Consider the following 245,000-nt stretch of genomic DNA (forward strand, 5'->3'; position numbering starts at 1 on the left):
GAAACACTGACACAGATATGATGAGAAATATAATGCAATGTGTCTGGCAGCAGCTTTAACTTTAAAAAAAAAAAACTTCTCCTGTTTCTCAAAGAGCGCCAGGCATGGCTTGCACATAGGGAGATCAGAGAACATGGCCGCTGTGGTTCGCCTGCTACCATCAATCAGACCCCAAATGGCTTCCCTGACACCACCACTGCTCATTCTCCATCTTGAAAAGAACAGTAGAGGAAAAAATTGGTGAGGAGGAAGGGTGCTTTTTGATGAAAGGGGCAGGGCGGGTAGGCTAAAATCACTGCCAAATATTCTCCTAACAAAAGGTTTCCAAACACATCATCTGGAGAGGTGGGCTGTAGATGTAGTCCAGGTGCCTACCAGCAGTGAGTGAGTTCTCTTGTCAATATTGTATGTGTAAAATCTTTGACACATGCTCACCCCTACCTTACCCCTCCGTTGTTAATGCCGTCCTCCCTCTACACACTCCTCTCCATACCTTTACTCGTCTCCCCCCCCCCCCCCACCCCCCCTCCCTTCCGTGTGCAGAGGCCAGAGTCAAATTTACAACAACTGTCAAAGTCAGGGATGACAGATAAATTAATCTTCTCTTCATGAGTTTACATCCCAGGCATCTGGGCTGCTGATCTGGCCCCTAACAAGCGCAGGGTCTCAGCGAGCTGTCTTTTAAAGCTGATGTTTTCATGGCCAGAGATGAATTACCCTGTCACGAGAATCTATTTATACAGCAGTTAGAGGGTGGGGCTTTGGATGCAGGACAGCGTGATTTCATGGGTTAAGGTCCCCTTGAAGCATCTCTTAAATCTGGTTCTGTCAGACACACATCAGCACCAGGTAAATTTTTCGAGTACTTTTTGTTCTGGATTTTCTTCACATATGCAGACTTATTGTTTTCATCAGACTGGCTGATTTCCGGCTGGCTCGTCCTCAAACATTCCTCCCTACATAGGTCCAAAAGTAAATCTCTCTGTGATAGTGGTTCCATTAGGGACATCACATTACTGTAGAGTGTAAAAGCATATAGAGCAAATGTAAATTCACATTCATCATCCTAAAGTCAGACAGGAGACGGAGTACAGGGGATGGGGTTGCCCCTGTGGATCACCAACCTATTATCCAACTCAAACAAATCCAGTGGCTGTAAATGCTCTTTTAGTCCCACAGGCACTAAATTAGTCTTAACTGACAGACAGGTATATTTTGACAAGGCATGAGAGCTTTTTCATTTACTGGTTACATTCATGGAGTACATTTTTAGGGGTCTATTTTAGTTATCAACATAAAAGGATCAGTATTGGGAATGCAGGGCAGTTCAAGAAAAGAGTGTTGATTTAACTTTTAGTATATACATCCAAAACAACACTCTTTATTTAAAAAAAACTAAAAGTCAGTCGTAAAATTTGCTTCAGCAAAAGTACTACATAAACTTCTGTAAAGTATTAACTGCATTATAAAGTATCAGCCGAAAAATGAACACACAAGCTCGGAGATGGTTCACAAATTTACTGTACCTCAACATAATGGAATGATAAAGGATATTAGGTTCTTAATGTCTTACTTAATAATATTTTCTTATTAAAAATGGCCAACAGTTTCTGTTGACGTACAGCACTGTGGCACTTGGTATCGATGCTAAAATTGTCACATAACCAACATTAACTAAAGAGGGACAGCGTGTGTGTATTCCACTTGAAAGCCTGTGATAATGGAACTAGGGTTATAAATGTGTAACTCGTTCCTGAAAGTGCTGATGACTTTCCTGTTTCAGTCTCTCTCGCTCTCTCTTTCACTCTCTCACTCGCTCTCTCTCATTCATCTTAAAATGGATTGCTCTGTCACCTGGACTAACACTTTACTGAGAGCAGCCATCAATACTTTTTGTCAAAAACTGCAGGCTGTGCCAGACATGTCATCAATCACCATTTACATAAAACAAAGAGCTTTCTATGACTGCCAGTCATGACTATGACTGCTCTGACTTTGCTGAAGATAAAAGGAGCTGTTTCATAGGTCCATAGAGACACTGACTGCACTACAGGCCTACATGTGTTGTCAATCTCAAACCAATTGCTATTGGTTTGCAAATAGCAAGCAATAAATCAATGAACCAGAGCTATTGGATCTTATCCATAAGACTCGAGGTGAGCCTACAGCTTTAAAGAGCAGCTCTAAATTAATAGACTGGGTAATGTATAAATGGATGAAAATAGCACCAATGGGAAAATTAGTTATGTTACAAATTCTCCAATGAGAGAACTTCAAATTTATAACAATCAGACTAAGGCCTATGACAAAATGCAACTGTAACATTTGATTGCTTCTCCAGCATCTGCGCCATGTCAATGTCCACCTTTGTTTGGACGAGTTCATAAGTCAAGAGATATGAACGGCATACACCGCCCATCCATCACCGGTAGACGAAAATAAGCCAGCATTGATATGAAACACACGCCGGCCTCAGAAGCCTGGCTCATACATTCACAGTTTCTGACACCCAGAAGAAAGCAAGATTTCATATAATTTATTTAACAGAAGAAATATGGTAATCTTCGTTATAATTGTTCCCACTCCAATCCATATTCTTCCAGACAAATACTGTAAGCAGACCAAAAATTCTGAGATAATCTATTCAGCCGATATGGTTTGTTATTTTGGAAATAATGCATTGTATAAGCACTAAAAACTGATTCACTAGAAACTAACAAGATTTCTTCTGTTTTCTTCTCACCTATGGTTTAGCAAAGGCACACACATGCAAGCCATGTGAGTGTGCAAGCATACATACACGCACACACACACACACAAAGAATTCAATTTGGAAACCATCATTGGAGCGCAGAGGAGAACTGGAAAGTCATATTGCTATAATGCTCAGATTATCAATCATTCTGACATTTTATTGGCTTTATCACTGTACATACCATTAAAATGATGTCTGGCCCAGATTGTCAGGGGGCAAACATTAAACAGGCCAGGATTAAAATGCAGATCCCAAACACCTTCCCCTCTGCTGCTGAAATTGCACAGTACTAGGCAGCTGACTTTGGATGTGCTGTCAGCGGAGACATCACATCAACACGGAGCTGGGCTGACGAGTAGATAGATAGTGTCACACTCAGGAAATGCAGAGGCTTCCTAATTCTATTTATCACATGCTGTAGTCAGTCAATGCACTAAAAGAGTGATAACAAATGAGTAGAAGAAACATGTATTAATCTCCCCTTGCAGTCCTAATCAGACATCGTTGGCAAACTCCTTTGCACTAGAATAACATGCAGCTCGCCTACTGCTCATGAAGGAACATATTAATACCAACACTGTGGCACACTTGCACGTGCTATTAAAAGTAATTTGGTGACTCTGAAGCAGTGAGGAAAGCAATATTTCAAAAGATCTTGACAGTTTAAGGTTGTTAATGGGCATTTAAATGCTAGTGCAGCTGCCAAGCTGGCAAAGAGAGTCATAAAGCAAAATAAATGTCTCCTCTCTCTCAAAACCTTTAATCACAGTCATGTAAAATATACCACTGTGCTGCCTGCGTACTGCAAAACAGGAGGTTTTCCAGAAATTATTATTTTACTTCCTCCTGAGTTTGTGTAGTCATAAAACATTCATGCTTATACATGGCTTTTTTAGTTTTTCCCAAAAAATCTAAGCTTTCTATTTGGGAGTTTGGTGAACAAAAGTAAAATTTAAAAGGCTATTATTTTGAGTAATCCATTACATCTGTCACAGTTTAGGAAATTCTTATTTCTGGCTGATGAGCATAGGCCAGAAATAATCAGTGGAAATCTATAAAGACATGATACTGTGCCTGGAAAATCTAGAACAGCTATAATGACTGTTTGACTTTGTTTACTGCGTCAGTCATATGACAAGAAGAAATTGGCACCATTTTTAGTGTCACAAGAGAGTTTTTTACTACATGTAGTTGTAGCAGCAGAGGAATAGCTGCAGAACTCAGAATTCTGTTCAATTTCAAGATTTCATATGTAGTGAAATTTATAGTTATGGCACTTCATGATATATACAGAGGTCCTGCTGAGGTTGCATTAACTAATAACTAATCCTAACCCAATAATCTTCACTGCAGTCCCATCCATTTTTCCAGGACACATACACTATATCACTTTTTTTCCAGAACACAGCCACATAGGCCCTAATTATTATGTAGGATAGAGGTGTACAATATGAATATGACCAATAAGCAATTTCATGTAAAATTAAAATCAATTTATTCCGCAACGCCTGCATTTCTGGGTTTGATGGCACTGCTACTTCTACATGTGAAAATACTTCTAGTCTCTGTATGATAAGATCCATTGTTAAAATGTAAAATGAAACGTTTCAGTATATCCATTGCCTGCGTGATAGACAGGAGTCAGAATTTTAAATTCTCCTGACTATGAATGTATCCTTGTGCTCTAGAAGAAGGGGAAGCTGGTCTCATGATTAGACACAAGATTTTTCTATCTACGTCATTTCCTCATTAGTGTCACCCCCGCTAGAGCCACTTTCCACCATAGACATATATAAACTGGACCAACAGATCCCGTTGCTCTGGACGGAGACCAGTGAAGGATATTAGAAGCACTTTTCCGGTGATAGCTGAGCGTTACTGCACAGCCTCCAACTGAGAGAGACGACGTAAATGTGACGTGAGCAACTGTCTGAAAGTTGTAAGTCTTCTGGTAGCTGTGCCAAGAGAAATCTGTCATTCCGAATCTTGCAGAGACGGAGAGTGTAGGTATATGTAAGGAGATAACATAGGCACAGGCTAATTATTGCTAACTAAAATGCTAGTTAACATTAGTAATTAAACTTAAACAGCGAATGTAAGTCGAAACTGCCTGCAAGCTTCTCCTGTACTATACGGTAATTCCTCTACTATGCGACAGTAAGTCGCGTGGTTATGACACAATCGTTAGCCATTTTTACAAAAACGTCTACTACAGAGACATAACGTGAGATACAAGGTAATTGAGCCTTTTATACATTGTCGTGTTTCTTTAGAAATAAACAATGGACAAATAAAGTCTTTAAACGCTTCAGATGTAAAGTTATTCGCTGTCAAAGTGGCGCCAAAATGAATGGCAGTCAATGGAATGCTAATGGGAGGTGATGGCTTAGTAGCATCAAAATGGCGCCATAGGAGCTACGCGTTCTGGGGCGAGGCTTACTCCCTTGCTTTCCACAGAGGTTTTCCTACATAAAGTCAAACTCACATCAAACTATATTTAGTGTTTAGTTCAGGTGTTGTAAACACTTAAATCCCACAAAGTCCTGAATGAACTCTTATCCACAGTATGATATCTGATCAATTCATCAGTGTTAAACAAAATGGGTGTTGTGGATTTTCTTAGGCCGATTTGTCGAATCAAAGAATCTTCAGGGAGACTAGATGGTGCAATAAGAGATCTTTATTCATTCGAAAGACCCTGAGCCATCTTCTACAGAAAATTGACTGACCTTCTTTCAGAGATAAAACAAAAGTCAAACATGGGCAACAAATGTTGAGATAGTTGTGGCATATAGTTTTGATCATGTGCTAGCCTCCATAATGAACTGTCACAGCGTAAACGCAGATGACTGACTGCCTGCCTGTGTGAACTGTACAGACGAACAGACACAAGTCCTCCTGTACAGGGACTTTGAAGCCTGCACTGTTCCTCTCATTAATCTCCCAATAGAGGAAATGAATAGACTGACTGGGCTCAACATTTTTTGTTCTCCCATAAAAAGAAACACAGAAGTGCTTGGAATGAGACTCCACACATTATGAAAGCTATTATCTCCAGCTGCCAGTCTCTGTGAGAGAGAGAGAAAGCTGGTAATCCAAAACTAATAGGCAAAATGAGAGGTGTAAAAAAGTAGGGGACTGGGTCAGATCATCTCTCTCTCTTTTTCTCTCCTCCAATTACTGACAGACAGTTGAGAATATGAAATAAGACTGAGGAATGAGGAAATATTCATATTTTCCTCTGCATGGTATTAAACCCTGACAAAGTAAAAGAAAATTGATGGTGGTTTCAATTTTGACAATGCATCGAATCTGACAAGACATTAAACTGATCTCAAAACACAGACTGTCTGTATCATTGCCAAGACAAAATAGGATGTTCTCATCTTGGGTCATAAATAAAGATTTATTACTAAAAAGAGACAAATTGACATTTTCAAAATGACTGTTCCAATCCCTTTCTTTCATCAAATTATCAGGCTAACAGTGAAGCCTGATATTTACAGCGAGACTCAACTGGCAACGATCCTCAGCCACCAAACCAGCGAAAATAGCAAGCATGACATAACTCAAACGACTTGATCTGCAGTCAGTCACTGCAAACAAAATCCCTTCAAATGCACGATGATTGCAGGACACTCATCTACCACACACGTCCATCATCAGAGTTTGCCAGACAATCATCGATGGTTCTAATATAACAGACTATCCAACATCTAGAAGATGATTAACAACATATATGACCACTGCACCATATAGAGACATACAGCATCTTGCAGTGTTACTATGCTTTGAAAAATATACAACATGCAGTTACAGGGTTTTTTCATTAGGGCATATTATTATCATTATTTGAATGACAAATATTACAATTCTAAGCTTTCTTTACACACTTTAATATAGATTTATACAACTAACATTTGTGACAGCACAAGTTCTCTCCAAGAGCTCATCTATTTTCAGTTCAAATAATGCACAAAAATCCCTCACATGCATCACTGACACCCCATGAGAAATTTGGTCATGCAAGTCTTTTTTTTCGCTTCCAGACATTCTTTTCAATTCTGGGTACCTCGAGCATCCTTCACTGGCTCTACCACTTCAAAAACACACCTCATGAAAAAATCAGGAGGCCTGTCTGACATGTGTCCCCGTGCCCTGATGGCATGCCAACACCAAAGACCAGCATTGATTTTCTGTAATGCGGGGTTGGATTAGCCCTCTACAGGGATTAGCTGCCTGTGCGAGGCCTCGGGGTTCGCTATAAAACTAATAATTAATTTAAACAGCCGGGCCCATGGAAGGATACACTCACTGCACGTTTTCCAACATGAGGGGTGAGTATGAATGACGGACTGTCTGGCACTCTGTGAAAGGAACAGCTGTGTGTATTTATAGGCTTACTGTATATTCAACTTGGTTCTGATGATTACCGTTTTAGTTGCACCTCTGCCACCACTACACTTTACTTATAGTTTACTCTACAGATTAATAGGTTATGTTAATTATAAGTATAAAACCATTAGGCTTGGTTTAATAACTTAAACTGTCGCATGGCCTCATCAGTAGCCAATTAAGACTGACAGGGAGGTGTTTAGCTGATAAACTCAAGCTGACAAGAACACATGCTCTTACGCTCACCATTCTGAAGTCACAACAAAATAAAACATTTTCTTTATAGAATATACTGTAATATATTCTTTCTTTTGTTGACGGAAACCTGGCTGAAACCAGGTGACAACAGCGCCTTCTCGGAGCTCCTCCCCGTCGGCTGTTCTTTCCACAACTCCCCGCGCATGTCAGGTCGAGGCGGTGGGCTGGCCACTCTTTTCAAGGATGAGTACAGTTGCAGATTATTACCTGCATTCTGTTATACTACTTTTGAACTTCAGCTGTTTGTGGCTGATCTGGATTCTCCTTTGTTATGTGCAGTCATTTATCGCCCACCAAAACTCAACAAGGATTTTATATGCGAGTTCTTAGCTGATGTTGTTCCAAAATACGACAAGCTCCTGGTGTGTGGGGATTTCAATATTCATGTTTGTTGTCTCTCAAACCTGTTTGCTAATGATTTTAAAACTCTTTTGAACTCTTGGCCTTAATCAATGTGTGGAAAGGCAGACACATCATCTTGGCCACACCTTGGATCTCATCATCTCCTATGGGCTTTCAGTTTCACTCAGTGAAATAACAGAAACTGGTATCTCAGATCACTTCCCCATCAGGTTTGAGATCAGTGTTCCTCCACCTGCTAGTAAGCCTGTATCCTCAGCTTCTAGGCGCCGCTGCATCACCTCCTCTTCAGCTGGAGAGTTTGCTTCTGCGTTCATGGGCTCTCAGTTCTATGTCATGAATGGTCTGGTCTCTCCCTCTTCCCCAGATAACATTCTCTCTGTGTTCTCCTAGACTCTATTGCCCTTCATCTGATTAAAACTATTAAACCTAAGGCGGACCCCTGGCTAAATGACACCACAAGGGCCCTTAGGCAACACTGCAGACAAGCTGAACGAAGGTGGAAGAAGGACAATTTACAAGTATCACTGGGTTTATTAAGGGACAGTCTAGCTGAATACCAGAAGGCTGTGAAGGTGGCGAAGATGCATCTCTCTTCTGTCATATCTAGCAGTTGCCATGAACCAAGAGTGTTATTTAATACTATTAACTCTGTCGTGAATCCATGCACCTCTGCTCCGACAGATGTTTCAATCAGTACATGTGAGAAGTTTCTCTGTTATTTTATCGACAAAATAGCATCTGTCAGGCAAAACGCCAGTGCTAATTTTAATGTGTTTGTACCTGCTGCTCCTGTGCACTTGCACGCTGTGTTTGAGGAATTTAAGCCAGTTTCTCTGACGTTGCTTACTGAGGTAGTGCAACACATGAAACCTACCAACTGCCCCTTAGATATTGTTCCCACCAAAATGGTGAAGGAGGTTTTTAATAGCACCACTGGGTCGAGTTTACTTACTTTTTTAAATTCTTGTCTTAGTTCAGGTTCTGTCCCAGCTAGCTTTAAACATGCTGTGGTCAGGCCCCTACTTAAGAAGCCTAATCTTGACCCCACAGAATTGTCCAATTTTAGACCAGTCTCTCATCTGCATTTTCTTTCAAAGGTTTTGGAAAAAGTTGCTTTCATACAGTTACAAGCCTTTTTACAACAGAACTACAACAAATTTCAGTTTGGAGTCTGCACTATTGAGAGTACACAACGATAGTCGCAACGTCTGTAGTTGCTTGGAATCCTACTGTTGTAGTGCTCTTGGACCTCACAGCAGCTTTTGACACAGTGGACCATGCAGTCCTCCTCTCTCGCCTTGATCATTGTGTAGGCATCCGAGTCTCAGCACTTAAATAGTTTAGCTCCTATTTGGCAAATAGGAGCTTTTCTGTCATGACTGGTGACCTCTCCTCGTCAACTGCTCCTCTCTCTTGTGGGGTAACCCAGGGTTCCATTCTTGGCCCCATTCTGTTGTCTTTATATATGTTGCCTTTAGGGGCTATGACATATGTCATTTTGTTGTTATGCAGATGATTTGCAAATTTATTTGCCTATGAAAGCAAATGAAAGTGTCACACTAAACTCCCTGCTTAGTTGTATTAATGATATTAAGTTGTGACTTTCAAAAACTTTCTTAATTTGAACGAAGATAAAAGAAGAAGTGTTTTATTTGCAGTACTTCAGGCACGCAAAATGGCCCAGCTTTGAGTTTGGGAGCTCTGGCATCATACACTAGGTCAGCTGTCAAAAATGTGGTGGTTACTTTTGATTGCAGCATGAAATTTGACAAGCAGATCAGTAATGTTGTTAGAATGCGCTTTTTCCAGCTTCGTCTCCTGGCTAAAGTTAAGCCTTTCCTGAGCAGGCACGACCTAGAAAACGCTATTCATGCCTTTATTAGTTCATGGTTGGATTACTGTAATGCTCTTTATGTTGGTCTGAATCAGACCTCCATCTCACACCTTCAACTTGTTCAAAATGCTGCTGCTCACTTTTTAACAAATACATCTAGACGTGCACACATCACTCCCGTTCTCTACAGCCTACATTGGCTCCCTGTGCATTTTAGAATAGATTTTAAGATATTATTGTTTGTTTTCAAGGCCTTAAATGGCCTGGCCCCTTATTTGTCCAAAAACTTTGCGGAAGCACAACCAGTCCTTGCAGTCTTCAAATCAACTGGTTTTAGAAGTCCCAAGGTCAAGGTATAAACGGTGGGGTGGTCAGGCTTTTGCGGTTGCTGCCCCGAGACTCTGGAACAAGTTACCCCCTGATGTTCCCACTATTATGGATGTAGCTCTTTTTAGATCCAAACTCAAAACCTATTTGTTTAGATTGCCGTTTAATACGTAGTAATGGTGTGACAATTTCACTGTTTCTTTGTAACCTTTTCTGATTTTACTGTGTTATATGTTTCATTCTTTTTATTGTATGATATGTTGTTTTATACTTGATTCCTGATGTAAAGCACTTTGGATACCTGCTGGTTGCTGTAAAGTGCTAAATAAATACATTTTGATAGATTGATAATATGAAGTCACAATACGTAGAGAAGAAAAACGTATATGGGGAGTTACATTGGTACTATAATATAAGAAGTGTTGGAAAAGGAATACAGTCTTACAGGACACAGTGTGGTGAAATTCACTCTCTGCATTTAACCCATCCTAAGCATTAGAAGCAGTGGACAGCCAAATACAGCGTCCAGAGAGAAACTTGGGGTTCAGTGTCTCAAAAACACTTTGACATGTGGCCAGAGGAGCCAGGGATTAAACCACCAATCTTGTGGTTGATGGCCAAACTACTCTACCTCTGAGCCACAGCCACCCAATGGGCCAATCACATAACTGCAGCACAGACTCATGGCAATGGTCTTGGTTGTTTACAGTTAGTATGTTTCCAAATGTCTAAGAATTAATGTGGTAATATGTATTGACATTAAAATATATATATATATATATATATATATATATATATATATATATATATATATATATATATACACTGTACACACACATTTAATACTACCCAAAACAACAAGGCTAAAGCTGTATGAAATAAATGTCTGAGGACGAATGTGCGTTTTACTTGAAGTGAAACAAAAACAATGAAAACCATCACAAGTTGAAGGATCTCACTGTTATCACCCCCTTCCTTTAACCTAGCAGCCAATAAGGGTTGCCATAGTCAGAGAAGGTGAAGGGATTTCTCCTTCTCTTCCAAAGACTTTGATCTGACTGACACACAAACGGCCCTCAGATCACAAGTCTACAGACCCTGTTGGGCCTCTCTGGCTGGTCTGCTTGTACATGTACACTTCATCCCTATGAGGATTCCTTGCCCTCCTCCCATTTCCCTTCGTCTTTCCCTTTATCCCATCCTTCTTCCTCCCCCTTCTCTGCCTCCTCCTTCTCCTCCTCTTCCTCCGCTGTTTGGTGTTTTAAAACATCTGAGTACAGACATGTTCTGAGCTTTGGAGGACCCAGGGGCCAGAGATCCAGACAGAGGGAGAAAATAAAGAAACTCTACAGTGCCCACGGTGCAAAAGCTATCTCACCATTATCACTGGGGAGAAACTCTTAAACATCACCAAACGTCTGGACAGACAGAGAAGATCAGAAGACTGTTTGGTCTGTTGTTCACATAATCATACTGTCAGCTAATGGTGCAGTCAGTGGCACAGTGGAATCACTACGATTTGAGTCAATGCATTTATCCTAATGGATAGACAGTGTTTTATATGGGAAAACAGAGAAAAAGAATATTGTACTACACAGACTGCTAGCCCCAAAATGGAAGGGTTGTTCTTTGTAGTTTTCCAGCACAGATGTGTCAACAGCATGGACATGAAACATGCCGTCACTGTTTCTTATCTCAATATGTCTCTGGGTGGAAAAGTGAGGCAACAGCTTACTAATGTCTTGCAGCCTGCCTGACCATTAAAACATATTTCCATGCTGATGGATGTCAGATGCAGACTCAAAAAAACCATAACTCGCCCTTGATTTCTGAGCTCATTGCCAACTATAATTTTCTAAAATTATTTCTGATGCTTCGTAAATGGAACAAGCAAAAGTAGACTATTAACAAGTTAAAATAATAGAGAAAAAGGGGAGAACAAGAGTGCAGCCGGGTGAGAGCACAGGGGCCGTTATCTCCAACAAATCTTCCGGCGGCTTGGACGGACAGTCGTGGTTTTTATAAGTAAAAGCTGTGAAATATGTGAGTAAGTTTATCTGAAATGGAAACAGGAAATTAGTTACAGCTGTGCTGAGAATGTGGCACAGCTGTCCAGGGCCAGAGATGGTTTAAGCATTCTACAGGAGTGCACAAAAAAAGTGGACTCACCCACAAAGGCTGTTAGGAGCCTGAAATTGCAGAGCAAGCAAATAAGATGGCATGCACGTACTGTAGTTTATTACTTCAAGAGTAGCGAACCATGATTAAACCTGACTCAAATCATACAGGGTAAAAATTATTATATTAGTCCCTTGTCTTTAGCAAGATGTAACAGCAAATTATTTTAATAATCATGAGGCCTTCAAGAGCTGCTATCTCTAATAACAACTCTTCCAACTGCATTTTATGGCCATAACATTTTTCATGCAGCCCTTTTAAAAAATCATCCCCTAAAATTTAAAACATGGCATGAACTGCAATCATCCTCTAAAATCTTGGCACGAATACACCCATGTATCTGTCTTCACTTTTCACCCCTGGGACTTCTAGAAAAGACTTAGAGATTGAAAGCCATGAAGTGACCAAAACTGCCTGGACCATACCAAAGGAAGCTCCTTTGTTCCTCTTCCAAAACAGGCTCCAAACCTTCTTTTTTTCCATTTGGGATGCAGCCAAGGGAAGTAGAAGTATGGCTGCCCCTCTCCATGCTCTGTTCTAATATGTTCCATGCCTTCCAGTTGCTTACATCATCAATCTGGGAGATGGCTAAGTGTGATGGGCTGAACATAAACAGTGCTTGAGTTATGGGCTAAAAGAGGCACAGGTTGTGTCTCAAACATAAGTTTGTGCCCCATTTCCCTTTTTTATGAGAAGACGTTCATACGGAGAGGTCCAAATCGCTGGCGGGTATCCTGAAGGACTTTGCATGTATTACGAACTTTAAAACCAGTGCAGCAGAAGGAGAGGATTGAAGAAAAAGAAGCCGCTTTACAATGTCAAAATGTACCAACATTATCAATTTCAAGCAGCAAGCTGGTTATTGACAGTTGAGTGTCAGCCCTTATTATCTCTCTTTTAATGCTTGCTTAAAAATACACACCCTCATGTCAAAACCTGAGTACACATTAACTCTCCCCAAATCGTCTACTTACTAAACATGTCACTACTGAATTATACATCTGACTTTTTCCCCCTCTCATATTTACATGGTGTTTCGGCAGAATATGTGTAGTAGTTGTAAAGTATTTAATAAGTCTTTAAATATGTACGAGAGTCAAGATCTTAGCCAGTGCATGCACTGACTGCACAGTAGATGTTTACGCAATATCAAAAGACTCTATGCCTGTCAAAATGAGTAAGACATATGGATAGTTTGTTTTTCACTTGCCAAAATAGAAAAGGGAGTATGTCCACTTGGGCCCCATCAGGTCAAATCATAAAGATCCATCACTGGCTTTGCACTCTGCTAAAACGCTAAGGAAACATATTGTAGATTTTAAGACCCTTTTTATTCAGCCAGACTGTGTACTAAAACTAATTGGATTTCTGTCAATGGAAAAAATATATCCCTAGAACAGCTTTGAACTCAATAGCTCTGACTATCCAACTGCACATGAGGGAGTGGGACCTTGCCACATGCCAAGCACCAGGGAGGAAAATTAAATCGGTGGTCAACATAAAATATTAAAATAGCATGGTATCGAATTTTTGAAAAATGATGTCAGGGCGGCTCATTATGGCCAGCAAGGCAGTGAATTAAGCTATATTTAGTGGGTGATAATTGAAATCATAGCTGTAGTCATTACCACTGACAAGTTTCTAAATAATACCCAATAAATCCCCTCTTTTTAGCAAGGTCCCTGTGACAGCTGGCAGTGCAGAAAAATATAAAGTAGAGAAACAGAATCTCTTTTCCTTTCTTTCCTCTCTCTCCCCCCCCCCCCCCCCCCAAGTCTTCTTTCTCTCTCTCTCTCTCTCTCTCTCTCTCTCTCTCTCTCTTAGAGCCAATAAAATGTCAGCCTTTATTCTCCTCCTCCAAAGTGTTGGCTAGATGTCAGCAGACCCTTCTAAAGCTCTGCCACTGCAAGCTGAAGGCCTGTAAATCTCTGTGTCAGTGGCACGCCATCCGTCTTGGGATATACAATAAAAAATGTGACGCAGTCATAAAAGGAATGGCATCGCTGCCCAGTATATATAATGTGAACAAAAGAAACATAAAGATGTTCCATTCCATTCAGAATCCGAAACCACAAGATGGCCTTATATTGAAGAAGAGAGGAGGATGTGGATTGCCCTAGAAGGTTGATGGCAGCTCCTGACAGTGATTAACAGATGGTTCCACTGCCATCAGTGGACTTTAGTTGTGTTTTAACAGAGAGATAAAGATTTATACCATATATGTTATACTGAGGTTAAAGGAATTGTGCAGCTGATAGACTGGCTGCTCGACTCTGCAGCCAATGCCTGTTATAGCTTATTCCCCTGTGGCATAGACCTCCATTGTTATTGTTCAAAAATTATTTAAAAAAACAACATCAGTGAGCCACACTGTTGCAGTGGTTGACATTTTCCTTCATTATAAATAGGTAACTGTAATTTATTCAGATTCAATCCCACCTACACTGTCCTGCAGCTGTAGATCTTCACAAGAGCACCAAATGTGTGATCATCCGCCACTGAAAACAGTTACAGACAAATGCACCATTTACTTGTGTTTTAGTACAATTTGCTTAGAACTACAGTGCCCAGCTGTTTTAGAAAATCACAGAGCCGTTTTGAAAGATAAATCGATATATTTGTGACCCACTTTTACAAGAAGATATACATCTTCAGTAGATATGAGTGCCACAGACAGGGTAGGAAAGTTTAAAGTAAACGGACTACCGCATGATTGGTTTTGGTCTTTTCACTGAATTTGTTGATAATCCTAAACAAATTTTGCATCCTACTATTCCAGTGAATTTGGTCAGTTAAGTAAATATCTGCAAACACAGACAAGAGTCTACCAAGTTTATCTTCATTATTAGTTGCTTGACACTCTCAACGGCTGTCTCTTGAGAGAATTGATGTATAACTTGCTGTTGCATAAATGTGTACTTCTGCAAAGCTGTGGGCAACATCAAGGATTGTTGCGCAGTGTTACTGGATCGTTTGTTGCCATGGTAATACTCGCAACTTCCTTAAACAAGCCTGGCAGAGGAAGTAAGAAAATACTTTCAACTGCATTAAATAATGCACAAATGAAATCACATCAACCTTGCAAGAACCGGCAAGCTGGAAGACCTTGATTGTGCAATTACTCCACTTAGCCTATTCATTTAGCTGTTTTTGTTCTTACTGTCAAGGTAAATAATGCTGGATGTGAAAGTGTGGTTTTCTTTTAAAACCTACATAAAAACATTTCCAATGAGAAAAAATCTGCAGTTAAACGTCTTCCCTTCACGCAACTTTTTATTAAAGCAAATTTAGCTGAAGAGTGAAAAAACATTGCGGGACACAGAAAACTCAAAAACAAAACAATGGACGTTGGTTGGAATTTGTGGAAGAGCTTTCCATCATTTACAAGTTGTCCATTTTACATTGGAAGATTGTTGTCTTAATTGACTTAATGCAGAGAGAGGTTCTATGTCAGATGCCTATAATGTAACATATCTGGATTTTACAGATCTATCCAAAGGCATTAAAATGGAGATTATCCAAACTGTCCAAAATCTAATCTCATTTCAAGGACTTGAGCCATCACATTCCACACATATGATTTTGGTAATAGCACAAATGACTCTTTACTTCTTCACTAAAGGATTCAGTAGCTCTGGCTTTCTGTTGGCACTGTGTTAACCATCCTCAACAGCGAGGAAGGTGTTTGCAACAATCACATAAAAGAAAACTTTGATAACCTCAAATTGGAGAGATGAGGGAACAAGACAAGCCATCCATTAGGCATAACATCCTTAGCTCTATGTCATCCCATCACTTTCCCAGGAGTAGTACATAATTTAAAAAAACATCCCAGTGAAAATTAAAAAAGGTTGGGTTTTTTCCCCCTCCAATACCATAGAATAATATTTTGTTATCAATGTCCTTGATATGAATAACTTATTTCCTGCCAGACCATGTCCCTCTCATCTCTCTGTTTTAAATCTCTTAGGGCTGGGAGAGCTCTGCATCCTCCTTAATTTATGAGACACAGATGAGGTTATCCTAGAATATCAGCCTAAACAGGCCTGATAGATCGGATATGGAATGTATTACCTAAGCAGAACACGGTACGCCACCACTATTACCATACACACACACACTCTACACTTCCAGTTAAGTGATTTGAGGACTTCATACTGCCAATGTTTCATCTCCTCTCCTCCTAACTGACACTTTATCTGCATACCGGCATCTCCAAAGATTGAACACTTAGGCAAGACAATGACAAGCTCTCTTGCCGTTGTCACTTCTCATTCTAGGACTGGTCTCATGCCTCTTACTGGGCTTCTGCCAATAACAGACCTCCCCCCCCCCCAACCCCTCCCCATCACCATCAAACAACCAGAGTCTACCTAGCTTGGATAGAAAAGGAGCACTTGATGTCTGTGACACTCATTTGTCAATTAGCAGGCCCCTTCCCGTGTTGACATACAGCAACTTGAAAGACAGAGCGGTGCCTGTGATGGATTAAGAGAGACAGATGAGTGAGGCATGAGCAGCGGAGTAATACTGTAATGTTCTTTAGATATGAATATAAAACGACACAGCTGACAGGCCATACAAGGTTTTATTTCATTTCTCAGTGTACCAGGCCTCCCTACTTTGTCTTCTTTGTTCTCTTTTCATCAGACTACTTACATCTCATTTTGACAGCCGGGCGACATTTAGAGCACTTTCGTTTTAAAACGCGAGTTAGCATACTTGATTTGTCATTAAAATGCAAAACGCCTGCCATCACCAACATAGCCTGGGTGAGCACATACCCCCCTCAGACACACACAAACTGTACATACACACACACACACACAAACAAACACACATACTGTACAAACACATACACACGTAGCTGAGGTTAATCTGCAATGCAAAAGTCCAATGTGGACTGACTGAATTTTAACTTAAAAATCTAATATCAGGAGTTCATATAATACTCATTCTTATAAGTATAAATTATTTAAAGTTATGTGTTCAGAAATGCAAAAGGCACCTGTCTCTTTACCAAAAACTGACCATGTCTGCAATAATATAATTAATTTAAATGCATCACTTCTAACTGTAACAGTTGTGTGTGACACACTGGGTGAAAGGACAAAATAGCAGAATGATACGCAAGTTAATTAAGGATCGCCATTAAACGCATTATTTGTGTTACCAACAAGATGTATTTTTCTTTTGTTGTTCGGTATGACCGTAGACAGAATACAGGTCAACCACAGCAGGAGAATGCTACCAATGATGGAGGAGAGAGTCAAGTACCAGTGATACAAGTTAACTGGTTTCCCCATTAACCGGTGACTTTCCTCTGAATGCATCAATGGTTGTTTGAAGTAATTGCAACAGAAATTCAGAGCATACTCATGAAATTTGTTTTGGCCTTTAGTGAAATTTTTTTCAATTCACATACAGGATTTGACACAACACTATTATACATAAATCATTTCTGATCAAATAACTAATCCAGTTTACCACCAAACTCCTTCTCATTTCAGATTTGCATATGAGTGAGTATACAGTTAATATACAGTACAGGTGATACAGTCTCAACACATTTGCAAAAGATTGATTTGGTCTTGGAAGACCTTTTTACACTTATTTCTACAATATTTTACCACTATAAAACAGAATATATGAAATACCTTTTGTCATAATGCAATTCAATAACAACAAACTACTGCTACCAAAACGATCAGAGTTAAATCAACACCTCTCTGACACAGTTGCAACAAAAACTACATATGCTAAAGGTGGGCATTATTGCAAGGCTGTTTTATTGTAATAGTTTGTACATGTGTTCCCATTTTGGTGTACATTTTAAGCACTACACTTTAAAAATGTTCAGCTGTAGGTATTGTTTAACAGATGAGATCAACTGGAATGACCAGCATTATGAATAACTATAGCAAATATTTGACAGTTGTTTGTAACATTTTACATGCAATTTAACATTACATGTGCAGTAATTGGTATCACGTGATGACAAGTGGTGGGCAGATCTAACTAGCTAAAACAAATCTAATTGAAATAGAGCTGGTTTCACTTATAGGTTAGGTCTGAGGTTCCAAAAAAGTTGCCATTGTACAAATGTTATTTGTTTATTAAGATGCCATGTCAGATCTGAGAAGAAAGGCTGTCACTATTCTAACAACATTAGGATGTACCCTGTGACTCACAGACATGTGTCCTCCTCAAACCTCGTGTGTCCACGGCGGCAACACTGCATGTAACAGATGCAGACACCCATAGTACACCCCAGTTACAGAGAGGAATAATGTCAAGACAGCACATGCTCACTCACTGCATTGTGTACACACCTGACCTGGAACAAAGTGGACGACACAATACTATCCAAGCCCGTCCCGAGACAGAAATCTCACTGTGAGCCACACTTCTCAACACATTGATGAGACAGGCTGACACTGCAGCACATAGAGGGAGAGGTGTGGGTGTGACAGCCCGCTACCATAATTTTACCCTGCCATTACCTGCCCAGCCACTCACAGTTATGCTCACAGAGACAGATGCACAAACACTGTGCAAACATGCACAAGAATGCACACACACATAAGCATATGTGCAACACACACAGCAACACTTCAGGACTCAGTTAAAGGTGATCCCAGTACATTTCTTCTCCTTGTGACTCCTTGTCAGGTTGCTGGATGAGTTTTGTCAATTGAGCTGACAGAAATAAGCATATTAGCTACAACAAACTCTGGCAATGTCTCTCTCTCGATTTGAGTCAAGCAGCATGCTTGACACTGAAGGCAGTCCAGCGAGTCTCAATAACATGTGCATCTGTTAACACCTGGTTTACTTGAGCTGACACTGAAACAAGGTCATTGTGTCAATACACAAATGTCTCTATTATCTGACACATAATGTCACATAGAAGATTCCTGACTGTTTAAGCTAGGAGATAAATAATTATATAATATTGTGATATAAGGCTTAAAGATATATTAATACTAAATCCAGCTCTGTGCCATAGCAGTGTAGGCAGTGTGTTATGATAACGGGTACGGAGCTCTTGGCAAAGCAAAGCAGCGAAGGTCTGCTGAGATCCGCTGGATGACACAAAACATGTCACGTAAGGAGGTCCGCTGAGATCCGCTGCTTGGAGCTCCATGCACTGTCGCCAAGGAGGTAAGCCAAACACTGTTCAACACACTGCCCACACAAAGATGACACAGAGCTGGTTTTAAATCGGCAATGTATCCCTTTAATATGTTAATATTTTATTGCGTAATCATCTGTGATTTATAATAATATATCTATATATATTTATAATAATAATCTGTGAAAAACATATATTAGGACATTTAATTGTGTCCTTACCACCAAACTCAAAGAGCTTGGTGGAAAAAACCTCAGGAGCTTTTCTCCATTAAGCTGTGAGTCCTGGGCCTCTAAGGTGCATTCTTATGGGGATCAAAACTACTGAGGGGGCTGCTATGCCTTAGTTAGCATATACCTTTATCACATGTTGAGCTGCTTATTGAATTTCACAGCTCCCCCCACCCATAACCTCCAAATGTTGTCATGTAAGCACCTACAGACACCAATTGCAACAGAGAACGAATTTAGGAGAGAATAATGGATATAGCTCTGTAATGTGAGTGTGTCTATGGTGGAAATGCTAGTATAACTGCCCTAGCAGGTCAGTAATGTATACTTTATAGCTATGGGTAGAGATACAGGTTTTCAATGTGAGCCATTTAAACACACTGTCTACAAGAGAAAAAGATGAAGCACTATGTAACAGATCATTTTGCCCACTAAGAAACCATTAATCAATAGTCCACTGATATCAGCCCCAACTGGTTCGAGGACCACTTCATTGCTTCTACACCGCTTCTCTGCCCATACCACCCTTTGAAGTTTAGTAATGATATCTGACATCTGAGATTAGCCAAACTGAAAATTACTAATGAATTAGTAATATCTGAGTCATAAATATTTGATTCTAAACATCAAGTCCTTAATGTGATGGGTTCAAAGGTGAGAAACATAATGCCAGCCTTGATCTCTCTGAAAGCAACATACAAGGGTTGTTTCAGTCATATTTCATAAAGCTTTTTGCAAGACATTACTTCCACTAAGGTAAGACATCTATTATTTGACCAAGTATTTTGTACCATGCACATAGCAGTCATGATCTAATGGAAAACATCCTGTTTAAACAATACAGAATGTCTACCAGTTACTGCAAGTTAACAGTGACATGAACATCTTGCTTGTTTACTTACTTACTTTGATAACACTAATATGGAAATACTTCTGATCACCCACTCTGGCATTAACTGAATGTGGATGCTGAAAGTGGCTGATTACATTTGAAACCAAAAGTAGAGTATGATGCAATGAGGAATGAATATAATTCCATTCAGCAAATGTTGGTTTTTCAATTCAGGTATGTGAACAAGCATCACAACAGTTCCTTACATAGATGCAGGGTAACCACTGACCACCTTTTTGTGGGGTCATATACTTGTCAAAGGTCGTGCAATATGCTAAATGCTAAATGTTGTAATACAATAAATATACCAACACTAAGCAAGACTAATACATACTAATACAACAATGTTTTTTTACAACCTATGTCTTATTGTCATAACATTATGTCCGTTAGTTATGATGAAAATTTTTCCCCCAGCAACATCTGTTTCACAGTCACACAGCTACATCATTCACAGTGCCTTGCTTAAAGGCCCAGTGTGTAACGTGTTTAGTTCTGTGTTGCCCGTTCACAAACTTGTCCTTTTTCATGAATATTTACCACCACCATTTACATTTGCATTCGCATGAACTGGGGTAGACGCTCCATATTCATGTGCCACCTTGAAATACATTAGTCGGTAAGGGACATACAGGATATACTGCTCCACCTTTCACGTTTTCGCTGTCACATGATAAACTCACAGGTGCTGCTAATGCTGATAATGGGTATCGTAGCTTCCCGGCAAGTTTGAAGAAGGAAACATGGAGGACCACACGTATTCAAAATCCAAATTTCAGGAACAGGAGTCTTCTTCTTCGCCCAGAAAATGAAAAAGGATATTGAAAAGAGCAAGAGACCGTCTTTTTGAAGCGTGAAGGCTACCGTAGCTGTAATACGTACTTTGAACTGCGTGGCGCGAGAGAGTTGATTGCGATATATGATCTCAACGCTAGAAATTCCTACACATTGGACCTTTAAAGGCACTTCAACCATGTGTTTATTAATTTATTCATCCACTGACCAGAAACCGATTTTTCCAGCGGGTCTGAACACTGTATGTGACACAATGTAAATCAGCTAAATTGAGAACTCCACATTTCCAGCGTTGCCTGCAATAAAGTGTCTCTATTGAGACAGCTCCATGGGCTGACAAAAAGGGTTCAGAAACAAAAGCACCTTATAACTATCATCTCCTTTCTTTTACATGCCAGATCAACTGTGCTAGTCCTGCTGTTTAAATGGCAGCCCCCTCTGAAGCAGCTGCCATGAGATGTTCCTTCATGTGCTGACAGAGGAATCTTTTCTTCCATTTGCCCCCAAATTAGCATGTCACATTTATCGATCACTCCTTCTATCCTGGCGTGACACCAGCCCAGCTCTAACACTCATTCAGCTCTTTGATGTCATGATGTCACTCTGACCACATATAGATCGAGGGGGCACATTCAATTGCACCTGATGTAAGGATGTAACAGACAGAGAGAAAGGGACAGAGACAGACATAGCATATGCATCCAGATGATTACATGTTTGTCGCCTTTGCATCGGTCATCTACCTGAGCTGATTGAAGCTTAGATCCAGCCTTCTTGCAAACTGGCCATATGCGTCTCCAAGGAAGTCTGGAATGTCCTTGCAGTCATGTCCGATGTAGGAAATCTTTAAGAATAAAACAAAAAATATAACTGAGAGATGTGTGAGATAAGTAGTAATAATACACTGACACCGCTGACATAAGCAAAATAACATAGTTTCAGGACACCCCACCTTTAAAACAGCAATGACTTGGGAACATCATTTTCATTATTTTTGAATGCCATAAGATGCTATACAGCAGTTAACCCCACAGTTAGGACGTAGGAATAGAAATGTGTAACTGAAACCATACTACTGATTTTGCAAAGATACAATAATTTTCTATAAGCTTCCCAATGATCATTGTACACTGCATATTACTACACTTTATGACATGATATTGCTGCAGCTTGGAGGCATTTTTTCTCCAGTGGAATTGTAGGAGGAAATGCAATAAAGACGACTGTCTGTAAGTAACGTCAGCTACAGTATACGGCACCGGTGATGTCGAAGTAAACAAAACCCGTATACATTAAGCACCGGGAAACCCCACAGTCACTGATAACGTCTCGCCTAAATGCGGGGTGGGGCAGAGTCCGACAGAAACTTTCCAAAACAAACTTACTTGAGTCCCATTTAAAGCGACCAACGACTCGTTATGTGCCATAACTTTCTCCTGAGGCTGACAGCTCGAGCTCGGTGACTGTGTTTTTAAGATACGCTCTGAGTTAATATCCAAAGTCCTGTTCAAGAAGCCCGCTGCTGTCAACATGAATAAATTGTGATGTTTGTGGATATACCCCGGCTACTTTTGAAATCTACTGGCGCTTTACAATTGACTTTATAGTTTCCGCGTGCCGTTTCAATCAGCTGACCTGTTGTGCGGAAGCGCCAGCGAAGCATGTGAACACAGTGTTTGTTACAAGTAAAATCTGAGTGGTTCCTTGCTGCAGACTAAGCGAGTAATGCCTAATAAACCTATTGGGTTTAACGTAAGTTAAATCACCTTTACATTTTAAAGAAAGCAATTGTTTTTTGTAGGCTATAACAAACGCCAGATAAGACCATCAGCACCTGTTGAAAAGCATCAGTAATGCACCTTTTCGAAGATACCAGTGGTGGAAGAAGTATTCAGATCCTTTACTAATAACACACTGTAAAAAATACTCTTTTTACTCTAGTAAAAGTTCTGCATTTATTTAAGTATGCATCAGGAAAATGTACTTAAAGTATTAAAAGTAAAAGTAGGCTACTCAATGCAGAAAAATCCTCACTTTAGAAACTGGAAACAATCAAAAATAATTATGTCAATCAACTAAGTGTTTAATCGACTAATCATTTCAGCTGTAGGCTACTTTACACTTATACTGTACATCATATTTTATAAAGGAGTGTTTTTTTGTGTGCAAAAATCTTAATTGGTAAAGTAACTAGTAACTAAAGCTGTCAGATGTATTGGAGTAAAAAGTACAATATTTCTCTCTGAAATGTAGTGGAGTAGAAGTAGAAAGTGGCATGAAAAGAAAAGACTCAAGTAAAGTACAAGTACCTAAAATGTGTACATATACAGTACTTGAGTAAATGTTTTGTTAAATTCCACCACTGGTAGGAGATACCACTTAGCCTACCAAGAGAAGTTATAAATGTCTCATTATATAATTCAAGAGTCCATTAAATTAAGCTCAGCGTTAGTTCATGCAGGACACAGAAGTCATACGCCCTCTGATTGAATTATCATTCCTATCAGACACACACCAATCACAGCCATTCTCACATCAAGGCGGTCCTTTTAAATGTGACTCCCTCCTCAGTGATCCCTGCTACACTGACGCTGCTTCACTCTGCTGAAGCAATGCTTTGCCTCCACCTTCCAAGTTCAGAGTCCTAACATGACTCACAATTTAAAATAGTTTTCAATGTCTTTCTTTTGGCTCACTTTTGTACCTAAGGGGGTTTCTGCATAGAGCTCCCTGTCTCAGCCATAGACAGTGAAATAAATGGACAAAGCGACGCCATAGACTTCGACGGAGACCAGTGAAGTCAATTAGAGGCACTTTTCCAGTGATGGCTGAGCGTACTGCGCAGCTGCTGCGCAGCCTCAAACTGAGCTTGACGATGTAGATGTGACGTGAGCAACCTGTCTGAAATCTGAAAAAGTCTTCTGGTAGCTGTGCCAAGAGAAATCTGAATCATTCCGAATCTTGCAGAGACGGAGAGCATGAGTAGGAGCTGTCCATGAGCGTAGGAGCAGGAGCAAAACCGTGCTGAAATATTTTGTTCCGATGCTTTCATGGACTCTCTATGGGCTTCTCCCTTGGCTGTATGCCTCCACGTCCCCCCGATTGCCTGCGAGCTTCTCCTGACTAATTTCTCTATTGTGCGACAGAAAGTCGCGTAGTTATGACACAATCGTTAGCCTATTTTTACAAAAACAGCTGCTACGGGCTGTAACATGAGATACAAGGTAATGGAGCCTTTTATACATTGTTGTGTTTATTTTGAAATAAACAATGGCCAAATAGTCTTTAAACGCTTCAGATGTGAAGTTATTTGCTGTCAAAGTGACGCCAAAATGAATGGGGAGTCAATGGAATGCTAGCAGAAGGTGATGGCTTGTTAGCCTCAGAATCTCCCCATAGGAAGTAGGCTACACTTTCTGGATGCTCGCTTACCCCCTTGGTCTCAGCTTAGCATGCTGCTTGGCTGGTCCAGGGAGCATTATCAAGAGCAGAGCCATTAGCACCAAGCATAACTGTATTTCCATTTGTTGCAATCAGTGGTTAAATCTTTGACGAGAGTGTTCCTGACTGAAACTGAATATAGTGCCTCAATTTTACCAACGTTAGCTTAGAAGCTATTTTAGCTCTGTTTATTGAGGATTTTCCTGATATACACTTGACAAACTGTTCCCCAAATCCCCATTTTTTAAGGAATTTGTCTTGTAAACCCAAAACATATTGCTTGGAAATACTTAAAATAAAGCTTTTTTTTGTGTGTCCAGTTAGGCCTGCTAACGTTAGCCTATATTTTCAGATACCTATAGAGCGCCATATGAGCTCATTGCTGCCACCAGTGTCCATTAAACAAGTTTTGTTCATAGGTCAGTTAATTTTTTTTTTTTTTTTTTTTTTTTACAAATTACAAATCTTGAAAAGACTTACCCTAGTGACAGCCATGAAGAGCTAGTTTTGGTCATATTTGCCCAGCTTTGTGACAGCCTCTTATCTGCCACCACCTGACCTTGCTGTGAAGAGTTTTGACTGAAACTATTTTCTACCAAAGAAATAGTTCCTCTACGAAAACTGTTGACAATATGTTTTGTGGGTTATTTAATGTAAATGGGACGTTGTTTCTGAAAAAAAAAAAAAAAAAGATGTTTTTTTGTTTAATATAATCTTCCAGTACTCTGAGCATGACAAACAAAATTCTACTCATCTTCATCGTATTGCTAGGTGGAGGCATAGATCTCAGACAGAATCTAGCAAATAAAACAAAAGCTATATTCTCGCTTACCGCCAGGGGTAGATGTTGTTTGCTTGTTGTTGTTGGTTATGGTTTTGTTTTTTGGGGGACTTATTTGTTAGGTTTTTCCTTTTCTGTTTGTTTGATGGTTTGTTTGTTTGTTGTAATTTAAAAAACTAATCTGAAAACTGCAAATTGGGACAAATGTGTTGTTTCCCATCAAATGGGGGTAGCAATTAACCCATTGCAGTATTACTCAAGTAAGTACCTTAAAATGGTACTATACTAGAGTGCTTTATGTAATTAGTTACTTTCCACCATCGCAAACCAGGTGAGATTTATGCTCATGGCTCATGTTTACCATTATGGAAGTATTTTCAAACAATGTTTCACTTTTATATGAGAGAAGGCTTCAATGTTGAAGAAGCAATGAGTTAAATATGTCAAATGTATATTGGGTCATCTTTCCCTAATTCAGTAGTGAGTAATGCAGAACTGATTCTCTGAACTTTCAGTTGATGAGCTTGTCTGAAATAAGGCTTAGGCTTCCTTAGTCAGGTGTTTAACACTTTAATCAGTGAAATAATAATATTCCACTTCCCAGTGATAGTTAAACCTGAAAAAAACGCAGCAGTTGCAGTCAGAGTCTCGCATTGCCAGACCTATCTCTACAGCGCTGCGGAGTAACAGTCAGAGCGATTAGCATGTCATAAGATATAGACCATTTAAGAGAGATGAGAAAAAAGAGGAGAGAATGGTCACAGCACAGAAAAATGTATACAGTATGTTGACAAATTCTAATAAATTTGTTTTCTACTGTCCTAAACTGAGATTTGAAGTTCTTTGGTTTAATCTGCAGACTGCTCTATTATGAGGAGGGAGCTCTGTCCATACTTGGCAGTAGCTCAGTCAGTAGGGAGTTGGGTTGGAACCGGAGGGTTGCTGGTTCAAGTCCCTATACGGACCATAGTATGGTGGTGGACTGGTAGCTGGAGAGGTGCCAGTTCACCTCCTGGGCACTGCCAAGGTGCTCTTGAGCAAGGCACCGAACCCCCAACTGATCGGGGCACTTTTCCATGGGCATGGGTACTGAGCATGTGTGTGTAATTCAGGCCTGTGTGTAATAAAAACAGAGTGAAAACATTGTAATTTCCCCTTGCGGGATTAATAAATTATTATTATTATACTTCATGGGTACACTGGAATTAATACTTGTGTGTACACTTAATAATGCCACCTGTTATGTGGAATATATGGTATATTTCTTAGTTCTAAGACTAAACATAATACCAAAGGATTGTGACATTATGTGTGTGATTGTTTTTGGCCCAGACCACATCACTAAACAATCGCAATCGTTTTGGTTTCAATGTTACAATGCAATAGTCTAAGACAACAAAATATGTCTATTGCAATGCAGTCAAATGTGGAAGGAGTAAAACCCATATTGTATTCAGTGACTGATTAAAAACCTAATGCTCCTGTCCACCCATCCACCCAGTATAATATTTAAGCTTTAATTGTCTGAATTGTTTGAATGGGATGCAAAATAAAATGCAACATATATGGACAGAAACACACATAGTGACACAAACTGCCTCTTTACATGATGGTAAAATACATTTGCTGGAAGGAAATGGGCTTCGCCCTTGGCTTAGCTACTCCTCAGCACAATAATGATGGTTGTATGTTGCTATAGTGCATGGGTAATAGGTAGCTTTCACTTATATAGTCCATAGGCTGATGGATACCATGCAACTACAGCAGGTCAACTTTGTATATATTGGTACTGGCCTCATGATATTATTAATAATATGGGTGTGTAACTAGCCTATATTGTTTGTTTTTTTAAAGATTGTTTTTTTGGGCCTTTATTTTACAGGACAGCTGAAGACACGAAAGGGGTGAGAGAGGGGGGAATGACACGCAGCAAAGGGCCGCAGGGCGGAGTCGAACCCCCGGCCCGCTGCATCAAGGAGTAAACCTCTATATATGGGTGCCCGCTCTACCAACTGAGCTCTCTGCGCCCACTAGCCTATGTTTGTCATAATGATCCAACCCTGAACCCAATCACGTATTTGTTTGTGACATTGCTGTCTTTATTCATCTTGGGGGAATTCACACTATTGCAGCAGCAAGAGATAGGGGAAAAAAGTACAAGACACTCTAAAGATAAACAAACAATAAATACATATAAGTAAAGAGAATAAATAGTCAAATGTATTTACAGTATTGCAGTATTGCACATATGGTTGTACAACAGTGCAACAATGTGTACTTCTCAAATGCTGTAAAGAGCTTTAGCTTTTGTCTTAGATTAAATGTAAAGTCACTGTGAGTATACACTGGGTTTTGAGTGCATTCTTGTCATGAATGTATGCATGTAAAAAATTTGATCCTAAATGACCCTGACTGTAGCGATAACTGGATAAAGATATATGGGCACTAGGTGATTATTTAATTGCTTATACGTGTCTTTGAGCAATGGCAAAAATTGTAATTATCATATCTATTAAATATATGTATTTGACTTTCACTTATCTTTCTATTCATATTTTGACCCTGCTGCCACAGAATATGCAACAAATCTTCATTTAGGCCTATGTTGGTCTGCAACCTCACCTATAGGTCAAAGAACAGGTGGCAGGGGGTAACAATTTTGTTTTATTAAACTTCTGAAGTAAAATAAATTAGTTTGATATTATTTATATGAATAAATAAATGCACTTGCATTGTGCCATTTTCCTTACACACTAAATTAGTGTCAAAGTTTTTTTTTAATGCAAATATAGGCTATATTTCTTTGACAAGGAATATGAATGCATGCTGTCGTGGTATGTCTGTTTATGTGTTTGCCTGCTTGACTCTCGATCAAGTTTATTTCCTGTATAACACTCTGCCTATTAACTTTCATTTTATTTATTTGAAAGATGGTGGATTGGGGATTACTGTAGACTTTAGTCACCAAACTATATTTCATTCATCCATTCAGTCATTCAGTCACTACTCTATGTGCTGCACTGGCATGAGAACATGCATGCAAGCAGACATGGCAGCCAAACACTAAAGCAGCTTACCTCACCGCTATGTTGATCCTATTGGAGCTGTACTAATAGGTGAAAATAGGTAAACTTGCATATTTTGAGGGTCACAGTAGCACTTGGTTGAGAGAGTCAGAAAGTTTGGGAACACCATGTTGTTCCTGTGCTTCACTCAACCCTTCACTGCATGTTGTGTGACGTCACGCGGGACCTCCCATACGCGGAAAAGCTCACTTTCTCCCTGCAGCTGCCCAGAGAGGGAGAGCGAGAGTCTGCGTGGCTTCAGTCTCCACTGTGTTCTTTTTGCGGTGCTTCACATTTTACTGACATTAATGCTTGGTGTGTATATGTAATGCAAAGTTTCGTTTAGACAGAAGGACTACGTCTAAATGTTGTTAACAGTGTTATTTTTTTTTTTTATCCTTTTACCTCTCTGACGTTTTACATCGGAGCTTAGTAGGAAATGATTCCAGGTAATGTCGTGTCACGGACTTTCCTGTAAACCTGTCCTTCCTCCTAGGAGTTACAGAAAAATGTTTTGCATGCGCTTAAATGGTTTTAATAATCATGTAGAGCTTGTATCCTATTTCATCTGTTAGGCTACTAATATTTGCAGATAATAGCATATGCGTCTCTTTAAAAAGAAAAAAAGGTTTTGGTAATATTGCCGCAAAAAAAAGTAATTAATAGAGTGAAAACGGACTGAGATAAAATAATAACAACTTTATGTAATTAAGAGCTCCAAAACAAACTGAGCCTATGAAAAAAAGTACTTTTTAAAATTATAAATAGGCTTGGTGAGATTTGAGGGTGCAATTAGGAAAGTTGTTAAATTGTTTAATTTCTATTTTATGTGGCTATAGAGAAACATAAATCAGCATTGAAATGTTTTCTTCCTCGCTTCATAGCAAGAAGTCGGCCCAGCAGATAGCTCACAGTAAACATGCAAGTCCAACATATTTCCTCACGAGATGTAAATAGTTGTATTTACATGCGGAGAGTGATTCATAAACATGTCAGTGTTATGAAATATATGGGGATATTAAAACTTTCTATTTAAATATCATGAATTATGGTCGCAAAAATGTGTTCCCATTTAAGGGGAATGCCGAGTATTTTGGTGTCTGGTGCAGAAGCCTATTCGTCATACGGACAATAAAGAGGGTTTTCGCCTGACAGTGAAAATTTATGGTTGCCCTTCTTTGCCCTAATAACTCACATATTGTGTCACGGACTGACAGCCCTTGCAGAAAACAGCAAGCCTGTTATCAATCACACATCTTTGCATATTGTGAAACGTCCCCCCTTTTACTGCCAGACAAAAACACTGAAAACATTTGAAGGAATAGAGCTGAGCTCATTTAGACTTAGACTTTGTCCCCCCTTCTTACAAACTCTTACATTGAAATGAAGAAAAAAAAACGGTTGGCCTATTTTGGAGCTGCTGTTTATTTAAATTACACATGATGACTTAGGCTATGTTTTCATAGAGAAGACAATTATTGCTTGTTTTTATTTATTCATACATAGTTTACAAAGCTGTAGTCAGTCATGCAGACCAGTGTAGGCCTATACGCTGAAGCCAATCTTTTTTTCAACTGGTAGCAGGAAAACGGCTTTATGCTCTTGTATAACAGTCTTTTTTTTTTTTTAATTATTGCAGTATTGATTACTGTTTACTTTTTAACCATGTGGAGACATTATTAGTTTTATGTTATTTTATTCACGGTAGCCTACCGTTCATCCTAAATTGCATTTGCGGCAGATTATGAACTGAATAGCCTACATTGTTGTTTATTTATAGGGTGTTGGTTTTTTGTTATCCACCAAAAAAAATAAATATATATAGCCTATATATATTTTGCCCCTTGACTGTCCACTCCAGGTTTTCTTGCTCTCCAAGTTGACCTGTCAAGCAGATTACCACAGAAAGAGATTAATGGCAGAGGCGGGTTGCAATAATAATCGTTTTGTTTGATGTGACAACTTTGATAGGCGTTGATTTACTTACAAACTGATAGGCTTTTAATTGAGCGCCTCCATCCCGATTGAGATGAAAGGAAAACCGCATTGAAAAGCTGCCCGATTGCCCTGGAGCCTCAATACTGATTAGCCATCTCAGCGGTGAATAGTTCAAGGCATTTTAAACTTCTTTTCTCAACGGCCTGACAGACCATTTCTCTTCTTTTCTTTCTCCCTGTCCGCTGTTCTACCTCTTAAAGAAAATAAATCATTTTCATTGTATGTAAATAAAATCGAGCTGACGTCAATATAAAATGTCTGGATTTCCTTTTTGTTCCCCGTCTTTGTTATTCTTGTTGCAGATGACAGCGTGCCCGAGGCAGATGACAGGTTTAAACAACACAATAGCAGATGCGTTTAGCCAAAATGGACAGGGTTCTGTTTTGAGAGAGCGTGATGTTGCATATTATAATTTCCTAAATGAATGTCTACTTGCAGATTGTTTGAGCAAATTTATTTCGGAAGAATAGGCTAGGCCTACATAATAGTGGATAATGAAATTATGAAATTGCCAATTTTAACTTTCTATTTTATTAATCATGTGGTATTTGTTATTTTATATTTTGAATGAAGGACACGCTTTTTTTTCATGGCAACAGTGTTTTTCCTAAAACTTCTTGTTAACACCATAATCGGCCGATTATAAGCTCTTTAGCACCTTAAAGCCCTAACAGCTATACTTCAAATAAGCTAACATGTGAGCTAGACTGACTGCAAGTTATTAAAGTTGAATCATGTGTGCCAACTCTGAGGTGTTTGAAGAACTTCAAAAGTTACAGACTTTGTTGAATAACGGACAGAATGGAGTTTAGTCCTCAGCTTTTGCTTTTTATGCCCCGTATTGTCTGGACTGGTTCGGCTATTGTCGATGCATCTTAAAATTAAATCTTAACTCGAGAATCGATTTATTTCCTCTGAAAACTTAGTGTCTCTTGCGGAATGTCTCTCTCCCCATTTGTTCTTTTCCCCCTCAGTCACACTGGCATGTAATCAGCCACAATAGCTGACATAAATCAAGCGGTGGATTGACAGCGTCTGACAAATAACTGATTGATTGCGGTGGAGCAGAATTGACACTTGACGGAGGGGTGGAGATAGAAATAGAAGGGCGGTGTATATTATACTGAAAACATGTGACATTCACATCCCTCCATCACTACATCGGTCTATTCCTGTCAACGCTTGTCTGTTTAGGGAATTCAAACTGAAATGGTTGGTTTTATGTTTGCCAGTGGAGAAAAAGTCCCAGTGGTGAATGTGCGCACTGTGTGCGTCTCCCGGGCTACAGTGTTGTGGAATGACAAATAAAAAAATATTTTTAAGATAACAACAGAATTCTAAATTACATATTTACACCTAAACTTCATGAATGAATATTCTCATAGCTGTTTATGGCAAGGAAGCAGTGAAAAGGTCCGTAATATGTCAGTTTCTAGTACCTAATATCGTGCCATCATAACTTACATTCGTTTATAATAGCCTATTAGACTAAGATGAATATGTTAATGGTCAAAATATGTTTTAACTTTACCCAGAAAATAAGGGGAATAAGGAATAAACTGAGTAGCCTACCGTTTTATTTAAGGTCCACACTCATAACTCAACGACATATTTCAGGCCTTTTAAACGAAATGATATGAAAGGTGTTAAAGTGAGTAAATTAGGCTATGTTTTCTAATTTAAATAGGCTAGTGGAGGGATTGTTCATCTATTGTATTATTCACCCACTATTCTGTGTCCTGGACTGGTGTGCATAGAACCCGTAGCTCCACATCTTAAATAGTGTAAGCGTTCACAGTAACCAACATATTTAAGCCCATCTCCTCCCCCGAGCTGTCGAAATAGGCGCTTACAAAGAGGAGAACGTCACATCCCCTTGACCCTCCAATCACCTCAGGGTCCCATTTGATTGGAAGGCGGCAAAGGCTTTAATCTCGGACTAATTCAGCTGCTTTTGAAGTGAACATTTCTACCAGTTCGTACTTCGGAAGTATAGAGCGAAGACCTGCAGACAGACGCACTGAAGGCGCAGCGCTCATGGTGCAAGGCTCAGCCCCGGATCTGCGATAACCTCGCACTGTCTCCTTCCAGCTGCCGCTCCTTGCTTCTTTACTACCAGGATTACTTATTATTGAGCCGTTTTACGATTCCTTTATCCCCGAGAGAGAGGCTCGATGCTTTTTTGATTTTCTTAATGAATCTGAGGAAAGCATCGCCGTTTCATTTCCTGACAATTGGGACATGATCACGTCGCCCTCGGCGTCCTTTCTGAAAAATAGTGATATTTGTGTAGCCTGGGAAAGAAGCAGTTCTCGGAATAGCAGCTCAGCGAGCATCAACAAGCCCTTTCTCCACTCCGCACCCCCGTCTCATCCACTACGGCAAGCAAACCGACTTCCCATCAAGGTTTTGAAAATGCTTACCGCACGCTCGGGACACATTTTGCACCCGGAGTATCTGCAGCCTTTGCCTTCTACCCCGATTAGTCCTATAGAGGTAAGATGACGATTTTGATTACTTCATGTCAGTATAATTACAATGTTAGGTAGGCTATTTCAGTTATTAGTGCTTCGCGTGCCACTGTTTTAGGAGCCTATAGCTGTTATCCCGTAATATACCCTGTCCAACTGTGAATCCGGTGTTTAAAACAGTTAGCTTATGTGTAAAGCCTCACGGATTGTTTTTAATAATCAACACTATTGTAGTTGTGTTCACGGAAGAGCCGTGCGTAATTATACATTTCCGTTTGGAAATGCAAATGCCCATATTCAACGGCTTTCTCTCAGGTTGTACATTTTGTAATCACAAAAGAAAGCCGTCGATGTGCGTTTAAATAGCATTTATCAATATATGTGTCATCTCTTTTGCAGCTTGATGCCAAGAAGAGTCCGTTGGCTCTGCTGGCGCAGACCTGCTCTCAGATCGGTAAACCGGACCCACCACCCTCCTCTAAATTATCCTCCGTAACATCAAATGGATCTAGTGAGAAGGAATCTAAATCTGGTCCTTTGAAAATGAGTGACATCGGTGTGGATGACAAATCTAGCTTCAAACCTTATTCTAAGCCTTCAGATAAGAAGGACTCGTCTTCGGGCGTCTCAAGCGGAGAGAAGTCTGGTTTCCGAGTGCCGAGCGCCACCTGCCAGCCGTTTACGCCGCGGACAGGCAGCCCCAACTCCAGCACTTCTGCGTCCCCCATGCCATCAGAGGGGAAGTGTGGAGATAGGGATGAAAAGAAAGAGTCTGATTGTAATAAAAATGGCACTACGGATGGGTCTGGCACCACTAGCCACAGCAGGATAAGCGTGAGTTGTGGTGGAATTAACGTGGAGGTCAACCAACACCAGGAGACGACGCCTGGCACTAAAAGCACCTCCTCGGACTCCTCATGTGTAACTTCTGTATCCTCCGCATCCGTTCTCGGGTCAGGACTTGTGGCGCCGGTTTCTCCTTACAAACCGGGACAGACAGTTTTCCCTTTGCCTCCTGCTGGTATGAGCTACCCAGGTAGCTTGGCTGGGGCCTATGCTGGTTACCCTCAACACTTCCTGCCCCACGGAGGGAGCTTGGTAAACGCACAGCTGGCCAGTTCACTGGGCTGCAGTAAGGCTGGATCCAGCCCTTTGGCTGGGGCTTCTCCACCGTCCATCATGTCAGCCAGCCTTTGCAGAGACCCTTTCTGCCTCAGTTACCATTGTGCCAGTCACTTAGCGGGCGCAGCCAGTGCTTCCTGCACGCACGAATCTGCAGCTGCAGCGGCCGCTAACGCCCTCAAATCCAGCTACCCACTAATGTACCCGACACACCACATGCATGGCGTTCATTCCTCGGCGCCATCGTTTACCGGACACCCCCTGTACCCATATGGTTTCATGCTCCCCAACGACCCTCTCCCTCATGTTTGTAATTGGGTGTCAGCAAATGGACCGTGCGACAAGCGTTTCTCCTCATCAGAAGAGCTCCTGAATCACCTGAGGACTCACACTGCTTTTACTGGGGCGGAGAAGTTGATATCTGGTTATCCCGGGTCTTCATCACTGGCCAGCGCTGCAGCAGCGGCCATGGCCTGCCATATGCACATGCCACCGTCAGGTGCCCCCGGGAGCCCCGGAACTTTGGCTCTAAGGAGCCCGCATCACGCGCTAGGACTCAGCAGCCGCTACCACCCGTACTCCAAAAGTCCCCTGCCAAACCCCGGTGGCCCTGTCCCCGTCCCCGCTGCCACCGGCCCTTACTACTCCCCTTATGCACTGTATGGCCAGAGACTCACCACAGCATCAGCGCTTGGATACCAGTGAGGGAAAAAAATGACTTTGAAAAGTTTATAGTACTAAGAATGCAAATATAAAGACTTTTATATTAACAGCGCTAAATATGGGCGGGATCCGTGGACTTCAACTGTATTTATTTATATGTCGGCTTAAAAGCAGGCGATAATAGCTGCAAATGGAAAATATTTGAGCAACTCAAAAAGTGCATTATGTTAAAACTGAACTCTATAGGTAAAATGAAAACACACACATGTTAGAGTACTAATTAAAGTAGGGGTCTTCATTTCGATGTTAATTTGAAATTGCTATGATTGTATTTGTTCTTATTTAATGTCTCATTGAGAAGAAAATAATTTACATGCATGTTTGTTACTTAAATTTCAGAAATTGTCCACATTTTAAATTGCCGTTATTTTTCAGGTGTACACATTGGAAAGAGAATTGGTATTTTTTTGTATGTATTCTGGAAAAATAAGAAACAATTCTGTTCCATATCTCCGTGTGCCTCATTTTCTGAAGTATTAACATTATTCAGTGTAAAATAATAGTTGAATTTATATTCCACTGACAGTTTTAAAAATGGGTCTGTTAAATGAATGAGGCTAATAAAACCTCATTGATCATTTCCGCAACATGGGCCTATATATTTTCCAGGCTGTCATACTTTTTAAAACAATTCATTGCTGTCTTATCAGAAACATTTTGGCGAGTTGCTGATAATGTGCATCTTTCTTTCTTTCTTTATATTATATTACTTTATATGCCAAATAACTAACTAAGCTTTAAATGTTTACTTTTATCAGAGCACATGTGTTTAAATTAAATGCAACTTAAATGAGAGTGGGAACTGTGTGTGTGTGTGTGTGTGTGTGTGTGTGTGTGTGTGTGTGTGTGTGTGTGTGTGTGTGTGTACAGAGTTAAACGGGTTTTAAAAAAATAATCTGCATGAAATAATTCATACTGCTGGTGCAGTTTGCTGGTGGGTCAATTTTGTCAATAAGTTGTTTGAGATTTTATTTGACAGGTGTAGGCTTACTTGCTACTTCACCTGCAAAGTACAATTTCTGAAATACGCCAGAAAAAGAAAGTTGGACAAGGACAGCTGATTTTTTTTATGTAGGCCTAGTTTAAAAAAAATCAAAAGCACAGTTATGTGGTTTAAATAGCTAAAATTTAAAATCAAAGAATCAATTTTACAACCTTAAGAGAAAGACGGACGTTGACTTGAATAATTTGCTGGCTTTCGGGTTTAATGCACTAGACATTTTACAAGCGTTTTCGACTAGTCTTTTTTATTTATGATGAAGCTGTGGACTGAGAGCAAGCCTCTGATGCTCCACTAGGGTGATATTTCAACATGGAGGCCATTAACTGGTTTATAGAAAAAAATTGCATTGTATCATTACCAAGATGCTATGATTTAATATGCATTTGATAATCTTCTCCACCTGTAAATAATGTACACAGCACTAAATGTGTTATTAAATAAGGATCTTGTGCAAAGTTGTGGGATTTTCATACAGGTACAAACACTCACAAATTGTGGTTTGAATTTGTGAAGACCAGGGCACATTGAAGTCATATCTATTTTTAAATACAAATAACATCCCACATGAACAATTAACATATTCTATTATGTCGTTATTTTTCTATTATTCTTGCACAGATAACGGCAGTGAACGTATTGTTACTACTGGTTTTGTTTGTGATATTTATAAGCAAAACCAGCTGCATGTTTGAACTTTAGAGTTTTATAGAAACCTTTACAAATCAAAATCGGCGCATGGGTAGATAATTGAGTTCACATGGCCAGTTTAATCATCCAGTGTATGACTTTAAATCAACATAGCGATATAAAGTCTATTTCACATGTATAGCTTATATTCTTATTATGGTCGACTAACAACGTTACCTTGGCTTTCAGTTCTTTTGGGCATACTGTTGACCCAACTGTGTTACAGATATTATTATTTATTTAGAATTCCTCCTAAGCTGTCCCTTGTCTATCGCACAGCGGTTATTCAGACAAAACAGACTCCTCTCATCGTGTGTATAAGGCCCACACGTGCCCTAAACTGATGTAATGACGGTGAAAGGGAGCAATTTCCATTTCTACCCACATCATGGTGGCTGTGCTCGGAGGGTCCCGGTGGAAGGCAATTTATCATGTGCCCCTCCCCCTGGCCCTGTCACTGGAGGAACAGGCAGGCACATGTGTGCATGAATTACCAACCCTCCCACCTACCCAGCCCACCCCCCCTCTCTCTCTCACTGTGGAGATTTGACACAGAGGAGAGAGAGAACATGGGGTTATTAGAATATGCAAGAATATCAAAGTGCATATTCACTCTGTCCATCAAGACCTAAAAGTGCTGAGGTGTGCACGAGCTCTGCAGAACAAAAAGTATACATCAAACCACAGCATAATGGTACATTTAGAGATTTAATAATTCAAATACTATAATAAAAATAGAAATTAAGAAGATTTGGTGATTGTTACTTACAAAAGTGTTTAATATTTTTTTCATGGATTTAACAGGGAACTTATTATCCAAATTAATAGTCTGGTCAGGCCTTAAGAGCTGTTTAAGTGAGGTGTAGTGCCTAATCTGGTACAGTGAACATTAACAGTGTTATGTCAAGAGTTTTTACATGGCACCAGAGCCTTTCCAAATAAAAAAATATAATCTGAAATAGCAAAAACTGCACGGTGGAGCCATAAAAGGAAAAAACTTACTATGTAACTTTAGGGGTTTAGGGAGTAGACATTGACAATTTAAAGAGGTTGTAATTGATGGTCTTACTAAAGAAGACATTAAACTACATACATTAAGATTATATTGAAACATTTTCCATTCCTCAATGAAGACGATTGCTCATTCCACTGCCTCACAGTTATGCTCCTGCCTGGTTTGCATAATGGATGGTCTCAAAAAATACACATTCATGTTAGCGGCAAGCTGCAGTGAAACAGGACAAAACACAGTCACTGAACTACCTCAAAAATGTAAAAGGTATGAAAAACCACACATCTTAAAAAAATGCTTCTTCAGTTTTATGTTCAAGACTTTAAGCAGCCATTTTAGATTCTTGGGAGATACTTGGATCCTCAGAGAGAGACACTGCAGGAAACCTGGCAGGACATCTGGCGAGGGGGGGAAGCCCAGGACGTGACTCACACACACCTAACCCCATATTCAACCCCTACTGAATTACCACCACTAAAGCTGTCATTAGTGGGTGTGTGGCACAATATAAAGACATGCCGTCGTCTGCAGTGGCAAGTCTATAGTTTGTGTAACAGCTGTGTCAATAAGGGGAAGCGGCTATAATGTTCAACCCCATGCCAGACATAAGTCACAGAGCGATTATTATCTTTTATGTATGTGTGGTTGTTTTATCAGGCTGCGATGACAATATAAAAGCTCTCAGTGATGGGAAAAAGAAACCTATCAATAATGGCTTTGCTTGCACTGTTTACTTTATGGGCACTTGATATTTCTTACTTGCAATTATGTTTTACAAGTATAGATTGTTACTTTTCCAATACATTGTGATTATATGTCTACTTATACACCACATAGAATGTTCCTTGTCTAGTACTGTACATTACATGTACATATATCTTAACTACGTCTTTGCGCTCCAATTGTAGTAAAAAGGTGTCATCTTAGCTGCAACACCGGACTGTCATTATCTCAGTGTGTGACTTATGGTTATCCAGGCTGTTGAGGTGTCGACAGCTTTTGTGATTGTAGTAATGAAGCCATAAAGTGAGCTGCATGAAACAAAGCAAAGACTCAGTGGTAGTAACCAGATCTACTGCTTCAAGCAAATTCCGTACTAAATCTGCTTATTATGCAGGAGATTAGAAAAAAACCAACATTGTTGTTGGTCACGTCATATTCCTCAATGCTAAAGCACCCCTTTCTGACAGATTGATCCTAGAATGCAGTCTCCAACTGAGAGCTGTAATAGAGGTAATTTGGTTCTCAAAATCTGTGCCAAGGCAGACAGGAATCCCTCCCAGCTCTTCTACATGTGGTTACACTCCTCATTGATTTACAAATGTAAAGTGCTCATCCAGGTGATGCGAGAGAAGTGGCAGTGTTGATCTATCTGTGCCACTCAGATCTCGAACCAGTGAGCACTTTCGTGCGCTTAGACAGCCTAAATGAGGTCATTTCTGTCTGCTTTGGGATCTACAGTGCGCTGGGGTGTTTTAGTGTTCAGATAATTTGCCCATTTTCTGATTCTGCCAAAGAATATTTTATGGAAATGCACCCTTATTCCAGGCACCTTAATGGAGTGTGTTGGAGTAGTATGCAAGCTGATGAGGTTGTTGTCTGTCACTGATAAATGTAAAAAGAGGAAATGTCAGGGATGAGCTGAGCTGCAAAAGGGTTTTTTTGCCTTCATTTGAAATCAGCAATGCCTAAGCACTGTATCTTCAGGGCATTACAGCACACAATCACAAGGTTATTGTAATTGTTTGAAGCTGTGTGAATACAATATAAGACATTGTACAGCATCTGTCTTTGTGTGTAGCCACCCAGTGCATTATCAAAGGCCAAGTCATCCAACATTATTTGAAACAGTCATTGGCATTCCAAGTTCTTTTTGACAGGTTGAGGTTTCAGTCTACCACGAAATTGCTGTCTTCTGCTGTTGTCTCCCTTCTATGAGTAAATCCTGATGGTGTGTCACCGGCCTTATATGACAGTATGAGTACATGATGTCATTTCCATGGGTGTGGGCCACCAAGTAACATGACTCACTTGCTTTCTAACTACATAAACTCAGGTCTTCTGTTGTATTGGATGAAGATTTAATAATTGGTCAATACTCTTCAATTTGAAATCTCTTTCAGGGAATATCCACAACGCACACTCCTGGAAAAAAACAAACACACTAAGTAATTGATGACTTTATGTAAAAACTGAAGTATTACTTTTTATGTAATTGGATGACTGTCTGCAAGTTATACCAGCAGCCTACAGTTGATGTTACTGTATTAAGGGACATACACATATGTATATTATAGACGGCAACAAAAGGCCCCTAAAGCTGGTTCATCTTTGACTTGTAATTTTAGGGGGTATTATTTTTGTGTGAGATGGCTACTAGCTCCAAAGGTTCTTATTAGCATCAATTGCAAATACATATGCCACATACAGCAGCACTAGATGGTTGGTCAAAAAAAGTAACTGTAAAGTAGTCCAATTTACATCCATGATTGGTGCTAGAAAAAGTCCAAATCATTCTATCAGAAGTGCACAAACCTTAATCGCCTCCTCTATTCTGTTTAAATGTTCAATTTTTATAAAAGAAAAGCAAACAAATGTAATTTGATTGTGTAAGATATTGTCATGCAGAAGAAAATAAATAAATAACAATGCTGATAACAGAGCAAAATCGGTTTGAAATAAATATTGCACCTGCACACATGGCAATAAAAATGATAAGAAAATAGAATAATGCAAATTACAATGACATATAGAATTACTGTATTTAACAAATTATAAATAGTTTATTATAAATAAATAACATAGAGATGGTCGTGAGTAAGAAGATTCATGTGTTGAATGTTACAGGGCACAACTTATTAAAATTATTAAAGTTGACCTGGCATCACTGGGCAGGACTTGTCATTCACAACCTAAGCAAAAACCCCACAAACAAATGAGAAATACAGGCCCTAAGCAGTCTTACTAAAATCTTAAAATATTTGCATACTACTACGATACTAGTTAGCTTGAGGACAAAACAAGCATGTTAGTGATTGAGCGCTATATGAAAGCTATATCAGTTACTACATAGAGTTTTTTATTGTAAACAAATGCAGGTGTTGTTTTATGGCACATTATCATTTCTCCCCAAACCCTAAATCACATAACTAAGTTAAGGAAACATCTACACTTAAATGGATTATTGCTAATTTATCATGTATTGCTGTGTGCATGTACACCATGTTTGTTTTGAGGAAGGGTGTAACTATTTGGCTTTATGACTTTTCTTTAGTGTAAAATCTTGCTCCATTGGTGTCGCTGGATCCACCTATGCATTAAAACTAATGGCTTGATGCAGTAAGTTCAGGCACATTCTCAAAGGAATTTTCAAAAAAAATCACAAACTGAAATGGGCGTAGATTGAGTCAAGTTGAGGGAAAGTGGATACAACCAAAAGTTACGTCACAAGACATTTTTGGCAGTGTTACCCATGGGGTTTGGCTAATGGCGGGATTGGTTATCAGTGGCATGAGTAGCTAACTTCTCTTGGTCTTTTATGCTTTCAAAATGTTCCCATTTTAAATTGGAAATGAAAATGTGGCTTCAGTACACAACCAATTATTACAACCAACTATTAAATTGCTTAAGACATGAACTATTCTTAAAAGAAAGGTTTCTGCTGTGATAGTTGTCAGCTAAGGTTAGCATATTTTCCCAGCTAACATCACCTTCTCTGACACTGTGACACCTGATACTATTAGGAGATTTTGCTTATTCAAAATATGAATACCTGATTATAACAATAAAAGCAGCTAACAGGTAGCTATTTCACCTAAATGAAAAAAAGAATTAAGGGGTAAACACACACAGTTGCCTTTGTGTTTGTCTCCATTCCCCACCTCAGCAGCTGTTTTTGGAGAAACAGAACTTGTAAAGAACCATATGGGAGCATTAATAGTTCTCTGTATAACGGTGGTACTCCATAGGACCATTATCCAATTTAAGGAACCACTGAAGACGCAGACCCTTCTGTACACACTCCACTATGATCTTCTCCCGAGTTTCCTGGTCGGAGCCAAGTGTGAAAAACAGCAATATATAACACTTATGTGATTTATGAGAGCTATATTTATCACATTGATGTAAACTATTCAACTATTACCAGCTTCCACATTACTCCAGCAATTCATTCATATCAGTGGACCAAACAATTCCCTCCCCTGCACACCACCAACCCCAAACAAAACTACTTCTCTCTGCCTGTGCCCATATGACTTTCAATAGAGACTTCTCTAAGGAAATAAGAGGAGAGGGGGACATTTCTCAACTCATCCACATGCAGTAAGTGATATTGCTGTGATGTATCACACATTGATCTGAGGCATTTGGGGGAGCCGAGCGTATTAAGAAGGGAGCGCAGTAGACTAATGGGCCTGACTGGGAGACAAATTGGGCCAGACATACAGCAACACAGCCCCAGGAAATATGGCGGCTCGCATCACTTTTATTGCTTTAACGCATTTTAGTGTTAACTGAGAAATTGAACCTCAAATTACCTGCAATCCATTTGTTTTTCCCGTTTTTTGTTATTTTTCTGCCCTGCAGAAGGTGTAGTGAGAACATTTATAGGCAGCCGAATGCTGAGCTAGCAAGTTTCTCTGTTTTCCTTTTGAAACAAGTTGCTTATTTAAAATAGTAGGCTATATTATTGTGTAAAAATTGTGAGTCTAAGTAAATCAAGAAAGGCTCTGTTGTATTTCCTTCCAGGTAATATGATTATAGGGACATTATACCATGGGGAAAAGGAAAAAAATGTAACAGAATTAACAATATAACCACTGCATATATTTTTAAGCTGATTAATTTACAAAAAAACATTAAAATGTTCTATAAAAATAAAACGATAATATAAAGTAGTTATAAATCATGTTTTAATTTAGTCTGGGTTCCAGTTAGTGATCTCATGTTTTATTTAGTAGCTAACTGATCATGTCATTAAAATGTGTTACCCCACACATTTCACTATAAGTCATGTAGTGGCCCCATGCTGAGGGGTCTCAGGGTGGTGATAAACAAAATATCTAGACCTGTGTTGTCTATCTTCATTTGCTATGGCTAGTCAAACTGAAATTCAGAGAGTTAAACAGATGGTGGATCTCATCTCCAGACCACGTGTTACAGTGTCTGCCTGTAAGATGTTCCTTCTGTTGTCTGGCACAGTGGACATAGTGACACTTTATGTAGTGAGTTTGGGAGCAAAGCTGTTGCATGGCATGTGAGGATGAGTCCTCTTCATTATTTCTTAAATTTATATTTGATTTAATTTGGTTGCTGCAGAGAAAGCACTCAAAATAAGCTAAAAGCTAAAAATCCCACATATACAGTATACATAGTATTTAAACAGTATAGATTTATGTATGATGCTCGGCATCCCCTAGAGTTTGGATTTGGTGCAACTGTTTAACATGACAAGAAACTGGCTTTTCTTTCCACAATGTGACATGACTCTGCAGAGCTTTTAGAAAGCTAAAAGTGTTGACAGTCATATGCTTAGCTGCTCCCCCTATAGACAGGCAGTAAGATGGAGGTCACACAGGAGCCTGCAGAGTGTTTCTGATGTGGCAGTCTGTAATAGTTAGTTAGGTAGTTAATTTTCTTTAGGGTGAAAGCTGGCAGATGCAAGCCATCAACCTTTAAGGCTTTCAATATTATGAGCGAAGGTGCACACATTACTTACACATGCATACACTCCGCACACCCAAGGAGTCAATCAAACAAAAAACAAAAAAATAAACAGATAAAATCTACAGAAAATTTCAAGATAGAAAAACTGTCACTGGGATGATTCTCAACACAAAGAAAACAGGAAAAACAAGTGAAGGGGTCTTTTGAAACCTAAGGTAAATAAGAGGAATCCGGCGTTGAACATCCAGGTAATAACTGATGTTATGACTTGGCATTTGCTCTGACATGCATTTGAGACAGGAACATTAAAAGATATCCACCATTTGACAGGTATCACAGTTCCCCCAGGCAAGAAGGATTCTCATTTTGATGAGTGTGTCAGTCACAGTGAAGCCTGTCGACAAGCCAGATCTCAAGCACTGACGTTCAGGAATAACTCGTGCCTCAAAAATTACAAATGGAATATTTGAATAGCTGTGTGTAGAAAGACTGATTATTGCTAAACTACAACATGTTTAGTTTGGGGTGTTAAGGTTTTAGCATTTCTTACAAATACAAATTTCAGCAAGACTTTCCTCGTATAACCATTAAAGCCACAAAATGCTTCAAGTCAGTATTCTGTTTAATACTGTACATATTTTAGTTTTCCATTTACGAAGCAGTGGAGAGCTTTTATGCTTGCCTCCTTCTTTGAAATAACAATATAAAAAATAAAAAGCATTGATTTGAAACAACATAAACCACCACTTCCAGTGTGCATAAGCTCAATACTCAGCAGAGTGCAGTTGTACAAATTCCAAAAATGGATCATTCATAATCAACTTCAATGAATTAGTTGTGACTGAAGTTGACAGGGCTGTAGAGAGATGGCGGACGACACAGGGTTTTAAATGCCATGCTCAGCGCCAAGTGTGAATAGTCGCTCTGTATGCATTTTTCACTCCAGCATGTGCCATGTTCAGTATATGACACTCACACTGATTTACTACCCTCTCCCAGCTAAATAATTTACAGGGATATGGCTCTCTGTGCTTTTAATGGTTGTTGTATAGACCTGCTTGCCTTTAAAATGTTCCACAGGCAAGCAGCCATATGTCTGGATGGATGGGAGACCTCTCAGTACTGATTAATAAGCTGCTCAGTACTTCACTGCAAACAGGGTGTCATGAAACACTGCATAACCAGGAGCAGCCGAGGCGCAGCTGAATGTGTTGTGTGCCTTGTGTGCATTTGTGAATAGGCCTCAGTCCAGGGCTCCACAGGTAATACCTGTGATTTAATGTAGTGCTCATAAAAAATAGATCTGTTTTAAATTGTGATGTGTGATTTACCCTCAATGTTCGCATGGGAGACCTATTATAAAATATGAATGGGTTTGGTTTTTGGCAAATATTTGTGTTGGTCGGTCTAAATGCCAGTTCAAAGAAACACAGCGTCAGTTCTTCCGGGGGAGGCCAATCTATTGCTTTGCAAACAAAGCCAAAGAATATTACTCATTACAATGCCTTTCAAATTTCATTTCATGGATGCTGCCAATGAAAAGGCATTGTTCTTTGAAATGTTATTCTCTGTTAATGTTTAATGTCTCTGGCAGTTCATAAAATTTTAAGCATATGCTTTTGGAAAAGGAGACCTGATATGCAAACAATAAATCATCCACGTTTACTTTAGACCACCTGTTGATTATGCTCTCTTATAACAATTGAGCCACCCATTCGTTTGATGAATGTACACTTGTTCAACTCACAATCGCTAATGGCATTCATTTAATTTACCTTTAGAACAGTAGTTGGTTTAAAGTGCTCATATTATGCTTTTGGCTTTTTCCCTTTCCTTTATTGTGTTATATATCTTTTTTTGTGCACGTTATAGGTTTACAAAGTGAAAAAGCCCAAAATCCACCCCAAAGGCACTTACCATCTCCAACAGAAAATACTACAACTACAACAGTTCTATTGTAGTCCAGCCTTTACTTCCGTGACGAACGTGCTCACTTTGTAACACGTTATAATGTTCGCCTAGCTGCTAGCATGGCACGCCCTCATACTCTGCTTCTGACTGGGTAGTAGTCCTTACCTGGGTACTGCGCATGTGCGACTCCCAACAAAGATGGAACAGAAGTGAGATGCCTCACTCTGTAGCTAAAACAGAGAGCTCAACACACAGGGTAAAAAGAGGAGCTGCAGCAATGTAGCCTGACATCGTCATACTCAGATTCTAGTCAGAATGCGAACTTCCTGACCTTGAATGTTGTGGGCGGGGCTAAGTTCGGCTGGCATTCAGGCTAGCAGCAATGTGCAGTAAAACAAAAATATGGTGTTTTCTGAAAATTAAACCACATAAACCTATTCTGGTACAACCTCTAAATACAATTATGAACCTGAAAATGAGCATAATATGAGCACTTTAAGAGAAAAACTTTAGGGGATCTGTTGAAGTTAAACTACTGTATTTTTAAATAACTACAAATCATGTTCTCATATATATGATGATAGTAGCACACAGCTTATACAATTCAGTATTAAATCAGCAGCAAAGATGTATTATTATGGGAGTCAAGGGGATGTAATCTTACTGGCTGCAGAGTCTTTGGCCTAATGTGTATATATCCAAGGTTCTGTGAAATTAAAATGAGAACCACTGCTTCAGACAGTCCAAAATTGAAGGGAGGCAGCCAGCATGTTCCAGTTCAGAGCTCAACACAGCCCAGCATGGCTTCGACTCTGAAATGATAGAACAATATCCCCTTGTTCCTGGCGAAAAGAAAGACAATCAATATGACAGCTGTGAACAAATATGAAGATGACAGGGAAGTCAACCATGTGAGATGCAAAGTGCTTTTCCCCCCCCTTTCTTAAATCTTGTGAACTTCGAAGCTATAATTGCTAATTTGATCCATGAGGTCTTTGATACACTGTCTCATAATAAAGTGCTCCGCTATCTGTGAGGAGTTCGAGATCGAGACAGCTGACTTCATTGAGGGCATCTTTTCAGCCATGAAGACAACCAGAAAACTGATTAATTAATAACAATTGTTAAAACACTCAATCATTCATTTAATCATATACGGTCACTAAAGGGGAAACAAACTCTTTATTTCTGTCCATAACATTAATGCAGACATTTAATTGTGTAGACCTATGTAAAGTTTTATTGTTTTCTGTGCTAACAGAGTTAATCCCCCCAACCCCCCCCCCCCCCCCCCCCACACCCGTGCCTTACCGTGCAGGCAAAAGAAACTTCCTGGCAATTCACTTCATTTTGTTTCTGTACTAATTCTACATGTTATGCATGTTCACACTTGAGACACACACACACACACACACACACACACACACACACACACACACACACACACACACACACCTCTGCATGTCAGGTTTTAAGCACTCACAGGGATATATCTTTTTAGTCCTATCTTCCCTGATTACTTTCTAGTTCTTTTACAGACATCTTTTTGACTCAATTTGACTGAAATGCGCACACACACACACACACACACACACACACACACACGCAGTTATCCCTGTATATTCGGTGGGCTATTAAATAGTTCATCCGTTTCATCTGTTCAGCTAATTGTGCTTGTTGAAAACCAACTGAGCTTGGGCTCTGCCACTGATTTCCAAACACACTGTATAATGTGAGCTTTTAGCAGTTCTAGCTGAGTGTCTTCGGAGTGAAACCTGGCTCTTGGCCACAGAAGGTCTATCGTTTGAGTATCACATGGTTAGTGGTGTTTCCTACAGCTATATTTATGTACTCTAACTGTATCCCCTTTCATTGAAACCCTAACCAGTGGCTGATTTGTCTCCATAAGAGAGTGCCATTTACAAGCAGCCATGCTGGGGTGGGACCCCAACCAGAGGACTTGTTAATAGCACACATCCACTTCTCACCAGATGCTGTCCAGAACAAACCAACTTATACTGAGAGAGATGTCGAAAGCAATTTTCTCTGAACGCTGGACCACAGTGTTAAACTTTAAATGAGTTTTAATGTATCTTGCATGTTTTGTTTTGTTTTTTCATCTGGCTGGCGCCATCATACAGTAAACGAGAAAGTACCTGAGAAGAGCTCTGTAATTTCTCAATCATTTAGGTAAAAGACAAACAAGAGAAACACACCGTGTTAGTACCTTATTATAAATAAGTAGTATGGCAGACAGATGACAGATTATGTTTGAAACTTTGTACATTTAGTGGTGATGAAAAATCAGCAAACCAAGATCTCTTCAAACTTTCCAACATTCCAATTGCTAATGAAATATAAAATAATATATATATGTATTGGTCCTATTGGTGCTTCAGCCAACACCCCTGGGTCTTAAAGACATTGGCCCCAGAGAACCTTTTAGTCACTGTTTACTTGCAGTCAAATGCCCAAAGTATTTTCCTGTCAACTATAAGAACAGTAAAGTCACAGATGACCTTTTGACTTTATCATTTTCAACTGCTGTTACTCTATGTCAGTTGTATGTATTCCACACTTGCATATCTATTTTCATTGCCACATTCATGTTTAACAACTCACTAAATTTACCTTTCACAGTACTGATATTTATATCTTAATGGTATTGCTTTCTTTTAATTAAAGGTGTTCTTTCTTGTTAAATTTGATATAGTATATTTTTATACTTTTATGTATTTCTTTTATATCCCTCAATGACTGCACTTGATTGGAGTTGCAACTGTAATTTCTTTTTTGGAGACATGACAGTAAAGCTGTTTTTAATCTCTGTCACTTGGTCAACAGCAAAATAAACTGCCCTACAGTCATGTATACTTTCAGTGATTATATTTGGCTTTGTGATCAGGGTTGTAGCCTACAGCTGTAATGTATGTTTATCGAGGTATGCAAACTGTTTACATTACATCTAATGGTTTTCCATGTTGATTTTCTTTACTCCTACCATTTGAGTTATTTGTCATTCTTTCACTTCATATAGTGATCCGATTATTGAGGTTTTAGTCTTCATCCAGCACTAATGTGAGTTTAGGTTATTCAGTGTGAACATGTTTTCTTACTTTTACCCTCAGATGAGTTTCTGACCAATTAAGAGATGATACTCTTAAATATATGTGGAGCACATACTGTAAATTGGAAGCTTTTTAGATGGAGGCCACTGAGGGCAATCTAAGATAGACACTATACATGCCACTCCTACTACTTGGATCAATTTTGAAAGTCTCTCTCTCTCTTGATGTAATTACCCTCCATTTCATAAAAAAAAAAGATTTATTGAAAATCAGATCTCAGGTTATGGGCCCTGGTGACAGCAAAAGAAAAATGCAGAATTTACTGTCTGCTTTTACAGCCGGATTTCAGAAGTAATTGTTGCGGGACATGACGGTGAGTTAGCAGTTATAAACCTGTCCTCCATATAAATTACCTAATCAGGAGATCCCAGCGGTTATATAAATTGAGCCACTCATTCGTCTTCAATGGCCTGTGTGTGCATATAAAACCACAACGACCATCATATACTTCACAGGAAAGGGGGTAGCGGTTGCTGTTTACGGAGTTAGGGGGAAATGGATGACTTTTTGCATGCTCAATCAACTGTGAAATGTCCATTTAATCATCCCCAGAAACCCCCCTGGTTTATTTGTGCTGCAGCACAGATTTACATTTCGAAACATCCCCCATATTAATCATTACTTCATCACGCCCTCCAACTGACAAGAAGCATAAACCACCTCAGTGTGCTGCCCTGTCGACTAATGTGTGTATGTTCCTGTCTAGGAGCATGTGTGTATGTGTATTTGTGTGTATGTGGGTGGGTTGGTGTGAGGGAAAAACCTGCCCTTTGATTCACTCACCACCACTCACTGTGCCCAGCAGAAATATTGACTTTTAGTGGCACAATTGCATTTTGTTTGTCCGCTGAGCTTTTTGAAATACAACTTTTCACTCACATGTACTTTTTCTTCTCATGAGGAAATCAGAGTGATTGATGTCATTTTTCAGGAAACAGCATCAAAGAAAAACCCATGAAGTGAAAATGTCACATACTATCGTGTTTTTGTAAAGGGTGAACTGGCTTTAAAAATAGCAAGCATTCAGTTTGACTTTTGGATAAAACACTGTGAGCTTTAACAAAATGGCTGCAGAAAATGTTGAGGTCAGATTTTAACTTCTTGCAAAAAAAAAAACTGCATCCTGGTCTGTCGTCAGCATAAGGCAGCTTGAGTGATTTACACATACTGTACTGCAGCAGGCAGGAGTACCTTGGCAGAGCCTGCCTACCTGCTGCCGTAATGAAATTCAGGACGTTTCACCATCAACAATGAATCCTTCATAAAAGAGTGAAGTATGAGTTTATCACCCAGGATGAGAAGCATGTTACATTTGCCACTTTAAACAAGATGAATGGGTCACTCAGCCATTTACATTCTCATACATTTTTATGACTCTGCCATGAAGTGATTTTGATCTATTGGTAACAAGATAAATGATGGGCATAAAGCTTTGGCAGTTCTGACTTTAAACAATCTTTCATTTGATGCCAGTCTTTTACTTTTACATGACGCACCGTCTGTCTTCACAACCTTGTGCTCAAATAGTTGAAGAGTAAGGAGGGAATGGCAACCTTCCTTATTTCCTGACAAAAAGTATGCACATCCAACATCAAGAATTTCACTTAACACTACATATTTTTGTGTGTAACATGTATGTGTTATTCGTGATGGGAAACAGGTTGACCTCCAAGATGCACAAAGGGATGTTTTGTTCAACCTGGTCTATGGAGACGTTCAGCCAACCATGGGAGTTTGCCATGCAGTAGCATGAAAAGCAGCTGAAAGCTTCACTTTGCAGTTGCCAGCGCCTTTCAAAGATTTTTTTCTTCTTCTGGAATGATGCTCGTATGTGTACATTTGAGCATGGAATTTCAGTAGCACGGAAACAGAGTTAGGTCGCAAGAAATATCCCCTGTCGAAGAGTGATGGAGGATGGTGAATGGAGCTGTCCGAGGGATCAGAGTGATGGAAGAAGACATCCTCTCTGCTCTCTCTCTCTCTCTCTCTCTCTCTCTCTCTGTCCATGTCCTTCGTCACCTTTTCCCTCTTATTCTCATTGTCCGGCTATTTTACACATGGCGTCGGCTGGTTGGATGTCACCATTGGAAATTTCAACAGGCTAATCTGTCTCTGACTGTCACGTAGATGAACCTTTTAGCTGTATGGACAGCAGATTAAAAATGTTGCCGCAGAGCGCCATGGATGGATCCTTGTGGAGACCTCAGTACCTCTGTGGTGTAATTTGAAAACAGCCCAGGCCCATTTTGTCACTGGTGAGCGAGGGCGTTGCAGCACAGACAGAATGATGTATCACCTGGTCCAGCTAAATGACAATTTTATTTCTCACCTCCACTTTCACTGCAAAGTATTACCAGCGCACTTTTCTCCATGGCAACTTTTGATTGAACCTAACCTCCGTCAAGCTAACTAGCAAGTGACTTTGCCACGAAAACACTGACATCATCCTCTAGCGCTGATTTGTTGACTGACAACACATGCCAAGAAGCACAGACAAAAGCAGCACATTTTAGTGTGCGCAAATGCATTTCACTGTGAGTACAGCTGAGGTCATCTTTTGTGAGAGAAGCATGCAGAAGGCTGCATTGAAGAGAAACAGGAAGTACAACAGACAGCCTTTGTTTGGGTATCTACGCCTGTAATTTACACCCTAATGTCCGACGCCATCGCCACTAGAGGCATTGCCGCTCCGAGGGAGACGAGGAAAGAAGGAGAGAGAGGGAAAGAGCTCCATCATGGAAAAGGGAGCTCCTGTCTGCTGCAGTGTTCCGGGACAAAGCTGAGAGCTCCCAGACGCCCTGTATGATTAATGACTTATGGCCACGCTGTGTGGAAGCCTGGTAATTAGCTACAGGCTGATTAAAGACAAGTAAACTTCTGCTGATAACCCGATTCTGTTTCTCCCCAGCGCCGACACTGGCATGTGGAAGCTCTTACTGCCAGGGTTGCAAGAAACAGACCAACGTTGAGTATGATGAATGTAGTCTCCAACAGGCGTATACAGGCTCTAATTTAAAACTATTTAGCGTTTGACATATTGGCATTGTGCTCTCTCTGTCTCCCTCCGTTCATGTTTGTGGTTTGCGACGGTGTCCAAGTTTCAGGGGGCTGTTGTTTTGAGTCTGCGCCTGGCATATTCATGAATAAAGTTTTGTGCTGTCCCCCCTCCCTTTGCTCCCTCTGGTCTTTTCCCTGTTCATAGATTTCCCTCCAAACATTTGCATTTTCTATAATAGCGAACAAGGAGAGTGGCAGCCTGCCACAAGAGTTCGTCAACTAGCAGATTTTTACAGCTCTGGCTGTCCAGAAACAGACAGGAGAGCTAAAGCTGGGCCAGAAAGTGGACAGCATTACACTGGATTTACCTTATGAGACGAAATGTAAGCATAGTTAGCTTAGGCATGAAAAGGAAGAAAAAGGCCTCCATGTACTCCACCAGCTGCCAAAAACGACCCACACAACCGTCCAAAGTCTTGTCTCTGTATTTTATTGAGGTGGGACTATTCCCCTAAAGTAAACAGATGGAGCAAAAGAATAATGGATAGCAACATTAAATAAAGCTGATGTCAGTTGTTTTGCAGTTGAGCTTAGAGAGTACCGCAGATACTGAAATTAGTGTCAGTGTTACTTTATAAATACTGTGCACTGTCATCATCCAACTCTGATGAGAATACAATGTCATAACAAGATGTTATGCAACAGATGGATCAATTCCTCCTCTAAAAATGTAACATTAGAGACAGGAGCCAGTTTTGCAGTGGATACTTTGCTACAACTACTGTAATTGTGCAACCCAATTTGTCTGTGGCAAGTGATAAATGGGCACTACTCGAAATGAAATACAGGACTCTTTGTAAGTGTGTGTGTGTAAGGGTCTCTGGTAGGGAAAGGACAGTGCCACAGGGCAACCGTATGTGTACTGAGATGAAAAGCCCGGCCACCCACTCCTCTCCTTTTATCACCCCTCTCATAATTAGGTTGGTTAACATACTGCCGTGTATGCAGTCATATTGACTGGACCTTAATCATATTAGTATTGAGTTCCCGTCCGTGCTTGCCCCAGGTGACGCTTGTAAGTCCAGAGTTATAGCCCTAACCTATGGGAGGAAATTAGCTGTGGACACAAGTTTGTTCTTGTTCTCCACCCTCTGTGTGAAAATATTTAGCAGGCGGGGCGGGCGACAACACTGTGAGAAATGGAAGGGGAAGCACAATGTTCTACATAGAGCACCAGACTAAGGCATGAAAAATGCAGGAAGAGCAGAAAGAGGTGCAGCGTGTGTTAGTTTGGCTGGCAGTTCATTAGGCCTGATAGACATTTCACTTACCAAAGTCAAATATAACAGTCTAGCATTCATTAATATGAGGAAGGGTCCGGGGAATCAAACCCACCATATGGTTAAGACGACAGTATAATCTACAACTCATGATTAGGTCTAAGGAGTGGAATTTCACTTTAATCTTTTTCAGGGCTTGAAATTTCCATCTGCACTGTGCGGCACATCATTTTTCTTGAAGACAAATGTGCTGTTTTTCATGTTCCAAAATTAGATCAGAAGAAAACGATTAATCATGTCATGGCCTGGGAAAGGAAACAAAGATCTGATTTTTCTCTCTTCTCTCTTTCTCTCTCGCAGCAACCGTGCCCCTCCCCTTTCCTCACCTCCTCCTTTCCTTCCCCTCTAGCCTCATCTCATCCCCTCTGTAAGACCTCCCTCCTCCCCACCTCCTTCCTGTATCTCTTATCCTCTGCCTTTACTTTGCTCTATTTTCACCCATGTTTCTGGACAGCATTCCTGAGCCATATCTTCCCCCCTGTCTTCGTGTGAGACAGAGTTATTTTTCTCTTCATTGCTCGGCCCTGAAAGAAGAAAGAAGAAAAAAAATATATGTAGGTTCGATGAATAATATGAAATGGCGATGTGTCTTCAATTAGCATAGCCTTCCCTCTTCTCCTCTGCCCTCCCTATGGTGGCGAACAACAGTTGGCGGCATGTTTGTATGTGACACCACAACCAAATCTAAACTGGGAAGAGTGCAAGTCACCGGGACTGCAAATTAGTGAGGCCACACAACTGTCAGGTGCTGGCCTCCACTGACAGTTGTAGCCCATTACGGGAACATTGATGTTTTCACAGTGTGACAAAAAGGATTCCTTTTTTCCCCCTCCTTACAGAGGACCTGTCTGTCAGCCAGCTCTCAAGTCATAACAAATCACTGGCACTCAGCTGAGGCTGAGCATTGGGAGCGTCAGGGGAAGATAAATGACCTGCAGGCCTTTGAAGTGCTTTGGCAGTTCAGATGGCTCAGCGGCGCTGACAGAGAAATATACACAACAGCGTAACCAATAATGAGAACATTAAACATTCCTGCCTCCTGACAGGCTGACAGGAAAGCCCAGCCTGGCATCAATCACTTTCCGAGGCATAACCTTGACAATTAGTCTCCTCTCTGCCTCCAGCTCTCACCCTGCGCTCTCTAGACTCCAATACCCAGACTGCACTAGCTGCCAGGCTCAAGGCGGATAGGATGGTGGGGTGAAGATGACAGCAGGAAGGCAGAAAGGAATGAGGGCCACAATCAGTGGACCAAGACAGATTCCCTATCTGTATATGTAGGTGACAGCGGATGTGGGCCCAAACATGTCAGGGCATCACATTGGATTTATAGCCAGCCATAGTCATCTTAGCCAGGATGGCAGTGACTACTCTGCCTTCTGCTCCCTTTTCATTCACCTCACATTCACCTTCTCCTGCCTGTCTTTCTTAGTTATAATAGTTCTAATTTATAAATAATACTACATTTTGAGATGGATGATACATGTATGATGAAAGTACAACTGTGGATATACTTTGTAAGTTTACGATTATACAGTATAGAGTCACTAAACATATTTTACAAGCTTTTGGTGACTACCAATTGTATAGTTTCAGCCATTTTGGACCTAACATTACAGTGAGAATATTTGTATTGCTTTTAAACATTGAGGATAAGAAATCAAATAAACACAACTGTGGAAAATTTCTTCAAACCTAATTAAATTGTGTTGGGATTAAATGTATTCTGAAGTATTTTTGTTTTCATTAGTATTGAAGCAAGATTACCTGCAACTATTTGGTTTTGTTATCAAAATAAGTAAATTTAGTGTGACAAGGAAACTGTAATACATTTCAGAGCTGAACAGCACAATCCAAACATGCATGTCTCTCAATAATAGGTGCTGAAACAGCAGGAACAGCTAAAGTCCCCCAGCCATACTGTTACTGAGCACAGTTTTTCACTTGTGTTTCCTCCATTAGCCATCCACATGTAAATCAACACAGACAAGCTGACCCCCAAAATGTTTATGTTCTCCAGTTTCGATTACTTGCGCACTGCTCCGGCCGAACATTTTGTTGCCGCACCAGAAGAGATGATTTATGTGGAATGAAGACATTTCCCCTTTGACTAGCACATTTGCGAAAAGGTATGTCAAGGATGTGAGGTGCCTGGTACAGGCAACCTTTCAAGAGAGTATTTTTTTACCCGCTTATTGGAAGAGCAATAAATATCTGGGCGACAGGGCCTTCTCATGGTTACAAAGCCTACCTGCAACTGAGCTGGATAATTAGCAGGCCCTGAAGATGATGTATGACTTTCATTACCCTTTGGGACGGGGCAAACTAAATGAGGACACAGCTAATTGCCGTGCAAAGCAGTCTGGCATGATGGGGGAAAACTGCAGTCCCTGCCTTACTCTCTCAGTCCTTCTCTCTCTCTCTCTCTCTCTCTCTCTCTCTCTCACTCTCTCGCTCTCTCTCGCTCTCTCTGTGCTTTGTTGAAAAAAGGAGGCCCTGTTGCGGTTGTGGGGCTGTGATCTCCCTCTCCTCCCTGCCTCGCTGCCCGCAGGAGTTCACTGACTGTCCATAAATCAGGAGCTGCTTACAGCTGAAACTACCCTGAGTCATCAACATGCAATAAGCTGAGTGACAGATTCCATCCTGACTACATTACACTCTCAGATCAAACAGTCTTGTTCTCGACTCTGCTTTCTTTTCCTTCTCACCTTAACTCTGTCTCTCTATCTCCTGTCTGTCGGCCACATCTTGAACTTCTTAGAAATCCAAACCTGGATAAGGATAAAAACAAAAGCTGGTATAATCATAAGATCTTCCTCTCTGCCAAATGTTCAGGGAGATAGGGAGCGGGAGAGGCTATAAACGGAGTGGGTACGAAAAGTGTTTCCAGAAGCTGCCCTCTCAGGAGTTCCAGTGGTGGAAGCTAATGTCTAAAATGGTGGGGTTAAGTATGTTGGCATCCATTACAGCGAGAAACCCCTGCTCTCCCGCTGACATGCCAATTCAAGCAAGCCTCTCATTCATTATGGGTTAGCAGGAGGGTTGGTAGTGATGGTTATTTCTGATGAAACTTTAACTCTTGACTTGATGCTTGGTATCCTCTTTGTAGGATTTCTCATTAGCTCAAGTTGCACGTTTTTAAAATGTGAATAACAGGTTTCAAGTTATTGTGACCTATGACATTATAGACCAATGGGAAGATGTATTGTTGCCTGTTTATAGATATTGAGCAACAATCCACCACTTGTGGTTATAATGGAAAGTGTTTCAGTAATACAGATCCCAGAGGTCCGTGACCACTGGAGGCAGTAAACACGCTTTGAGCTGCTGCTCTGTCAGACATGCAACAGAAGAAGAGAAACTCAAGCATCTGATCACACAGTGCACCCAAACCAACTGTGGGTTGAGAGGATTCATCATGTCACGGTGCTTAAAAAAAAAAAAAAAAGACTAAAGAACGTTGTCAACAATCAACACGGTAGTACTGAACTCAATAATTTGAGTCTTCTTCTGCATGACATCAAATGTGTCCATGCCACCACGCAATTTGAATACTGCATGGGGAGAAAATAATATAGAGATATATAATGAGGCAATGCACACAAATACATTGGCTATTACTGAAAAAAAGGTTTGAGTTTGAAATAATGAAAATCAAAAGGATTATAACTAACTTAATGGTATACTGTACATCTTTACATTACATACATGTTTTCTTTTCAGTACATCTGTATATTACAGTATGACAGTTGAACACACACATTTGAACCTCTCTTGACATTAGTAATGGATCTTTGGAAATGCAACATTATTCCAATTGTTCTATGGTAAGTGTCAGTGTAGTAATACGTGGTCTATTTGACCAGATTTATACTTTTTGTTTTGACACCTTCCCAATGCTTTACCCTCAATTAAACTAATTTTCATCATTTTACATTCTAATTGGGGTCAATCCACACATAACAGTCACTGCCCTTTTCTTCAGCAATGCCAAAGACCTATAAAATACAGAGAAGCAGCTCTATCACCAAATGAATTTGTCAGGCATGAACTTAATTTACTTCACTTGAAGCAGCAATCTGGAGCCTATTAATTCCCTCTCAGCGCAGTGAACGAGGTCTTTTTGAAACTATTTCACCTCTTACTAATGAAGCAATTGTTTCCTCTACCATGTGTCAGCTCGTGGAGCGTCACTAACCTCAGACAGACACAGAAAGGCTTTTGAGCTGTCAGAAGGGGTTTTGTTTGTTTCCGTCAGCTGTGCCGATCTGAGACTTGAAAAGGTACAGCTCGGTTTAGATCCAGATGAATCAGGCACAGTCCAGCGATGAGAGGGTGTGTCTGCTTACTCCTCCAGGGATAATAGCACGAGTCAAACCACCGGGCTTTACCCACTCTTACGCCTACTTAAATTAATTTGGTTTTGATTACATTCCAAGTTAAGTGAAATGCTAATTGTTCCTGAGAGCATAACTATTTTAGGCTGTGTGACATTTAGGGCTTCACCAAACAAAATAATACTTGATTTTGTTGTGTTGCGAGAGAACAAAGCTTTTCTTCAACTATGCAAACAAGTTTATGATTTCTTTCTTTCTTTGATTTTTGCTTCAAGTTGTTCTATTGATTCCATCTTTGTCTCCTCATCTACGCCCACAGACATCAAATCCCATTACGGACTGCTTTGTCAGAACTCATTGGATCTCGTTTTTATTTTATTTATACTGACACTGGGTGAACTCCACTGTTGGTTGAATTCCTCGTTGTCCTGGGTGGAACTGTTCGCTGAGCACAACAAGAAGGGAGCAGGCCTCGTGATGCCTCTTGTTTATCTCAAGGTGAGAATTGTTTTTGTTCTCACAATTCTCACAACATATCTCCCTTTTTGGCCTGCAGCTCTGAGGGGCATATATGAAGAGGAGGCGAATGATTCTGACTGAGACATCTCTGTCTCTTTTTTTTTTTTTTTTATGTGCATGCATTTTTTTCTCTGTTTCTTTCTGTCAAGTCTTTTAGAGTCTCATACCTCCAACAGTACATCTGGTCCTAACAAAGGTGCATAGTAGCCTATGTTTTTGGCTCAAACCTTGCCCCGAATTATGGGTATAATCTTTAGAGTATATATAACCAGGTTGCGATTGGGGGATGGGTGGGATTTCCCCCTTTCTGGTCTACGTATCCCTGCCTCTGCTAAATTATTTTTATCCCCAGTGGGGACAAAATGTACCCCCCCCACCCCCTCAAAGTTATCAATGCTACTTCACCAATAGACCATATCATATACCTAAAATATAAGTATTTTAAACTAAGTAAAGCGCTGTAATGTGAACAGTATGTAGTGCCATAGAACATTAAAATCCGAGTGGCAGCCGCTGATTGTATTTAGCCACTACAGAGCTCCTGGATACCGGCTACCAGCGGCAATTGTTTAGCTGCCAATAGGTGACAGGACAGGCACCGCCAGATGACTATCCTTTCAGAGGCCGTGGTAGTAAGGTTTAGCCAGAAAAAGTGAACGTCACGTGGCGATGACAGTTAAGTTTAGGATAAAGATTGTGGTTTGGATTAAAACCCAGGAATCCGAGGAACGAACAAGCGTTTCCTGGGTGAAAGTATTTTTGTTTTCGCCGCAAAGTGAACTCCGCTCTCTGATTTAAAAGCGCTGTGTTTTATGTTGACACCATGTTGTGCTATTTCATGTTGAGAGTATTTTCCATTGAACATTGAAGTTCATAAATAAATGTTTTGGCATGGCTTGCCGAGTGGCACTATCCATGGTATTGAAAGGGGGATTTGATTCTTGCATGTTTTGTTGTGCATGATCAAAAAACACCCCCTCCCCTTCTTTTTTCAGAAATCACACCCTGTATATAACATCGCAGTAAAGAGTAGCACAACACAAACTCTACAGTTCAAGTGTATTTACAGTGAGGCTGTGTACTGCTTACCCTTTGATTTGGTTTTAGATGCAGACCACCTCATAGAACTGGCTTGTAACCCACTCACTCACATTCAGCAGGTTGCACAAGGGGAGCCGTTTGGTCATATGCCTTTTCACAGAAGACATTTTGACATGTCACAGTAGGAAAAGCAGGTGTTAATGATAAAATAAATGATGGCTGAATTCCATTTACCACCTTCAGTTTCAGGTACCTGGTGCACTTGAATGTTATTAGTGACACCTGTGCTTTTCCTGCTATGACAGTCAAAATGTCTGCTGTGAAAAAGACCTATTGCCAGGTGTACACATGCCAATCTATAGTAAAGAAGTAGCAGTTCAGACCTACAGATGTGCAGAGATTGTACGGTTTACTGTATACACGTATCACGTTAGCTAAAACATTTTATAATTAAGAAAAAGAACATTATTGTTTCTCACTATGCTGCAGTGGATATTAAAGCCCATGCACACATGCACAGGTGTTTTCCCTTATCCTGCCTAATTAAGCCACTAAGTGGGACCACCAAACTTAATGAACCGATAAGGTGCAACCTCTCCCAACCTAGTCTTGCTTTGCCAGACCTTCTTCCGCAGCGCTGCGGAGGAGGGTCTGGCTAGTCCACACAGCATTCTGGGTTAGGAGAAAAACATGCTCTGGTTTATTGGTATTTCTGTAAACCCAATCACAATCGTCTTGGGTGGTGCTAAGCACCGGAGAGAGCCACGGTGACGCTGCAAAAAAGCCTCGGGAAGGAACTTGTTTTGGTGGAACATGTGTACATTCAAAAGTTGTTTTAGTTGTGCAACAGAGAACTCAGATTGGACAGATATTCTAGCTAGCTGTCTGGATTTACCCTGCAGAGATCTGAGGAGCAGTTAACCATAGTCCTCATAAATCCACCAGAGTTTAAAATTCCAACACAAAGAAAGCGCTAGGTAACAAACATCCGGTAAGACTAATACAAGTACAAGTGTATTTACGTTTCTTAACTTCTTTGACCTGTGCTTAACATTAAGCTTTTTTAGGCACATGGCCATCGGAAAAGTATAAAAGCAAACAATTTGACCCAGTTAACAAAACATTTTGCAGGTTCAAAATTTAAAATGTACAACCCCCAAAGGACAGAACAACACAAAACCAGCAGTCATTTAGAAAAAAAACATCTACAGTTTTAAACTGCTGCTGCGTTTACTTCTCTTGCCAATAACTGGTGCAGGTTGGATCCAAACTATAAGTCTACTGATTACATTGCAATTTGATATTGGCTGAGCCTGATATTGTTTGCTTTGTATCAATAACAATGTTTGTTCTTGTTAATCTTCATGAGGAACAAAGCAGAATTGAGGTGACAGTGAAAATTATGAAAATCCTGCTCAGACAGCCATGTTGGGGAAACAGGTTGACTTGTAAGTAGGGCTAAATTCACAACACAACGTACAACTGCAAGAAATTGAGATGACCCTTTTATATTGTGAGACTTAATCTTGAGATATTTCTTCCAAATTTGAACCATATGTTGGGTTAATATCTGTGCAAACCTTTATGTTCCCAGACGTCTAGAGCCGGTAAATTTAATGATGCTTTGCTGTAGGAAGAAAACAGCTTCCTAACAAATCCTCTTGGGATAGGCTCATAATACCTAACTGCTGTTCCTGATCAATTGTTAATATTATGTTCCTACCTGACCACACTGAACTTTAAACAGTATCTGAACTTGGAGAGATTTTGAAGTTTTCCCATCAACATTTTCATTACAAAGTGTTTCTTGACTGATATTGTAGTCTAGAACATTTCATTTTATTTTTGTTGGCAATAAGGAAATAACATGAACAAATGAATTACAGCAAGGCACCATTTGAATCCAGCCAAGGCTGTTATGTAATGAGGTACAAATGAAACTGTATCCGCATATCGCCCAACTTTGTTTATATTTTTCATAAACTCTGGGCCTGCTGCTGAAGTAAAACTGGTGGAGTTTTGAATGAAATCTGACAAGCAACAATAAATCACACTAAATCATGAATCGATAACAAATGCATTCCAAATGATGAATAATGGCCAGGCAGTCATAAACTAACACAAGCACAACTCAGCAGGTCATTCATTTCATGGCAGCACAAAATAAACAGACACATTTCTTTCATAGCACTAATAAATTTCCCTGATAAACTCAAAGAACAGTCCATCTGCTTCGAATAATTTTTAATTTCCTTTTCTGTCCTGTCCCCATTAGGTATTCCACAGAGATATTCACAAAATTCTTTCATTTACATCCTCCCATATGCATCCAATTACCTTTCTCCCTACGCCGGCCTGTGCCTGGTCTCTTATGAGTATGGTGCAAAATACCCCCACCTGTACCTTACGCAAACGTTATACTTGTTTTATTATCTGTGAGATACTGTGAGTCATTCAGCTTGTGCTCTGGTGGATTTGGCCTGGGCTTGTGGTTTGATGTCTTCTGGCTATGGCCAGGAACACCTGCACCTCCTCTGCTCTCTCTCTCTCTCTCTCTCTCTCTCTCTCTCTCTCTCTCTCTCTCTCTCTCTCTTTCTCTTTCCAGGCCAATCTATTAGCTGGCTAAATGGCCCAGCAGATGTTCACAGGCCAACGAGGGAATCCGTTCCTGTCCTCGTGACTGCTTCAGCAGTGATGCCGAGAGGATTTACACATGGAGCTGAGGACGACGCCACATTTGAGTTCATTTATCACTAAATCATATTTAGGTAAACAATTCCACTGGGTGTCATCAGTGCTAACTGCATTTAAAACGACCCCTCATTTCCCATGAACCGGATGATGCTTGGCTCTGTTAAAGCAGCTTGGAGGGAACAGGAACTCCTCTGGGATCCAGATATTAACCTTCTTGATCTTATTGTAGTTAACAGAGTAATGATTTTAAGAGTGCACATAACCTGCAACAAGATCATAATAGGGATATCAAAGACCATGTATTTCTAAAATGTTATTGCACAAGTTAAATAAAATTGTGTTTTATGCCTAATTTAAGACTCAGTTCTAGTTTTGCTGATAATGCATCCTATGGCAATTTAGTTAATTGCCTCTCTTATCTCTTTAAAATTTTAAATAAATTAATAACTATAAATTAATGTAAGTATTTATTTTATATAAATAATTAGTTATTAATTATTTTATAAAGGTTTTCGCTTTGTCTGTTTTTTCTTTCTCAATGTGTCCAATTTGATTGTTTCTATAGAACTGTGTGCTTTACATACTGTAGTTACTGTCACCTGATACCTCACCTACATAAGGGAATGGAAGTATTTGCATGAAAATAATCTGTCACAAAAAATGTCACTTTCAAACTTTATTTGTAAAAAGAAAAGTTGAATTTTACTTAGTTTGATACTAAATTTGTCCTTTAAACAGTTGGGTTCCTCTAATGAAAGTATGCTACAACTAGTTAAGTGAGAAATTTAATTAATAGTAATTTGGATTAACTGACTTTTTGAAAATATCTATAAATTGGTAAATTGTGAAAAACAACTGCTACAAATTATATGTTGCTCACAATGATTTCAGGAAATGGAAACCAAATCAATGCAATTTATGCGCTATAGTTTTTAGTGGCATCGGCATTAAAGGTACAATATGTAACATATCTGCATTAAAATGTCTAAAAACGACTATACCTATGTTCTATATTTTGTTGAGTTGTGTACTTACACTATTCTAAATGTTTCCAACAATGTTCAAACCCAGAGAAATCTGTTATTTTATTTTAATGACATGGGACATTTCATTTAGTTGCCTGTCAGTGGCGTCATAAAACCTTTGACCCCTCTAGTTACTCTAACTTACGTTAAAACACGGGCACCCAGATGATACGGAGAGTAATAGTAAATCATACAATGTCACAGAAAGAATAATACTCAGTAACCGTAATACAGCTTTCTTTCTGCCACACAGCATCATTTTGTCATTGATTACATGCCACTTATAACACAATAATACAGCAGAGATCTTATTTATTGATACATTTCAATATCGATTGATCCAGCTTAACATGCTACGTTGACAAGTAACGTTAGCGTTAGCTCATGCTAATGCTGGGTGGGGAATGTTAACGGTATAAGGTTACAACATCGTTTAACACGTTCATGAAGTTATTTTAAGTATAATTGTTTTGATCAAGGTAAAGTTAACGTTAAACAGCACTTGGCTAACCCACGATTACATTCGCCAGCTAACGTTAGCGTTAATGTTAGCTGTATAGATAAAAGACAAATCCAATGTTAATGTAGCCAGCTATCCCACCCTGTTTTTTCTGTCTCACTCCTCACTGCTAAGGGACTTCAGATGGGATGAAAGACAACAGCCCCGGGAACACGACACATCCACAGTTAGCCAGCAGCCAGCCACTATTATTAACTTACAGCAATCCGAACCCAGCCAGCACAAACCCCAGCGGTGATAACAATGCCAAAGGCAGTAACAGAAACTGTTATGTTCCGTCGGGGAAATAGACCCTATCACCCCATGCGTCCGAGTCTGGCCGCGGTGTTGTGCTGAAATTCTCCCCCCTTTAGCGTTTAGTCTTCTTTACAGTTACGTTTGACCCAGAAATGGTGACTGTCCTGTGGACAAAAGGTGCAGGTGGGGAGAGTCCGAAAGCAACACCCGGCAGCCATCCTATTGATGTAAGCGTATCCTTGACTGGTATCTCCGGGGACGCGGCTTGGCACTGGAGATATTCGGCAGCCAGCCCCGAAGATACTTGGCGGCCAGCCCCATCCGCAAAGTAAGTCTCTCAGCAGGGTTGAGTAACGTTACAACAAACCCTTTTCCCCCCGGTGCTGAAAACATCCAAGAAGTGACACTGATGTGAAATATATTGTGATATTGTGGTTTTAGCTGCTGGCTAATGTTAGCTTGCTTGCTCGCTAACTGGTCATCTAGCTAGCTAACATTAGCTACCAATACAAATCAAATCAAGAAAACGTAATTATGTGGAGGAAACTGCAGCTATTTTATCAGAATGACATGAATTCACGTTACTAAACGTAACATGGATAAAACTGTAATGGATAAACCTATCCGTAAACAGATATATTTTAATCGGCAGTTGTGTTAAACTACAATTCCCATAATGCCAATACACAACGTCATCAAATGTCTGTGTTTACATCCATTGTTATGATTGAGAGACCACTAGCGGCAGAAAATTACATATTGTACGTTTAACCAAATTATCTTAATGGTTAACTGCATGGTAAGCATCTTCTTTTCACACATCTGATAACAGTTTAGCTTCATAAAAACATACAGTAAGTAACAAGTATGCCTTTAACTTTCAGTTTTTGGCCACTGTAATCTCCGAGGCTCCGACTGTGTGAACTGCAGCTGAGGCCATGCTAGTTGCATGGTAATCGTGTGTTCACACAACGCCAGTTCTTTCCTACACACTTTGCCCTCATCCTCAACTGACCCCAAGGTCATCCCAGCTCAAAATAGGCCCCGGGTATCTCTTTTTATAACCTGTGTTGTGACAGACTGGACAACAGGACGTGGCAGCTAATAAATGCCTTAGAGACACAATGTGTCTTTATTAAACAGTTGGACAAGTGGATGCCAATTACAGAACAGAGGACAGTGTGGAGGACACAGCTCCCTTTAGAGAAAATAATTACTCTCCTACTTAAATTGATTGGCAAGAGGTTTGATTGATAAGTTGATCTGGCAATTGCTGAGCCTGTAGATTTGAGATATTTCCTGGGGTAGAACATATGGTTTGATTTACTGAGCAGTTCAAGAGGGCAAGCTTGACAAGTAGAGGTAGGGATTGAATGACATTTTTGGTAAGAGAGTAATAATTTACGTTTTCCCAAGCCAACTATTAATACCCAGCTGGCCTCAGCACAACACCACTTATGTAGGTCTTAAAGGCCAAGTAGGATGTGTTGTCACTGGTGTTTTTATAAATCTTGCCCACAGGAATGCAGCTCTAAACGGAAGACTGGAAGCAGAGCTGTGAGTGATGTGAATATGTGTGCTATGTGCATGTGTGTATGCTGTCAATATAATCTACACCACCTAGCTTTATGACTGTGATTTCTTGTGGCACCCTCTACTCTCATTACACAGGATCACAAATTTCACTGTAACTTTAGCATGGAAACTGGGCTCAAGAGATAATATCAAGACCAGAGTGAATTATCACTGTTGTGAGTTGCAGAGAATTCATGCTGAAATGAGGGTGAAAGAACAACCTCTGTGCAAAGAAATATATGTCCTACTATGTGTCCAAACCCTTGATTTTAGAATATTCTCAACCAAATTTACACTGAAAGTAAGTATCACATCATCCCTGACTGTTTAATTAATATGTCTCTTAAATATTTACAAGAGCAGGTATTATATCCATGTAAGTTGAGAGAAAGAGGAGGGCTGTGATAGCTGTCAGTGTAAAGCTAAAAGATTGCAGTAAAGAAGTCTTTGCTCTTTAGAGAATTTACTGGCACAGCAAGGGATGAGAAGACACTAAAGGGTAGATGCCTGCTCCTTGGACCTGACAGTTTGATGGCCGTGGGAAACTCAAGAAAGGCCGAGCTGGTTTGTTTTCAAGACATTTATAAACTGTACCAACATGCTTCCAGCACACTGGAGCTGCTAATTCATTGCTGACTTTAATCACTCATCTTGTGATTGCTCACAACCCAACCCAACCTAACACAACACAACACAGCAAGTGAGTTTTCATGTGTTTTACAAGCTAGTGTTTGCACACATATGCATGCCTACTAAAGGTGTCTGTTAGGAATGTGTAAGGTAGCACACAAATGCTACAAAATGCTCACTTTGGTTAAATATGAAGCTAGAGCCAGGAAGCAATTAGCATAGCTTAGCATAAAGACTAGAAGCAGTGGGAAACAGCTAGCTTGCTTGGGTCTGTCCGAAGTTAGTCTATATCCTTCGTGTTCCACTTCCGGGATTGCTCCGGTGCTGCAGGAAATTCTGCCGGATGCATGTCTTTTCTGTTTCCTTCCGCTTTCTTTGTGTTGGAATTTTAAATTCGGTGGATTTATGAGGACTATTGTTGACTGCTCCTCAGATCTCTGCAGGGTAAATTGAGACAGCTAGCTAGACTATCTGTCCAATCTGCGTTTTCTCTCACACAACTATTTTGCAGTGGCTCTGTGCGGAGTTTAGCACCGCCCATGACGATTCTGATTGGTTTAAAGAAATGCCATTAAACCAGAGCATGTTTTCCTCCCATCCCGAATGCTATGTAGAGCAGCCAGAACGGTCTTTGGTGTTTTTTGCCCGCAAAAGTCTCCTCCTAGGCAGCGCGGCAATGGTTATGTTTAGGGTTAAGGTTAGGGTTAGCTGCCTGGAAGGTGCCGTTGGAGGCAAAAAACACCATCGAGCAGCCATAACCTCCTTCAGTGTGCTTTGGAGGAGGGTCTGGCAAAGTGAGACTAGTCCAAAGTTAAAAACATCCGCCTACCAACACCTCTAAAGCTCACTAATGAACATGTTTGATCTAGTTTCAGCTGTACAAAAAATTGAAAGTAAAAATGACAAGTGGGTGAAGTCTCCGCTGGTAGCCTGGCAACCCCAAAATGACAAGACTCCAGGAAGTCCGGCAAAATGTTTTGTACAGAATAAACAAACAAGATATAAAGTGTTAACTAGTGAGCTTTAGTGGAGATGGTAGGCAGATTTATTTTAATTTGTTTTACAGATTTTAAGTTAAACCCTTTACTTTTAAGATAATCCTTTACATTTAATAGACAGAAGTAACATAGTGCTAATAATGAGCTACCAGACAGAGACAATTATTGTACAGGTACCTTTAAGTAGCACAGTTTTTTAAGCTTTGTGAAACATGTAAATCAGCATCTACACAAGCAATATTTAAGCCACAGTCAACAACAGCAACAAAACATTATCAGTTTGACTCTGATGTGTATTAAACCGCTTGCTTGGGACATACTATAACTGACAGAATCCAGTCACTAAAGCTAGCCCTATTGAGCATGTTTAAACCACAATGCTCCAAACTGTCTCACATAACGTTGTGGGCCACCTTGCCAATCCGGGATCCCAGCATTCCTGTTTGGTTCACAGGAGACTTGTCAGCTCCTGGTAGCACAGATGCTTGCCTGTCAGAGCCACTTCAGGACGATGGATGGAAGAACAGGATGCATAGTGCTCTAACCTCTTGTGTTAACTTACAGTGGAAAATGCTAAACACCTCTGACCCTCTGTCCATCAATGAGCTAGTTAGATGTCCGGGAGGGATGGGAACAAGACCTTTAGATGAGTTGATAGTTAAAAGTCAAACTGCACAACAGTTGCACAGCAAAGCAACTAGCCAGAATGTAGCAATCAATGAACACTGTACGGTGTGTTCTTTGCTTTTTTTATACCTTTGCAATTCAGAAACTTGCATACACAAACCATTGTTTTATGTTTGCTACAACTTCTCTACTTGTATGCAAGCTAAATCAAAACGAAGCCACAACCTCACACAGGCATGCACCAATGAAAACAACAGGTAAGTCAGTCAGCAAGTTGACCAGGAAGTGGATCTGCTGCTATGCAGTTCAACAGCTACAGAAGTTTCTTGTGTTTCTTTTTTTCCCCATACACACTCAAAGACAAGTGTTTCAGATAATTCCTGCTGAATTACATTTTTGGAAAGCTAGGAGGCTCAAGCTCCCTGATCAACATTCATCTATGAGTCAGTGTATTCGAAATCTCTACAATGGTGTAAAATGGTATCATGATCAGTACTCATAACAGACAAAAATACGAAAGTAATAGCCAAGTTGACAAATACCAGAATTGTACTCTGTAAAGAACATATTGTGTCTTCCTTTTCAATTTTATGTCTGTTTATTGGGATAGGGGAAAAATATCCAATTCCACGGGCTAGTGAATTATTCCAACTAACATTTCACTGTTATTAAACCAGAGACAAAATATAAACATCGTGTCTTCCTTTTCAATTTTATGTGTCTGTTTATTGGGATTTAATTACTGCTCTTGGGCAAGTTCAACACACTGGACTGTAATCTAAAGTATCAGTCAAAATAGCACTCAGTAAGCACCAGTTGACGTGGGACTTGAGAGACACCAGGGGCAATGTCGTCCCTGAGAGCTCCAGTTTCAGTGCTGCATGATTGAGGCTGCCAACCTGACAGGCCCACCTGCCCAGTGGCTACAGCCAGCTGGCCCGCACAATGATTAACGGCTAGCGTAAACTTACTCAGCAGGGTCTCAGACACATTTGTGCATTCACTCACACGTAGGAGTGTTACATGACGCTAAAAGCTATTACAGAGCAGGGGCCCGGACCAAAGCAGGAATGACATCCATAAATGTTTAGTAGGACTGTCCTGCACAGTTATCACTTTTCAAAAGGAGAGACTCGCTCTTGTCAATAGAAGCATGATTCTAGAGGTCAATAGAGCAGATTTATGCACTGTGGCATATGGGAGATTACCCCCAAACCTGGCTTCCATATCTGCCTTGAGCTTTCACCCTCTGCTTCCTCCATAAAAAGAAAATGACATCATAAAGGGTAAACTGGGCATGATATCAGACTCCTCGGCACTAATCCCTAGGAGCTTTTTGATACCTTTGATTTTCATTTTTCAAGGGCGGCGTACTATTAATCTTTTGGTTGGGTGTAAAATCTAGCTCTGGGAAAGCTCTTCAAAAACCTCCACATTTTTTCAGAAGAGCAAGGTCTCTTGACTGGAACAATATCAATGTTACAAAATGCATACTACTCCTCATACCTCAGTCTCCTTGAAAGGGATTGTTTGGTGTGAACTAGTCAGTGAGTAAACAAATAAGTTCAGGAACGAAGGCAGCGTTATGCATAAAATCAGGCAGAATACTAAGTAATAATCTGCAACATTTTCTTAAAAGCCAACATTGTTACTACTATTCTAGCATGTGCCTTTGCTGTTGCTGCAAACAAATAAACATCTTTTGTTGTATCATCTGAGACAGTGACTAATTTAATGCCCTGACATTTGTTTTACAAATGTAAAATAAAAATAATTGTGGGAAGTAGATGTTGACAGTAATTCTATGGATTAAAACTCTAATGACTAAAAGACATAAGGATAGAATTGAATTGACCATTTTTCAAATAGGACATATGTTAAACCCTTTGCTTTTAATGTTGTCTTTGACTTCAATAACTGTTTTACATTTTTTTGCACCTTCATTATAGGGAGTTGAAATTGTGCAATATAATGCATAGTTTTGAAGAGCTATTACAGTCCTGGTGATACATACTATATGAAGCATATTGCATATGCAGCAGTGACTGGTATCACATTATCCCCCAACTAATAATGTACTAAAACCGTGATGGGTAATGTACAGAGCAATGCGTCCAAACAGCAATAAAATGAATCACACCAATAATCCCAAAAATACATTATTACCGTCTTTTAATTTCAGAGCGCAAACCTTCATTTGGAAGACAGAAGCAGCAGGAGCCCTTTTTTAGGCCAGCCATTTGTTAGTTATGTAGATATCGATAAGGAAAGTCAGCGTGCAGAGGAGAGTTAGTATTCTGGATAGGGCTCTTGGACAAATAGGCTGTTTTTTTATCCTTGCCGTAAAACACCGCAGGCCACACCATTGCTCCAACTCCAATTAATTTCTACACCCCATTCATATTACTCTTCTATGTAAGTGCAACATTTTCTAATTGCATTCATCACCAAAACCCTCACTTAAGTTCCCCCAGTATATTTATTATCACGCTAACTGGGTCTAAATTATTAAACCTTAATGATGTGGGCTCTGAAAATATGTTGTCCTTTATTTTCCCCACAGAGAATCAATGCTATACATTAGCAGTATAAATTAAGTAATACTTTACCTAGGCATGTTACCGCCTTCAATATTCCTTCTGAGTGAAATGTATTCGCACAGTCCGGTGGCTTGCGGGGCCTCTGGGGAGGGGATGATATAGTTCATTCCAATGAAAGAGCTAGGTGCTGCTAATGGTTTAAATTATGCATTTGTGCAAGAACAGCAGAGAAAATACATATGAGAGATCTGGTGAAAACAAGATAATTCACACTCCCGTGGGGCTATGATATCATCGGACCCATAGTATATGCTGAGGCTCCTGGGAGGCCTTGTATGCAAGCAACGGCTGCGTATTCTGGTGTGATATATGTGGGTCAGTAATAGAAATGGGCAATATACGGTAAAGTCCATCACACTTAAAGGTTAATTACAATAGCTACAGTAGTCCTACCTCTTTATGACGAAATTGGTTGTTATTAATCAACTTTAGAGTGCCTTGTAACATTATAAGGTGTGGAAAGGCATGATGGTCTGACACAATGTAATCTCTGTCTTTTTAGGATACTTAAATAAGCCCTTTATTTGAAAATTATTGCAAAGAAAGTGCCAATTAAAAAACAAAACCAAAATTTCAAATAAGCTGCTATAAAAAACAGTTTTGTCTGCTTTTGAATAATCAATGCCATTAAAAATGGTTGTAGATTGAGCCATTAACATGATTTGAAGTAACTGATGTCTTTAATTTAAAAGCTTTATTATTATCTTTCAACAAATCGAAATGGATTTCCGTGCTATCTCTCTTTTTCAAGGTGGGAAGTAGCCTCTAGATAAACGGAGATTAGGGAGCATTGTCTCATTGCAAGAGCATCATCCATAACATCTTCCCTCAGAGTGACTTCAATTACATTACCAAGTTAAATGCTAGTGTTAGGGAGCATTAAGAGGTAAAAACATGGAGGTCTGCTGCAAAGGTAAAGCCTGTGACTGATGACACGCAGGTTAAAGAAATACAGAAGAAAGAGTACATCTGAGCAAGGTAGCCTTGATATTTGCCAGACAGAGATTTGGACTAAACTTCTCCTGCCTTCTGTCTCCTGCTACCAGGATAAATCCCCACTGATTACTAATTGTGTGATTCTTCTTTTCTACATCAACTTCAACCCGACAGGTTATTTCAGCTTGTTATCGGGAAAACATTTATCCACTTGGAATTATTACTGTGCTAGGGCCTCTGGTGAAACACAAACAGTAGTGAATCTTGTAGAGTTATGGTAAGGCCTCTCCTCATTAGATGGCCAATCGACTGGCGGAGCGGAGGGCCCAATCCCAGCCCTTTATTGAGTGTTAAGGAGACACAGACTGACATTTACATCTCTTGCTTCTTCATGACTGGCTAGAGAGAAAATGGCTGCCATAGATCCTGGCTCTGAGGAGCAGCAGCTAAGGTCAGACAGTGAGACACATCTTCATCTCTGAGCAATGCTTTATGGACAAGATAGCACATTTGCTTCACGAAAGAAAATAGGATGGAGGCAGAAAATAGAATACAGTGGGTGCTTGGTAAGTAATATGTCATTTTGATGAGTGCGCAACTTGGTTGCATAGAACAAACGGTGTTCTCCCAAGGCAACAGAACTCCTCCAAAAACAAACCTAAAAGATGTAAACAAGACAAGTCACCCAATCTCATCTTGTCTGTATTGACTTATTGAGCAGAAACAGGGGATAACACTGTAGTGGATAAAGCACCCACATACCCCAAAGAAACCACAACGGCCCTTCGCTTCTGAGGGGCTCTTTTCATTCAGTGGCAATTACAATTCACACCTGGCAACATAGAGGACTCGATGCCTAACAATGTCGCAGAGGAACTCTCTCCCAAACTACCCTCCCAAATTGGCTCTGTAGCTTCGACCCAATTAGGTCTGATATATGGTAACTGCATCAGCCATTACAAAGCCATGGAGATTGTGCAGGGAGAACTCTTGAAGGTTAGGAGGGGGTATGCTTCAGGAGTGATATGTTGTGCGGACTTATGCTTACACAGCAGAAAAAAAGCACCATGATGAGGGGACAGCAGAAAGAAGAAAGAAGCAAAGGAGGGATGATAAATAAACACTCCTGGATAGATATCCTGTGGACATATATTAGAGTAGCCGGGAACACAAGAAAGGTTAGTGTTTCGGCCAAAAACTAGACTTATTCATATCAACTATTCTTTCTAATCTTACTATAATAGGGAGTCTTTTATTAAATGCTAATACGGTCTGTTCAGTGCCAATGTAATGAGCCATGTATTTAGCATAATCTTGCTGAATTGGCATTATAACATGCATTTTACCAATTTATTTTGAAAGATATTTTAATTTGCAAGCCAGTTCTAGCCAATACATGTAAAAACAATATATAAAACTATATATTTGTTGTTTAAGACTAAAATAAAACACAAATTGCAAAACCAAGGCGTTAAATATACTTTTATTATGCAAAGAGGAGAATTATGTTTTATAGTAGCTCATCAATATTTCAGGACATTTTAGCAGACCTGCATAAAAATAAAAATAAACGCCTTCCCCCTCTTTCTTCCTGGATGGCTGGCTGTGGCCTACATGTGCTCCTGACACCAGGGTAACTAATGTTCCCTGTGCCAGCAAAGGATTCTGATTTGATATAAGCATTCAAACCTGTCTGCCTTGAGATATGGCATCTGTCATCCTCCGCTACGATTGATTCCCTCTTGCCCTTAAATGCAGTGCTTGCATGCAAGCCAAGGACACTCGCCTGCCTGGTCAAGTAATGACAATCGTCTTTAAGAAATAATGGCCCAAACGCTGCTTTTGAAAAGCTACCAGACCGCATTCAATAATGAATTCCCGGTCGATGACACATGATAGATTCCTATTCTTCAGATGGGACACTGTGGCTGCAGTTTAATTGACAAGAAATGAATTCAGGAGGTTGGAATGTAAAGGCAGGGATGAGATGGCGGGAGGGAGGAAGCAAGAGGGGGACTAAATTCTGTGTGATCAGCAAGGTTTCAAACAATCATTGGCGAAGTGAAGTCTCTGCCATATCTATAAGTCATCATGTTTTATAGGCCATTAGGATCTCCAGAGAAGGGCTGTGTGGAGACCATGGCTTTTTGTCGAAATTAAAATGTCAGAGAGGAAGAAATAGAAGAAAACAGAGAATCTGCTATTAATTACCTGGCCATAAAAATTCAATAATCGGGAAGCAATGCTGTTTTCCGCACAGCAGTACTCCTGATCACAGCAAACTGGAATAGAATGCATTCATCTCCCCAAATTACATTTCTAATCTAAAAGGGAATATACTAGAGAGGGAAAGAACCTTAAACGTGAGTGGAGTACTATACACAGCCTGTAGCTTATTGTCCTGGGGGTAAGCTTTAGTGCACACACACCTACATGCAAAAAAATGTAATACAAAAACCATAAAACTTGTTAACACAATTTTGGTAAATATGGGGCCAGTTTGAGAGTTTGAGAGATGCACAGTGCTGATACAGTAAGACATATTTTCCCCCATTACTGAATAATATACAGTATAAGAGATATTAGCCTGAGGATATTGCTGCTAATGATTTTCAGAATGATACATGCCATCAGCCTATGCCAATGGAAAATCAATAGTATAAGTGTTGTTAATGTGTGAGAAGATACAGTGTAATGTAAGTTTCATTGACTTATTTGTTAACTGAAGTGGATAGAAAACTAATGCTAACATGGTGCTCACATTTCCTAGTGGGATACAAAATATGTCCAGTCTGTCTTACTTAGGTAATTAAAACTATATTCACTTTCAATGGCAAACTCAGTAGAGTAACTTAAGGACAGGTTCCTTTCTCTAAGTGTAGCTCCTTGTCATGTGAGCATACTGAAAGAAAACTATTTCTGGAACGTTTGTGTGTAAAACCGAGTGTAGCGCCATAAAGGCCTTCCAAAAAACTGTCCAAACGTTTATGTCATTATCCCTATATTTAAATGATCATCTGAAAAAACCTTTGCAAATATTAAACTTCATGGTTTGAAAATTCATAAAACAAAAAGTATTGTGTAGTAGTAGTGTTTGTCTTTATGTTCCATTCAAGGTGTAGTGTCAACACAGCGATCTATGGCCATCTATATAAGTTACAGTACCACACTTGACCACTGGGAAAAACTGGCAGCAAATCGGACTTTACAGCACTATATCCAGCACACTACCTTTATTTAAGGTTAACATGGCAGCAAGTCAAAGTTCCCTGAAACTGCAGATTCGAAGATATTTGTTAATGAATAAAAAAATCAAAGTCATCAGGAGAGCAATATAGGAAATAGAAGAAATGACAGAGGAGTGAAATATAGATGTACAGTAGCTCAGGCCCATACAGATGTTGATGACTAATTCCAAGTTCTGTGCAGGGATATTGAGTAAGGATGTCCACTGATCCAGTCATTGGAGTTTTGAGCTCTTCAAGACTTTCTATTATTGATCAATATTGGCTTTATGAAGCCCAATTAATTTATTTATTGTAACCCATTGTGCTCTGGGCTGGGTGTCTGGCATGGGGTAACACTTAGAAACAATGTGATTTGACGAAAAATCTTATATATTGAAGTATTTTGAATAAAGTTTTATTTGTTTTTATCTTAAAACACTGTTTTGCAACACCATATTGGTTTGCGAGCTTGCTAGCCAATACATCACTGCATATTCAACACAACACATCCCTTTTCACATTGTGCAGCTGTGTTCAACTATACACTACTGTAGAAGCTTCAGTTTTCTGTTTTAGTAACTCCTTTCAAAAGTTAGTGCTGAATCAAGGTGAGAGAAGGGTAAGGACACATGGGCAGAGTCCTCAGCACTCCTTGTAGACGTGAGACTCCACACAGAGGGTGGTCTGAAGGGGAGGAGGAGTGGTTTTAATTTAAGGAATGCAGTGGTGCTATATTTCACCCTCTGCTGTTTTCTCACATTATCTTGGTAAACATCCCAGGTACTAATATGATATATTTTCAAGCAGGCGGCGTTTCATCCTGCTCCCTGCGTGATTGATGAATGACAGAGAGATGAAACAGGGACGGAGATTTATGGTGCTCGGGCGCATAGAATATGTATGATTATCAGCTGTGTGGTGAAAGCAGCTCGGTTTGAGTGATAGGCGATGGAGAGAAATCTACTAAATGACTCTATTCCCCCTGAGAAGTCACAGGAGGAGGGTTTTTATTTCTGTCTATCTCATTTTGGCCCTCTCACAGACATTTGTAGGTATGTTCTTGAAGATGAGTTGAAATGCTGTGACTAAAAATCTCTACAAAGCAGAAATCAAAGTAGGCATATTATGCAACATTTTTCTATAATTACATACTTGACATGCATGTTTAATGTTCTGGAGATTACCAAAGAGATACATCTTTGGTTTTGATCTTTTTAGTTTTTTTTAGTTTATTTTAGCTTTGATGGGCTATTTAAACAAATGTAACTAAGTCACCCAAAGCTGACTTGGGAGAAAACAAAACGACTTTCTCCATCAGCAGACAGTTCTGCATCACACTGAATTTGTCTTTATCTACACTCATCAGCCTCTGAAAAGGTGCGACCGTAATTGTCAGAGTTAAATGCCGTAGTTTATCTTCTGTTATACAGTAATTCTGTCTAAGCTCTGATTTAGCTATAATACTCATTGGCACCTCTGAGTGCCTCAAACAGTCAGCCCCTAATTGATCGATACAACGTTATCATAAATCCCAAATCCTATGCACTTTATTGATCTCTCCGGAGCGCTTTCTGCTTCTCTGCATATGTGATTGCCTCAGCCCACACACATGCCAAGCATAAGGCATATTTTATCCACCGGAAGCATTATCATATGCAAACTGTGATGTTTTCTGCATCTGAGAATTACTGCTTGCCAGCATGACTTGAATGACACCCTAGAGAGGGCTTCATTTCCTATTCACCTCAATTTATATTTACACTAGGGTCATAAATAATGCTAATGCACCAAAGCGGTTTGGTCAGAGTAATTGTTTATTTGCTTCCTTGTGAACTTGCTTGACAATATTGCTGATGAACACTTCAATGTCCATCTCGGAATTTCACCAGAGAACATGTGTGAGAACTTCATAGTTGTATGTGAGTGTTTCGTTGCTTATTCACTTCTGTCTAGCTGTTTTTTAAAATACATTTTTAAATGTGTATCAAGTTGTGTCCATGTTAAAAATTTGAATTCATGAAACAATCTATACTAAAATGTCAGCAATATTAAAACTTAAAGCTAGCTATTGCTACTACTGTGGGAAATTTGAAAACATGGCCTACCTTCCATTTAACGCCCCCCGCAACCAAAGAGCTTGGCCTTGTGTGCTTGAAATGTGATATAAGGATGTTCCTGTTTGCCCCTAATGAGTGTGTCCTGTTTGCCTCACAAGTGTGTTGCATCAGTGGCTAATTACGCCATGTTTTCATTCAATTGTCAAGCGAACTTCAAGCAAACTTTTGAAATGTCGCAAAAAAGGAATGTGATTTCCATCAACTGGTTTGGAGTGAATAAACTTGGCTACAGTGTAGTTTCGTCAGGGGTTGGCGCTATAAGCTACGCATGGTTGTAATCCGCCAGTAAATAGAATAGAAGAAGTAGAGGTTTCTCACCGGAAACAAAGCGAGTTGCTTTGGCCATCTAACCTATGTACAACAGAAAAATGGAGAGGTTTCAGGAATTTGGTTCAATTGGGCAAGTTTTAATTGTTCTTTCATGTCAGCTAGTATTTGCCATGTTTCATGATTTCCAGAGACGAAGACAGCTTTTCTAATGCAATACTTCGAAATGCGCATACAATTTACTACAAGTTAACTATCACATTAATAACATGTAATTGCAGTATGTGTAATTAGATATTTTGGTTAAAAGCTAATTAGCTAGCTAGATTTAAAGGGGTGATAGAATGATTATATAGGGTATTTCACACTGTTCCTTAAGGTCTCCTAATATGGTATGTAACATTGGTTGGGCTGAAAATTGCCCAAGTGCTATTCTGTGGGCCCTTAACTACCCTGTGAATATGGCTCTATTTGGAACAAGAGCTTTTCTTCCAAATATGGTATGCTCATGAATATTTAGATGAGCTGCGCGCTGATTGGTGAGTGAACCACATACATACAGTGAGGAAAATAAGTATTTGAACACCCTGCTATTTTGCAAGTTCTCCCACTTAGAAATCATGGAGGGGTCTGAAATTGTCATCGTAGGTGCATGTCCACTGTTAGAGACATAATCTAAAAAAAAAAAATCCAGAAATCACAATATATGATTTTTTAACTATTTATTTATATGATACAGCTGCACTGTACATACATACATACATTGGAGAGAGACAGCAGGTCTCAAATTTCAGACACTGCAACGTTATACATTGTTTGTCTGCTATTTCATTATTAAATTCTCTTCTGAGACTTTTTTATGCGAGAAATCAACTATATAAAGCTCAAATATGGGCCGTTTTACGAAAATGTATGGCTAATTGCATATTTGGTAAGACATGTTGGACTGGGCTCCATACCCAGTGAAAGTAACCGTTTCTGGGTTACTGGACTACCGGGGAGCTGGAGCTGGGAAATTTTTGTGAATTTCAGAGTTCTCTTAATACATCCATGGCTTCAGGCCCTGGAGCTCTGTCAGGCCAGCGGCGTTTGGTAGTTCAGTAACCCAGAAACGGTGACCGACACACAGTCAGACAAAATTTCCAATTAGCCATCAATTTTCGTAAAACGGCCTATATTTGACCTCTACATGGTTAATTTCTTGCATAAAAAAGTCTCAGAAGTGAATTTTGTGATAAAATAGCAGATGAACAATGTATACAATTTCTGAGATCTGCGCGACCTATTCAGAAGACTACCTGATCTCAGATCAGTGGTGTAGCCTATGTAAATATTGGCGTGACAAAGGTAGAGACTAGAGCCAAATAAGGCCGGTTACACACTGCCTGCGTCGCGTGAGCATGGCGTTTCTGTTGCGTGTCAACTGCGTGGCGGCTGTGTGGATTTTTCTATGTCTTTTCACACCAGAAACATGTCTGACACGTTGCTGCTGCTGCTAGCCTTATCTGTACACATGTATGTTTCCCATTGATAAAATGAAATACCATGTTAAACATAAATATACACTGATTTGATTAAGACAATGTCGGCAGTATTGATGGCAAAATAGGCTACAGAATATTTCGTTCTGTATTGACAGGTGCAATATTAGAAAATCAATTTTGTTTTTTTAATTACATTTATACCTGCATTTATATCAAAACATAGAGACTTTCAAACATCAACATGCCATTTATTAAATGTATTTGTGTCTAAATGACATTAATATATATATATTAATGTCATATATATATACATAAACATCTTTTCCTTTTCGATTTTGCCTGGAAACGCTTCCAACATGCTTGCGTGTCGCGTGAAAAATAGCCGTTGGTCCTATTTCTAGCATGCACGCGCTCAAGCCGCGCCTGAGACGTGCGTGTCACGCAGGCAGTGTGTAAGCTCTAACCTGTTAACATGGGAGCTGAAATTTAAACAGACATGCCACGCAGCTGACACGCTCACGTGACGCAGCCAGTGTGTAACCGGCCTAAGGTACAGCCGCATAGTTGACGTCAACTATGAGCTTCGTTGAGATTTGCCCGTTTTCAGAGGCAGTTTCAAATTGTGAGATTTGCAGAGGAAAGAGGTGTCAATGGGATTTTGAGGTTCTATGTATGTCCTATTTACCCACCAAACTGTCGTTATTCAACTATGACAAGGTAAAATCGGTTTTGCATTCTATCACCCCTTTAAACAATACAGTCAGCCAGTTGCAACCTATTTTTAATCAAGTTCAATAATTTAATCATCAGCATATCTTGAAAGCTGGATTTTCTACAACACTGGTTCACATTTGTCCTCCTTTTGTGTCATGCACAATTTTACTCTTTAGAAAGACCAGGCATGGAAGCATGCTGGTAGCCTTGAATCAACCCTTTTTCACAGCACACATTTGGACTTCAGTAGGAAAAGCACAGGTGTTACTAATAACATTAATGACAGCTTGGTTCCATCACGTTTCCCAGTGAGCCAGCTTGGACAATACCAGGACCCTGGAATTACTTTACATAAATGGAATGCAGCTATCATTAATGTTTTTAATTACACCAGCGTTTTTCCTGTTATAACAAGTCAAAAATTCTGCCATGTCTTGTGTCATTCACATTTACCTAACCAACTACTGAAGGTGGCCGAAAGTAAAACTATCCATGCAAATAAGTAGCCTACAAGACAATGGTATCACAGTAATATGGTTTTGTCTGAGAAAATGAATTTGCTTATCTTATAAATTTAATTATCTTCGACATAGCATGCACTTACTTCATATTTCTCCCAGCAGGTTTGTTGCTATGGAGGACAAGACGCCAGAAAGGTAAAGACCCGTTCCTGAGAAATGACTCACCCTGTGCTCATGTGACAGTGGCACATGTCCAAGCGCAGTCCATAAGGTGGAACAATGAGAGGATTTGTCGTCTCGTAATTGTAATTTAATAAAGATCTCACATGGTATCAGCAGGGCCTGACAGGCAGGGCCTTCCAGCGCTTGTTAATGCTATTGCTCTGGTCAGACGATGCTGTCACAAATCATGCTGAAAGTTGGGTGACAGGTAGCAGAGCTCATGATACTTCCTGAGAAGCTCAGACATGTTTTGGATTGAGGCCAGCGAACAGCTGCACATGTTATGTTGTCTGGTTGAAAAGAAAATCAAGAGCTGCAGAGTATTTGCTGCAGAAAAGGAAGAGATGTGATTTCAAAGATAGGATTTATTGAGAGTAGGGATTTCTGGAGGGTTATAAAACATACAGATATATTTCAGTCTTCCGATCTATATATCAGAACTCATATTAACAATAAACATTTAATATTGTTTTTTTTAAATGTTATTGAAACTCAACAAGAAGGACAGTGAAGTTAATACATAATTATCAAACTTCATTTTTGTTCCTAAGAAATATGAGGTGTTGACGGTTTAAGGGGAAACCGTTTCCAAAATGGAGGCTTTTGAGGATTAAACAATGCCCTCCCTCGACACTGACGCCACCACCTTCCCTCTGCTGCTCTTGTTTTACCTCTCGCTTTCACTGCTGATGTATGGGTGATGTGTGACAGAGGGAGCTCCAGTAAAACCCTGCATACATGCCAAAATACATTTTACAAGCACTGCTCTAATCAGCCTGCAGCCAGAGGCTCATAAATTGCCTCAGTGTGTCTGGAGCTGGTGAACAAACGCAGCTTATGGTCACTGCTGAGGGTTGGATATACAGCAGGCCACACTCTCTGTGCCGAACCAACTCTGAGTGCTGCTGGTGATGTTTGTGAGTCACTTCAATAGAGGGAGGAACAACCCAGTACCTCTATATTAAAAAAAAAAAAAAAAAAAATTGACAGGGTACAATAATTTATGCGCCTGTTTAATCAGCTGAGTGCACGTAGGCAAATGTTTGCATATTGCTGCATGTTTCATGTCAGACGTTAGTGCGTGAGCACATGTCCCAATGCTTGGATGCTCTCACTTATTTGGAAAGTATCAAATATGTTAAAAGCTGTCATTACATCCATATTTAGGGACCACTAGAGGATTCGTCAAGGGTTCCTACACTTGCGCTCGTCTGAATTATCAGAATGATTTGATCACTCCAGCAGGTAGAATGTGTCACCATTCCAGTTGGGAGGTTGTTTTGTTCTTTTTAATCTCAGCTGTAACCTTCACTGTCCTCCACTGACAGGAAATGCAGTTTATCAAGTGGGGATGACACCGACGGAGGTGATATATGCAGGACTGTACTTCCCCAGATAACTCTAATAGCGTGAAGCCCCGTTCCTGCTCTGTTCCTCATTTTCAACCAACAGGGAAATTCCTGAAGTAGGAGAGGTTGATCAAATAAAATGATACTTTGAAGTATGCGCTTGAGTCCCGCGAAGACTTTGGCAAGTCCTCAAATGACATCTCAGAATTAAATAAAGGCACCTTGTCATCTCAGTAGAAAAGGAGGGGATACAGTCTGTATCTCTGGTGTCTTCTTTTGAAGAAAAAAATGTAGATGTTTTTTTAATGCCATAGTTTTTTTAAATGAAGGTACAGTGTGCACGCACACACACACACACACACACACACACACACACACACACACAACACACAACACACAACACACAACACACACACACACACACACACACACACACACACACACACACACACACACACACACACACACACACACACACACACACACACACACAGAAAGTATGGACTGACATTATCTGAGAGTGTTGCTTATAAAAGAACAGCCATGATGTGTGTTATAGCCAAGGCCAACATGTGTCTGTTGGCCTCAGGCCACGAGTGCTTGTGCAGAAAAAATGAGCACATGGCAGAATGTGTGTCCTAAACTATACAGAGGCAGGTGCAGCTCCTACTCTATGTACACTATGTTCTGGCCTGGGTATAGGATGCATGTCATTGTTCAACAAATATCACAACTGTATTATAACTACTAACTACTATAACTACTATATCCCTATATTATTGTAATTTTAATGCATATCTGGGTGAGGTCAATGGAAATCCAGAGGCCTTTTTTTTCTTAATTCTTTCATTTTACAAATAATCCAACTAGGGTCCATTGGGTGGCAGCACTGAGCATGACCTAAAATTGGATTTGTTTCTATAAAAAATATTGATGAAAAGAGAAGTATTGTTTTCACATATCAAGTGAAAGGGAGAACATTTTGATTTTAAGTAGCTATCCCTGACAAGAAAGGAGAAAACATGACTTGCAGCAGTTTTCTGTCATATGTGATACAACATAAAATGCCATCCTGCGGATGAACATTGAAGCAAGACAGATTTTGTGTGAAACAATGTACAGAACACACAGTCTTTCAATGAAATATGATATATAATGGTCTTCACCTTCAACATTTCCTCACTTTTACATAGCTGTCGAATAAAACCCCTGCAGAGGAAAGCTCATAACCGCTCTGAGAGTATAGCCTGCGCCTATGAAATCCAGAATTTGTTGCTTTTTATTCTGAGAGAGGATAAGGTTGGGTTTATACACAGACACACACAGACACACACACACACACACACACACACACACATAGACACCACCTTCTGCTCTGGCAGTCAATAAGCAGACTGTGGCTTTGGCAGTGCTCTATCTTATTTACAGGACGTTTGTTGCACTTGACATTTATCATGGCTCCGGGGCCATGAACTTCATGCAAACGCCATCGAAGCATTCAATGCCAAGGGCCCGAGGCCTCCTGTCTCGGCGTCATCACAAGTCTTTTCACGCTAAGATAAATCACTTCCACTGGACCTCAAGCACAGGGAAGGAGAGGGATGGAGGTGGGGGATGAGAGGATGGAGAGAGTTGGATGAGGGGAGCAGGGAGAAGGGCAGGCAGAGGGAGAGAGAAGAATCAGGGAGAGGGGTGTTAACATCCAAGGAATGCCTGGAGGTTAACGCCAGCCTCATTTCTCCCTCGTTAATTGTTGGGTGCGTTCACACAAATATCACTAACCATTATGAAGGCAGCATATGGTTTGGGTAAATGCTCTTTAGATCTTAGAGGGATATAAATACTGTCACCACATGACTGTCCTTGATCTGCTCATGGCCGCAGGACATGAAAGCACACATTATTAACCATCTAAAGAATACAATATCTTGACCTGGAGGCTTGGGTGGACGCGTGTGTACTTTTCTAAGAGACACATGCGTGTAGCTTTTACAGTTGAACTGTAATCAAACATTAAAATGAAAGATGTTTACAACAGCATCTTGTGTATAGTTCTCAAGTTTGTCATGCTAGCATGGTACCATCTCATGGCATGGTCACTACTAACTATTCATGGGTTAAGAGGTTTACAGGTTGTTAAGAACTACTTGAAAAATGTCCCTATATGTGATTATCAGTTGTTAAAAGTAAAGTCCATTTACTCAAGTACTGTGCTTAAGTACAATTCAGAGGTATCCCATTTTATGCAACTCAATACTTCTACTCTTTTGCATTATAGAGGGAAATATTATACATTTTGCTTCACTAACTTTATTTGACAGATATTGTTACTGGTTAATTTTCAGATTAAGATTTTGTTAAACAGTGTGTAGTTAAGGCCCTGTGTCATGTTTCATATGTCTATGAGTTTTTAGTAGCTTCACCAAAGAGAGATTTCCCCTCTAAATTTCTAATATGGTTTCATTTAAAATCATTTAAGTCCAAGAAGGCAAACTTAGAGAAAAGTCTAAAAAATGAAAAGAAATATATGTAGCAGAACTTTTTTACCTCTTTCCTACCTTGTTAATTATCTCACATCCACTGAAATTTGGCCTAAACTCTAGGTTAGGAACTACTAGACCAAAAAAACTTGAACATATATGTGCTTCCAACTAATGCTAAACTGTCGACATTCAGTTTATATGCTGAAAAGGTGGTTAAAATGAAGTGTAGGAGTGTAAGGAAATAAAATAGTTCTATCTTGACCTTGAAAATAGTAGTTTGACTAAAAAACATACTAACTTTTTTTGGAGGTTTCATTGTCTTGCTGTTTTTAGAGATTTTGCTGATAAAGACAATGAAAAGCTCTGGAAAAAGCTAGAGACTGGGCTGGATGATAGTCAACATAAGCATGAATGTACTGTATATCTTTGGTTCATGAGAAACAATAACAGAATGGAAAAATGAATAATATGAGGCAGATTTTGCCACACATTATAGACACACCATATATGTAAAAATATAATGCTGCAGTCCCCTTTGATTTTTGACAGATTTCAAAAGAAACTACATTATATAAACTACAGAAACTAGCTGACTAAATGGCTGACATTCAGGAGGCAGTATATGGTCGTATTATAGGCAGAACAGTACAAGACGTAAAAGTGGTACACATTAAAGATGGCTTCAGTATAGAATGATGAATGTGCCTATTGAGCCTACCAAATCCTCCCAGCAGCTCTTGGGGCAATATATCCTCAAGCTGTCAGCCCCAAATTGTAAATCAAACTTCTTGCAGGTCCGTATGATTCATTATAACTTATCGACAATAATTTACAGAAGTGGTTTTCAGATGCTTTTAACTTTGCAGTGACAGTAATTTACAAACCCAGAGAAAAAAAACAAAACAACACTGCTGTATTTTTTCTACCTGACTGGCAGTGCAGAAGCTAAGCGGTATGGAGGGGTAAAAAATGAGATCGTTGATGAAGGCTCATTGATTCAAATGCTTGATGTTCTTGAAAAGGCAAAAAGATGACACTGAAAAATGTGCTTTAGGCTGCCTTCTGAGCGTCTTGCTACAGAGGTGTTCTGACTCAGATCCAAAGCAAAAATGTGATAATCATTTCAGCAAAAACACACCCAAGGCAAACAACTAACAGCACAAAGTATGCTATAAAACAGACTACTTATTCATACCACCAAAGATCTATTTGAGTAATCAAAACATGCGCAGACACTGCACACAATGCTTTTCTATCGTAGAAACAATTTAATGATAGTATTAATGATTTAATGAGTTATATAATTTACTAATTGCAGTGTGTTGTGTCAATAATGTTTGTGTTAAAGTCTGTTACCTAAGGATTGCTTTCTGGGAGGCTTTGCAACATTTGACATGATATTTGGATTTTACATTATAACCTGCATCTGTGTAAGTGGTCATTATGCCCTGCTCTTCTAAAGGTACTGCTGATCTACACAGAAGCTATTTCTGGTGCTGTGTGACACTGATGATGTTGACAGCAATCACCTTCCCACATCACAGCCACCGCAAAGGTCAGACCAAATGAGAGGGATGTGTAAGTAAAGCATGTCCTCCTGCCTTACCCTGATCTGGCCCCAGGCACTCGGGCTGATGAGGCCTAAACATCAGCACAGAGTCATTATTTCAACTAGAGAAGCACTTAACTTCTTTACTCCCCGTCTCTGAGGACACTGCTACAGCAAGGTGGACGAGGAAGAGTGAAAGGGAGGGCACAGGTTTTGTCCCCAAAGTATGCAAAACTACTTTTTTTTTCTTCCTCCCTCATCTCTTGGTGAATGTAATTCCTGCACACCCTGTGTGAATTAATTAATTACAAAGCTGGCTGGGTATCAAAGGTAAATGATTTAATTATATTCCCTGCGTCTTTGTTAAGAAGCCAACTGTCAGGCAGTGGTAAGTGGGGCTGTGGCCCTCTGTGACGCCTGAGGGGTGTGTGTGAATGTGTTTGTGAATTGTTAAAGGCAAAATGTGTGTTAAACCATTCTGTACTAAGTATTGTGGTGGTGCAGAGACGTCCCGGCCTACAAATCCTATCCTACAGACTAAAGAAAACATCTTTGTTTGGTACAGATCCTCACAAAAATCACACTATAATCATTTAATTTTTATTTAATTTTAATATTTTTCAATGAAAATAAGAATAATGATACAAAAAGGATAATTCCCTCTAATATCGTGAATCATATCGCGATCGCAATATCAGTCAAATATCGCAATTAGATATTTTCCTCATATTGTGCAGCCCTACTTGTGGCAATGTATTTGCTAATTTAAGACTGTCCTCACCAGAAAAACTACAGTGTGACTTCTTCACCTAAAACGATCTGTGTTTGTGTTTTCTTGACAACTGACCTCTTGCAGTTATACAGACTGTTTTCTGTCAGAATAAAAAAGGCAGAAGCAGCAGGACATTATTGTAACTTTGGGCGAAGTTTGGGTGTACTCAACCTTACATCTCGTCTCTTGTCTCTCGTCCAACAGTCAACGTTGATGTCTTTTAGCCACGACCACAATTTACATAACCTTAACCAATGCATCACCTTCGCACAGCAGAGCAAGCTGTAAACACAACATAGATTATCATTTTACAAAGTCATTGGTAGCTTATTTTGGAGCAACATTAGCATTCATTTGGAGTCATGTTTCTTCAATTCAAATATTTACTCTCCTGTTTTGGTCTCCACCAACACGTGAGGGAAATATCTTGCTCTTTAGCTGCTAAATGTGCCACTTTGTTCACCAGCTAGCGACACTTTGTTCACCAGCTAACTTAATGTAATTTTTGGGAAAAGGTTTACTTTAAACTTAAATCTGTAACTTTACATTTGTTTTCTGAGCATCACTGTATCATACTATTTTTCATAACTAAACTCATGTTTCATGGTTCCTTCCATACACTATACACTACAATATTAGACATTTGCAAATGTATGCTCTTTAAAGTGACAAACAATAGTATCTCTGGTGATTGAAGTTTCCATTATTGGAAGAAAAAGTCATTTTTTGACACATACTTTATCATAGTATTTTGTTACCTTGTACAGCAAGTAATTTCAGGCTTGATTTAACATCACATTTTACAAACTTGAGTACATGTTTAAAGTAAAATAACAGCTTATAAGGCAGATCAAGGGTCCCAAAATGACATACATGCCATTTAATTGTCACACATGTTCAAGTATATGCACATACAGTACATTACATGCTCACATAGTGAACAAACAAATCCTCTGAATAGACTCACACCTGTTCTGAATGGAAACACATCACAGTGTTTTGTTTTTTCATCTACAACTACAGGGGAAATAATTCAGCAGCCACATTCTCTTCCTCTAGATCAATCTAGAAGACATACATTAATGACCTAGTGTTTCAGATGCATCGTTCATGGAAGATAAGAGCCTTTCTACTGAGAGAGCAAATGACACTCACCTTCACAACCATAGAGTCAACCTCAGGAGGAGCAGGCCATGTTTTTGATGACAAAGTATCTGAAAAACACACACAGGCAGAAGGACAAGATTATGTTCTGCCTGCAGGCCAATAGTTTTTAAAGAGGATAAACCTTTCATAATGTGGGGATAAACTGTGACACACATCAATGGTTCTTGATTTCTATCACACAGATGCTTTTGTGATGTCAAAGATCACTGTATCGAGAAAATGACTAACAACCGGAGACATGTTCTTGATAAAAGAACTGTGTAACAAAAAATCTTTCTATTCACACGGCAGAATAATTGCTGAAGAAGCAGGGCCCTGCATTCAAGATAAATAGAGCCGTTACTGAGGTTTTGTCACCGCACAAAGAAGCTGTTTATAGCACAGAGGCCTTAGATAAACCATTTTCTGGCCAAACAAGGTAAATGAAGCATAATTGGAAGCCCATTACCAAATTGAAAAACGGGTGCCTTTTGTTTTAACTGTGTTAGAATGGAACTGAGGGCGTTTCTCCCACTCTGTAAACCTGCATCAAACTGCAGGGCTCAATAATTATAATGTTCAGGATCCTTCTGAGGGGCGAAAAAAATCAATAGACTAAGGACAAAGAACCTATAGCCATCACTTAATTCTCTTATCACTGTGATTTAGGGGAAGAGGAGGATGTTAAATAACTGTAAATCTTCAGCTATGACTTTGAGGGTGCTTTATGGCAGTTCTTACAGCGTTTCCCAGACAGAATGTCCATACCTTCCGCAGACCACCAATTTATAGCTTTATTACCCTTTGTCTAAAAGAGCAGGGAGACATAGCAGGGAGGAAGGAGATAACAGTCGAGCACAGGGGGGGTTGGAGAAAAAAAAATTTGGATGCCATCATCGACAGAGACATATCGCTGTGACAGGTTTACGGCTCAGGAGCAGGGCTTCTATTTGGGGGTGGAAGCTGAGAAAGCGTGGAGGGTGTCCCCCTCCACCCAAACACCCCTTAACTCCCACCTGTGCATCCCACACATATCCCCAAACTGCAGAACATGAAATCCCTGCCCCCTGTGGAGGAAGCAAAATTAAATTTCTGACTAGTCCCCTTTGATGATCAGATTTCTCTCTGCTGTTGCCTAGTTGCCTCCACTCCACCGCTGCCACCACGCCTTCCTAGAGGTCACAGGGAGGACTGACACGGGGGAGGTGAGGGAGGGCTGACAGAAGGAAGGAGGTGGAGTGCTTTTTCACCAAAGAGTCATGAGTTCCTCTGGACCGGGCAGATGCTTCCAAATATTTTCTTGCTGCGCTGACAAGTGGCTTATTGTTCTCCTTGATAAGGGTACAGTGTTCCCGGTAATGGGAATTAAAGGGAGGCGTAAGTCACCGAGACACAGCGTGAGACTGAGTCAATAGATAATGGACGATCTCTCATGGATGCAAAAGGCACGGGTATTATCAGTGCTGTTTAAAAGAGCAAGGCCTCTTATTTGTCTTCAAGCTACACTCATGGGTAGTGTGAAGGCTGGAAATAAAAGTTACACTTTGCTTGAACCCTGTGAAAGCGGTTTCAAAATGTTTCCAGACAAATGCCCCCGACACCATGTTCTAAACTATGTCAACTCATGACGACTGTATGTTCAGTAACTTCACAAAACCTTTTTAAAGGAATTTAAAGATATGGGTGAGACCAAGGGTAAAAGGTTTTTGGTGTAGATGGAGGATTTTTTAAAGGGATTAATTGATGTTGTGAAAAAGGAAATTTTTTAAAACTTTTTTCTTATGATTCTTTGTTTTTTTTTCTTTATTGAATGAAAAAATCTGGCGCATGTACCTAAGTAAGGGATAATCACCGAGAGGCAGGGCAATAAACAGTTTGATATGCCCGGCTTGTGGCCCGAGACGAAGTCGAGTGCGGTAAGCCGCGTGAATAACGTTAGCTCAGCTGTAGCTAATTAGTTTCTATAGCAACCACACAAGGTTCTTCGGCGCTGCAGGTGTCCGGGCAGTTGTCACTGTCAGGCTATCCTTCTGGTGGCTCTTCCACTTGGTGAAAACCTTGATAGCAAAGGCAGTTGCCTTTTTCGTGTTTGATTCAAGGGCCCCGTCTTCAATTGTACGCAGCTCCCCATCTGTCAGATCTCGGAAACGGGTACCCTGGGCCTTGTCTTTTTCTTTTGTCATTCCGTCGTCCTCGTCGCTCTTTTACCAGTCCTCAAATGTCTTCCCTCCTCCAAATATATTAAAATTGACAATGAATTTGTCCATTTTTAAAACACTGTAATGTTTAGATCTACGGCGAATAACGTTAGCTCAACTGTAGCTAACGTTAATTAGTTTCTATAGCAACCACACAAGGCTGCATCTGATCACTAACGTTAGTTTAATAACATAGTTGCTACATTGTATCTCGCTTGCGAAACTATGTATCGACTGACCCTCCGATAGATTTCTGACACATTTTAGAAACTTTTTTAAACAAGGTTTATTTTTACAATGGACCTCATGTTTGAAATTTCTGTGATAGAAAAAAAATACAAGTGGTAAATCCAGACAGCTAGCTAGACTATCTGTCCAATCTGAGTTTTCTGTTGAACGACTAAAACAACCTTTGAACGTACACGTTCCACCAAAACAAGTTCCTTAACAAGGCTTTTTTGCAGCGGCACCGTGGCTTCACTCGGCGCTTAGCACCGCCCAAGACGATTGTGATTGGTTTAAAGAAATGCCAATAAACCAGAGCATGTTTTTCTCCCATCCCAGAATGCTATGTGGACTAGCCAGACCCTCCTCCACAGCACTGTGGAGGAAGGTCTGTAAACAGGGGTTTGTTTACAAATCCAGCATATACAGTGCAAAAATTACATTCTTTTGAAATTGTGTTTCTGGTCACAAGATGAATGTAAGTCCAATATTCACGATCCTTTTAGCTCTGCTTTGCTCTCCACTAACTCCTGAAAGAAACATCTGGCTCCTAAGCATCTAAATGCTCCACAAAGTTCACTAGCTAGTCGCTAACTTTGTCTGTCTGCAGGGAGAGTGGACCAAAACGGTGACAAAACAAAATGTGGAAACGTCTATATGGGCCACACCTCTCACACTTACATTTATCCATTGATAATATAAGATATATTGATTATAGAAACGTTAAACTTTTGTTAAAAGAGTTTAAACAAAATGCATGATTATCATAAACTAAATGTGGCCAACCAAACATGGTAAAGCTAACAAAAACATATAAAAGTCATTGCTGAAACTCTAAACACAGTTTGACCCGGGTACTCGTCTCCTCAAACAATGCCGACATCAAAGGGAGAGTTTGTATTCTCCTGCTTGATAATTTATTGTCAACAGCTGCTCAGATAAGAAATTACTATTTTCCGGAACTTCACACTGAACAGCAGACAGGAAGTCAACAAAACAATGGTCTTCTCAAGTGAGAAACACAAATGTTTGATGGCTCAGACTTCAAAACCAACAGCAAAATCTATAACTTCCCTTTGCGAAGAAAAAAAAAAAAAAAAAACTACTGAAACTTCTCTGACTGTCTCTTCAGCATGTGTGGTGTAACACCAGTGGGAAAAAAAGTACAATTACATACCCTCAGAGAGTGATTTGAGGTTGTGCATTGAGAAGCTTGAATCCGGCACCATCCAGCATGGTCAGTGAGCAGAGCAGCAGAGAGGGTGTCCTCTTCCTGACAGCTCCCCCTAGGGCCCTGGAATACATTAACCACTGTGGTCCATGGAGTTCAGGGAATAATTACTCACTCCTGCCGCGTGACACCTTCAATAAATTAAACTCCCCCCTTAAGTTTTAAAGGCAAATGCATATTGTGGCCATCACTTAGAGGCTGGCCTGTCTGTGCATGTGCATAATTTGTTGTAACAATGTGTTACCAGAACTTGGTAACTCGACCCAGCAGCTGACTACAGATGAGTGAACAATGTGCCAATGAAGTCGGAGGAGAGGAGAAAGTCTGGAGAAAAATTGCATTAAAGGCTCTGTGTATGTGTCCTCATAATTAATAAATTTGAGTCCATCAAACTGTAATCTAATTATGAAGTATGCCATGAGTCAGTTTTGCACTTTGTTAGCTAATTTGGGGGAAATAATCCAGACACATCATTGAGATTTAAATGATTTTTCTTTGCGAAAAGCACAGAAAAAGTTAGTGGCCTAACACAAAATGATTGTTAAACCCCTGTAGCTAATGGCTTTAAAGAAAATGTAACTATGATTTAATAATTGACAAATTAAGCCCAGGGATCTTAATTTTTTTGGCAATGGCCATGATCCATAAAATCAGTTTTTCTAACAGCTGCATGTCTAAAAGAGGCAATTACATTCTCTGTAAACACATATAAAACCTAAGCAAATACACCCAGCAGACAGCTGCGGATTAGGGGTGAGATGGAGATGTCATCCCATCCTCACAATGGCACATCTGGAAGATAACTCGGGAAAATACAGCTGGTGATAGGTTCTTTCAATAAAAAGTCTCTAAATAAATTTCCACTGTGCAGAAGTTACTACGACAGTGACAGCCCAAAGACAAACTCACAGAGCTGTGCAGAAGAACGTCAACACCTCTACTCAACAAAAGAAACGACGACCTCGAAAACTAATTACGTGTCAAACTGAGTTTATATTGAGATTACTTGCTTTAGTATAATATCATTTTATTTATGGAACACTCTAGAAACAGGGAAATCACTTCGTCAGTCACTTTTTCAGCTATAGTGTTGATTGTTTTTGATTTTGACATGTAACAATAAAGAAACATTTGTGAACATCCATGCCAGGTTTCCAGAGTAGAAAGACATTTACCTCATTTACCTCAAGTCCTCCGCTCCTCCTCCTCCTCTGTCCAATGAGGAACGTGACAATTCCAGTCTTATTAGACTTCTTGGAGCCAATGTTCTGTCATTACACGAAGAGACCACCGGCTTCAAGTTGAGTGAAACTTTATATTTCCCTTCCGTCTGTGCTCTTTTCAACATGCACTAATGATCTCGATGAGCAACACCTACGCTAGTGAGACAGAGAGTGGGTAAGAAAGGGAGACAGAGCAGATATAGAAACCAAATGTAATGTGTAAGATGTGTAACGTGATTAGTTGAGTCGCCAACTGAGGCCTTCAGTCAAAGGCAGCAACAATAAAGATCATATGACACATTAAGAGACACTCTGTCATGATGTGAAAGAACATCTGAGTTCTCTGCTGCTGCCATTCATTTTCATAATGATAGTGAATGCGGTTGAAAGCAATGGGATCTCTGAATGGCAGTAAGCTTTCAACTTTGATTAGGTGACTTGCAGAAGATGAAGAGAAATCATTTAGAGAAGTTTAAGTGTGTCAGGAGATAATGACTCTACAGGTTGAATATGGCAAAGAAACACTGGCTCCGACTGAAGCTGATGAAACACAGCAACAACCTGAGTAATCCAGTAGCGTGCCTGTTTATCTGTGTGTTTGCATGAACATTTGTGTGAATTTGAATGTGCATTCATACGCATGCACGCGCTAAAGCAGTGCTTGTTTTATGTATGTGAGTGGTGTGCGCATGCATGTTTATATCTGCCTGCCAAAGATCTTACTTTCTTTGTGTTTCATGTCGAGCATCTCTGTCTCGTTGACAGCATTTCACATTGAGGTGGCATGTCTTGGAAAACAAAACTAAGAGGACTAAATATCTCCAGTAAATACTTTGTCATAGCATATTTAGCCAAATTAATGTCAAAAATGAATTACTGCGTGTTAGCTTGCATGGGAAATTGTCAGCCTTTGAGCTCAAATGAAATCTTACACACATACATTTGTGTTGAACCATCACCTTGTGCTTATGCCCAAAAAACAGTAAGAGGGACTGCATACATCACCTGGAGATTCAAATTGTAGCTGTGAAAGTACTAAATCCTTCAAAATGTATTTTCAAACTTTACAAATGTTCTCTGTGCCCTGACCAAAACAAAACATGATGACAGGTGCCAGTTTACGACATCCCTCTCTTTATCTCTGAGTCTCCTCAATTTCCCCCGACAGAGAGAGAAAAGACAGAGAGAGAGGGGGGAGAGAGAGGGAGCGCAAGGGACCTGAAGTGTGTTTAGGAGGAAGATGGCTGTCAGTAGCTGTCAATCGTCGGCTTTTTGATGCCATCGTCTCGGCACAGGCCTGTCTGTCTCACAGTGTAACAGCTATCAAAGACTCCCTCACTGCAGAGACAGGCGCCAGGGTGAAAACACAAGGAAATCCACACATTCTCTCATTTATACCTGGCATATAAACTTTGTGAAATCTGGGTCTGTGAATCATGATGGAGCCGATCGTTCTCACCTGGCCTTGAAGCAATAAACATCTTAAAGAGATATCGCAGTCCCGTTAGTGCATGGCATATAATTATTGGTAAATGTTTGGAAAAAGATTTTGGTGCCACATTCTAATAATGCATGCCTTATAAAAAATTTATAAGTTGTAACTAATGGGGTTATTGATGGTTAAAAACCATTTTATGAATGCTACAGAACAATTTATGTTGCCAGGTTGTAAAATTCGTTTGTTTGGTGCATATTCTCTTTTAGCATAACTTTATCTTAAGCTCTTTGATTTATTTTGATGCATTATTAGAAAGTAACTCATTATTTAAGAGAAACAGGGTTCTTTATAATCACCTAATAATCAGCCATCATGTCTGCGTTATAATAACTAGAGGTAAATCATTAGCACAGGGTCATCCACTACAACAATTTGCTCATAATAGTTTAATCAAATTGTCCAAGAAAGGTGAATAAAATTTATATTAGTGGTACAGCAATTTTTTTTTTATCCAAAAAGGTGGTGGGCTTAAAAAATAAAGTTCTTATTAATATGTAATTAGTAGTCTATAAAGCATTAGTAAATGCCTTTTTACATTCATGTTATCAGTATCATGTGAACAGGGGTTATTGTGAAATTAGTGGGGACAACACATAATATAGCCATGGATTAAAACATGACTGTTCCCAGTACAAACAATTGCTCTACTGATCTGCTTTGTTTGCTTTCCTTTGGTCAATTTTAGCAGCTCCAAGTGACAAATCATTCTACAGTACACGTTTGACCAGTTAGCCATGCATCCAGCACTTCAGCAGGGAAAACATTTCAATAGAAAGCAGCACAGTCATGCATTTCCAATGGTCGATATTATGATCGATTGGGCAGTGATCTATTAAAAGAAAGTCCCACACTGGTTGCCTTTATTTTCTTATTATTGCCTGCTACAGAACATTTGGAAGAGAGCTTGTGACTGTACACTGCTTTGGCTGTCCTGCTGTCCTTGGTGGACTGTCTGCTTTTCATCTTGTTCGAGACAGATCACTTACATGGCCTACAGTTCCCACAGAACACCTCTTTATTGGTCCAAGACAACATCAAGATGACTGTGTCCAGAGATCACAACTGGACACAGAAGGCGGAGGAGGAGTTGTTGGCCTCTCCTGTGGGCTCCCTTGTGGGTTGCTTCACTCTGTCCATTTGGCAGGTACACATACAGACGGATCAACAAAATAGGGCAGGATCCCCACTCAAGCACACAGCTCAATCTCCGTCCTGTGCCTGTAGTGCGTAGCTGCCTTCGGGAAGTCCTGTCAGCACTTACCATTTGGCCTTGAACCTGTGCTAAACTATTGAGTTCATCATGCATAAAACATTAAAGATGTACATCCGAAAGGCTGTGGCTGCCTGTTTATTGGCACTCACAGCTCCATAAACCATTTTCATCCCTTGCAGGATGAGACACACATGCTCTGCAGTCCTATTGATGCCGTTTAACACAGAATACAAACCATAAAACACAATAATAAACATAAGCGGAGCAAATAAATCTGATTCATAATAACCCCGAGGTGGGATTTATGTAAGCAAAGATAGAGTCTCTGTGCAAATTGATGGTACAAGCTCTATCAAAGCACCAGTGAGACACTAATATAGTCTTATAAACACACCAACACTCTAATGTAGCTTCATCTCTCCTCTTTGGCTGGCCTAAGTGCTTAAGTAATCTATTGCTTTCATAAGTGTGCAACTTCGTAGCACTTTCTTTGGTGGAAATATGTCTCCATCCTCTGGGTAGTGTGATTAAGAATAAAATACAAAGAGCATTACTATGGAATAAATTCAAACAGTGACATAAAGCAGGAAAGTGTTAGCCGGGTTGAGCTGAGCTGCAGCAGTTCTCTGAGAGGCCCTGTGACAACGACAGGGAGCTCTAGAAGTATCCATCACCAGCACACCCGGCACCCAAGCTAATGTATCACCTCTGGATTACAGTAATATCTGTCTGATGGATGTTTTCTGAGTAGAGCGGGCCACGTGTACCCCAGACAGAAGCCTTAGTCACTGGGTGTAGCTCTGAGGAGATGGGGCCTCTCCTCCTGGAGGTCTGTTATAGTTCTATCCCCCTCCTCTCCTGAGCCCGAGTCCTGAATACTACACCTCCTCCCAGTCCATTCATCCTGCCTTCATTCCTCATTTTTCAGCTATTTGTGTGTATACATGCATGCATGCCTGCTCACATGTGTTAGTCACAGGTCTCCACTGAGAGGCCGACTGCCATCCTGGGGCAATGCCTGGGTTCCTCCAGTCAACTTTACTGCCTTCATTTGGCCTGATGAATGGCTAGCTGCCTTATCAGTCCCTCTGCCTGCAATCTCAAGTGGTTCCCTGGAGCCTCACACTGCCTGCAGCTTCGGTCGCTCTCTCCAGCGCACGCTCTTTCTGCTTCTTTCACATACACACAAACAGAGGCTCACAATTACATACAGATACTACGATTCTAGATGCACAGTTCAGAAAACGACATGCACATGAACAACAACAATGCACCATTTGTAGCAGCCAAAAACTGCAGAGCCCAAAAACACACACACACACACACACACACACACACACACACACACACACACACACACACACACACACACACACACACACACACACACACACACACACACCACTCACATGTACACAAAGCAGCACACAAGCATACGCACACTTCAGCTAGCAAATCCATCATCTTTATTTCTTCCCCAATGTGCTCATATTTTTCTTGTGGCTGCACCATGCTCACAAAAATATTTATTCTTGGTTTTTTTTTCTTTCTTGAGGAAACACAAAAGAAATCACACCTTTCTTTCTCCCTGGATCATGCCAAAATAATCAATGCTTTCCAGAGAGGGACTTGTGGGGCGACATGCGTGGAGGGAAGGCAGAAGGATGCAGACATAGCTCCAGGGCTCTGGTTGTAGATAATAAGTGAGGAGCAGTCCTTGGGTATGTTTTACAGCTATCAAGACTCATCATATTTGACATGCATTCTGGTGTTTACACAGTTTCCTCCGTAAAATCCTCTCCAGCTATAGAAGGGAACAGGGTGCAGGGAGCACACACAACGCAGCACGTACACACACAGAAGTGCTTAGAAAAGAGGAGCCAGTTGTTGCCTTTGCTTTCTCTCTCTCTCTCTCTCTCCCTCTTTTCTCCATGTCCCATCTCTTATCCACGGCACAATTGGCGGCGTTAGCACCTGTCAGCTGACTGACTTCTTGTTCCCGGTGGCTTATGAAAAAATCATGGCTGCTGGGCTTCAGAGGCTGCTTTCCCATCAATATGAATTCACCATGGTCTTCATGCAACATTAGGCCAGGCCCTGTTTTCATACAGCAAGCCACACGCTCCTTCGTCTGAAATACACAAGAGGAAATGAAATGAGTAAATAGTCCTTTTAGAATGTTGCATTCAATCATGGGTGGAACCAAGTCGCCTATGAAAGAGACCAGTATACTTGGCTCTTAAAAGCACATTTGCTTTCCATCCCCAGATATTATGGCACTGTGCTCTGTGTATCTTATTAGTGTGTCCTGTTTTACTGGAAATGAACAGTACAATTCTCAGTGAAGCTCTGCCATGGTTGTCTCCCATTGTGATACTCATTTCCACATTTAGATGGGTAACTCTATTTATTTGCTTTTGGTTTTAGCGCTAAAGCAGTATGTCATGTGGCATGTATGAGGATTATGCAGAATTGAATGAACCAAAGCACCCTCTGCAAAAATGACATTGGATGGATATTTGCAGCTCTCAGTTATGTGCTGAAATATCATGTTCATTTTTACTCATATAAAGAAAATACAGTAAGGCAGGCGCCTAAACATACACAACTGTTTGTCTGTATAGTAATTTCTCAAAATCAGGGGTTCCCCAAGTCCACAAGATCATACAACACAAGCTGACTTTAAGGAGTTGCAAGAAAAATATGTTTAATTTTTTGACTTTCTTTCGTATGTTTGATTATATCTTTTGAGATATCTTACAGTTACATCTGCATCTTTAAAGCTATAGTGCATAGTTTCTGTCGCCCCCATGAGACATTCTAAGTAATGACAACAAAACTGTCAGAGCATCCACATGATCGCGCACCCCCCTCACCTCTCCTCCACACAGTTGCTAGTAGCCAAGGAGGACACGGAGGATTAAAAAAACATGATAGTCTTCAGAAGAGGATATTATCTTCACTTGAGTTTCTGTGTGCGAAAGTCACCGGACGACACTAGTTTCTGAACATAGCCGTACTGACAAATACACAGAGAGAGTTGTTTGGAGCTGATATTCTTAATTAGCTTTGTATCAACTAATTTCGCAATGGCTTGAATATAACGGACGTTCGTTAATATAAAAAAGTTACACACTAAAGCTTTAAACTTCTTAAAAATATTCGGAAAAGGTAAAATCACTCTTCAATTTAACTACTCAGAAGGCATAGGCATGCACCATGTGATTAATAAGGCTGGGTATTGTTTGTAATTTATTTTGTTATAAAAGTTCCAATACAATACCTGAGTTTTGGTACTGATACCAAAATGACACCATACTTTGAGTAATACAAACCTATATTTAATTTAACAAAAGGAGCCAAACTTCTCTAATGTCTAAACACAAGCAGCTAAACAAGAACTTCACCTAAATAAATTAGTCTAAAACTGGCAACACTTTGACATGATCAAAGAATAAGTCAACATCATCATGAATCAGACCAGACATTTGAAGCTTTCGGTACTTAACATTTTTCAATACTCATTGCTACATCGGTACCAAAAGAGCATTGAGGTTCGCTACAAAGGCTTAGTCATGAGGGGTTGCAAGTTACAGTATCGGTTTGCATTAAGGGGTTTGAGCAAAAGCGTAAACAACTGCTCTAAATAACCTGCCACAGCCAAACAGTAAAACGATCAAAATTACTCTGAACTGCTGATCTCAACCAGCTTATACAAAATACTGACTCATTTGGCCTTCATTTTACATCTGCTCTGCTTGGACCTGCTGCAAACCCTCTGCTTTCCTTCATCCCTCTATCTCATAGCCTTTAAAACATACTGAAAGTCAATTAACTACACCACTTCTTCTTGACATCATCGTGCTAATACAAGCTGCTCTTGACCTTATGTTTGTGTGTCTTGAGCGGATGGGAGCACCATGCTTCTCCCTGATTGGATTAACTTCAGATGTGGTCTGTGTCTGGGTCTATTACAGAGGCTGTGTTGTGATTCCGAACCCCAAGCCCAATCCCCCCCCCCCCCCACACACACACACACACACAGCCCCACCCCTCTCCTCCTTTACACTTCCCTGAAGGCCTTCTCTCCCAACACGCCATCTCCCAACACCCCACACATGTAGAATTGTCTCACACACACACACACACACACACACACACACACACACACACACACACACACACACACACACACACATATGCATCTGGTCATGTCTCCAAACAGTCATATTTCATGTGTCTCCTGCACAGTGATGGAATGCCTAAAGAAACTGTCCACCCAACCACATCCTCCATCTCTCTCTGTTCCCTTTTTCCGAGTCCAAAGGGGTCATCTCAGACAGAGGGCTTATAATCAACTCAATTAAGCGAGTCTGATTGCCATGGCAAATTGGTCTGGGTTATAACATTATCATTAGCGCCTCAAGTGCAGTCGCAATTAGGACTATCAGGAAAGGAGGATAAAGTGACTCGGACAGGAACTGAGGCAAATATTATGTTTTGTCTTGTGGAGATGAGCAAATAAAAATGTGACTTTCACAAAACATGAGAGGAAGTACATTGTTATTTACTGTAGTATTGCTACGAAAACAGAAAATTTTTCCTCTGAAACTGACTGACAACCACTGTGAGGTGTTGTGGGAGCAGCTTTACTGTGTACACAATGATATTGCTGGGAGACCTGCTGGCTTTAAAACCAGTGGTTCACCCTGTAATTGTTTCTGAGGATGTGACATTTGTCTCTTTTTGTGGCTTGCTCAAGGTGTCAACACCTTTCATATAGCCAAGATTTTTTCACTGTGGCTCACGTGCCCCGAAGCAGCCTGTTTGATCTTTTTGAGGACTGTCAACTTATTGTGTGACTCCATGGAAATTGAATTATGTATTTATTTACACGCCAGGTTAATAGAATAGATGCCTAGGTGATTTGAAAGTCAAACAACCACACCTGCCATTCATTTCTGTTTTTCCTTTTTCTGAAGCAGATCCTCTGTTTTGTTCTGTATGGCTTGAATACACAAAGAGAGGATGATAATGAATTGAATAGCTTATCCTCAACATTCACGCTCCAAAATACACTGCCGTTTAATACAGCAGCGATAAATCCAGATTTCCATGATTGAAAAGCAGTTTTGGGGAATATTTTGCTATATCCTCATCTACATTCTGCAACTCTCCAAGTGGCCTACATAAACTGATGCTCTTCGTGTGCATGCGTGTGTGTCAAGAAACACTTGTTAGGGTCTTGCAGAGCAGCGCAGTAGCCCGGATTGAGTAAAATCAGTGTCAATGCATCTTTAATAGTTTGAGTTGGTGCGTGTGTACATGTGTGAGCCTCTTCCGGAAGCTTTAAACAGACTTGTCATGTTGGGATACGCTGCTGTCAAACGTCGGACAAATCTGAGGATGTCAATTGAATGCCGAGAAATGTCTGTCAGTCGTCTTGACGTTGGTCTCTCCATTGTGATTAGCATCACTTAATATTCATGCGTGCTTATCTGCCTGCTGAGACGGTGCCAAACTGACTGCTGTTATTAGAGTGCATCACAAGCAGTCTCCCCGTGATAAACACATAGAGGATGTAACAGCCATGTGGCATTACAAGCATGTCAATATGTGCCGCTCTGTGTACTCTGTGATGGTGTCACAGGTCAATTCAACAAGAGGAAAGTGATATTACTTCCCAGACAGGGGAGTGAAGGCCTGGCTCTCTTTGTGCCACAAGCCTGTGTGTGCATAGAAAAGAATGTGGATTAGCTAAACAACACTGCCACTTGGTGTTCACATTTAGGTACTACGCACCAAAATAAAGGGAAGTGCAGTTTCAGTGCACAAGTGCTGAAAGGCCTAAAAGTTTTATGTATTTTTTTGTGCACTTATTTTGGGAGTTTTGTGTTTCTAGATAATGCTTGAAAATCAAATACAGACCAGCACATAAGTTTTAAGAGGGCCTGGTTGGATTTCTTCTTCTTCTTTCTTGCAATATTTAAAAGCCCTTTTTAAATGTAACTACAGTGTCTTCCTTCCCACGCACTAAATGCATCAAAACAGGAACCTCTTGAATTATTTTGTTTCATATTAGCAGTTGTATGTGTCAGTTTTGTTTTCTTGTTTCTCTACCACATAGTTTTTTTCTACATCTGAGAGAGTGTGTGTGAATGTGCATCATTGTGGCACTCTGACAGTCACGGCCGGGAGGAGGAACAGTGGTGTGCTCGCTGCAGATGGCAGCACACATTTTTTCATTCCTTAAACAGACACAAAAAGCAGCTGAGGGACCAGGGCCTGTCTGTAGAATGTGCTGGGGAAGAGTAGGTACTTGGCACAAGTAGCAGAAACAATTAGCGTCACATAAGCAGAGGCCTGAAGCAGCTGGAGAGAGAGAGAGGGATGGTGGAAAAACACGGCATCTCATTTTCACCAAGAGGACCTTAGCAGAACTTTGTGCACACTCTAAGAGATCCCCTTCCTTTCCTCGTCACAACTCAAACACTTTTTTTTTAGAGACAGTTCATGTCATGGCTCATTTAATTGATGCGTTCTTGTCGGCGGCGTGCTTTTGTTTGTATCTGTGCATTCTTAATTAGGGAATAGACAGAGGAAGCTCTGTGTCCTTGGAGAGACCTCACATCCCACTCACATCCCCAAAATCCCTTTTTGAACATTCCTGGCTACCATCTTCCCCGTTCCCATTTTGAAGTTGCAAGACAAGATGATCCAAAGTGTGGCTCATGAAAACACTCCACCAGCTCTGCAAAAACATTGTGCTCATTAACCTTAATTAAAACCAAATAAAATGTTAAATGTTAAAAATCAATCACTTTTGAAAGAAGGAAGTACTATAGCACCTCAAAACATGGTTTCAATTCTTAAAGAATAGGTTTGGATTTTTTAAAGTCCTTCTAAATGCATTACTCATATACCCACATACATGAGTTGCTAGGCTCTGCTTTAATGTCAGTATCACCACTCCAGTTATTTCTGTGGCTCCTCTTTGTCACAGTTGCTGGTAATGTGACAGGATAAAGTGCCCATGTTGACCTCTCCCTCTGTAGCTGTGTGTCCAGTATATCAAACATAAGCAGTGTGTGTCCAGTATATCAAAACATAAGCAGTGTCAACAAGAGCATAGCTGCTATCATAAATGGTACAATGAATATGTCTAACAGTGAGCACAAGCAAAGAAGACTCATCAAAGAAGCTATACTCACTGATTTCGGTTACACAGCAACATCTATCTACAGTCTGCTAACATTAGCTACATCATGCTACCTGCCTAGTCAAGACTTCCTTTTGCATTAGAACACACACACTCACACTGCACATACTAGTTCAGTGTGCCGATGTGCTAATCGGCACAATGACTATTATCCCCCATACTTATTCTGCCACATTTTTGTCAAGCTACTAGTCACAGAGCGTTGCCAACACATGCAAACAAAATACATCAAAACATGTGTAATGATCGGGCATGGTGTGCTATGACTTTTTTTTTTTAAGAGATTTGCTGCGTGGTTTTCACAAAATCTGCAAAAAAACGCCACAAAATTTCCCATAGACTTTAATGGGAAATCTTTGGGAAATTGCTTAATATAGCTCAAAACAACCCCTCTTTGGAGCCATATTGTATCGCTATACTTTAATGTAGAAAAATAATTAAAAGTTTAAACCGAAGACAAGACTTTGGCCTTTATTGGGCTGAATGGGCATTCTGATATCAAGCACGGTTTCTACCAAATCACAGTTTATATATCATCCAGTTTTCAGACCGTTTCAGATTTTCCAATGTGTGTGTATGGGGACAGAACGTTGAGAGCCAGAGGGCAGGACAGAGGGTAAAGCTGTAGTACGATTCTCGGAAATTTTTCCAAACAAATTGCTCTCTCTACAGTTTTCACTCTTCATACATGAGAGAGAGAGAGAGAGAGAGAGAGAGAGAGAGAGAGAGAGAGAGAGAGAGAAGGAGTAATAAAATACAAAGCAGATATTTTCTCTCCGTGTTGGCAGCATTGAATGTAAATATTAAAGGGGTGGTTCAGAATTTTGGACATAGGACCTCATTTCCAAGTTAGCCAGTGTGTTATTTATCAGTGGAGACCGTTTTCAACACTTTTCATCCAGTCCTTCCAGTTGCAGAGTTCGCTGGTGCTAGGCTAACTCAAGTCAACAGTATCTGCTAGCCTGCCACTAAAAACAGTCTTATCCACTCCACAGTACACCCAAAGCAAATAAATTATAACGCCAGAATATCGATGTAAATGTCTGTGTTGATAGAATCATGTTAGAAATAAAACTACCCTTGCATCTCAATGATCGCATTACATTTTGAGGGACTAGTTTCTCAGCAGCGGCGGAATTTTACTTCGCTCCGGTTAGTAGCCTAGTACTGTGCCGAAAAGTAAACAGAGAAGCGCACTAGAGTCGGGACACCTAGTAGTAGCCTAGCTAGTACATTGGTATTGAAGCATTGGATTGGAAACTAAGGACTTAAAAATAAACCAAACAGATGGGCACCACAAAGTTTTCACAAATTTCCACTGGGAGATCCAAAAAGGAACCGTGGCTTCTTGCTGCTGGCTTGGACATCAAGGCGGAGACTCAACTCAAGTGGCGAATTTGTAGTGATCATTTTAGACCAGACGACTTTGAAAACCCCCGCAATCTAAAGGACCACAACTCACTGACAACAAATGCGGTTCCATCCGTCTTTCCAGATGCACCAACAGCTACTGATGAACAGGTAATAACCTTTGGTGGGCTGCTCTAGCTAATAAAGCTAGCCCCTTTCATAACGTTAGCCTAGCTGCTACTGATAGATTGAGATTAGTTAGTGGAGATAACGTTACAGTTCAATGCAACGTTAGCTAACGGTATAGCTACACTCTTGGTAGATACCTGGCTGGGCTAACCGCTAACTTTAGGTAATTGCTGACAGAAAAGTCATGTAAGCTCGGACAGTTTACATGCAAATTGCAGCGGCAGGTAAATAAACTTGTGTGATTGTCATGGAAACTGGCTTTCTCAGTAGCCTAGGTAATATCACTCCGCCGCTGCTGTAGCCTATGCTACCAACTACAGGGAACAAAGTATAACTATTGCAATGCAATGCAAGGGTAGTTTTATTCCTAACATTATTCTAATTCATTTGCCTTGGGTGTACTGTGGAGTGGTTAAGACTGTTTTTAGTGGCAGGCTAGCAGATACTGTTGACTTGCGCTAGCCTAGCACCAGCGAACTCTGCAACTGGAAGGACTGGATGAAAAGTGTTGAAAACGGTCTCCACTGATAAATAACACACTGGCTAACTTGGAAATGAGGTCTTATGTCCAAAATTCTGAACCACCCCTTTAAAGGGAAACACTAACATGAATTTTTTTTGACAATCTCAAATACTAACACACCTCGAATTGGTGGAGAAAGCACCACTTTCTGCTTACAGTTAACCTCGGGACAGTTACTTTTATACCCATGTAGGAATGGGAGATATGGATAAACTCTTCTATTACAGAATATGTAACTTTATATCACAACATTGTTAGTAGTGATGATCACTTCCATGCTTGCTGCTGTGATATCTTACTGATTTACTGTGGAAGACAGTCCTGCTCGCACAAATAACCACCTACGTTTCTCTATTGGCACTATGTCCTTTTCAGTTTGTCTTTGTAGAGGGCTTTAAGTGTGGTTCTCACACTCTTTCAGAGATCCATCTGCACTGTTGGCTATCAGAATCTGACAAAATGTAACAGTCCATGCTGAACACTGCAATAAGACACACTCAGTACTGTTGATTAGCAATGATGACTCCATTAAGTGTTAATGGAGGCAAGAGCGATTAAGGGTTTTCTCCAGATTTCTGCTTAATATAGCCGTTGAAATACACAGTAAATGACTACAAGATCACACCCACAAAAGGCAGCTAAAAAGTAGGCAAACACATTCAGAAGATTGCTCTGTCATGTGCTGATGTTAGAAGGGATACAGCTACAGCTATGGTTGATGTTAGAAGGGATACAGCTACAGCTATGGTTGATGTTAGAAGGGATACAGCTATGGTTAATGTTAGAAGGGATACTGCTGATCTTAGAAGGGATACAGCTACAGCTATGGTTGCTGTTAGAAGGGATACAGCTACAGCAATGGTTGATGTTAGAAGGGATACAGCTATGGTTAATGTCAGAAGGGATACAGCTACAGCAACGGTTGATGTTAGAAGGAATACAGCTATAGTTGATGGTAGAAGGGATACAGCTACAGCTAGCACACCCCGGTCTATCTGCCTCACTCCCCCCATGTTAGATGGGATACAGCTGATGTTAGAAGAAGTACAGCTACAGCTATGGTTGACATTAGAAGGGATACAGCTCTAGTTGATATTAGAAGGGATACAGCTACAGCTATGGTTGATGTTAGAAGGGATATAGCTATGGTTAATGTTAGAAGGGATACAGCTACAGCAACGGTTGATGTTAGAAGGGATACAGCTCTGGTTGATGTTCAAAGTGATACAGCTACAGCTATGGTTGATGTTAGAAGGGATACAGCTATGGTTGATGTTAGAAGGGATACAGCTATGGTTAATGTTAGAAGGGATACAGCTACAGCTGTGGTTGATGTTAGAAGGGATACACCTACAGCTATGGTTGATGTTAGAAGGGATACAGCTATGGTTGATGTTAGAAGGGATACAGCTACAGCTATGGTTGATGTTAGAAAGGATACAGCTACAGCTATGGTTGATGTTAGAAGGGATACAGCTACAGCTATGGTTAATGTTAGAAGGGATACAGCTACAGCTATGGTTGATGTTAGAAAGGATACAGCTATGGTTAATGTTAGAAGGGATACAGCTACAGCTATCGTTGATGTTAGAAGGGATACAGCTACAGCTATGGTTGATGTTAGAAGGGATACAGCTATGGTTAATGTTAGAAGGGATACAGCTACAGCTATTTTTGATGTTAGAATTCAATTCAATTTTATTTACTTTATTTAGTATCAAATCATAACAAGAGTTATCTCGAGACATTTTACAGATAGAGTAGGTCTAGACCACACTCTATAATTTACAAAGCCCCAACAATTCCAATAGTTCCCCCAAGAGCAAGCATTAGCAGTGGCTATTGCGACAGTGGCGAGGAAAAACTCCCTTTTAGGAAGAAACCTCGTTGATGTTAGAAGGGATACACCTATAGTTGATGTTAGAAGGGATACACCTATAGTTGATGTTAGAAGGGATACATCTACAGCAACGGTTGATGTTAGAAGGGATACAGCTACAGCTATGGTTGATGTTAGAAGGGATACAGCTATGGTTGATGTTAGAAGGGATACAGCTACAGCTATGGTTGATGTTAGAAAGGATACAGCTACAGCTATGGTTGATGTTAGAAGGGATACAGCTACAGCTATGGTTAATGTTAGAAGGGATACAGCTACAGCTATGGTTGATGTTAGAAAGGATACAGCTATGGTTAATGTTAGAAGGGATACAGCTACAGCTATCGTTGATGTTAGAAGGGATACAGCTACAGCTATGGTTGATGTTAGAAGGGATACAGCTATGGTTAATGTTAGAAGGGATACAGCTACAGCTATTTTTGATGTTAGAATTCAATTCAATTTTATTTAGTTTATTTATTTAGTATCAAATCATAACAAGAGTTATCTCGAGACATTTTACAGATAGAGTAGGTCTAGACCACACTCTATAATTTACAAAGCCCCAACAATTCCAATAGTTCCCCCAAGAGCAAGCATTAGCAGTGGCTATTGCGACAGTGGCGAGGAAAAACTCCCTTTTAGGAAGAAACCTCGTTGATGTTAGAAGGGATACACCTATAGTTGATGTTAGAAGGGATACATCTACAGCAACAGTTGATGTTAGAAGGGATACAGCTACAGCTGTGGGTGATGTAAGAAGGGATACAGCTATGGTTAATGTTAGAAGGGATACAGCTACAGCAACGGTTGATGTTAGAAGGGCTACAGCTATAATTGATGTTAGAAGGGATACAGCTACAGCTAGCACACCCCGGTCTGTCTGTCTCACTCCCCCCCATGTTAGATGGGATACAGCTGATGTTAGAAGGGATACAGCTATGGTCGGTGTTAGAAGGGATACAGCTACAGCTATGGTTGACGTTAGAAGGGATACATATAATACCTAAGTCCTGGTGTGGTGGTGCCAGTTGTTGCAGACGGTGTGTGATTAGCGTGAAAATGGATGCTGAGGAGGTGAAACGGAGGCTGGCCTCTGGAGGACTTATTTTCTTTGTTCCAACTGCACAAATCACTTTAGCAACACGTACTGCCACAGGAGAAAAAGAAAAGGAGGGGACGAGAAGAGAAGAGGAAGAAAGGCAGAGGAGAGGAGATGAAGAAAGGAGAATAGGTGTTATTTGTCAGCTAACATGATGTCATGATGGACTAACTGACCAACTGACTGACTCCTAACTGACTTCAGGCCTCAACATCAACAGCTGTTTTCACAGAGAAGACTCTAGCACACCTTAGATAGTCCTGCTTCTAACTCAAAAACCCTAACTCCTATCACTTAATGTTTAAAGGTACAAATTTTTTGAGTGAACAAATGTTTCCACCAAATGTCAAACCCAGAGAAATCTGTTATTTTATTTCTGACACGGGACATTTCCTTTAGTTGCCTGTCAGTGGCGTCATATAACCTTTCACCCTCTAGTTACTCGTAACTTCCATCATCAAAACACGGGCACCTAGATGATACTTTCAAGAGTAATTGTAAATCATACAATGTCATAGAAAAAAATACTCATTGTCACAAGTTGCAGGGAATGGAGGACCCAAATGCAGAGAGCAGGCGGAAGTTTGTTGCTTGAGGATTTATTTCACAAACAAAACTGAAGTACATTCCAAAAGAGTCCAGAAAGCAACAGGCAAAAACTAATTCCAGAACAATAGAACAGGATCTCAAAAACTGGAACTAAGAGACAGAAGGTAGACTCCATGCACAAACACTCACAGAACACACAGCAACAGAATACAATGACCTGGCAACAGACAAGGGACTCACAAAGACTAAATACACTAGGTAATGAGGAAACAAGGGACAGCAGAAACAACAGGTGAAACACATAAGACAATCACAAGGGTGGGAAAACTAAAGACAGGAAGTAAAACCAGACAAAACCAGACAGAAAACCAGACTACCAAAATAAAACAGGAAACAGAACATATACAGAAACATACAACCATGACACTCATAACGGTAATACTGCTTTTTCTGCCACAAGGGATCATTTTGTGATTAATTACATGCCACTTTGCAACACAGTAATACAGAAGAGATCTTATTTATTGATACATATCAATATCGATCCAGCTTAACGTTACTACAGTGTGCTGGTTGACAAGTAGCTAACATTAATGCTAATACTTGGTAGATAACATAGGGTTACAACATTGTTCAACACGCTCATACAGTTATTAGTAGTATGATTGTTTTGACCACCGATAAAAGCAGCACTGGCTAACCCACGAATGAGTTTATCAGTAACGTTAACGTTAGCCTATATATAGATGACTAATCTAATGCTAATTTAGCCAGCTAGCACACCCCGGTCTGTCTGCCTCACTCCCCTGGCGCAAATAGACTTCATTCAGGATGAGAGCTGATAACAGTCCCGGTGCGGGACAAGGAATATCTAGTTACCGTTAGCCCCTAGCCAGCCAACAGCCAGCCACTATCATTACAGCAATCCGTACCCGGCCACCACTTAACTCCATTGCCGGGTGCTTACGACGCTAATGGCAGTTTAATGAAGTGTAGGGAAACGGACCATATCAGATAGCCTCGTGAGACCGTCCTGATCTCGCGAGCTCCAGTTTTCCACTCGCAGATCAGTCTGGCATCTTGAGACAGAGAAAATTTGGAGCCGTTCGCCAAACGACTGACCAATCAACGTTGGTTTTGAGGCGGGTTTAGGTGTGACGCAACGAGAAGCGACTGTTCAATCTAAACAACAAGGCAGCTTCCACGGATGAGATGAGCGTAGCCATCGCGCAAGTTTTATCCGAATTAGAAAGTATTCCTTCATTGAAAGAAGAGCAAAAAACGGCACTGGAGGCTTTTCTCGGAGGAAAAGATGTTTTTGCTCTTCTTCCAAATGGTTTCGGCAAGAGTTTGATATATCGTTGATCTGATTGGTTGATTTGGTCGTCTATCACCAACATAGGTGGTGATAGACAGATGGTTTATCCAATCAGCTAACCAGTATTTCGCACCTTCCCAAAAGTTCTCCAACGGAAAGTTCCGAGATGGATATGCCGAGCAAAATCAAAGCAATCCATCTGGCGGAGTCAGGTTACATATCAGAGGCATCCGAGTCAGAACAGCGGCCATCCATAACGTTAGCTACGTCTCCGTTAGTGCTACTGGTGTTCGTGCTGAAAATCTCCTCCCTGCCGAATTTCTCCCCCCTTCACGTTTAGCTGTCTTTACAGTTAGAAAATTAACCTGATAAAAGGTGGGTTAAGCACTGAAGATCGGGTTCGGTCGGGTTTGGGTTCAGTCGGGTTCGGGCAAAGATTTTCAGCTCTAACTGAAGATCGGGTTCGGTTGGGTTTCGGCCGGGTTGGTAGTCACTACTATAATACAATATAAACATGGACTTAATTAATGTAATATCAATTTGAATATTGCACTGCACAATATCAGTTATGAGCATTCAAAACTCTTTATAATTTATAATTACTTAAGTTTAATATCTAAGTCATTACCAGCATACATCATTGTACCTTATACCACTAATTAAACATGAGATAACAGCCATTATGATGACTCCTCAATGCAAAATTAGGAAGAATTGTATGTAGGCTATGCATGGCCCCGCTAATATTTGCAATAGCCACTTTGGTGATAGTACAAATACATTACAGTAAAGTTAAATAATACATTCCCAGAATATTAAAGTTTAACTTTATCTCATGAAATGTATAATACTTAAAGACATGGTTAAGTTTTTACCAACTCTCTTTTTTTTTTAAAATGATTAACAAAATAACTTATTATACAAAATATACAAAATACAGCTAACACCATGACAAAGACAATATTGAGGTAAATGCTAGGTTAATATAAGTATAGGTATAGAATTGCACTACACATCATTGTTGGTTTTCATTTGGCCAATTGTTCATCTATTTGACAACCCAAGTGATGACAACATCAGCTAATGAAAAGTGATGTCTGATTCTTTTTCTTTCAGAAAACACACGGCAGCTCTTCAGGACTCCAGTTGAGACAGCAGCTTGTTTCTTTCTCCAGAAAGTAGGCCATACATTACAAGGCTTGAGGTAACGTTTTAAAATAAGATTAAATCACAACTACGTGCTTGGCATTTAACTTTTAACATTTTACTATTACCATAGGTAAAATGAGGTTACTGTTAATATTTTTAAGAGTGCATGGATAAATGTATACAAAACTAAGTAGCTTTTTTGAGTTATTGACTGAATTAAAATACAATTGATTCTCGCTGCTTTAATATAGTCATTACTGATGTCTTTCCTTTTGTGTACTTTCAGAGATAGAAGATGACTGCCAGGGGGAGCCAGGCATTGTGACAATGACAATGCTATAACAATTATTTATTATAAATACATAATTTAACTGTAATTCCTTGTGGTTGAGTTTGTTTTCTCTGAGATCGCTAACATTTTTCCCACATCATCCCTGGTTTTTAGTAGCCTTTTGCCAGACCTAGACCAATTTTTTTACAATACTTTAGGTGGTACATTTTTCTCCAGCAGTGCAAAAACATATTCTCAATTTTCAAAGTATAGAAGTGGTACTAAGTTGTACTATGGTCTTGACCTGTATGCATTTGTGGTGTCTTGTAAGCCCATCCATCCATTCCCTATTGCTAAACAATTGTATTATCTCTCTCTCTCAGTGACAGTGTGACCTATGTACATCAAAACAGCTACTGCTATTACTGCTTAGCTAGTGTTATTCGGATGTGCACCAAGTATTAGGCACACTCTCAAAATTTATTGCGGAATTTTCTAGTTTAAGTTGAAACCATTTTTTTTTTTTTATTATTATTATTTTTTACATCTAAGCAAGATAAAAGTCTTCATGGGCTTCTGTACACTCACAAACAATAGCTGTAATGACTGGGAGCACAGTGATGAGTTCTTAAAATGATGGCATTCTTGTTTATTGGAAAAATTCAAATCATTATTCAAATTAATTCACTCTAATCATACTGTACAACATCCCAGAGGACTGCGATTGAAAATAAATAAACAAATTAGTAAACCATTCTACCACTAAGAAGCAGTGTTGTACAGCAGTGATTAAACTATTGGTGACATTACTTCAGCAATGGACTGTAAAGTGTTAATAATAATAATAATAAATCAGGCATGTCTGAAACCCAAACACATCAGAATTTTTTTCATAATGATTTGTGTACTCACCCGCTGCCAGTGTAAAAGTATAGACGTCAGAAATGTGGGACAGTTTTTGGTTATAGTCTGAAGCTTACAGTGGCAAGAAAAAGTATGCGAACCTTTTGGAATTTCATGGTTTTCTGAATAAATTTGTCATAAAATGTCATCTGATCTTCATCTAAGTCAAGGGTATTGACAAACATAATGTGTCTAAAATAATAACACAACATTTTTTTGATCTTTCATGTCTTTGAGAACTACCAAAAAAAAAACTCATAGTGCTTGTGGAAAACGTATGTGAACCCTTGAGTTAATGACCTCAAAAAAGCTAAATGGAGTCAGATTTTAGCACACCTGGAGTCTCGTTAAGATAATGAGTTTGGAGGTGTGGACTACAGCTACTTTGACTGATAAAAACCCCTCAAACTTTTGGAGTTTGCTACAGTTAGGCAAACAATCTACAAATGGAGACACTTTGGGACTGTTGCTACTCTACCAAGAAGTGGGCGCCCAGTCAAAATGACACCAAGAGCATAACAAAGACTCATCAATGAGATCAAGAAACAATCCCGAATGACAGCCAAAGATTTGACGGCATCATTGGAACTGGCTAACATCTCTGTTCATGAGTCTACAATACGTAAAACATTGAACAAGCAGGGTATCTACGGCAGGACACCACGAAGGAAACCACTTCTTACTAAAAAGAACATTGCTGCACGCCTACAGTTTGCAAAAGAGCACATTGACACTCCACAGTGGTATTGGCAAAATGTTTTGTGGACTGATGAAACTAAGATTGAACTATTTGGAAATATCACACAGCACTATATCTGGCGTAGAAACGGCACGGCATATCATCATGAAAACATCATCCCAACTGTAAAGTATGGTGGAGGAAACCTCATGATTTGGGCCTGCTTTGCTGCATCAGGGCTTGGCCAGCTTGGAATCATTGAGGGGAAGATGAATTCCCAAGTATATCAGACAATTCTTCAGGACAATGTGAGAATGTCTGTATGTCAGCTGAAACTGTTTAGAAGGTGGGTGATGCAACAGGACAACGACCCAAAACACCGGAGCAAGTCCACAACAGAATGGCTTCAGAAAAATAAAATCCACCTTTTGGAGTGGCCAAGTTAGAGCCCAGACCTCAACCCAATAAAGATGCTATGAATTGACTTGAAGAGGGCCATACACATGAGACATCCAAAGAATATGACAGAGCTAAAGCAGGTCTGCCAGGAAGAATTGGCTAAGATTCCTCCTCAACGATGTGCAGGTCTGATCCACAGCTACAGGAAGCGCCTGGTTGAGGTTATTGCTGCCGGGGGGCGGTCAACCAGTTATTAATTCTAAGGGTTCACTTGCTTTTTCCACTGCCATTTTGAATGTTGAATGAGTTCAATAAAGACATGAAAGGTCAGAATTTATTATTTTAGACACTGTTTGTCAAAACCCTTGACTCAGATGAAGATCAGATCACATTTTATGACAAATTTATTCAGAAAACAATGAAATTCCAAAAGGTTCACATACTTTTTCTTGCCACTGTATATGAACACAGAAAGAGAGTATTGCTTCCAAAAGCTGAAAACAATTTAAAACATTTAGATAGTACCTTTCATGGTTTTTTAGTCACACAGGAATTTATATAGTGAGGAAAGTGTCGTCTTGTGAAATACACAAAAGTTCACATTTCACAAATGAATTGAAGTGATATACAGTGCTGAGAACAACAAACAGAAAAACAGTCCGAAGTGTACTGAATTGCAAAATAACTGACTATCTGCAGTATTTTGAGATTCATAGCTTCAGCAAATAAAAAGAACAAACTCGTCTAAACTATTGGGTCAGTGTTGGTGCCTTTTTATAAAGGAGACCTTTGTCCTGGGACTCTACTGTGGACTGTCTACTGTGACTGTTAATGATTTAATCTCATATATGTTTAAAGTAATACATTATTATCACTAACTTGTTGATATGGTTGTCTATCTTACAAAATACCCCTGCTTTTGCAATACACCTGAAAAATCAACTAGTTGAGCCTCCCTCTCAAAGGTTAAGCAAACAGACGGTACTGTACAAATAGGACTGACACAGACGCATTCAGTGGATTTACATTAAAGCTGTTCAACCTTTCTTTAACAAAGCCCAGAGGCCAGAACATAATGGCTACAGGTATCAAAATATTTGTTTGCATTGGACTTGCTCTTGTACTCACAGGTATGAGATGGCGGTGCTGTGTATAATCTGGCATGTGACAGATTTCTGGGATTGGTGGTAACGGTAGCTGCTGTTCTGTTTCTCGCCGGTCAGGTGTGGGAAAGTCTGCCTTTATTGGGAAGAGCCACAGCGAAGGGAAGGACAATCCTGTGCTGCAGTATGTTGTTAACAACTCACTGAGGGAGCACCCAGTCCTCACCAAACTCAGACTGGTAAGAGAACCAACAAGCCCTCGTACACTAGTGTCTCATGCTGAGATATTGATTTCATAACATTAGAAACTTTTCTTATTGTAATTCCCTTGTTACTTGTTTTAGCAAGACACCCCTGCATTGTTCACAGGTGTTTCAGTACGATGCTGCTCGGCCTCTAAACATGTCAACCAAAAGATCACGTTACATCCAAGTTGTTATCTTTAAATTTGTTTCCTCTGAAATTCAGTTCAGGATTATTTTGATCACCTTTAACTTAGCATGGACAGGTGCCTGTCGACATTGATCAGCATGCTAAAGCCACCAGCAGGTTATTTACGTCAGACGACAGCCAGTTGGTCATCCGGAGCTCCAGGCTAAAAACTAAAGATGATATGTGGATTTTGATGAAGTTGTTTTGCTTCTAAACTTTGGATCAAACTTTGGAACTGAATACTGATGGCACAACTGCTTAGAACTGCACATGTTCAGTTTGTGTTGTGTATTACATTTAAATTATATTATCTTCACCTACTATATAAGTACAATACAGTTATAATAATAAAGAATACATAAATCACTGTATATTATTTCAGTCTCTGAGCAATACCATTTTAGACCACTAGAGGGAGGCACAGTGTCAGAAGAACACTACACAACTAAAAAGTATCAAGAAATGTTTATCCATTTATTCAGACAATATAATGATATAAATGTTTTGATATTTTCATTACAGAGAACCCTTGAAGACCCCTGGAACATAATGATGGTTGCCAGTGAACAAGCCCAGTTTATGGCAAATCTAATTAGACTGATAAATGCAACAAAAGCTATTGAAATTGGTGAGATTATGAGAGATCAAATAGAAGACTTTGGAAGCAAAAATGGGCCATAATAATAGGATTTTTAAAAGCAACTGCATACCTGATTGTACAATCAAACCACTGCTGAAAGGTAAAAGAAATTCAGCACTAAAATATTTTACTCTGAAAGCCATATTTCTGATTATAATTGACAAAACATTTTATTTAGAATTTTGGTATGAGACTTTAACTGCTCCAATTTGAGCAGCTGCATTTTGTAATTGTATTATTAGGTCTGAAAATGGCCAGTTGAGTTAAATATGGTGTTTTCAAAAGGTTATTTAAAAGCTTTGAACTGCACAACCTGAAATAGCTGGGAATTTTAAATAGAGGAATACAAACCACATTAATTTTGATAGATGCTGTTTCACTGCTATGAATTTAGCGGTGTTCAAATTTCAACAGTAAGTATTGATTCAATTTTATATTATAAATAGGTATTCGGTTGCTTATCCATACACAGCTTTTCTTTGCTTTCTTATAGAGGACACTCTTATCTTTTAATCATCTTTAAAGGAGTGAAAATCTGATTCTGATGTGATTCAGTTATATCATTATATTTATTCTGCAGGAATGTACACAGGGTACAACACACTGAGCATGGCTTTGGCCATGCCAGAGAATGGAAGTGTGGTAGCTTGTGAAATAGAGGACACCTACGTGGACATTGCCAAACCGTTTTTTAAAGAGGTGAGATAATTTCTTTCTGAACAGCATGGCTTAAGTTGTCTACACAATATAAAAGAAAATACTGTATCAAATTAGGATTTGTTCATTAAACCTTTCATCTTAACACAGTACAGGTTGCATTACACAACCTGGCACTTGTGTAACATTTTAATTTAGCATTTTGCAAGTTTAGTAAGATTGATTGGTGCTTCTGTCAGAGCAAAATTGTGCAGCAGACAGCACACTGTACATCCTGCACCATCAACCTTCTGTCAGTATGTCTTCACTAAATGCTGCCGGCTGGAAAGTAAAAAAAGGTGTCTGCTCAGGAAACTGTGGCACGTAAAGATGCAGAGCCAAGCAGTGAAATCAATTCCTGTTTTAGCCTTCCCTAACATTCTCTTTAAAAAACAATTAAAGATCCTTGCACAACTCTCATACAGTTTAACCTTTTCTCTAGGCTGGAATTGAAAATAAGATAGATGTACGCCATCAAATAGCCATGAAGACACTAAGTAAGTGCTTTTATAAATCTCAGTCATGCTTTCTGATAAAGATGGACTCTGTTATTCTTGCATTTTTAATTTTTCATCTCTGTTTCATCAGATGACCTGATTGCAGCCGGGGAAGCTGGAACATATGACTTTGTGTTCATCGACGCTGATAAATTCAACTATGACAGATACTACGAGAAGTCCCTTGAGCTCATACGAACAGGGGGAATCATCGCGATTGACAATGTAAGTACACTTTACACAAGCAGGATCTGTCATGCTGTGTTAAGAGGTGTACAGCATGTTTGGACTGTGAACAGAATGAAACAGCAGTGTCGTTACTGTTTTCAAAGGTGCTGTGGAGCGGAAAGGTACTGAATCCTGCTCCCAATGACCTCACATCCCAGGCTCTGGATGGCCTCAATAAGAAGCTACACAAGGACCAGAGGATTGATCTGAGCATGCTCATTATGGGCGACGGGCTATCCATTGTCATTAAACGCTAAATGGTGCATTCGTTTTGATATTAAATATAAATGTGTAGCAGTACTACATTGCCTTCTGTACTTTTTTGTCAGCTAAAACAATCACCCGTTGAATGTCTTTTCTACAGCAGATTAAAAATTACAATTTCCTCCCAGAAATCATAAAAGAGCAATAAATAAAACAAATATACAGTTTCATTAAAATGTTATCATTCCAAAATCAACAAATACCACTGTGCTACAGCTCAGGAACAGATAAACATAAAAAATAAAATAGTGATTTTCTTTGTAACAGAACATGAAACATCTCATTTTGTTTTAAGGCTGATATGATTGGCTCTATTTGTAGCTACATTACACTGGGGCCACAGCAGCTCACACATCAAAGTAACACAATTATGCAAGTGGAATAAAGCCAGGGGAAAAATAAAGTCAAGCTCTTTATAGTGAGATGAACACAGCATCCTTTATTTGTGTATCTGGTTTTACTGCTTTACTAAGTCTCTTAAATTGCTGTTTTCATATGCATAACACTTTTTTATTAGATTTTAGAGCTAGGTTTGAAATGGTAAAACATTAACTACAGCTCAAATGTAAAACATTATTGCTCTAGTACTAGCTGAAGGCAAGCAGGACTCTCCTTTCTTTAGAGATGTCTGCAGAGCACAACCAAGAGGGACATTGTTCAAGTCTACACTGGCCTGAGGTGTTGCTGATAAAATAGCAACAAAAACAAAAAACACAATTTTATGATATCAATGAACATGTAATAAGAGTCACATTACACATACAAACACAAATACACAAATAATAGGTTATACTAAGTTTATGTCTAGTCTTTTGGCCTTAATATCATTATTTCATGAGTTTGAGAGGAAAATTACAGTCTATGTGTTGGTATTAAATTAAAACACAAAACAGTGGTGGGAGAAGTACTCAGATCATTTAAGTAAAAGTAGGAATACTACAGTGTAGAAATATTTGTTTTATAAGTAAAAGTCACAAACAGGTTGAGCATCCGAGAATATATTGCTGTGGTAGAGGTATACTCATTATGTGGAAATACTACAGTGTAGGATTATTCCTTTACATGTAAATGTCATGCATACTAAATGCTACACAAAACAGAAGTATCATCAGCCAGATGTAGGTCTTCTTAAAGTAGATGTATGTGGAGTAAAAATAGATGTAGGCTGTAGATAGTTTTTCTGTCCAAAATGTAGTGGAGTAGAAGTCTAAAGTAAAATCAAATTTAAACACTGAAGAACAAGTACCTCAATATTGTACCTAAGAACTTGAGTACATGTAGGCTGCTTACATTTCCAGTTAGATTCCACCACTGAAAACAAATACCGATAATGACGCTGAAGAGGGATTTTTGAGGAGAGAAAAATGAACAATCCAGTTACTTGATTTCAAGCTTTTCCTCTGGATCTAGATGGCAATCTGATGCTAACACAATACTATGAAAGGTGTGAGTTGAAATCTGTTAGTTAACTAGTTAGTGCCTGTAAAGGACGGGCAAGTGGCGTGTAAATGACGTCACCTGCTAAAAGCAGTAAAGCAGGTTGATCGTGAAACTGTGGACTGCTATTAATTAAGGAGTTTAACACCAACGTAAACGCTGTGATACACATAATAATAATAATAATAATAATAATAATAATAATAATAATAATAATAATAGTAATGCACAGAGGTTCATTGTTTTGGGACTGACTGACATCTACAGCCAGTTAATCACCACGTCATTGCTGTCTGCGACAAATCGTAGAGTAAGCTCTTATTACACCATCAGCTGATGCTACACCTTTTCAGCACCGCGGACAGCTCCGTTCTGCATGCCGAGCGGATGGAGACGGTTATAAAAAGCCCGCATGGAGCGTCTCTGCATCGGATATTCACCACGACAGCCTGAGTCACAGCATGGATAACCGATTCCTCTTCCCGCACAGAAACACTCAAGATGAGTATTTACAGTACAAGCCAAAACGTTCGGCATTAGATGCCAGCGTCGTGCCCACGGGCATGAATTTGACTAAATCTGGGCAGTTTAATGAGAAAGAATTGATGCATGGCTTGAACGATCGTCTTGCAGGATTCATAGAGAAGGTGCACCATCTGGAGTACCAGAATCAACTGCTGGAGAGAGAAATCGGGGAGATCAGAGGTAAAGCGAAACCCGCATCTGGTCTGGAGAAAGAGTATGGACCAGAGCTCAGGAAACTGAGACAGCTGGTTCAGGACATTACTCATCAGAAGCATCAGATTGAAATCGAACATCAGAATCTAGAGGAAGAAGTGTCCAACCTGAGAAGACAACATGAACAGGAGGCGCGTAGCAGATCGGATGCAGAGAGCAACATTGTGCTCCTCAACAAGGACATCAATGACGCGTATCAGGCTAAACTACAGCTGGACAAGAAAGCACAGGCTCTCGTGGATGAAATCCACTTCCTGAAGAGAAACCATGAGGCCGAGGTGTCAGAGATGTCTGACCAAATCCAGGGCGCGCAGGTGACTGTCAAGGCGCATGAATTTGGCAACCCTAGCGTCACTGCGGCACTACGGGACATCAGGGCACAACTGGAAGGACACACCGTGTCCGACGTCCAGCAAATGGGAGAAACTTTCCGATCTCAGTTTGCAAGATTAACGGAGGCAGCTGAGAGCAAGAGAGCTGCGTTAAAAGCGACCCAGCAAGAGATCCAGGAGCACAGGAGGCGCCTGCAGGCCAAGAACATCGAACTGGACTGCGCTAAAGGCACCAGGGAAGCGCTGGAGAAGCAACTTCATGACGTTGAGGATCGCCACAAGGAAGAAATGATTCATTACCAGGTGAGACTGGGAGTTTTTGTAAGACCACGGTTTAATAAAGCTGTGTTCAGTGTTCAGATGGTGTCCAGTAACAGATGTTCTCTCCTCTGTTTCTCCAGAACACAATCAAAGAACTTGAAAATGAGCTCATAAATTGCAAATTCGATATGTCTGGTTACCTGCGGGAATACCAGGACCTGTTAAATGTGAAGATGGCTTTGGATGTGGAGATACTGTCTTACAGGTAAGGTGCGCTGAATCCTTTAAGGTAAAAATAGTAAAAGAATGACAGCACTCGTTGTTATTATCAATGATTAAAAATCATCTTCGTTTTTCTTAATCATCTTCATCCATTAAGAATGCTGCATGTAGGCTACAATACAAATAAACAAAGTGCAGTGTCTAATGCAAACAATCACAATGTTACACTATGGGTATCACTGAAATTCTCAACAATAATAATATATAATTACCTTGCATTTTCTTGAGAGAAATCAAATATGACAACAAAGCAAAAAACGAATCTACAACTCTTACACAAAGTCTCTAAATTGTATTTGTTATAAGGCCAACACCATTTAGTAGGTTTTTGCACCTGTCTCAAATATTTATCATTAATGAGGATTAAAATGAATTCCGTATTGAAATCTGTGTCTCCTGTTTTGCAGGAAACTTCTCTGCGGTGAGGAGGCTCGGCTATCCGCAATGTCAGACAGCCACGTCTCCCTGCCCTACATCTACCACCAGTCCCCCGTTTACACCCTGCCCTGCCTCAGCCGCCCGGGAGGCTCGCACAGACGAGCTGAGCCCCAGTACAAGTTCGTAGAGGAGATCATAACGGAGACCACCAGGGAAATTGAGATGTCAGAGTTTGAAGAGACAGGATCAGAGGAGACAGAGGTGGGAAAAGATGAGCAGGAGTGTGCCAAAAGAGATAGAGGGGGCAGTGAGGAAGAAAATGATAATAAAGACAGTCGAGAGGACGAAGGTGAGCAGATGTCTGATAGTGAGCAGAATCAAGTAGCATCAGTAGGAAATTTAGTGAACGGAGGTGATGATGGCAGTCCTGATGAGGTGGATGATAGTGAAAAAGGACAAAAAGGTAAAGAAGAGTCAGATGATGGCAGTCCTGGTGAGGTGGATGATAGTGAAAAAGGACAAAAGGGTAAAGAAGAGTCAGATGAGGCTGAAGCAGCTGGCAATGAAAGGGACAGTGACATAGATACAAATACTCAAAGCAAAGTTTTGAGTGAGAGCCTTGATGAGGAAGGAAATGGACATCAAAAAGTAGCTGAAAACGCAATAGAAGAGAAAGAAGCTCCAGTGACAATGGCAGCAGTTGAGAAAGATCTCTCTTCAAAACCAGATGAGTTAAAGCCAGAGGTCCCTGTGGAGGATGAACTTTTGAAAAAATCTGATGACGGTAAAAACGGAGATGCTGAGAAAGATAGTTTTATCTCAGCTCAAGTGAAGAAGCCTGTTGACGAGACCTCGGCCCAAGTGTCTAAAGAATCAGACGAAACTCAAGAGCTAAGCAGTGTTCAAGTGCAAGACAAAGTTCCTGCTTTAGAAATAACTAATTTTACAGGAGAGACAAAAAGCACTCTGTCCGTAGAGACAGAGGAGCTTTCAGAAAAGGCTCAAGTATCACTCAAGAGTGAGGAAAAGGAGAACAGTCATAAAGAGCCAAAGGAAATCAGTAAATCTGAAGCTGCAAAAGATGAGGTTAAAGTAGCAAAAGGCATTCAAGATGCTAGACATGATAGATATACAGGTAAAGATAAAGAGTCTTCTCTTATATCTGATGTGAAAAGTCTTCCTGAGGAGAATGATCAAAAGCCAAACAGTGGGGAAAAACCCCAAACAGTCCAAACTGTCTTACCAAGGGAAAAGACAACTGTCAATGCAGAAATCAAAGAGCTGCATCAGGGGCCACCAGAAGGAAGCCAGGATCAGAAATCAAAGCTGTCTGAAGTTTCAGAGAAAATAAAGGATCCTCAAGGTAAAACTGAGAAGGTGGAGAGTAGTAAGTCAGAGAAATAAGAGGGAAGTGCAGTAAAAGCCAAACAGAGGGAATATCTGCAGAGGTATAGGAAGTGAGGATAAGACATTTCCACCTTAAATTTAATGAGACAGCAGCTGAGATGCATTTACATAAATATACATATCAGGGATGGTGAAGCTGAAAATAGTAAATGGCTTAACTAATGCAGATGCAAATTCAAAGAATAAGCTGAGCCAAGCAAAGAGAAGGAAGCTGTAATTTCTCTTCAGAATGACCATTTGAAAAGGAGAGAGCACGATTCTTTTAATGTTCGCAAACAGCTTTGCCTTTGATCGTTTGACTCACCACTTAACTCATGTAATCATGGATGTAAAAGATGCAGTTACATTTAAAATTGTTACTTTGCAATCTGTTTTGCTTTGGTATGTGCTGACAAATAAATGCAATACCCAAAAGAAATCCTCTGAATATTTTTGCTGGCCACCACACCAAATACCATTGTGGATAAATCTCTTATGTTTCTGCAAAGGACAACTCAATATGTCTGCTTACGGTGACATGCTGTTTCTGATTGATCCAGCATAGAGGATTTCCCGTCTTGTTGAGAAACCACTCCACTTACTGCAGTTGTAGATCAATATCAGACCTTTGGATTAATAAAAAAACAATAATTTTACAGTGCCATTCCACACAAAAAATGTACAGTAAATCAAACTTTCTGCTCCCATGTACACAACGTCCAGGCTTCACTCTAGGTGGCTACGGCTTGGCCACTGCAACAAGACTCAAGGACACCATACATAGATGGACAACTGATTTCATCTACCATTTTTCCTGTAACCTTGTAATGTTCAGTTTGTGGGTAAAATAATCAAGTCTTGTAGCTGCAGACATGATGATCTTTGTGCCATTAGAGGGCTGGACAAGTCACTCAGCTGGGCATATAAAAAATGGTGAGCTCATCTCAACTATGACTTCCGTCATTCAAATGTATAAATCTAGAAAAAGGGGTGATGTGTGAGGCATACCACAGGCTAAAAGTAGATCATTGTTCTACTTAAAGGTCCCATGGCATGTACATTTCACTTTATGAGGTTTTTTAACATTAATATGAGTTCCCCCAGCCTGCCTATGGTCCCCCAGTGGCTAGAAATGGCGATAGGTGTAAACCGAGTCCTGGGTATCCTGCTCTGCCTTTGAGAAAATGAAAGCTCAGATGGGCCGATCTGGAATCTGCCCATTATGACGTCATAAGGGGGAAGGTTACCTCCCCTTTCTCTGCTTTACCAGCCCAGAGAATTTGGCCCACCCATGAGAAAGAGAGAGACATCATGGCTTGCAAACAAGAAAAGTGGCAGTTGGTCAAGGCCACACCCCCATCCTCCACCTTGCCCTCTCCTCCTCAATAGCATTTAAAGCTACAGACACAGAAATGGCACATCCTAAGGAAAGCTCATTGTGGGACTGGCTCTAGTGGCTGTGATTCTGCACCAAGGCCGAATTTCAGGAAAGAGACTTCAGATACAGTATTAGGGGACCACTGAGGCCTATATAAAACATCCAAAATGCAGCATGTCATAGGACCTTTAAAACATGACGCAGGTCGTCTCGTTTTCCTTAATTTGTTCCCTCTCTGTATGCATCATCTCTTCTGAAGGTCTCCTTACTACCAATGAAGGACCAATTGCTCACGGTACCTTATTTCTTGTTATTGTTAGATTGTTTATTGTCCAGATCTCATAAACACTTGTTTAACTTGTTTTGCTGCGTTGTAAGAAAATGTCTCAGAAAACTGCTTAAATTGAGGCGTCGCCTCAAATACAGACTGCTGTGCTCTTCCATTATAAAAAACTGGATAGTCTGAATATACAGCCTATAATAGCCTTTATAAAAAGCTTGCAGAATTTTTTTTTAACATGCTTTCACATTTTCTTTTTGGTGTGTGTGTTAGAGCTGGGCAATATATCGATATTGTGTTATGAGACTAGATATCGTCTTAGATTTTGGATATCGTAATATGGCATAAGTGTTGTCTTTTCCTGGTTTTAAAGGCTGCATTACAGTAAAGTGATGTCATTTTCTGAACTTACCAGACTGTTGTAACTGTTATTTGCCTTTACCCACTTAGTCATTATATCCACATTACTGATGATTATTTATCAAAAATCTTATTGTGTAAATATTTTGTGAAAGCACCAATAGTCAACACTACAATATTGGTGTATCGATAGAGGTATTTGGTAAAAAATATTGTGATATTTGATTTTCTCCATATCGCCCAGCCCTAGTGTGCGTAGATGTCAAAACAAAAACTTTACAACAAAAAAATGTAAGAGCTAGAGAAAAGGTTTCTGCTTAAGGTACTTACTGTCAGATTTTTTGGCAAACATAATTCTTGACTAATGCCTACTTGAGTTGTGAGTAGCACTACAATAGCACATAAAAAAAAAAAATGCATTTTTGGAGTTCAAAGACTTTATTGAAAATGTATACATACACATAAGGACCTCCAAGACTTCCGGCGGGCTTTGTCACTGCCCAGTACAGGGAAGCACTTTCCAAGAGTGCACAAGTACAACTTTGAGTTACACCTCTTCCGGACAATGATAGTTTGGCATTACTGTGAACATTAATCATGTGCCACCCCCCCACAGTAGTCTGTTAGTACAGAATGAACAAAAATGTATTCTGCTTGGTCGGCCAGGTGTACAGGTTTCTTTCAAATTTACAGACCCAACTTTAATCGACCCATAAACTGCCCAGTTTAAGGGAAGGCCATGTGCATCTTTAACAGACCCTGATGGTCGACACAAAACAAAAACATTACAGAGCTGTAGTTTGTCCTTGTGTGCATGAACAGGAAGGTTGCAGCATTTAAATAATAGCAGAAAAAGACTAGTGTACTTAACAAGGTTTGTAAATTAAAACTGTGAAGATGACAAAGGAATATCAGATGGTCATGATTGTAAAATCAGAGAGAAGGTATGACAACACTCCCCACACAAAACAGTAAAATGATGTTGACTGTCTGGGGATTATCACAATAAAGCCACGCAGAGCTGGTGACAGGCAAAGGGACTGTATTGGATTTCATTGTTATGGCAGTGCTGGACAGAAACAATTACATGATTTATAAATAATAAGCCACCAACTGTCTCTTGAATAGAAAGCAACAAAAGCTAAAATATACATATGACTAAAGCACCAACTTGAAGTGGTACTCAACAAGTAAGAGTTTGTCGTCGTAGCCTTTGAACCAATCTTTCCGAGATATCCCCTTGCAGGTTTGAGTTGGACATACATTTAAGGCCAGATTCTTCTGATATTCCCTAGTCCCTTGCAGTATGTTGAAACCTTAGGCTTCCAGTTCCAAACCCAGACCCAGCTTGTGGCCTCCAGCGTTGATGTTCTTGCCATCAATCAGGCCAGACAGGGTGAGTTTCACACCTGCACAGGCAAGAGGAACCAACATTAGCCATTACAAGTGCAAAATTACTTTTCTCAACGTGGGTGGGACTTCTGAGTTGACAGGAAAAGGCTGGTAAGTGTTGCTATAAATTACTCTATTCTAGGTCAAGTCTTTCATAGTGCATTTAATCAAAACTGATGTTTTGTGTGCAAGAACTCCAGTGTGGAGCTTAAAAGTGTATACTAAAATAAGAGGAATTCAACTATAGAACCTTTGACAAACATCCTTCAGCTGACCATGAACCTGTAGGAAACCACCTTACCTGGTCTAAGAGTCTGGGTGTACCCAACACCAACAAGGCTATTGTTGTTCACTTTAGCCTATGGAGAAAAAAAAACAACAAAGTCAGTTGGTGACACTTAGGTCAATTTTTCTTTTGCCTCATCCACCCCATTCTGAAAGCCTCTGCTGCACTACTTACACTGACGGAGGCATCCTTGTCCAGCTGGTATTTGGCTGCAATACCAAAACGTGTGCTGTTGCTGCCAGCGGTCCAGGCCAGGTTGACTGCCGTCTCCAGCGTGTCGCTCACCTTCTGGTAGATTGAGCCTCCAAACTCAGCACCATCATTGCTTTAAAGATCATAAGCATAGGAGAGATCATGCTACAGGAAATATAATTTGGAATGTCTAACTAAAGAGGTCTTAGAATACTGTTTTCCCTGGGAACCACCATTTGTGATTGACATAAATTAATTAGCCAAGCAGACCTAGGAGAAATGGCAACTTGGAGCAGAAACCTGTCTGTCTCTCTTGTAGTTGCTTTGTATTGCACAGTCAAGCCAGGAATCAATAGCTCCAAAACCAAGTGGGATTGTTAACAAGCTTTAGTGAAGGACAAATTCAAAAATTGGATGAATTAAAGAACTACTGTATAGCACCACACGGTTATAAATTCAGCTTTGGCTGGTAATTAATGCTCAACATCTTGTTGCCAATGTTAAAATGAATGTGCTACATTTTCCCTGCAGCTTTATTACATAATAAAACAGACTTTGTTATCATTCAGGAGGTTACCACGTTTAATCAATTTGGAGCACACAACTTAGGCTACGTTCAGACTGCAGGTCTTAATGCTCAATTCCGCTTTATTGCGAGGTCCGATATTTTTGACTAACTTTGTTGATTGTTTTAATCTCTTGGATTTGTTATCCTTCAGCCATTTTGTTTTGGCTGTAAATACATTTTCTTTGTTTTCTTTGTTTTATATTGCTAGTAGCAGTTTGGTAGGAGTGAGAAGTCCTTTTGTTTTTTCCCCCCCCTTCTCCTGTTTTGCTATCAGAAGCGTAGGTTAGAGCTTTGTCTTTTCTTTACATTTTGTTTTAGGAAAGTTTTCGGTTGTTTCTAGAGTTGTTTTGTTTGTTGTGTGGGGCCTCATCTCTGAATAAAATAGAAACTTCTACTTTGCAATTCTTTGTCCTGGCCATGTTTGGGAGTGGGAAGAGTTGGGGGGGGGGGCACACGTTATGTTGCGTCCGGTTTACCCCTAGACATCAGGTCGTAACACCGTTACATCCACGTTACAGGCTTTACAGCATACAGCCCTCGGATGGATTACAAGATAATATAAATGATGAATTACAGCCATTATAACTATGTATAACTAACGTTACAGTAACTCAGGAAAACTGTCATATGAGCCTGAGTGCAAGGTGGCTCAGCCGGGCACAGTCCCGTGGGTCTGCTCGCGTTCATTATGCCTTGTTAACCAACTCTGGATCCGGTTATTAGCGCATGTTACAACTTTCAAAACATGATTTAAAGAAGGACTATTTAAGTGTTCAGACTGGTAAGTTGATGTACCTCAAAAAAATGCATTCGCTGATGTACAGATAGAGCTGGGCAATATATCGATATCGTGATATGAGACTAGATATCGTCTTAGATTTTGAATATCGTAATATGGCATGTGTGTTTTTTCCTGGTTTTAAAGGCTGCATTACAGTAAAGTGATGTCATTTTCTGAACTTACCAGACTGTTGTAACTGTTATTATTTGCCTTTACCCACTTAGTCATTATATCCACATTACTGATGATTTTTTATCAAAAATCTCATTGTGTAAATATTTTGTGAAAGCACCAATAGTCAACACTACAATATCGTTGCGGTATCAATAGAGGTATTTAGTCAAAAATATCGTGATATTTGATTTTCTCCATATCGCCCAGCCTAATGTACAGACGTATTTTTTGCCATGTAAAATCTATGGAAAAGTCTTTTTGGGCCAGGTGGCATCACGTGACGCTGCAATTCCATCATTGGGCCGCTATGCCCGTGTTTGCATCACAGCCTGGCGCTGTTCATGGGGGCTCGGCTCTTACCTGCTGTTCTCTGTTCCCACTAGCACAGAATTGGGACAATGGTCGCTCTAGAATGACGTCAGACTTGCATGAATTCCGATCTGACTGTCCAGAGTGAGGTCGCATTTAAAAAAAAATCCGACCTGTAAAGGATCTAGGTCACTTTGGCCTGCAGTCTGAACGCAGCCTTGAGAAAAAATTTGTGCATTTTTCTTACTTGTTTCACACTGCACTTTTCTTCCGGCTGTTAAACCTCTGCATGTTGTATGGTTGTTGGATTTGTGTGTCACCATAGCAACCCACGGATAACTGGATTTGTTTGTATTAGATCTTTTGTTTGTTTCATTTTCATTTTGTGGGGCCTTCTTGTTTAATTAGCATATAATAAAAAAAATGACCATGTTGGCATTCAAATTCAGCCTAAGATATAGTAGTCCGTTATTCAACGATTTTGTAATTTCTGAAGCACAATACATCACATGTATAGCCATTTAAAGATTAGGGGGGGAAACAAATTCTAGATCAAGTAAACAGAAGGTTTCATCCTGTTACAGAATACAAGTGCAAACAGATGATAAAAATTCAAACCTCATGTGAAAGGTATTCAACTTACACATTAGTGTGCAATTGGAAGTCTCCCGTCTTGTAACCAATGGCAAAATTGTTCTGGGTCATCTTGGATTTGGCAGTGTCGAAGCTCATCTGGTAACCTGCGAGCCACCCCTCATAACCGACAACAGCAGCTCCGTGGATGGTGGGGCCAGCAAAGTCAAAGTCAACATCACAGCCCATGTTAACGAACTCGCGCTTGTAGGCGGTCTTAACTTTGCCACTCTTCTTGCTGTTGATGAGAAACACAGCTTTGGTTAACCTTACCTGAAATCAAGTCAGTTTAGGCATCAAAAAAAGCTTTTCTTAGAGGGTCAAAAGCAATAATCTTCTTGCATAATGCGTTACCATAACACAACACACGCCAAGTGCTCTGAACTATGATACAAAGTACATCTTGCAATTCAGTCAGTGTGAGACAACATAAATTTTGTTTTTTGTATATGGTCTAAAGCTGGGCAGAAACGGTGCGTTTTTATCCATCTTGTACATTGTGTTAACTAGTCTTTTTGGACAGTAGAACTGCTCAAACTGCAAGACAGCCGACCAAAATTTCTGGCATGACAGAAATCCATCCCATCATTCCTGAGCCAGATCTAGGCCTAACGATCACTTTGTATGAAAATTTACCATGGCCGATTTTGATATCTCTTGCTCATGTTCCCCCGTTTTGATATGTTTGAAGATGTAACATACAAAACATTATGTAAATGCTGCTTCATTTTATTATGTTTTTTGTAATGTGGTGAAACCTTAAAAAAAAAAATAGGAATGAACAAATCTTGTGGCACTCGTCCTCAAAGCACCCCAGGGTGTTGTGAAACCCACTTTTGGAAACCACTGCCATAGATTCATGAGCTCAAGTAGCAATACGAGATTGGGAAATATTTTTTCTTACTAAGGGCACATCACTGAAACACCTTTAAAAAAAAAATAATCAGACACTTCAACTATTTCACCAGCTTCGCTTTAATTTAGAACTTTTGAGTCATTGCTGACCCGTCCGGTTTGCCAGATACTGCCAAAGTGCTGATGTTTACTTCCTAGGTTGAGCATTACACTGTAGCCTTAAATATACTTGTCTCAATGTAGCAACATAACTCAACTTCATCAACCTTCCCACACTCAATATGAAAAAGGACAGGCTTCCTCTGGGCCATGTACCATATTCCTCATGTGATTTCCACCTCCACACACACACACACACACACACACACAAAACCCAACAATCAATCACAGTAATGTGTTACAACTGACTTGTTCCATATTGGGACTGGGGTCACATGGCCAGCAACTACACTTGTCCGAAGCATGTAAGGCACAGATCAGGTTGCCAAAATGACTCATGTAGAAAAGCAAAGGCAGAGTTCAAGTAAAATTCACATGAAACTAACTTTTCCATCAATTTATTAGTTAATTTTAACTATTATCTTACCCAGTGTTTGGTGAGAAGGTTGTGTCAAATGTCAATTTCAGTCCTTTGGCAATCTGTGAGAAAACGCATACCATTTGACATTAAAATAAATGAATGTTGCCCTGTCGTGACATTTACTTTTGACACATAATAACCAGATGTAGAAAATGAATATTTTCCTAACCTGATCTTCAACAGTGATTTCTGTTCCCAAGGTGTTGTCAGTGTTCCACTTCTCAGTGAAGGTCAGGCCATATTCTGACCTCTTGTATTTAGTTTCCAGACTGCCTGCAACTTTGCTGGTATCAGTGTTGGAGGAACCAGCTGTTTTGAATTCCTGCAAGGGATCATTTTTAGAAAAAGACAATCACCAGAAATCCTTAAAGACAAGTTACACTGAATGAAATAATGAATATAAACTAGGGCTGTCAGCATTAACGCTTTTTTTAAATTTTTATTTTAAATCGCATGCCGCCATTTATTAATTTATTTTCACTTCACTCGGCTTTGCGTCGTGCCTAACGGGCTACTATTTTGACCCTTTGCCATACTTCCTCGTAACGCATCCTGCTGCTGCAGGGTGCAGGCATGATGGAGAAGGACAGCACCAACGCAATTCTTAATGCTGCTTTTTATTTTCCAAAACTCACGGACGGGTCGAAATCCATATGCACATTGTGTAAAGCCGAATTAAAATATCACCGAAGCACATCAAGCTTGAGCTACCACCTACGAGGTAAGCATAGTAGTACAGTTAACGTGACTCAGGTTGATGCTAGCGGGCTCAGGCAAAGCACTATTTTGGAGAGTGCTACTTGCCGACCTGCAGATGAAACCAAATCCAAAGAAATTACTAGCGCTCTTGCAAAATGAGCAACTAACTGCAGACCTGTTGGCATCGTAGAAGACTCGGGTCTTAAAGACTACAGTTGGCATGTTCTGACCCGTCTTATACATTGCCGTGGAGGGGGACAGTAGTTTCACGCATACACAGCCTGTACGACACGGAGAAAGCAGCCCAACTGGAACTGCTGCAAGGTGATCACTGGACGTCAGTGAGTAATCAAAATTATTTAGGAGTTACTGCACACTATATTGACTTTAGATTCAAATGTGTGACTAGATTCACAGATTTTTCTTTTGTTTACAGTAAATAAATAAACAAATACAAATCTTAAAAATTAAGTTCATAAAGTCGCATTATTTGCATTCATTTGATTCCCAATCAAGATACACTGGTAAGAATTGCTTTCCATTGTTAATATGTACTTAAAAACAGTTCTGAAATGCAAAATAGAATTTTAATCATGTGATAAAACACGCGATTAATCGCAATTAACTATAGAAATTCAGCGATTAATTGTGATTATTATATTATATTATTATTTTCGAACCTTAAAAGCCAAAAGAACCTTATCACTAGTTAAACACAAAAGATAATTGTGTGTAATCTAGAGAGCTAAAACAAGTGGTCATTTTGATAAAAACCGATTTAGCAATTTGGATCTTCAATCATTACATGAAGAATTTGTAATCTACACAGATGAACATTAATAATTAGGACTGGCACATGTATTGTGGTTGGACTTCATTGTTGTGGGTGGCGGCTTGTTAGCTTTATGGCTGACAATGCCAATAAAGCCTTTCTTAAACTGAGCCAGGAAATGTAATAAGCATTAATTGCTGTAAACTTAACTTTCATGTTGCAAAATCTGCATTATCCTATGCGACTTTGATGTGCCGTCACATTAGTTACTATGAAGTATGTTCTAGTTTTCTATTCTGATAAATAGATGACCTTACCACTCCACTGGCTGACTTCGTCTTGACATCGAGCTTCACCAAGCCAAATCCTGAAGAAAACAAAATAAATAAATAAATAATAATTTCAAGATTGTCTACAATATCAGCTATACTTGGCATTTTATACATTTTAAAAGAACAGTCCTACTTGGTCAAACTGTAAGAAACCATACCATAGCCTTTGTTGAATATGTCCTTGGCAGATTTGCCCAGGTCAGCATAGCAGGGAGGCACAGCCATTGTATCTGTAGATAGAAGCAAAAAACAATGCTCTAATTATTCTTCTGACCTAAAGTACATTTCCACCAGCGTGTGTCCAGTTAAAAAAGAAACCCAAAATGTAATGATTTAAACTATAAAAAAAAAAAAAAAAAAAAAAAAGATTCTTTTACATTATTCCACAATGAAATAACCAATTCACCTCAACTGTGCATTAAGACATTATGTGACATATGCATAATGCTGATTTAACAGCTGCAAATGCAAGGTCCATAAGGGAAACTGTTAAGTAGCAAGCAAGTGTCTTTGTATGACAGGGCCAATATTTGGACTTCAAGGCAGGACTTGCTGTTTCTCAACTGTACCACTCATGGACACACATATGTACCGTAAGGTTACAGTATACAAAAGCCATGGATCTATGAACACACTGTGAGAATAATTTGTGCACAAATATTTTGAACGATGTTTTTTAGGCTTAAGATATATGTAAAATACTTGCTGGTATAGAAGATGCATTATTCTTGAAGCCAAAGAAAACAAGCCTGGTTCACATGAGGATGCCAATTGCTACAGTAGCTGTTCTTCCTGTGGTTGCTACACCTGTTGAGGTGTAAGCTAATGACAAGATGCATCTAGGCCTTCCTTGCCGCACAGACTGACCTGCAACATATGGGTCAGCTCATAATGTACAACACTTTGCTTTACATTCAAAACCTCTCTAAAATGGGATACGTTTCATGTTACCAAGTTGAGGGTGCAAGTACTGATGTGTACACTTTCACAACCTTGGATTTACTTTAAATTGAACACCTTTGGCACAGTGGCAGCATACCAGTGCTGCAGGTAGTCACAGCCGTACATGACAGCCGATGGGCAAGGTTACTGAGCAAGAGAGGAGCCATTTTGCCGCACTGGAGTGCTTAGTTCAGGCCTGGCTCGTATTAAGGTTCACGTAAATTGGCAGACATAGCTAGGCGTGGCAAGGTACATACCGGTGCCAATAAGTGGGAAGAGTGAATTAACCAGTTCACATGCATTATCAGCTAACGTTACCTCACTACTGCTAACTAGGCCGTAGGAAAGTTAACTAGCTAAGTGATCGCAAATGTTCAAGTAATAAGTTGTGAATATTTTCTTTGAGTAGGTCTGCAGAACACCCGCCGTTTTATCAGCAGCATGTAACGTTTAATTCGCACCCCTCCCCTACTTTAACTTGACATGTGTCCGACGCATGCCAAGTGCAGCTAGCTTAGCTAACTTTGTTAGCCTGCAAAGTACCTGTGTGTGTTAAAACACCCCTAAACTCTACTTATCGCTTGTTATGGAGATGAATAACAGTGTCAGGCGGAATAAACAGCTCTCTTACCAGTAGCGGATGGTGCTAACGGTAAACTAAAGTGACTTTATTAGAGATGTTCCTAACACCGCACGGCCAAGGCAGGCGTCACCGGTAGAAGGGCGAGCTGAAGGAGACTGCACTGCAATAAAATCCAGACCTATCACATCCAGGCTCAGGACCCGGAACGCCCACATATGTGCCTGAGTAAAAAAGGTTTCCCGTCAGCAAAATTACGAATCCCACTATGGCCACGCCAAGACCCGCCCTACGAAGCAGCTCGATTGGTTGGGGTTAGGCATTGACCTCGAGTGGTTAAGGTTAGGGCTACGGGATTGGTCAGGGGATAGGACCTGAACTTGTAAGCATGGACGCCTGGCCAATTAGTAGTGTGTGAATGCTATTGAAGGGCGGGTCTTGGCGTGGCCATAGTGGGATTCGTAATATCGCTTCCCGTCACGGTATGGTTGAATAGAATATAATGCCTTTTATTGTCATTATACACATATACGGGGGGGGGTTAAGGTGCACAGTTCTGAGACGCTATATAAAAATAGAAAGATAAATTTATGGTTTGTATGTGTGATACGCAGCGTGAAATAATGATATTGCACAGTAATGAAATTGCACAGATTATCAGTGTTATCAAAAGGGCGTCCATAGTTTTATCTTTTTTTTAATTTATTGTGTATGATGTGTGTTTGATAGTCTAAGCCATGTTTCTTGTTGTTGACCCCTGGCTCTAAATGTTATCTATATGTTGACTTTGGTAAATAAAGTTCCTTAAAAAAAAAAGAAGAGCATTTATATATATATATATATATATATATATTTTTTTTTTTTTTTTTTTTTTTTTTTTATTGTAATTATTTATATTCTATATTCATGTTTTTGTCTATGCACCAAAGCAAATTCCTTGTACGTGAAAACCTACTCGGCAATGAACCGGATTCTGAGGATAAAAACTGTGACAATTTTAGCTGAGCCACATATTCAATAATTTGTTTGTTGTGATAATAGTTTAATGCACAAAATAATGAGTGCATTTATTTACCATACTTAACAGTAGATTTCTCTTTAAATAGCTTTAATGTGTTATGCTACTTTTTCTGAGTACTACTAGTGTAAGCTTGCTGGAGAAAAACGTAGCTTCAAAGTAGCTTTCCCAGTAGACCCAAAATTTCAAAAATAATATGCTAATAAGCATCCAAGGATACTGACATGTAGCAGTAACCAATTTCAAAATTGATGTAGTATAAACAAAATGTTGTCCTCTCACCAATAGTTATGAAAATAAGGTTTTATCAACATCACCACCCCTTTCATAACTATACAATGTACTGCTAATAAATGAAGCCATTCCCAAAATCAATAAAGCAACACTGTGAGGCCACAATAAAAAAAAAGATATCAAAACAGATAAAACCTGAAATCTTTTTGCAAATGCCCCCTTCACATGTTTGCAACTTCACAAAGCAGGTGGAATAAAATACTTCTCTATGCAAATGTATCTTCAGTTACATGACTGAATATGACATTTAATGACTTATTCGCCAAACATGCAATATAATTTTTTTTAAATGAAAAGAGTAGCCTATATGGTATAAAAGAAAACCTAAAACACGTGGCTAGTAGGCTATACAGTATGATTTTATAAACATCCTGAAAATAGGTAGGAAAATGATAGGAAAATCAGGATCTTTTTGTGGATGTACGCCTAATAAGTGAGAGCAGTAAACCCAAGTATACATGTACAGTAGGCTATTGGAGATACGCTTAAAGACTTGCCAAAGCCCTGTTGTAAAAATTAACCTGTTGTTAAAGGTCCAGTGTGTAACGTTTTTAGTTGTTCATTCTCAAAATCTGTGTTGCCCATTCACAAACTTGTCCTTTTCATGAATATTTACCACCACCATCAATTCCAAGTATTCCTATTGGCTTGAAATTTTACATTTGCGTTTGCATGACTCTCCATATTCATGTGCCATCTTGAAATACGTTAGCCGGTAAGGGACATACACGACATACTGCTCCGCCTTTCGTGTTTTCGCTGTCACATGATAAACTCGCAGGTGCTTCTAATAGGTATCGTCGCTTCCCGCCCCTAGCAAGTTTGAAGAAGGAAACATGGAGGACCACACGTATTCAAAATCCAAATTTCAGGAACAGGAGTCTTCTTCTTCACCCAGAAAAAGAAAAAGGATATTGAAAAAAGCAAGAGACCGGCGTCATCTGAAAAAAGCGAGAAGGCTACCGTAGCTGTAATACGTACTTTGAACTGTGTGGCGTGAGAGAGATGATTGCCATATATGATCTCAACACTAGATGGGAGAAATTCCCACACATTGGACCTTTAAAATTAAAATAAGGAATGAAGAGCAAATCATTTATGCAAGCAAGCAAAAATGATGCCAGTTTGGAAAAAAATAAGTGACTCAATTAAAGGGCACCATTTTGACTTGGTGAGACACCAACAAAATGGTCTGCAGAAAATACTGAACTACTGGGTTAAGGTATCTTAATATTTACTCTTTGTCTGTTGCTTTTACCACATAACTTCATATTCCTTCCATATCACTCTCCTTCTGTAATTGAGCTGCATTATATAGCGCTCTTAACGTAGCCTGACGTCGTCATACTCAGATTTTAGTCAGAATCATCAAAGTAACCAGTGTAGTCCATGTCAACCTGAACAACACTGTCATCAAACAAAATAGTGTGACTCTGCTCGATGTCATAAAAAACCTCATACAGTACATCATTCTTAGTATTTCTTTTGCATGTTCCAGTTTGAATACAGGGAGATTAAGGATAATGAAGTTCAGGTCAAATATCTGTGTGCACTGTTCTAAAACCGCATCAATGAGTACATCTCCAAAACAAGTGCAGGCTGTGTTGACTGTGTAAAGATTTGTATGGCCCTGAAGTAAACTACTCCTGTAATCATGTAATCAAAAGTTTGTCCTCAGGTGTGACCATTCTGCATTTGTCAGGTGAAGAAACCTCCCCTTGAAAGTGTTCATATTTGCTCATATGTGCTCCTCGAAATGGCAGTACAAAGCTTTCCGCAGACAACTAGTGATTCCAGTCTCAAGTACTGTTTTAACTGCTGGGTCAAGCTTTGTATGCTGTTGACAGCGTAAACAATCACATGTGCCTGCAACCCACCTCTGCCTGCCTTCCCGACCTGCTGAACCATGGCTTCCACATCATCAGGTAACCCATACATTACAATATGTGATATGTTGGGAACATTTAAGCCCATCCCAAGAGCTGTTGTTGCCACGACAACTCTGCAGCTACTCTGTCCACTCAGAGATGACAGCACTCTGTTCTTATTGTGAGGGAGTGTCTGGCTGTGGACATTCCCTATAAGTAGGGTTTCAGTCTTTTTCTCAGGGTCTCTGTCAACCCAGGAATCTTCACCCAGTTCCCCCTTCAAATGGCAGAACACTCTCAACTGCCTTGACAGTTTTGCAGTAAATAATAACTGGCAACATGGAGAAACATCCCTTACAATCCAGTCTAGGCAGTCCATTGTATGGGCAGGGACTTTGATCAGACCCAGTCTGATGTTTGTTCTGTTTGGGCTCAGAGCCAAAGTAGCTGGATTGTCCATTTGCAGCTGTTTCATTACCCTGGCTCTGGATTCCCGATCAGCACAAGCAGTCAATGCCAGCACAGATGTACCTGGAATATATGGAAGTACAATAAGCAACCAATAAGTAACAGTTAAATAAGAAATGATGAGTAGTATCATCTATTACTTCTTAATGACCGTACTGACATCTAAAAAGAATACATCACTTATAAGGGGTACAGTGACTACCAGTATGGGTATGGTGTGTGACTGTGAGTACATACAAAGCAACACCCTTGTTTGATGCCAACTCAGAGATGGCTTTGACCTTCTGGTCACACTATTAAACTTACATGTATCAATTCACACAGTAGCTGCAACTGATTTAAATTAAAGTGGTGAATTAGACAAAGTGTACAAAACATTGAAGACTGTACGCAGGAAGGCTATTGTTTTGTACATACTTACCAGCTTTAACTAGGGATCTAAGCTTCCCAACTTGGCGAAGCTCTCACGAAATCTTTTGCAGCCTGACCCCTGATAGAAATAACAGAGTACATTAGAATGTTTGAACTGATTGTTATTTCGCTACAATGAGACTAATGTTATGATTGTACTAAGTCTGAGTTAGCAAACGTACATCGACACCTAGGTACGAGATATGTTTACAACATTTGATTCATATCACAACATTGTGAGTTATTTACTAAGTCAGACAGTCAGACTATCTCTTACCATTTGTAAGATGCACTTTAAACGTACATTTTTATAAATTTTTGTATTGTATTTATGTATTGTATTGTATTATATTGTATTTATTGTATTGAAAAATAATTTTTAAAAAAAACATCGGAGCCTAGCATGTCTCTCCACTTCTTGTTCAGCAGCCAGGTTTTGATTGTGGTTACTGTATCTTAACAAAAAACAGTATAGAACTGTAATAAACAAACAAATTACAATGATGTCCTTTTGTTATGAACAAAATGGGAAATTAATCCACATACCTTACTGTTGTTATTGCTGATGAGTCTACTTTTGTCTGCTCTAAGAGTAAAAACACCTGTTACTGACTCAATACTCAATGAAAATAATGCCCAATAGTCCTCATTTCAAACTAAATATTTTTTTTATCAGCTCAGCATACTTAATGTGTATTTTTAACATAAACTGTTACAACAAAGATCAACACGCTCAGACGAATGCTGAAAGTCTTTAAGTGATCTAAAGGACTGCAGAATGACATTTTAAGCACACTGTGGGTATGCGATCTGTGCTGCCTGCACGATCCGACATGCGCATTGAAGTCAGGTAGAAGGTACCAGATACCAGATACACCAGGCCAGCACCGAGAGGCTCAGTAGGAGCTTTTATCCTCAGGACACTAGAATCCTAAATGAGGCCCTTCCTAAGACTAACATGTTAATGCAATGGCTGCTGACCGTGGGTGTCCACCCTGAGCTGTGGGTGCAGGTGGGAGATTCACATGCTCAGGAGTGGGTGACACTGTTAAACATGTCGTTGCTCTAGTTGTGAAAATAATTCAAAAATAGCAGCATGATACAGCAATAAATCATGCTAATATCACTTCTGTATACAATTTAAACATTTAGGATTGTTGTACTTGACAAGTATCAATTACTTGTAGTACTTCAGTAACAGTTAAATGCACCGGCACTGGCACGCACTGTCACATAGTATGTAATCTCTGCACTAATTTATGTACAAGTGTATTTAAAACACATTCCATTTTTTAATCTGAAAACTTGTGTTTCAGTAACAACAAAGGAGACACACATGCAAAGTTTACAAAGTAACTTACATTGATTTACCTGCATGCTGCTCGATACAGACGTGACTCTTAAGGACATAAAGCAGTGGCCATTCCTATTATTGTATTATTATATACTATTATTATTGTCCCACTATTGTTCATCTATTGTTAATGATATAATTTTTATATCAAACCTATAAGCGTGTGTGAAGATATGGAAATTGCAAAAATAATGCAGTAAATAATATCAGGGAAGTGGCATTTCAACCAGAATAGATAAATATATTGAGGGAGAAGGGGTCATGACAACAGATTTTTTTTTTATTTTGTAATTTAAACATTTTCATTCATATTAATTCAAACGTCACAAAATATCAGTTTTCATGATAAAATGAACAGTAAAGTACATACTAAAATAGACAAAACCAATAAAAACGTCCTCCTGGAGTTGCTGGAGCTTCTTAAGATGCTCCTAACCTCCTGCGAGTGGGTAGGATCATTTCTAAGAGTGTAGAATGCTTTTGTTGATGCTTTTGGGAAACACCTCTTAAGCTTAAAGGTGCAATATGTAATATATTTACTGTATTAAATCCAAAAATGACCCCAATGCGTCATCAGATATTAAGGAAACATGCTAAGTTGAAATACTATCTTTTCTGACAACAATGCTAATGCCAGTATTTTCTCCTTTTGAAATTTCTGTTCAGTGACGGAATGTCTGTTTGTGTTTTGGCCTGTGTGTTGGTATCAACTGCCCATTCCGACAGTCAGGCCGGGTTGCCAGATATACCTGTAAAAACGTAAATCCAGCAGGGTACAGCTGTAGTGCAGCCATGGAAGCAGCAAACAAATGCACGGGATCAACGAAGATGTTGGAGATGTATTTTAAAGCTGGAGACAGCTTAGAGCCCAAAAGGACGCAGAGTTGGCTAATTTCCTCCTGAACAGGTAAGCATTAGCTTCAGGCTAATTTATCACGGTTACTAAGGACGGGCATTTTCAGTCATTTCAACATTTGTGTACTCACATTGAATTATATAGCTAGTACGCGAGTTGGTTACTCGCAAAAACAATTAAGACACAGCCAGTAAAGTGATTCCGACTAGTCCTGGCTAACGCCGCCATGTTAACACTCAACATAACTGCTAACGTTAGCTACTGTTACCGGAGGACCAGGCAAGCGGGCCAGGGCTATTTACAACATGTAGCCTGTTCAGCGGCCGTAGCCGACAACGGTGAGTTATTTTAAGCCAAGAAAAGGGGGCTGTAAATCGGGAAGAGAGGGCCGTGAGTTTGCTGTGTGTTTAGCGATTGTTGCCGCAATTCTAAGCCAATAAAGTGTGTATTTCAGTCAGGTGGAAAAGGACGGCAATGTAGTGGTATTTTAGCGGTTCCTACCCTAATTCTATGCCGTGAAAGTGTGTCTGTCCGGCGGGTGGAGAGGATGGCGAGGTTGTGGGGTGTTTAGCAGTTCCTAACGTAATTCCAAGCCGAAAAAGTGTGTCTGTCAGTTGGGTACAGAGCTCCACATGAGCACAGGCTTTTATGACTGTCAATATAGCCAGCATCTAACGTTAGCTACTCCACTGTGCTGTGAAGTAATGTCTGGCTATGTGAGACAAGTGTCTAGCAACATTGTTGTGGATGCTGCGGTCTCAGACTGAACCTCTGAACAGAACCTCTGTAAACTTTGAGTCTGGGGAGGAGGGGCCAGGGGAGACGACTCTCTCCAGTATTTTGAATTTGTGCTGCAGTAACTATTTTAAACACTAGCTGTCAGTATTACATATTGCACCTTTAAGGTTTGTAAGATGGGGGGCGACCTCTAGCTCACCCTCACACTCATGGCCCTTTGCTGCATGTCGTCCCTCCTCTCTCTTCCCTTTCCTGTCTTCAAGCTATCCCGTCGATTAAAGCCCATAAAAAGCCCCAAAAATAATATTTAAAAAATATGGATTTTGCGATCATCTTAGCTTAAGGATGCTTTTAGTCCCAGGTCAGTATTTGTTTGAAATGTTTTGCAGCTATGCAGAGGAATATAACAAAGGAGAAGTGTAAACCCTTTTAAATAAAAAAAAAGATGTAAGAAGTTACTTTAAAACCAAAGAACAGATGGCACATTGCATCAGTTTCATCTAGAAGAGTCCAGTGATAGACGGATGGATAAGATGTAGGGGTAACATTTACAGGTTTTGCTGATGCTGATCCAATCTGCTATATGTTACATCCTCATCTTTTGCTTCAACCTGTTGCACAACAGAAGAAAATGACAATTAGGAAGAATGATCAAAGATAAACCAGACTTAATAGTCCACTGCCGCATTGGATCTCCTAAAATTTACCCTTTTTGGAGTTTGTTGTCGTACAGTAACCACAGAGCTGTACGTCACATCCACATCACTCTTAGCATCTGACCTCTGGGTAAGAAAGAAGAGACAAATATTATCAATTCATGTTTTGTTTCATTCAATTACAAATGTGTATGATGAAATAATAAATGCTATTGGTGTGCACTTATGTGTCTTTTTGTGTACTTGTATTGTGTAATACAAGTTGTAGTTTTACGGGTTAAGGGCTACCTCGTCTAAAGTTTTTCCCATGTGCCTAACATTGCTGTATGTTACTTCCTCTTCAGCCTGATCAAGGTGCAAACCAGATGTTAGTCAAATAAAAGCATACACCATTTCACTAGGTTACATCAACATGACACCCTTTGTTGAACCATTTCATAATAATTGTAATAATAATAAATAATAGATTTTATATAGTGCTTTTAAAAGGAATTCAAAGGCCCTTTACATATTAGCAAAGACAGAAACAGTAAAAGCCATTCATGCAACAATACAACTACAACAATGACAAGTAATTACAAGATTACAAAGTGGATTTGCATAGGTGGGTTTTGAGTGCGGTTTAGAATGCCTGAGGGAGAGAGTTCCAGAGGGAGGGGGCAGCAATGGAGGCCTGTCCCCCAAGGTCCACTGCCTGGAGATAAATACTTCCTTTTTCAGGCGCACATGAGAGGAATTACCATACAAGTTTACTAGTACAATAGTACAAAGAAAATATGAATAATTATGGGGAGGGTCTTGCAAAAAAGAAAAGCAATAGAAAGTTTTTTTCTTTTTCTTCACAGTACTGTACGTCACTTCCTCTTTAGCCTGTGTTGAAGGAGCACAGAACAGAACATATTCCTGTATTTGTGATCATAGAGGTGCTCAATTCAGTTTCTATCCATCAACGCTTACTTATATCTTACCGTTGTTGTAGCGGATGAATCTGCTCTGGTCTGTTCTAAAAGTGAAGCAATGACAACGTGACTATCAATGCTCATGACAATAATGCACAATAATCTACATTTATAGTAAGCATATTTAAGAATTGCAAACATATTTGGTATGAACTGGATTAATCAGCATTTACTTACTGTGTCTTTTCAACATAAACCAGATGAGCAAGGTCACCATTACAATGAAGATCAGCAAACTCAAAGGGATGATGTAGTGCTTTAGATCAACGGAAGCACTGCAGGATATATTTTAAGCACACAATGCAAATAAAATAAGCATGCTTGTTTAAACAGTTCACCAATGTAGTTGCATGCAAAAGTGAAAGCTTCTGACCTGACAGGCTCAGGAGTGGGTGAGGTTAAATGGCTTGTTGTTGCAAGGATGGCTTTAATGCAAAACAAGACAATGATAAGTAGAGTAAAAGACAATATTTATTCCTAATATCTCTTCTATGTTAAATCAAATAATTTACATACGGCTGTACTTTTACTCTCCTTTGGCACACCAATACCAGCCGCTGCTCTCTGTCCTCAGTCCACTCATAGTCACATTAAAAACACTGTGGGCCCCTTCACTGATGGTCACTTTTGTTCTATCTATTGATCCAGACGACCTCGTCACACAGGAGATGCCCAGCCTGCACCACTTCGTTTCTCCAGTGTTAGTATAGTAACAATTGATGGTTATATTATCTCCATTAAATCCTGTTAACTTCTGATTCTTCGCATAGAGACTGAGTGTACCTTAATGGAGAACAGCATTCAAAGAAAAGTGAGTAGCCTAATTGGTACATGCTGGTGTCAAAATAATTAGTCTCTGTCGTAAAACAGATGAGCACTGGTCAGTGTTAACATTTCATAAAGGACTTGAAATGTGTATAAAGATCAAAAAGAATAATAAATAAAGATGCTTTAAGGGCTCTTACCTCCGGTGACAGACAGGTAAATATACTTATTGACATCGTCCCCTTTATTAATCTCCACAGCGCACCAATAATAACCAGTGTTCTCATGTGTCAGATCTTCTATAGTCACAGTGAAGATTCTTTGGCTTTTGTCATCAGAGATTAAAAACTGTCCTGAACTACTTGGTTGGTTTGTTTTAACTAAATAAGAGCAGGAAGACCAAAAATATCCTTTACATAAGTATTTCACTTGGTTTATGTACTTTGAGTCATAAAGACATGGGATAGAAATTGAGCTTCCAGCCTTCACTGACACTTCACTGACTGTAGTTATGCTGTGAATTCCTGCAACAAGAACAATTAAAAAGGTTATATTCATATACAATAATCTTCCTTCATACAACCTGCCTATTGTTTATATTACTGTCGCTATTGTTTTACACATTAGGCCATCATAGTCTTCAAAATGTATAAAATACAAAACTGGAGGATATTACTTGTCTGTCAGTTATCATTATCATCATCTTTTGACATAACTATTAGAAGCAAACAATACATACACAGTTATAAAATGATTCCTGTTATTGACCTGTGAGTCCAGTGAGGAGAAGAAAGTTGACATGAACAGCCATGTCGGTGATCGAGCAGACAAAACCACATGAACCAGCGCAATGCAAGACTGACCTCCTACTTCCTAATTTAGCTAATTATGCACTGTAAGGAAGTTGCCTTACATTGGTTAGTTAGATTATGTATGTATTGTAAATATCTATGTAGCAAGAGCATACTTCCCCAATATAGTTTACTGGAGACTCGGTGTAAAGTCCCCCATTTCCAAAGAAAAGATCAGCACTCCAGGTGTATGGACTGAATTGTGTTTATTTATTTAAAACATGGCAGTCATAACATTGTATGATCAATACGATCATGATTTATTTTACATAACTAAGTTAAATCATGAAAATATCATGTACACAGACTTATACTTATTCCCGCAATGGTTTCAGATCACTTTTTTTGCAATTTAAATTAGACAGGCATAGACTGGAAATGTCCAAAGTGACAGACAGAAACACACAAGAAACACACATAGAAACATAGAATGAAGATACATGTTGTCAATGGTTTTGTTAATGCTTCTTTGGAAATGTTTTGCAACTATGCAGTGAAGGGTTAGAAAAAAGGTCTAACAGCTACAAACGAAAAAAGAGAAGGAAGAAATGACTGCACAACCAAATGATACCATCAGGCAACACCTTGCAACACTGAAATAAAAAAAACAGTCCAGTAGATAACCAGACAGACAAACATTTACATTTTTTGGTGGTGCTGAGCCAATGTGCTGTATGTAACATCCTTATCCTCTGCTTCAACCTGTTAGCGAACAGAAGCAAATATTTCAATTAGGATGGAAGAGCAAGGTTCAAATTGTTGGAATATGACAAAGAATACATTAGAAAATGAATTATATAATTAAACAAAATTATTTGAAATGACTGAAATACAAGTAACGAGAAACAATAGCCCTTTTTACAGTTTGTTGCTTTATTGTAATCACAGAACTGTAGATCACCTCCACATCACTTTCAGATCTCTGTGTAAGGGAGAGATATTAAATAGAGAATTAAACACTTTCCATTGTAGATTTTTTTCAAAGTGTTTTATTCAGCTGCACTAACAAAATAAGAAGTTTGTTTTAAGTGTTTGTCTTTTAGTGTATTGTCTATATAAATTATGTTTTTTTGTGTGTTAGGGTTACCTGGGATGATGTTTTTCTCATGTTCCCAACATTACATTGTGTTTCCTCCTCTTCAGCCTGTGTTAAAGGGGCGAAGCAAATGTAATTTAGAGAAAGACAGAGTTTAATTAGATTAAAATTTCCACCTATGTTAAATAGTTACATTTTCATATAAAATACTTTCTTTTAAAGGCAAACATTACATTTACTTCTGATAATTATTACTGTATTCTCTTGATAAAAATCCACAAGGACAATATAGAAAATTAAGATGTATTTAATCTAATAGAAAAATTCAAAATCCATCTGTAATAGTACAGTCCTGCAGCTTATACACTTCTGCAAAGGGACTATGTATTAACTGATTTTTTTTTATTTTTTTTTACACCTGATTTCTAGGTAAGTTATGGGTTACCTGGCTTGAAGTTTTTGTCTTGTGTTTAACAATACTGTATGTTAATTCCTCTTCAGCCTGTGTTGAAGGAGCAAAGCAGGCTATATTAAAAAATATTAATAAAAGAAATATATTTAAAAAAAACAATTACCATGTATGCATCTATGCGATAAGAGTCAACATATCTATTGGCAACAACTGTTAAACACTTCTGAATAAAAGTGCTAACTAAATAAAGTACAACACTACCACAACCTGTCATTACTTCACCAATTTTCAGTACTAGTTCGTTTAGGCTGAAATGAATTGGATAAATTTGAACCCAGAAGCAGTGTGCTGACGTTTGACTAAAATGGTCATTCTTGGTCTTGACTAAAGAGTTTTTGTTGATCAAAACTAGAACAAAAATAAGGATAGAGTTGACTAAATATAACTAAAACTCTCATAGACTTTTGATCTTCGGACTAAAATCAGCTGACAAAAGGAATTTGGTCAGAAACCAAACCAAAGTATTAGACAAATTGAAATGTTGACCTGATGCTGCTAGATAAAAATTTGAGGGATCAAAAAAGTTATTACAATTAATCCATAAAAGTCAATACCACATTTCATGGCTATCTACCCAATATTTGTTCAATTCAATTCAAATAACTTTATTTGTCCCCGAGGGGAAATTAAGAAGCACAAAGAGCAGCACACAAAGGACAGTTCACAGACAAGATACAAATACGAACAGATAAGATATGAATAAATAAACAAATGATACATGATAATGCATTTCGTAATGCCTTCTAAAGTGAAATTAAGAAACCACAATTAAAGGGTGCTGTGAGGCTTGAGGCATTTCACTTCCTGAACCAAAAATGTCAACATCATGGTGGAACTAGAGGATCACCAAAGGCATTAGGATACATAGTCTAGGAACCATGAATGTCTGTACACAATTCAATGGCTCCCAATCTAGCAGATGTTGAGTTATTTTAATTGATAATTTGACTGCACTACATGAAAAGTCAGGGGATCACCAAAGTCATCCGTCTTTTTCTAGGCACTATCTTTACCAAATTTTAAGGCAATATATTCAATAGCTTTCAAGATATTTTACTAAAAACCAAAAAAGATGCTGGAACAATTTTACACTGTACAATTAACTTTTACAAACTTTTGGTTTTAATAAAGTAAATGTCCAAGATTGCACCTTTTCCTCCATGCTCCGTGGCTCCGTATAGCCTTCTTTCTAAAAAATATATATTGGGAAATTAATCCATATATCTTACCGTTGTTGTGGCTGACGATTCTGCTTTGGTCTGTTCTAAAAGTTAAATAATGAAAACATCTGTTAGTGATTTTCAACATGCAATGACAATGCACAATAATCTAAACTTAAAGTGAAAATAGTTAAGAATTACAAACATATTTGGCATTAATTAAATTGACCAAACTTCAGACTTTGACTTACTGTGTCTTCTCAACATAAACCAGATCAACAAGGCCACCATTACAATGGAGATCAGCAAACTCAGACTGATGATGAGGCTCTTTGGGTCAGTATAAGCACTGCAGCATACATTTTGAGCACAGAATACAAATAAATTAAGATAAATAACCTGTTCTTGTTATGACAATGCTACAATCTAATGTAAAATCTATTAATCTTTTGGCAAAATGTTCATTATAACTAATCCATCTTATTTTCATATCAGTCTAAGTTATAAAAGATGTCTTTAAAAACATGTACTGTATAAAGGACTGCCTTACAATGACTGTTATTTGACCATAAAATGGCCATAGTTCTTTAAATAATGCATGCAAAGGCAAAGACTGACCTCTGCTGTCCGTCTTCAAGGATGTGATTAGGAGTGGGTGATAAGGTCGTTAAATGTCTTGTTCCAATTGTGGCTATAATTCAAAACAGGACAGTGAATAATAAAGTACTGTAATATGGCAGTAATACCATCAAAACGTTTCCAAATGGTTGTACTTGACATACATTTATAACTTACTAGTACTTACTAGTGGTAGGTGTCTCTGTAACAGTTACATGCACTGGCATCTTTAAGTCTCCTTTGGCACACCAATACCAGCCGCTGCTCTCTGTCCTCAGTCCACTCATAGTCACATTAAAAACACTGTGGGCCCCTTCACTGATGGTCACTTTTGTTCCATCTATTGATCCAGACGACCTCGTCACACAGGAGATGCCCAGCCTGCACCACTTTGTTTCTCCAGTGTTAGTATAGTAACAATTGATGGTTAAATTATCTCCATTTAACCTTGTAATCTCCTGATGATCCACATAGAGATGTGGTGTATCTTCATGGAAAAACAAATTTAATAGGACATTGTAGGTAGCTTAATAACTTGTAGATATAGGTGATGCTTCAAATATGTTTTGTGTACAGTGGTTGCATCAGCAAGATACATAATCCCTTTTGATTTAGCATGTACTCTTACTTTTGACTGACGAAGTACATAAGAAAATAATCACTCTTTGTCGCAAAAATTAAAAACCTGCTTAGTGTTTTTCCAAACAAATTCTTAAAATGTCACAATGGATTTGAAATGTGCATAAAGATGCTTTAAGGGCTCTTACCTCCGGTGACAGACAGGTGAAAATACTCTTTGACATCTGCCCCTCCATTAATCTCCACAGCACACCAATAATCAGTATCCTCATCTGCCAGATCATTAATAGTCACTGTGAAGATTCTTCGGGTGTTGTCGTCAGAGATTGAAAACCTTCCTGAATTTTGTTGGTTTGTTTTGACTATATAGGAGCAGGAGTGCCAATAAAATCCTTTACACAAGTATTTCACATGGCTTATGTATTGTAAGCCATAGAGACATGGGATAGAGATTGAACTTCCAGCCTTAACTGACACCTCACTGACTGTAGTTATGCTGTGAATTCCTGCAACAAGAGCAAATACAGCATTTGTCTGCATATATAGCTACCAATATTCCTCTTACACGTCTCGACATTAGATACAATTTGAAGACTATTCAAAAATTACAGAATTTACACAACCAACTCAAGCATAAGACTAAACATTTGTACACATACAATGACCCCTGTGACTGACCTGTGAATCCGGAGAGGATGAGAAGAACTCTGAGATGAACAGCCATGTTGGTAAGTGAGCAAAGTCAGACAAAACCTCCTGGCAGACTAATTTTGTATTTCCTGTTATTCCTAAATGTGCAATTGCAACTGTTGAAATCTCTCTTCCTCTTTCTATTATTGCAGTTATGTTAATTTGGTGTGATGCTTTCATTATGTGAGTATATTAAACCTGAGTTACAAAGTGCTTTACATTGACGGAAAAAAACACAAGTAAAATAAAAAATAAAATAATTGAGATAAAAAGTAATAGCTATCATGCATAATTTCAAATTTTCTTTTTTATTTGCACAATAATAAAGGGTAACACTTTACACAGAATCAAAATTCATATTCATTTCATACAGTAATTGTATGAGTGAGCTGTTTTTTAATTGTGCCCAATATTACACAACGAACACTACATGTACTGGAGATTATTGATAAAAAATCTGATAATCCTATGTAATTGCATAATGTAGAGGACCTTGTTAAAGCCAGTGAGTGGAGGAGGATTAGGGATGAAAATTAATAAAGGTCCTCCCTGGATCATAATTGTCTTCAAATGGCTAGATGTCAACTCGGTGGATGGAGAAGCTGTAAAAAGACACAATGGGTTGTAATCACAAAGCCACTTCCTTAATTAAATTTTTTTAGTGACCTCGAATCTGCTCTTGGTCAATATTCCAACTGTTGCTCTTACTTAATGTGTCAAACTGACAGAGACACATTTTCCACATTACACCTTTAACTTTGGAGTCTTAGCATGTGTGTGGGGGGGAAAAAACAATTTTATTTCATTTTTCAACATTATTTGATACACTGCATGTGTGCAGGTTTGCACAAAACTACACCGGTGACTAAAAGTCCCTAAAAATCCCAAAACATATGTCTCCAATACAGACTGTTGGGTTGATTGGGTTTATCCAAAATGTTGTACAATACTACTAATGAAGTGTACATCGGAATGATTTCATCAGTGATGCAGTACTTGCTGGATTAAAGTCCTCCCATCTTTTCTGCTCATTAGCACTTATTATGTTTTAGTGTGCTGTAGATCACACTTCCATCTACTGGTTCAGTCTAATGAGCGAAAACAAGCACAGAAAAGAGAATGCTGAATAGTTACAGACTAATCATAACAACAATAATGCATTTGAGTTGATGTATTGAGATTCCTATATGAATTTGGAATTAATGACATACCATTTGTCGCACACTATCCTTTATTACAATGGTACTGTATGTCACACTCTCTTTGGGTATATCGTTCTGCTGGATGAGATTCACAGTCAGCATGATACAATTTCAGGGGAAAGACAAACACAAACAAACGTAGGCAAATGTGTTCTAAGGTATTGCTCTTTTTTATACTGTGTTAAAGGAACACGGCGACTTATTGGGAATTTAGCTTATTCACCGTAACCCCAAGAGTTAGACAAGTCCATACATACCCTTCTCATCTCCGTGGGTGCTGTAACGCTGTCTGACGGCCGCAGAGGCAGCAGCCCGTCACAGTACATGCAAGTGAATGGTTCCAGCTAGCAACGCGTCTGAGAATAACTATATTCTCAGACAGGTTTGCTGCAAAGCAAATCATTCTGCCCAAGTACTATATTCTTCCGCCTGAGAATATAGTTCCCGGTTTGTTTACGGTCAGAAGATGGCTGTGTCTCATGTTACGTTGTTTTTTGTACACGCTGTGACTCTACAAATCACAACATGTAAATAGGAACATGTTGGCGTTATTTTGTCACTTATTGGGAGCAGTAGGCTAGCTGGAACCATTCACCTGCATGTACTGTGACGGGCTGCTGCCTCTGGGGCCGTCAGACAGCGTTACAGCACCCACGGAGATGAGAAGGGTATGTATGGACTTGTCTAACTCTTGGGGTTACGGTGAATAAGCTAAATTCCCAATAAGTCGCTGTGTTCCTTTAAACAAAACAAGGTGTTCCCCTCTTGTTTACCTTCTGCTGGGCCCCTACATGTTGATTATGAACAATGGTAGCGTAGTGCACATCAGGATCACTTCCAATTTGTGGGCACTGAAGGATGAATTAGAAATTTGACATTAATCTCATCGTATATTACGTTATGTTACAATTGTTTGCTTTCTCCTGTCTAAAACACGCACAATTGTTTGGTTAATATGAATATAACTCGACTAGTCGCTTTACATGTCAGAGGTCTGCCATTCTGGAGTGTATATGTCTGTGTTATGTTGAATACTGATTAACCTTAGGTATCTCCAACAGGACTGCCATTAAGCCCTTCCAAACCCAGTTCTAAATGTAAGTAAAACTTTCTTTGATGTATATGATCTGGAGTTTTACATTTGTGATGAGAATTCTATAACTTACCTAAATCCAATAAAGAGCAGGCCAGAGCTGCTACATTATCCTACAGTGATATGTACAGAACCCACAAAATTGTGAACTCATAGAAATAAAATGGATATTTCTATCAGTGTACTTGATGTTGCTAACCTTCTAAGGTTAGCAACATCAAGTAATGGAAGGATACTACTGTGGGTATTACTTCATTTCTTACCTTTTGTTTTTGTGTCTTTGGATGACTTTTTTTCTGATTAGAGCCCCATGCTCACATCTTTAGCATGTTGACAAATTCCAAGCTTAACAGGCCAGTAAATTGCTAGTTATGATTGGACAATCGCTGTTAGAGGGAGTGGCGAATGTTGTGCCCACTATCCTCCTCAGCATGTCTAGTATGATAGGTTTATCTTAAAATGCATCCCAAACCAAATATGGCAGTTCAACAAAGTGTGTCCAAAATTGATTTTTGAGGTGCAACGTTACTAGCCTAAAGTCAACAGATTTTGTTGTTGTTTTGTTGTTACGACGTAACGTTATTGAGACAGATCGACGACCTCACCACTATAATGGCCGACCGTTGTTGTCATTCTCGTCGACTTTTGATGACGAAGATGTACCTTCGGATGACTTGCGCAAAATACGAAGCGACAGAAAAACATTTTCGGCGGTTTTGTTTAACTTTAGCAAGCTGGTGAGAGCTGTGACTTAACAGCACCACCAGTCATTGGGTGTATATTTTATTCTCGCTGACCGACTCCCCTCTTTGGTGATGGAGTACGGAAAGGAGAGAGTGGTGGCGTTAGTAGACATGGACTGCTTTTACGTCCAGGTGGAACAGAGGCTCAATCCAGCTCTGATGAACACTCCCTGTGTGGTGGCCCAGTACAAGACGTGGAAAGGAGGCAGGTGAGTTTCTGACACAGAGACATTGTTTTTATGATCAATGCAACTGAAACCGCTAGCAAGGAGACTGTCTCTCAAAGCAGGATCATATATGCCTGTTGTTATCTAGGTAGCTTAACGTTAGTGTGTTCTGTTTCTTGAGACAGCAGTGCATTTAAGTCAAAGGAAAGCAAATCTCTTACACTCTCAAAACTCTGTTCAATTAGGCTTTTCTGTTATAATCATAGCGACTCCCTGTTGCCAAAGCGCCCTGCCTGTTTTGAAAGGTAATAGGGGCAGAACTAATAGAGTACATGAGTATTATCAGACAAGTTCATGCTAAAGATACCAGAAAATAAAACTTAAAAAAAGCTGCAGAATGAGATAAATGAGAGGACAGGAAATAACTCACCAGAATGACTAGATCTAAGTTAAATGTGAAAGTTCATTCTTGAACTTAGAAATGGTACTTTGACAGAAAATTTGAAAAAAAACTGAAGGTCCACTTACTAGCTTTTCCACACGTTTCAGTTATCTCAAAGTTGTCTTTACTAAACTGAAAGGGGATTATAACCCATTTCTTGCTCTGTTCAAATATGGTCTCTGGCTTTGGATGTGAATGGCCTCCTTGAACTTTCTCAGGCTGTCCACTGACATCTTGACTCCTTCCCAGTCAATGCTGTGATTGGACAGCATGAGAATGTGTGTTCAGTTGCATGGACCATAAATTGCTGTCTCTGTGTTAGCAACTCATCCGCCCTCCTCTCCCACAGATAACAACCTTGGACTTACTATTAACATGTTCTGACGGTTTGTAAACATGACTTAAAAATACGGTTCTCAATTGAATGTCATCCTCTGTTAGTATCATAGCTGTGAGCTACGAGGCCAGGGCCCATGGCGTCACCAGGAACATGTGGGTGGACGATGCAAAGAAACTGTGCCCAGATCTCCAGGTGGCACGAGTGCGTGAGTCTCATGGCAAGGCGGACCTGACACAGTAAGTGCGGGTGATGTACGATAATGTGTTACCTCTACACCTATTCACAGTTCGTGGGATTGTGCCATAAACTCTGCTGCCAGGGTTCTAACCCACACCAAGCCCTGGCAGCATATCACTCCCATCCTCCAACAGCTCCACTGGTTGCCAGTCAAGTCACGCATCACCTACAAGATCCTCCTGCTCACCTACAAATCTCTCCATGGACTCTCACCACAATACCTCACAGATCTCCTCCACCCCTACACACAGTCACGTTCCCTGCGGTCCTCTGACAAGGACCTGCTGGATATCCCCCGCACCAGGTTGCGGACTTTTGGGGACAGAGCTTTCTCTGCCAATGCTCCCACACTCTGGAACAGTCTACCACTCCACGTCCGCTCTGCCCCATCCCTGCCCATGTTCAAAAAGCACCTCAAAACATTTCTTTTCACTAAGTCCTTTGACCCCTAACCCCCCTCCCACCCTATTTGTTAAGCGACCTTGGGTATCGGCGCTATATAAATCCAAGTTATTATTATAAAACTATTGTTTTATTAATATGATGAGTATGGTAAAAAATATTGTAATACCTCCGCTCCTGTGACCAATTGTAAAATAAATAACCTACTCACCCCTGTGTAGTTACAGGGAAGCGAGTGTGGAGGTGATTGAGGTGATGTCTCGCTTTGCTGTGATTGAAAGAGCCAGCATTGATGAGGCCTACATGGATCTGACTGCTGCAGTCCAGCAGCGGCTAGAAAACATGACTTATCAACAAATAGAGCCTCACCTGCTGAGGGCGACCTACATCCAGGGGTACCCACAAAGTTCACCTGAACAGGAAACATCTGTAGAGGACGCTGCCTTGGATAAAGGTAGGTTATAACCAAACTTTGACTAATCAATTACTCAACTAATTGCTTCAGCACTGGGCACAATAAGCTGGTGTTGACACTAAACAAACCCCCCAAAACTCAGGTAAGATGTATCCCCTTAACAATCATGTTTGTCCCCAGAGGAGCAGAGGTCCAGAGGTCTCCAGCAGTGGCTGGCATCCTTACCAGCCCCTCTATTAGGAGAACAGAGCCCTGCAGAACTGCAGCTAACTGTGGGGGCACTTATTGTTGAGGAAATGAGGGCAGCCGTGGAGAAAGACACAGGTTTCCGCTGTTCAGCAGGTATATCGCACAATAAGGTAGGGAAAACCTCTTTTGTTCATATATAATATAAATACTTTAAAGATCAATTATCTTTTGCTTTGCTAGGTCATTATTTACTGCCTACTTCTTTCAGGTATTGTCCAAGCTAGCTTGTGGTCTGAACAAACCTAACCGACAAACTGTTCTGCCTTTGGACTCTGTGACAGAACTTTTCAACTCTCTACCCATCAGCAAGATGTGAGTTCAAAGCACTACTCTGTCATGAATCATTTAGTCATCATAAATAACATTCATGCTAACATAGAAGTGTAAAAACAAAAGTTGTATACACTGTACCCTTGTATTGCTTATTTCACCTGCGCAGTCGTAACCTGGGGGGTAAGCTGGGTGCCTCCATTTCAGAAACTCTGGGAGTAGAGAACATGGGAGATCTGACTCGCTTCTCTCAGGCTCATCTGGGACAGCACTTTGGAGAAAAGACAGGGTAAGACAAGCCAGTTATTCCTTTCAAAGTCAAGTATCATAAGATGACGGGTGAACAAAGGTCTTTGCATTTATTATGTCAGACCATCACATTTTAAGTGGAATTGACACTTTGATTAACATAGCCATAACATGGCCTTCCTTATATATTGTAATTACTCTTTTACTTCACCGGTTGTCTCTGGTCACAGCATGTTTGATGCCCCATGCTTATAGAACAAAATGGCTCTGGGCAAAGATTTTCTCCTACAAAGACAAACCTGTTTGATAGAAATAAACTGGACTTGAACTGTAAGCATTTTATGTATACTTGATTACAACCCACATTTACCATTGAACCCCTCTCCTTTGCAGCCAGTGGCTGTATGACTTATGTCGGGGGATTGAGTTTGAAGCAGTGAAACCCAGACAGCTACCTAAGTCCATCGGCTGCAGTAAAAACTTCCCTGGGAAGACATCGCTGGCTACAAAAGAGCAGGTAAGTGCCATCAGTCTCTGTTTCCCCCTGTGTTACAACAGGAAGTAAATGTAGATGTAAATTATTACTCAGTCTTTAGTCTTGCATTGACTGGAAGTGATTCAACTTTGAGAGAATGTAGTTGCATCTAGATGTGTAAGGAAGATGATGGGATTATGACACATTCTTTTAATACTGTTAACAAATGTGCAATCTTAAGACATTATTTCCTTTTATGATTTGCAACATTGTTTTCATGTTCATTTATTAATAACCTCTGTGTAGGTACAGTATTGGCTTCATCAACTGGCCCTTGAGCTGGAGGAGAGGCTTACCAAAGACAGAGAAGTGGTGAGATATCCGTGGTTGTGACATATATTCCTTTCCTCTATTACAGCACAGCAGTACTACCTATTTCCTCAAGTGGGGTTCCCGTTGATGTTTTTATATATATATATATATATATATATATATATATATATATATATATATATATATATATATATATATATATATATATATATATAGTAAATATAACTGGGTTTCTCATCAGTGCCTGTAATTTCTCCCTATCTTACAGAATGGTCGAGTGGCTAAGTCGTTGACAGTTGGTGTACGTCAGCTTGGGGATAAGAGGCCGAGCAGCTTCTCTCGCTGTTGTGCTTTAGTGCGCTACGAAGCGACCAAACTATCCAGTGACAGCTTTGCCATTATCAAGAGTCTAAACACAGCAGGAAACCACCAGGCAGCATGGTAATTAGAATATGAGAACACTGTGAAATATTTAAAGTCACTAGTTGAAGGAATGCTGTGTGACTGGTTCTTCTCTGTCTTCTCCCCAGGACTCCACCCCTCACTCTGCTACACCTCTCAGCTAGCAAGTTCAGTGATTCTCCATCAGCAGGGGGCATTGCTGGCTTTCTTTCCAGTGATGTCACTGCAACCCAGAGTCTTTTCTCCACCACTCAGTCCTCTATCCAGCCACCTTCTGAACTGAAAAATGACTCCACATGCAAACAACATGGCACCATCCAGTCCTTCTTTCAAAAGGCAGCTGAGAAACAAAGACTGAAGGTTACAAAAGATGTACATGAGGAAGACGGCGACGATATAGGCTCCACAGGGATTCTCCCATCTTCCTCCTCTCACAAAACCTCTGCTACTGATAGTCAGTTGGAGGCAGATATCAATTGCCCTGTTTCTTCCTTTTCACCCTTTTCTCACTCTAAAAATGCTTCAGCCAGCCACCATTCTGGCATTTCCTATTTCTTCCACAGGAAGAATCTTGAAAGAAGCACACAGGCCTTAGCCTTGGCATTAAACAAGCCTGAAATGGAACATAAGCCTGGACTCGACAATGAAGAAGACTCAGAAGACACTGTTGCTGCTGTGTCAGGGCTACAGGCAAAACAAAGCTCATCTCAGCAGTCACCATGTAAAGAGTTAAGGGATGAACTGGACATTTTTCCAGAGGTAAACAGTCATCCTTCCAGTGTAGCCAGAGAAGACCTGCTAAACTGTGAACGCTGTGGCCAGGAGGTGTTGGTCTGGGAAATGCCTGAACACAATGACTATCACTTTGCCCTGGACCTCCAGAATTCACACTCTTCATCAACAGGTTCAGCACCCATCTCCTCCTCTTCCTCCATCATCTCTTCTTCTTCCAATGTCTCTCTAACTCCTCTCAGACCCCAGTCTTCACGTGGCAAGGCTAAAACCAAAGGCCAGACAGGGCCACAACCGAAAAGGCATCGCTCCCAAGGTGGGAGTACGGGCACTCTGGATTCTTTTTTCAAGAGGCGCTAAGATGTGCTGTAGAGCTGCCTTTTTAAATAAAATACAGAGTTCTGAGAAAGCATATATATCAAACATGTACAAAGAAAGTCAATGTATTTGCTTAAAGAAAGGAAAGCCATTTTGTAACAGGATACACTGTGACTTGTTTTCAACGATCAATGTTATTGTGATTTATTTTATAAGAATGTCTACAAATTACAGAAGGGGTCTATTTATGCACTTCGTTACACATTTGCCTTTTTATTTATAAAGGGAAAAGGCAATACTTTTAAGGAAACTATTTTGTAACCAGCATATATTAAATATACTTTTAACATTTTGTAGTCATGTACGTGATGTCTGATGTGCCAGCAGATGCCAGTAATCAGTTGAATATAGTGCAGAAATCCACTTAAGTGTGAATATAAAGTTTTCTTGTGAGCTTAAAAGATACAGAAAGTGAGTATATATTTGAAATACTGATAAAATGCATGATGGCCAGTACGATAAGAGCAATTGCACCGTTAGAGCGGAGTCGTCCTGTTTTGTTTACACTTTTTCACCATGTTGAGCCTATTGTTCTAGGTATGAGCTTTAAAAGACAGCTGAACAAGGACTTTATTCTTGCGTTGTCTTGCATCAGCTGGGGAACAGATTAGTAAGAACAGTACCAGGGAAATGAAATAACGACATCTTTTAAAACTCAATTTCATGTAGTGTGAGTCATGGCTTTGTGACGTGAGCCAGTAGAAAAAACAATGAGTGTATGATGACATGGTTGAAAACATTGATCAATTTTGTGTTTTAGTTAAAAGACGACACCATTAATCACCTGCTAAAGAGACAATAAAACTTTTATTCATGTACACCATGATACACAAATTTGATCTGTACATAAATATTGCATTTCACCCAAATAATGATCCAAATATACTTTTAATTAAAAGGAAAATATCTTAAACGTGATTTCAAAAAAGTGAAGATGTGTATGTGTCATTAAGAAGACTGCGAAAACAGTGAAAAACATGTTTGAATAAATTGTAAAATCTGGAACTACTAGAAATATATAAAATACCTGCATTAAAACAAACCAACACCTGATACTCTTTATGAAGGCTATAAAATATTTTGGTTGAAATGCGTTCGTTTTCCTCTCTTTGAATGCACACAAGATGTGCATAACAATGTGGGTGCAACAAAACAGGTCACATTTCAGTTGTCCTCTTTCAGTTGACAAATCTGTGTATAAGTCACGTCAACATGCTATAACAAATGATAAGGCCAACAGCAGCCTTGAACACAGAGTAGCAATTAACATTCATTTTCAAAAGTTGTCTTCTAAATATCAAAAGCTGTTTTAAGGAGTAGCACCAACTTAATTTTTTGTTTTTTGTTGTAAAACTTAGGGGTGTAATGGTAGACTACTCAAACAGTAGTTCCATTAGGCACTGTGTTAAAAAAAAACTCAAAGTTAGTGACATCAGTAACTTCAGTGAAGAGACGGCATCAAGTACATAAAACAATTGCTTTAAAATAAAGCTGCATCAGTGGGTAGCTTTACAAACTAGATAATCCATAACCAAACATCTCTGGGAGAACCCACCCCACCCCCCAAGTCAACAACAAAAAGCTCCACTGAAGTGGTTCTGTGAGAGTGGAATGCTGTCTAATAGGATATATCTAAACGGACCTGAGTAACTAAAGCACTTGAAAGACAGGCAGCAAGATAATTACCGTCTCACTGCACTATCGTGAGGCATTATTTGTGAGTAAAAAAAAAAAACAATTCTCACAGACATATGTGACATAACAAAACCCCATACAAGGTGATGCCAATGTGAGTTATCTTGGCATGCTGACATGCTGGTCAAGTTCTAACTTTGCTGACCTCGCAATGCTCTCCTTTAACTTCATTAAGTGCTATTGTCAGCAATATTATAGCTTGAAATAAAGATGGTTTAGCTTATATTCAACTGACAAGCTGTGTCGGAGAACCACAAAAGCATCTTAATGCTTTTACTATTATCTTACATAATTAATTAGCGGTTACTAAGAAAAGGGTATGATTTAAGAGTATTTGAATAGAGTGAGGCTTGTCCTTATCAGTCAGGCACTATGCTGGTCACACAGACAAGCTGCTGTTGGGTGATGACAACAATGACATTGGTGATACAGGTTACACCTTAATGTCCAAGCATCTCAAACTTGCAACTGTTTGTAAACGATTATCTGCCAAAGGTATATCCACACTGGCATTTATGTTTCAGTGTGTTAAGTGTTTTAGGAGTGCATCTAGGTGTAAACTGTGGAAGCAGCACTTCAATGTAGGTGTGTGTAAGCCATTTCCTAGTTGCCATTTGCAATATTGTGTTGTTCTTGACAGTCAAAATCACTTTGGTAGACGTTGCTAAGCGAATGTGGGGTTTCCTCTTAACAGTGCCGAGAAAAGCAACACTCTTTTAACCTCAACACCAGAAAGCAGGCTAATATAAATCAGGAGTTATTTAAAAAGATGAGGGAGAAAAATTAGGAGGATGGTGAAAAAAGGCTTTGGAAAAGGGTGATAAAACAAGAGAGATAATTAACAGGATAGAGTGGCCTTTGGAGAAAGCAGGAGGATGTTTATATAAAGCACCTCGTTTTTGGGTGGGACGGTTTTTTCTGTTGTTTCCTCTGAGAAACTCAGGCTTCGTCATCCTCACTTTGGGATGGCCGGTACTGGGCGATGGGCTGCAATTTGGTGACGTGACCGATCCCTTTAGTCACGCCCTCTCTGAAGAGAACTTTAGCTCCCACCTTTAGGTATTCTGGGTGCTTGATGAACTTGAAGAGAACCACTGCTTTCTCCCCTGTCCTCAGCTCCTCCTGTGGTATGGGGATGAATCATAAGATTAGAAAGAAAAGAGAGACAGCATTAAGAATAAACCAAATGTCAGACATAATCTGCTTGACATTGGGATATAACAAGCCCAGGTTTTAGAAGTAGAGGACAACTTTCAGACAGGAACAGTTGCAGCTCGGTGGATGAACTAACCTTGCCATATACAGCTTCCACAGTGGCGGTCTGTCTCACATTGCCAATGTGCACAGTAACCTGGAAGCCCTTGTGAAAGGTCTTGGCATGGAAGAGCAGCACAATCTCAGCCTCAAACATCCAGCAGATGGTAGGATCCATCTCCGGACTCACCATCACCATGCCCTGTAAGTGGAAAACACATGGACAATGTACACACATAGCTTAGAATTCAGTGTCTAACAGGATAACATGTATTATTTGAAATTTTTTCCAATATGAATCAGTGATGAAGTACCAAATGAGACATTTATTTACATGAAAATACAAGGAAAACACTCTTCGAAATCCTCGTACTCCTCTAAATACTGATACGGGCAAACAGTGTAGGGAGAAAGAAAGAGTTTTGACAAATTTGGCACAAACATTAAGTGTCTGACCTTGCGTAGTAGTGAGCGGTCGAAGTTGCCCAGGGCGAGGGTGGCAGCCTGACCGGCCTTGAGTACCCTGCATGCTGAGCGGTTTCTTTGGATGCTCCCGATGGTCAACTTGTGGAATTGGCCTGAGTCTGTGGGCCCTACTACAAGATGATCTCCCTCACGGCAAATACCACTGCACATTCAAAGAAAACAGTGAGTCAGAGAGAGTCCACGCTAAACAAAATAAAATGCAAGCTGAATAGATGAACATGAAGTAAGCATTCCAACACACGGACCTGTACAGAGTACCTCCCACCACAGTCCCCACCTCTGGCACTGTGTAGATCTCATCCACCTGTAATGATGCACACAGATGTCAATCACATCAAAATCATGTATATGTAATATGTATGTATTTACACTGCATCTAAGTGTTTGTATGCCAGCTTATCACTTGGATTTATTCATAAACTTAATCTCAGACATACCTGAAACTCAGTTAGCTGTTGCATAAGCTCCTCCTGCTCCTTGCTGTTGCTGAGAGGAGGGATGGTGTTGAAGAAGACCTTGAGCAAGTCCAGACTCTCTCCAGACACACTGGACACGGTGAAGATGGGTGTGATGCTGCCAGGGAGAGCACAAGCATGTGATCAGGACACACAAACATCACTGGTTAGTCCCTACGTTATATTCTTATAAGGTTTTAAGTTATATATATATATATATATATATATATATATATATATATATATATATATACACACTGTATATAGAGGGAACCCACACATCACTACAAAATATTAAACGGTTCATGTACACATTCAATTATGTAGTATATGTAGTTTCATACTTGGGTGATTGGGCAAACTGCTGTGCTGCTGTGACAGCATCGTCTGTATTGCTTACAACCATGGGCACCTTGTTACAGCCCGGCTGCTTCAGGACACGCTCCAGCTGCCGCACAGTGCGCTCCACTGTGGCCCGCGTACAGAGGTCGACCTTACTGATGACGATGAAGATGGGCACCTTCAGGGCCATGGCAAGTCCAAGATGCTCCCGTGTCGTTCCAGCTGGAATAGAGGAAGGAGAGGAAGTAGGTCTAGTCGGAGGGTTTCCCAATGTTGAATCTATTCATTGAGGTGCACCTCACTCTGCACCAATTCACATCATCAAACGTGCTTACACACAAGTGCACAAAGTTAATTTTAAGTATTGCACCTTATGTTCTTACGGGGATCAATTAGCATTAAATTATCAGGAAGGAATCCAGTGTCCTATGCAAATGGGTTAGGGTTCGGGGAAATTATGTGGACCCCAGGAAGAGTAGCTGCTATATTGTTAACAGCTAATGGGGATCCAAGATAAAAATAAAGGACTGTTGGGCCCTAAGATAACACTGCTTATCTGCTGGCACTTTATGTCAGTCTGATGGTCAAGAGAGCATGTACACAAACTGATAAGAGCAGGTAATATTTACCATGACATAGGATTGCTATGCCATCGGAGGAAGTAGACGGGATATCAGTGCAGGAGCATTAAACCATGAATGGTAATGGTGGATCGTGTTCCTTTGTCAACAAAGCTGACGTGTGAGAGAAAGCGATATACGTATGTATGTGTATGTATAGTAGATTATGTCTCGGTTTAGGTCTCAAGTTGGCCTACATCACAAAGGAGTTCAAGGGTACTAAGAATCAAAATGCCCTCCTCAGCTGAGCAGCGGGCTGTTTTGCCAGTGGTGTTTTTTCCCCAGTGCATCCAAGGTAAAGGTGCATAGGAAAAATCTAAGTCCATCATACCTCATGCAGGTGCCAATGTATTTGGTAAAGCATCACAGAACGATACAAGATGATTACCCACCCGTTGGCTTTTTGGCTTGTCACAGATACAACCTAAGACAAGCCCTATGCGTTACACAGATCCATTACCCCGTTTCATAAATAACGCTGTTGCTCTTGGGTTGCAGACACTGTGTCCCCTTTACGCAGTCCTCATTCTTGACCCAAATTCCCCAAGTATGCTCTATTTTAAAACAGACACCCACATAACGCCTACTGTGTGTTATTCTACTATTGCAGGTAGGCGACATCACTTTTGTTTCAATGTTTATTGTTTACCACTAAAAAACGCAAAAGAAAATGTACCATTTGTTAGTTAACTTTGTTTAGAATGAAACAAAGGTCTCGGAATTAAACTCAAACACAAAATAATCCAAACATTGCTAGCAATACAGCAACAGTAGCTGAATATAGTTCACCTAATAACTCCAACAGGCTGTAAGCTGTTGGCTCCGGTTTTATCTACATGTCTCCTTGCCATTTGCAAAAACAAAACATAACTTCAAATTTCCCAATAACCCTATGTTATTTATGGCTATTGCTTACAAAAAACACAAAGATTCTTTACAGACAGTCATAAGCTTTTAACGGTGTTCTTATCAGGGCCCACTTGCTGTGCCGGTAATGGCCCCTCCTCCACCCAGTCATCTGGCAGAGTTATCAGTGGCATGTAAATGTCAGGATGGCCGAGTGGTCTAAGGCGCTGCGTCCAGGTCGCAGTCTCCCCTGGAGGCGTGGGTTCGAATCCCACTTCTGACAGCTTTTTTTTGTTTTTACAAAATTACACACTTAATCAAATGGTGTCCTACTATTACAGCAAGAAAAGTAAACAAACAGTAGAGTAAACAAACAATATGTCTTCACAAGCAAAGCCAAAAACTGCCTAGCCTGTCCCACTAGTTTCAGCTTCTCAGGTTTTAAAGTATGTCCTCCCCAGTCCTCGGTATCGTACAAGCTTCCTGCACTTAGTCTCACTTGCTGTTATCATAAAAGGTCTGGGTTGGTTAAAGAATATGATGCCCTAATACAGAATATATCAATAAAATAAGTTGTTCAAATGCAATGCCAGTGATAATAGAGACCCACTAAAGGTGGCGCAATGCAAAATAAATCCACATTAATTTTATAAGGGACATGATCGAATTGCTTTGCAAGGCATTGTGGGATTTCATTTGAGTCTAACCAGCTATGTGAAAAAGGGAGGGGTCGAAAGTTGAAATTTTTAACTTAATGCTATGAGGCCGGAGCACATAGCTACCCCCAGTGGGCCAAGGACTCTGACATGAATGGATGGTATTTGAGATATTCGAGTAGTGGCAGGGATGAGAAGGAGGGGTAATGTGGCTGTGGTAGGAATGGTGGTCTGTTACATAAGCTCAAATATCACATGTTTGCAAAGTCACAGCTGGCCAAGTCTACTACAGGTGTACACAAACAAAGGCTCTCTGTCAGACTGACCCTGCAAGTGTCAATTACCAGCCTGTGTTCCTGTGACGGATCCACTTTCAGCTTGTCTTATCTGAATAGTAAAGTGACAAGATAAAGTGCATACAGACACACTACAGTACATTTTAACTGATGTATGATGGCGCTCAAAAATTAAAACAATCATTAGAAAACTAATCAATGAACACTCACCAATGCCGGTATTTGCGCTGACGACCAGCATAGCGAAATCCGGACAGTAGCTGGTGAGGCCAAAGATGGTGGTCTTCAGGTACTTGTGGTGACCCGCCAGATCAATGAATGTGATCATTTTAGAGGCACTCTCACAAATTTCCTCTGCTGTCCGAGACTCGCTGTAATTCACAACCTAGGAAAAAAAGCAATCATATCTGTGTAAAGGTATTAGTTACCATTAGTTACATACCGACACATTCCTAAGTTATTTATATGAAAGTATAGTTCAGGCTACATATATGTCACTAACATTACTTGTAGAAGCATAGACGCATGACATCAATATTACATTGTATGAAACTTTCGTTCCTCTTTGTATCACTGTTACCAAAACCCTATTGTCTTGTCTGATCTATTTGAACATCTCGTTAAGGCTAACCATAACGTAATGTATTTAACTGGTGCTGCTATTTATAGCAAAGGATGTATGCAGTACATAACTAGGGAACACATTTATTCTCTGGCGTTGGATCTTTTCTCACCTCTCCCTTACTATTGAAGCCAAGGATCTCAAAGCTGATGCTTGAAGTGCGTCCAGTCTGGATCTCATGTAGATGTCTGAAGAGGTTGAGCCTCGCTCTTCCCCGTCCATTGTCCAACTCACCCTGTGTCAAAACACCCAACATAGTGGACTTGCCCGAGTCCACGTTACCCAGTACAGCTACTCGCAGGTCCAAGAACTGCAGGAAAAACACAAAGAAAAAGCGGCGATAAAAAAACAAAACAGATCAACAACCAAAAAAACAACATGCCTTCACAGAAGCCCTACTAACCTGCTGGTCATCTGGCACCTTGCGAATGAGAACTTCAGCAATCTTACGAGGCACATCAGAGTCGTAGTCCACCTCTCTTTCTCTGAGAACAGCAATGTCGGCTCCAACTCTGTTAGAAAAAGAAAGACTGCCGTTTTGCTTGCCTATGGACAATGGCTTTCTTTTTAATAGCACATTTTAATTTACAATTTCTTTGGTTGGGGGTTACTGTATCTGATATCTTGACTTACTTCTCTGCCAGCATGTGCAGCGTCTTTAGTGATGTCCTCATATCTTCCTCTGATAGTCCCACCAGCATGCCATTATCCTCAACACCTATTTGATAAACAGCTTCACCTCTGCCCTCCTGCAGTCGCCATTTCATTTGTGTAGCCAGGTGCTCAAAGCGGTATTGCGTGGGGTTCACCAGCTTTAGCTAGACAAGGGAAAGACTATGGAAATCAGTGCCGAATTTAAACCTGGATTGTGGAAAGTTGAATGGGTTTAGTCTGTGGTTAATTAGGTCTAGTGCAGATAACTAGCATGACAAATGATTACCATAGGGCCGGGGCTATTACGAATCTGAAATAAAGTGTTGTTGATGAAGCAGGGGAAGCAACTGTCCAGACTCCAGATGCTAAAAATGCTCTCGCTAATCCACTGTGGTATTTGTTTTCCATGGTAGATCATGTAAGACTGAATTTATCCTGACATCTTACCTACATATTACTGACAGCTTATTCTAATGATGATTGACCTACACTTAAAACCTCAACATTCTTGCCTCACTTTAAAGGATGCCATAATATCTTTTGAACAGCATAGTTCTTGCATGACAGCTTATTTGCTTACCTTGTACTCTATATTTCCCTCTTCAGCCTAAGAGATGGGTAGAAAAACAAAGAGAGACAGACAGAGACAGAACAGGAACAACAGCTGTCAGACTGTAGAGAAGTGAGACAACAGGCTATTGATTTGTTAAAAGACACAAAGAAAAGCAATCTGACTGAATGAGCGGTCAGTGCACTTATGTGAATAGGTTGTCACCGAGAGCTATACAAACTGACTAGCTGCTTAGCTAGCCTTAAAACACAGCTACTTAATGTGTTATTAGACAAAGCATGTGTAAATGTCAAAATACATTTAGAGGTTAACTAGTCAATATCTCTTCAAGTAGGATAAGTATCCCAAATATACACTAACACTTATGATCACTGCAGGACAGTGGAGTTTGTTAACGTTACATGGAGATCAGCTGAAACAACAACTGAGCCTCGGAGTATGTTGAGACTTGTCCGGTAAACATTAGGAGTTTATGACCATAGTGCTATGAGGATACTGCTGCTTATCTCTTTATTATTAATTACTACTCAATATGATTCTAAACCTAACATGTTTTTTTGGCTAACGTTATATGTTAGGTTGAACTTCAGATAGCTTGAAGGCAACGTAATTCTTTCACGTTAATGGTCACGTAAAAGTGAGTTTAAGTTTAACGTTATATGAATAACGTTATAAACAAGTGATCACGGTAATATTTTGTTACTGTGTAGCTAGTTACACAGTCCTGGGCTGATTGAATGTCAAGGACGGTAATAGTAACATTAGCTAGATAAAGGTCGACCAGTACACCCCCCCCCCCAAGATATTTACAAACACAGCTGTTCCTCCTCTGCTAGCAAGCAAAGTAACTTACTAGCCCAATAACGTTATAGCAAGTGGCTTTTAATAAACACACATTTGGCTTACTACAGTGAATGACATATTGCAAGATGCTAATGTTAGCCGAATAAACCTATCTCATTCATGTTCCTTTAGGTTAGTAACTAGCTAGCTACGTGTCACTGGAAGCACATATCGACAAGGGACCGGTCTTCCACATAACACCGGTTCGAAGGCAAGTCAGGGCATAACGTTAGTTAACCCGACGACAGGGAATGCAATTCACTAATAAATTATTAGTGTTTAACATGCACATAAACTCCCATTTCAGTTCACATTGTTTTTTTAGCAGACTATGTTATGGGTCGTACATCATATTAGCTTGACTACGCTAGCGGTAACGTTAGTTGTGCGCGTAATTTCAGCCTTACCTCTGGAGGTAGATATGGGGTGTTATTGCTTGGTTTGAAGTTTCGAGCGAATCGAGTCTTGGGTTTCTTGTTGTTCTTTACACAAGCCTTTTTGGGGGCTACCCCGTAGCCATTTCCCGGATTGACATTGGACGCAACACCTTGAGATCCAGAGCAGTGTCCATTTCCTGAGCCAAATAACTCCGATACCCGCGCATCCATCAGCTACTTTGGGGAAATAACTTGTTAGCTTACCACTACCTGGATAAAATTATGCTTTAATATTAAAATAAACCTCAGCCCAGGCAAGCAGGTGGTGTTATTTAAGTGGAATTAGCCTGCTAGTGGTAGCTTAAAGCCCCCAAAATAAAAACAAAGCACCGGCCACCCCAAACTCTTCAAACCGAACAATAACAGCACCGTCCGACGTCGATTTGAGGTCAGTGCCTACGTCACAGTCCTAAATGTCAAGGGGTGTGCCTGATTTGAACAACTGGAGAGCGCGAGTGAGCGGTTCTATTTGTTTTCTCACTAACACCAGATTGCATGTAGGTTTAAACCCCGCCCGCATAACTACCTAGGTTCTAACAGCGTATACACTCCAGATGAACACCGTTTTACAGAGCTTTGCATCAGACGAAAAAGGAAAGATAACTTGTTTACAAAGACTTTGACAGGTTGCTCACAAAAGATGATGCCAAGATCGAAACATGTGTAATCAACTTAACGGTTAATATTTAGAGGCTTTACTGATTCAGTTATATTCATATTCAGTGATTTTGTGGAAACATAAGATTATATTCAGGCTTAAAACTCAACTCAGAAAACGACAAAACAATACAAAACGTATACAAAACTATTATCATAAAGGTTTTGCTTCATTGTTTCCTCAACAAAAGGCATATTTACAGTGTGATCAGTTTGACGTGGTTGAAATTCTTTCACTTTCTGTTACGCACCCTTTAAAAGCTACAGGCCTATTCCTCAACATAGAGTTTAGGTTGTGCAATGTTATAGCCTACTGCTTAACAATTATTATCTTGTCTATCATACAGCATTATAGAACAATATTGGTTTTGTGAGACTGTTATTGTTTCACCTGACAAAAACAACCATAGAAACAAACAGAGAGATAGACTCTTGTGTGGTGCAGCTGGGAACAAGAGTGCCATAAGGTGTTCGGTTGAAAATCTGACTACATTGGTCCAACATTAAGAAAGACTAACACATTTGTTGGCCAAAATCTTCAACACATCATTTGAAAGTGGGTCTTCATTACTCCATTAGTTTGTTCAATCACTTCCTGATTGTGTAGACTTTTGTAAATGTTACTTATAGCCTACTGGGTTTGGTTAAATTTGTCTAACACATTTGTTTTGCAAATTAGTCTGGATATTAGTTGCACTTGCACTTTTACTCAAGATTATCTTTAGATTTTACTTCTAGTAACATAAAATACCTTAACAGTTATTATACTGCTTATCGCAGGACATTTTAGTTTGTCCAAAAATATGGCACTTCTACAAAGACCTGTTGAAAGAACAACATGCTTTAGTTCCATTTTTTTTTTTTTACAGTACTCAGGACAAACTGTGACTGCTTGTTCCTGCTAAGAGACTGGAATTTGAGAAAAGTCAGCCAACTCCCCTGTGGGAAATGAATACTTCCATAGTGTGGCATTTCTGAAGGTCTACACTGATTGGTCAGGCAACCTCTGATGTAGGAGCTCAGCCCATTCAGTCCTGGCTGAGAGAACTGTTATGGGATTTTTACAGCCTTAAATTCCTGCAAATGTCCACATTCATATCCGCACTCACACACAACACTCTCTTGGTTCTGCTCTTTCGGTCAGCATGAACTGTCCATTGGTAATTCTGCTCTGTGTGGGACTTCTGCACCAGACTGCGAGGGCCGTCCATATGGAAAAACTAGCAGACAACAAGATTTGTGGAGATGCAGATTGCTCATGTAAGTCTGAGCATTAAAGAGAAGCATGACGCAGTGTGTATCCTGAAAACGGTTCAGTATTAAAAATGATGTAATAAAATGCATCTACTTGATAACTTTAAAAAAATAGTTTGTTCCATCTATATTTCCTTTTCCTTTTTGTTTTCTGTCCTTTATTAGATGTTCTCTCCATGGCCACAGCCTTGGATGACTTCATAGCTCCTGACTGCAGATTCATCAACATCAAGATGGGTCAGATGGTCTATGTGTATTCTAAACTCGTACCAGAGGAGGGCGCTGGAGTATTCTGGTCTGGAAGTGTATGTGAATATTTTTGTTACATGTTATTTATTAGTAGTGCTGCTTACAATCAGTTACAAATGCAAGACAGGATGTGCAGCAGCTTTGCCAAACAAATAAGAACCTTCGGGCCTTTTTGACAAGAGCAAAATGTCAAGAAAGACATTTGTTTAAATATTCAATTTCATTGTAGCTAAAATGAACAAGCATTGAAATTACTTTAAGTTTAGTAAGGGAGGTTAAATGTGGGGCATGTTAAATTGTTAGAAAGGCCATGTCATTTTCACTGGCAGGTTTACAGTGAGCGGTATGTGGACCAGATGGGCATCATTGGATACTTCCCTGCAACTATGGTGAATGAGACAAAGAAGTTTACAGAAGACATAGTTAAGATTCCCACATCTGTGAGCATATTTGTCTCTTTTATAGGACAATATCTGAGATGAATACTTGTTTTCATTCTCTATTCATTTTCTGGAGTAATATGTGGTTGGCAACATTAATCTCATGCTATTCATTTTGTTTTGCCTTTTTTCAGAACATGGACTTCTACTGTGATTAAGACATGACAGACTGAAGCCTCTTTCTTCCCAAGTCTTGCTTTTAGTAACTCTGGCTTTTATAAAGGAGAGTAGTTCCTCTCTTGGGCCAGTGTGTCAGACCATGTCCTATTACATCTTGTGGTGTTGACTCCAACTGGAACACAAACCTGGACACTCTCAGCCCTCCATAAGCCCACAGTCTGACACCTATCTGTCTTGCTTTGTCTCAACAAGACACTTTGCTCAATAAACCCTTTTTCATGTCAATAGAAAATGCTGATTATTTGAAAATATAAGACTTTTTTTTCCTCCAGATTGCTACTTTGACTTTTTAGGGTGGGTAACTGCAATGTTATTGTACATTTCTGCTGACACATCTAGTAACTGACTTTGAATTGCTGTGAAGATATATTCTCTAGTTATATTATGAAATTCAATTTATGATGCCTTATGTAGCCTTTTCATTGCAGTGTCAAGCTTTCTCAGAAAACGACCTGCATTGTACGCAGCACGTTATGATTCATTCTAAACCAGCAGGGAAAGAAGTTTGCTGCTTTTCTTCTCTTTTTAAAAAGAAATGTATAGAGAAATAATTGCACAAAGGCATATTTGCTCATGAAATCTATTCATTGTCTACTATACCCAATTAGTCATGTTAGCTATTTTCTTAAGCAAACCTCAATCCCCTCTCTTACACACTCATCCAAAAACAACAACTAATTGTAAAGTACAAACCATTCAAAACTAACTTTGATGAATCTAACAAGGAGCATTGGTATAGGGTGTAGAATCAATGAGATGGATCTAAGACAAATGATAAATGAGGAATTTATGAGATAAATGAGGTAACTTAGTTTAATGACTACAGCAGCACTGGTGAAACAAGTTTTAGGATTTAAATCTCTTTTTGATTGGTTTTGTATCACCAGTATCACTTTGATGTGTTGCCATTTTGATGTATACCCTCCTGTTTTTACCTCTTATGAGTTTCTCCTAATGTCAGCAATTGATTTTTAATTGTATGTATCACAGTATCACAGCACCCACCCAGATACAGTGATGAATGTAACATCTCAATCAAACGTTATCTATTTACAAAATTAGATCCAAAGATGTTTTATTTTGATAAAGAAAGAGAGCTGCTAGTTAAATTAATTTAAATTCTCTCTTACATGACTGCTGCAAGCATTGTTTTTGTTGGCCACTATAAAGAGGTAATTTCCATTAGTTTATTTCTGTCTTACCTGAGGCATTTTCTAGATAGGCAGGCTTACGATTTTAGGAAATAGGGCTGTCACACATTACCATCAATCTCCTGTCCCCTTCTCAGCCCAGATCAATATAAACTGTCTCAAATGGGGACATCTACCACAAAATGTCACTCAGCAAAAACATACCTGGGACATGTCTGAGGGAGTAAATTGCTGTGATTTGTGTATTTTGAGGATTTTCCTACACATACACACACATGCAACTGAAAAAGATGCTGAGCTGTGGGCATTGGTTAGTAATAACCATTGAATTCAGCGTCCAGTTCCTCTGTACATATTGTGTAATGACGCCAATTTCATTCCAATATCACCTCGAGACAGATGCAATTTCTCTGAACTGAAATTACTTCCAGAAATGCATCAGGAAATATTTCAGTCTTCTGTTCTCCCTGCTCTAACAGACCCTGTCTAAAGTCAATCCTCCATCAGACAGCTGTAGTTTTAGGGTGTTACCATGGTGACAGGCAGGGATACCGTGACAGAAGAGATTGACGTGTGTGTGTGTGTGTGTGTGTGTGTGTGTGTGTGTGTGTGTGTGTGTGTGTGTGTGTGAGCTTAAAGGCGCAGCTGGCAAACGCAGGCCACAGTAGATGTGTTTTTTTTTTCTCCATCCGGTGTCACACTCACACCTCTACACCCAGCAACACAGCACCCTGTAAAGCTGAGAAATCAACAGCTTTAGGTCTAGTTAGCATCTGAGCGTGACATTTTAGAGTCATTTTTAACATCCCAAAATCTCACGTCTGGCATGTTTGCGTGATGCAACAAATAGTGTAAAACAAAAACGTCTAATGAGCCTACTTCTTGATTCCATCAACTGTATTGGCTTATTTTACAAAGATGAAGCAATTATGAAAAGGGGAGAGAAACATCAGCAGCAAAAGATAATTTTACATTTGTGTGAGAGAAGTTCCTGAATAAACAAAACAGTCCAGAGCAGTGTACTGGAAGAATAAGCGAGTCTTGCCTATCTCTGAAAAAAATACATAACCTTAGATTGAACAGAATTCATGTGGGAATGAAAAAAGATTGAGATTGAGGTTAGAAGAAAATTTCAAGCGCAAACATAATGGTCCCCAGACGTGGTATGACTTTGGGTGAATGCTTTTCATAAAACAGCTAATTTTCTTTCCAAACAACAAGGGACTTTGTCCCCATGAGAGAAGGTATTTACACGGGACAATGACAGACAGAAAACTTCATTTATTATCCTCTGGAGTGATGGGCAACTTTATGTCATGCATGACTAGAGGAAAAAGCATACACATGTGTGTCTGTTGTGACTGACGTAATCAGTAGTGCCTTTGAGGTGCTTGAACGATAGGGTTTGTCGGTGCAGATTTTCTTCAAGGGTGTCAGAAAATGCCAGCTCACTGCTTGTTTAAACTAAATCCATCAATCAGTCAGCATGAATCAATCACTGCGAAAGCCTGAGGATCAGTGGTGTCCTTCTTACTTGATTAATATCCTTTACATTTGAAAATGTATTTGTCAGTACAGGTTTGTGTCAAGAATGTGTGAGCACCAACTGTTCACATCATGCGTAGTGCTAAGATATTTGTCAAGGAAGAAAGTGCAGCTCCAAGGATATTCTTTCTGTTTCACTATTTATCTAATTTATCTTACTCTCTTGTCCTTTTTCTCTCTCTGTCTGTTACATCTCTGACTCATATAATTGCACAAGCTAGTGTAATTCCACCCATTTTCTCTGTCACACAACCTGCACAACCACACAAAGAAACCTCGATTTCATTTATTGTGTGTTCAACCCTTCAAACAACTCAGACCCCCATTGTATTCATTACTTCTGAACATGTATCTCAGAATAAAAGGATCAACATACTCTTCAGAGTGTCTCAGAGTGTGTGTGGGGGTGGAAGAGGAAAACCGTCTGAAAGAGTTAGGTACGTCTTTCCAGAATGCGAAGGGGGTGAGGTATTGAGGATTTTCATGTTGTTCCATTTTTCCTCCTCATCGCTACGGTTGCATACATTTCCATCACACCTGAATAAACCCCTTTCTGCAAGGCAAACCTCTCTTCACCTTCCCCATTCAAGGAAATCCACTTCCTTCCATTCTTTTTTTCCCCTCTGTTTTGCCTGTCACCGTGGTTACCAGAAGATTTAGGGAACGGCTACTGTGTGTGTGTGTGTGTGTGTGTGTGTGTGTGTGTGTGTGTGTGTGTGTGTGTGTGTGTGTGTGTGTGTGTGTGTGGGTGACAAAGGGTGTGGGTGTTTGGGGGCTTAGCAGTGTGTAAGAGGACCTTCAATCATGATCAAAGATATCCTTTGTGTAAAGCAGCAAAGCATCTCTAATTGGCTAATAAAGTTATTGTAGGTTAAAAGGTCATAAAGCTGAAAGAAAAAGACAGAAAATGAATGACATCATGAGGAAATTAGGTGCAGCCATTAGCCTGTAATTTTCAACAAATGCAAATCGAGAGACCTCATTCTGAGACTAGTTACAGATATACAGGTTGATAAATACATAATTAAAGGTCCAGTAAGTGGCTAGTTGTAATAATAAAATGACAGTGTATGTCATCTCTATGTGGAAAGAAATCATCCAATCATTAGTGTGTTAAGGTTTATCTTGTCAGTCAGACTACTTCCACTACTAATTAGCTTCTTTGCAATGCGTTTGCATGAAACAAACATTTCACTGGCCACCGTGTTGTTAGCCAAATGGTATCCTTGTAAAAAGGTACGATCATCAAATATCTGGATTTGAATTTAAGCACGTGGATAATGCATGAGTAATTCCCCATAAGATAATTAAATCTACAGGAATTTGTTACGTCATTTTATCAGACTTAGATTTCTAAGACAATGTAGTGAAGCATAATGTACACATGTCAGTATAGTCTCAAAATGTTGCCATTTCAAGCACACATAAAATTGTCAGGCCTGAGTTAATCGGACTTACATTCATCAGGTGGCTGGAGATATTACTCCAAATAAATGCTAACATGCAACATGGTAGTGCAGTGTTTAGCCTCACAGCAAGAAGGTTCTGGGTTCAAATCTGTCATCTGTTTGCATGTTCTCCCCATGCCTGTGTGACTTTCCTCCGGGTGCTCCGGTTTCCTCATGCAGTCCAAAGACATGCAGGTTAGGTTAATTGGCGATTCTCTAAATTGCTTGCAGGTGTAAATGTCAGTGTGAATAGTTGTATGTCTCCATGCGTCAGCCCTGTGATGGATGAATGCTTGTCTGTTGGATGTGTAAATAGAAAACTGTTTGCTAACATGCTCACCACAACAACCATGGCCTATATGAGGTGATAATGTGCTAATGTTTAAAGCTTGTTCTGTTACCCTCAAGCAGCCAAAAAGGAACTACTGCTGCTTTAGTGAACTTGTAATCATACTGTAAATAATGCACTTAGAACACTTTTTATCAGTACACTGGATACTACCAGTTTTACTACCAGCTAACAAACAGTCCAGTTCCAGAATTATGAAAATCTGTATATCACCCTATCTATATCGTTTAACCGATAAAATCCTACTCTAACAGAATGAGAGGTATTAAAAAAATCTCTTTAGACTCTCTTGATTTATGCAGTATGAACGCATTGCCCTGTCTGGGTCTCACAAAGCTTTGAAAATATGAACATATCCACTAACCTTGTTGAGAAATCAATGAGGGCTGCCAACAAAAGACATCCTCTATTCATTCCTTCAGTTACATGATTGGGACTTGAACCTCACAGTCTTGTCTATTCACTTCCCTGTAGCACAAATACTGCATGTGATTAGGTAATACATGGCTGGGGGGTATTGGAGAATACTGTGTTTGATACTTACATGTCATGACTACACTTTGTCTACACCTCGCAAAGAAAAACACTTGAAATCCCCAGTAGAGGCATGCTTTTCAGTGCGTTTGCATTATATCAGCTTGACACTAATGAAAATGATTTACTGTGTGTCTTTTCTTTTTCACAAACACCTTGGAAATCTCTTTAGCTTCTCTTAGCAGAGACAGAATGCTTTAGTATTTTCTCAATATGACAACATGTTATTAGGGCTCTTAGTCATACTGAATAATTGTTTACTTGTATGTAACCAAAATCTGTCCATTTGTCCTGAGGAGTCTCCCTGCATCAGGCTGACAGGCTTATTTGGGTAGAAGAGAAATAACCGGCTATCATTCACTTTTAGGGAATGATAGCCGTTTTTTAGCCAAAATGTATTCCTAGCTTTCGGAGTCGCAAAAAACTTGCATCAGAAATCTTTCAAGTCCTGTCTTCAAATGGGTTTTTTTTCAGAGCGGTTTTGCAAAAGCCTCTGAGCTATGAATAGACTGGGTGTTTGTCATGACAACCAATTACCCATTACAAAAGCAGTGAGGCTAAGTAAGGCAATTAAGTGGTGAAACAACATAGTGTGTTGCAGGATTTCTCAGTGTGTTTCTGCTTCATATACGTATGTGGGTGAACACAGTAAATTGTTCCTGTGTGGAGTTTAAAACAGAACATTTGCTCTGTTGTGCTTCAATTCTATGCTTTCCTGATGTTTTAAAGCAAACTGTCTATTTGCTTACATAATTGTAATACCTTTCTGTAATATTGAATAAGTAGCATACAGGAGTGTTGTTTAATTAAGTCAAGTTAAGGCATTATAATTTTAATCAAGCAATACAATTTAATAGTGAATGGGCATTTATTGTTATGCACAACAAGTGGGAAGAATGGCCTTTAATGGCTCTTTACTTTTAGATAATGGTTGTTACCACACCATTGTATGAGAATAACTCACAATTTAATACACATTTGTCAATAAATAGTGATTGAATAACAATAAACAGCACACCTGTTCTTCCAAGCTGTATAGCTCTCCTGTCAGTAGCAGTAGTGACTTTTGATCACTGAGTTATTTGTTGTAGGTTTTTTTAAGAAAAGCAGCTCTCATTTTGAATGTTGAATGTTGGTGTGCTGTATCAGCAGGCTATGGTTCGTCTATTAGGTTACGTCCTGTTTCTTTCAAGTTCCATATCTTACTCTTGCAGCCACCCAAAGCTTGTTGCCAGAGTGACATGACTGACAGTAATAAAAAAACAAAATACAACTGCTGTAATAATACTTCTCATTATGAAAAAAATTCTCATCTACTGTATTACTCTGTTTGCTAAATGTCAAAATCAGCAAACAGTGTGGTATAAACAGAGCACATGCACGCACATAGCACATCAGAAGTATTACTGCCTGTAGTTGGGGGGTTATGTGCGTCACCACGTGTACATGTGTACACATGAGAATGACAAATGCGTGTCAGAATACAGTATGTCAGAATAAAACAACATCCTGCTTTGTACAAATCCCCTGCCTCTGAGCCATTACAGGTAGGCAGGCTGTCCTGGAGTGCATGTTGTTGCTTTACAGAGCCTGTGGGTAGTTTATAGATGAATCAGGTTTGTTAAGCCTAATGGTCCTTGTATTGATTGGTTGGGGTATCCTCACAAATCGCAGGGGTAGAATGAACAATGAGATGCTCATTGAGGATCTCTAAATGCATTTTAGCTAGTAGTTTTATTGACCCTCCTGGAGCGGCCAGTGCAGGGTTTATTTACACACTTTGCTCGCAGCCTATTTTTACAATGGCACGATGGATCTGTGAAGAAGGTGGTGAAGGAAGTATTGCACATCATTCACTGCACAGTTGACTGGTTATAATGAAGTGAACTGCTTTTAATCATATCTAAAATAAAGTGGATATGGTTATTAAAGTTGGGAAGTGAAAAAAATGAAAGTATATGCAAATTAATTACCTTTACACAATTAAATAAATGAAGCTACACTGAATAATTGAATCAGGCCAGGACAGAACTGCTAATTAGCAGCTCTGACTTCACAGTCAGTAGGCAGAATGGCAGGCTTATCGCTTAGCTGCTGTCAACTTGGTGCAGCTACTGAGCCATAAGGAGACTGTGGCCATCACTAATCCCAGGCTGGATCAAACGATGCAGGTTCTCACATCTGTGTTAAGAGTCTGATGAAAGGTGTCAAACTCATGTTTCCGTGAGAGTCACCGCCACAGATTTAGTGTGCACCGTTCACACACAAAGGACATAATCGGAAAGAGCCTTCTTAGCTGAGACGCATGAAAAAACATGCTCATCCACACGCATCACGCATACATACAATAGATTGTTTTTTTACACAGCATTTCTCTGCACCCATTGTAACCTTTGTTCTGAGTAACTGATGCTTAAATGTCAAGTGGTTGTGTTAATGATTTTGTGTCTAGATTCCTGGAAATTAGTTAACAGCTTATCACGCTTTTCCTCATTCATTCCTTCCTGGCAATTTGTTTGTGTTACCAAAGGATAATCTTGGAACTTTGAGCATTGCCAAATAATAGCTAAAGCACATTGTATGTTGCTAATTGTTTGTGGCATAGACATGTGGACCCTGTGTGGCCTATGAAAAATATCCATTGTTTGCTTTCTTAATGGACTATGCTCTTTGGCTGCTAGTATATAGGGCAGTACTGGAAAGAGCCTTGGGAACCTCTGAGATACCATTACCATTAGCCCTAATGTCCTTTTAAAATGGAAAGAGCATCAGAGCCCACACAGAGACTTCTGTACATGCTGTGGATTCTGTTTGCGTAATACAGCCTCATTGTCATCATATCCTGCCAACTTGGCAAGGTCACTTGGTCTGTCCCCTTCCTGCAGTCACAGACACATTAGCCTCTTAGCAAAACAGGCACTCTTCTGAAGCTGATGAGCTGACATTGAGCATTTTACTCTCCATTCCCAACATTCCTAGTTTATTTATCTATTTCAAGCTGTGGAGTCATGATACAATATCCAATGTTTTTTGCTTTGAGGAGCACACACACCCTCACACACAGTTTCTAATTGCTCTAACTTAACAAAAAAAAATGGAAAGGATTACCTATTTTGCTAACATTTAAAAACACAATTTCTTTTGCACATGTATGTTTGGAATGAGGACATAGAGCTCAACAGGGTTTGTGACAGTAACATTAGTTACATGGTGATTATTCCCTGTTGTGCCACAAAGGTCAGGCTGTCTCATCAGACTTAAAAAAAGGCATGCAATGTTAAACACTGCATCGTCAAATGTCACAGCCCGACTGAAGCTGATAATTGCTCAGACATCAGGTGGCTGACTTCGCTGACGACTTAATGAGCGTATGAAAGGAAATGGGAAAGTTGGCAGTGCTGTGAATAGCTGAGGACTAGGTCCAGCTCAGGAGGTTTGATTAGAAAAATTTACTTTGAGGTAATGTTTTCCACAGTGTCCGATCCAATTCATCAGCAGTAAATGTGTTTGAGGTATTTGATTCTGGCATGTTGGGGGGCACTCTACATGATACACTAGTAATGGCAATTCAACTGCTGCAGTCATGACATCAACATCATTTCTGAATACAGCTGGGCATGAGTGCTTGCCTCAAAGATGAGAATTGCTCATTCACAAACTTGCTGTAAACTCTACAGCATCCGCTGCTATCATTTAGCTGATTATCTTTGTGCTTTTGACAAATCATCCCATTATTTGACACAGAGCAGTAGCTTGTAAATGGGCTCTGCTCAACCTAAACAATGTTGTACCTTTTTACCAAAAACTCAAGACAAAAACACATTTTCCAAACTGCCAATTTGACAATACTACAATGACAACAATCAAATTATTGCAGATGGTGCACTGGTGTGTTTCATTAGGAGAAAAGCAGGAACCGAAAGAAAGAAGTTACTGTGCAGTGTAGATAGAAAAAGCCATAAAATGATAGGATCAGGTTCAAATGTCCCAGTAATTGAAGTGTTACAGATTCACCAACATTTTCTGAAATGCGCAAACAAATATTTATATAATTTGGACACAAATCGGTAAAGTAAGTCTTTGTAGATCTACATGTTATAATACAGATACTGATATTTTCTGGATAGGGTTAAATGTGTTCTTTCTTTCAAAGTCAGAGTGAGTTTGCTAATTAATTAAATCAGACTGAATGTTTTTTTTCATCCTCTCTCTCTCCATGAACGTGATTCATCTCTGATGTTAATTTGCATGTCCTTTTATTCCCTCCTATGTAGTGCATTCATTAGGCAGCACAGAATACTCACCTCGAAATAAATAATACACAGAGGGAAATAATTATTGTGATTATGCATAATCTTTGCTCGCACAGTTGTTTTTCTTTTCCAATTAAACTGAATTTATATTCGGAATATGCTTTGAATAACAAAGCCGGTGGTACCATTCTCACTGCACCTCCACTTATGTTTGCGATGAAAGCTGTGTGAGAACTGCACTGCTACATGCAGGCTGCGATGGTGAATTGTTTTTCCACAAACCATTAATAATATAGGACATTTTTCCCCATCCTGATGCTAAGCCTTGGCACGAACCCAGCGAATTTATGTTTTATTTGTACAGGGATTTATAGAAGGAGCAGGGTGGCAAGAAGGACTAACAATTGCATAGTTTATCTTTCCAGTTGGTGAATAAAACTCCTGTAGCTGGTGAAATAACATTATGATGAGTTGTACGTTTGTTCACTGCTTTTCAGAGTATACATTTTAATAAAGTAGATTATTTGTCTAAAAAAAGTTTTTGGTAGCCAAGACAAGTCAAGACTGATTTTACAAAGTGGCACTAAGTTTCTAATCTATCATACAGTGAGCGGGTTGCTGCCTCCTGGCAACATATTATGAATCAGCGACAGCAGGGCACAACGCCGCTGCCAGCTAATTCCGATCCTACCAGCTGAGGCACCGAGGCTATCACCTACTTTTAACCTGTTATCATGCAGCTCAAGGTAATAGAGAGGCTTGTAGCTTCCAATAGAGGAAATGATTAGCAATATGACATGCTTAATATAGCAAGTTTTGCTAACTAGTATCATAGACATTGTTTATTTCCCAGACTGGATAATCAAACTTTGAAGCTGATGTTGCTCCAATACCGTTTCTCTTGATTAATCTTTCTGTTCTCTTCTAGTGAAGAGGTGTATAATTAACTAAATCAGCTCCTGTATTGTTTCCATCGCTGTAGTTTCTGTGGTTGCAATTGTCACAAAGTGAGCCAAGGTGGCAAAATTGAACCATCATAAACTCTGCATGTAGCGGGACAGAGTTATGTGCGTGCACGAGATCAGCAGCCACAACCACTCACTGTCTGAAAGTACCTTATCAATGTATCACAATAGCCCCTTTCACACATGCACTGCAACCCTGAATTAACTAGATTTCTTTTTTACCTGGGCAAGCTGTATGTGAGAATGCAAATGTCAGTTGGACAAACATTAAACAAACTTTACCCTGCCAGCTCCCTACTACAAAGTCTGTGTAATGTCCGATTGAGTCCATGTGTAAATAGAGCAGATTATTGTCCGGGAAATTCATAGCGAGCAACTGGGCATGTTGATGATTTTTCTATCATGTGGCTGGTGCAAAACCGAAAGAATACAAACATCCAAAGGTGAAGAACGGTCATTTACACAAAGACGCCAACGGAAATTTCTAATTTGGAGAGACAACAAGGTTCTGGAACGTCTTTCAGTAAGGGCCAACGGCAAAATCGTCAGACAAATTCAAGGAACGGCAAGAGGGTCTTGGTTGTTTACGATCAAATACTGAACCACCGACATGGCACGGTGAAATCCCTGTCATGTCCTGCCTCCTGCAGGCTCTATCTAGGCGCCACCCTTCGTCTACAGCAAATGGAGTATTTCCAGTAAGTGGGATCGCATCTGACACGGACACCCTGCAGAGAGAAAAATCTAAACATCACAGCAGTGTAGCAGCACTGGACCTCACGAATGAAAGCTATGGGTTGCAGTAACATGAATTACCTGTTTCCCAAAGGACGGTATTTCCTGAGACTCCCTCAGCCCTGCTGGGGTGATATAAACAGCTCTTACATGGCAACATGACAATTTTAGGAAATGGAGGGGAGAGGAAATGTTAAATGATAGACTGATTTGCAGAAGGAGAGAGAAAGAGACTGAGGGCAGAGTGACATAAGAGTTGGGGGCGAGTGGAAAGTGATGAGATCAATTTAATCTTCTTCTGCGCAGAGTTGTGTGGTCCATGACAAATCGAGCCGGTGTTTCCACCTGAGTTGACCTTACTGTCTGCCATGCCTCACAGCACACCAGGCCCAATGTTACTTTGTGTTTTCCCTCTGCGCCCCGCTATCTTCTTCTCCAGCTGGCCTGATGGAAGTAATAGATCTGTACAACACAGTGTTACAGCCCAATCTGCTTGTAGAGTAGCTTCAATTAAATCCTACTTCCACAGTGACTTCATAGAGTGATTACTCCTGAATAAGGAGATGTTACATCTCCTGTGCAAACCTATAGTTGATATGTGTCAATTTGATTAATTTTGGTATTGATTATTAACTAAAATATATATCTGAACCAAGAATCATTTGTCTGCCTGGTCTCATGTCCAGAAGACCACAGTTGAAGCCACATTGAATGATTGAATGACACCAGGGTAATGATATGTCATCCTATGTCAACACTCTGCCATTATAAAGACCAGTGAAGTCTGTGGGTTTTAATATCTGTCTACCTGTGAAGGCCAGCATCTTATCTCACAGAACCAGAGGCAGGCAGTGTCTTCCTATGATATAGAGAGAGTGGAGCAGAGAGACAGAGAAAGAGATAGAGCGAGAGAGCGAATGAAACCATTAGAAGGGCAGCTCCCGGCACTATCCGCACTGCAATCAATGAGGATATAGTACCCACAATCCCTCACTCACTCAGAGACATCCCGTCCCACAACACTGGCTGGCACTGACGGAGCAGTAGAGTATAGAGCTGCCTCTGAAATGACAGCTTAACTACAGGGAGGGATAAGAAAGGCCTTTTGCTTTTGTCTTTTCATGGCTCCGCGCTGGTGATAGATGTGGCCAGAGGCATTATCTTTTTGGATTGTCCATCCATCTGTCCCATTCTCATTAATGTGATATCTCAGGAATGCCTTAAGATAATTCCTTCAAATTTGGCACAGACTTCCACTTGGAGTTAAGGATGAACTGATTAGATTTTGAAGGTCAAAGGTCAAGGTCACTGTGACCTCACAACACATGTTTTTGGCATTACGCTTATGACAACGTTTCACACAAATGTCTAATAGGATGAAATGATGAAGTATTGTATGAAGTATATCCAAAAGGTCAAATGTCAACTTCACTGTGACATCATAATGTTTTGCAAAAATGCTTTTCTGGCCATAAATCAGAACCAGAAGAGGAGATTGTGACTATATTTCACATTTGGTCAGATACTGAATTGGTGACACTAATCGAAATGAAGATGTGTGTGATGCATCCACGTTTTAAAATGTGTTGCTTCTTTGCAGCAACGTCTATATTTAAAGCACTGTCTACTTTTTTGGCCAAGCATGTGAACACATACAAGGAATTTGACTTTGCTTTTGTTTCTCTTAATGACCTTTCACACTAATAGGCATACAGCAGAACAAGCACAACAAAGCTTAACAAAGTAATTCAAATCATTTTTTTATACTGTACATTCCTATATCACAAATCAAAAATGTGCCTCAAGTGTCTTCACAATCTATGCAGCAAACGACATCCACTATTCTTAGACCCTCAATTCGGATAAGGAATAACACCCAGGCTCTTGTCCTTCATCCTTCTCTCTGCAATGAGCTGCCAATCTGCAACAGCTTGTCGTAGAGAGGGTGAGAAAGGTTAGGCCGAGGCATACAACCATAAGGTGGTAATTCTAGTTTATCTCTGCCTTTCTCTGCTCTTAATTTCAGTAACACTAAGAGAGAGAGGGAAACTGTAAAATGTTTGCACCATTTGGAGGCCTTTGCTTGAGGATCCCCAAGTAAGTTAACACTCACTTGTTCTATCAGTGGATGTTTGCATTTTGGAGTGTTGGTTAAATCAGCATCTAAATGAGAGCAGAGGAAAGGTATATCTCTTTCATCATAAAATATGTATAAACTCTGCATATAAAATGCATAAAAACAGCTTTGTTGCTAAAGTACTGAGTGTTTCTGGATTTGATTAAGCATTGAAAACACTACAGTGCAAGAGTGAAACATCAAAACTGAGAGCTAGCGGACAATTCCAGTCTGGTTGAAAGCTTGGTGGCAGAGGTTGCAGAGGCTCTGTCATGGTGTTGTGATCCTTGTGTTTTGGTGCGTGTGCATGCTTATCAGTTTGTATGATAAGCATGCACACACAGTTTGTAGCTGCCGTTCTAATCTCTCCTGTTTTCACTGAAACTCACAGCAGAAACACTGAAAGGCAGCCTGCATAGACTCCAGCCTCAGGCGAGTATGAAAAATGAAAGATCAATGTTTTTCTGCTCCTCCTCCAACACTGCCGCAGATACACATCCATTTTAAAAACTCCATTAATGTTATGTCATTCCTGCAAAGCCTATAATATTTGGTTGTCTTATCGTAAAAAATTAAACAACATTGTAAATATCCAATTTCTAAAAGTCTCTAGAGCTTTAAATATACAATCAATGAATATTTGTTTTTAAAATTACGTTTACTTGGAACAAAATCCTCCCACAACAGTAAGTGCTGCCATTTGAACTCCCTACTCATATACATGCGTGACTGTACTGTCCTGGACACATTCAAATCACTTCTCAAAACCCATCTCTTTAGAATAGCTCTCACCCTAGAATAATATCACATTTCATCTACTGTTAGTTGCTGGTCCTGCTTGCTTTTGTGTTTTGTGTTGGTTGTATAACTTCACTTGTTTTTATTGTACTTTAAGTACTTTAAGTACTATGATAAGTACTCCATATATATAAAAATGTATTACTATTATTATTAGATTATTACTATTAATATGGACTGCTCAGTTTCCAATGAAGAATTCAAATTACATAACAAAAGATTACAAAGAGGTCAATCTTTAATGTGCCATGAAGCCTTTTTTTAAAGTAAAAGTATAGAACGAAAGATTCCAAAGCCATTAGGAAAGATAAAGAGGACTGAAACATTTACAATGCAGTAAAAGTCTTCTCCGTGCTACCAGGGAAAGATTGGGAACCTATATTTGTGTTTTTATTCATGTGAGGTAAGGGTTCAAAGGGCAAAAGATGTTTAAACCTGTTGTCTCAACCACTATTGTTCGGTAATCGATCAATTATTTACTATTTTAACTTAAAAATCCTAATTTCACAATCTTTTTTTCAATGAAGAAGCACTTTTAACTATCACTGCCGTCGCTGCCTGCCAATGTTCGTAATGCAGTTAGTAAGCCCAAGTGGCATTTGATTATTAAATTAAAGCTCATGGATTACAAGCTACTGCTTCATAAATGACAAAAATCCTTCAGAAACTTCATTAATGTATTACGTATTTCCCAGGCTGCCTTGTACCTACTAAAAATCAGTCTTTATTCAGCCATTCACTGAAGGCCACACAAATGAAAGCTTCAGAAACAGCACAGGGGCCTTGAGTAGTAAATAATTTGGTCAAACTGCTGTCTCCAAGGTCAAGATGACCCTTCAAGCTCAAGTCTTTATTCATGTTTCAATAATTAAATGAATCACGTTTCTTTTCTGATAGAAATAAAAACAGTGCAAACCATGAAGATCGGTAGTGTCCATTTCACAATACACTTAGGCTGCTCTCTGCATAATAATGGCTGTTACCTCTGAAACCATGTTATATATGTTTATTAACAATTCTCATAAAAGTAGAAAAGTGATAAAGTGTCACCATAATGTAAAGTATATGTTTGAGCTGTTTAAGGGGGCTCACAATCTCCTGGACCCCAAACAGAACATTTGGGTTAAAATGGATCCCAACTTTGTCTTTTACTCACCATACTGTATTTTCATTATAACGGACAAGTAATATAGTAAGAGTATATTATAGTTAGTTAATTCATCAACAGACCATCCTTATTTGTACATCTAATATTAATATAATGAATATTATATACAGTATACTATGAATAATATATACCTTGATTATAGGGCACAACTGAGTGACAAGATTTCCACCTTGTCAAAATGAGTCAATTTCCTTCTGTGCAGTTACAGAATTACCTGCGCGAAGCAGAGGTGACATGGTCTTAGAGTATCACCGTACTTCAACGGTAGGAGATGTAGCAGCTTTAAAGGCATACAAGCGCCCACTCCTCTCACAACATAAATTGTTAGTGATTTGTCAGAAAACCCCATAACTGGCTATAAGGAGTAGATGCTGTTGCTTTTCTTTTTTACAGGTTTTCTGATGAAGGGGACACAATACATTTGAATCAGCAGTCAAAACAGGAGTGTGGATCAGTCACAAGGGCCTAGCAGTGAAGAATGGTGTACTGATGGAGTAGGGAAGGACGCTGGCTTGCCGAGCTAAATAAATAATCTCTGGGCTGCAGAATTGCAGGAGTGTGGGAGGAGGTCTGCAGGGAGCATGGAAACAGTGATTAGTAAAAGCAGATCCACTTAGAAAATCCACCTTCATTATTTTTCCAGACTTCTGTGATAACTGATCCGTGTGTTATTGTGCTCCCTTGTTACCACACCTTTCTAATAACATTATGTAACAGTGAACATTGCACGTGACAGTTCACCATTATGATGATGGATTAGCATATTTAAAGAGGTGCATACTGACTTAACAGAGATGAGCACTTTAAATACAAAACACGGCATAAAATATATGTTTTATAAGGCTTTTCTTATTCTCTCCATGTACATTTCTATCTCACATTGTGAAATAATCTACAAGTATGACTGCAGAGCATGAAAACTAATACTTTCTCATCACTGAATTCACAATTTAAACTGGTTTTATGAATCTGTCTCTTGAAATGTATGCAATTTTAAATACTTGAAACATAAGGACTAGTGAAATGAGCCGGACTACTTTTTTTTTTCGGGTCCATTTTGTTGAGATAGCTGGATACTTAAAGCATGCAGCCATGCACACATAGTGCATTTAATGTATTGTGGTTGTTTTTGTCTACCTGCCCAGTGACAACAGATGTAAATTAGCTACTGGCTAACTCTGGTGAACTTACTTTTAATTGTGCGCTCCTCCTGCAAAAATAAACGATTCAATAAATAAATGCAACTACTTCATAGACAACATGGATTTTAGGGACAACAGCATTGTTATTCAAAGTCAGAAAAAAAACTAAAGAAATCCTGCTGCACATAGCCCACATGCTCATGTATAACAACACATAGAGATCTGTTAATTGGAGAACCTGTTGTTTCTTAAATGGGCCACTGAATGAAAAGAGCTCAAGGAGCATTTTTATTCAAGCCAAGGCAATTACCTGGCGCATTAGGTGACCACTGAAAAGTCGCTATGGCTGAACTAAAAAGGCCACAGTTTGCCAGCTGTGAAGCAGTGAGCATAGTATATGATTCTTTTCACTGAACCTTGTCTGTATAAGGGACATTAGTAGCATCACACTCAAAGGAATTAATTTCTACTTCTTGCTCTCTACTTTCTCACATATGCACATCACTGTTACATCAGTCTACAGCAGCCCTGTAACCCATTCATGTACCCAGCAGTAGGGAAGCAAAGGAGCTGTAGTCCTTTAATGAGCAGCCTATGTAAGAGGAAGTCTTTCTGCAGGGTTCTTTCTAACAACCTGCTGTTCACATCGAAATGACCAATTATAGTCCATCGGAACTGTTCTTACATTCTATGACACAAGGAGGGTCAGGCTGGTCATAATACATGTCTTTTTTAAAGAGAACTGCAGGCTGAAAAGTATATTGTCGACGTGAGCCTGTAGGAATTCTACTGTATACAAGAGGCATTCATTCAAAAAGGTCACAAAGAGCTATACATGGCTCAGTAGTCCATATTGGGATATTATGTGAACCTGTTTTTCATTCCAAGAGGCCAGCATCAATCAATAAAATTCCCATCAACTCTGAGGGTGATGGGAGGAATTCTCCAAGGTGCTGAAAAGTGTCCCCGAGCGCATCCGGGAGAAACAACGGAACACACCCGCCAGAGCCCATTGGTACAACGTCACGCGCAGAAACTACCCGAGCGAGTAAGGTAAATGAATTACAGATGAGAGGAGGAGGAAGAGGAGAGATAGAAAGCTGATGATGCAGGTTTGGTCCACAACACACACAACCTCCCCACTCGCACCACACAGCAGCAGCGGCTACACCTCGGTCAAATAAATCCAACTTCCAGTGGTCTCATCAGCTGACGACGAGGAGATGCGTCCGCAAAAGCTTTGATTCGACCCCTTTACATCCTCCTCCTCTTCCTTCTCCTCCTCCCATCTTTAGCGAGGAGCATCCCACACACTGATTTCACTCCGACGGGCAGGCAGTCAGACGGATTGACACAAACCAGACACGATGCGTGGATCTCCCCGACATGGGACAGCCGTGGGATTTATAGTGCTGCTGAACGCGCTGCTGCTTGCGACGCAGGCTGCTGAAGGAGTCTTAACGGACCATCTTCTGGTTCAGTTGCACGAGGACGCAAAGGATGAGGCGCACCAACTTGCAACACAACATGGGTTCCAGAGTGCCCGAAAGGTAGGGATGCTCGGATAAAATTGTCACGCATTGCAGGCGCTAAAGGTTTATTTTTTCTCTCTCTCTTCAGGAAAAAACTTTAATAGCCTAAATGTTTTTGTTTTATACCAATTAAAACAATCAGATTAACTGCTACAATAAAAAAACCTGTCTGGCAACGTTTCTATCCAGTCTCACTATCCGAAATAGTCAAACACTGTATTTAGCAACACAAGCAGTCCAGCGGAGAACCTACCGAGAAGCTTCTCAGGGTTTTATTTTGGTTTGACTTCATTACACTTTTGCTTAATTTGATGACGTCATTCCTACTCAAATGCAGGCACTTTTTTTGTAGGTGGCCCAGTGGCCTATGGCCCTGAAGACTTAAAGCTGCCCAGGCCTAATTCATTTATATTTCCAAACACATCCAATGTCAGTGTCCTATAAAGAAAGATGCCCCTTTTTGTTACATTACATCTCTCAAAACATGAAGTTGAGGTGTGATCTAATCCTTAAAAATTGTATAGGCTACATTCCAATTTTTGTATGTTAATGCATTCAATTCAGGATGAGAATCTTGTTCATTTACGTTGCATTACTTTGAGTACTTGGTATGTTAAAGAGGGTTACCATTTTAACATGAAATTGTGCATCATTTATAAAAGAAAATCTCACATACACAGGTCATATGTATTTATATTGCATATTGTGACATACATGGCCTTCCGTCCAGACATAGCATTTAACACACCTGAGAAATATGTCTTCTTAAATAGCTTGACAAATGCAGCTCGCATAACCAATGGAAATAATTCCCTGACAGTGTGTGGGGCTTGTCAGATGTCAAAATAAATGTGTGGGTGAAATTGGCCGGAGCCTTAGCCAGTGAGGCGTAGCAGTGAACAGAGTGATGTCTGCGCTGCTCTGAATGGGGATTTTCTTTTCTGTTTTTTTTTTACCTCCACAATAAAAAAAACCTTGTTTCATTCTGTAACTCATGATGTGATACCTGTGTGGTGGTTGTGCAGCATCACCAGTCCTGTTTGCTAGTTCCTTTCCTTGTAGATCACCCCCCCCCCCCCCCCCACACACACACACACACACACACACACACACACACACACACACACACACACACACACCATCTTCTGCCTCCCTGCCGGTTATGTAATCTGCAGCTATATTTGTCCTAATGGGACACGCATCATTAAACAATGTCTATGTCATTTGAATTATCTTCTATTTTTGCTTAATTAACTAGACAGGGACACAGAACGAGACACATATGTGAGCACAAAGAGAGGAAGAGAGAGGAAGAGATCTGCCGTTAGCCAATATATAAAAAAAAACTTAATTACTAAAAGAGCATTCAATGGATGTGCAATGTTTGTAATTGCTGTTTGCTTCACATGCATGAACTTGATGATCTATGTTGTAGGCAACAATAGTAGAATTAAAGAACGGTGGAAGATAAGAATAATCCTTGTCCTTCCATGAGAATTTCATTTTCACGTTAGATCTGACAGGCGCATCTGAAAGCATTTATTTTGAGGATTGACCCGTACTCTGGCTGTTACAAAAGCATAAGGGGGTCTTTAATCTGTGCACAGTGCCGGAGGGAAAGCTCTGGATGATGCATCTCATTTCCCTGCCCTTGTGATTTATTATGGTTCATTCCTGCACTGTTCTCCAGTGTCTTAAAATAGACACTCAATGAAAGCCAGGGAGTCAGTGCTCTTGCTCCCACCTGGAAGATGACCTGCTTTCCTTCTCCTCCATTTATAATCTATTGTATATTTTGTATTTGCAATTCACACACTTTGTGATTGCTGCTTCTGTGTTGCCTCTCATCTCTGCTTCTGCTCCTGATCCATCTACCGCTCTTGTTCTTTTTTTTACCCAGCTTCCCTTTGGAGAGGGGCTCTTTCACTTCTACCCTCAGGACACTACAAAGAGGCGGAGCAAACGCAGTGCCCGTAGCAGACAGCGTCTCCAAAAAGACCGCAGGGTAAGCATACACACACTCACACGCAGATGCACACTGAGAAAAGCACACTGTGTGTTTACTGTACACATAGCATAGCTCCCCATTCACTTTGCATGGTTATTGTGATGCTGTAGTGTCCATGTGCGAAATTCGTGCTTCAACAATATATTCAAAAATAGTCAAAATATTTATTTCTGCTTCTGATATGCAGAAAAAAACAAAGGTACACAGAGCAAACAGAGCTCCCCAGGGACAGACCATGACATCGAAAGCCACTAGATAAATACAGAACTGACTGTAATGAGAAGCCAACATCATGAGGATAGACATATTATTCAATATAGCCAGTGAGATGAAATAAGAACATAGTATGACAGTGATATAATTAAAATTCAAAAGCAGGGAGATTCTGTAATGAAGAGATTATTTATTTATCATGCTGATGTTGATGCACATTAATGAAATTTCGAGTATAGAGTGTGAACTGTGTGAGTATTTTCTGTATTTTGAAAATGTTTTGTGTACAGATGATGATGATGTCAGGAGCACTTGTCCCCAGTCAGTGTCGTCCCGTCCTCAGAATGATCATAAAGGACTATTTTCATTCACCAACCGAACAATTCAAAACAAATATTTGGAACTTGTGAATTTTAATAAATTGTGATTGATGTGTGGAAATCAAGGACAGAAGAACACAATTTGTCAGTGTAGATAAATAGATATGTATGGTCTGGTACCTATAACTACACTGTGGACATACTGTAATACTATCATAATTGCAAGATCCTTGGGGCTTTCTGACTTTCTTTCTGTCTGGTCTCAAGAAAACAAAGTGACTGTGTTTTTGCCATCAGGGCAACTCAAAACCCTATGGAATGGCGCTAATTCAATATCCAACTCTAAATTACTTACATCAACTCCCTTTGACGTGCCTTTTGGTGATAGTTTTGTATTTTCATTTTAAGTATTGCTTTGAATTTGTTTTCTTGTTATGCTCCATTTTTGTATTTTACGATTTGTGTTTATATGCCGTCCTGTGAAGCGTTTTGAAAACTGTCTTGTATCAATTATCAAAATACTGTAGTTTTATTTTAACTTTCTGCCGATGGAGTCAATAATAAATTGACAAATCTACATAATATAAAACACAGATGCATGCCGTGTCTCTCTTAAAACAGTTCGGCTGCGTGCTGAGCACTGTGTGTTTGCTCTGTCCACCGTTGGAGGCGTGAAAGTGGAGGTCCTGCTGCAGACAATCAGCTAACCTCTCTAATTGCGGTTGTGAAAGGTGCTAATGAAAATAAATGTGAGCCACTCCAACAAGCTAATACAGCTAATAGAAGTGAGACAGCATGGACATGGGCAGGTCGACGTTCCAGATGCTGGGTTTTAATCAGATGCTTGACATGCTCATATGCATATAACAATGCAGTTATTGATTTCTGTGCATCTCTGGAATGAATGAGGTCAGCTAGTTTGATTTAATGTTGCCTGTTTATCATTCTGAAGTGTCTTCCTCCCATGTTTCAAGGCAAATGGTGGACATATCCCAGTTTACACCTGCAGTTTTGTCGAAAAGAAAAGACCTAGTTTGTTGCATCTAAACATTTATGCACATTTATGCATTACACACTCATTTAATATACTTGAAACATGTCTAATTGAGCAGCAGCCCTGAATGTATTGTAGAGTGTATTGGATGGATTTCATAGTGTCTCAAGAGCCCTGTTCTTTGTTGGACTCTGATAATGAAGCATGTTGACCCACTTCTGACTCACCCACTAGCTTTTCCTTGTATTCCTCTGCATGTGTCTCTATGCTTCCTTGTCCTCTCTTGTCCTTTTACATCTCATGTCCCACATGGATTGTAAATGATCGTCCACACATCCATACCTTCACCCTGTAGATCCATCCATCCATGGTTCCTTCCTCTCATATTTTTTTTTCCATGAGACAAATACATGCAGAATTTATTTAAAGTGCCCATATTATGAAAAAATCACTTTTTCTGGGATTTGGGGTGTTATGTTGTGTCTCTGGTGCTTCCACACACATACAAACTTTGAAAAAAATCCACCCATGCTGTTTAGAGTGAGATACGGTTTCTGAATGTGTCCTGCCTTCAGTCTCTGGGTGAGCTGTTCAAAATCGGCACGGCTTGTGACGTCACAAGCCGAAACGAGCAGGCTAACCGCAACCATTAGCTCGTAGCGTTAGCATGCTAACGCTAGCATGCTACCTCGTTCTCAGTAGCAAAGCACTGCTACAACACACACAAGTTCACCATAATCTACAAAAGAACTACTTACATGTGCGCCCTCATTTAGAAGTCTCCCAGCTAATCCTGCCTTGTAACTGACCAAAGTTGTAGAAACAGCCTTTCTTTTACTGTCTATGGAGCTAGCTAGCTGATATGATCTACATCTGAGCTACTGGGCATGTGCAGTGCAATCAAAGATAGTACAGAAGAAAAAGAAGAAAAGAGGTCTCACTCTGTAGCTAAAACAGAGACCAGCTGAAAAGAGGATCTGCAGCAGTGAGAGAGAGCACTGCAGTACAACACGAATATGGTGTTTTTTGAAAATTAAACCATGTAAACCTATTCTGGTACAACCTTAAAATACAATTATGAACCTGAAAATGAGCATAATATGGCTGCTTTAAGGCATATTGGGTAGTAGGTTTGTATTAAATAAAGGTGGGCATAGAATACATCTTTATGAATGAGCAGAATCCTCTGACTCTAAAAGACACATTCATGGGAAAGCCTGGAGGAAAATGAGGACGATGAGAAAGGGGAGCGGTGGAGCATTGTGAGTTGCGAGCAGGCAGTGGGCAAAGTGATGCTGGGGCAAGGGCTTTATTTGATGTTGTGAGTGGGCAGTACGACATGCTGTCTCAAGGGAAATACCAGCTCTCCTGCCAAGTGAAGGAATAAATTGATGATGGATGGAGAAAGAATGTGAATGATATTATGTGATGACAAATGTAACATGAGGCCACTTCGAAAAGAAAAACATTGGTGAAATTATTTTCACCATTTAAAAATCCTCCATGACAGAAAATAAATATGCAAATATAGCGATTTTATCTTTTCCTAGAACTGACTTGTCATTTAAAGGACTTACTGACATGTTTACAGATTTACAGTGTGTGTGCCTCCTGATAGCTTAGAGTATGCAATAAAAGAAGGATCTGGATAAATAGGCATAGGCCATTTTAAAAGGCCATCTTAAGTGCTGCTCTGCTCTCTTATCTGTGTCGGTAAATACACCGGACAATGCCTGTTTTTCTCAGTCACACTAGAGTGTATTTGCTAAGGGTACGCACAAAAGAAACATTTAGCCACAGTTTTCAAAATGTAACATTGACACCGTGGAAAATACATTTAGTTTTTTTATTGTTAGCATCACTATTTCAGGTATGAAAATAGTAATGACATGTTTAAGATATATATATATATTTGTAGTGTGTTATTTTCTGAAAAGAAATTCCAGTTTTTAGTCTTTCCAGTAGACATGCACACATAAATAGACAAAAAGGACTTAAATCTTCAAATGAAATCATTGTCCGTGAGACCTTGGTGACAAACAGATGTTAGTAATGCATTTCAAATTGAGAGCTTCACTTCAGACGTGGTTTAGGTATTGCCAGACTCCAATAGATGAAATGGCTCGTGCTTCCTTAACCTCTCCTTAACCTCTTCAGTTTTTCCAAATGTGTGAAGGTGCCTATTTGATGAACCTCACAGGAAATGGGACGCAATTTCAAATTAGAACGTCTGAATTGATTGGCTATACCGTTGATTGCCGTCGTCCTCACAACTACTGAAGGAGATGAAGGCAGTGAAATACTGGGAGTGTATTGTTGGCTTGATTTCTAGCAGAAATGAAAACACAACATCATCGTCAAAGACACCCAATGATTTTGATGCCAGCTGCCAGCCAATCGAGCAGCTACATTTCAAGACATTTATCCCCATCATGTATGTCCTCTGTAATCTTCTACTGCTTGATACATGGCATTGTGGTTGCTTTCAGTGAGCATTTGTATTTCAAAACACAGCTGTTCATCTGCCTGGGTCTTTGATGATTTAGAGACACACAAGCGTATTTGTGTAATTACAGTGGCTTTTTGTTGAAAACTGTACTTTAGGGGGTGGGTGGGGGGATGAGACTGCAACTCTTGTGTGGCAGGTGAGTTTGGGAGCCTTGGCTACAGCTGCAGCCCCTCTGATTAGGAGGAAAAGAATAACCCTTTTGATTTACATGATGTTCTGCCTTCATGTTACAGTAGAGCACAGCTGGGTCTGCTGATTTCCTGTGAGGAGCACACACCGACATCTCACCCATCACAACAAATCCTATTTCTAGTTTTACTTGTGTGTTCCAGGACAGGCACTGTTGTGCACCTGGATTTCATTTTGCTCTTTGTATGATTCTTTTAGAAGATGGTTTAGTTAGATAGTTTTACCCTGACCCTGACTTGGCATTTACTTTGCTCTCTTCCCCAGGTAAAGAATGTCTTTGAGCAAGAGGGTTTTAGTCGTCAGAAGCGAGGCTACAGAGATATCAATGATATTGAAGTCAACATGAGTGACCCTCTATTCACCAAACAGTGGTATCTGGTGAGTAATCAGTCAAGCAACTGTCTGCATGCCGCCTGACCTTCAGCACCAACCCACATTCTTGAACTTTAATTACTCAGAGGCCAGGCATATTCCCCACTACTTTCTGAATCAACATTGTTATTCATTCTTTAATTAGCCTTGCCAATACTGTCCATGCCATCTGATTGCTGCATTCATGCAACCTAGTTTCCTCCCCTCTTGTTTGGCATGCGTGACTTTTAAGCTTGCCGTCACTCGCCTGGCGTGTCGTGTCGCTGACATTTACTTCCCCTTCTTCTCACCTTCACTCTCCCGCCCTCAAGCAGTCCTTATCCATAGCATCCCCTTCACCCACACACACACACACATTCTCCACATTGACACATTTTCTAATGGTGGCTCACCAGGGTGCCATGAGTCATGGATGTTCTCCATATTGTCTGAGTGATTAGATAAACACAGGCCAGGCAGACGGGACCCCTGGGCTGGATCTTAATGTGGCTGAAGCTTGGCAACTGGGCTACACAGGCAAAGGAGTTACCATTGCAATCATGGACGACGGTGAGTGTAAAATGCTGTTGTTTCTTATCCTTGAGCAGTGTCTGATAACAATCAATTATATTATATTCATCGCTCTGATTTAATTAATTACTTTGTTCACATCTGTTTAATATACAATACAATGAAGAGTAAGAAAAGGTTGCTCTGCGTGTGTTTTACACACCATTAGAGTCATATTAATGTTTGTTGTATTGTATTTGCATCATGTTGTATATGTTGTTCTTGGGTTAAGTGCCCACGACAAAATTTCCCACCTTGTGGGACAATAAAGTTAATCTTGATCTTGATCTTTCCAGAATATGTATGGTGACCACTGATCATTTGTTTCGAAGAATATGTAATTTTTCGGATTGACTTGTCAAGGGTTGTTAAGGGTGATTCACTACTGTACATCAAATTGGTATGCAATATAAAACATAGGACCAAGTTTTCTGAAAGCTTCATGCCACTGTGTAATGAAAACCTTGTATCTACAGAATGCCAAAACCTTCCAACATTTCCTTATTTAAGCTTATATGATGGAGTGGAATTTTCTCAATGCCTAACGAAGCATTTTATCCTTTCTCACCTTATTGCCTACTTCCTGTCTGCTCTCTTGAGGTCACACTATCCTCTGTAAAGCACTCCCTCTCATGCTTAATCCTATCACTGATTAATGTCGAAATCACATTCACAGGCATCGACTATCTGCATCCAGACCTGGCATCAAATTATGTGAGTACCCCAATGCTATTGAAATTCATACTTTTCTTCATTACTTTGAAGTGCTGTTAATAAGTGAAGCAGGGTTCAGGTGGTGGATTTCATGGGCTTTGTGTGGTGTGCCATTGGCAGTGACAAGGTGATTTCCACGTTGCCTTCATGGCTGCCGAGTCTCCTTGTATTCCTGGAGGACGCAGAGACAGGCAGACGGCCAGCCAAGCTGTTTAATGTTAATGCACACTGCACTGTGGCAGGCACAATGGCAGGCCGATCTGTCACAAGCAGAGATAATGCCAGGGTAGTTGGCACTGCATAATGTGATGCGCTATCTCCAGAATATTGATAAAACCTTAAAGGACAAGATTAATTGCTAAATGGAACAAGGAAATGCAGAAGGCTTAGTTTGATTTGACTATAACATTTGCAGATCCGTCAGTGTGAGTGCATTGTGCTGTCGTCTTGAATCCAGGATGTTCAAATGCAAACCTTCCACAGAAACTACGGTGTTGTGAAGGAGTGCTGTCATGGTGCTTCATTGGGCTCAAAACACCCCCTTTAGACACTTTCTTTATTAAGAAATGCCAAGAGTTTGCATACTTATCTCACTTATTGGTTAACATATTGAAGAGGTATTAAAGATGACACAAATGTACAGTGTGCCCTCTGTTTGGCTTTTCCACCACATCTCATGTGCACACTGTGTGATCCTTTTTAATGTGGCTTGCGTAAGTGTTTTTATCCGGTGTGCATGTGTCTGTACACTTAACCACTATGTTTGCCTGCCTGTTTCTTGCCTGTGAACACTGATGAGCCTTGGCCCAAAAATAACACTCAGCCATAGCTGGGGTGATGCAGGAGCACGCTCTACTGGATTGATGGATCACGCTGTGCATAGATCTATAGTGTGTGTATGTGTGAGTGTGTGCAAGAGAGAGCCAGACAATGTGTATTATTGTTTTGTTAACCCACCCACAAAGACCTCCTACTATCAGCTGACTATAAACAAACAAAAACAGAATCAAATGTCATTTTGGGTTATACCATCTTTCAGATAGATTTGAATTGATTGTGTGGTTGTGGATATCTGTGTGTGTATATGCATATCTGCTTTGGACAGGCAAATGCTAGTTCAGACAAGGGCGTTTTTATTTTTCCAGATTTCCCATTTGGTGTGATGATCATACTGTAATAGCTCATAAGATTTATTTTGATATGGATAGTTAATTCTGAGATTGTGTGTGTCCTGAGATGATACATTTTTTACGTGGTAGTTCAATTTCATGGAACATTTACCTGCAAATGCCAATAGATATAGTACTTTAAATGACTTTTGCATAAATACATACAGATTCTAGTATTATGCTGCTAAGTGATATAATAAAATATATACTGTGATGTTTATTTACAACCTTTAACAGTATTTAATATTAGATAGGAGTAGTGGTGAACAGCACTGATGTAAATAAAAAGGAGAGAAACAGTTTGTTTATAATGGAATGTTGAGTTTGACCTAATTCCTGCAACGAAGCTTATGCAGTCACTCTTTTTACCTTTAAGCTTGCCAGCACCTGATCAATACTGGTATTGTGTTTGGCTACGACACTATTTGGAGGAATTCTAAGTAACGGCATCATCGATCAGTAGATGACAGGGTTTTTTGTGTCTCAAAGAGAATTGCGCTGAAAGAGCTGAGGTGTGCTATTGGGTTTTGTGTCCCTTCCATGGAATATGTTGTTGCAAGTGTTTCTACACCCTGCTGGGACGTTACCATGACAACATGTTATGATGTCACATTACCATGAAGTTGATATCATATGTTGCCTTTGTTTGAATGTGCATGAGAGATGGAGAGAGGGAGTAAAAGAGAGAACAAGCGAGAGTGTCTCGAAAATTACCTTGAGAAGATTCTACGAGATTTATAGTGCTGCGGGCTCATCGTATGCTGTGACGCTGTGAAACGGCAATAAATGATGTTTACGACCATTTTTTTCAAGAATAGATAGACGGACAGGAGCCGTCTTCCCTTTAAGCTTGGACCTTGTGAAATCATTTATTTCGTCTTTGATTTTAAAGCATCTTGCTAAAGGATTTTCAAGAACGGTCCCATTATACAGCAATCCTGCACCCGCTCTCCTAGATTGTAGATTAGGTTATCAGCACCAAATGGACTATTGAAATCAACCATGGTAACATGATAAATGGCCCTAAAAGAGCTACATAAGGATGTTTTGTCTGTGCCTAGTCCTCTTCAATATTGACATGTAGTAATAAATCAGGAATAAAACACATCCAAAACAAAATGACAGTCTTTACTTTGGATTAAAAACAGTACTCAGATCCTTTACTCAAGTAAAAGTATCAGTACAACAATGTAAACATACTCAATTTCATGTAAAAGTCCTAAATTCAAAATCCTACTTAAAGGACAATTCTGGCGCAAAACAAACCTAGGGGTTAATAACAGATGTGTACCCACTTGATCGTTCTCTGGGACATGTTTGCATGCTAATCGAATGTGTTTGTAGCTTGAAACAAGCTAGCGCGGACCGCTGATTAACTTACAACCAGTGGTGTAGTGGTCCCTGGAGAAGTGGGTATACTCTCAGTTTTCACCTTTTCTTTTTTTTTTTTTTTTTTTTTTTTAAAGTAGTCCAGAAAAAAGCCCTGTTTTAGAAACAGTGACATGTAAGACTATGATTTAGTTTACCCAAAAATCTGTCATTTCTACTTGCTCACTATTATAAAATGATCATGACTTGATTAGGAGCAGTTTGTAGTTACTACTGGTCACACAAGCAGCCTGGATGAATGTAAAATGTATTTATCATGAGGCAAACATGGTGTTATCTCTTTTCCTCTAAATGTGCAGTCATATTGCCACTGGCAATTTGCCAGTAGTTTAAAATAATGATTCATTTGGAAACCACCTTAAAACTTACCTCAGAATGATGTCTTCCATCAACTGGGGTGACACACCGCCGCTTGTGTTATTTCTTCATCTGTTGTTTGGTCTGCTGCCGTTATCGTAGTCAAGTGGCACCGGCACCTGAGGTTTTTTTTTGTTTTTTTTCACTGGCACCTGAGGTATTAGCGATATTTTCCTCGGCATGACCCACCCTACTCTGCCTCTGATTGGCTCATCAGTCCTCATGCCTAAAGTTAACCAATCTAATCAGTGAAAGCAGCGAGTACCAGCCAATTAGAGGCAGAGGAGGGTGGGTCATGGCTTCACTATCCTTGAGGAAAAAATGGGCAATCTGGCTCACAGATATTACTGAATGGTGCGCATCAGGGGGGATTTAGAAGTGGGTATACGCAATGCTGACTGTAAAATAAGTAGGTATACGCCGTATACCAGCGTATACCCTGGACTACACCACTGCTTACAACGCTATTATTCGGGGCACAGGGAAAGTAAAAACAAATCGCCATTTATACCACTAAAAAGGCTCAAAATATCACCACACTTCAACGGTAGCATAATGAGGGTCCCTAAATGTTAACTGAAGCATTGAGGACTTTGTAAGTGTACAGACAGTTTATTAAAAAGATAGATTAAAAAGACAGTCGCGTTCTCATATACAGGCGGCCGCCATCTTGGGAGCTACTTTCTGAACTATCTTTTAAATTACAGAAGTATTATCAGCAAAATGTACTCATTCTGCAGAAAAGTGGCTCCTGTGAATAATGTATTATTACAGTATATGACATAGTACAGATTCCATTGAAGCAAGTAGCATTTTACTGTTGTAGCTGGAGCTAGTTTGAACTACTTTATATAGGTAGACTCATAGACATCAAGTTACTTCTTTTACATAAAGGTCACAAGCCAAAAGGGTTTGGAACCACTGGTATAATCTTTAGCAATGTATTGAATTTTTTAACACATCACGTGTTTTATGTAAAACCTAAATCTGAAAATGAACCAGTAACTCCAAAAGTCAGTAAATGTAGTGGACTAAAATGAACAATATTGTGGACAAATTGTGGTCAGAAACTGGAAATATTCATATAAAGTACAATCATTCAAAATTATACTATACTTAAATACGGCACTTAGTTAATTCCCATAGATTCCATTCCAAAACGTTTTTATTTTACTTTTTCTATGTCTAGAAAAACAGGGCATACTGGCTTCCACAACAGCAGCTTAGAGTCATTGCTCTCTGCTATCATTCGCTCCGTGGATGGTGAACAGACGTGGGTTGCCGGGGAAAGGTGAGGTGGCTGAGACTGGGCACAATCCATTATTCTGACCCTGGTTGCTCATAGGACACCGGAGGAAGACCAGAGTCTGATTGATAGCAGAAGATATGAGCTTGATAAGCACAGAAAGTGATTCATGGACATGCCCCTGTGTTATTTATTACCAGGGCTCAGCACTTTTCACTCCATTTAATGAAAAAACGTGACCTGTTTGGGAGCAACATGTTCTTCCTTCACAAATGTTCTCTCTGTGAATAACATTGTCAAGCAAATTCTTAAACTTTTCACATTTCCAAGCAGCTTCACCGCTGGTGTTGTGCCACCTGTTAAAAATGTATTAGGTTTGTATTGTACCTTTGACATCTACATAGAGAAAAAAGACAAGAGAAAAGAAGAAGTAATCACAAATGAGATACATTAAGATGGCATTTGCCCTTGTATTTATCATCACATCTCCTTAAACAATCACAAAGGTATGAACCTCTCTGGACCGTTAACATTGCTACTTTCCTCTAGTCACCTGCTCCACATTGTGATAATTACAGCGTTTCTCCATTGGGTCAGTAAGCTTTTGCCGTTTTGCTTCCTCTTTGTCGCTGACTGAGTCATCTCCTCTAAATGTCAGCCAGCAGAGCTGTCAGGCCAGTGTGGAAACAGCCCTAAATATTGATCTGATCTGTTCAGTTCTATGGCTCATGAACACGACTGTGACTTCCCCATACTCATGACCACACGAAGCACCTGTTACTGGGTTACAGAGAAAAACAGATACCACTCCAAGTGACATGAGATTGCAATAGCTTGAATGAGCTTTGGAAGAGTGTTAACATAAAGAGCAATAAGTGTGAAACTTTCCCTCGGATCTTGAATCCAACTCTGTGTGTGTTTGTGTTTGATCTTCAGACATGGATATTCTGGTAATTATGTTGACTACATTAATGTCTCTCTGGCAGATGTGTCTCCTGCATCTTGTTTCTCCTGCTTTTCCGCTGCTGTTCGTTCTGATTCTATTACTTTTGGCCATGTGGAATTAAATGCTGGCAGTGATTGGGCCATTATTTTCTCAGCTTGAAATCCCCGCTGTGACCACACATTATTCTGGTATCGCCAGTCAACTTCTCTAACAGTTTGAACAAAACACTGCAACCTTCAGTTATTACAGGTCCGTTGTATAAAAGAAATAGTGTGACATTTTGCGTCACTTTCTATCTCAGAGTTATAGGAGGAGATTAATACCACTTATGTCTGTATGGTAAATATGAAGCTACCACGAGCAGCCAGTTAACTTACTGTATTTAGCATAAAAACTGGAAACAGGGGGACCACCACCTCTAAAACTCACTAATTCCCATGTTATATCTTATTTGTTTAACTTAAAAAAAGTTGGGATTTTACTGGGGGTCTTATGCCAGACTTTTCTGGGAAGAAATAGTAACCACAACATTTTTTCACTTCAGTTTTTGTACAGATTAACCCTGTGAGGTCTAAGGGCATTTTCACACATAACTGATCCCCATGTGTGTCATATCAACATGTTCAGAACAAACTCAGCTTTCCGTATAGTGAGACCCAAATCTGTTCCAGAGCATTGTGTAAAGAGATAATTTGGCACTAAAGCTGAAACGTTGATGTTGGCTTTTTGAAATTCCTCAAATCTCTTTGATGTGTTATGATGTGCTGTACGAATTGTTTCGGTGCTTGAAATGAGTTTACCAAAGTCTTAAGGTTATATATGATTCAAATAGTAAATAAATGTCTGAAGTGAAATTTTGTAAGTTCGGTTTTTGAGTGGGAGTTTTGTCAAACACCGGTGCATCTTAAGTCCTCAGAGGGTTTTAACTAAACATGTTGGTAGGAGCTTTTGGCAGAGCCCGGCTAGCTGCTCCCCCTGTTTCCCGCCTTCATGCTAAGCTAGGCTAAGCTAAGAAATGGGAAACAGGGCTCGCTATAGCTTCATATTTACTGTACATAAATGAGAGTATTATTGATCTTCCCATCTAACTCTTGGCAAGAAAGTGAATAGCCTAAGCAAATTTCACAAAATGTCAAACTATTCCACTAAACTGTGTTAGTTATTAGCCTGACTTTACCAAACCAAATCGCAAATGCAAATTAGTCTCGAACCCCTCTGTTCATTCTCAATTTCCAAGAAGAGTTATCAACGGGTTATTAGCATGTGACATCGTGCCGAGCGACCAGTGACCAGGTCCGCTCGGTGTAGATGGCCAATCACAACACAGTAGTACCAGCCAATCACATTAGGGCGGGACTTGGCGCAAAGTGGGTGGGAAAAACACCCGACGATGGTAAAATATAAACAGACTAAAGCCTGCAGAGATGTGCTGGTATATGAGTTTATGAGTTGGTATCATAGACTGTATATATTAATGGACAGAGCATGTGTGACGTCACCCATTGGTTTGTGGAGATCAGTTATCCGTCGTCGAGTTTGCGTTTATGGGCGCAGCCATCCTGGTTGCGGATGTGACGTTTTTAGACGAGAGGGCGGAGTGAGGGAGGAGCCATAGACTATTGGGCGGTGTCTGACTGTTTGTTTTTTTTGGAGTTGGCAACGCTGCTGACACTCTACGTTACCTTTCACACGTTCACTGGCAATCTGGACGCAACTGCTGCTGAAAGCTAGCATACATAATTCGAGGTAAAATATAGCTTCGCTAGGTTATATATAAAGGATATCTTTGTCCAATAGTTATATTACATATAAGATGAGTCACATTGTAAAGTAAATGTATCTGAAGTTACCATGTAAATTGTCTGTAACGTTAGCTAGCCACTGGTAAAACATGCTAACGTTAATTTTCTGCAAATCGAAGTTTACGTTGTCCTAATTTAAACGTAGTGTCAGCGAAATGCAAAACGGGGATTGTTAATGCTCATAATCAATAATCATTATCTAACGCTAAGTATTAGCAGATGTATAACAAAGTTTCTTAAAACGTTTGGTTAACTGTAACAACCATAATGCACTGATAATGTCTTGCTACTGTTTGCTCCATCAGTCTATGGTTGGCACAATTAGCCTTTACATGCTTTTAAGAGCTAACGTTAGCAGAAATAAGCTAATTTAACTAAATTAAAGTTACACTAAAGAACAATAGACTGTTGTTGATTCATCTGTATTCTCCCCCGATAATTAATGAAGTATAGTTACATGCTAGTGTGCATATATATTTAACTATGAGGGGCTCAAATGGAAATTGATGACTCTTTTTTTTCACAAATAGGAGTGTGGAGAGCCACGATGGCATGTGCACCCACCCAATACCTCAGAAGTAAGTCCATTTTCTCTGGCATCACCCAGAGATGCAGGTGGAGGGCTGTTAACAATCCGGGGAAGATCGACAAGGCTCGCAGGGTTTTTTTTCTTTTTCCACTGTGCATTACAGACAACCAACAGACTGTCACACTATGCTCACTTTAATTGTAAAGGCAGCTTCTATTTCTTTACCCAGGCATTTGGACTTGACTGAACAGAGTGCTGCACAAGTGCTTTAAGCTTTATATGTTAAGCTATATTTTTATATTGTGGTTTGTAATGTCAACCATTCTACTGTAATTAACAATGTGACACTAGTGATTCAACTACCCTTTTTTTCATATGCAGACATGTCTTACCTTGACCCACAGCAGTGTTTTATGTGTGGAATGTACACTGGATTGTAAAAGGTGAACTACATTATTTAATTCATCAATTTAACCCCTAACCCTAACATAATCTTAAAAATATTGCCAGTGTTGTTTGTGGTTTATGTAGTTAATGCCCATTTCAATGTGAAATAAAGGTCTTTCTAAAGCTACATTTGTTTTTCTGAAGCAACTATAGGAACATACACAATATTGTAGTCATACAAGAAGACATTGGTAATTTGATAGAATTTGTAATTGATTAAAAGTGTCTATTTTGGCTTTAATCAACAAAAATATGATTTCTCAAATGTTACCATACTTGAATGTTGACAAAGAAGGATCAGGGAAATGTAGTTTGTGCTTTTCTTGTGTGTCTTTATGTACTTGTCAATTTTAATCACCATGAAAACACTTCACCAAAATCCTTTTAGATTAATTTATAGACATATTTATTTTGACATACATAGTCAAGTGTTTAGTAGGTAATTGAAAATGCACTAGGTGCTGTTTAATCTGTGTAAGGTTATTGCAAATTCATTATAACAAAAGTATTATCACAAATTGTTGGTTGATTGTGGTAGATGAGAGGCAGCTGGAACCCAGACTCCCACCCTCTAGACTCCACTCCTGCAATAAGAGACAGACAGAGAGAGGAGAGACAGAGAGAGGGAGGGAGGAGAGACAGACAGAGAGAGGGAGGGAGGAGAGACAGAGAAGCTACCTAGGAGCAGCAGGCCTAACAGTAACATAAGAGGACACAAATATTACAGGACTCAAATTTTAAACCTCTAAATACCAATGACTGCTAAAGTGCTAAAAGTTGGTCTGTCCTTTCAGCAGAAGAAGCTGAACCGAAAATGATTTTCTGGCATCATTATAATCAGAACACATTTGAGAACTTTGGATGTGGTCAATGCAATCTGTTTTCCACAACAAGATGAATGGCACCAAATACGCTGCTCTATACACCAGGTCTTCCCTCTGGCTCTGGTCATTCAGTTTTCAGTGTGGATACCTTTGTAAAGACAAACATGTAGTTAAGAGATGGTAGATCACAATGAATTATATTAATATATGAGCTTGTACATGAAGGCATGCTTCAGTTGAGGACATGCAGTATTAAGTAAACATACTCCTACATGTCAAATTTATCTTAGACAATGTGTATTGTACGCAACACTTACATTACTTACATTTTAGTAATAAACAGAATTTGTAAATATAGATTGTAACATGTATGTGACTCATCTTAAAACAGACTAATGTGCTGACAGAAGGTCTTCAAATAGATTAGCAGACACAACTACAGTAAGTGGAAGAAAGACCTCAGTGTAACAGCATCAACAACAGTGGTTAGTAACTCCTGCAACAGCATGCTTGTTAGGTACATTAACAGTCTGAAATAATGTATTTAGATTTTTGAGAAAAGAATATTGAACCTGGTGCTTTATACAATACATTTGGCTGCAGAACTGAAGATTTTTCAAGATAGAACACTTATGTAACTTTACAATAATATATATATTTTTTCATGTGCGACATTTTATTGCAAAAACGGGTATTCTGGCCTACTGCCCCGTCCGTCGACGCGCTCCAGCGCGGCTTTGTCCGAGGTGAGGGTGACGGTGATGCTGTGTGGGTGTCTGTGCCTGTCCTTCGGGCGCCTCCGGGTAACGTTGCCCAACTCTCGGGCGGGGTACATATATTTCAGTATATTCAAGTAAAAGCATCTCCATCTCCGTGTCCCGTGCGAATGCCCCACACAAAACTCAGATGTGAGGGGGTACTTTCTAAATCACACGCGGTCCCAAAATGATTCTAATCCCGTACGAATAGGATTTATATGAATTTGCACTATAACGTTAGCTATATCAGGCTTTGACTTTAAGCTAACATTACCATTACATGCGCATCGATTAGCAATAACATCACATATGGTTAAAAACAGATTACCGGCGAGACCGTTGTGCATACCTACTGTATACGACTGTAACGTTAAATATATTAATTTTAATCCGCTTATACAGTCTGGTCTGCATAACGTTATTAGTTAGCCCGCTAGCTTGGTTAGCAAGGTGCAATCTAGCTAGCTAACTGATATTCATTGGGATACTAACGTTGGCTAACGAAAAACGGTATTAAAACAAAATGTAACGTTACTTACCGGAAAAACTGAACTGCCGACTCCTTTGAGTGTCTTGTCGTACAACCGAACGTTGAACAAGACATTATTGGGCGACCAACTGTCACAGTCACGAAGACGAAAGCTGGTCAACCCCCAAAGTGAAGTTTACATGCCATGGATAAGCTTTGCTAAACCTCTGTCATGATTGACAGGCCGCGAACTGTCAATCACATCATAGCCACGCCCTAAAACATCCCCTGCTTTATCGCCGATTTTAAAATCAACGAGACCATAATTCAAAAAATGAACATCATTCTATGTTGCAGAAGACTTAAAACTAGCGATTGAGAATATAAACTCTTAATTGAAATGTTTACTGAGGTAATAAATCAAGTGAGAAGTGGGTCATTTCGCCATAGACTTCTATAGAAACGGACCTCCTTTTTGCAACCGCACGTGTCGCCCCCTGCTGGAATTCAGATAGAATGCAGGTTTAAGGCACTTCCGCATTTGCCGCATTTTGCTGAACCGGATGCGCTGTCCACTAATATATACAGTCTATGGTTGGTATATTAAACTTTTGTCAAATCCTGTTGGAAGTACTGCATATACATATTTATTCTCAAGAAAAGCTTTAAGTGCAGTTGATTCTTCTTTTAGCGAAAGTATACCATCCAGTTTGTTCAATGATTACTGTTTTTAACACATTGTAAGGCGACCTTGGGTGTCCTGAATGGTGCCCTAAAATAAAATGTGCTATTATTATTATTATTATTATTATTATTATTATTATTATTATTATTATTAATAATAATAATAATAATAATAATAATAATAATAATAATAATAATGTTACTGACGGCTTCAACAGAACGTTCCAAATCAGTTGTTTTCTTGTTGTTTTTCTGGTTGTTTTCGAAAATAAACAGTGGTTCTCAAACACGCCCCATATTAAATAAATGGTTGTGATTGGCCCGGTACATCTCAGGCCGCTGGAAATCTGTCCACAGAGGAGGGGGACCAGACGCATCATTCTGCCAGAGCAAATAAAACCTGAGCTCGCAGATTCGTCTGTTTCCCAGGCAAATTTGTTATAGCTAGGTGCACCTGGTAAAATATAGATATCAATATTTCACACTAGGAAGCCATGTTTTGGGAAAACCATCCAGATGACAAAGCAGGCAGTGATAAGGTCAGCACTTCACCATGCAATGTTCCTCTCTGCTTTCTCTCCTTTTGTTTTTCTGTCTCAATGATGTTTTTGTAAATGCATCCATTTGGTCCTTTCAGAATGCCGATGCCAGCTATGACTTCAGCAGCAATGACCCATTCCCATTTCCACGCTATACAGACGACTGGTTCAACAGGTAAAGCTCATCCAGGCGACCGCTGTTTATATACTGTGTCATACTGTTTTTTTGTGCATATGTGTGCTCTCCCTGTAATCAGGCAGCCCTCCTCTATTGATTTTCTCTTCACATAGTTCCATTAGGACATAATGGTGCAGTATAAACAGAGCTGTGGTTCAACACAACACAATAGAAAACATAATACCTATTTTTACCCGCTCACTTGGAGGTGATAAGGTAGATAAAGGAGGACGAGCACAAGTCTAGTCTCCTCTCAGGGCTGTAGTGTTCACAGTGGCGACCTTCTGTCTGATAAAGCCTTATCTACCTCCCATCTCCCAATCACACCAAGTGATCCACTGCCACTGCAACACATGTCCAAGAGAGGAACAAAGAGGAATATATTCTTTCTCCGCCTCTACTCCTCCACCGTGCTTCCATCTGCTCAGATGTATCAGTTTGGGTTTGCCAGTGTAGCAGTTGCTGACTGTCGGGCACAACTCTCTGGCTAATCAGCTGGTTGTTAAAAATAGCTGCCTGTCTGTAGCAAAGCATGCTGGGTGAGAGGGGTTGACTCTCTGCAGTGTCCCTTTGGGAAGCGGAGGGAGGGATGGATATATATACACACATCACATGGTGCACACAAAACACTGATATGTGCAAACATATTCAGTCAGACTCAGATAAATGATGGCTAAATTGATTAATAAATCTCGTTGCCTCTCCATGAGCTAATGATCTACAGGTCAGAGTGTTTATGCTAATTTAAAATAATAATTTATTGCTAAGGAAATGAAAATGCTAAACCTCTTTTATTAACAATTTCCTCATTCTAGTCTGGCCCAAAGTCAACAAAAGCAGAAATGTTATCTAATCTGGGAAATCTTATCTCAAACTTAACCCTTAACATATCTTTAATAAATTCATGCAAATTCATGCAAATCCTCTTAAGTACATTCTCTGCTTTTTGCTATTACCAGTCACGGCACTCGATGTGCTGGAGAGGTGTCTGCGGCAGCCAACAACAACATCTGCGGTGTGGGAGTCGCCTACAACTCCAAGGTGGCAGGTGTGTGTCATATTTAAGCTGCATTTATGACAGCAAGACAATGAGCAGTCAGCAATGTTTGCAAATAACATTTATGATAATGGTATGATGGAAAGATCAAAAGATATGATGAGGGTGATTCAGTCTGTATGCATCATGTATAAAATATAGGTTTAGTGTAGGAAAAACATTGCATTGTTTTTTTATTGGAGCATGTATGAAGGGTATACCTCTACTTATTGAATTACTGCAAATGACCACATAGGTCAGTTAGAGTTCACATAGCAACAGGACACCATTATCCAGACAGCTCCATGTTTCAGTTTTATATAGATTTTTCTTGAAATTTACTTACTTGAGTAAGACAGGAGAAATATGAAAATGAGAATTGACTGCTTAATTTGTTAGCTGCTATGAAGCTGACATCACTTTCTAGCTATTGTTATGGTTTCAATGCTATACATGTGTTGTATTGCTGTCTTGACAGTCTAGATATTGTAAACTTAACCAGCTGAAAATTAATTTATAAATCACCCATTTATAGCTACCTAACTCCACTGTATTCTGGCAGCAGTACGGTAAACCGTAAAATAAGATGCCAGAATTTTAATGTTAGATTCAGCTGGAGATGCTGCTCTTTCAGGTATAAGGATGCTGGACCAGCCCTTTATGACTGACATCATTGAGGCATCATCCATTAGCCACATGCCCCAGGTTATTGACATCTACAGCGCCAGCTGGGGACCAACCGATGACGGAAAGACGGTGGATGGACCCCGTGAGCTCACGCTGCAGGCTATGGCTGACGGCGTCAACAAGGTATGGCAACGTTATACCTGCTGTGCAGAGGGTTTCAGATTAATGTGCCAAAAAGTGGTGTAAAGTGTAATGATCTTTGCTACATGTGTCAAGCCACCCTTTACAAAGTCTGTTTAATTTGCTTCCGTAGATTCTTAGCCTTGTTTATCCTTTTCGTTTGACTGATGTCTGTAAACCAAATTGGCCCGTGGGGACAGTAGCGCTGTACTCGACTGTACACTACTAATATAAAGATGAAAAGGTTTTCACACCGAGGTTGCTATGTGCTCTGTGATGATACTGATCTTACAAACAGCCATTTTGAAGGCAAATGATGCAATTGGGCAGTCATCATAGCATCCCTAATGTGTGATACTACTTAAAGCTCCACAAGAATACTTTTCTTATTAATAAACCATTGCCATCAAAAACGTTAGAGTGGAGTTTCAGGTCTTCTGGAGCTGATTAGGCATTCTGGTCTTGCTCAAGGACACTTCAGCAAGGTGAAATCTCTCTAAGACCTACCAATGGGGGCTTAAACGTAGGCCATCTGGTTAACGAGCAGCCTTCTTTGACACACACACACACACACACACACACACACACAGAGGTGCCATGCTAACACGGCCACTGCCAATTACTTGCTTGATTAATCATCATGTACTGTGTGCAGGTGTGGGTTGCTCTGAAATGACTTGTCTCAGGCAGGGTAGCTGAGTAGGAGCAAAGCTGACTGTAATCTCTGATCATGTCAACACAACTAATCAAGCAGAAACTCTGTGATCTCAATCTGCCTCTTAGATTCTAACAATCACTTATATAAGCTACTGTGAAGGCTGAACACGGTGTTCTGTGAGTTTGAATGTAGAAAAGGTATTATATATGCTCCATTGCAAAAAGGAGGTACAGAAAGGACACAACATGCATCAATCTATGCCTCAATTCAGACTACTGTGACTAAAAATACATTTAATAACTCTGATATGTTGAGAATGCTGCAGCAAGCAAGGCTTTTAGTAAAACTAAGAGATAGGACCATATTTGCTTGTGTGTCTCTATTTGTTGCCTGTTCTTGTAAATTCGATTTCAAGATTTCATTGACTATGTTTGGGCTATGCATGACTACAACCATGTCAATTATATTTCTCAATTCAGAATTTTTCCAATGCAGTGTTCCTGTATCCTGGTTAAAAAATTAAAGACGGTTAGGTTTTTGCCATCAGCTACGGAATGATCTGAGAAACTCTGGAAATAGGTTTACTTCAATACTCAGGAGACTATGGACCTGTTTAGAACTGAGTGTTCTGTACGCTTGAATGCTACATGTTGTGTGAATACTTGATTAATTGTATTGTATGGAGCAGTTTTCCTTTCTGGTCCACCAATTTTCCCCAGATCACTCTTCCACACGAATGAATCCACCCTCCAAAAAAACAATACATCTTACAAACCACCCAACATACACTAGAGTTTAGATTCTCTGCCCGAGCCTGAGCCCAAACTTGCCGATATTTCCCGCCACTATCCTGGGGCCGGGCCAGGCCGGCACATCAAGCATTTGTGTTTTTTTTTAATCATTAATTTATTAGCCTAATTGGGTGGGGAGAAAGCTATGCCATAATCATGTGCAGCGTCTCCTCCACTCACATGCATCACACCGGGCCTGCTGTGCTGTATTGTGTAGCTTAAGTGCAACATGGAGCTTGAAGATTAAAAACAGGAGAATTAACTTTGAGCAAGTTTGGAGGAAAGTCGGAGGTATGGAACCATTTTAAACAAGTCGTGGGCAGTGACAACATATGTGTTGGCTTTGTTGAGTGCATTAAGTGCGGCACGCTGCTCGCCTATGACTGCAAAAAAATGGGGACCATGAACAGACACAGGCTTGCCATGGCAGAAAAGATGATAGTCAGCCTTCAATGTCCTCTTTTGTTACTTCTCCAAGTATACCCCTTCTAAACATATTTCTGCAGTTCAAACAACTCAGAACTGTAGTTGAGAACGTCAGTTATAACGGCCCACGTATTAAAAAATTGTCGGGTTTAAATCGTGCTCGGGCTCATAATTACAGTTAATGTGTCGGACCGGGCTGTGCACAGACACAACTTGCACGGGCTCGGGTAGGGTCGGGCTTGATTTTTTGGGCCCGATCTTTGCTTTAACATACACATATAAAGACAGTAGCTTCACCTCACTATATTGATCTTATTCTATGTGCAACCACCACCTGATGACCTGAGAGGTCTGATTGGATTTTAGTCAGTGAGCATGTCAGAGATGTACTGGGAAACCCAATTATTAAGCGTTTTAAAGATTATAAGTAATTGAAGCACAGGAATAATATGTTCAGCTTTGCATGTCTGGGTAAGGATTTGATTGATTGATTGTTTTCGAAATGACATGTCTTTGAGACTTCAATCTATTTGCTACAAATTCCCCTCTGATCATTTTGACATGTTTTCAGTTGCTTTATCTGTAGCTATATCATTCTTATTCGTTCATATGGATTATGTACATAATTAGTAAACTGGCACACACTGACACATAAGGCATAGTTACAGTCAGGCGAAATACCTAAATTCCCAATTCTCATTTCACACCTGTAAGTCCCACTTTAACTAAGCATACCTATAAGCATAACTGTGATGACAATATTGTTTTAGGGGCGCGGAGGAAAAGGCAGCATCTACGTGTGGGCATCAGGAGATGGTGGTAGCTATGACGACTGCAACTGCGACGGTTATGCCTCGAGCATGTGGACAATCTCGATCAACTCAGCCATCAATGATGGACGCACCGCCCTGTACGATGAGAGCTGCTCTTCCACCCTGGCATCTACGTTCAGCAATGGACGCAAGAGGAACCCAGAGGCTGGCGTTGTGAGTGTGTTTACGCAAATATATGTTTCATAGGAGTGAAAAAAGAAATCATCTTAAATGTTTGTTGTAAAGTTTATCAAATGTTTTTTAACATCCCATGGTCCGTGAAGTTGTCTTTTTCAGGTACATGCACTTTTAGCATTCAAAGACGACTCAATACTTGTTCATTACATTTTATGTCTTTCAAAGATATGTCCTTATTCATAGACTGAACTGTGAATAGCTTTTTTTCAGTTGGCCCAGCAGGCAATGTATCCTAGGCCTGTCAGGAGATTGGATGAGACTAGTGGTAAAGCCTAAAAAGCTGTTGTGCTCTAATTCCTTGCTGGTTGTAAAAAATGGAGGTTGAGGTGGAGGAATAACTATTATGTGATTACCTTCCTGGACATCCAGATGCAATATTTTCCTGTAGATGCTCAGAGCAGTAAGCATGTGGATGTTGTATTAAAAAAAATGGGACAATGTTTTTATGGACTCCTCTTTTATTAGTTCTTATTGTGGGCAACCATCAGCAAAGAGTTAATTTCTACCAAGGTACCTTAGTGCAATTGTTTTTCTTTTTCTCTATAAGTGGAAAGAAAAGTAACAAAGCAAACAAGTGAGACACCAAAGGGAATCCAGTGACTGACCTTAGCATCCACACAAATGGGCTATAACTGTAACTGGATCATTGCTGTTTGAACATTTACACAAAGTGTTTGTGTTTGTGATTATGCAAATCACCTCTGGCTGTTGACAGAGCCACGGATTTCCCCTAGGGTTTCCCCTCTAATTTCAGTCAATCTGTTATCATTTCTAATTAAGCACCAAATGAAATAATTAAATGCTTATTCAGTAAATATAAACACAACTTGTCTGCTGATGTGTGTATATAATAGCTCAGCCAATGTACACTCTGAACTCTTATTTATCCTTTTCTATCTTTGTTCTGTAACATACAGTATATATAAAGCAAAGGATTTTATTGGTTGTGCAAATGTCCTTAGACTGTACAAACATTTATATTTTTTTCTTTTTTGTTGAGTAAAGGGTAGTGTAAATCTTTGGGGCGGGAAGGAAAAGAGTCTTTGGTGACTGAACGATCCTGTGATTTGCTTATTTCAGGCCACCACAGACCTGTATGGGAATTGCACGCTGCGTCACTCCGGAACATCAGCAGCAGCTCCAGAGGCAGCTGGTGTCTTTGCTCTGGCGATTGAGGCGAAGTATGTACTCTACTTCGCCTTTCACACGCCTGCAATATATGTGATTAATGATTTAGATGGACTGTCTGTACACATTGTTAAAGGTCCCATGACATGGTGCTCTTTGGATGCTTTTATATAGACCGGCCCCTCTGAGCTTTCATTTTCTCAAAGGTAGAGCAGGATACCCAGGACTCGGTTTACACCTATCGCCATTTCTAGCCACTGGGGGACCATAGGCAGGCTGGGGGAACGCATATTAATGTTAAAAAACCTCATAAAGTGAAATGTTCATGCCATGGGACAATCGATTTGGATAATATGTCATTTGAAAGAACACTGTTTTTATGCTATTTAGTCATGAGCTGATCATTTTTTCCAAGTACAACCTTGAGCTTTTATGTCGCATTGATGTCTTTGACTTCTTCTGTCAATCTCCATTCTCAGATCCTTTATTCTAATTTTCCCTCTGTGTGTCTGAACTCCTTAAATGCACAAATCATTTCTCCACTTTTCACAGAGCTGCTTATTTATCACAACCGTGAGCCAAATGAAAAGCAAAACAGTACTTATTGTGCCGCCCACAAAGTTCAGACTCTGTGGGCCTGTGCCAAGGACACAAATGATATTTGGATCAGTGCTCTTTATATCTCAGGACAAGTCTAGAAAAACACAGTTTATATACTGTAAAGAGTGGCTCACCTCTATGTTTTAGTTATTATTTCCTCCAGCAGAGAGCCTGGGATGATAAAAAACACTGCAGCACATGATTGAGGCTAATGGTGATACTAAAGCTTCTATTATTGATGTTTACAGGAAAATGTTAATCATGTCATATTAACACTGTGGTACGAGTTTTATTTTATAATCCTTTCAGAGCAGATTGTTCCTTGTGGATCAGAAAATAATTAAAAATATATGCCACGTAAGTAAACCCGCCCACACATAATTAAACGAATATGATAAATCTAAAACCTGGAGAATTACTGCTTCTTAAATCCCAGAGGAGAGCCTTTTCCTTCTCTCAGACGCTTCATTTCTCACACTAAAGGCTGACAAGATTCTGCTGCCATTAACTGACACCAGTTAGTGGAGTTGAGTAAAGAACACTGTTTGCTCTGTACACACAATAATGATGTGGCTGTTGGTAGGAGCGGATGCTCACCCTGTCCGGCAGCAAATAACCCATGAGGCTGTTGGCACAACTGCACGGCCTTTTTACTGCCCAAACACACTTGAACCAACGGCAGGAGTCAGCCAGAACAAAGCTGTGACACACAGCTGAGACAATAAAGGGAGAGACAGACAAAGGCAACCATCTGCCTCACAGAACAGACACTATGATGTTTAGATAATTGAAAACAAGTCATTAATGCAAAACCATGAATCAGAAATGTTTTAATATTTGATACTCAACATTATTTTTTTTTTGTTGCTAGAATGCCTACTTTTAACTTATAATATTATGTCTGCTCCATCACTCTGTTCTTCCTTTATCCCCCTGCCTCTGTCCTATGCACGCTGATGACTGTTTGTCCACCCCAGCCCTAACCTGACATGGAGAGATATGCAGCACCTGTCAGTCCTGACCTCCAAGAGGAACCAGCTCCATGATGAGGTCCACCAGTGGAGAAGGAATGGCGTGGGTCTCGAGTTCAACCACCTATTTGGTTACGGTGTTCTGGATGCTGGGGGCATGGTGAAAATGGCCAAGGAATGGAAAACTGTGCCTGAGCGTTTTCACTGTGTAGCCGGATCCATTCAGGAGGCCCAGTGAGTCACATTACTAATTTTAGTCTCTTTTATGCTATACATGCTGCATGCTTTTATGCTATACATGCCTCATGCTACATGTGCACACTACATGTTCAAACTGTGCTCACCAAGATCCAAGGAAAACACTGCTGAGCACAAGAGACACACTCATCTAATTACTGAGTAATCCCAATAAGGCTTAATTCAATAAAACATCTGCGATGGGAGTGTCCACTTCATAACCCTGTAATATTTAGATTAGCTGCTCAGTCTGTCTGATGGTCCTGTTGATTTATAAGGACATAGACTTATGTCCTGACGGTTAATTAATCTGAATTGGATTTCTGTATAGTAGATTATGGTAAGCATCCCTAACAAAATTGTTGAAAAGATGTTGAAAAGACATCTAGTGTCGTCTTGTTTCAGTTTGATAATAATGAATATAAAATCCCCCTCCACCAAAAATTGTTTGGATTTCACTTGGATGTTTCACCTTCACTGTATAATGATATATGTGCAAAGGTCTTACCTTAAAGAAAGACCATGTAACTTTTCTAATACACATGCATGAAAAATTTACTTTAGAGCAATACAACACACTTGGTCTTGTGTGACCTGTAGCTTATGGTGGTTACTCTTAGCTAATGTTACCAAACTTTAGGTAGCTATTGCTGTTTGATGGACATTAGTGAGTAAATTCTCTGACTGTGAAACTCCTCTTCAATACTGTTACAGTAGTTTAACATTTTAGCCAAATGTTAAACCGTAGGTTAGCATTTAGCTTTATACTATAGTTGTCACTGTATATTGGATGTTTGGATTTTTTGGATATTGGATTTATTTATAATTTACAATTACTAGATTTTCAAACATTTGATATTTATCACATGCTTTAATGTTTTCTCCTGCTGTCAGGCCTCTAGGTAGAGTGGTGTTTTGATAACGTTCCATCTGGCCTCTGCTTTGGAGAAGATCCTCAGGCTCTGCCCCCATCTTTCTTTCTTTCTTCCACTCACATTAAGTATTATCTCCCCTTGTGTCACTCATCTTCCTTCCCGCATTCCTCCATCCACAGCCTAGCTTTCACTTTCTCTTCTGTGCCCTGTCATCCTTTTCCTTCCACTGTCACCTCCTATTCCTCTCTTTCCCTTGTCCCCCTCTGCTTGCTGCACAAGGGTTCTGCTATCCATCCATTTATCACATCCTGGGCTTTGAGCTCCCGCGTGTGATGCCTGGTGGTTTCCTGTGGCTAGCCCTCTTATTCACTCTAATTAGAGCACCACAAATGTCCCAGCATGGCATGCCCTGGAAACACTGTCAATTAGACTGACTGACAGCAAGGAAGGGATTCCAGGTGGAGGTGTTCATGTGTGTAGATGTGTGTGACCGAACACTGAGCTTTCACATGCATTGTGAAAATGTCAATGTGTGGGTGAAGATAAAAAAGCAGACCCAATATGGTACGTCTGTGTATTTTTTGCCTCCATCAACACCTCTAATTTCTTATTTTAGTCTCTAATCAGTGCTCTACAGACGATGCAGTCACAACAACATTGTGTGAAAATGTGCCTGGGTGTGTGTGTGTGTCTCCCTTGAGTGCAGTGCCAGATAGAAAGGGAGCATCCCTTAAGTTTCATATGGGTTTTATTGCATCCCTGAAGCAGAAAGTGGCATCAGCTCTTTGCTCAGACATGGACAAACCTTAAATATCTGAAATAATAATGTTTGTAAAGGCAGTATAGGGTAGGGAGAAATACTGTCTCCCTTGTTCAACAGTTTCCACAGCAGCACACAGCTTCTGCTGCCTCTATTGTGGTAGAGATATAATTACAACATGGCCACCTCTGATGATAGTGTATCATCAGAGAAAAGCAATAAACACAAACATAGCCATGCTTGCAAACTGCTCAGCATTCATCTGATAGCTGCTTTGGCTGGCTACGGCTTACTTAGCTGGAGGAGAACATCTCATTATCAATGGAGCTGTACACAGTGCCACACTGTGGGGTGAGGTTGTTTTTAATCTACACTGGTCCTGCCCATTAGAGACATCCCTCTCCCTGCTTTAAGGCCGACTGCTGTAATTACTCTCGCACATTATCTGATGGGGACTGTGCACCTGCTGCGCACAAAATCGTTTTGGGGTCAAAAGTAAGATCTGAACATGTTTACTCCCAGATTTGGTTACACGCACAGTCATACAATCTAATAAACTAATAATAGTAATTTAAAAAAACAAACAGTAATGACTTTTTAATGATATTGAAGATGGTGAAAAAAATGAAAGTTGTGGTAAATTGCAAGTTTGTAAAATAGCTCTTTTTATACTTTCTTTTTACAAAAAAACCCCACATATATAGTCATATAGTTAGAACATCTGTTTAATATTTGGTTATTTCAAATTTTCTCATCATGCATTGTAGGGTGTAACTTATTGTGAAACACCCCAGTGTGAATTGTTCTGTTTTTCTGGGAATAGTAATTTGCTTCATCAGCCCTTATCAGATCACTGCTGCACTCACCTCTCTGTGCTCAGCATGGTGTTCTGTTAATCATTTTTCAAAGTGAAACTCCACACATCTCTCTCACTCAGTTTCTGTGTCTTGTCCCTGTTGCCTTCTCTCCACCCCCATTTCCCACCGCCTGCGACACGGCCCCGGCCTCTAATAATGTTATTAAGTCTTCTCATAGCCTTGGGCCACCACCCCTGTCCTGCTGTGTTCTCACTCTTTCTTTCCATCACCCAACAAGATGGGAACAGCAGTGTACGTCCTCCTTACCACAAAGCAACAACAATACCAAAACCTGCTTGCTTTTGCACTCTGCTCTGAACACATACATGGTGACAAAAAGAAAAAGGATCTCTGCATGCGCAGAAAAGGAGCTACAATTCAGAAGTGGTCCAGTACGTGACATGCTACAAATATAGGGCCTCAGATTCACAGTTGGCTATATTATAAATACTATTCTACAGTACAAATGTATAAATCCACCTAATAGCCAATGAGGTAATATTGGACATTGTTCAAACTTTTACTTATGGTAAAATATGAATATGAAACAGAGGTGTCAAACATTTGCAGTTTCCAGCTACTCACATGTGTCACAATTTTCAGTTTTTCTCTGTTTCATATTTGTTTTGAACTAGTGCTGTCGCAAACCCATTTTAATGGTGTAAATTTTTTTATTGCAAGATTAATGTTCTTTTTGGCATAGCAAACTTTGTAGTTTTTTCACATGCTGTTGCAACAACTAGTAACGTTAGAAAAACTACAACACCACACCGGATCTAGCTAGACCGGAAACAAAACAACAGGCACGCCGCACACACTTGTTTGGGCTTGCGAGCCGGCCAAAGAGTAGTAGGCTAACGTTACGTTTTGAGTGGATGGCGAGCGCGAGACGCCAAAATGGATGCCAATAAGATTCTGAATGGAAAGTACTTTTAAAAAGTTGCCAAATGGTTCCATTGACAAGACCAAAGTGATCTGTGTGTTTTGTCGTTGTGAACTGAGCTATCATCGCAGTACGTCCAATCTGAAATACCACTTGATGGCCAAGCACACAGCTGATGCGAATTCTCCGCCCCCTCGTCAAAGCCAGGTGACAAAAGCACAAAGCAAGCCGATCCACTTTTCCATGTTGATAAGAGCATTAAAATAAGACAAAATAATGGGGCAAAAAGAAATCTAGGGACATTTAGAATAGATAAAAATGTGCGATTAATTGCGATTAATTGTGAGTTAACTATGACATTAATGTGATTAATCGCAATTAAATATTTGAATCGTTTGACAGCACTATTTTGAACTGATATTTTATAGTTTGACTATTTGATCGATTATTGAAAATATTAATTACATCTTTAGATAAATTAATCATATAAATATTCATCAGTTGATTGGCTATTGATGCACAAAACATAGTGATTTAAGTAAATAAGAAAATATAAATATATAGATTTAAATATATAATATACATTTTGAATGAAACTAGAGTTTAAGACTTTTGGACAGCAATCATTAAAAATCACTTTAACTGGAAGCAGCTAAAACATTATGTGACAAACGTGTGGCACCAAGTATAAAAGGTGGTCGTGTATTGCAGACCAAATAGTAGAGTATTTTATTCCCCCCACTAAGATAAATTATGTAAGCAGACATGACAGTCATCTCTGCGAGCAGGTTTAAAAAGAGGCTTGATTCTCCGTCATCGTCGGATGGTTCTATAGGAAAACTAGGTCAAGTACTTTATTTACCGTGTCATTCCATGGCGAGCAAGATGGGGGTGTAAGTAGATAAAGTTAATTCTTTCACCTGCTCTCTCAGTCTGAGCTACAGAGCTGCAAAGCCATCTAATCATGGTGATATTCTGTTCATGTTCTTATTTCATTTTACCCTTTTTACTTGACCTTTGCTCATTTTTAACACTGATATTTGACTTTTTTCTATCTCTCTGTCATGCAGTATTAACCTCCTCAACCTATTTTTCCTTTCCCAGTAAAATCCAGTCTGGCAACAAACTGGTGCTGGCCATCACCGCTGAAGCCTGTCAGGGTAAGGACAACTTTGTCCGCTACCTGGAGCACGTTCAGGCAGTGGTCACTGTCAATGCCAGCCGCCGCGGTGACCTTAACATCAACATGACCTCGCCCATGGGCACAAAGTCAATCCTGCTGAGCAGAAGGCCCCGTGATGATGACTCCAAGGTGGGCTTTGACAAATGGCCCTTCATGACCACCCACACCTGGGGCGAGGACCCCCGCGGGACCTGGGTCCTGGAGGTGGGCTTTCAGGGCGAGGAGCCACAGCGTGGAGCCCTGAAGGAGTGGACCCTCATGCTGCATGGAACACAAAGTGCCCCTTATATAGACCAGATAGTACGTGATTATCAGTCCAAACTTGCTATGTCCAAAAAGGAGGAGCTGGAGGAGGAGCTGGATGAGGCTGTAGAGAGAAGTCTTAAGAGTTTGCTGAGTAAAAACCACTAAATTCCCATCTGCATGTTGCCAAATCTTTCACTTTCTCTTATCTTTCTCCCTCTCTGCAATCCCACTCTATCCTTCTCCAAATCTCCTCAGTTCTTCTCACTCTCTTGTCATCCTCCCTTCTGTCTACCTCTCTTCCCCTCTTCACTCTGCTTTTTGTTATTAAGTGTTTCAATTAGCACCCAACCTTAAATGAATGTTTCTTGTAATCCAGTCATGATAAAAAAAAAACAATGTAAACATTAATATGTTCGACATAGAGAAAGCAAACTATATAACTTTTTACACTCTACAGAATTGTACATAAATCAAATATAATCCACTCTTTCATGCTCTTGCTTTAACTGGCCTGCTCCTCTCTTCTGCCAACTGTTGTACAGTTTGTGACTGTAAATGATTTTCTGTGTCATTCTACTTAAAGTTTAATATCTTGCAAACAGTGACACTTCTTTCTGTTCATATTTTTATGTGACATGCACTGTTTATATAAACAAAGAAAGAAATGTGTGATTCATTTTGCAGCCTGTGGTCCTCAGTTCCTATTTCATAATCTTTGACGTATGCTATAATAAATCTATTCAGCTGTTTATTAAAGCACTTGAGTGATTTGCAACACACTACCGGACCGGACATACTGAGTAAAAGTAGCATTCTCTGTCATTTCAATGGCCAAACTTTGATAGGGTAAAACAAAGAATTTGATAGACAGAGAATGTGGAGTAAACCTTTTTCGTCTGAAAAATATAGTCTAAAAAGTGAAGCACAAGTGGGTGCTACATTACCATACCGTACCTAGTTTAAATCTTTTCCCATGTTTATTTCATTCTGTCCTGTGCTTTCTAATAAAGGGAAAATGCCCCCTGAAAAGTGAAACCTGAGCTACATATGCCAAGGTACTCTTCCCTTTATAGACACAAAGGTGTTACATGGAGCATCAATAAATCACTGTCATAACATTTTTCACTACTGTATGGATTATAAATCTGTGAGGAGACTCAGTCTCACTGAATTTAAATAATGTCTGCTGCCATCTGGCTGGATTTTGTAATAGCAGAGAAGGAAAAGGATTACTTTATGACAAAAAGTATTCTCTGTGAAACAGAAGGCAACATGTTTTAAGAGAAATTTCAGAAACTTTGTTGAAATATCATAGGCATGTGATTCTACTAATAATCCCAACCATGATCTTATTTGTTTAAAGCGGCTATGATCACTAATTCTCTTTAATCAAAGATGGATCACATATTTACATGTAATGTGAACAGTGTCGCTTGTAGTGATGAACCCACAGAGAATTATCACCCAATTCTGCAGTTCCCCTCACCTCTTTGGGGTGTTTTAGTAGCTTCCAGCTCATTGCTTTGGTTTTTTGGCCCACAACTTTACTGGTTTGATTCACTCACATCGGCATAATTTCTAGAGCCAGCAGGCAATTGTTTTCAGCAAAAACGCTCCAAAAATCCAATATACAAAATTAGCAAATAGTTGCTAAAGAAAGTGTAGCATTTTTTATATTCAACCTACATTCCTCATCCAAATGAATGCGTATGTTGCTTTGATGTGGGTGGATGTGTAAATAAGCAACCATAGAAGTTCCATTTCTATAGACGGCCCTTTGGAGCCTGTGCCTCAAACTGATTATCTGCATAGCCTTACTAGAATTAACCAGAAATGAGGACAAAGCTCAGACAATTAAACAAAAATGATAGACAACAAATAAAAACAGATATGGACACTGTGGTGAGAGCAAGCAATTTTAAGCCACATGTATTAAATAGAATGATCCTTCTTATAGAATGAAGAAGAATAAAAGATCACTAAGGCAAACAACACATAACAATATAAACCCCACAGCATATGCAGGCCACAATCACACATATCTAAGCAAAGAAGAACCTGCAGTTTATACACACTGCGTAGCACACACACACAATGCTACGTTGCAAGATAACGCAGTGGTTGTTGACGCCCTTATCTGTACAGTGAGTTATGTTAATGACTGCGTTGTTGTACTCACCTGTCTAAACATCATTCTCACTCAAAGTCCATTTGCTCTAGATTCAACTTCTCTGCAAGTTCATTTTTTCTTAGAGCTGAAAGATGCTCTGCAGTCACATCAGGGATTATTATCACAGAGAGCAGAAAGGCCTCACACACCCCGCTGGATGTAAAAGTTCCTCAGTGAAAGCGGAATCCACCATGGAGGTTCCACCATGAGCATTTAGCATGTTTGTTAGTTGGACCCAGAATGCACCTGTTGGTGACGCAATATCACAGGTGTGTTTGATTTGGGTAACTTATAGAAGCGTGCTCACCATGGACGTTATAATAGCGGACGTAGCATCCATGACATCACCCATTGGTTTGTGAACTGCTGTTTTGAAGCCTCACGTTTTACACAGGGCCATGGAAAAGCATTGCCAAGCCTCAGTCATGATTGACAGGTCAGCGTGTAGCCACACCCTAAAGCATCCCCTGCTTTATCATCAATTTTGAAATAAATGGGAACATCATTTACAAAATGAACATCATGCTGTATTGAAGAAGACTTGAAAGTAGCTTTTGAGGCCATAAACTTATTATGAAAATGTCCTTTGGGGTAATAAATCAAATGAGAAGTAGGGTAATTTTCCCACAGACTTCAATATAAACTGACTTCTTTTTGCAACCAGTGGAAAAAAGTGCTGGAAATTAGATAGAATGCAGGTTTAAGGCACTTCCGCATTGGCTTCACTTTTCAGACCCGGAAGCTTCGTCCATGGTGGGTGGTGCATTAAAACAGTGATTCATTAAGGTATATCCAACCTTTTTAACTATGCTGAGGTACAATAATGTTAACAATAACCATAACCCATTATGACATAGCATAATACTTAATTTTATTGCAATGTTACACATTCTTGTTCTGTTCGCTAAGTGCAAGCCTGGATGCAACCTATTCCATAATGTTTTTTTCTGGCCAGTGAAAGAACACATTCAACATGCATCTTTTCCAGATTGTCAGCTGAGTGCAGAGTGCAGAATGTCACTTCTGCAATCCTGCGGCCTCAGACACACCAGCAGCTTCTGCTGATTTGGGTCTTTTTTTATCATGACTTTTTCATCTAACTTTGGTGTTCATTTATGGAAATTAGTTAAACTTACTTAAAAGTACTTAAAAATACTGTGTGAGTACACAGAACAACTTAGTTACAGTAAGGAGAGTAACCACCCCTGCTGTTTTCGTCTTTTCATTCACCATTTCAATTCTCTTTGGACATCTAAACATATTTTGTTTTAAGCAGCTTAGCTTATTCATGTCAGATATTTCTCATTTTTCTCACAAATCATCTCTGACACCTTTTGCTCATTCCATCTTCAATATCTGAGCTCATCTTTGTCTTTTCTTTTCCTATTACTATTCTATCCTTTCTGGAGATGGATTGGGTCATACTAAATGCTGAGGACATCGTGAACTACTCAAAGTCACATAAAAAATGAATGACTTTCCTGTGGATGCTGCAGCACTTAAAATATGACTTAACCCTTAAGGGAGGGCATGTAGGATTCTGTGACCAACATCTGTTAAGTGTTATGTACACCAAAGTATAGGGGCATTTTTAAAAGCCGAGGATTCATTATTATACTATAACATAACATGTCTGTGTCCACACATACACATGCACAAATGGTTTTATGACCTATCAAGTATTTGTGTGCAGTGCTTGGTGCAAATAGTCTAAGAACAGGAGTATACAAAGTATCTAAAAGCAGAACAAGAGATCAACTGATGTTTGAATCGTTTTTATTATTCAATATATCAAAGCAAATTAATACACAGCAAAATTATGCTGAGGGCAGGCAGTGGTATCCAATTGAACAAATGAGCTCAAAGGGGAAAGTTGGATTACTAAGACAGAGTTCAGAGGGGTGGCGCAACTTTTCAGTTTTCTCAGTTTTTTATTTCTTTTCTTATAACATTTTTATTGGTGGTGTGGAGCTTCATTTTTTATTGTCCCAAGTTTTCAGACAGTAAAGGACTCATAGCATGAGCATGGGTGTTAAGTCGAACAACAACAGCAGTACTTATGGAACCAGCAAAACATATTCTGGACGCAAGACCAGAGACTGCAAGCAAATGGAAGAGCATTTAATATCAGAGCAGGAATGTGTAGTTGGTCTTTTAAGCATGGTTGGTTTTTCCTCTGAGACAAAAAATATTGGTCTTATTACAGCAGTTTGAGGAACAGTGGTGTTTATCAGTATTGTCTTCTTGTCAGAGGACCTGAACCATGTAGGACCCTGGTGGAGTTGACTGACCCTTCATGTCAGGAGACGTGGTTTCAATGTTTCTTCTTGCTGGACTTCTCGATCATGGTCTCGACCACCATGGAAGTCTCCTCATAACCTTTAACCCTGCGGCCATCGGAGAACTTCTCCACAGACTCCACCACCTCCAACTTCTCGTAACTCATTGCGTCTGGGGTATAGCTGCCAGAGCTGGTGCTCGTGCTGGTGTTGGCGCTGGAACTGGAGCTGGAGCTGGTGCTGGCACCACGTGGCGTAGGCTTTGGAGTGGGCCCACTGTGCCTGTTGTCATCCTGGCTTTTCTTGTGATGATCATCAGCTGGGGTAGGGTCTTTGGGGTCAAAGGGGGGAGGGACTGGACTTGGATTTTTAGAGTGAGGGTGAGGCTCTCCGCCCTTATGCTTACCTTTCCCTCCATTGTCCTTACCTTTTCCACCCTTATTATTGTCCTTTCCTCCTCCTCCATTAGAGGGCAGAGTGGGATCAAGAGGCCTGGGTTCTACTATGGGCGGAGGAGATGGGGGAGAGGGTATGGCGGGTGTGTAGGGCTCATAGGGAGGCATCATATCATCTCTGATAGTGACGACGATGTGGCCGGCTGATGGTGTGGAGGTGTAGAAGCATGGATCCGGGTAGCTGCCCTCGCCAGTGACAAGGACATAACGACCCTTGGTGTAGAAGTCAGCGATTGGTTCAGGCTTCTTGTACTTCCTCATTCTGTCTCTGACGATGTTACAAAGAGTGTCAAAGGCCTTGCTGATCTGAGCTCCATCTGGGACATCCTGTGGAGACACTCCAGTGAGAACAGGCCTCTGCTCTTTTCTCTTCGCCCTCTTTTCCTGCACTTCCACAGATGGGATCCCCTTCATTTCTTCATCTGGACCCTCTCCAGCTGCTCCCCCATTTCTTTCCTCCTGGCCACTGTCCATCACATCTTTCGGTGTCAGTTCTTTCTTCTTCAGGACCTTCTTGGCCAGGATTTTCTGGCGGGGCTTGATGCTGGTGATATCTTGGATAGCCTGGGTGATATCTGGACACAAATGAGGTCATAAGTCAATTAGCTGGAATTGGTGAACTAAGAAAAGACCAAAATTGTGTATGCACCAACACACCCATATGTTCGGCTTATGGCTCTGGGATGTCAAAGATATTAAAGACATCGCTTTGTACAACTGAATCTCTAAGAGAATGTATAGTTGTATCTCCCAATGGCAGCTGATTGTGTGTGCATTGTGATTCTCAATGTAAACCAGCTGGGATGTGCTCATGTTGCCCTTACCTCTCCCCCTGCTTGATGCAGTGGGTGTGTGAGTGTAGCGGTAATTAGTAGTGAACAGGGTAATGGGAGTGCCAATTATCGCTGAATTCAACCTGCAGGGGAAAGAAAGCAGTGAAATGTCAGCGATGCAACAGCCATGCACTCAACAGCTTTACTATGCAGGGGAATCTAGTAAGGAAAACTGTAATTTAAATGCAAAAAAGGAAACAACAGGTAACTTTAAATAACACCAATATAGCTAATCTGACACTAAAAAAACACTCTGCTTGTTGTGTTAGTGCCGTGAAGGAAAACAAAATGTTGTCACTCAGTGCCATCTGCTGGCTGATTCTGCACTTTACACTAGTTACAACATCGTGAATAAACAAACCGAGGACTTTACATTCTACAATTACACTCAACTTACCCATGTTTTTTTTTTTTCAACTCATGATATTCTTTAGAGTCTATAGCTTTAAACAATACTGTTTTTTCATAAATAAAGTGCTTGTCAAGAGGTACAAAATGATCCTCTTGTACCTCTTGGATGTGTGGAGAACATCAATATCATAGAACAGCATTTAGACCTTCATGTAGGGAGATTTACATACATTTCACTCACATTTACATAAATGTACTTGAAATAAATGTTTTTGGTGGCTAGTCAAACATTTGCACTTGGATTGCGTTGTCAAACATTATAAAGTTCTGTCTATAGCCCTGCGTCCATTTAAACCCATGTACCTGGTCATTATTTGGCCATGTAAAAGCATTATGTATTGCCTTTACATTTACATTTAGACATTGGATTGACTTTGGGTCAAAATGACTAGTAATAATTTCAGCATTCAGTAAAGAGCTCCATTCCTCCAAATGCTATTTATTTTTCTAACCTGACTGAAGTGACCCTTTAATGTCTTCAGTCAGGCCTTGCATGCCTCTGTAAGTGCATTTCTGTGTGTTTCAGCAAGGTGGAGGCAGTCTACCTGTTATCTTCGTTCTCGATTATCCTCTTGTACCTCTCCAGCTCATTCTCAAGTGATGTCTGGTACATGGCTAGGTGGCGACATTCACTGGTGAACTTCTCAAGGGACCTCTCAGCTTCCTCAATCTCCTTCCGCAGTGATTCGATTTGCTCGTTGTACATCTGGATCTCATTGTCATAACTCTCCTGTGTGTTTTTAATGCTTTGCTCCAACACTGCAGTCTGAAAGAAGAGACAGAGGCAAGGATTAATTAAGAAATTATGATTTAAAAACCTTACAAAGCCCCTTGAAAAGTAACGTCATTAATAGTAACACTAGTTTAGTATGTGTTGCTGATGAAAAGTGAGAAGTCAAGAAAAATTATCAACAAATAAAAGCAGAATTTAATTTGTGTCCAACACAGGGGTTAATTCTGCAGTATTTCATACAACATTGTGCAAAGGAAACCAGTGTTTTCAGACAAATAAAACAAAAATGTATTGATGTGACCACCCTATAGAGGCTTACAATGTGATCATTGAAGGCTTATATAGGGTCCAAAGAGATATATGATGCATAATATAAGCAGAATGAAGAGCATCATTTGTGCAGATAAAAGAGGTACAGTATGTCGTTAGTCAAAACCTGTAGGAACAAAGCAGCCAAGCAAAGAAACACTCAAGTTGAAGATCAATGCAGGCACTACATTTGATTGTGTGATATTTCATTTTATTGCACTAAAGCAGTCCTGTGTTTTTCATTTCCTATAAGAAACACTGCCTTCACTTAACCTATAACTACACTGATAAGTACAGTGATAAGATGGCTATGGCTGACATCTAGTGGTACTTATGAAGCATTTATTAGCACATGTGTTTTCATGTTTCAATCAATAAATCCCTAATAGTTATCTTCTTAACAGTTTTTCGATAATAAGACACACCACAGCCTATGGGTTATCCTCAAACGTTTAGAGCTGTAATGATTAGTTGATTCTCTGTTAGTCAATTGACAGAAAATTAATTGGCAATTTTATTAATCACTTAATTGTTTAAGTAATTTGTAAAGCAAAAATGTCATAAATCCACTGGTTCCAGCTGCTCAAATTTAAATATATTTTGTTTGTTTTTTTCTGGTTAATTGGTGTTAAAGGTAAAAATAAAAAAAAAAGAAGTGGAAAACATGTAATGTATTCAAGTGAAACCTCCTGCTGTCATGGTGAGTGTATGACCCACCTCAGCCTGCAGACGTTGTTTCTGGCCCTGCAGCTGACAGAGGGCGCTCTTATATTCCTCCAGCTGACTTTGCAGCCCTGGCACTTTCCTTTGGGCCAGAAGCTTCTCCTGTTCCTTTACACATTGAGCAAAAATCAATGAGAACATGCAGACAAAAACAGTGTGTCTCCAAAGTCTAAGCCTGCCATGTTGGGAAATAAATGATTAAACTAACCTTACTCCATTTATTTGATTAACAATTATAACAATTATAAATAATTAGTTTGTAACATTCTATCAAAATGGGAAGCCTGTTGATATCATACTAACCCGCTCATGAGAATGCATTGAAATGGGCCAATATGCCAAAATCTCTGTATAAATAAGTGACAAAATAAAGAAAAAGACTACATAAAGTGGCTTAGTTGGGTGTTGCCAGAACAGCTTCTTTGAAACTTTACAGTTAACAGCAATTTATCCAAAATAATACCATCATCAGGTGTTATAATTACGATATTGGAGGGCATTGCCTAACAAAATCTCCCCTATGTTTTTAAATGTGTTGTTAATCTGGTGACTAACAAGGCAGAACTATTAGGATTAAGATGATTTCCATACTCATTGTTATGTTTCTGTTATGTTTTCATCTCCGCCCACTGAGATTTAACTCAACCAATTAATTTCTGCAGCCAGAGCAGCTCTGCCTCTGAGAAATATTTGTATAAATAAATAAAACTTCAATCTGCTACACAAATGCCAGTCACTGTGGCATAGTTACCTTAAAAAAATTAGCATGCATAGTCGTTCTTCCTGGCATTTGCTTCCTTATGTGTCCTGACACAATCAAAGCGCTGGCCTGTCCATTTGTCCGGTGGACTGTTTGACTGTCTGTGCTTTTTGCACATGCACACACTCACGTATACACAGTAAAAAACAGACAAATGCAGGCAAAGGCGACCAACTGGACTGAGAAGCCAGTAACCTCATCAACCCCACACACGTAGCCAGAGCTGACACACATGCAAACACCATCCTCTCCCCCCCCAGGGACTGCAGCACACACAGTGACAACATTAATGACCTCACCTCAGAGATGCCCGCTGACACATTGGGAGCAAGGGGAAGTGTCTGGTTGATTTGCTGTAAAATGTTTACATAGGTCTGGATCTCTGCAAGGTTCTAGAGAAAGATAATATGAAAGGAAAACATAAAATATACAACTCAGCAAAAGGAAAAACATCCTAAGCTATACCATTTCGCAAAGTTGAACCACTTTATCTGCTCTGCTCACAAACCTCTTGCTTATTTACTTTGCACTTGGGTGGGAGAATTAGCATCCGATAAAAGGCTTTCATTTAGCTGAATATATATTTATAAATAGTGCTTGCATTTTTTTTTTTTACAGCAAAGGGAGTTTCTTTTCAAAAAGTGTGAACTTCGACTCAGTAATAAAGAAGATATATATATATATATTCATGAGAGACGGATCCCTATTCTTTCCAACATAATATAGTAACAGCAGTGCCCTTTGATATGCTATCTCAATATTGCAGAGTCACGGATTAATTCATCACCAAAAGCAGTATTGGGTGAAAATAAAAGAAGGTAGAAATTGCTCAGGCAAGAACGTCTATGGAAAGTACGTCTGATGCATTATGTAACAGTTTTCTTTTGTCTCAGTATTTTTGTGGCTGCTGTGTTTCACCTTCAAGCCATTTCTACTGCACAGTGGGTAATATTTCAGTTTTTGTCTTTCCTCTGTGCTTTACTGCCATTATGTCAATGCCTGTCAATAGCGGAGTTACATTTTCCTCTGTAATCGTTTCCTCACTCACATCCCAGAAGGTAAATTGTTGCTAGAGCCCCAGGTACATCATAACACATCCTTTGGCGCCCATGCAAGGTTTTGTGCCTTGTCATTTGAGGAGTAATGGCCTGAGGTCAGAAGTGTTCAAAAGCAACAAAAAGAAAAACACACACTGACTCACATACTGTGGATTAGGTTTATCGGCTGACTGTGAGTTATCCATACAAAATGTACCACCCTGAAATCAAAGATACTGTCAAAAAGAACAATATGGGCACAATTTCAAAATTCGGTCGCCCTTTGAGCAATGTGTCAGAAATATAAACTGCTTTGAAGGAATTATTAAAGCTATTTCTCAGTAATTGGCTTTTACGGGCCCAGTCTCTGAAAGCCATCGATAAGGACAGCTATAACGTGAGCATCAATGCAATTGTTCACTGTCACTGTAGTACGTATCTTTGCTCTAGCTTCAAAACATATTGATTTATATACACTTACAAAGCCCACAACACTCTCCCCTTGGCCACTGACAATTGATTTCCAGTAGTATGCTAGCTTTATAAAGGTACATATTGCATATTGTATATAAGCATAGCAGACCTTTCACAGAATAGGCTAATAACACATACTTATAGCATTTACAGCAAAAAATTATTTCCAATACTGTCTCTCCGTGCAGCTCTATCTCCCAGAAATGTTATGTATATACTAATGATTTGCAAAAATACACTTTAAAAGAACTGTAGTGTCACCTGAATTGCGTTTCTTATCAACATAATAAGAAAACGTTTTTGATAAAAGTATCTAGCAAGTGGCAAAATGTTCTTTGTGAACGTTTCTGCAAAACACTGATTCGCAACCAATTTAATTTGTTTTCCCACAATATTTAGCCTGGTATTGCTACTGATTCGCAAAGGAGTAACCTCTCAGGTTATTTTATAATTTCATTTTTGATATCAACAGCGCAGACCTAAATGCTTCTGGATGCAATTAGATAGACCTAGTTGGGGTGGTGCTTGGTGCAGGTGCAGTTTGGTCACAATTGTTCTTAGATTACAGCTAAACAGTACACTAAAATGTGTTTCTGTAAATATTTGAGCAATACTGTAGCAGAATCTGGATTCATATTTGATAAAACTCTGCCTAGTTTGGCAGTTTGATCTGAGTTTTTGTGAGCCTGGTGCATTGCACTAGAAGGACGCACCTACAAGACGGTGAAATTAATCTGTCAATCATCACCTCAAACCCGCCCCATATTAGATTAATACTTGTTATTGGTCTGCCCAGGGCCTGGTCAGCAGGAAATCTCTCTAAACTGGAGGGGGGTCAGACGTAGTCTATCTGTCAGAGTAAATGAAACATGAGCTGGCAGATTCATCTGGTTTCCAGGCTACACAATATCCACTATTGCAATACAGTATCCGCTCATAGTTAAACCTACGTTTTTAAGGCACTCAAAGCATTTGATTAAGGTTAGGAATGACTGTGGTCTGGTTGGTCTATTTCAAAAGTCAAAAGTGACTTGAATCATGAGATAATACATGTTTGCTTTACTAAAACTTAATTTAAACCTAAACCAAAGTGCTTTTTGTAACCTAGTGGAACTCAGGAGGCGAAGGCCAGTGTCCAGTGTCCAGTGTTATGCCACTAAACAAAACCCCATTTTTTTCCTCAAAATGTGTTTACCAAAACAATTAGTGATATATAGGCATAAGTTCTAGGACGCAGGGTTTCTCTGTGGGCTTTTATATTATATTATATTATTTATTAAAACACATATACCGTACTGTGCAATAGAAATGCATAAGCACTTGTGAAAAAAACACAAACAATAAACAGAAAATACAAAATATGTGCCATAAAAGTAGATTAAATCCTAAGGAAAGGCACACGACAATCCATAACCACATGTCTAATAACTCTTAAGGAAGTAATTCTCCTTGGATGTATTGAACAGAGACTACTGTCTGTTTGAAGGAGATTTTATTAAAAGACATCTTAAAAAATGTAGGGAGACATATACAGGTGGTTAGTTTTGTTGATGCAATCAAACAATTATTTTGAACTAGCAGTGAGAGCTCATTGAGATCTTACGGTAATGGCTTCCTATCAAAATATGTATTGTATTTTAGAAGTTGTTTTTGAGACTATAGAGTTGCACAGTAATTCAGTTTCCATTTTTGGTTTCGCTAATCTTGATCATTTACCATTAGTGCCACTGACCTTCTTGTGTCTATCTCTGGTGGAGTTGATGTCATCCTGCAGGAACTGTGATTGGATCTGGTACTCCAAGTTTCTCAGCAGAGAACTGTCAGCCTCCTGCAGGAAAAGAGAAGAACAAGCAACAAAATGGGGACCCAAGGGGGAAAAACTGGGGAAGGTTCAGTGTGAAGTGTATTGAGTTTATCAAGAGTCAAAGAACACTGAAAAAGATGTACTGCATTCGTACAAAACTCTTCGGTTTAATCCTAATTAATTCTGTTAGGTTTTTTCATTTCAGCGATCACAAACTCCTTTTCACAATTAAATTGCTAATTAAATCTCTGTATTTCTTCAATTAACGTCTAAAATATAACAAAACCAATATAGTAAAATCTCATTTGATTTAGTCATTACTTTTTTTAAAGTACCATCATTTCATCAACCTCATTTTGTGCAGTCTCTTGTTTCACACGCACACATTTTTCCATGTTCAAACTTAAATTTAATCCATACAGTACCTTGTTTAATTGTTCCAGTGTGCCCCGTAGCTGTTCTTGATAATCACATTCATTTCTATATCTGGAACATAAAACATCTTGATTATGTGTTAATATAAAGCAGGAGGAGATACGTTACTTTATCATAATAAGCTGCAGTATTCTGTAGGAATACTTACCTTACATAACCTGTGTGTTAATTAAGTCTTATTGCATGTTTGTGGTGTGTTCACAGTGAGACAAGACTGATGAACAAACTCATCTCTTTCTCCATTAAATTTAGTGGGGCCATGGATAGTGGTGAGTGAGAAAATGTTTATTTTTTTCCTTTTTTATCAGTGATTTGGGTGAACTAAACCTTTAATTTACCACAATTTAAATTTGATGTTTATTCACTGTCTTGTTTTATGATGACCACTATTTAGAATAAAATGATTTTTCAGCAAGATTCAGTATGATTACCTGATTTTAAGACAGTGAACTAATAAATTTGACTTTGCATCCATTCTGACATTGATTATCTATTAATGTCCAGTTTCCCTGCTGATTTGCCTAGTTGTATCAATTATCTGCTTTTTGTTTTTTGGGGAACCAGCACATTCACTTGTTTAAGATTCTTTATCACACCCCCTTAATTATGAGAACATTTCTATACATTTCCAATCACTCCATCTCTAAAGAAGATAAGACCAATTCACCACTCTCTTACTTGCTGGTGAATTCATCCATCATGCAGCAAGCATCCTTCAGCTCTCGCTGCAGCTTGGCATGGTCAGAGGACAGCTCCCGGATGCGCTGCCTGTTGACTTCAGTCTGCTCTGTGAAGGCCTCCTCTAGGCCGCTGGCCTCTTCCATCCGCTGCAGTGTCTCCAGTTGCTTGCGGAACACGGCGTTGCGCTGCTCCAGGACTCGTGCCCTGTTGATGTACCGGGCAAAGCGGCTGTTGAGCTCCTGAAGGCTCTCCCAGCCCTGGATGGCTGAGATGCCTGCAGAGGATTCAGAGTCCACAGGTTCCTCATCGAAGACATCTGAACGCTCATACTTTTCCTTGCGCACCTCGTGCACATAGCTGGTCTTGTACATGGTGGTACAGTACGCTTCCCTCCCGTGGGTTGGTGGTATCCCAGGAGTGCTTGTCCCCTTCAGCACCTTTATTGTGTGAAAACTTGGGTGCTCACCCTTGGCTGTCTCATGCTATACTAAATGCTGCACAGCACTGGTTGGTGGCGAAATAGCCCCCAAAACCTCCCCCTAGCTGTGGCCGCGCATGCTACGAGCCTGGGGCCTTCCAGAGTTTATTGTTGCCTTTGTGGCAGAGATTAGAAAAGCCATGCTGTTGATGACAAAGCAGAAGCAAAAAAACAAACAATTGGCTGGCCCGCGAAAGCACTGGGTTGTCACACACCATTATTTTGGTTCTTAGTCAGCTGCTTTCTAGATCCCTGTTTGATATGGCAGATTGGATGGTAGCCCACCACAGGACAGAGGCGGAATTTCGTGCAGTGCAATTTGTGTGGACTGTTAATAACTATTCCTGCCAGAAGTGTTGACACACTTTGTACGCTGAAAACAAAAAAGTTCTTTTTTTGTTTACAAGTGGGTACTTGTTTACATTGTGTTTGGGGTTCATGATCTCTCATTGTTGCTCATTGTATTAGTTCTGTCTATAGCCAATAAACCCAGAAAAAAACAACACTACACTAAAACGAGTAGAAAACAATGTAAAATTGAACTGAGCAACTAAGGGTGCAGTCCTGATCTAAATATGTAATATAAGTTTCATTCTGTACTTCTGTTCTGTTTTAGTGGAAACAATCACATAGAAGAGCCCAAACTCAAATGCAAAGTATGTGTTGTAATGTTTGGGTTTTGCTGGGAAGATGGCTCTGAAGCCGTAATATCTCTGCACTTTATTTTTTTAATAACAAGAAAGATTATTGTTTTTCCTCATGGTGCTTTTAGCATCTCTATATTGCTTTATTTCCCATTTGTATTTCCATTCTGTCTTAGCCTATACTTACAATAACATTTAGCCAAAATGAGAGTAAGGGAGAGTGATAGAAAAATGAGGAAGAGAAAGAAGAGCTTCTGCTTTGGCTTGCTCTCTGCAGGCTGTGCTACAAGGTCAGTCAAAATGTCCCTCTCGACAGATCTGGTAAGCTGTCTGTAAAACGGCTGAATGAAACACATGTCAAATGGTGTTACATCAGCATTTTAGTGTATTTTGGCACCATCAAGAGCAGACTGTGATAGCTAAGCTGCAGTATGAAAAATAAGCTACTAAACAAAAACGTTATGAACATAATGGATTTAAACTATGCTAAGGTCTAACTGAATTAAAAATATGTATGCTTTCCTTTTCAGTTATTTGATCAAATACATATAACCAGAGGTAATGTAATGACCTTTACCTGCTGTACTTTTACCTAGTACACAAAAGAAAACTTGGTAAATGAGCTAATTTGTCAAGTGCACAAAGAAATGCAGAAGAATGTGTAGATTATAATTCTGTGGGAAATGCTGATTATGGTAACGTTATAACGTTACAACGACGTTCAACACGCTCATAAAGTTGAATTTGCCACATAACGTTAGCTACAGTAGCTACTCGACTCAAATGCTAAGTTAGCAAATGAAGGTTGCATTAGCTAACGTTGCATTCAAATTAAATTACATAACATGAATAAACGTGAATAAAAGTGACTTAATGTGAATAAAACTTTAATGTATTAACTCGTCCGTGAACATTATTTCTGCCTGAGTCACGTCAGGTTGATGACAATGGCAATGGTGGTTGTTTAACAATGAAGACAACAAGTCCCATGAGGCTACTTCACAATGTCATCAAAGTTCATCTTTTGTTATTGTTTTGATTGAGGACCTATAGAGGCATAAATTACATACTGTGCGTTTAATAGCCTGCTTTTATTATTAGAATTATTTAAAATATTGCAAAACAGTCAACATGTGTTTAAACACAAATTACAACCTGCAGGAGCACACTATATTCAGACTACATATTCACACAAAGCACAACAATTCAGAAAAGATAGTTGAAAGGTGCGCACAGACCACCCTGGCATGTGGCTCAGGTAGCTGGTAGGTTAGTTATTCAATCATGGATGATGGACTCTTGCTGTCCATTTGGTTGCCCTTTAGGTCACAAACCAACTGACCCACACAACAACAATGTTTTCATACTTGTCCTATATATACATACCCATCTAAAAAAGGAAACATACAATGTGTGTTTGTTTACATACAATGGGAGTTGTGGACATTTCCTGATTTCATATTCACAAAATTCAGAAATAGCAAATGTTAGCATTTGGAGTGTGCCACTGTTTTATGCCACAACATGCATATGCATACAGATACTGACTTTCTAATGCAGGAGAGAAATGGAGAACTGGGGAAAACCTAAGTTGTCAGGAGGCGGTCCAGCAATGCACTCTGGTCTGTCATAACATCACTGTTCAAGCCCATCATTCCTCTCAGTTGTCATCAGCATAAAGGCCCTCAGATGGTCCTGAGACGTGGTGCTTAGCAAACCAAGACCTGATGTCTTTTGCCACTCTGTCCAGAATAAACTTTTGGACTTTTACCTCATACTCACAGAAATGGTCTGATGGACTCTCATCCAATGCCAATTCACCTGCTATAGCTTTCTTCTTTCTCACACTTTTTTTCTGGCAGGCCACCCTGGACCTCGGCTTCAAGGTAGTGTGGCTCTGCAGCTTATCATGTGCCCACAATACCAAGTGCTCAGCTGCCTTCTGAACATATTTGAAGTCCCTGGCATACTTCCTTAGGCTTTCTTGAGTCCCCTTAACTAGCTGTTGAACTGAACGTCTTTGGCCCACCATCACGTTTCCCCTATTGAAAATAGTCGCAGATGGCGTCAGCCTTTACTTCTCTTTACTTTCTCCCAGGTGCTCATCCGCTTCTGTGATTCCCATATGAACACTGCAATGTCATTCAATACAGAAAGAAGTGTTGCACGTTGCATGACAAACTGTGTAGAGTCTGCCAACACCAGATTAAGGATGTGTCCATAACATCAGTTCAGTCAGACAACTCACTTTTTAAATGTTTATTATAACAGCAGAACATAAGCCCTATCTTATAGGTAAATGCTTAATATGTGTTTAACATATATTTTAAAATATTTTAAAATATGTTATCTTTATTTCAATATTTATATATTTATAATAAAAAAATTATGTGCTTGGAAAAAAGTATTTCCGGTTCAGTGGAGATCATGCTCGTATGTTAGCAGCAGCGATAGGCTAGCAGCTTTTTGATATGCTTTCAGGGACAGCAAAGTGCAAAAAAAAAGAAAAATCAAGAGGAAGAAAGAAAACAACAAAGAGGTGTTTTATACAAGTAAGCAAGCAAGCCTCAATTACCGGCTGCAACTGCAAGACCCTCCATAGTAGAGACAAAAGGAGGATCTGCACCCAAAGACTTGGTGGTATGGTAAGTAATTTAAGCCTCAATGTTACATTAGCAGGAGGGCAGCAGCGGGTCGCAACTTTGACAGATGAAGAGTATGATTCCTCTACAACGACACAAAATACAGTCTGTGTAATCTTTCCATTTAAACCGGTTCTGCTGGTATGGTACGTCACTGACATTTTATTGTGAAATTGGTTTGAAATCCTTTTCTGTCTCGTACCGTGTCGTGAACTGTGGCAGGAGGAAATTGTTCAGTGGCATTTAAGATCTCCTCTAACCTGCAGCCAGTTAAAGAGTTGATTTGGAAGTGATTCACAAACAATGTGTATTTGTTCTGTGATTTGGATAGTAAGAAGGGCTCCCACAAGCATATTTATACATTCCTGTGTCCTACAGAAGCAAGTAAACCCAGCTGGAAATTCAGTAACTAGAGGGGGAGGGAAGTAAACACCAGTTAGAATGGTTAGTAATGACTGTATGGTCGAGAGAATGGTTGAATACTGGCAGAGTTTGGACGACACTCACAAAGTCAGCTCCTCCAGCAGAACCGACATTCAGCAAAAACAGACTGCCTGTGTTCAGATTTAAACTCTATATATGTTTGTATGGTTTCCGTTTCAGTGCTGCTTATTCCCCTATAACATTGTCACCAATAAACTACGTCATATCTGTCCAACCTCAAGCAGAGACCATAGATTATAGGTATTGTGCATATTCTCCATGGCTGGGGAGAGAACCTCAAGATCACACTGCCATCTTTTATTCCATCTATATTCATTGGTTACGAGTGGCAGTAAATCTGAGGCCCGGTTGAGATTAGAGGTTGTCCAGAGTTGGAAATGAAAGCCTAGTGTTTATCCTGCTGGTCAGGCCTCCTGGGCTTCAGTGACAGACACTAGCAAGGCCGAGCAAGTAGCCTATAATATTTAGAGGGTAATAAAAAATAATAGGAGCATGCAAAGGCAGTTCTCTCATCTCTTATGAGCTGAGGGGTGGATATGTTAACGTTCTAGAAAGGAAACAAGTGTTTGGATCTTCCTGTGCCAATTGTAGATGACAGAAGGAGTTGTCTGCTGGTTTACTAGTGTCTCTTGTTATCCGTTATTATGTTTAAACTGCACTGACTATATCTGCCAGCACGCTGCACTCAATGTGAGAGGATACAAGCCATCCACCTCTACTGACAGATGATTGTCAGAGGAAATACAAAACCCAGCAGTAATAGCTTTCCATCACAATAAGGAATTGATCCTAAAAAGTCATCAGTGCTGCTGCCTGTGCCTTTTCATCTGCTGTTCAGGATGGTTAACCACAGAGATATGGTGGTGGCAGCTTTACAGCTCTGTTTATACATTGACCCCCAACCAGCAAGAAGACAAAAAAGATCACATTAAATTCACAGTCTTGCCAATCATTCTCATTGATTCAAGGAATAGCATTTTTAAGGAATACTGCAATGCATTATCAACACACTCAACGAGATGAATGGGTGATTAATGTTTTTTATTGAATTTCTAAAATATAGCACTTTTTTCACAGCAGAAAATAGTTTCTTATGAGCAAAGATATTCCTGAACATCTCATACATTGATGACCTTCACCAAACAGTATTTTTTTTTTTTTTCTCCAGCAGAGAGGAGAGCACTTGTGACCAGAGATCACAAAGAAACCCTTAGATGACATCCTGTTCACAAGTGATTGTGATTCACTGCCTGGCTTGAAAAATAATGATGAGCTTTATTTTTTCTAAATTCTGTATGTACATTTTAATATCTGCATTAGGCAACTTGAGAACTAAAGATATTTAAATTGAAGGAAAATCTAACCACAGGTACTCTTTGCCATCAATCATTTTAGATATACAGCCACTTACAGTAGTGGAACATTAAGAAAAAGAAGAAAGAAGAAGGTATACTTTTTTAATCCCACAATTCACAGTAAAGACACATTGAGCATGGCACAACGTAACGCCCCCATTCATTTTCAATGGGACACAAGCAAATTGCTTCATTGTGGGATTCCAGAAGATGCAGTAACTTTTCAACTGCAAAATTCGCCTGACAGCTAAACTGACAAACTTAAAGCAATGCAGTGGTGAGCCAGTGATTTTAGTCACTGCCTGCTGTAGATACATGTCTGTGAAGGGGATTGCACTTTCTGTAATCCCTCTTTCCTATGTCCCTGGCTGCTAGGATCACAGATACAAACAAAAATGAAATGCTACTTAGCACATCATTGAAATTGTTGGAGAAAGTGCAGGTTGCTTATTTACACAACGTTAGTTAATGAGCAAGCAAATCAGTTTGAAAGCATTGACATGCCCACAGTGACAAAACCACTAGATCTTTACCGTCATAATGGAATGCCCCTGAGTGCACGTCTTAGGGGTCAGCACATCTGGGGTCAAAATTCAATTTGGTTGAACTTTGAAAACCAGTAGCCATCCAGGAGAGCACATCTACTCTCTCCATTAAAAAATAATGACCATGCCCCCCAAAATGTTGCCCATCAGGCAGCTGTTTTCAGCGAAAAAGCTCTGATAAACCTACTGTACTGTAAGTTACCCAGTTCCAAACAGCAGAATATAGTGGAGCATTTATCAGTTAAAGACCCAGATATTTCCTCAACAAGAGCTAAAAGAAGAGTTACTATACTTACCTTCACCAGACAGCCATTTGAATGCTGTTGCTCCATACTGTATATCTGCTGGAAGTGTAAGTAGGCCACTTTTTCCTGAAAGTTCCCCATATCAACTCAAAAGGTGAAAATATGTTGTGTGATGTGTTACAGCTTGTTTCTGCTGCCCCCAAGTGGCCAGAACAATCACTTATTATTATTATTATTATTATTATTATTATTATGGTTTAATGTAATGCAATGGTTGTTTTTTAAAGTAACTGTTTAAAACCAGTTTTCTAAGTTCAGTTTTAATACAGTACAATTAAAAGAGAATGAATCACCTGTAAGAGGCATATGAGTTTGTTTGTTTGTGAATGTCCTATTATGTTTGACATCTCTTCTTCCCTCATCAGTCATTCTTGTGAGAAATGGCAAAGGATAACGTAGCCTTTAATGTAAAGAATATAGGCACTGTGGACATCCATTTAACTGGTGAACTTCTGCCCCTGTGAACACTTACCCGTGCACACGCACACACGTATGCCTCTTTTGCATCTCCTGAAACACTCCTCGGATTTCTCACTTGAGGTAGAAGCGAAGCATATGCATCACCCCCCTCACCCCCACCCCCTCATTTCTTCCAAGCGCCTTTCTTCGGAGCGGAGCGGACTAGCAGCAGAGAGAATCGATGTGCGTGGAGGCAGATAGAGAGACCTTCTCTCTGCACTGGCGGGATTGTCCAATAATACAGCACTTCGGCTCGTTTCTCCCCTGACAGAGCGCGGGCAATTATATACTTTTTAATTATTCAGCTGAGATAAGTCGTGGGACAACGTTTGCTGGTAAGTGTCTTTTAAAAAGATTCGTTTTAATCCACTGGGTTTTATCCCTGGTAAGTTATTAGAGATTCATATTTATTTTAACAAAGAAAGAGAAAGCGTCTCTCTCGTCTACATTTTAGTGGTTTTTTTTACTCTATTTAAATTCAAAGACTGTGATCCCCCTCCAGGATGTGATGATCTCGGACAGCTTAACACTCTATATTGAGACCCCCTGCAGCATAATACAACCATGTTTTGTTTTATAAACTACTTCAGAGCCCTACATTTTCCTTCTAGTTCTGTAGTTTTTTAATTTATTTTGCATGGCATTGCTTTAAAAATAGACCATTACTGATATCCTTAAGCAATAACTTCTTTCATGTATTTTAATGAAGCAGAAGATCCCATTAAATCACCAAGCTATTTGAAAGCATCATCATAATCGCTGTCTCTCTTACATTAAACGAGTGTGCTACTGTATCTATGAATCCGGTAAAAAAAAAAATTCTTCTTCTAATTGGTTTTATATTACACTTTTGCTTTACCTCGTATGCTTGCAGTGGGATTTAAGTGATCACTTTCGCAGCAAATCAAATGCCACGAGATCCCATTGAGCTTAATCTGTGACGTTGGCTTGCTGTAAAGTCACACTGTTCTAATAAATTAGGACAGTTAACATTAAGGCCTTTGCAAGATATAATGACCTCACCACCAACAGTTTTCATTAGATTAATTGTAATTTGTTTTGATCATATTGATGCCATGAATCCTGACTCCGCATGAGTAATGCTGAGATGGGAACTTTCTGTTTCAGGTGAAGATGTGCTGTTTCCAAAGAAGATTAAGCCTGTTCAAATTCACACAAACAATTTAATAATTAAGCTGCTTTCAGGGCACTATGTACCAAAAAGCATAATCATTTTTCACCTAATTTGTTGGATCAAATTGTTCTCAAATAAAAAGTATTGTCTTTGCAAAGACATGGGGGACTCCAACATTAGCCATATGGTAGCAGCTTATACAGAGATGCAGGAGAGTCTTCCAGCAGGCAAGTTGGATCATTACATGGACAACTATGATTTGGACTATGGCATCCCTCCTGATGAGATCCCAGACACGACGCAGGGCCAGGCTTTCTTTGTGGCCACCATTGTTATTGGTGTGGTGCTTGTCTGCATCATGCTTGTCTGTGGGTTTGGAAACTTGATATTCATTGCCACGCTGATACGCTACAAAAAGCTCCGCAACCTCACCAACCTGCTAATTGCCAATCTGGCCATCTCAGACTTCATTGTGGCAGTAGTGTGCTGTCCATTCCTGGTAGACTACTATGTGGTTAAACAGCTTTCCTGGGATCATGGATTAGTGTTGTGTGCCTCTGTCAACTATCTCCGTACAGTGTCCCTCTACGTATCCACAAATGCATTGCTTGCCATTGCGGTTGACAGGTGAGTGTGTTATTTCTTTCATATTTCAGTGTGGGTGTATGTGTTCAATTTAATAAGCCACTGCTTCTTTCAAAAACATTTCAGCATTGTCTACAGAGATTTGAATCAACAAAGCTTTCATGTTTTTTATCTGGCAATATAATCTCCTTTGCTCAAAGACGATGTTGAATTACATTCCAGTCATTCATTGTCTGTGAGAGATATAGGGACACTTATGTTGTTTTTTTTCCCTGATTTTTATTGGCTGGTTTTTAGATTTATCCAAGCAACAAATGTAATCATTCTATATCTTTTGAACAAAAATGGCTGTATTGTAAAATACATTTAAACATGTTAGCTTTATTGGTAACTGGCACTATACTGCAACAATTGAGATTTGCCTTGATAAAACTTATAAAAAAAAATAAGATTTGTGTTTCTGCATTCTATCACTAGTGCTTCAAAGGCTGTGTACAACATGCTTTGATTAATGCTTGATTAATTAGTCTAAAAACAGTTCCCTTGTTACTCTGTTCAGTATGCAACAGGTAGATATTCTCTTATGATAAATCTGCATATTCTATTTGCTACATTATCTATTTAGTCCCCCTCTAGCACAGGCTGAAATATACTTCAAACATGCGTCAACCACCGACGGGTTGAGCAGGAAATCATGCTGTTTACATACCAATAAATCCCGTATTCAGCAGTACTCAATAAGACATAAAATACCTCATAACTAAAGGATAGAACAGGAGGTTTTTAGATTCCAAATACATTATCACCTCCAATAGGCTTTTTATCACAGAAGATATGTTGACATGTAAGCGTAGAAAAAGCACAGACAGGTGTAAATGATCAAATTAATTATGGCTCACTGGCTCACTGTCACACTGTGCTGGCTTACTGGAACACTTGAATAGAACAGAGCCATCATTAATGTTATTAGTAACACCTGCACAGGTGTTACTAATAACATTAATTTATTAGTTTCCTACTGTACACTGACAGTCTGCTGTGAAAAAAAGTCCAAGGCTATATTCACATAAACTGAAAAGACCCCTAGGAGTAACTCAATATCATTAGCACTATATTGTTGACTATGTTACCCACATAGTGACACAATATAGCATTTCCTCTCTCTAATTGATTGAACTGAGTGGTTCATTGCCTGCACCTGTGCCTTGGATACTTAAATCCCTACATTCAAGGTTATGTAAGAATTGATGAACGTTTTAGTGACTCAAATGGTTGCTATTGATTTTTGCCTTCCTTGTGGCATACTTAAGTTACTTTTGCACAATGCAATAACGCTATGGCTGTTTATCTACTGTTCTTCTCTGTTTTGTGGGTAAAAAGTTCAGGTTTTTAAACTTCACAAATGGAAACACTGACTTGACTAATAATGAGTGTTTAGTGTGCCAAAGTAAAGGTAGCAGTCAATCCATCTGTGAGCTTACTTGTGTTAACAACAGCTTACTAAGACGGCCTGTTATGGAGAATCCACAGGCCTTCTGCTCAGCTAATGGGTCATCATTTACTTCTTTGTGGGTGGTATAATACAATAATTTGATTAAATTGGTAATTTAGACAGATTAATTAAATTGAACAGTTAACTGACACATTTTAACAGCATTTATTAAATTAACCACTGAACTATCTACTATTTGTTAGTTGACATTTAGCTCAAGATAGTCCACTGTCAATACAGTACTAGTATATATCAATGAGAATCTAATTAAGAGTATGCTGTATAATGTTGTTGCTGATCAACTTAAGTGAAATGTCTGTGAACAAGTGGTGGAGTAACACGATCAGTACACAGAGAAACATTGGACAGTGAGAATTCAAAATAGTTTTTACATTTAAGTGCAGGTAAACAAACCAGATACGGGATGTAAATACGACAGTTTTACAGTCACTGATATTTTTGCTTTAACGTCAGAACAAAAATATTTTTCCACACTGCATGACAGTATCAAATATTTAATAATAATAATAATAATAATAATAATAATAATAATAATAATAATAATAATAATAATAATAATAATAATTTAATAATATCTGCATGGAAATATTCTAGAAGTCTTGCACGTAATGTTATACACATTTTCCCAAAATGTTGCCTCATGTGTTAAAAGACTTTGTAAATTGTTCTTTACTGTATAAACATGCAGTGATTGAAAATATAGGACTGTTTTAAAAATATAGATTTATTTATATAGTCAACTATTCTAACAAATATGAATAACTCACATTTTTAGTCAGTTCATGCATTTGCCAAGATATTAATAGCAAAATATATTTTTAACTCCATAAAAATGACCTTCTACTGACCTATTACCAATATGAAAAATTCAGTTTGCTGAATAATGGAGCACTGTGTGTTAAACTTTAATCTTCCATGAGTGACTGAGAGCCTTTTGTCGAATCTCTGGACTTCTCACAACATTTAAACTACTAAAAAAGGGCAGTTTGATTGCATTGTATCACATGCTTATTTTCCGCCTCTTCAATGCAACAATATGTCTGTGTTCTTCCAGGTACATGGCTATAGTCCATCCTCTGAGGCCACGTATGAAGTTCCAAACCGCCTACTGCCTTATTACAGGAGTCTGGATTGTTCCCATTCTGATATCAATTCCCTCTGCCTACTTTGCCTCTGAGACCATGTACCCTCATGGCAGCACCACCCCAACCACTCACAAAGTCTTCTGTGCCCAGATATGGCCTGTGGACCAGCAGGCCTACTACCGGTCCTACTTCCTGTTTGTTTTTGCTGTGGAGTTTGTTGGGCCCGTGATTGTCATGGCAATATGTTACACCCAAATTTCCCGCGAGCTCTGGTTCAAGAATGTCCCAGGTTTTCAGACGGAGCAGATTAGGAAGAGGTTGCGTTGTCGGCGCAAGACAGTGATGGTCCTGATTGGGATTTTGACAGCGTACATAATGTGCTGGGCGCCGTACTATGGCTTTACCATCCTACGAGATTTCCACCCAACGCTCATCTCCCGCCAGAAGAACTCCTTGGTGGCCTTCTACATCATTGAGTGCATTGCCATGAGCAACAGCATGATTAATACCTTATGTTTTGTCAGCGTTAAGAACAACACAGTTAAGTACTTAACGAAGATGGTACTGCTGCGCTGGAGGTCAAAATATGCACCCAGTAAGACTGTGGATGAGATGGATATTAGGGACTCCTCCATGCCTGGAACAGAGGAGATTGAATGCATTCACTTGAGGTGAAGAGAAGAAGTCTTTAATATAACATAATAAGTCATTTAGATTTAGGCTGTTGATATACATGTTTAAATCACATTTTGGAAAGATATCGAGCATAATGAAGCACTAGGAAAGTACATTGATAAATGGGACAACGTAGCTCTAACATTGTTAGTCAGCAGCAGTACATATGGAATGTAATTGGTGTGCACACTGTGACTATTCACTGTGTTATTGTGAAGTGTTGTAGCATGTGATCAATGATCTATTATGTTGACTACAGGTTAATCTTTGTATCGTCTGTACCTGTTTCGTTTTAAATCCTTTTAGTAAGGTCAATTAACTCTAGATACTAAATAAATCCTTTCATTGACCATTGCTTTTCTATTTTAAATTTTGCGTTTTCTGTTTTTCTTTTCTGTTTCATTTGAAGAAGTGGTAAACCAACAAAGACATCTTGAATATTCGTCCTTGAAAAATAATCAATGCATTGCATGCTTTCTTTGTAGATGAATGAACTTCATGTGTGCTTATTATAATAAAGAATGAAACACTGAAGAAAAGTTCCTTTTATTTATTGAGCTGTACTGTTATTTGCTTTTTTCGTAAACTTTGTTACGTATAGACATGCACATATAAATAATGAGAGGCTAAAGAACAGTCCATTCATTGGCTTTTCTCAAACATGTTGCACATACTGTATTTGTGCCATTTTTTGTTTTTAATAATTAAGAGAATCAGGAGTGGTGGGATGTATCTTTTAGTCATGTTGGCAAACACTGGATACTGAAACACAAGTACTGACTCAGTAAGATTCATGTACACATGTGCTGTTCCTGCACCTTTGGGACATACCTGGGTCCTTAAATAAATAGTGTATATGAATATTTATATCTTTTCTGTGGATACATTAGAAATGCACAGTGGATGATAAGAAGTGTTGAAAGGTTTCACCTTTTTAAACACCAAGAGAAAGCCTCAGGTTTTGGTGTAATTCTCACAGAATCAACATGCAAATGTTTCTTTATAGGTTTACTCTGTGCACTGAACCTTTACTCTTTTTCATTTGAAATCCTGAAACCCATTGTTAAACATATGTTAACAACCTGCCAGCTCATGAATGTTACATTTCAGTATGCATCTGCTGCTGAATTATACTAACAAATTCATGCCAGCTTCTTTTTGTTATATATGACACTTTGGGAATATCTTATGAGGCACTGCCAAAATGCATTGAAAGTCCCAAATAGGTTGTAGTCAATGTCTTAAAGTATCACAAGGAATTATTTATAATAATTAGTCACATCTGAAAACATGACCATGTTTTAGCTTCTGAATATATTCTAGAATCAATTGGATACCTACATTTAAAGGCAGGGTTGGTGATGTTAAAAAGCTAGCAAGATTTGAAAGTCTAACCCCTCCCCCTGCCCTCAGGGCTCCGACCCACACACAGACGTGCAGGAGCTACTTCAGAGCAGATCGGAGAAAGGACCGCAATTTTACTTTATGTCTCATTCACCGGTAAGCAAACACCTAATATTATCATACTGAATGTTTAACACAAATGTCACAAATTAGACATTTACAGTAGGTCCTTTAAATCCCCAGTTGTTGAACACACAGAATTAAATATTGACAGCCAAGCAGCAGCTAGCACAGCTAATATAGTACTCAGGCCCCAAGTATGATGTGGCCATGGTTTATGAGGGTTCCCTAGGCCCAAAATTTGACAGTAAAAATGTAAAGCAATATGGTGATTAGGAAAATAGGATGAAAGCCCTTCTCAGGGCTCTAAGATTTGCAGAAGAGAAAATAAATGACTTTCTATTTAGTGTTGTAGAGGGACAACAGAGAGACACTGCTGAGAAAATATTTGACTTTATTCATGGTTTATATGGAGGCCAGACCACAACTGTTGATCTCAGAGTGACATTCTTTAATCTTAAACAAGGTGTGGGGGACACCCTAGGAGACTAGCCTCTGGTAAAAAAGAGGCCTTTCAGAAATGGGGGCGGGGGGGGGGGGGGCCTGCAACTGTGTGTGTTGCTCAACTGTAACACACACTGAGGGGCCAGATGATACTTGACCTGCAGGCTGGGGGAAGGAGCTCCAGAGGCAGGTACGTAGAAACCCTAACTTGACATTTTCTGAGTTGTTGCAGGAGGCTAAAGAGCTGGGGAAAGAAGGCTGGGTGGAGGAAGATGGACTGTTGATCTCCTCACCCAGTGGAAAGATCTAACCCGCACCAAGCTGCTCAACATGGTTGCAGAGTTGAAGCAAGCCTTAAAAGAGGAGATGATACAGTGGATTATAGCCCAGAACCACGGTGTGGGACAATCTTTGACACCCCTGGCTCAGGCGAAGCGACCACAAACAGGTCAGACCAATGGTGACCTGCCTCGTAGGTCAACAAGAGAGAATTTACCAGATCGTTACAGATAGTGAGATGATTGTCGGGACGACAATCCTTAAAGCTGGGAGGAGTGACACAAAGCGTGTGCAGGCAGCTGGCGTTTTTGCATATGTTTATTGTAAATAATCTTGAGTTTGGAGGTTTTCTTTGGGTTGTTATCTTTTCTTTGCTTGACGGGCACAGACACTGAGGACACTTCCAAACACACCTGAGGCGCATCTCTTAATCAGGGGAGAGGTGTGGGATTGTATTGTGTAAGTAAATTTTAAAGGTCCGCGGCTCAAGGCCAGATTAACGGCGCGGACTCCAACGCTTGCTGTGAATTTGCGATTGCTCTTCTTGTCTTATTTAAAGTACAACAAGGTTAAAAAAGTCGTAAAAAGATCTACACAGAAGTCGAGGGAATCAGATGAGAAAAAGAGCTTTAATGTGCACGAAAGTAAATCAACACACAGGAAAGCCTGAGCAAGGTCCGGACAAAGCTTGCTAAAGATTTCTTTGTTCTACTGCGTCTTATATTTGCCAAAAGAGAGACCCTCCTCCTGAGGAGCGCTCCAATAATCACCTTCAGAACTGAACAACAACAGAATTGGCTACTTTTGAGGCTGAAGACCACCTCTTTTGGGGATTTTCCACTAGATGAAGTCCTTTAGCTGATCTTGCATTTTGAACGCCAAGCTTAAGGCGTTGGCTTGGTGCCCGCCAAGCGTTGCTGTTGCGGCTGTATAGCAGCAACTGAAGGTGATCCGAGGAGGAAGAAGGTCTTTCCTTATTTCAAGCAAAATACATATCTCTTATCTAGTATCATATTTGTTGTACATTGTATATTTCCCATAACTCAATTAAAACAGATTTTATCACATTTTGCAACAACAATTGGCAGGGCACTCTTCAACCACACCTGAAGCGCATCTCCTAATCAGGGGAGAGAGGTGAGCTACATATGTGTTCTGCTGTTTGAGAGGAGGAGAGATTCAGATGTGGAAGAGATCAGCGGTGGTGCGGGGCTAGGCGGCGGTCAGAAACTGCTGAGACACCCTTTGGGTGTGCAGGATGACGTGCAGTGGGACTGGCATGGACAGCGCAGCTAGACCCAGCTCTTCCACAATTGAATCTGAACACACTATTGACACATAGTATGATCAAATTATAGATAGACTGTAGAAAAAATATGAAGAATGCATCCGCAAGGACATTGAGCAACTTCAGAAAGGACCTAAAGTCTCACAACCTTCTCTCCACCATGGAGACCTGGAAAGAAGACAGACTACACAGACTAACAAGAGACACAGCTCAAGTGCAGATCATTCACACAAGTAGGAGAAAGAAACAAACAGAGAGAGAGAGAGAGAGAGAGAGAGAGAGAGAGAGAGAAGGACAACATGCACACAAGGCAGAGAGAGAGAGACAATAGGAGAGGCTGAAGATCCAGATCCAAAATATCCGGAATGAGGCACGGGGGAGAGAGAGAGGTCCCAAGAAAGACGATGGTCCAGCACAGAGAAGCCTGAGTGAAAAGAAAGAACATGGAGGATAAACTGGGGGGAGAGAGAGAGATAGGCACCCAGCTGTGCTTGTGGGACACAAACAAACAGGGTTAGAGAGATATATATTCGGCATGTATATACCACACATCTGCAAATATTGATTTGTGTTTTTGTACTCCACTATACAAGCTGTGAACATTGGATGTGAACCACATGTAATAAGGATTATTTGTTTAGAGATACTAAATGAGATATTGATCACAAAATACATTATTATTGCATTTTTTTTATTCTTCAATGTAAAGTAGTTAAATGCGTCAC

General features: G+C 39.7%; 13 protein-coding genes, 2 long non-coding RNA genes and 1 other non-coding gene across 26 annotated transcripts in view; 9 read left to right on the plus strand and 7 right to left on the minus strand.

The window, feature by feature from the left end:
• lrmda (leucine rich melanocyte differentiation associated) overlaps positions 1–22,819 on the minus strand; it is a 210,261-nt gene extending 187,442 nt beyond the window's left edge. Inside the window, exons 1-2 of one of the 2 annotated variants that reach the window (XM_031306697.2) lie at positions 22,548–22,819; positions 21,906–22,006 (exon numbers count right to left, since the gene is read on the minus strand). In XM_031306697.2, the coding sequence (XP_031162557.1) occupies positions 21,906–22,006; positions 22,548–22,694 (248 nt within the window). In that variant the 5' untranslated portion in view covers positions 22,695–22,819. The remainder of the gene's footprint in view (positions 1–21,905; positions 22,007–22,547) is intronic. The other variant, XM_031306694.2, reaches the window with a different exon arrangement.
• Positions 22,820–32,351: 9,532 nt separating this feature from the next.
• znf503 (zinc finger protein 503) lies at positions 32,352–35,212 on the plus strand. The gene is made up of 2 exons (XM_031306706.2): positions 32,352–32,943; positions 33,318–35,212. The coding sequence occupies exons 1-2, from the start codon at positions 32,689–32,691 to the stop codon at positions 34,743–34,745; spliced, it is 1,683 nt and encodes a 560-aa protein (XP_031162566.1). The 5' UTR covers positions 32,352–32,688; the 3' UTR covers positions 34,746–35,212.
• Positions 35,213–95,498: 60,286 nt separating this feature from the next.
• On the plus strand, positions 95,499–109,282 carry LOC116050930. 2 transcript variants are annotated; one of them, XR_004895268.1, is made up of 4 exons: positions 95,499–95,509; positions 98,327–98,328; positions 108,872–108,959; positions 109,191–109,282. It is a non-coding gene; the product is annotated as an uncharacterized LOC116050930 (long non-coding RNA). The 2 variants fall into 2 exon arrangements; XR_004105210.2 differs by lacking the exons at positions 95,499–95,509; positions 98,327–98,328 and adding an exon at positions 102,036–102,366.
• Positions 109,283–112,050: 2,768 nt separating this feature from the next.
• comtd1 (catechol-O-methyltransferase domain containing 1) lies at positions 112,051–115,295 on the plus strand. The gene is made up of 7 exons (XM_031306738.2): positions 112,051–112,286; positions 112,380–112,498; positions 113,214–113,319; positions 113,912–114,030; positions 114,470–114,524; positions 114,616–114,749; positions 114,857–115,295. The coding sequence occupies exons 1-7, from the start codon at positions 112,232–112,234 to the stop codon at positions 115,007–115,009; spliced, it is 741 nt and encodes a 246-aa protein (XP_031162598.1). The 5' UTR covers positions 112,051–112,231; the 3' UTR covers positions 115,010–115,295.
• Positions 115,296–116,742: 1,447 nt separating this feature from the next.
• Positions 116,743–120,269, plus strand: LOC116054965 (neurofilament medium polypeptide). 3 transcript variants are annotated; one of them, XM_035992174.1, is made up of 5 exons: positions 116,744–117,826; positions 117,925–118,049; positions 118,474–118,879; positions 118,943–119,596; positions 119,672–120,269. In XM_035992174.1, the coding sequence occupies exons 1-5, from the start codon at positions 116,915–116,917 to the stop codon at positions 119,846–119,848; spliced, it is 2,274 nt and encodes a 757-aa protein (XP_035848067.1). In that variant the 5' UTR covers positions 116,744–116,914; the 3' UTR covers positions 119,849–120,269. The 3 variants fall into 3 exon arrangements, with proteins under 3 accessions (XP_035848066.1, XP_035848067.1, XP_035848065.1); XM_035992173.1 differs by having other exon boundaries at positions 116,743–117,826; positions 118,474–118,907; positions 118,971–120,269; XM_035992172.1 differs by having other exon boundaries at positions 118,943–120,269.
• A 1,998-nt stretch (positions 120,270–122,267) lies between these two features.
• Positions 122,268–131,196, minus strand: vdac2 (voltage-dependent anion channel 2). Its single transcript, XM_031306729.2, has 9 exons — positions 130,995–131,196; positions 129,580–129,651; positions 129,407–129,456; positions 127,788–127,940; positions 127,625–127,677; positions 126,194–126,421; positions 123,701–123,851; positions 123,542–123,599; positions 122,268–123,257 (listed from the first exon to the last, which is right to left on the minus strand). Exons 2-9 carry the CDS (start codon positions 129,644–129,646, stop codon positions 123,166–123,168), a joined length of 852 nt encoding a protein of 283 aa, XP_031162589.1. The 5' UTR covers positions 129,647–129,651; positions 130,995–131,196; the 3' UTR covers positions 122,268–123,165.
• A 7,001-nt stretch (positions 131,197–138,197) lies between these two features.
• On the minus strand, positions 138,198–145,892 carry LOC116054989. Of its 4 annotated transcripts, XM_031306744.2 has the most exons (10): positions 145,725–145,888; positions 145,235–145,552; positions 144,655–144,954; positions 144,468–144,540; positions 144,101–144,198; positions 143,919–143,953; positions 142,663–142,719; positions 138,895–138,951; positions 138,658–138,732; positions 138,198–138,561 (listed from the first exon to the last, which is right to left on the minus strand). In XM_031306744.2, the coding sequence occupies exons 1-10, from the start codon at positions 145,768–145,770 to the stop codon at positions 138,499–138,501; spliced, it is 1,122 nt and encodes a 373-aa protein (XP_031162604.1). In that variant the 5' UTR covers positions 145,771–145,888; the 3' UTR covers positions 138,198–138,498. The 4 variants fall into 4 exon arrangements, with proteins under 4 accessions (XP_031162604.1, XP_031162615.1, XP_031162624.1 ...); XM_031306755.2 differs by lacking the exon at positions 142,663–142,719 and having other exon boundaries at positions 145,725–145,887; XM_031306764.2 differs by lacking the exons at positions 138,198–138,561; positions 138,658–138,732; positions 138,895–138,951 and adding exons at positions 141,401–141,883; positions 142,269–142,325.
• LOC116055018 (CMRF35-like molecule 5) lies at positions 140,077–141,194 on the minus strand. Its single transcript, XM_031306773.1, has 3 exons — positions 141,099–141,194; positions 140,531–140,854; positions 140,077–140,348 (listed from the first exon to the last, which is right to left on the minus strand). Exons 1-3 carry the CDS (start codon positions 141,139–141,141, stop codon positions 140,092–140,094), a joined length of 624 nt encoding a protein of 207 aa, XP_031162633.1. The 5' UTR covers positions 141,142–141,194; the 3' UTR covers positions 140,077–140,091.
• Positions 145,893–145,913: 21 nt separating the features above from the next.
• LOC116050936 lies at positions 145,914–148,083 on the minus strand. Of its 3 annotated transcripts, XR_004895256.1 has the most exons (4): positions 147,712–148,078; positions 146,948–147,013; positions 146,733–146,824; positions 145,914–146,338 (listed from the first exon to the last, which is right to left on the minus strand). It is a non-coding gene; the product is annotated as an uncharacterized LOC116050936 (long non-coding RNA). The 3 variants fall into 3 exon arrangements; XR_004895257.1 differs by having other exon boundaries at positions 145,914–146,824; positions 146,948–147,016; positions 147,712–148,083; XR_004105212.2 differs by having other exon boundaries at positions 145,914–146,824; positions 147,712–148,077.
• A 558-nt stretch (positions 148,084–148,641) lies between these two features.
• Positions 148,642–154,371, plus strand: polh (polymerase (DNA directed), eta). The gene is made up of 10 exons (XM_031306784.2): positions 148,642–148,983; positions 149,825–149,959; positions 150,584–150,816; positions 150,958–151,136; positions 151,235–151,338; positions 151,466–151,585; positions 151,939–152,062; positions 152,327–152,392; positions 152,622–152,794; positions 152,884–154,371. Exons 1-10 carry the CDS (start codon positions 148,847–148,849, stop codon positions 153,845–153,847), a joined length of 2,235 nt encoding a protein of 744 aa, XP_031162644.1. The 5' UTR covers positions 148,642–148,846; the 3' UTR covers positions 153,848–154,371.
• Positions 154,372–154,654: 283 nt separating this feature from the next.
• gtpbp2a (GTP binding protein 2a) lies at positions 154,655–164,037 on the minus strand. Its single transcript, XM_031306791.2, has 12 exons — positions 163,613–164,037; positions 162,372–162,398; positions 161,771–161,955; positions 161,541–161,649; positions 161,250–161,447; positions 160,726–160,900; positions 158,100–158,319; positions 157,738–157,873; positions 157,546–157,604; positions 157,271–157,442; positions 156,852–157,016; positions 154,655–156,682 (listed from the first exon to the last, which is right to left on the minus strand). Exons 1-12 carry the CDS (start codon positions 163,811–163,813, stop codon positions 156,500–156,502), a joined length of 1,830 nt encoding a protein of 609 aa, XP_031162651.1. The 5' UTR covers positions 163,814–164,037; the 3' UTR covers positions 154,655–156,499.
• trnal-cag lies at positions 159,764–159,846 on the plus strand. The gene has a single exon. It is a non-coding gene; the product is annotated as a tRNA-Leu (tRNA).
• Positions 164,038–165,296: 1,259 nt separating the features above from the next.
• On the plus strand, positions 165,297–166,642 carry LOC116055049 (otoraplin). Its single transcript, XM_031306801.2, has 4 exons — positions 165,297–165,559; positions 165,719–165,858; positions 166,132–166,242; positions 166,377–166,642. Exons 1-4 carry the CDS (start codon positions 165,445–165,447, stop codon positions 166,398–166,400), a joined length of 390 nt encoding a protein of 129 aa, XP_031162661.1. The 5' UTR covers positions 165,297–165,444; the 3' UTR covers positions 166,401–166,642.
• Positions 166,643–183,693: 17,051 nt separating this feature from the next.
• pcsk2 (proprotein convertase subtilisin/kexin type 2) lies at positions 183,694–216,587 on the plus strand. Its single transcript, XM_031306833.2, has 12 exons — positions 183,694–184,176; positions 186,059–186,163; positions 190,656–190,769; positions 191,204–191,312; positions 191,989–192,026; positions 203,284–203,360; positions 204,323–204,411; positions 205,034–205,209; positions 207,852–208,067; positions 209,172–209,272; positions 210,797–211,024; positions 215,507–216,587. The coding sequence occupies exons 1-12, from the start codon at positions 183,994–183,996 to the stop codon at positions 215,994–215,996; spliced, it is 1,926 nt and encodes a 641-aa protein (XP_031162693.1). The 5' UTR covers positions 183,694–183,993; the 3' UTR covers positions 215,997–216,587.
• Positions 216,588–219,795: 3,208 nt separating this feature from the next.
• On the minus strand, positions 219,796–229,473 carry LOC116055063 (filensin). Of its 2 annotated transcripts, none has more exons than XM_031306821.2 (8): positions 228,933–229,473; positions 228,245–228,305; positions 227,748–227,843; positions 224,804–224,896; positions 223,739–223,852; positions 222,525–222,745; positions 221,560–221,651; positions 219,796–221,310 (listed from the first exon to the last, which is right to left on the minus strand). In XM_031306821.2, the coding sequence occupies exons 1-8, from the start codon at positions 229,304–229,306 to the stop codon at positions 220,316–220,318; spliced, it is 2,046 nt and encodes a 681-aa protein (XP_031162681.1). In that variant the 5' UTR covers positions 229,307–229,473; the 3' UTR covers positions 219,796–220,315. The 2 variants fall into 2 exon arrangements, with proteins under 2 accessions (XP_031162681.1, XP_035848094.1); XM_035992201.1 differs by having other exon boundaries at positions 228,245–228,321; positions 228,933–229,211.
• A 6,390-nt stretch (positions 229,474–235,863) lies between these two features.
• On the plus strand, positions 235,864–241,334 carry prokr1b (prokineticin receptor 1b). The gene is made up of 3 exons (XM_031306845.2): positions 235,864–236,142; positions 236,936–237,569; positions 240,095–241,334. Exons 2-3 carry the CDS (start codon positions 237,103–237,105, stop codon positions 240,798–240,800), a joined length of 1,173 nt encoding a protein of 390 aa, XP_031162705.1. The 5' UTR covers positions 235,864–236,142; positions 236,936–237,102; the 3' UTR covers positions 240,801–241,334.
• Positions 241,335–245,000: the final 3,666 nt, after the last annotated feature.

The sequence above is a fragment of the Sander lucioperca genome, chromosome 15, assembly GCF_008315115.2.
Source record: "Sander lucioperca isolate FBNREF2018 chromosome 15, SLUC_FBN_1.2, whole genome shotgun sequence".
Lineage (NCBI taxonomy): Eukaryota > Metazoa > Chordata > Actinopteri > Perciformes > Percidae > Sander > Sander lucioperca.

Excerpts from the sequence above, each read along its gene's own strand:
- znf503 (XM_031306706.2), top strand. The coding sequence starts at position 32,689 with ATGATCACGTCGCCCTCGGCGTCCTTTCTGAAAAATAGTGATATTTGT. Across the intron at positions 32,944-33,317 it reads CCCCGATTAGTCCTATAGAG|CTTGATGCCAAGAAGAGTCC; the intron begins GTAAGATGACGA and ends TCTCTTTTGCAG.
- comtd1 (XM_031306738.2), top strand. The coding sequence starts at position 112,232 with ATGGCTACAGGTATCAAAATATTTGTTTGCATTGGACTTGCTCTTGTA. Across the intron at positions 113,320-113,911 it reads AACAAAAGCTATTGAAATTG|GAATGTACACAGGGTACAAC; the intron begins GTGAGATTATGA and ends TTTATTCTGCAG. Across the intron at positions 114,525-114,615 it reads AATAGCCATGAAGACACTAA|ATGACCTGATTGCAGCCGGG; the intron begins GTAAGTGCTTTT and ends CTGTTTCATCAG.
- LOC116054965 (XM_035992173.1), top strand. The coding sequence starts at position 116,915 with ATGGATAACCGATTCCTCTTCCCGCACAGAAACACTCAAGATGAGTAT. Across the intron at positions 118,050-118,473 it reads GTGGAGATACTGTCTTACAG|GAAACTTCTCTGCGGTGAGG; the intron begins GTAAGGTGCGCT and ends CCTGTTTTGCAG. Across the intron at positions 118,908-118,970 it reads TAGTGAAAAAGGACAAAAAG|GTAAAGAAGAGTCAGATGAG; the intron begins GTAAAGAAGAGT and ends AAGGACAAAAGG.
- vdac2 (XM_031306729.2), bottom strand. The coding sequence starts at position 129,646 with ATGGCTGTGCCTCCCTGCTATGCTGACCTGGGCAAATCTGCCAAGGAC. Across the intron at positions 129,457-129,579 it reads CATATTCAACAAAGGCTATG|GATTTGGCTTGGTGAAGCTC; the intron begins GTATGGTTTCTT and ends TGTTTTCTTCAG. Across the intron at positions 123,852-126,193 it reads TTCCAATTGCACACTAATGT|CAATGATGGTGCTGAGTTTG; the intron begins GTAAGTTGAATA and ends TGATCTTTAAAG.
- LOC116055018 (XM_031306773.1), bottom strand. The coding sequence starts at position 141,141 with ATGGCTGTTCATGTCAACTTTCTTCTCCTCACTGGACTCACAG. Across the intron at positions 140,855-141,098 it reads TCTCCTCACTGGACTCACAG|GAATTCACAGCATAACTACA; the intron begins GTCAATAACAGG and ends TTCTTGTTGCAG. Across the intron at positions 140,349-140,530 it reads TTACCTGTCTGTCACCGGAG|GTACACTCAGTCTCTATGCG; the intron begins GTAAGAGCCCTT and ends TTCTCCATTAAG.
- LOC116054989 (XM_031306744.2), bottom strand. The coding sequence starts at position 145,770 with ATGGCTGTTCATCTCAGAGTTCTTCTCATCCTCTCCGGATTCACAG. Across the intron at positions 142,720-143,918 it reads AATCGTCAGCCACAACAACG|GCTGAAGAGGAATTAACATA; the intron begins GTAAGATATATG and ends CCTTCAACACAG. Across the intron at positions 138,952-142,662 it reads AGACAAAAACTTCAAGCCAG|GCTGAAGAGGAAGTAACATA; the intron begins GTAACCCATAAC and ends CACCTTGATCAG.
- polh (XM_031306784.2), top strand. The coding sequence starts at position 148,847 with ATGGAGTACGGAAAGGAGAGAGTGGTGGCGTTAGTAGACATGGACTGC. Across the intron at positions 150,817-150,957 it reads GGACGCTGCCTTGGATAAAG|AGGAGCAGAGGTCCAGAGGT; the intron begins GTAGGTTATAAC and ends GTTTGTCCCCAG. Across the intron at positions 151,137-151,234 it reads CAGGTATATCGCACAATAAG|GTATTGTCCAAGCTAGCTTG; the intron begins GTAGGGAAAACC and ends TACTTCTTTCAG.
- gtpbp2a (XM_031306791.2), bottom strand. The coding sequence starts at position 163,813 with ATGGATGCGCGGGTATCGGAGTTATTTGGCTCAGGAAATGGACACTGC. Across the intron at positions 161,448-161,540 it reads AGGTGCCAGATGACCAGCAG|TTCTTGGACCTGCGAGTAGC; the intron begins GTTAGTAGGGCT and ends TTTTTCCTGCAG. Across the intron at positions 156,683-156,851 it reads TGGAAGCTGTATATGGCAAG|GAGGAGCTGAGGACAGGGGA; the intron begins GTTAGTTCATCC and ends CCCATACCACAG.
- LOC116055049 (XM_031306801.2), top strand. The coding sequence starts at position 165,445 with ATGAACTGTCCATTGGTAATTCTGCTCTGTGTGGGACTTCTGCACCAG. Across the intron at positions 165,560-165,718 it reads TGGAGATGCAGATTGCTCAT|ATGTTCTCTCCATGGCCACA; the intron begins GTAAGTCTGAGC and ends GTCCTTTATTAG. Across the intron at positions 166,243-166,376 it reads TAGTTAAGATTCCCACATCT|AACATGGACTTCTACTGTGA; the intron begins GTGAGCATATTT and ends GCCTTTTTTCAG.
- pcsk2 (XM_031306833.2), top strand. The coding sequence starts at position 183,994 with ATGCGTGGATCTCCCCGACATGGGACAGCCGTGGGATTTATAGTGCTG. Across the intron at positions 204,412-205,033 it reads CTACAACTCCAAGGTGGCAG|GTATAAGGATGCTGGACCAG; the intron begins GTGTGTGTCATA and ends CTGCTCTTTCAG. Across the intron at positions 209,273-210,796 it reads GCTCTGGCGATTGAGGCGAA|CCCTAACCTGACATGGAGAG; the intron begins GTATGTACTCTA and ends TGTCCACCCCAG.
- LOC116055063 (XM_031306821.2), bottom strand. The coding sequence starts at position 229,306 with ATGTACAAGACCAGCTATGTGCACGAGGTGCGCAAGGAAAAGTATGAG. Across the intron at positions 223,853-224,803 it reads TGTCAGCGGGCATCTCTGAG|GAACAGGAGAAGCTTCTGGC; the intron begins GTGAGGTCATTA and ends CAATGTGTAAAG. Across the intron at positions 222,746-223,738 it reads AACAACGTCTGCAGGCTGAG|ACTGCAGTGTTGGAGCAAAG; the intron begins GTGGGTCATACA and ends CTCTTCTTTCAG.
- prokr1b (XM_031306845.2), top strand. The coding sequence starts at position 237,103 with ATGGGGGACTCCAACATTAGCCATATGGTAGCAGCTTATACAGAGATG. Across the intron at positions 237,570-240,094 it reads CTTGCCATTGCGGTTGACAG|GTACATGGCTATAGTCCATC; the intron begins GTGAGTGTGTTA and ends GTGTTCTTCCAG.